A 268,406-nucleotide genomic window follows, 5' to 3' on the forward strand; every position below is an offset into this window, starting at 1 on the left:
CAGTACCGATGGAATTCTTCAAGAGTCATACAAGAGGAGGAAAGTACAGATCAATACAGAATCTGAGTGCATAAAATCTGAACCCTGTGACTCTAGCAGAACAGTAATTGAAATAGAAAAGCTGACAACAATTCCCTTTGGACAGAGCCTTTTTCAGGTTTTACCACAGTCCCAGGAAACTTATCCAACTGGAGTAGCTGAATGTGACAATAAAGACCTTGTCAGTGAAAGCGAGAGACATTTTGGAAAATTACATCCTGCTGGGAAGACATCTGCAATGACTACTGATTCTGGAACCCTCGTGGAGGATCTAGAATGCATGACCACCTTCCCACAAACTCTCATTTCTACAAATGATTTGCTAGATTGTGCACTGAACCCACAAGTCGTGAGTTTAATAGCTCGTCTTTTATTGGAGAAAGTGAATGTTTTGAATCCATTGAAATAATAATAATCATAATAATAATAACAACAACAACAATGACTAAGTGTACTCTGGAAGGTCCTGAACTTTTGGAGAACTAAAAATAAGAATTGAAATGCATTTTAAAAAGTACAAATGTAGACTTCCAAATAGTATAATGGTTAAGCCTGTAATAGGTAATACGGGGCAGATAATACAGTAGGAGCATAATGGTATTATACACAGTAGCAGTAATCATAATAAATATTTCACCTAAAGGTTTATAGGCTTTCATAATACTGTACCATCTTGGGAACTTTTGAATAGATCTGTTAGGTTAATGACATTATTGTTCTGACATGTTAGACGTGGCTGAACCAGAGAGAGAGATTAGTTTATCTAAAGCCAGTAATCCAGTAGATGATATTGAAAAAGTATTTCCAATCAGAAGCTCATGTTCTTACAGAATTAACTCAAAAGAAGTGGGGGACAGTTACAATATGTCTACTTTTCAGGGATTAAGTATTTTTCCTCCAGCCATTTAATTCCTAAATGGCAAATGGACTCTAGTCTCCCCAAATCTGTTTTTATCATAAATGCATTTAATCTTTGCCATATATAGTATGTCATTCATTATTTTCCATCTAGTCCATGCAGAAGGAATGAACCTGGATGGGTAAACATTAGTAATAAATATTACCACATGCAAGGATGTGTTGTTAGATCAAGGTTCTTGATTACTGTGCAATGGTTTTCCATGGAAGTAATTCCCCAAACATACTTGCTTGTTGACAAAATTCCTTAAGCAAAGCTGTCCTTTGTTAAAGATGGACACTTCAACCTTTTTCAATTCAGTGCCATCTAGATATGTTGTACTACAAAATCCAGCATCCCCTTTTGTAGGGAAGGCTATAGTAATATGCTGTGTGCTACATCTTCTGTAGCCATAAAAAAACCCACTTCATCATGCCATTATGTTATTTACTGATTATTTTCTTTCTACTGAAACTCTTGTTGATGGACTGCAGCTTCACACAAGCATATACTTGACAGATTTCTATCTTGCCTTTTAAAACAACAGCTGTTAATAATAGTAATTACATAACAGTAATTTAAGACATAAAATAAAGGACCAATAAAATGCAAAACAAAAAAGGCAAGTAAAATATCAACATAATCTCTAAAATCTACCCCTAAACAGCAATGCTTTAATAGATATGCTCATACGCACAAAATATACAGTATTATCTTGTCTAATGTTTTGCTTCACCACTAGAATTTGCTTGGCTGGTATCGTTACAAAACAACTTCCAATTAGTAAATGCACAAAGCACCTAAGATGTAAACACAAGCTTAGGTTTCCCATTTATATCCTCCAAGACTTCCCCTCTGGGTTATTGCCTTGAGCACTGAAAATCTGAAAATTCTTCTCAAATCTGTGGATTATACCCATTGATTTGTGACTACCATACATTGCTGGAGAAGGGAAGTGAAAATCAATAGGCAGAAGAGATCAAGACGTATTTTCATTGCCTGTGCCTACAGCGAAGATTTGTTCCCAAGCCACATTGATTGTCCTAAAATATGAATATTGATGCCCACCGAGTTGTTCTCCTTGGGTACTAACCAAATGAACAGTGTTTTCAGTAGCATTACCAAACAGGACTGTTCAAAATTGGATGTAGTCCTTTCTTTGCAGTGCTTAAGGCTTCGGCACTGATCCTGTTAATTGTTCAGAAAAGTCATTCAGAGTTCCTGATTACAATCCAATATATAATTAGACTTCCAAATCAGTTTATCATGGTTGACTTTATTGAAATACCTGGAAACATATTCCAAGAAAGAATCCCATTCATATAGTCAAAAAAGATTTTAGTTCAGCTTTATTCCATTTTTAAAGAAGTGATGCTTTGCTTGGTGCTAAATTTGAACCAAGTTCCCAATTTAAACTAAACTTGACAATCTTAACAAGCCAGATTTCACCAATGGATCATAAATTTGTCTTCTAAGGCTAACCCAGGGGTCAGTAATTTTTTCAAAGCATGGAATGGCCTCAGAAGTTTGCTGCAAAACTAAACACCTGCTGTGCTATTAATTTTTTAAACATCAATAAACCAAATCAAAGTGTCAAATATATGAAATAAATAGCCTATTGAACAAGTGAGTTCTTTTGACTATGCAGGAGTGGTTTTTACCAGCACTGGGTCATGGTTAAATAGTTTGAAAAGAAACCCAGCAAGGGCTGAGGTAAGTTCTAAATATTATACGAATTATTTAACTATGGTTACCCAGTACCTTAACCACTATAATGAAAGTATGTAGGTGCTGACCTACTGTACGTTTCAGAATTGTGAGGCCTTAATAAAGTTATCCCACTTAAACAAGTTCAGATCCATTTTTTAAAGATGCATACTGGGCATTGACAAGACACATCTGCCAGTGCAGTCAGACCAGAAACAGGTATCCACTCCTTGCTTAGTCATTTATTAATTCAATTTTGTACATACTGGCAGAGGATCCATTAAATAGACCCTGACAGACTTCCCAAAATATGCTTACAAGATAAGTATGACCCAAATGAGTGGTGCAGTAGCCTAGAGGTGAAGCTCTCGCCTCACAATCAGGAGACTGTGAGTTCAATCCTAGGTAGAGGCAGATATTTCTCCCTCTGGGCACGATGAGAATATATCTGCTGAATATAACTCCGCATTGGTGACAGGAAGGGCATCCGGTCAGTAAACACTCAGCTCCATTCAGTTGCCCAGACTCCACCCTGCAAGGGATTATGGGATCATTAAAAGAAGAATATGATAATGATAAGAATGACGCAACTCCTGGGTCAACTAACTTTCTAAAATCATTTCACAACATGGGTTTTCTATCCAGCATCTACTCAAGAGCCTTCCAGGTAGGTATGGGAAATGTTTAAAACAAAGAATCCTGAATATTAGTGCTCAAACCGACATAGAATTATTGACTTAAAAATAGATCCTGGATTGGTTAGCTAAGAATAAAACTATTTTTTCAGCTTGACAAAAACCTGTCATTGAGTCTGACACATATTTTAAGAAAGGCCTATTCTAGAGCAAGATTTGAATTGTCCATGGTGAAATATGGATGCTTTCACCACTCGCCATATTAGGAGAGAACCTGCATATGTAGTACCCTAGCCATTGAAAATACTTCTCATATTTTGTTTTAACAGTCAATTATATGTCCCCACTATGCTTCCATGCTTATCATCCCTATTCGAAAGAATAGCTCACTGGCATTTGAATCACAGATTTTTCTGTTTCTTCCTGGCTCAAATGCATGTATTGGATCTAGAACTGCTAAGTTCATAACTAAGAATCTGATACATTGAACAAGTTGAATCTTCCTGTGAGGGAGATTTATTTGTCTGATTATTGAGTCTTTGTATTGCCACATACAGTATGTATTTGATCACTCGTTCCTCTTATCTATTTTATTTCAGAATTAAACTTGCACTGTATTTTTTTTATTTTATTAATAAGAGTGGTTGTTCAATAAACCACTACTACTTTCATTAGTACACAGCACACCAAATATTTTATAGATTTATTGATTGAGTATTCCAATACATCTTTTATATATACAGTATATTTCTTCTTAAGAGGAAAATATATTATGGATTTTTCTCCACAAATCTCAACAGTATCTATTGCTTCTGCCTCACTTCTTCTTTTTCTTTATTAATTATTGAATACTCAAAGTTGCTGTAGTTTAACTTTTGTTCCTGCTATATTGCCATATGGCATTCAGCTTAATGTGTTTATTTGATTCATTTACAAGTGATCTGTTCCATGCCCCAAACCCTGTAGCCTTCCAGATGTTCTGTACTATTATTCTCACCAGCCCCAGCCTGCACAGCCAATGGTGAAGTCTGCTGGGAACGGTTGTTTACAACATCTGGAAGGCTACAAGTACTTCAGCCTTACCTAAGATTATTTGATTTTTTTTTGTATTCTTTTACAATAAATTAGTTTCATACTTGCACAACCACCACCACAATTATGGTAATTTAAGCAATATTAGTCCTAATATGCCTCACTTTCCATTAAAAAAAAAAAACTTCTTCCTAGTACTCAAGTCGTTATGTCAGTCCTGAAGCCATTTTGGAAGCATCTTCAGGACTGCCACAGCAAGGCTAGTCGGAGCTGTGGAAACATGAGGTAGAGATAGCTGGGGATGTGTAGCCAAAATAACATTCTTTCTCATGGAACCAAGGACACTCTACCAGGTGTTGGAGACGCGTGGACCAAAGCTAGCCAGGATTGGGGCTGCGACCTAATTGGACCATGTGACCCTGTGGGGGGAAGAATGTTGGGGTTTTGATTTGGGTGGGGAAAACCTTGGTGTCAGGGTTCCAAGAGATGCTCTAATTAATTCAAAGAAAGCAACTCGAGAGCAAGCAAGGAATGCTTTACGAGTTGACACTTGGGTCTTTCAGAGTTGGGTTTTCCACAGAATGCCAATATGATGCATCATATGCCTAGTAAATGTGTACTTTGAGGAATATTTCTGCCTTGGAGTTTTGATTCCATTGGGTGTGTTAACTGGAACCCTGACACTAACCCGATTCTGACATATTATGCTCCTATTGTTAAACTTGGAATCATTTCTGATGAAGATGTTGACAATACCCTTCCACAAAACATCCTTTTGACTTTTTTTAAAGAAACCATCCCAGATATCATAGGCTAAATTAAGTTTAATTCTGTTTACATTGTTTTTTAATCATTTGTCCAGCATATACAAGTCATCCAACGAATGCAGGATTGATCCAAAAAGGTCGCTGCCTAATGCAAAGAGCACTTGGTCTGGCCACTGAATTCATCCATTTGAACCTAAGCGCTGAAGCAGCAGAGACACGAATCTGGTCTATTTGTGACCACTTTCCATATTTTTAAAGGGGGCTGTCCTATGACATCTTAATTCTTTTCCTGGATAAATAGATGCATCTCCTTCAAATCTTTTCTGAAGCATGTTCACATGAATTCTCAGAAACATTGTTTGCCTTTTGCTTCGAGTAGTTTGACAATTTTTCCTAGCATGCTATTTAGCGTCCAAATGGCTGTTTGGATAGATATTTTGAGTCTAATGGATTTTGTATAGACTGAATTGAAATGAATTCTAAAAGGTTGTCCTTTAATAGTAAACTATCTCCCATTTTGATAATGACATGGCTTCGTATCTCTTTGTGGATTGGTATGAATTTTCAGCTAGAAAAAAAGATTAGCTGAAATATTTCAAATGCATGCAATGTAATGGTTATTAGCAGTGGCAAAGGGAAAAGTTTAAGCTGTTTGCTTATTCAGAAGAGTGAGTGAAAAGAGAGAGAGAGAGATCCACAAGAACAATGGACACACATTTACTACAATCATCCTCTTTTAATGACCCCATAATCCCTTGCAACATCGAGTCTGAGCAACTGAATGGAGCTGAGTATTTACTGGCCAGATTCCCTTCTTGTCGCCAATATGGAGTTAATTTCAGCAGATGTAATCTCAGTGTGCCTAGAGAGAGAAATATCTGCCTCTGCCTAGGATCGAACTCACAGCTTCCTGATTGTGAGGCGAGAGCTCCACCTCTAGGCCACCGCACCACTCAACACAATGCTGGATACATTTTTTGTGTGTGTCGATTTAAGTGTGTATACACACACAGCCCAGTCACAAACCACAAAATAACAGGACTTTCGACACAGGCAAAAACATTCCAAGTCATCATACCTCTCAGAATGGCCAGGTTTTGTTTTGAAGGCAAAACATCAACATTTTAAAAAATCTACTTGTTTTCTTTTTGCTCAGAACAATCAAAACAGCTCTTTGCACACATACACACACACACACACACACACCCCAGGATACTTCAGATGGATTTCTTCCTAACAAAAATTGTACAATCATTTCCCCCTAATCCTCTACACAGTGTTCTTTTGATTCCTCTTACTCTTGACAACCCCTTGAAATATTCCAAGTTTTACCTGACACTGAAAAATGCTTCCCTCCTCTACGAATAACACTTTATTTTGCCTCTAACAATAGGATTTGCTCCAATTAACGACAAAGCCTTTCCTGAGCCACCAGGAAAGTCTGCTACGGGTAGAAAAATGGGGCTCGTCTAACTGCAACCTTGAAATATGTAAGCACAAGCTCGTTTTTTTTCCTGAGAAAAACCACCTAGAACTCAACCTTAGGTTATTTGCTGTGGAAATTATATTATGCTTTTCCCCAAGTTACGTTCCATGTCACTAGCCTTTGCTTTTGACAGAAGATATTGGATTCTTAACTTGACTTAAAATTGGAGTTTTCCACTACCTTTTCATAGTTCCTTGAACTCATAATTGCTTTGCCATGGTTGAAGACCAACGATTGGTCATATTTTCCTTTCTCCTTGTAATATTTTCTATCGCTTGCCTCGTAGAAAAGATCACTCATGTAATTCCTTTTCTTTCTTTCTTTCTTTCTCATGCTTAGATTGCCAACTTTTATTTTCCCATGCTTTGGATTGCCAATCTGTCTTTTTTTTTTTCATTAACTAATCCTTGTTTCTATATCTTTGATCATTGCTTAATTTGTAGCCATTAGCAGCCAGCCAGTGCGGTTTCATGGTTAAAGAATTAGATTTAGTCCAAAGAAGCCAAAGCTCAAATATTTGTTCTGCTACTTGATACTGGCCAATCGGTTTTTTATAACCTGAAATCACAAGATTGTTCAATGAATAAAATGGGACAATTACCATGGATGTCATTGAGGACTTTCAGGAGAGCTACAAACAGTGCATAAACCTATTGTAATATAGCCTGCAGGAGAAACAGCATCCACAGTCCACATCCCCACAGGTGAGAGATGGCTCTTTGGCCCATACACAGGTTTTGAGCCATACTAGCCCTACCCTCCCGCCCCCCAATCCTCTCAAAGAGAGAAATTCATAGGAAAAAGCTGGGTGAAGATGGGGCATTCTCAGCAAACTGGTTGACACTGGAAATCTTCAAGAAGATGGAGAATTCAGGAAATTGAGCCATAGGACCATTCATTTCAGAAAACATTCTATTTCTGTAAAACTAGATAAATGTATGTTTCATTAGTGGTTTGTTTTTTTTTAAATTTTCTATAGTGTGCTTTGTCTATGGAGATTCTCAGTCATCTAGGTCATGGTTGTCCCAAAGGTGTATTTTTAAAAGGGAACTGGACTTCATTTTTTCTTTGAAGACTTTTCTCATCCAACAAGGTTCCTCAGCTCCAATTAGATGGTGGGGAATGGAAGGATTTATACTCTTTGCTGACAGCTGATTATTTGCATTCTTTTAGAAGTCATTGAGGCCACCTGGAGGTTTATCTGTGTCATCAGGGTCACCTGAGTAGTGTAAATGGCTGTAGAGTAGAGGTGTCAAACTTGCAGCCCATGGACTGGATGTGTCGCACACAGACCATGCCAAAAAGTTGCGATACATCATGTGACAACAATGTGACACCACGAGTTTGACAACCCTACTGTAGAGCCTTCTTGGAACTGTTGAAAGGACTGTGTTGTAGACTGGAGGTAGATGATGTCATATCCCTGCCCCTCTTTTGAGAGAGGACTGCTCAATTTTGACATACATGGCCTCTTTGACCCCTCTTTCCAAAATGTGGCCCTCTCTGTCCAAAATGTGGACTTTGCTGTCTTCAAAAGAGTGGCCTTTGTCTTTTAAATGCAAATGGACTGCTGAATCTAGTCCTGATGGTTTGTTCTTTGTTGTGTTCTATGTTTATGAAATGATTGTTTTGTTTCCCGCAATGCATAGATCTGCACATGGCTCACTGCATTGTACTGCATATATCACATTGCTCAGTTTGTGTCAGGGTGTTTTATCCTTGGGGTGGATAAAGCCTAGTGTACTTTGTTCATATCTCAGGTTAAGTTCATCAAGATACAATCTTTTCTTTGGAATTAATGCTTGCTTTTTTATTGTTGTGTTCTGTAAGACCCCTAGAGTTGTAACAGGTTTGGGTGGCCTATAAATCCCATAAATAAATAAGCAAACAAATAAATACATTACGTTTTTGGAATGCAAATGGGAGTCAACCCAAGAAGAAAGTAGGAGGTAGGATAGCTCAGTCTTTTTTGCCTTTTCATCCCATTTTTGCCCCCCCCCCAAGATTTAATGTTTTCTTCCAGTTTTTTTCCTTTAACTGGGCAGCCTTTCTTCCCATCCTACCTTGTCTACCTCCTGCCCCTCCCATTTTCTTTTGTGGCAATTCTGAGTTGGTTTCTGGTTCCTGTGTATGCATTTGATTCTCACCTGCACATTTTTTTTATGTCCTACTGTACCTACTTCACCTCTTCAAGCTGTGAACTTTGAAAGTTTCTGCAGGGATCTTGGCTGTACTGAAAGTCATTACAACTTCTCTCCAACTGCATTTGTACAGCAGCTGTAAGAAAAGCAACCCGGAAGTACAGAAAGAGGTGATCCAACAGGAAACCAGAAGAACCAATTGGAACCACCAGTTTGCTGGCATGAATCACATTATTTCAAGTTGCATCATCCATTGGCTTCAATGTGCTCTATACTATCTGCACTGGATTGGAATAAAGGAGAAAAAATTACTTCTGGAGTGGAGCATCCTTGGAGTAGTCCAGTTTTGGCCACGTTAAGATGTGTAGACTTCAATCTCAGAATTCCCCCACCAGCATATTGGTAGGGAGAATTTTGGAAGTTGAAGTCTACACATCTTTAAGTGGCTGAGAGTGGGACATACTGGATTAGGCAGTGACTTAGTGTACAGGCAGTAGCAAGCAGACATGTCTTGGAAATGTCTAGTGAATTGTCTTCACACTGTTACATGCAACAAGAAGCTTGTGTGGCTTTGTCTACATATTCCAGATAGAACATCTGTAATGTGTCACACTCCTCAAACAATGTAATCAAAAATAAATAAAACTGACAAATTGCCAACTAAGGGACTTAAAAATCATGTTTGTTTTTACAACAGTTTGGGATGTTAACTATGTTGTTACCACTAAATGCTTGAAACTCTTTTGTAAAAAAACTTGTGCTAGCAAACAACTATTAAGGAAGAGAAACATATGTCTGTTTTTCCAGCATTAGTTCAGCAAACCAGAAAATAACTTGATTTTCACAGCTAGATTAATAACATAGCCATGAAAGGAAGAACACAGCTGAATATGGAAGCAACAAAGGAACCATGGAAAAAGCTGGATTGATTTGACATCAATTGCTCTTGCTCAAATTTCTCTCTGTGATAAGTGTAAGATATGCTTGTCTATGAACCCAGTTCCTAAGACATCTGCTGCAGTTCTTCTTTTAAAGGGTCCTTTCCATTTAAAGGAATTTAAGGATACGTAGCTTAAATCTTGAGTCAGTTTGGTGTATTGCTTAATGCTAGAAACTGGAAGGTCTACTCCTGAGGCACAAAGCCAGCTGGGTGACCTTAGGCCAGTCACTTTCTCTCAGCCCTAGGAAGGAGGCAATGGCAAACCACTGCGGCAAAATCTTTGAGAATTGGACAAGATTGAACAGGCGTGGAGGGAGCTTAAATCAATAGCAAGAACAAAAAGACACACAATATTTATATCTTTACAGGAACATTGATGATTTTTTTCACACTGTGTTTATCACTTGACAGAATGTCATAATGGTCTTGAGAGAGAGGGAAAGGATTGATTTTAACACATCAATTCCTTGCATAGAGGGTTCTCTCAGACCCCACATTTATTTATGTGTTGACTCTGTGTTTATTGCCTCTTTTTTCACCTCAACTTTTTGTCAGAGAACATACATTCTTCTACAATTTATCCAATCTCTATGGAGTTCAGGCCCACACATAGTTTTTCTGCCAGGTTTTTCCATGCGATAAGTCTGTAAGATATATGAGACTTGGCAAGAGATCAGCTGGGCTGAGGCGACTTAGCCAGCCTCATGGCTAAATAGGAACATCAAGTTAAGTTCCTGCAATCCTGATAATTACTGATTATGGCTGTTTTTCTTTTGCTATTTTCAGCAATAGAAGCAGGTGTTCCCCTTATGTTTTGAATCATGATCAGACATATACCCAACTTGTGCCTATTATAAATACAATTACCAATATATATTTTTCCCTACTTAATGGGGAATTGAACTGTTGTAAGTCACTTTGTACCATTTTTACCAATATGGAGCAGTAGGGTGGGGCACAGAAAAGCTAAATATTATTGGAAGAAAGTAATAGAGTTTGAGGAATACTTGAGCAAAATAATTGTCAGCCCTGAAGCCATTTTGGAGCATCTTTAGGGTTGCTACAGCAAGGCCAGTTGGAGCTGTGGGAACGGGAAGGGGGAGATAGAGGTATCTGTGGGTGTTTGGCCAAAATAAAATTCATTCTCCTGGGAACCAAGGACATTCTCACCAGGTGCGGGGAAGGCACAGACTGAAACCAACTGGAGTTGGTACTGTGACCTGATTGGGCCATGTGATGGATGTGTGGCCTGGGGACAAGCGCTTTGGGTTTTGATTTGGGAGGGGAAAACCTCTGGTCTTTCAGAGTTGGGTTTTCACCAGCTGTGCCAATATGACATTCCTAATAAATTCATACTTTGAGGAAACTCCAGGCCTCAGAGTTTTGATTGCATTGGGACTGTTACTTGGAACCTTGACAATAAGCGTAACATATTTGATGGTTAAGAAGGGTCCATTTTTATGAATAACAGGAGTTATGTTTGCAGTGAATGATTTTGGACTTGCTGAGATTGGATCGAATGAAACCCTTTTATCATTTTTTTCTTCTAGATTACCATTTGAATTTGCTTCTTTACGTAGCAACTGAAGTACTATGTGAATTTTGAGCTATTGAAGCTAGGTGATGATTGACTAAAAAGCAACACCTACAATATGCCTTCTGTTTCATAATGTTGAATTTATGGTAGATTCCAATTTTGAAAAACAGTTGGGATAACACATAAAAGACTTCTATACTTCCTGTGAACAGTAGAAAGTCTTTTTTTCCAAAACAATATATTACAGTTAAAATAACCAGTTTGCCCTTCGTTGTCTCTTATATCACCCCTCATGTTTAAAGATAAGCAAAAATCCTTTGCCAGCTGCATAATTCCTAAAAAAGCATATTCCTCTGAAAAATGAAGCCATGAAGCCATGAAAAGGTTTATTCCTTCTTATAGTGTTAATAGACAAGCATTAAAGACTGCTAAAGCCATTGCAGTCATAAAAGAAGCAAGAATATGTAGGCACATATTTCAGGGATGTTTCACAACATTTTTTTTCAATACCTGGGGGGGGGGGGGAATACCCCAGTTTTCAGCGCTCACATAGACAAAACACTGAAATCCTCAAGATTCCTGCATATTCTTTATTTTGTTCCAATTTCCTCCTGCAAGGCGGTCAATAGATAATTGAAGTAGGCAGTTAAAAGCTTTTTGAGTAAAATAATGCCAGAACTTGGGACAGTGAGATGATTGATATTAACATTTGAAATGCTTCCATCTCCGAAGGCTTCTGGGCTGCTTGCTTCTAACATTATGCAATCTGTGAGCTGCAAATGCACTCTTCTAGCATTATGGAAGCTCCTCTGAAATTTATCAGCTATTCTCCCTGTCTGGATTGCCAACAATGGAGATTGGCCAGACACTCGATAGGCCCCAATGCTGCATTCAGAGACATCAGGATTCTGGAAAATCCCATTCTATTTTCGGCATGTGAATCTGGCAATACAAAAACTGAAAAAGTCAGCCATAGGTCAAGAGATTTCACATTCATTGCCTGTGTGATGAGCACTTGGATCAAACAACTCTGAAACTGAAGTAATGCTGAGTATCTAGATAGAGGACACTTTTTTTGATTCCTATCATGAATATGAGTATGATGACATCATGAAACAAAAACATATATCATTTGCATCATTGGTGCAATGATGCCATGATGCACCCAAGGCTACTTGCTTTGGTAAGATCCCAACCTTGTCACAACTAGGACTAATTGCTTGTGTTACACATTTCACCATTCTATCCTTGTCCTGGATGCCTGTGAACTCTCCAGCAGAATTCAAAGACAAGTTTATTGCATTGGTCTGGATGAAAGCCTGACATCTGCACATGATCCTGCTGAAGGTTGATTCTTCTGAAGCAAAGGTATCAGCTTTGTGCTTACAACCCACTGCTAATTGATGATGCCAGAGGAACTGGAACTGGGAACATGGAATTAGAGGGAAAATCAGGAATGGCTGGCTTGCCTGACTAGAGCTGATTAGAGTGATTTATATGCACTGTTCAGATTAAGGCTACCTGCTTCCTCAGAAGTGGCAGCTCCCATATTTGCTTAAGCAGCAGACATGTTATGGAAGGGCTGCATGTTGTTAGGAATGAGATAGTGCAATCTCTTTAGAAGTGGTTTTAGAACTGCCTTCAGAAGTTGTGGGTGTTCCATCACTGGAGGTTTTAAGGAGAGATTGGATGACCACTTGTCTGAAATGACATGGGGCCTTCTGATTGAGCAGGGGGTTAGATTAGAAGACTTCCAAGGTCCCTTCCAACTCTGTTATGTTTATATCAGGTTTGATGATGACTGAGTACATACAGGTAGTTTTCTTGACAACAGTGCAGAAGTGGTCAGCCATTGCTTTTTTCCCTGATATTTCCCCTCCCCCAACTTCCTAACATAACCTCCAGCTCAGGAATGCCTGGGATATCTCTCCCCTACATGCTAATTAGGCTTTATATATTTGATTTTTGACATCAGCCAAGGTCAACTATATTCTGCCTTCAGTTTAATTCAGCTTCATTCATGGGCTGCAATTTAGGGTACAGATAGGATCGTTTCCCCATGGTGAGATCTCCAGCTGTGCTGGGACTGAAATTCCCAGGGAGGATTCTAGGAGATGCATCCCCAACATATGTTTTCCTGGAGGGCGAAGACAACTTAACTGGTCCATTCTGTTCTTCATTGTGCAGCTCTTTGCCATCTGCATGAATCATCTTTAGCAATTAAAGAGCTATTGTTGTCAGCTGAATTCCACAACACAATCTTATAAACAATTTTATCTATAATTATTACAGAAATTAAGCAACTTGAGTGAAAATAAGCAACTGTAATGTAATTATTTGCTACAAATGAACACAAATGATCTCAATATATTAAACATTTGTTCCAACAGCTGCTGAAATTGATCATCATTAAGATTGCCCTTGGGCCAGGCAACCCCTTAACAGATTTGTTAGTGTGCTCAGTTTTGCATCTTCAGTTTCTCTTCTATGTGCCAAACTCTGGTTTTCTTTCTCCAGTTTATTGTTAGGTATTGGAATTGTTCATGTTTATTCAAAAGTCTACTCCATCATTTAAAAATCACTAAACCTGAAGTACTTATATCAGGTGAAGTACTTATATCAGTACTTATATACATTCATTTTAGTGGCACTATTGCTGAACACCCACTAAATTCACATGGGTTTTTTAAAAATTTAATATGGATTCAGTCCATCGAGTTACAGACAAGAAGGATTTTTTTTTAATGGAAGGGTTGTTAGGAGCATTAGGTAAGCTAGAAAAAAAGAGATATAGAATACTGGAAGAAATATGTACAAGTGACCTTTCAAATTTATATATTATCATTATCACTTCAAAAATGTTTCTAAATTCATTTGGGATTTGGGCCTTTCCAATATCTCATTCATAATTATAATTCATAAAATAAATTTTTTGAGACTGATAGCACTGATCACAAACTAGTAGCATTGTTCACACAACTAGAAACCCTGATCATATAACCAAAGTTAGTGCATGGAGGAGAATTTGGAAACATGGGATTAGCAAAGGGGTACTTTCCATGTCTTCCTGGTTGCAAAGATTTGAATTGCTTCCCAAAGGACTCTATTTTTAAGCCAACTCGTGTTCTTTTGAGATGGTTAGAACTTCCGCTTGAAAAAGTGGTGCTCTCTATTGGCAACTATTATCAGAAGCATTAAAAGGTCTGCCCGGACCAACAAAAGGATTTAGAAAGAGGATGGTCACGTCATATTTGCGAACAGCCTTTGGAACTAATCTTATTGAATGTGTCTTGTAAAATCTTTCAATTTGTTAATAATATAGCTTTGGATCATTTTCCACAATAAATAACTGAAGAAATATAATGTTTTGACTCATTTGTTCATGACTCATTTGTTATCTAGTTTTAGAACATGTGGTGAACAGATCATGTTTTAGGTCATATTTATGCAGACATATTGAAAATTTAAACTGGTTCACAAACATTTAAGTACCAATGTATACATTTTCAAAAACACTCTTTCAACCAAGGATTTATCCTCCCTATTGGCAACTATGACACCCTCTATCTTCTTAATTGGTAGGCTTTTGACCTTTTATTTGTGTGGCCTTCAGTGGTTTTAGTGTCACACTTCAATATTTGCCACTGGTGAGTCAACATAGAAAAAGAAACATATTGATGTTTGGACTTACATTTAAAAATTCATCACTAGAAACTGATGCAGTAGCATCCCTGAGCACCAAATTCAATAAATAAGAAAAGCATGGGGCAAAAATCATCAAGGATCTTACTCTTGGAAGAGTATCTGTGCTCTTATGTGCTTTCTTTTTGCATTGGCACCATTATTATTATAGTCCTGACCTCTTCTGCTTTTTAAGAGGCCCATTTGTCATACCAGCTCCTGTAGCCCGCTCTCTGACAGTCACATTTTCTCTACCTTGTGCTGTTGTTACAAAATGCACCATTAAAGCCATTTGTTCCATATGGCTGATTTAGGTGGTGCATTCCAGTATATTAGAGAAATCATACAATCTTCTCTTGAAGCTGATCATCTGTGGTGGCCTTTAACCTTTGTCTTATCTCAAGCTCTTTCCATCAATGGACTGCTTTCTGGTGCTTTAGTGCCTCCTCATGGCATGCCAGTTTTTCTTTTCTCCCTGTAGAAACTAATGTGGCTGTAACATTAGATGCCGTTTGTCATAATATAATACTTCTGGACAATTATCTGGAATAATGTCTACAATGTAAGAAAGAGGTACAGTTTGTCCAACTGGAAAAGCCCTGGGTTTCAGCACAAGAAGATTGCTCACCTTATCTCAGCTCTTTGCCATGAACATTTTTTTAAAATTAAGTGTGAAGAAGTCCAAACTTCAATGTAATATAGCACACCCTCCCCACACACCCCATTACAATATGTACTTGGGAAGGGACCCATATGGCAGGTAATTTCTATTGTGGCATCTTGTGCTTTGGAACTCACTCAGGAAGAAATGGGCTTGCATCGAGATCCGACCAATGCAGAATAAGAGAAAAGTACTGCTTCCCATGATGGCAAGTCAGCAAGTTTAAGACTTGTGGACTTCCAGAATTCCTGAGCTAACATGACTGGAGGAGGAATTCTGGATGTTGGAAGTTCACAAGTCTTTAAGCTGTCAATTTTGAAGACCCCTGATTTAGAAATTATATTTCTGTGCACGCCTGCAGCCATGTTCCATTGTTGGCTCCTACTTTGTTCTGAACTACTATCCCAAATTCTTTTTTCACACATTTTATCTAGCCAGATATTCCCCCACTGACCCCAGTGCCTCTGCATTTCAGTTCTATTTCTGAGTTCCATTTGTCTCTGATAAACTTCATTTTACTTTTTTCAGGTTGTTCCTCTATGTTATAGAGACCATTTTCAGTTAAGCTATTAGCTATCCTACCCGCTTTTGTATCAGCTGACAATGTATAAATATTTGTTTTTTGTTATGAGGGCCTAGGACCTCCTGTTGCAAGCATTGTACTTGTTTCTTTATCCAGTATGATGAGGAACAGTGAATAAACATCTTTGAATACAATTTTCAAGCCAGCTCCATATCCACTAATTGTCATGCCATTACCTACGACAATTAACTACTCTGCTAATCAGAATAGATGTTAAATATTCAAGGAGAGAAATTATTATTTGTGAAGTCAGTAAACACCCTCTGACAATAATGTCCATTGAAAATTGCTTTGAAGGTTGTATGACTTGTTCATTTTGCCCTGGGGATAAATTTGTTGGAGAAACAACAGTTATTTGAGACAGGGAAGTTAATAAAGACATACATGTTTTTCAGTTGGCTTAATTCCTAATAAAGAGAGAAAGGGAAATGTTAAAATTACTGGTTTTTTTCAGTTCAGCTTCCAAATCCGAATTCAGTGTTTATATGTATTTGGGGTGTAGATGGTTTTTTGTTGTTGTTAGTTTTACTTATTTCTTTAGTTTAGTTTAGTTTAGTTTAGTTTAGTTTAGTTTAGTTTAGTTTACAAGATTTCTTGTCTGCCACATAACTGTTGATTTGTAACTGCTTTGAAGATTTAGGTAAACTCTGAGGCTGTGGAGTTGTTCATTTTTTCTGTTCTCCATTTGTTTTTGTTTTTTTCTTGAGAGGTTGGATTAAATTCCAAGATATTTAGGAGTTTATGATTACTTAATTACCTTTATAGAACAGTGAAGATAGTTCAAACCGATTAGCAAAAAAAAAAAAGAATTATTAATATAATAAATAAAATAAAATGAGATGTGGAAAACATTGATTATTCTGTCAGCCCTCAGGTACTATTATCCAGATCCTGTTAACCAGAATGTCATGAGATGCTTTGTCAAATTCTTTGTTGATCAAAATAAATATTTATCTACAGGATCCTCAAATAGATTAAGGAAGCTGCCCAATCAAAAATTAAATTTTAGTCTGGAAAGACTTTATTTTTGACAAATCCATCCATGATTTAGTATTTAAATTGTTTTGAAACATATCGAACAATTAACTTGTTTTGAAACTAATAGATCTCTTTGTGGTCTGCTCAAGTTCCATGGAGTCTCCTTTTCCCCATTGTTGAATAAGGTCAATTAATATTTGTCTTTTTCCAGATTTCTGGCATTCACCAGCTTGTCAACATTTCTCAAATATAAAGATTCAGCAAGGCCATCATCAAGTCTCTCAGAATTCCAAGATAGAGTCCATTTGGGACTGGACATTGATATCCCTTCATATATTGTCTTATGAATATTACCACATACTGTAAAAGTTGAGCCTTCAAAAGCTCTATTCCAGTCCCCACTGCTCTACACTTTTTAATGTTTTGAGTTGAAGGCTGAAATTGGCCATTAACAGCTCACCAGAGACTGCATTTCCAAAACTAGGCAGAACCAGATCAAGGAAGTAGAAGAAAACTCAAATTAAGCACAAGCAGAAGAAAACCTAAATTAAGTTTATATGAAATTAAGCTTAAATTAAGCTTATTTGATGAAATTAAAATATAAGTGAATTAATGTAGTACAGGAGCAACTTTGTGACTAATTCTCAGGGGTCTGTTCCGGTCTTCAGGGTGACTGCATGAGAGTATGAGGTCTTAAGCTTGGCATTCTGGTGTGAAATATCCCCACAGTTTGTATGTACGGAGGAGCTTGCATGCACATCTTAAAGTTGTTTTTTTAAAGTTTCTTATTTGAAATACTAACAGTAACATACCGGTTGCCCTCAGCTTATAATCACAATTGAGGCCAAATTTTTTTTGTAAGTGAGACACTTGTTAAGAGAAACACTGCAGTTGTGAAGTTAATTACACAGTTGTTAAGTGAACCTGGCTTCCCCATTGACTTTGCTTGTTGGAAGGTTGCAAAAGGTGATCATATGACCCTGGGATTCTGCAACCATCATAAACATGAGTCAGTTGCCAAGTGCCCAAATTTTGATCACGTAACCATGGGGATGCTGCAACAGTCGTAAAGTGTGAAAAATGGTCACAAGTCACTTTTTTCAGTGCCATTGTAACTTCAAACAGTTGCAGGGCTGCGGCTATTGTAATTAAACTGTTGTAACTCAAGGACTGCCTGTATTAAAAAGCATGATGATGGGGGTTACTAGAACCATTGTCTTACTCAAATATTTCTGTGTAGTTATGATTTAAAGCACGACTCTCCAACCTTGGCAACTGTAAGCTTGGCTTAAAGTTGCCAAGTTTGGAGACCCCTGATCTAAAGGACAAATTTTCCAGTCTAAACTTCTATTACAGTTAAAATCAGTTCAAGTCTCCTTCAACCTGTGCTCACCTCTTGACAGTGTGGTTATATGCAGTTTTCTTTGCCTCAGTACAGTAGCTGTATTCAGGATATTTCCTCAGTTCTATTCTAGCCCAGAATCCTGAGATTTCTGCCTTGTCTTCCATCCAAATACAAATAGCAAATCTAGATCCAGCTCTGGTTAGCTTTTCTAAGATCAGGCAAAATAAGCTAGAGACTACCACTTGTGATAAATGTCAGTTTATAAAGTATATAGTACAAGAAAATGAGGGGAAAAAATCTGAGTTAGTTTGAATAGGGAAGAGGAGGATTTGACATGGAGACTATTAAAAACTAATCTAATCATAATCTAAATAACTATCATTCTGTTTTTGGATTATGTTGTTGTTCTATTCTGTCTATTCTTGTAGTAAATTTATCACCTGGATGGAGGAATGGAATTTAAAAGCATCAAATCCCATCTGATTCTTACTGGCTGAAATAACATATTGTAGACGTCAAAGAATGGGTGAGAGGAAACTGATCATTTATATAACTGTGGAAATAAGTACTAAGGTAGTCTTTGAAAATTATTTTAAAGCAACAAGTAAATGCAAGAATCTTTTTAAAATTAAAAATATCAAAAGAATATTACCCAAATTTCTAGGAATATAAGTTTCATTTATGTGTTTATTAATAAATGGAGAAACTCTTCAGAAAAAAACTTTTTAAGTCACACTCTTTGCATATCCTAGAAGGATATCAGGAGCTAATATCAATAGCCACCGTGTTTCTCATAAAATAAGACCGGGTCTTTTTTTTTTTTTTTGAGCCCCGAAAAAACAGCTAGGACATCTTTTGGGGGGTGACTTAATTTCTTCCCCCACGCACACCTCCACCTAGAGCTCCCCATGCGCACTCACCTCTCCATGAGGCTGCCACTGGAAGCTCCTCAAAGATAGAGTCACCAGCCGCTTCTATCGGCCAGTAGAAGCGGCCTCGGGACGAGCACCCACGCAAACTCACCTCGCCATGAAGCTGTTTCTATCAGCCGATGGAAGCTCCCCAAAGGCAGAGTCACCAGCCGCTTTGGGGTGGGGTGTGGCTGCCCACAGGGTGCTCCTCTCAGTTGCACACTCTCCTCGAGGCCACTTCTATCGGCCGATGGAAGCTCCCAAAAGGCAGAGTCACCAGCCACTTCCATCGGCCAATAGAAATGGCTTCGTGGCGAGGGGAGTGCACATGGGAGAGTGGCTGCAAACTTTTCTTAGCAGAAGGGAAGCAAGCTGAGTTTCTCTCTCTCTCTCTCTCTCTCTCTCTCTCTCTCTCTCTCTCTCTCAATCTCTCTCTCTCTCTCTCTCATACACACACTCACAAACACCACCCCTGCTATCCCTCATCCCTGCACCGGGTCAGCCAAGCCCTTCTGGCAAAAGAAGGTCTCAGCATCTGCGGGGTTCCCACTGCCACCCTCCCGTCCCCAGGCCAGACCTTTTCCGGGCACCCTGCCAAAGTCCCAGGGCAGCTGACCTCCCTTTACTTGCTGCTGCTGCTGGTTTGGGGAGCGGGGGGGGGGGCTGCCAGGGAGGGAAGAGGAGGCAGCAGAGCTCGGCTACCCTTAGAAGGGAGATCGGGTGGGCTCCTGAAAGGAGATGCAGGAGCGGTCCTCCTAGGAATGTGGTGGGGAAGTGGGGTGAGTGTGAAAGGGTCACCGCTGCAACACAGGAGGGTGGGAGGGAGGTGGAGCGAATAAGGGCAGGAGAGAAGCTAAACCGTCCTTTCTATTGCTCTGGTGAGGGCATATTTGCAGGGGCTGGTTGGAAAGGCCTAATTTTAGTATGAACCTTGTGTCATGGGGGGGGAGCTGAACGGCGAAGGCACTCTGCACATGATCCGAGGCAGTCCTGCCACAGCTCACGGGTGGCATTGCTAACAGTTGGGGGGAGTCTGATAACTTCAGCGACGCCTCCTTTTCTCTCTCTCTCTCAGCGCCTGAAAGAGCGCCTGTCATTAACCAATTAATCAATGCCAGCCTCGGAATCCCTTATTTCGGCATAATTCGGGATGAGAGAGGAGCCGTAAAACCAGGGATTTGGAGACAAGGTGCAGGTTCTTTTTTTTTTTTAAATTGAGCTCAATCATGAGACATTTCTTGATTTCATCAGAGGTCGGAGGCATCCAGAAGAACTTTTGAAAAACTTGTGGGTCTAACTTTGAGAAGCAATGAGATTGGTCCTCTCAAATGGCGGAGGTTAGGGATGGTCTTTGGAGACCTCCACTCTCTTTTAGCTGAGGGAGACCTGGGCGATTTTAGGCTAAAAGCTGCCCCAGAGAGATTGATCAGAGAATGGGCAAGAAAGCAAAATAAGAATACATTTGGGCTAAGGCCATTTCTCCCAGTCCCTCTGTCGCACTCTCACAATTTTCATCCAGACGCAGATACGCATGTGCTTTCTCTCCTGCCCCGTTGGTAGATTCAAAGACAACTAATGCGTGCTCCCCTCACCACGAGGCCGTTTCTATAGGCCGATGGAAGTTTCCCAAAGGTAGAGTCAGCAGCCGCTTCTACCAGCCGATAGAAGCGATTGGTGACTCTGCCTTTGGGGAGCTTCCATCAGCCTACAGAAATGGCCTCATAATGAAGGGAGTGCACATGGGCACTCACCCCAAGGTTGCTTCTACTGTCCGATAGAAGCAGCTGGTCACTCTGCCTTTGGGGAGCTTCTATTGGCCAATGTTCTATCGGTAGTAGATCAGGGTATTCTAGCCTAGGCTACCTGCATGGCACTCCTAAAGGCAAGTTTTCTCCCCCCCTTCTCTTCCCCCCCATTTCTCTTCACCTCATGTAGTTGTAACGAACGATGTGAGAAATGGTGGGGAAACGCATGGTTTAAATAGGCCTAAATTTTGGGGGCGGGGCTTAATTTCACCTCATGCCTAGAAATCATGCTGGGCCTTCCTATTGGTGGAGGCCATATTGTTGGAGAAACACGGTATTAGCATTTGTGTAGAATAAACTATAATCAATAATGGTGATTGGTGCAATCATTCTCATTTATTGTGTGAAAAATCAACTCTGTTTCCAAATTAATTACAAGTTATTGTAAAAAGCAGGTAAGTAAATTGAAAGTCTTTTTCTTTATGATCCTGGTTAGATTTATCACTTGTTCATGAATGGCAGTCCTTCAAGTTGATTGGAAAAGCAGTTTTGTTTGAGTACCATTTTTAAAATGGCATTACCTTAAATGTGCCAGGAACACATAGAAGAGAGACTGACTATGCAAATTGCTAAAAATGGCTTGCAGATGCAGATTGATGGATCCTGAACTGTAAAACATAAGGATTTGCTGCTCAAGATCTGTAGTTATTCCAGTGTAAGCATCCCCAACCAACATGTTGGGGACTACATTTCCCAGAATTTCAATATTGTAAAATTTCCAATATAGTCATGGTTAGACTTTCATATTTCTAACTCATCTGAAAGGCTCTAGAATGAAAAAGTTCATTCTAGCAAAAATTGTACAACCCATGTTTCCTATTTACCCCAACAATCAGGTTGAACGTTGGTCCTGTGATACATCAAGATGAACACAGCACATGTGCCTTGAGACAGGCCCAGTATGCCGGTGTTATTGAAAGCTTTGATTCATAAAAGGAGGAAGGAGTATTATGTATGTTTGTCCCATTGAGTTACTTCTCAAGTAATAAAGGGAAGAAATAAAATTCTAACAACAAACAACTTGTCCCTTAGATAGAATTTACACACCAATAGCCACGATTCCCTTTTTGGGTTATCTATATTCCTACCTGGTCAATTATTCAAATTTCCTTTACAGCAGGGAAACATAAACTTAAAATTGTTATTATTTACTACATTTATATGTCACTCATCTCACTATCAACGACTCTTGATAATATTGTTTGCCGGGCAATCATACTATAGGACTGAGTTGAAACAACCTCAACATATTGCTAAACAACTAACTAGGTAGCTAAACAAACAAGGTCCCATTTCAATCTAGTAAATGGTATTGGGATGAAAAGAAGAAAAGGATTCTCCTGAAAAGTGGATACTTGATTTATTTGCTTCAAAAACACTCCAAATCAGGACTTGTTAATTTATGAGACTGAATTTAAAAACCTCAAAAAATACGTAACAGGATTACCAAAGAACCTGGGATAACCCCAGTCAATACAGATGAGATTAGAGCTCTTAATAATTAACTTCAGGCTTCCTGAGAAGATGGCTGATCATGTCATTTCTGATAAAGTTAATGAATTGATAACATCAGCATCTTATGGGATTTGCTTATTTTGTGATGCCATTAATCAAAATGATTGTTTACTGCCCTTGTATAAATGTATTACTACTTATGTCACAGATTATTATAGCATCCATAATGATATGTATTTCTTTTTTTTTTCCTATTCCAGGGCTTGGCCCTTCATCTTCTCTTTGATTCCACCAAGCAGCCATGCATCTTAAAATGACCAGTGGATAATTCCACTGGTCATGCTGCAAACGTAGAATGAAACTCCACAATCCTATGTTTTCTTAATAATTCATGATCTTTTTTTTAAAAAAAAAAAGCTAAATGGAATTCCAAATGGCTTTAAGCAAGAGTCAGCCCTCTTTACTATTTCCCAGTCATATAATTTATCCACCCAACCTTCTGCTCCAGGGGCTGCTGTGAAATTCAACCCAGACAATTAGAATTCCCACGAAGTAATGTTGTCTAGGAATCTGACTCAACAGTGGTACAATTTTTCAGGAGTATAATAAATCTATATGTTCAACCATCTGCCAATTCAGTATGTAGTTGACAAAGTTATCATCTATACATACAAGAGCATTGAGGAAACATGGCCCTCTCCTCTAGGAACACTCCAGATTGAGGGCTGGTTGTAATTTCAAATTGACGCATTACGATCGTAGTTTCAGCTTTGCTTTAATTATGGTTCTGTGTTCCTCTTCATTATTGCTGGAGACTTTGGACATCTTTTTGAGCAGAGAGGGAGGATATCAGTTCCAAAAGGAGGAAAAGCTGCAAAGATGTTATAAGCATGCATTTTAAGAAGGCCTATATCTTATGCAATGGATGGCTGTCTGAAAATGCTCCGCTTGAATTCTTGCAAGGTGCTTCAGTCCCAGAAATGCGTATTCCTTTTCTTCTGAAATCTGATTCCCAAGGGTCTCTTTGTTTAAATGGTCCAAGAGTTTTTGCTAAACTACCTTAGCAGAACTTGATGGATGGATGGCTAAATTCAGTGCCATTAAATACATCATTATCTAGTCTCAGCAACCAGTTGGATAGATTCTCTCCAAGATCATCAGTCTTTGGCTGGTTAGGTCTCTTTGAGATGCATTCATTGTTGTAATCAAGACCATCCAGCATCCAGCTGGTCTGCCGAACATATTTACAATAACTAAAATGTAGGAACTGCTCATAGTTTTTAGTCTGCTTTCCCCCCCAGAAGCTTGCATTCAATAGCTAACTCCTGCTTTGTCCTTTCTGAGTTCTTCCCCATCATGTATGATGTTCATTCTTTTCTCTCTCTCTCCAGTTCATTGATTAGGACCACATTTCACTACCTAGTGGACATTTGTGTTCTTTTTCCTCCCTCAATTTTTGGTGTTTTAGATGGATGTCTTCTCTGTTCAGCATATTGTCATGATTCCCATTTGAATGCTAGGGAAAGGTCACTGAGAAATGCTCACTCATAATCTAGCAAGTGAAAGAACATAGCCATTAAATCTGACCATCCAATCACTTTCAGTCTCCCTCTGATTGAGCAAAGGAGTAACTGATTTATAGTGATTTCAAAATGCCACATTATATATTTGCGGCAGCAGCGGAGAAGGTAATGTTTTTGCAAGATATTTCTGTGATGTCAGCAATCCAACTGCAAATCTGCCTTTCCAGCCTTTTATTACCTACTCCTAAAAAAAAATTCTTCATGCTGCAAATAAGACTTTGCAGCCAAGTTCTTGATTTATATAATTTCTTTTTCAAAATAAAACAGCACTGAGGTGATGGTAGTTTTCAGACTCTTATACCTAGTTAATGAATCCCTAGTGAATTCAGTATGTACATACATTGTGTGTGTGTGTGTGTGTGTGTGTGTGTGAGAGAGAGAGAGAGAGAGAGAGAGAGAGAGAGAGATGGACAAACAGACAGATTATGGTAATGTAGCAAATATGGATGGCAACTGATTATGGGTGCCAACTCCTGAATTAAAAAGGGAGCTCAAAAAAGCAGTTCAAAATCTCTGAGAACTAGACCCAGGAACTATTCCTTGCTGATTTGGAAATTCACCTTATTGAAGGAGAACAAGGTGGAGGAAGACTGGGATACTGTGGACTTCAGACAAGGCCTGTTTCTTACTGTCAGCCTGCAAAGTACAGCAGCATAAGTTTTGGGATCATGAAAAATGCAAGGCTTCCCAAACCCACCAGCTCCAGACATGAAGATCCCTTACTGTTAGGAAGCATACTAATTATATTTTTCAGGCTTCCAGGTGCTAACTCAATATAACCACGCTTGCTTGCAACAGCATTAAGTAAGACTGAAAATCGTGAATCCAGGAGTTGCTATGATAGGAGTGGACAAAATGGAAGAAGCAGCACAGGGAATTCTCCGTGTCGTAGAAAGACGGCAGTGTAAATGATTTCCGTTTTTAGCCAGTATAATTGTCCCTTACATCTTTACTGCCCTACCCCAGGAAATAGGGCATTCCAAATGACATGAGTGATTGTAACTTATATCTCCCATAAATTTACCTTGCCTTGGTTCCCAGTAAGTGCAGACTACCACATTAAAAGCCCCCAATTTACAGTCACACTTGGCAACTTTGTGACATTCAGGAAAAGTCTTCTCAGACTGACAAATAAATTTATTTTACTTTCACATGCAACTAGATGGTTCCTGAATTTACATTTACTTTAGGGCATGCAGCAGCATTGATTTTTGAACCCATATACATAAACTTATATAATACATGGTAATAGATTTTCACTGCAGCCTACTTTGGTAAAGTCAGACTGATGATTAACAGTCAAAGCTGAGCCTGAGCAGCCATGCAAGAATGCTAATGGTTAAACAGATCAACGTCTCTATGGAAATGGCATCTAAAATCACAAAGTCAGGACAGGATTAAATTCTAAATATGGATGGTCCTGGCTATATAGAGAATCATGTTTGGGAAGTCCAGGGTTTACTTTATCCTTTTGGTTGTCCAGAGTTTTCAATGCTGTGCACCTTTTTCTGCTGTAGTGACTATATTTGCAAATCTGGTTGTTTTGTCGTGGTTGCTACTGCTGTTGTTTTTAATTATGGGAGGAAAGTACTGAAAAGCAGGTATTGAAAAGTACTGAAAATACTTAAAGGAAAGTCACTGTGACAATGACAAACCTTTCTCTTGATTCCTTGGACAAGGATTACTTATGCCTGGGAGACATGAAGGTTAATATTAAAGGTGATAATGCCATGTTTGCTTCTCTTATTATCTTTCACTCAAAGCAGCTAAGACAATATTAAAACATAAAATCAATACACAATTACTGAAACACATTTTCACCAGGACAAATGCAGCACATAGGGCTCATCTCAAAACTATCAACCAGATGAAACAACAGTAGGATCATTGTTTTATATAAAACATTACTAAATTAGGTTTCATGACCTAATACTTAATAAACTTACATTTCCTCTCTTTAACAGAGTTGGAAGGGACCTTGTAGATCATCTAGTTCAACCCCCACCCCCCACTCCCCGCCCAAGCAGGAAATCCTACACATAATCATCACATTACCAACACATAGTGAGTACCATCACTGAAAAAAGCTTTCAGATGTTCTTCCGGATTTAGTGATGAAAAAGACCACTCACACTGAACAAGTAGTGAGCTTTTATTCTTTTTCCATTCCAAAACATCGGGTAACAACGAAGCATAATAGTTTAAAGTCAGCTCTGGCTTCATCTGCAGCCAGAGCTGTATTTATGCATGTCATACATTAGCTAATTACCTAATCAATGCATCCATTGCATTGATATACAGGTTATGTACCAAACACTATTAACACCTATATCCCCGTCACCAACACCATCCACCACCCTCAAAACCCAACGATTTCTACATGGACAGTCTTGCTTCTTTCAATAAGCCATGTTCCACCTCCGGCATCCTTTCGGCATCTGATGCATCCATCTGCACTCGCCATCCTGCACTATAGGGGAAACGCCAACTAAATTCATTGGACATCACGGCCACAGAAGAGATTAGTCCAGGCACTGTATGAAAACACACCCACGCCAATCCTGCAGCAGATGCAAGACCAAGGTACGGTAGGACCACGGACTCCATTGTCGTGGCTCCATGGAACCATTATGGGAATCACCTTGGAGTCATGACAAAAGCCTTCTCACAACTTACAACTGTGTCTCTGAAGGTACCCAAGAATAATGTAACAACTATTTCCAATCTGGTGATCATAAGCAGATCCTGAAACCAAATAAAGCAGGCCTGTCAAACTTGTGGCCCGTGGGCTGGATGTGTCACATGTTGGCCGTGCCCAGTTTAGCGAAAGGGAAAAGTTGCGATATGTCACATGACACCACCATGATGACACGAGTTTGACACCACTGAAATAGAGTGATCATTAGTTAATTAATTCAACAATGTTTCTCTTAGGTAGAAGAAGCCCAAAAGGCAGTTGCTTTCATGCAATTCCAGTACTGCACAAATGTCAGCATTTTCCTATAGTTCAGTTATACTGGAAATGGTCAGATAATTTGTCTCTAGAGTCCTCAACAACAGTGTTCTGACATGCCTTCCAGAACGGTGCTTTCCTGTATCTTGCTGATTTCTTGAGGAGAGTCACTGGAAGAAGAGAGTGTGTTTGCAATATCCATAAGTACACAGATTGAGTTTAATAGAAGAGAACGTGCACTACATAGCTCAGGGTTGAACAGTTGAGTTCTTGGTGCTCTCTGGGGCTGGTTGTTGGCTGGCAGATATTTCATTACCTACTTAGTATCATAATCATCAGTGCAAGTGATTGTGGGGTTTGCTTCCTGTTTATATACTGCAGCTGGCTCTGCCTGTTTTGGGTAGGGGTGTGGTGTTTGCCTATTGGTTTCTTGATTAGGGTATTGTTTTCTGCTCAGTTTTTACTTGGTGCTAATCCCTGTTTATCCAAGTGTTGGCTGCTTATTCAGGTCTTGGTTGCTGGAGGTGATGTGTTTTGGGTTTTTTTCCTTATGTAAACAGGGAGCAAACTCAGATGACATCTCAGATATGTGATCTATAAAGCCGTGAAGATCCTTGTCCACTTTTCCCACTAGGCTTTGATCAACGTAATTAGGAGAGAACCAGAAAATAGATAATTAATAATGATAGGAAGGAACAAACTCTGCCCTTTGCCAGGCAGGTGATAATTTAATTAACTGAGTTAAGTATAGTGGGAACTATAATGACAGATAGATGGAATGACTTCCCACTACTAATAACTACTGGAAATCAGAAGTATAATTAACAAATGATCACTCTATTTGATTTTCAGGATCTGCTTATGATGACCAGATTAGAATCGGTTGTTGCACCCATTCTGTATTAGAAGGGTATGAGTGCAGAAGTGAAGCTGGCAAGTTTTATATGCATATGCATGAGAGAAAAGTATTTGTGTGTGGATGGCACTTATTTGTACACTACTTCTAATATTCCATTTAGTAGTCTCAAGGCCAAACGATTGCCCACTCTTACAAGAGAAATGTCTGGATTTTGAGGGTAGCTACTCACCTCCAATCATGTCTGGTCCAGAATCTAAAAATGACCCAAAGCTAGAACTTTTATGTCCTCTTTTTTCCAAATTATTTAATGTTCCTTTGAGTGGTCCATAAGAACATATTGGGTCTAGCCCAAGAATGACATAGACAGTCCATCCAGATCTTTATTTGCTTACACCCAGTAAACTGAATCTTGCCAGACTAAATTTTACTACTTTCACTCTAACAGATGAGATTCTGGGAGATTCTAGGGAGTGGCTTGTGGTGGTCTCTCATGGAAAAAAGACACAACGCAAGGTTGTCCCGGGATGAGAGCCCAGAGCAAACTCCGAAACCCTCTTTTATTAGAAGCAATCTTTGTTAACGTAGCAATTTTTGTTAACGTCCTATCACAAACGCATTACATCACACAACATGCACTGATCATTTGCATAAAGCATACAAGGCTGCAAAGTTTAAGTTTGCTACAGTTCTGGTTAAGAAATGGCAAAAATTTGTCCTTGTTCCTTGCTCTGGCTCCGATGTGTTAGCGCATACACAAAGAACAAAGAATCATAGATCCCACAGTGGCTATCCTAAGTCTCTTTGATTCCCTCAGAAGCCTATTATATTTTATACACCTTAAGACTCTCTTTGGGTGTTGTCAGAATAAATGGAATTATCATTCCATTTATAAATGGAATGATAATTCTTTATCCTCTACTGGCATTCTGGTACTGTCTTCAAGTTCAATTCTGGCATAATGCACTTCCTTTCCTGATGCAATCCCTATGGCAATTTCTAATCAGAGCAAAGAATTATGCCTATGGATAATACCAGTGGAAATATTAACAGTCCAGAAGGCTGCTTAAGCGTGGAGAAAATTCGTAACATGAAGAACGAATTAATCAACAAACAGATCAGATCACTGGGTCCATTTATCTGCTGATCTCCTTGGTTTGAAAGGCTATAGTTCATGTCCTCCTGACTTATTACTGGGACAATTGGCATTGACATTCCATGGTTATTTTCTTAAGGGAAAATGAGAAGTGAATAAAAAGACAGTGATGGGGAAACCATTTCAGCAACCCACCATTTGCCGAAGAAGAATTCTTCATTAACAGCTATGGGAGTTTTTAGCTCAGTATTCAGAAGAGATTTTTTGGTCATCCTCAAACTTTATATGTATCCATAGCCATTTGGTCACTGCAGGACTTTGGGTCTTTCCCCATTTTCCTCTGATCATGGCAGAGAAATACTTTGGCAGCATCTTTGTTGTTACCTTCATCTCATGCCCATTCTATGAGTGAGACAGACTTAAGTTGTTTGGGGATCCCTACTGGCATTATAAGAATTATCATTCCATTTATTCTGACAACACCCAAAGAGAGTCTTAAGGTATATAAAATATAATAGGCTTCTGAGGGAATCAGATGATTGCAGGGACTTGAACCAGAGGCAACAGAGGTAGGATAGGGGTCAAAAAAAGGGCACAGCAAACTTTATGCTGATATAGAATAGGTAGAAAATACATTTTGGTCTAGTGGTTAAGGAACCATGCTAGAAACTGGGAGATCTGTGAGTTCTAGTCCCACCTTAGCCAAGAAAGCCAATTGGGTGACTTTGGGCCAGTCGCTCTTGCTCAACCCACCCTACCTCACAAGATTTTTGTTGTGAGGAAAATAGAAGAAGGGAGGAATGTTAGATACGTTCAATGCCTTGAGGGGTTTTTTTTAAAATAAAGAATAATAAAGGCAGTATATAAATAAAATAATAAAATAAATTCAGCAACAGAGCAAGATTCATTGTAATAAATGGCAGTAGTTACCAGCTACATATTAACACTTCCCTTAGGTCCAGAATCTTGTCTGAATACTCAAATGCTTCTGCCTGAGACTCACTAAGAGATCTATTCTTTGAGGAAGCAAGTGAGTAAAATTTTCCACTCTTTGGCCTATATGAAGCACTGGGCTCCACCAACTATATCCATATGGCAAATTTGCAATTTATATAAATCACTTTGCTGTGTGGTAGATAAAAGTAATTTTGGGTGAAGAGAGACAACCATTTGTCCCCCCACCCCCCAAAAAGTGCCTGAATCTATGTCTGCTGGAAGATATTTTTAATGGATAGTTGTTTTTCAACCAGTGTCATTAGTTCAATGGTTTGAGTTGAGGAGACATATCGCTATGTCCAATAGTGACACCTGCTGTTTTTGTGACCTTGTGCTAGAATACCTGATTGGAAAATAAGAGTCAAGGGCACATTAGTCTCTGCTACTTAAATTGTTTCCCAATACTACACAATATTAAGTCATTGTGATAAAATAAAATATGACCAAAGTGCTAATTGTTTTTATATTCTGTAAATATGCTTTAGGCCAATCTTCTTCTTAAAGCAGAGTTTACAGCAGTGTAAGCAGCAGTTTAAAAATAATCTAGAACTAAACATGTGAATGTATTTGCAATTACAGTCTCAGTAATTAAATGATAACACTACACCATTATTGCCTCTGATATGAAATAGGAGCTTGTTTTTCCCTCTAGACTTCCAGTTTAAAATTGTATTTTAAAGACACCTATTCCTCAATAACTACTCCAAAATCATCTATAATCCTGTCACCTTTGGATAGTTTTCCCCAACAGCATAAAAATATCTCCTCAAAACTTCAATACAAGAAACAAATTAGTTGGGAAAGGAGGATGCTACAGGTAATCCTCAAGTTACAACTATTCATTGCACGATCAGTTGAAGTTATGATGGTGCTGAAAAAAATGACTTATTATTGTCCTTATGACCATCACAGTATCTACGCAATTACATGATCAAATTCAGGGATTTGGCAATTGGCATGTATTTATGATTATTGCAGGATCCTGGAGTCACATAATACCTTCTGCTACCCTCACAGTGGGCTTCTGACAAGTAAAGTCAATGGGGGGGTGGGGAGATTGATGAGATTCGCTTAACAACAAAACCAGCAAAAAGTTCTTAAAATTGGCTGTGGCTCACTTCATGACCACATTGCTTAGCGATGGAAGTTTTGGTCACAGCTATTGTCCTAAGTCAAAGACTATCTGTATTGTACATTCATATGTTTATGTTAATATTTGAAAGAAACGGTCATGCATTTCTATTCCTGAAGAATTTGTGGGGTGAAAAAATCTAAAGAGCTTTAGTTTTTAATGCATTCAACAAAACAAAAATATCCATGCAGGCAGGGGTGGGATTCTACCAGTTCGCACCTATTTGCTAGAATTGGTTGTTAACATTCTAAGCAGTTCGGAGAACTGGTTGTTAGAAGAAATTACTGGCCTATTCCTGTAAGGAAGGCAGGAAGGAAGCATTCTGGTGTTGCTTACAGAAACTGCCTCTCCACTAATCCTTATTACATTCTTGGCAGGACTAGACTTCCTGTCTCAGGAACGTCTCTGGAGTTTTTTTTCCCCTCCTTTGCTGGTACTTTGCTTGTGTGGAGTGACCATTGAAAAAAGTGACTTATGATTGTTTTTCACACTTACGACTATTGCAGCATCCCCACAGTCATGAGAGGCCAGGCGAGGAGATGCGTGCCTTGATGTGAGTGATGTTGAGTTGGCCACACCCAGCCAGTAAGATGACCACCAAGCCATGCCCACCTACTAAGCCATGCCCAAAGAACCCGTTGTTAACAAATGTGGATCCCACCCCTGATGCAGGGATACACACACAATCACACATGAAAAAATAGATTGCCCCAACAATTAACATAATTGTAAATTAACTTGATTTGCCACCCATCCCTCTTTTCAGGATATTGCAAACATATTTTCTTTTATGCTTATCTTTGCTCCTGACTTTGTTTAAGCAAATTGATGAGCCTAACCATATGGGGACACACTCCAAACAACTGTTGAGTTAATCTTTTATCTTTTCTCATTTGTCAGTATACATGTTTCAGTTGTGCATATAAGCTATCCTCAAACATACTCAAGTAAGAATATAATGGGATGAAAAGAAAATTCATATCAGAGCTATGGTGGCACTGTGGTCAGAGTGCAGTACTGCAGGCTACTTCTGCTAACTGCCTGCAATTTGGCAGTTCCAATCTCACCAGGCTCAAAGTTGACTCAGCCTTCCATCCTTTGAAGGTCAGTAAAATGAGGAACCAGATTGTTGGGGGCAATATGCTGATTCTGTAAACCACTTAGAGAGGGCTGTAAAGCACTGTGAAAAGGTAAGTGCTATTGCTATTGCTATCTAGAACAAGTCCAAAATAGGAATCAAATAAGTCGATTAGAACCTTATCTGGAACCTCACAATGCAGCTTTGTGTACTGGCCAAGGTACATCATTATTGTTCTTTCAAAACTCACAAATTGTCATCTCCAGTCTCAAAAGAATGCAAAGCCATCACCACTCAAAGAAAACGTTTTTCAATATTCATAGCTTCCCCAGAAGTGTCTTGCACAGTAAGCAAGTTTTAGATATCATACGGATGTAAATCAAGGCTATCAAACTTGTGATGACACGCTGTTGTCATGTGATGTATCACAATTTTTCTCCCTTCGCTAAAATGGGCTTGACGCATCTGGCCCGCGGGCTGCGAGTTTGACACTCCTGATGTAGATGGATGCCTCTACTACAGGAATGGACCATGACTGGTGCTCCAGATGTCATTAAACCCATCCTGCCAGTCCAAATCCATATGGCCAATAGTGGTGGTTGATGGAATCACAGTCTAAGAATATCCGGAATGGTTTATCCTTGCCTGGCAATCTTCTTGCAAAATATTATGGTGACACTGTAAGAGTCTGTCTATGCCCATTTAAAATGTTAACATTTCCTCTGTTTGACATTGGTATGAAACAGCCACATTCATTGACTTTAAAATGTTAATAGGAATGAACAAACACAGGGATTTGCAAATCCCAGCAGAGTTTCTGAGTGCTAAGGCCATCAGAGAACTTGGAGTGAAATTATACAAGCATCTACAAAGAAGCTGGCTAAGAGGTAAGTCAAATGGTAATTTATTCTTTCCAACGGGAATATTTAAATGTACAAATCTGACCAAATGACATTGTATTGGAATCCCAATGGCTATTCAATAGAGCATTGACCAGACTCCATCAATTTCCCTCTCCCTTTTTGATGATAAAAGAAAATCATTAGGACATTATTCATAATGAAAAAGGAAGGACTTTGCATGGTGCTCAGTTTTGGTGACCTATGGGAGCTGCATATATCTGAGTGAAGGCTGAAGCAACTGTATTCTGTGGGGTTATATCTGTATTTTCATTCCCCTTTCTTTCTCTCTCTCTCTTGCAATTTCAATTTTTGATTCTAGAAGGTCATCATCTCCAATTATAGTGTAACTTAGCTAAGAAAATAAATACAAATATAAAAGTTGCAGTTATCACAATGAAAGGCCAAATGTCTTTTAAAGGGCATTCAAATCCTCGCGACTGAATGCACGTTTCTGAAGTCAGAGTCTGCAAGTAGAAAGTTCTCTGCTGAACTGGGCAGTGGCAACTTAGAAGCAAACAAAAAGGAAATGGTGGTGCAACCTTTGGAATGGAACTGTATGCCACTTTGCATAAAGATTGACCTAGGAAGTTCTTTCCTATGCCCTTTTAAGTTGACCCTATTCTACGCCTGTGGCATTTAAAGGCGTATCTGCTGTTATTGTGTAAGCTGTTGCTGCCCAACTCTGCTGGGATTTGCAAATCCTCTATCTCTTCATTTCCATTAGCATTTTAAAGCCAATGAATCTGGCTGTTTCTTAACAATGTCAAACAGAGGAAATGCTAACATTTAAAATGTCTGTTGGCTTGAATCTAAGCCAGTTTAGATCTTAATCTTGCAAGGCATTCAGTTTAGAGAACAGACTATCAAGTCCTCTTGCTGAACAATTCTCTGTTCCTATGCCCTTGTCAGAGGGTGGGCATGTGTAGGAATAAAAAAGATTAGAGGGCTGGAAGCTAAACCATACATTGAACAGTTGGGGGAACTGGGAATGCCTAGTCCCGTGATGGCAAACCTATGGCACGCATGCCAGCGGTTGCACACAGAGCCCTCTCTCTGGCCATGTGAGCCGTCACCCTGGCTCAGCTCTGTTGCGCATGTGTGCATGTGCCGCCTGATGGCCAACTAGTCTTCGGGTCTCTGCTGTGCATGCGTGGGAGTGGGTTGCATGGGGGGATGGTGCATGCATGTGTGCGGGAGCAGGGTGCATGCATGGGGCATATACACATGTTGCATTTGGGGGATGTGCACGCTTTGGGCTCTTGGTGCCAAAAAGGTTAGCCATTACTGGTCTAGTCTAACAAAGAGGATGTCTAAGGCTGGCATAAGTATTTGAGGGGCTGTCACAGAGAGGAGGGATCAATCTATTTTCCAAAGCACCTGTGGGTAAGACAAGCAGTAAGACAAGTAGTAATGGATGGAAGCTATCTAGAGCCTACCTAGAATTTAGGGAAAAAAATCTGTCAGTGTGAACAATTAATCAGTGGAATGGCCTTCCTTTGAAAGTTGTGAGTGCTCCATCACTGGAGGCATTCAAGAAAGAAATTGGCAGTCATGTGTCCGGAATAGTACAGGATCTCATGCTTGAGAAGGGAATTTTCAAGGTCTCTTCCAATTGTTATTCTGTATTCTAGTTTTAAATACAGGGTTGGGGTGGGGACAGAGGAGGGAGGGAGGGGGGGGGAGAGAGGGAGAGAGAAAGAGAGGGGGGGGAGGGAGAGGCACCAGAATGCAGATATATATAGGCATAGTTATCAGCTTTAAAAAGTTGTACTGCCTTGATTCTTTTTTTTTTTTGAAAATTTTATTTGGGTTTTCACAAAAACAAAATACAAATAAAACATCTTTTTTTGAAAATAGCATGGTCTCAGGTTATCACTTCTTCATACAGACACAAAACTCAATTTCATGCTCATTTTTTATATTCTATTCCATATCTTATTACCGTTTTATATTTTCTACATAGTTTTTCCCCTTTTAATTTTCTCAACTTTATTTTAATTATCTCATCTCAATTCAAATCATTATATTTATACTTTTGTCTGTCCTGTTGCAATTTCATATTATCTTTTCTTATTAAACAAATTTTTCCCTGTAGTTACCAATTGGAGTATGACACCTTTATATCTTTTAATTTTATCCATTCAAACTCTTATTTAAGCTTCAATGTATACCTTTAAGATTATAGCATTCAATATAATACATAACTTCCAATCAAATTCTGCTTGGTACATTCTTAAAATACACACTATATTCTTAAAAAGAAAAAATTATATATATTTGTAAATAAAACACACAGTCCATTCCAATTCAATTCTATCATTAATATTCATTAAAATCTTAACATCTTTAACATTTCTCTTCAATTAAATATCATACTTCCTTGGGAACACTTATAAACTTTCCATAGTTAATTCTTTTTTTCCATATTTCTCACTTATATTTTTATAAATCATTACTAAGAATTAAAATGTTCCCATTTAATTCTCTCAAATCACTTTAATTCATTTATTTATTAACAAACATTCCACTACATTACAGTGAATATTTTATCCATCATTTTAATCATATTTTCTAAAATTATTTCTGTTTGTAATATAACAATGCTATCTTATGTACCTTTGCAGAATCCCTTTTACAATTAAATTTTCACCCATTATCTCTAAACAAGCTTATGGTTACAATCCTTATATCTTTTCCCTGTTTCTCCATTTCTTGTTTCTGTCTTTTATAACTTCTTTTCCTTGCCTTCTTCCCCCTCTTCTTCCCCCTCCCCTTTTTACCCCCGCATCTCTCTACTTCTAATTCTCTCATCTGTAATCCCCTCTTCTGTTGCTTTCTAATATTATACTTATCTTTCAAATTATTATTCTTCTTTTTGGTTGTTTTTTCTAGTCTTAAACCTTTCACTCTCTTTCCCCCCTTTTCTTTGTTCCACTCACTTAAAATTATTTGATCATTGAAGATGGCTTCTTCTTTGTCCCAATCTTCTTGTTCTGCAAGCGTTTCTTGTTGTTTCTCATAGTTCCAGATCTCCATTTCTAAGAATTGAAATACTAAGCCAAAAGAACCTCTCCCTTCTTGTACATCTTCTTTCCATTTTTTAAATTCCACTTTCAGTTCTTCTAAGAGTGATACCATTTTAAAGACTTTTAAACAATCACCTGATTAGTTTTAGTCATTTAGATGCAAAAACCAAAAATCACCAAGTAATCCAAATAATCCTAGGCTGTGTTTTCTTGCTTCTTTTTTCCACTTTCCCTTCCTGGGGTTCTATTATTTTGTTACCAAGTTTCAGTTAAAATGTATCTTTGAGGAATCTTGTTAAAATTTCACTGTAAGTTCCTTTTAGTTACAGTTCCATTCCTTAGTTCCAGGCAGTCTCCTCCATTTTTCCAGATCCTGCCCTTTTATTCTTTTTTTTCTCTCCTTTCCTGCTTTTAAATATCCAGAAATCTTTATTATCCCTTTGACTTTTATTTTCAGCTTAGATGCCTATTAATGTCAACGTGATTTTTTTCAGTTTCTTGCTTAAGTCTCTTAGCTGTCAGTATAAGGAAGGGAAGAAAAAAAACTCCAATCCTTTCCCTTCTCTCTCTCCTTCGCAGCTTCAAAATCTTCCTTGGGAACAATATTATTAAATTTAAATTCCAGGGTACCTTACATTGTTGCTTTTTCGATTTAACCCGGTCAACCAAAACTTTCTCTTCTTATCTTCCTCCTGCACATTCTTTTCCTTTTTCTGAGGTGGCCATTTCTGACCACTGCTGTAACCACCTTCAGGAAAGGGAGTAATGGCCAGCTGGGGAAGAGAGATGCGGCTCTCCTCGACCCTGCTGGCAGTCTCCCCCTTCTTCACCACCTCCATAGGGTGGCTTAGCCCCGAAGCGCTTGGGGCGCTCTGGCAGTGAGCACAGATCGAAACAGCGCATGATCGCGGATTTCGGTTTGTTGCTGAAGAGGCTCAAACCAGAAGCCCCTTGATTCTTTTTTTTAAAGTTATCTTTACCATGAATGCTTTAATAGCACAAAGGGTATGGTTCTTATAAATAGAAGTTTGGTTCAAAACTTGGTAGAATTTTTAACAGTACTTTTTCTTTTCCTGAGGTTCCTATATTTCCTTATGCTTTTAAAAATAAATTTAATCATGCAAAATCTCTTTGCTTTTCCAATCACCTAAAATAGAAGAGTTTCATTCCAGCATTCAACGCTTACTGTGATAATATTGTAAACAAACATGTCTCCATTATATTTCACATATTACACCACAGGGCAAACCTAGATTCTTAGATGTTTTAGAAAACAACTAAAAAAAATCTAGGTTTGCCCTGTTGTGTAATATGTGAAATATAATGGAGACAAGTTTTCTAAGGATGTTTTATACATTTTCTAAGGAAAAATAAATAAATGAAAGGAATACAAATTGGAAATAATTCTTCACACTTATAAATACATGGACCGCAATTAACAGTTGGGACTCAATGGGAGGGAAGAGTATAATTGGTAAGCTAGTATGTTTTTAATAATGTTTTGCTGATTTTTTTTTCTTTTCCTTGTCTATCAATATCATTTTTTTCTTTTTCTCCTTTATGATTCTTTATATTTCCTTTTCAAATAATATTTTTTTTTAAAAATTGTATGTAATTGACTTGTTGATTTAAAAATATTTTCTTAGCATGTGCAGAATAATGGAATACTCAAAAAACCTTCATCTTTTCATATAATTAATTTTTCCTCATTATAATTACCCTGTTACCAATATTTACACATTTCTTATGTATGTGGTCTTCTTCTCTTCACAGCTGTGGGTGTGGCAGTTTAAAATCCATCCTCATTTGGTGTGAGATTATTTATGGGCTGCTTGCATCACAGACTGCTCAATAAATCTGATACTTGATATGGTGTGCTGAAACGATGAGGTATGGGAGAGAAACTAAAGATGGAATTGTGAATGAGAAAGATTCCAGAATGATGGAATGTCTTTTATGCTCTGAAGCAGAAATAAATCCACAATCTCTTTTGCATCCAGCCTCTTGCACTGGGATGGATTAATGTTGTTTATAGTGATTGGATGATATACACAATAGCTGCAGGTCTGAATATAATGATTTTTATTTACTTTATACCATATATGCTGAACTTGGACTTTAGCACAGCACACTTTTCGAAGAGGCACTAAGATATAGGAAGTTCCTTTACATTAGGTCAAGCTACAGCTTTCTTGGCTATGGGGAAATGACTTCAAGAATCTTCTGCCATTATACAAAAGTTTTGCATTGGATTTTAGCTTGATATGAATAGACATAGCTATTTTTATTCAGATTATTTAGCTATTTAGATTGGTTGAATTATCTGAGAATTGTTACTTTCTCATATATCTAATAGGAATTTTATAACTAGATATGTTGACTTTCTGTAAAAAATGTGATTAGGCTGAAAAATTAATTCAGGAAGCTCCCTTATCTTCTTAAAACTATTCGACCCTTCTGTCTAATTTGTTTTTCCAGTTTGGAAGCTGTGACAGTTCTTTGTGAGTGGACATGCTAGTCAGGGCTGATAGAACTTGAAACCTTCAAATCTGGAAGAACAAATATTCCAAACTGGCTGCTCCAGCATGGCATTCCCCTTATATTTTGATTGGCTTGGTTATTGTGTGGGATACATCTGCCTATCTCAAGTCTTTGGTAGGGACAGAAATGCCAAATCTAAACTAAATCTCTGGCTGACTGCGTGACCAACCATAATAATAACATCAGAAGCTTTGCGTAAAGATTAATGGCATAAGGGAAGACACAGTTGCTGGTCAATGGTGACAAACTGGGAGAGGTTAACATTAAAAAAAAGGAATCTTTCAAAGAGACTCACTATCGCCACTACTGTTCATTGTTGTACTGATTCCTCTGTCAACAATACTGACAGAGTATTACCTGTATATTAACCATACAACAATACAACAATACAAACAAGTCAGGCCATAGCTATCAAACATCAAAACATCAAAACACTGTAAAATCTCCAGTCAGAGGTGGTATCTGCCAGTTCTCCGAACTACTCAACATTACCACTACCGGTTCTCCAGAACTGACCAGAACCTGCTGAATACCACCTCTAATAGGAACAAAGAAAAGAATGCTAAAGAATGACAATTATCCTTGTCAAAGGCTTGCGCAAAAAGTCACATTATCAATATATAAATGTAATGCAAACATTGCATTGAAAATGTTAAGGAAAAATAAAAACTAATGGTAGAGTTTGAACCATATTTTAAATTTACAGGCTGATGAGGAAAGAATAAATGTGACTCAAGCCTGAAAGTCTTACCCTGGTCAGAAGTAGGCTGAGTCATCCATCCTTTGTTGATGTTAATCTCAGTAAGGAGAGTAATTATCTTAATGCACCAGGAAATAGACATCGCGAGACCAACAGATAACTATCAAATCAATGGATCAACATCAATGGAAAAGAAGAAAAAATATTTATAGAAAAAGCAATTAATTTCCAAAGTGAAGGGGGAAATGAAGACAAATAAGGTATGTTTGCCTTTTGGCCTGTGGTGGAAACCTGCAGCACATTAACTCATAAACTACTCACCCAGAATTTGTGTCCTGATTAAAAACAAGAAGTGGGAGAGCCAGCCAAAGAAATCGAAAGCAAACAGTCCACTGAACCTGATCTCTCTTGTTGCAGAGCATATGGTTTAGAATTTTGTTCTGTATCCTGGGAAGACATACTGTTCTTGCCTTCATTAGTGACTCCCCCACCCACAGTAGTTGCATCTGCTCCAGCGATGGTATTTAGCAGGTTCTGACCAGTTCTGGAGAACTGGTAGCGGAAATTTTGAGGGGTTCAGAGAACCGGCAAATACTACCTCTGACTGGAGATTTTACAGTATCCTTTCCCTGCCACGCTCACCAAGCCATGCCCACAGAGCTGGTAGTAAAAAAAATTGAATCCCACCACTGATCTGCTCTAAAGAGAAGGGCAGATTGTTGGGATTTGGGTTTGCTTTGAACAAACGTAAATGTTTCTCTTTTAGATAAAAGAGACAGAAAGTAAAGTTAGAGACTTTCTGCACACTTGAGCTAGTGATAAACTTGTTCCGACTTTTAATTTCTGAGACCATGTAAAAGGAATCAGAATGGAAACTAATAGGAAGAACTATTGTTCTTACTGTTTTGAACCCCCACATTTTGACTTCAAGTCATGCCAACTGAATGCTTTCTTCTTTCTCCAGAAAGTATCCGGCAGATAGATCCCACAAGTAAAAAAGGAAGAGGACTTTTACAATTCCGTCCTTCCTTTTCATTTGCTTAATTCTCCAAAAAAAAAACATTTTGCAGGGATTCTCCAACCATCTAGAGTAGGCTTTAAGAAATGTAAATGGTTGCAGAAAGACAGTGGAGTCATCAGAAGGAGACCTAGTCTATCTCCTAGCAGGAGCTGGCAGAATTCCATTCTGCAGATGTTGTGCTACCAGCAAGGTCATTCATTCATTGATCTCAAATTTCATAAATCACTATCCCTGACATAATAAACCCACCATACATCTTTACCAAAAACCCAAGTACATTTTTATTGTGGCTATTATTGGGATGTATCAAACGTCATTAAAAGAATTGAAATCTCTGGATATTTTAGAACTGATATCTCTGCAATAATCTTAATGTAGATTTTAAAAATCACTGAGGAAAGTGTCATATAAGAATATGGAATAAATACAAACTCAGGTTGTGCCCAAATATACTTTTTTTGTTTATTTGTACATTTTCATTTAACATACATAAATGCTTTGTGAATAGTGTATTGTCTGGGTCAAGTGCTTACATATTAATGCTTTCCCAACTCCTAATTTCTACTTCTATTATCCAACCATTTATAAAATGAATCCCATATTTGAACATATTCTGTTTCTTCCTTCTCTTTTATCTTTCATGTCAATCTATCCATTTCAGCACAATCTAATATTTTTTAAATTACATCTTCTTTTCTCGGTGTTCCTTCATTTTTTCAATACTGTGCAAATACAATTCTTGCTGCCGTCAAAACATGCAATATTAAATACAAATTTCCCTTATTATATTTTTCTGGTACTATACCTAACAGAAATATTTCTCGCTTATAATCTAAATGCAGTTTTAACATTTTTTCTAACCATGTATGTATTTTTATCTAATAATTCTTTGCTTTCACACATGTCCACCACATGTAATAGTACCTCCCCAGTGTCTGATTACATTTCCAGCATTTGGCAGACATGTTTTTAAACATCTTTGCTAATCTTGCCGGTGGTAAGTGCCACCTATAAAACATTTTATATAGGTTTTCCTTACAAGTAGTTGCCATTATCAATTTATAGTTTCTCTCCCAGAGTTTTTGCCAATTGTCTAAATCTATGGTTTATCCAAAAATTTTTGCTCATGCTATCATCGTCTCTTTTACCTGTTTGTCTTCCATTTTTAAACTTAATAGAAAATTGTATAGTTTCTTTATAAGCTTTTTACCTGTTCTTAATGTTATTTGATCCAATGTTGTTTGCTCTTTATACCCTTATGGGTCTCAGCACAAGAAGCATTTTATAGAAAAGAAATAATAGATAGAGAAAAATGGGCAACATTTTACCGAAGATTTATTAATAGAGGAAGAGGAAGAACTCAAGGTGATGCCAAGAGAACAACTGATTACAGAGAGATATAATTTTCAATGGTTTTCATAAGCAGAATTAAGACAAAGATTCAATATAGTTAAATGGACAATTGGAATTGAACAACATAGGATAGAATTTGATAATGGATTATGTACAAATCATGAACGTGTAATTGCAAAAATGGATAAACTTTTAGTAAGGTTTGAAACTGGAGAAGAACAAGTTAAGGATAACCAATGGCTACCAATTTTAATTATTATAAACAGACAAATGAAAGAGAATGTGGGTAAATGTGATGAAATTCACAATGTGCTATAAATTTAGAGAGCATTGGTATATGACATTGGAGAAACCATCAAAGATGTATAACTTCAAACCAAATGTGAAAAAATGAGAGATATTTCACCATGCATGGACTTGTCAAAAACTAGACATTTCTACCAATCAATCAATAATTCTGTGATATTAGGACTTCCGGTGGAAAGGCAAGGACGGTTAGAGGGGCAGAAATCCGCTCGTGATTCTAGCCTCTCTTTTCTTGAGTTTGGTGCGATCTTTCGGGGTGCTCGAGTCTTGGAGAGACTCGTGCCGGTGTGGGGGAACCTCGGGCTGCAGTGTGGGGAAAGCAACCCCCCTGTAACGAAGAGGAAGCCCTCCAGAGCCCAACGATCAAGAACAGCCTCCTAACAATGGAGGCTCCGAAGTCCGGACTGCCACCGATGGGAAGAAAAAAGTGAGTGAAAGTTTGCAAGCTCGGGGGGAAAGAGAGTCGTGGCAGAGAAGATATTTGTTTGACAATAGACTGATTCCAGGCTGTTAAATACTGTGTGAATGCCAGCTGTGAGCTCCAAGACGAAGCGGCTACAAAAGAACTGGTTTAGTGAATGTGAAAGAGCTTGGCAGGCAGAAGAGAGTCGGAAATAAAAAAGAAGTAAAGAGAATTTTGGAAGTCTGAAGACTCTATTATCACTAACATTTGGATTGAAGCTATTAAATTGGATCCAGAAGCAGAACGAAGCCGATCGGGGGGAAAGACAGAGCAACTCCATAGGCAGCACCCAGAACGCTGAAACGAGTGGGAATATTGCTTACTGGCAGCTGTTACTCAGCAAATCTTCATTTGCCATTTCCGGTGTGCTAGAAGTGGAAGCTTCCAAAGTGAAAAGCGGAAACAAAAACTCTTGTTTTTTCTTTTCCCCAACCCTTTTCTGTGTGTACATACTTACTAAAAATAGCCTCTCTTCTTTCTTATTTGTTGATGGTATGCTATGTTGAAATATGCTTGCTTTTTTTTTTTTTTTCCCCCTCTGATTTCCTCTTGATAAATATGTACATTTAGTAATGAAATATTAGAGTGTTAAATTATTGGATTAATTTAGTTAAGTTATTATTAATAGAGATTGTTATAATTTGAATGGGAATATAGGGGAGACAATAAGAATATTAAGCATTAGCTACTTAATAAGCTTAGAGCTCTCTAGACCAATATTATATTTCTTTGTGTGGGTTTATCTGTGAATGTAATATATTTTATAGTTAAGGTTACTTTATATTGAAGTTAAACTAGAGAAAATATTTACACTTTACTAATTAGTCAAGAATATAGCTACTTAATAGGTTGATAGATCTTGGTCAATTTTAGTTACAGAACTAAGAATACTGAATGCCAATTTGGAATAATATATTCAATATTCTACAACAACAAAAACAAATTTTGAAGGAAATGACTTCTACAACTACCACTGCTTTGAAATCTGGTAGGAAGGTTAATCCCACAATAATGTCTACTTTGACAACAACTTCATCCATGGCACAAAAAAACAATAGAGGAAACACTACCAACAGAGAAGTCAACTAGCATCTCGAATGCGAATATCCAAGCAATGTTCCTAACTTTACAGGACTCATTGACAAGATTGCAAGAAACAATGATTAAAAACCACAGTGAAACAAGGGCAGATATCAATGAATTGAAGGAAGAAATGGGGAAACTAAAGACAGAAATGAAAGCGGACATTTCTAAAGTAGAGGATAAAGTGGGGGTGTTGCAGCAGGCCTTGGAGAAAAACGAAGTTATAATAAAAGAAGTAGAGAAAAGAACCGAACGAACAGAAAGGGAATTAGAAAGGGTGGATGAAGATTTCAAAAGCATGAGCAAAGAAATGGAGGACTCCTTGTCCTCCTAGAAATGGACAAGGCAGCAACTTACCTAAGATTCCAAAATGTGACAGAATCAAAAGAAGAAGACTTGGAATACTTGATGGCAGAAATACTGGCGGTTTATTGAAGATGGATAAAGATGAAATTCAAAAAGAGTTTGATGAAGTCTACAGGGTCAATACAAATTATGCAAGACGCCACAATTGTTCTAGGGAAGTACATATACGATTCACTAGAAGATGTGTTCGAGACATGATATACAGAACCTCAAGAGATAAAACTATAACCTACAAAGAGAAAGAAATTGTGATTCTTAAACAGATACCGAGGAGAATAAGGGAACAAAGGCGTGACTATAAATTCCTGGCAGCATATTTAAATAAAAAAGAATCACATTTAAATGGCTTATTCCAGAAGGAATGTTAGTGTCGTGGAAAGAGAGGAAAATCAAAATAGATACTATGGAAAAAGCCCAGGATTTTTACGAACGGATGGTGGGCCCACAGGAGCAAAATAGTAGGGAGAAATTGGACACAAAGTTTCAAGAAGAATACAGTGGACATAAAAATAGAACTGGAACGGTAGGAAACCAAGAAAATACCTATTCACAACAAAAGACAGAAGGAACTACATCAATACAAGCGCAAGAAGAGAGAGGAATTGTTACACGACAAAGAGCAAAACAAAACTAAATAGATGGGAGAAGAAAAAAATTACTATCAATAAACATAAATGGTTTAAATTCAACAATTAAGAGAAAAAGGATATTATCTAAATTAATTAAACATAATGCAGATATAACGTGCCTGCAAGAAACCCATATAAAGAAGAAGGATGAAAAATATTTAGAATGCCCGAAATTAGGAAAATTATTTACCACACCAGCAGATGAGGAGAAAAAGAAGGGAATCGCAGTATATGTGAAAGAGGATTTGAAATCTGAGCTAATATGGTCGGACTTAGAAGGAAGGACTCTGGGTTTGCAGATCTGGATTAATGATATTCCAATTCTTTTAGTAGTAATATATGCCCCAAATGGAGACCAAAAGAGTTTTTAAACACCTATATGGAAAATTGGTTGAATTGCAAAAAGAAATATTTGTATGGTAGGGGACTTCAACTCCATTGCTGATTTCCAAAAGGATCACAGTAATGCCGGGAAGAATAAAAAGGGGAAGAGAGAGCTCCCCAAGATTTGTAGGGAAATGATGAAAGAGCTAAATCTGACAGATATATGGAGAAGATTACATCCTGAAAAAGACAATTTACATTTTATTCAAATCCCCACAAAACATGGACACGGATTGATATGGCATGGATGAGTGGAGAGATAGCAAATGAGACAAAAGAAGTGGAAATTTTGCCTAATGAATGGGCAGATCATAATCCAATACAGGTAATATGGAAGGGCAGGGCAAAACCAAAGAAAAGATGGACCTTAAACACTCAATTAATAAGAGAGAAAGAATATATTAATAAATTAAAGGAGGAATTGATTTTTTTATTAAAGAAAATGATAACGGAGAAACCACGAAACAAAACGTTTGGGATACGATGAAGGCGGTTATAAGAGGCACAACAATCTCTTATAATGCTAAGAGAAACAAGGAAAAATACTCCCAACAAAACAAATTACAACAGAGAATTAAGGAGCTAGAAACCCTTCTACAAAATAACCCAAAAGAATCCAAACTGCAAAATCAGATAAGTATAATCAAACATAAACTGAATTTAATTGATCAAGAGAAAATGACTATGAATTTGAACTTAACTAGACAAATCTATTTTGAACATGCCAACAAGCCAGGAAGATGGCTATCTTATAAATTGAAAAAAAAAAAAGAGAAGAGACTGATATACCAGTTAATAGATAGCAAAGGAGATACATACCAGGAAATAGAACAGAAAAAGAAATCATTCATAAATACTTTGAAGATTTATACAAAAGAGAGGATGTCAGTGAAGATAGAATAAGGAATTATCTAGATGAAGTAAAGGATAAGGCAATTGGGGAAGAAATGGCTGAACTATTAAATAAAGACATTACTGAATCGGAATTGAAATCAGCAATAGAGAGCCAGAAAAATAATAAAACCCCGGGCCCAGATGGGATCCCAGGGGAGCTGTACAAGGCAATAGCAGATCAAATCGGATCACTTATGGTGGAAGTTTTTAATGACGTTTTACTAGCAGCTAGGATGCCGGACTCATGGAGGGGGGCACTGATCTCGCTGATCCCGAAGGAGGATACAGATCCCAGATATATAAACAATTACAGGCCGATTTCACTCTTAAATACTGATTATAAAATATTCACTTCTATTATAGCAAACAGATTAAAAAGATTGCTAAACTTGTATATACATGAAGATCAAAATGGATTCCTTCCAACTAGGCAAATAAAGAATAATCTAAGAATAGTATTAGATGTACTAGAATTTTATGAAGCCCACCCAGAGAGACAAGTAGCACTCATGTTTCTAGATGCAGAAAAAGCTTTCGATAATTTGAATTGGCAATTTTTAATTCAAAAAATTTATAATTTGAATCTGGGTACCAAATTTGAAAATATTATAACAACTATATATGACACACAACAAGCTAATATAATAGTGAATGGGGAATGCACCCGCCCAATAAAGATAGAAAAAGGAGTGAGACAGGGTTGCCCACTCTCTCCCTGCTCTTCATATTAGCATTAGAGACATTATTAACACGAATTAGGCGGAATTCAGACATAAAGGGATTAACAGTTAAGAAAGAGGAATATAAATTGCAAGCGTTTGCGGACGATATGATTTTCTTCCTTGAAGAACCAAAAGACAGGGGACCAAAATTGATGAGTGAATTAGAGAAATTTGGAGCAGTAGCGGGACTTAAAATAAACAAAAAAAAAAACCAAATTAATGACCAAAAACCTAACAGAAAAACAGAAAATAGAACTAGAAGAAATAATGCAGATACAAGTGACAAAGAAAGTGAAATATTTAGGAATTTGGCTAACCCCACACTGTAAGACACTTAAAGAAAACAATTATGATAAGCTGATACATCAGGTAAAGAAAGATTTAGAATCGTGGGGGAAACTTCAAATTTCACTACTAGGCCGAATTGCTACTATTAAAATGAACATTCTCCCTAAATTTTTGTATTTATTCCAAACGATCCCAATTAAATTACATAAAAAGTTTTTGAAGAACTCAATAGAACAACTCTGAAATTTATTTGGCAAGGGAAAAAACCCAGAATAAATGTAAAAGCAATGCAGGATATGAAGAGCAGGGGAGGGTTAGCATTTCCAAACTGGGAGTTATACCATATGGCCACCTCATTAGTTTGGTTGAAGGATTGGGTGAGTTTAACCAATAAAAGAATACTATTTCTAGAAGGCCATGATTTACAAAGGGGTGGCACGCCTTTCTATGGGACGTAGGGAAAACCAGTCAAAAATATTTCCATAGACATTTAATTAGAGACGCACTATTAACAATTTGGAGGAAAATAAGGAAAAACATTATACAAAAGTACCAGTATGGATTTCAACAATGGAGGCAATGATTCACCCAAACAATTTGGAGCTTACTAAAATGATTAAATACAAAGACTTATTAGACCCACAAGGAAATTTGAAACCGAGGCTGGATCTTCAAGAGCAAGGACATAAAATTGATCAATGGGTTTATCTTCAGATTCAAAGCAGATATAAACAAGACAAAAAAGAATTTGGAATTAATAACAAACTACAACAGTTAGATAAAATTTTATTAGGATCAAATAAAAAAAACATAACAAAATTTTATAACTACTTATTAGAAACAGAACTAGAAGAAGAAATCGTAAAAGGAAATATGATTGCTTGGAGTAAGAATGTAGGGCGCAGCATCACATTAGCGGAATGGGAGAAAGTTTGGGGCAGAAACAATAAGATTACCAAATCGGCAGCATACAAGGAAAATCTTTATAAAATGTTCTATAGATGGCATCTCCCCCCTTCGAGGTTAGCGAAGATGCACCCCAACATGAGTCCGCATTGCTGGAAGTGTAGGAAAAAAGAAGGAACCTTTTCCATATGTGGTGGTCCTGTGCAGAAACCCAAAAGTATTGGAAGAAAATCAAAACTTGGTTGGAAGAAATCACCAAAGAGCAGATCGAATACAAACCAGAGTCCTTCCTACTAGGGATTTTTGATAAGCAAATTTCCAAAAAAACTAAATACATAACAATACACATTTTAACAGCGGCCAGATTAGCCTTCGCTCAACATTGGAAACAACACCAAATTCCATCAGAAGAAATGATTATTGAAAAAATCTCAAGATGCGCAGAAATGGATAAATTGACTTTGGCGCTAAAAAACAAAGACACTTCACTATACTATGAAAGCTGGAATTGTTGGTATAATTGGATTGACCAAAGATAAATAATATATTATAAGGCATAAAAGGAAAGTACCAATACATAACAACGAGGTAGCGATATAAGTTAAAAACAGGTGTGGTTTTATGACACAAGTTAAGGCGATGAAAACAAAAGAAGATCTTGCAAACTGTTAAATAAGAATACTTTTAATCCTGTAACCTCTTTCTTTCTTTTCTTAAAATTCTTTCCCTCTCTTCCTCTTCTCTTTTCTTTCTTTTCTTTCTTTCTTTCTTTTGCTTATTTGTGTATGTATTGTGACTGGTTTTAATTGTAAAAATTAATAAACTATATTTAAAAAAAAAAAAATAATTCTGTGATATTATTAGGTAATTTATTTTTACCTTTTTGTATTTGATAGTTATAGTATATAATATTATAAGATATCCTTTGTAAATTGCTGATATGTTTAACATATGTAAAATTTATTTATTTAAAGCATTTATACAGCCATCAATTTTTCAACCAACATTGGGCCACACCCAATCAATTAAAAGACATATAAAATCATCTTAAAAACTATAAAATATAACGAGTTAAAATGTAAGACATCAAAAACAACAAACATGGTGCAACAAGATGCTGTGATAACTCAAATTCTGTTAGGTTCTTTAAAATATGGTTTTTTTCTTCTGTTATTGGTTTGCTTTGGTTTAGTTCTTATGTCGAATATTCCCCTGAAATCTGTGTAACTCCCACCCTAGGGTGGATGGATAGGGCTTTGTGGGATGTGTTCTGGGTATTGTTGTTGTTTTGTTCTTTTTTGGTCCTTTATTTATCTTGTTTCTGATTACTAATTTTGTATTTATTGCTATTATATTGTAAGCAAGCCAGAGTCTGCTGGAATCAGGGTAGCATCTAAATTGGTGAAATTAAATTAAATTAGATGCTGTTCTTCATTAACTGTTTCTAGTCCTGCATGATTCTTTTCTATTGTTATATATTATATTCTGGTATTTTGTTTATTTTTGATAGATGATAGATTGCGTGTGTGTGTGTGTGTGTGTGTGTGTGTGTGTGTATAATACATTTGACTACCTAAGACAAAAATAAACAATAAATGCATACTTTTTCTAGGGGTGTCTGCAAAGTATGGTAAAAAAAGTCAAGATGGTGGCCACATCGTAGCTCCACCTGTTTTTTTTTATGTGAATTGCATACCAACAGTGCATGTAAAGCCTTGCCTGTTTTTATATGCATCACAACTAAAAGTGCAATTAAAGTTCCAACTGTGTGTTATGTCTGTGATGCATATACTGTAAATAACAGACAGAGTTTCAGTCACACCTTTGTGACTGTCACCTTGCTTTTTCACACCACAGCCTGCAGCCCCCTTCCCCTGCTATTGTCATTCTACACTCTGCACAGAATTACTGTAGACACCCAAACAGGCCATCTGGAATACATAGTTGTGCTGGACAGGAGAGAGGAGCAGTCTCAGGATGTTCAGAGAGAACACCAGGGAAGCTGCTGTGATTCCCCACTTCTCCCCCTTCCCTGCCGCCAATGGATCTTCCCAGTTGTGGGATTCAAAAAATTTTTACTACTAGTTCTGTGGGCATGGCTTGGTAGGTGTGGCGTGGCTTGGTGCATGTGGCAGGGGAAGGATACTGTAAAATTCCCATTCCCTCCCCACTCCACTAACCTGCTTTCCAGCTCCGTTCTCCTGTGCAGGGCAACAAAAGAAGACCCAGCCGATTGATCAGCTGGGACTCAGGAAGCAGAGAATAGATGGGGGCAGGGCCAGTCAGAGATGGTATTTGCCAGTTCTCCGAACTACTCAAAATTTACGCTACTGGTTCTCCAGAACTGGTCAGAATCTGCTGAATACCACCTCTGGATCTTCCTTCTGCATCCATTGCCTCACTCTCCCTGTTGGGTTGGGTTGCTCTTGTTTAGACCTATTTGCCTTTTACCCAAAGTACCACTATAAATGAACCATATCTAATTCTGCATTGGAATGCAACCATTTACATTTGAAGTTGCGATTCAGGCTGAGTTCCCTTAAGCACATTCCCAGTGAAAGTGTACAAACTCCACCCTGTGGTCAGAAAGTCCTGCTAAACCTGGTGAGACTTATTTCTGGACTATCCTGCATTAGAGCAAGCAACCAGGAGCAGCTAAACATCTGTTTTAAGAATTTGAGCCTTAGCAACAAAGAGAAGTACCACTGATGTTTGTTTGTTTTTTGAAGTCTACCAAGGTTCCTTAGTGCTATTAATCATATTATTTTGATTAATGGAGCTGAACTAGCTAATCTGGGTTAATGAGTTATTAATGAGACTACACTAGAGACTTGGAAGATCATAATCATCAAATGAGAGTTTTTCTCTCTCTTTTTTGCCCAATAGCTTTTTCACTTATCTCATCTCTACTCCAGGATCACAAATGTCCTATTTTCTCTTCAGGCCCATCTTGTCAGCGATGTACAACTGTGCCTGTCATCAATTATAAACAGAATGGAATCATATTTCACTTCCGATACTGTACTTTCTCGAAGGGGCCAGTGATGGAAATCAATGATTGTTTTTATTGCCATTTCTCAATCCCCTGCTTTAAAGTAATTCATGGCGAGGCTGAAGCCATTCATTTTACTAAGCTGTTATTAGAGGCCTGATATTATTCTGCTCCATTGATCTTGAGGTGATGGAATAGCAACTTATTAATTTGGGGTCATGTGTTCTAGCTTTCAATTTTCCTTAGAAGGCTGAATCCTTGTGTGTTTTTCAGTAGACCTGTTTTTAAAGAACTGGGACCAGAATAGACATTTTGTTCAATTAAGTGTCATGTCTGCTATTCTTTTCTTTATTTGTATTTTAAACACATATTAGGTAGTTTGGAAAATAAGCAGCATTTCGGAAGATATGAGCAGATTCTTCTTTCGGTAGCCCTATCATTAGGCTGGGAGACTCTGACTCTGTGGTTTCTTCCCCAAACCCCCAAAACTTTAACCTTAGACTGTCTACTATTGACTTCACCCCTTTCCTAAGAGGTCTGTAGGGGGCGTGCATAAGCACACCAATGTGCCTACCGTCCCTGTCCTATTGTTTCTTTTATTTTTCTTATATGTACCCATTTGATGTATTCATAACTATGTATATACTTATACCTATTATCTTGTAAGCGATTGACAAATCAAAATAAATAAATAAATAAAACCTTAGTTCAGATTACACCTCTTGGAACAGGATCCATTTGGAAGATTGAACATGTGATGGGTTTACTCACAAGTTGATTGACAGTCATAGAACACTCATTTAATAAAAGCTCAATTAACCTTTCATGTTGCCAAAATTTTTATAGAGATAAAGCTATTCCTATAAATATGATACTAGAGGTAAAGCCTTATTTCATATCATGGCATTCCTATTTTTTGTTTAAAATAATATACTAATATACCAGGGTATAGTCAGGCCATTAATATCACATTACATTCTTCTGCATTTAAACGAACCTGTAGTTTTTCAACTCATATCCACTCAATTTTTCTACTCATATCCACTCAAACAGAACATTTAAAAAACAGCTGTAGATGTTTCTCTCTCCTAGATTACAAAAAAAAAAAAAAAAATCTGCTGTGAACTCCACCTGGCATCAAAAAGGGCATCCAGTCAATACATGCCCATCCAGTCACCCCAACTCTAGCCCAAATTAAATGATTTTTATGGGGTTGCATAAGTTGAGTTTTTATATGAGCTGCCCATATCCCTCACAAAGTTAATGTATTGTCTTCAAGAATTTCAAAGCATTGTTAATTAAAAAGCTGTTCTCTGTGCCAATTCTGGACCAGTGGGCGTGGCTTGGTGGGCGTGGCAAGGGAAGGATACTATAACATCTCCAGTCAGAGGTGGTATTTGCCGCTTCTCTGAACTACTCAAAATTTCTGCTACCATTCTCCAGAACTGGTCAGAATACCTGCTGAATATCACCTCTGTTCTGGACATTCTGCTCTTCTTAAATTTTTCTTGGAATTCATTTTTTAAAAACTTATTTGTATCTATTAGACCTGACCATGCCAGCGAAATATTTCATGAATCCATCTACCCGTGCACAACTGAGAAATAGTTTAGCTCCTATGAGGGGGGTTCCCCTAGTGAGAGAGTCTTTAGTGGATTATTTGATTCTGAAAAGGACAACTTGGTTTCTTAGGAAGTGTAGCTACTTCCTTGAAAAACAACTGACAGCAGAAAGTTTCTAACTGGCTGGTTCAGTTCTGATTGGAAAGACGGTTGTACACTTCCTCTTCCCCCTTACAGGTTCAGGAAGCTCGTTTAGGGAAAGACAACTTGGAGCCTAAGTGCAAAAACACACGAACGGGTGGTGTGTGTATAACAAGGCATATTATGTTATTGTGGCTAATTATGGATGCCTATGGTTGAAACCATTGGGTAGGGGACACAGTTACTACCTGCCTCTTGTTTTGGTAATGTCTGGTTTCAGCAAAATTTCTTGTGATGTTTTAAAAACAGGCTAACACATAGACATCGATGCATGTAATCTGCAATCTATCCTAATATATAAACTTTGTCAAACTGTCTGGGTATCCTTGATAAAGACATTGAACTTTATGTCTCAGGCCTTCCTTTCCAATATGTGATAAGAACATTGTTATCTTATCAAGCTGTTGTGAGCACCAATGATGAGGGAAAGAAATGGAACCTAGGGAATGATCAGATAAGAGAAGGTGGAACCTGCATTCACCTAACAATCAGAGGAAGAAACTTACAAAGAATCTGCCCTAATTGATCAAAAGGTTGAAGATGGTATTGGGAAATTTGTACCTTTAAACATGCAAGACTGTATTAATGTAGTCTTACAATAAAGTAGATTTAGATCATCCAGTCAAGTTTCCTGTTTGAATTATCTGGGAGGATTGACAGAATAACAGAGTTGGAAGGGACTTTAGAGGTCTCCTAGTCCAACCCCTGCTCAAGAAGGAGACAAATCTCTTCTTAAAATCTTCCAGTGTTGGAATACCCACAAATTCTGGGGGCAAGTCATTCCACTGATTATTTTAATTGCTGGAAATTTCGCATTTCTAGGTTGGTTCTCTCCTTGATTAGTTTCTATCCATTGCTTCTTGCTCTGCCTTCAGGTGTTTTGAAGAATGGGTTGATCCTCTCTTCTTTGTGGAAGCCTCTAAGAGGTTGGAACACTGCTATCATGTCAACCCAGTCCTTCTTTTCATTAAACTAGATATACCCAATTCCTGCAACTGTTCTTCATATGTTTTAGCCTCTAATCCCCTAATCATCTTGTTGCTGACATATACACATACATACATTCATGTTCACATAGATTATCAGCTTGATATAGATGGAAGACTTACTTGATTCAATGATCCTGAGTGTGATGCTTGCATATAAGAAAGCTTCTGGTAGGGTCATCCTTACTGATAAAATAAAAAGAAGAGTGGCAAGGCTATGGATAACCCATAGTAAAGTGAAGATTCTTCAGGAAGGAGGGAAGCCAGACCACCTAGAAAAGAAATTCAAAAATCAAACCTGGAAGAAGGGAAAAGCAAACTTCTTCCATGCTGTTGCCAGAAAAATGGGATGGCTAAAGTTGAAATACTTAGATCAGTTTCAGTGCCAGATAATAAGATAGCCTAGCTGGAAATCACTCATCTTGTTATTGAAGAAGAATGTTGACCATTCATATCTAGATTTGGAGGTGATGGCTTCCTGAAAGTTAGTTTGTACACTGATGGTGCTCATACTGAAAGAGAAACTCTTTGTTTCACAAAGACTCATGGAATTAGAATATGGAATGTGAGAAACATGAAGCAAAGAAAACTTCAATACAAAAACGAAGCACACTAAACTAGAGGTTTTGGGGAATAAATGAACTTAGATGAATGAGAAAAGGCCACTTTAAACATGATATTACATAGCAAATTATGTAGAGAATTAGATCATATGGGGGAATGAAGTGACAAAAAGAGCAGTGTTTAAGCAGTGCTCAAGTACAACTGAATAAATTACATCTATTGGAATTAATGAATATCCTGTGAACTTAAATATTACACATCCAACATGTACTTATTACAGAGTGGTGGAAGATGCTGAGGGATTTTACAGCAAACTTCAGGGGGTCTTAAATGCAATATCAAGAAAGGATGTAGTAGTACTAATGGAAGAATAGAGGGAAGACAAAGTTGAAGAAATTAAGACATCTAGGATTAGAAGAATATTTGGCCTGGGCAAATACAATAATACAGGAAATAGGTTAATACATTTTTGTGAAGAGATTTGTTTATTGCCAACACCTGCTTCAAGCAGCCAATTCTACATAGGGACATCACAGATGCACAACATTAGAATCAATTTGACTGCTTAATAGGAAACAGAAGATGAAGGACTAAAATCCAGTCAGGCAAAGATAATTCCAGGTGTAGCCTGTGGAGCAGCCCATGAATCATTTATCTCCAATACATGGGATTAAATTTAGAAAATTAAAGAGAGCTATATGTCAATAGGATTTGACCTGGAAGGCATACAATCAAAAGATAAGGTGTAAAGAACAGATTTAATACATTTAAATGATGTGAAAGAGAACCGGAGGAGGTATGGGAAGAGGTAAGAGACTTTTTAAAAACAGAAAAGCAGAAAAAAAACAAATGGTCACTAGAGTGACTATTTCAGGCAGATGACTATCAAAATTATATTTAAAGGCCTCTAGTGAAAGAGAATACTTGATAAGATAACCTATTTCCCTGGTTGAAAGTGCTTCCCATTATGACATTTTATCTAATAGCAACCTAAACCTACTTTTCTAAGCTTTCAACCCATTCTTTCTGGGTTGTTCTCTGTAATAATCATGTAGAAATGTGAATACTGCTGTCATATTTATGATATGACCTATGCAAAGGTCCTTTTTGTAGACTTCAACTCCGCATTCAGTACCATCATCCCAGAAATTCTTCATTTTAAAGTGATTCAGGTAGCTGTGTGTGTCCACACTTGAGGGTGCATTATAGGCTTTCTGAAAGAAAGCAGCAGGTGAAGATAGGTAAGAATCACATTGAATACCTGTTCACTTAGCACAGACCCCCCCACCCCACCATTACTCTTTTCTCTGTATATGAATGACTGCATCTCGAAGGATTCCTCCGTTAAAGTACAGAGGTTTGCAGATGATACCTCAGTCTCTGGTGTCATTCAAGATGGTGATGGATCTGTATATAGACAGGAAGTTGAACAACTGGCCCTGTGGTGCATCCAGAACAATCTAGAGTGGAACATACTTAAAACTGTAGAGATGAAAGTGGATTTTAGGAGAAACCCTCCTATTCTACCATCTCTTATGAGACGACACAGAATTAACTGTAGATACCTTCAAGTTTCTGGGTTCTATTAATTTCTAGGACTTGAAATGGACACTTAACATTCAAACTATCATTTAAAAAGTACAATAAAGAATATTCTTTCTGCATCACCTCAGAAAGTTCAGATTGCCCCAGGAACTGTTGATGCAGTTCTACAGAGGAATTATTGAGTCTAATAAAAGAGAATATTTGCACTTCACAATTGACATGAGGAGTCTTTGGTGCTCTCTGAGCTTGCTTGTTTTCTTGCAGCTGTTTTATTATCCAAACTAGGCAACATCATCACTAGCATTGATGATGTTATCTAGTTTGAGTAATGAAATGTCTGCAAGAAAACAAGCCAGCTCAGAGAGCACCAAGGACCTCTCATTATTGAGTCTGTCATTTGTACTTCTATTACGGTCTGGTTTGGTACAGCAACTAAACAGGACAGGTAAAGGGTTCAACGAATAAGTAGGACTGCAGAAAAAACAGTTGCAACCAGCCTGCCTTTTATTGCGGATCTGTGTACTGCATAGGTCAGAAAGAGGGATGAGGAAATACTTACAGACCCATCACATCCAGGACATAAATTGCTTCAATACTTCCCCTCAGAATGCCTCTATAAGGTATTGCATGCCAAAACAAGGCACAAGACAGTTGTTCTCCCATGCCATCACTCTGCTGAATTACCACAGTACTATCTTATGTCTCATGTTGTATGGCTGTATTATTATCTTTCTCAACTTTTCTACTACCTTCTCCTATTGGTATCTTATGATTATACCCGTTGTTTTACAATTACACTGAAAGCTTATGCACTGGAGACAAATTCCTTATGTGTCCAATCATACTAGGCCAATAAAGCTATTCTATTCTATTCTATTCTATTCTATTCTATTCTATTCTATTCTATTCTATTCTATTATTCTATTCTATTCGTATTCGTATTCCATTCTGTTCCATTCCATTCCGTTCCGTTCCGTTCTATTCTATTCTATTCTATTCTATTCTATTCTATTCTATTCTATTCTCCCGAGTCTTTTCTATTGTAGATAAACATACCCAGTTCTTTTAACTATTCCTTCTAGGATTGGTTTCCTGTAACTTTACCATTTTGATTGCTCTCCTCTGAACATTCCAAGTAGGACTTGACCAAGACAAACTAGAGTGGAACATTTATTTTTTTTAATGGCCACATTAGTAAATCCCAAAATAGCATTTACTTTTTTGGCAACTGCACCACACTTGCTGGTTCATACTCACTTTGTGCTCCATTAGAATACCCACTTTGTTTTCACAAGTATTCCTGCCAAGATAGGTTCCCCCCACCCAATACTTATGTCTTCTTTTCTTTTTCTCCCTAGATGCAGGACTTTATATTTCTTTCTGTTGAATTTCATGCCATCTACCATTCAAGCCTATTCAAATCTTCTTTCTTGCCATAGCTCTTAGTTTTGAGTCTTCTGTAAATTTAATATCTTCTCCCAATCCCTTCATTTAAGTCCTTGTATCATAAAGACACAATAAATATTTTGTCATTTTGTCATTGTCATGACTAGCTAAGGATGTCTCTGATCGCTCTCCTTGCATTCTTCTTCCTCTCCTCCTCCTTCTGTTTCATTGAAATCTCACACAAAATCCCACTCTTTGTACTAACAGTAGTAAGAATGCACAGTCTGGAACAAAAAACAATAAACTGATCTTGAACCAAATAAAAACTTACTGTTCCTTTGAGGCTATGATCAGCAAACAAGAACTCCCATACTTGGGACATATTGATGCAAGAGTGTGACTGACTAGGACAGAGGTATCAAACTTGTGTCATCATATCATCATGTGACATATAGTGACTTTTTTCCCCTTTGCTAAAATGTGGGGCGAGTGACCAATTAGTGATGCATCCGGCCAATGGGCCATGACTTTGACACTCCTAGACTAGCGGGAAAACAATTATGCTTTGCAAGATTGAGAGAAATGGAAGCCAAAGACAATGAATCAAATGGTTGGACTGGATCAAACAAACACAGAACTGTCTTGTAGATGAGCTGTAGGTTATTTCTTGAAACACTCTGGTCAAAGTAGTCAATATTTTTTGTTTGTGACCATAAACAGTCAAGTTCTGCTTGATAGCCCTAATTAGTTGCTATATTAATTCTAGGAATATTTTATGTTTGTCACAGTTCCAGCTTCTGAGTGTTGTTTTTAGATTTACAGAGCTTTAAAGGCATTGTTAACAATACATTATCCCATGCACATATTGCACATTATTTCAATAGTTTAAGTCAATAAGTGATTTAGAAAACATTTAAGAAATCTATAGAAACAGCAGGATGGCACATTGATATAAGTAATATATAGGATAGGAAATATGTTGCCCGATACTTTTAATATATTTTATGCTCAAAATGATGCATCGCCTTTGGAAACAAATTTATCCCTATTTCAGTTTCACTTCATGTGCTAAATCACAGTCAACCAATACTTAATTAAAGTTTTCACCTGCACTTGGTAGGCGCAGAATAAATCAGATCAAACTGAAAATAAATGTATTGAAAGTAAAGCTCATTTATCAGTTCAGTTAATTATAAAACAAAACAAACCTTTATGAATATGTGCCAAAGGAAAGCCTTTCGTTTGGTCTATGTGTATTTCTATACGCAAAGAATTAGGACCACATCAGCTGGGCATGTTGCCCCATTAAGAACTGTTCTACATTTATGTCCTGTATGTTCTGCAAAAAGAAAATTGTGTGGACAGTTATCCACAAATATCGACATGCTGATACAAACACTGGTTCAATACACCTGGAATCTTCTTGTAACCCCATTGTAATGAACAGAAGCTGCACAAACCCATAATAGTAGTCAGACATTGCATTCATGTTCATTTCAATGGGGCTGTTGACATTTCTAGTTAGATTATGCCCTCTTGCATTTGATCAATATGACTACATATCCTTGGTAACACATGACTGCTCAGGACTAGCCATTCTCCGTTATTTAGTATTTAGTTTTAGTATTACCTTGGATATAATAAGTCCTCTTAAAACAACAGCTGTACCTGAATAGAGTGGACATGCAAATTGCTAATTCAATCTTCCTCCATCTCTTTCCACAATAGGGGTTAAGAGAGATTTGGGGGGAAAGGACGCATTGCTGGCAGTGTCCCTGAACAAGCTTGCTAAAACTGGCTGCATTTATGGAAGGAAAAGGCACCCCTAAAATGCCAACCTGTGAATCCTTTATAGATTTGCTATGGCACACCCTTCTTAAGCATATAACACATCAATTTATTGGCAGTTTCTTGTTCCAGCTTCATATGTAAGAAGCATTGTACATTACACGCATTTCACTTTTGCAAACAATAAAAAGTCAGAACAATAACATTTAATCAGATTTGTTCTTGTTGGCATTTTGTGATATTTACATTTGTCTGAACTCTTTGATGAGATCATACACATTCACGTACCAATGACAGGCATTCAAATGTCTACCAAAATATCAAGTATCCTAAATCAATGTTAATTGATAGCATCCAAAGCCTTAGTTCTTCTTGTTATTTTGTTTCTGATCAAAACTGTAGTCTTTTCTTCTTTTCACATTTAAATATTCTTTCCCCTTTCCTAAAGGAGAAAATCCAGATAAATCACCCTTCATAGCGTCATCTTCTTGGACCACCCTGCCTTCCATGGCAGCATCTAGCTTGTTTCCTAACAGAAGCACATCTGCCCTATTCCACACTCAGAATAGTGATATTAAGAGCCATGGTGGTGCAGTGGTTAGAATGCAGCACTGCACTGGCTGCCAGCAGTTTGGCAGTTCAATTCTCACCGGCTCAAGGTTGACTCAGCCTTCCATCCTTCTGAGGTCAGTAAAATGAGAACCCAGCTTGCTGTGGGCAATATGCTGACACTGTAAACCACTTAGAAAGAGCTGTAAAGCACTGGGAAGCGGTATATAAGTCTAAGTGCTATTGCTATTAATGATAGATGTACATATTTTGTGATTTTTGCCTGCATGATCAGGCCATGTTTGGTTTAGCAAATTTCCTCCTTCCATCTTTGGTCTCATACACAGAGCTATATTGCTATTCTTTCACCAAAGTTCAAAAGCGTAAATTTTCTTTCTGTCCTACTTTTGAATGGAAATTCTTGTTTCCCTAGAGTGTTGTAAGAAAACCAACTGGATGTGTGATTCTGCATGATTTGTACATAGCATGGCACCTCAATTTCCTTTTCAAGGTCTCCATTCTACTCTCTCCATTGCTAATTCATGGTGTATGTTTTGACATCAGGTTTCTTTACTGCCGATAGTTGATTCTGGAAAGTAGAAGCTATCCATCACTTCAATATCTTCATTTTTCAATTCTTAAGCTGGAAGCTATACCTGTTGGCCTTTTTAATATTGAATTTTAGTCCCATTTTTTTCACTGAGCTCCTTGATTTTCATTACTAGGGCTTGTAGATGATTTGCATTTTCAGCTATCAGAATAAGGTCATCAATATAGCACTGGTTATTGATGTTTCTTCCTCCAACTTTAAAACCACAACTATTTTCTGTCAATCACGCTTTCCTCAATATATATTCCACATATTGGCTGAATAAATAAAGGAACAGAATATTGCCTTGTCTGACACGTTTGCTAACCTGGAGTGAGACTGTTTCATCATGTTCTGTTTATAATGTGGCTCTCCACCTAAATATAGGTTTCGGGTGAGAACAGTAAGTTATTCCCATTTTTCTGAATGTTTGCCACAGATTGACATGATCAACACAACTGAAGGCCTTTGTGAGGTAGATGCTGAGATATTGTGGGTTTTCTTTGTCTTTCTCAATTATTTCAGTATATATGTCAGTAATAATGTGTTTTGTTCCTCAGCCTTTTCAAAAACTAGCTTGAACATCTGGCATCTCATTTTCTGCATGGGACTCTAATCTGAGTTATATGATCCTATTATTATTTTGCTTGGAAATTGTCTGATAGTTTGTACACTCTGTTAAGTTTCCATTATTTGGTGTTAGTATAGAGACTGATGTCTTTCAGTAGAGAGTAAGGAAGGTGACTTTGACGGGAATATGCAGATGTTGTTGCCTAGGCAAAAAGAGCTAAAGCATTTTAAAACTCCAAAACATCCAGATAATATTCAGAAGCAGTTGAAACTTCCCACATTTACTGGACAATGAGGAGAGAAGTAGACTTCTAGTGTTCTGATTGACAGCGTACTGTCAATTTCAAATTTGATCATGAAATTGATTAGCTTACTCTTCTTCTGAATCTGTGAAAGGGTTGACTAATAGTCCTATTAAAAAGTTATCAAAAAAAACCCCACCATGTTGTCGTTGATTGCATTGCAAGCATCATCCTTGCTTTATCCTTCCTAAATATGAAAGCAACACCATTTCTTCTTTCTTCTTCATGTTCTGAGTAATAAACAATGTGAACGTCTGACTAAAAGTGTCCAGTTCCAGTCCATGTTAATGATCTGATGCCTAAAATGTCAATTGTGTTGATTCAACTTTTACTGTGTTGTGCTTTCCCATGTTCAGGCTTCTTATGTTCCCACATCCTCACTGTAACATAGTCTTTAAAGTTTGGATTTTCTATTTCCTGCATGGCAATATCATTGACTAAATGGTTCAAATATTTTAATTTAGCCATATCACAAGTACCTTTAGTACTTCAAAAAACCTTCAGCTCTTCCTTCATAGCATACAGAGTGGCATCCAACTTGAGGGGTCCATCACCTGGTACTATATCCTTAATCACTTTATTTTTTCTATCATGTTGTTTTTCATGGTATACTACTGGAGTAGTGACCTCTCCCACACAGTATGATAGGATGCCATTGCTGTTGTTACTAAAGTAATAAACTACATCCAGAATCTCCCAATAATCTTGCTGTTAAATATGGGTGCCTGCTTGTTTCAATTGGACAACTAGGATGACTTTCATATCTGAGATTATACTGTATATACATGTATTCTATGTACACAAAAAAACACAGCACCTATACCCACAGTGAGGGAACATAGCAAGACTTAGGGTCAGGAACTAAAAGAGCAGGAGTGGTAAACAACAGCAATAATAACAACACACAACTGAATCTCAAAGCTACACCTGCAGGGGAATAAACATTTCATAAGAAGAGAAGCAGGGAAGATGGGGCTTCTCTGAGAAAAGCAGCTTCAAGGTGGGAAATTCCTTGGGGCTCAGGTGGAAGAGCACAAGAACAGGTTCCTTTCAATTAACTTTTCCATTATGCCCATCAGTTTCAGAGTTTAATAGACTTACGATTGACCACTCCACTTACCCATTTAAAAAACAGGAAATGTAAGTGACTGCAGTATCTGAGATTCTGGTTTATCCCACAGTGAATAGAACTGCAAAGCTGCTGCTAAGCCCGGGATCTTGAAGAATAGGTGCAGTCTCTGAGTAGACCTGCCAGAGCACTTGTACCTGAGCACATAACCGCCACTTCAAGCTTCCTTTTTCATGGGCCATGATTATTTCTTCCACTTTCCTCTCCCTCCCCCCAGATACTACTTTTATGCCATAACACTTGTGCTGGCTTCAGACTGTTGCAGCAATGACCTGGAAGGTCCATCCTGTGGGGTGGGGAAGTCCAACAGTCACATAATCAGACCCCTGCTCATATTTTACAGTGTCATAATTTGACTTCTTTCAGAGAGCGAGGGAGAGGGAGAGGGGGAGATAGGGATGGGGAGAGGGAGGGAGAGGGGGAGAGAGAGAATACATTTCTGGTTGTGAGAACATGTCCTCAGCAAATGGAAGGTAAAATGTCTCCACGATGTAGTAAGCAGACAATGTGGGTGAGCCTTTCCTAGCCAGCTCAAAGTGCTTCTAGACTGCCGCCTTAAATCAGAGAAGATTCATTCTTTTATTTCTGAGAAGAAAGTTAAGAAAAATAGGAATTAGCTTTGTTTCAAGTGAAGCCATGTTGCCTTTGTATTATCTGCCTTTAAATTTCACCTCCTCAATTCTAATTCAATTAGATCTTGACAGCTAGCAGATGATACAACTTCTATTTAATTAGCACTCCGCCCCACAAGGTCCAACGTTCATCAATATTTCTCTCACACAGATGCAACATCTTTCAATGTTCCTTGATTATTCTTTCTATACTTGGATGTACAGAACATCTTGCTAATGCCACATCTATTCATCAGTGAGGAAAACAAACACAAGGAATGAATCAAGCTAGCAGAGCTGAAATACAAAGAAATGTACTGCCATACTGTGATGCAAAACAAAAACACAGCTGGTATAGGGCAGAGAAGAGACTAAGACTAAAGATGGGTCAGGAAAAAGGGCTAAGGTGCAGCTGTGAGGTCAATCTCCATAGCTGCCAGTGAATATCATCCTTCTATTCTACTGCCCTTTATGAAGCTATCAGATCAGCCCCCTAGATATATCTACAATCTTGCATGCAGTTTCACTGGTCACTATGTGCAAGGTTGAGATAAATGTTCTGGAACACTGGCAAGGATTTTGTTGCCACTTGGAACATGATACTGTTTACAGCGGTCCGCTGCCTGTAGTATGGCATCCTTTGGGTTCATAATATAGCCATGGGCCACATAGATTTTATGGTGGGAGAAGAACTTATAAATCATACAAATGTTATATTTTTTGTTTAGACTTATGCTGCTTTTTAAAAATCCATTGTAAAAACTCAAGATTGGAAGATGTGGAGAGACCTAGACCATAGAATTACCGAAAGTCAGACACAATGAATGGATATCATCATCATTATCATCATTATCATCATCTTCATCATCATCATCTCATTTGCATTTGTGAAGGAAAGCATTTATTTATTTTTCACGTGTATTTTAGTCCATTTCAATGTCACTTGGTCTGAGTTAAAGCTTACCTTAACTCTTAAGTCTTCCAAGATGCTTATCTATACCTTAATCTTTAAAATGATGCTCACTCTGGTACATGAGATAACCAGAATGAACAGTTGACAGTTTCCTCTCTCCATAGACAAAGGAACAGGAATGAGGTGCTCACAAAGGGCAATCTGGGCAGTATCACCAGGGTCTTGAGAGATCCTATATCTTCAGAGCAGATGACTCTTTCTGCTCATGTCTCCTGTCTCCTATTAAGCAAATATATCTTTCCAACTAAAAGTTTCCTTCAAGAATGGAACAATGTAATTTGATAATAGTTCAAAAGCAATACTCAAAAACATTTTGAGAGGGACAGCATAAGGGATAATAGTGACAGGAGGATAGGATAGTGCTTCCGGGTGCAACTCAAGGTGCTAGTTGTCATCTTTAAAGCTTTTCATAGCTTGGGATCAGGCTATCTGAGGGACTGTCTCTTGCCGGTCACATTTACCTGACCCATCAGAGCATGGAGGCAGGGAATAGTGTGGGTCCCATCCTTGTGGGAGATACACCTGGTGGGACCCAGAAGAAGGGCCTTCTCCATGGTGGCTTCCTCCCTCTGGAACATCATTCCCCCAGAGATTAGACTGGCCCTCACTCTGCTTATCTTCCAGAAGGCATTGAAGTCCTGGTTCTGCCAGCGGGCCTGGGGAACTCAGAGTGGGATGGAGCCCATTAAATGGCTCATGTAATCTGTTGTCCCTGGTTGGGGGAGGGGGATGATTTTATTATATTAATTTATTTGATTTTACAAGTTTTATTGTTTTAAACTATGATTTTATATGCTGTAAGCTGCCTTGAGTCATCATGGCAAATAGGCAGCAATACAAGACTAATGAATAAATAAAATAAATAGGGTTCTTTATCGTATGAATCACAAGTACTGAAGACATGATATCATCATTGACTTAAAGTGCAAGTGCTCTTAGGCAGGTACAAATACTTATAGTGGAAGACTCAGAGAATTACCTAGCTCAAAGGCCTGGCTTTCATTCGATTGAAAATGGAGAGAGTAAGATGTATAAGTTTTATAACAGAGCCTCTGGGAGCTGGTGAGAGGGCACTGCTAGGAGAAAGTGTGGACAGTTGACTTGGAATTCCCCAAATGAGATTATGGTCAGTAACAAGTTGTGACTGGTTGGAGTGGCTGTTGCCTTCTTCATAGAAGATAGTCTTCCATTTGAAGAAATGTGAAAGGATTGTTCTCCCTTGAAAGTTCCCTTCTTTGAAGGGCTGTGCAGTCCAAAGAGATTTAAAAGTTAAAGTACGAGGTGAAGGGGCAGCCCTGAAAAGCCTTGAAATTGCCCACCATCAATTTACAGGGAACAGGCATTCAGGCCTTGGTTTTCTCCAAATGTTGCTGGTATTTAAACTGCAATACAATTATGAATACAGAGACATTGAAAGAAACAGAAATGTGTTTTGCTGCTATTTCTGAAAACTACAACTTTGGTTGATTGTGATTAAACAGGAGGAGTTTTTGGTCGTCTTAGGGAAGGGAAATGGTTTGGAGTAGAAGCCAAGGGCAGAAACGGTTTCCTTAGTTAATATACATCGATAGATGTAGGAGAAAAACAATCTGAGCTGGAAGGCAGGGTTAAATGTGTCATCAGCATGGAGACATTTCATTGTCACAAAAGATCTCCCCAAATTCCACCAACTCTTTATCTAGCAGCAAATTAGCTTCGACCATTAGTTGGCTAGAATGTTGTACTAGAGGTAACAATAATAAATTCTTCTTTCTGTGCTTTGAACTTGATGAATGTTCCCAGTTTCTGTGCCTGACAATAGAAGAGTTATGCTTCTTGCCGCTGGCTCAAAAACCAGATGTGAAACAAGCAGTCTTTTCGGCAAGATCATGCCTTGTTGGCAACTTCAGACGTAACTTCCTAGCAAGTATGCCAATAATCCTGCTCCCATCTTGAAAGGTTCCCAGCCAAGTTTTTATCCTCGCCTGGGAAATATCTGCACTGGTTGTATGCTCCATGCCTGGCTTCTTGCAAGTGTAAAACTGTGTTTCCAGTGGCATCCAGCTCTTCTCAATAAAACCAGTGAGGCTGCAACAATTACAAGCATCCATGAAGTATGCCAGTGCCCTTTGGCCTGGAGCTAGAGATTGGCTGCCCTTACACTAGTTCTTCTTAACAAATGGAGCATGCTGTCAATTTTCTAATTGAAGATTGACCTCTAGAGATGTGGGAGGATGCAGCTATTCCCTTTTCTCAAACTAGGAGCAGCCAGGGCTGATCTTAGGGAGGGCAGGTGGCTCCCCTCCCTTGCGCTCTCAAATGACATCTTGCACAAGCACCATTTGTAGCCTAGTCATTAAAATTCATTGGACTTCAAAAAATCAATTACACTGGGACATTTCATAGATTATAAACATGAATGATGATATCTTCATAATTAATGATTATAACCGAGCAGCTTTCATTGTTTCCTGTCTTGTGGTTGGTCTGATTCTTAATCTACATTGGTTGCTGATCAGAAACCCAAAACCAGATAATAATTCTTCCTGCATCTGACTGGAAATGGCCATTTAAAATTCCCGATAAAGTTTATTTGTCCTACTTTATATCCCTCTCTAGCCACAGGTGGCAAAATGCATCTGCCAAAGACAACCAAAAATGACAGTAACAGGGGAATTCAGTGCATGCAAACTTTACGATTGACCTCTAATTGACAATCAGGCTTAGCGGCAGTAAAGTTTGCAGAGCAATGGAAAGTAATCAAACATAGCTTCATGCAAAGCATATTTTGTAAGAAGAGGAGGCAAACATTTTGCGGAGGGGAGGCAAGAACACAGCGAGCGGAGATGGAGTGCAACATGAAAAGAGATTCATCACACATATGGAGTTGCTCGAATGTTCTGTATTGTCCCCCATTCTGGAAATATGTGTTTGCGCGTGCGCGCGCACACACGCACACGCACACATAAAACCCCTGTTAAGCCAATGTTTGGTTCTAGGCTGCAGTTTTTTGTACATTTCCTGCTTCAAAGTGGCAGAAAATTATACCAATATAATTCTGGCTAGGGCCCAGAAACCCCTAAAACCCCACTCCTAGAATAGGAGGACTACTGAAAAAGAATAGAAGAAGCAAAGGGGGGAGACAAACTGTATAATTAGTGGTATATAATGGTCATAACCAGCATGTCCTTTATGTTACAGTAAAAAGGTCAAACTATTGAACACTGTGAGTTATGGCGCAGGGCTTTGCTGGTGGTTGTGTTCTACATTTACCTCTGTGTTTTTGGTCATTATTCATTTTCACAACTGTCCTTCCTTCTATGCAATCAATGGGCTACATTTTTATCCTTAGCAGGACAGTTAAAAATAAGAAGCTGGCATGTTGAATGCCACCTAGAAAAGTTGAATTTGGTTCCTTCAAAGAGGGAAGAGAGTGGAAAATACACACAGAGACATGCCCAGGAGATCTTCAGGGCTGTGATATGAGTAGGCTTATGATCACAACTGAGCTCAAAATTTCCATTGCTAAACAAGACAGTTTTTAAATGACTTCTGTCCCTTTTTATGACTTTTCTTGCCAAAGTCCTTAACTGAATCACTGCAGTTGTTAAGTTAGTCTAGAGGCTCTCCTAGATTAAAATTGCCACCCCTGGCCCCAAGCTCCCCTCATACCCAAACTATCTCTCTGTTATAAGTGGCCATTTTTGGAATTTCCTTTTTACTTAAAAAAGAAATAGGATGTCTCTGCTTTTCCTGCAGGCTGTGCATTCTGTACTGTATCCTCTACCAATCTATTTCTACAGTATATCAAAAGTTTTGTGAAGTCCAAGCTGACTGACTTGACAGGGTGGAATTCTTCAACAGCTTAACTGTTATGCTACACTGAAGTTTCCTGAAGCCTTCCATGTTTCCCAACAGTATAACCATCCTAATATAATACTGTATATTGCGTATAATATAAAGCAGTTTAGTAGTAGTCAAATAAAAGAATTCTACTCAAGTCATTATGGGGCCAGACTATTTCTTTGTACCTGGAGTGGAGAAAACATTGAACCTAGGAAGCCTTTAAATAGGGATGAATTAAGACCCTCAGCAACAACAGCAGGGACCTTGGATTTAATTTAGTTGTTTGTCCAGAAGGCTTATTCCATTTGCAATTGTGGATATATAAGACATGACTGCCCATGTTCAAATAAACACTTTAAGTGAGATCACTACTAATTGCAGCTTGAGCTGCCAAGAAGATTGAAACTGCAAGCCCAGGAAGAAGAAAAGGTGAACCTGTTCATTTGCTTTCTTAAACGTTTTCCAACTGTCACATCAATAATGCACCGAAGAAGGAAAACCTGAAGTAGTATGCTCGGCACACAAGGTAAGATGTCATTTGATTGCTCCTTGGCCATTGTGAGTTTCACATTCCTTTTCATAAGGAGTGGAAGGGAAAGAAAGAAACATCTCAGATGAAACACAAAATAAATTCATGTTCAGGGGAGTAAAACAGAAGGGAGATGTTCTCTAAAAGCAAGGGATAAAAAGAGCCTGGTCCAGGGATGGGATTCTACCGGTTCAGCCCAGTTCGGGTGAACTGGTAGCTCTGAAGATCAGCTGAGAGCGAACCAGTTCTCTCCGAAGATCAAGGTATTTCCTTTTTTTTCTCCCCACTGATCAGCTGTTTTCAGAAAATCAGCTGTGCTGCACGATTTAGATTAATCAGGAAGCAGGAAAATCATTAGATTTCTTGCTTTCTAGCTAATCTAAAATGAGCAGCACTGCTGATCCCCGTTTTTGTACTGCTTTGCTCAAGAGGCTTCCCTGAGGCCCAGGAGGCAATTTGTTTTTATTTTGCCTATTGGGCCTCAGGGAAGCCTCCTGGGAGCAAAAATGGGAGCACCCCTGGCCTTGTCGTAGTCTTTGCATGGCCCATGACACCTCCATCACTGTTTAATCCTATGCTAATGGAATATTGTCTTCATAAACAAGTGACGTAGGCCAAGTGACCAGGTTTAACCCCTTAATCGGATGGTCCCAGATAGGGAAATACCACTGTGTCCTGATCCTGTCTGCTTCCAGGCATCCTTCATGCCCTAAAGAATCCCAAGCACAGTCAAGATGTCCATTCCCATTATGCTATTATTAACTCCTGCCTGAGGGTAATCAAGACTGTCATAGAAGAAATGGCTAGTCCTCTCTCCCTGGATAGTATTCACCGTTATTAACGTAAGTGTAAAGTGTAATCATGCATGTCATGAACATTTAGTTTAATTCTAATATGCTGAAGGGAAACTCTTCTTCAAGTGAGGGGGGAGAGAGGGGAAAAAATCATAAAAAGCAGAAGATACACACAAGTTGCATCTTGAAAGATTTCCATTACCTTAATTCTAAACAAATATCCCGATCTCTTTGGAATAGTCTAAATACCTCCACCTTTGTCCAAATTGGCTCATCGAATCAATCTATCAGGGGAGCCTAATTTAATCTGTCTGTTTGATTTAAAGGGTGTCTACACAAGGCAGTGTGGCTGTACAGATTTACTCAGCTTATTCTGCTTAAAGCACCATGAACATAGCTTGACAGAACTCAGGGGAGCCATAATAGGAAACCATGATGGAAAAGATGGACATGACAGCCGTTGACAGCTTTATCTAGGAGGCAGTGCAAGAAGAAACTAGAATGGGAGACAAGAGAGAAATTCAGAACAGGAGATGAGAGAGAAATTATAAGTTAAATTTGAGCGAATGCTACCACTTAAGCGAGACAAATCTTGAATGCAAACTTACGTTCCGCATGAATAATCAACCAGCCAGAGCATGACTTTAAATAATCTGGGTAGTATAAGGATCTACCCAGTGTGTAGGGAACTGACAACATAGTACATTTAACAGCACCACATTAGAAAGATTGGTGCTGGCTATAATAATCATATAGTAAGAAAGAACAATTTGGAAAAGTTGAGAGATTAGAGATGGCATACAGATAATATTAGAACATAATATGAATGAGCTCAAAGGCATCTTGAAATTTTCCTGCAGTTTGCATTTTTATCTGTATTAAATTATCCACACTTTTTGGACTATTAGATTCTAATGAAGTTGTCCTTCAGTTTCTGTATTTGTTCAGGTTTTGTAGTGGAACTCTTGGCTCGGAAATATACTTCACATTACACATTATTATATTTTTGTATGCCTATTTGGGCCATTGGGAGAGTAAGATAATAATATGTACTCTTAAAAATCACAAAAGGATTCAAAAGTAGATGGAGCAAACATACATTGAATAGATATCATCTGGAAATAAATTATTTCTCTATCCACATCTCTGACAAATACTTTTTTCCCCAAAGAAATTATTTTTATATGAAAGTAGCCAGGGAGAGTTTACAGATCTACAGGTAATGAGCCTGTGTGCCTCTGTGTGTGTGTGTGTGTGTGTGTGTGTGTGCGCGCGCGCGCGTGTGTGTGTTGAATATAGTGCTCATAGTCCATAGAAAGAGGAGAGACTGGCTGTCATACTCAGCTCTGTTGGTCTTCTAGAGGTCTCTAGGCACTCTGATGCATGATGTGCTTTTTTCGGCAAAGTTCCAAGTTCATCTTAAGATGGACACAAAGCTGCTACTCTATATGGCAAAGGGGAATGAATCAGAGGGAATACACACCAAATATCTGGAAACCGGAAACAATCAACTCCCAGGTGAAATTAAAACCAGTACCTTGACTTGCCATAATAATACACAGACAGTGCAAATTTATCCTGCCAGTGCAGATCTGGGTTAGGGGTGGGGAAATCACAGCTGTCGAATATTTCAGTACTAGACAATTTAAAAAGATCCAAGAGTCACTTTGAGATCAAGAAATGCTCTGGCTTTCCTTCTTATCTATCACAAGGGAGGCAAGGAGAACTTTAATTGCATGATGTGACTTGAAATTTTCCAGTGAGGGTCCTGTGAATTAGAGAAAAATGTACTAGTAACCAGGAAATAGAAATACAGTGCACTTGATTATAGGAAGTTATCTTATAGCACGCCCTATTGCTTGTCCAACTAGAATGGTGTACTTATCGTTAGGGGCTTCTCATGATCTCAAGAAAAATGCTATTGTCTGAGACTTTTTTTTTTTCTTGCTGAAAAGCTCAATGACTTAACCCAGGACTTTTTACATGCAGAAAATGTGCTCCACCACTGAAGTACTTTACATCAAGAGAAAAAAAAAATGGAGGCAGATATAAATCTACAGAACAGAAAGACATGCTGATCTTGTCTACTCCTGCCTGCCTGCCCAGCAGACATCATGATGATGCTGATATAAATTTATGGAGTGGTTCAGGGGCCAGAGCAGTGGTGGGATTCAGCAAGTTCGCACCACTTCGGGAGAACTGGTTGTTAACTTTCTGAGCAGTTTGGTGAACTGGTTGTTGGAAGAAATCATTAGGGCAGAGAACCGGTTGTTAAATTATTTGAATCCCATCCCTGGGCCAGAGGTATCGACAACAGTCTAGTACTGGATGGTGACTTGGATCTGGATTGTAAGTGGAAATTGCTTCCTTGTTGCTTCTGTTTTGGAATGTCTTTTTGTCAAAGCATGTTCTGGAATTCCATGGATGGTATGCATTCATCTGTGCTGCACATTTTTTTAATATGCTAAATAAAGCACACTCGTATTTTCTCTTAATTATTATGCTAAAGTGAATTTGCCAATATTTGGCATGCATTTATCGGGGGTGGGGGGGGGAGGAGTGTCAATTTGATCCTCCAATAATCAAAAAGTTCTTAATATTTTTCAGTTTTTGGTTTTGCATCTAAAAGTTGACCCATTTCATTTATATATAACCAGCAAGAACTGCAGCCAGGATTACAGATATGTGTTTTTTGCAACAAATCTAATTTTGTACCTTTAAAGGTCATCATCAAGGAAAGGTTCCTCATTTTCCATGTATGTAAAGAGGTGATATACTTCATAAAATAAAAGTGGTGCTGTCCATCTTGACCTAGCAAATCTGGGATGTTGTAAACCCTTTCAGTGTAAAATGCTGTCACCTCTGTTATTGATGATTGCAGTAAATCTGTACTATATTCACTCATGTAAGAAAAATTCTTCTGGCTTTTAAAAAGTGGAGTCCAAGGACAATGTAACAATCCTTGGACTTCCACTTTTTAAATGCCAAAAGCCCTTTTCTTACATGAGTGGATATTGTAACTGACATGAATTGCAACTTATTAGGGAAAGACAGGGCAGCTGAAGAGGACCTGCTCTCTGAAACACTTCTTTCTACCATCCCTTTTCCTGACTGAGAAGGTCCTCAAAATCAGGCATTGGAAGTGAGATAGTTGTAGATGAAATGAAGGGAAGCACAAGGTGCTCTGCTACCACTTTGTCCATAAAGGATGCCATTGAAGACTTCTCCAAGGAAGGTATTGGATTCTGGCATATCTTTGCTGGCCTCTCAGAATGAGGTACTGAAATGAAAATACTTCTTCAGAGCAGTTGGCTTGAGGATTTCTCAGAACAAAGGCTGAAGAGGACAGTCCTGCTGAAGTTAACTTTCTACCTCAGAGCTGCTATAAATAGATGTGTTCTGTGTGATCCATTAAGTTGTGTGATAGTAGTCTCATTCCAAGCCAGAACAGTCCTCATTTTGAGCATGATCTCAGTGAGATTTTTGGTGGAAAGAAAGGGGGTGACAATCAAATGAGATGGGCAGTCACATTATAGGAAACAGGGACAAATTTGTTATTTCAGGCTTCCCAAACCTGGTCTCCATCATAAGTGTTGGTTACAACTTCCAAAATCACCACCAAGCTGACTCTAAGGACATTTCTCATGCCTCCAATCTACATCTCTCCCATCTTCTAATCCTTTATCCTACATAGAAGAAGCAGTATAATTTATAATTGAAGGAATCTGGGGAGAAAGCTAAACTTATATGCCATAGCTTAAAAATCACCATGATTGGATTGACATAGTATGCGAAGTTCAAACCAAAGAAATTCATTATGACTTAGCATGATACGTGAATCCTATCAATGTGTGGTTTTGCAATTTTTTTTTAATCCTATCTATTATAGTTTGATGCCTCAGACACTTTGTAGAAACCTTGACTTTTAAACTGGAAGTATTTTGTAATGTGTTGAATCTGATTGGTCAGAATCAGATTTCTGGTTCTTATTTTTAAAGGCCTGTTACTAATTTCTCTTCTATGACCACCTACAAATATTGAGGCAAAGGGTATCTGGCAATGTGAACTGAAAATAAAGACTCCTGTCACACATGAAATTATTTTTTTTTATGATCTTGGAACAAGATTCCTTTAATTAAAGCTCTGAACGAATGACAATCTGTGCTAATCTTATTCTCTGTTATATTTTTGGCTTTGATTATTATGTATGTGTTTTGTATGCATAGATAAGAAAATGTGTTTAGAAAATACAGTCTGTGATTTTAAATAATATCTCATTGTTCCAGAAACATTGCTGTCTGTGGATAAAGTTGTTAAATCCTTGGCAATATATGTTTCGGTGCCAAGTATCCAAATTGAAGGCTTATAAAATTTTTAAAATTACAGTAATTTAAAATCATGACTGCTAGTGCTTACCCATGCTGGAATTCATCTGTTTCTTTAGGCAGAGAAGTTTGGAAGAGTAAGAGACCTAATTGTCTATTTGTGGTTCAATTTCAAAGCAGCTCAGAAATCAGCAGATGCCTGCAATTCAGCTGTGACAGAGCTAATTTGTATTTATCATAAAGCAGAATGTAGGAGAAACAAATCTATTCCTTGGAGAATGTGCCTGGTATTTAATGGCTATCATGTGCATTAAAAATTGAAAAAGACAACAATTCTGTCTTTTTGGACTAACTTATACTGGCCGTGCTCAGGATAGTAAATGAAACAGAATCCAAGGAAGGAACCATATATTTCAATGTCCTCTTTCAGGCTTTTGCCCGCATGACTTACTCTCACTCAAAACACAAGATAGTTGTAATTCATTAGCATATTATAGTTATCAGTAGTCAGGATTGTTATCTTGTGTCTTTTCTATGCAATCATCCCTATGGCAGAAATGCTTCTATCAGCTACTATCAGTTTTTTCAATCTGGGCCACTTTAAGACTTGTGGACTTCAATTCCCAGAATTCCCCAGCCAACTATTCTGGGAATTGAAGTCCATAGTCTTGAAGTGGTCCACGCTGAGAAATACTGTGCTACAAGATAATCCTATTTTGCATGCCTAGGGAAAAACAGCTGATTATTTCCTATCCTAGCACTCATAGTTCAAATCAAAAGTTTGCACTTTCTATTGTCAGCAAAACTTCCCTTAAAGTGTCTCAGTACTAACAGACATTCGATTAAGGACTTGACTGAATGGCTGGATTCATGTATATGAAACTAAGTCAAGCCTGGGCTTTATTGTTCTGTTAATTGTTCAGTCAGAAAAAAGAAAACAAACATCCTCACATTAATTTGACCAAAGTTACATTTTAATTTTCCAGCATTCTATGGTAATAAACCTGGCAGCTGGCGGGAACTGAATCATTCCTTCTGTTGCCTCAGTTTATATGCTGTTAGTGTAGGCTCTGTTTATATTCATAGCAACATTTTGTTGGAGGATTCCTTAATTTTCTCAAAACTTTCATTAAAATGGATGATTATCTGGACATTGACATTTGTAACTTGTAAAAAATGTTGTATAAACCCACCTAGGCAGCCTAATAATGTTGCAATTATAAGAGAGAGCGGGGAGTGAGGGAGGAAAAGGTGGGGAGAGGGAGAGAGAATGAGAATGCCCCAAGGTCACCCAAGCAGGACTGGAAATAGCACTAGCACTTAGGCTTATAGTCCACTTCACAATGGTTTACAGCCCTCTCTAAGTGGTTTGCAGAGTTAGCATATTGCCTCCAACAATCTAGGTTCCCATTTTATCAACCCTGAAAGGATGGAAGGCTGAGTCAACCTTGAGCCGGTCAGGATCAATCTCCAGGCTGTGGACAGAGTTTTGCCTGCAATACTGCATTTTCACCACTGTGCTACCAAGGCTCCTGTTCTCCATTCCGGTGCCTTAAACCAGTGGTCACCAACTAGTGGTCCACAAGAAAATTTTGGTGCTCCGCAGAAAAATTATTTGCATTTTTTATATAGCACTAAAACAGAGGTGCTCAAACTATGGCCCCTGGACTTGATATGTGCAATGAATGTTTGTGTTGCTGCAGACAGTCTCCCCCTTTGGGGTCTTTCTGTGCAGGTTGGAGGGAGGCAGAAATTCCAACTTGGCATCTTCTTCAGCCTCCTGGTTCAGGGCTTTGAGCGAAGGCTGGAGGAAAGTGCTGCTGGTGGCAAAGAGCCGGAGGGCCTTGTTCCAGTGGACTGCATCGTGTCCTGGAACTGGCTGACCATCTCTGCCCACTGAGCCTCCAGGCATTGGTACCTGGCCTTGCACTCCCACAGGTCTTCCTTCTGCTTGGAAAGCCTTGCTCTTGGTCCTCAGTGAGGTGTTTCTGCTGAGCCTCCTTCTTGATCAGATCCAATTTGAACTGAGCCACTGTTTTGCCAACTCTTTCTTGTGGTGGCTGCTTAGCTCCAGCAACTGATTCCTGTTGGGGCCCTAAGGAACCCAGGTGGGCAGGCAAGGAGTGGCTGGGAGGAGAGGGGCAAGTAGAGGCCAGCAAGGTGACCCTCGATGTGAGTAACATCAAGTTGGCCATGCCCACCCAGTCACATGACCATCTAGCTACATCCCCCTAGCCAGTCATTAGGTAGATCATATTAGCAGTCCGCAGGATTTAAAATTATGATTTTAATGGTCCCTGAGGTCTGAAAGGTTGGTGACCCCTGCCTTAAACTATTCCCCCAGATTGGCTCATTGTGCTACCTACTGTTGTTTTCATGATCAATTGTGGAGAACTTATGTCACAAGAGTATAGCAGGGAGTGGGAGAGGAGGAGAAAGGCTTGGGTGTCTAATGATGCCAAATGGTAAAATGCATGTTGTAATATCAAATGGAATCTCTGTATTATTATACGAGTATTGTGGTGTTGTGATGCACATTTTATCATTCCCCCCACATCTGCCTTCATAGACCTTTATGACCAGGAACCATGAATTATTTCCAGTTTTTTAAAGCTATGATTTTGAAATTGTAAATATTACTAATGTTAAAACTATGTAAGATTGACCTAATGAACAGCAAGTTTGGTGCTAACTCTGTCTGTAATCTCAGAACATTCTTTAAAATCCTAATGAAAAAAATCAACTGACATGGTAAAAGACATCAAAATAATGTTTTAATCCTCCATCATGCTTCAGTTGCCATTTTATAATTTGCTTACTCTGAGAGTCTTTTCATAATCAAACATAAATGAAGATACTTCCCAATTTCTTCATATCATTTAAAATATTCAAAATATATTTCCAATAATTTTTACACAAGCGTCTTTAAATTCCTGTAGAGAAGTCATACCTTGGAGACAGTATGGTTCATCAGACTTTATGATGAAGAAGGCTGACACTAAAAACTTGAGGGGCAAGTTTTTAAAAAATACAATGCCTGTTTGGTTTACTGGTTAAGACATCAGCTTAGAAGCCAGGGGACTGTGAATTCTGGTTACAGTTAAGCATGAAAGCCAGTTGGGTGACCTTGGGCCAGTCACTCTCTCTCAGCTCAACTCAGCTCACAGGTTGTTGTCATGAGAAAAATAGGAGGAACCCATTTTTGTGTTGAAAAGGAACACAAGCAAAAGAACAGAAAAAAAAAGTATGTTATGGCAGTAGTATCTACACCTCCTTAGAAAGCCAAAGTAATGAAGTTGGCAGAGAACATGGGGTTAAAATTATGCGAGATTTGAGGGAAAGTTTTTGAGCCTGGGAATCTGGAGAGACATTTGCAGAACAATGTAGAACCAGAAGAGATGGACCATCCATTTGTAAGCCAACGAAGAGTGAGAGAGACCAAAGGCATCAAGGATAGCCAGCCTTAATACTTGCTGGTAAAAGCAAGGCTTAAATATGCATGCATCTTTTTTTCAAGAGTGTTGATGGCAAATGTAAAATCAGATACAGGTGGCCTTCAACTTACAGCAGTTCTTACAGACCATTCAAAGTTACAACAGCACTGGAAAGTGACTTATGACCATTTTTCACACAACGGTTGCAGCATCCCCATGGTCACATGATCAATATTCAGATGCTTGACAACTGACTCATATGTATGTATGATGGTTGCAGTGTCCCAAAGTCATGTGATTATCTTTTACTACCTTCTGACAAGCAAAATCACTGCGGAAGCCAGATTCAATCGACAACTGTATTACTAACTTAACAACTGCAGTGATTCACTCAACAACTGTGGCAAGAGAGGTTGTAAAATGGGGCAAAATACACTTAACAACCATTTCACTTAGCAACAGAAATGTTGGGTTCAATTGCGGTCATAAGTCGAGGACTACCTGAATTTTATTTTTTCATACTGGCTGACAAGTGAAGCCAGCAATACCCAGGGTTGTTACTGCTTAGTTACTACAGTTCTTTCCTTTTCCTACAGTGTCATGGGATACCGTGTATTTGGATTTTGGTGTAGGCTTCCCAAATGTTAAAGGGTTGACTGTTATTTTGGTTGTTATGCATCTTTTGATGAAAATGGCTCATTTTCATACCATTGCATTGTTTTAGCATATGCTTTCCAGTACAGGCTATGGTGTACAGTGTGCACCTTCAAGCCACTGTTAACTGATTTTCAGGATTCCCACCAGTGGTGGTATTCAGTAGGTTCTGACCAGTTCTGGAGAACTGGTAGCGGAAATTTTGAGTAGTTCAGAGAACCGGCAAATACTACCTCTGACTGGAGATTTTACAGTGTCCTTCCCCTGCCACACCCACCAAGCCACACCCACAGAACCAGTAGTAAAAAAAATTTGAATCCCACCACTGGTTCCCACCATGTAGCTGCTGATATTAGCCTGGTAGTTTTTCATTTAAAACAGCTATCCTCAATGAATATCTTCCCAGTATCTCACTGGTCTATGTCCACTGTTCTCCATAGACTCTTCCAATTTGAAGGGAACTTGTTTCAATGCCAGACACAGAAGGAGATTGACACCCTGCTCTATATCTTTGATACTAGAGACTGCTGAGAGGAGGGATGTCTGCCTTAATCCCTATGATCCCTAGAATCTTATTGCATTCCCATGACATAAGAGTAGAAGGGAGCCCATTTTCTACAATCCTTCCTCTCCTGGCTATGAGGAATGGGGACCCGATTTCAATTGCCTGACTCCTTGTTTTGGGATAGGGAGGGACCTCTGTGGTTACTGAGGAGGAGGAAGAAGGCAGAGACTGGGGATAGGGAGAAATTTTCTGAATCTGAGAATAAGAAAGAACCTTGGGAAACAATGCAATAATAGACAGACAGTCTATTCACCCAGGTTGTGATAAACATATAGGTAGCCCTCATTCAACCAAGAGAGCAAGAAAGGGGATTAAAGGCATCATGAAAATGGAATAAGTGATAGACCCCCAGGGAAGGGTACATTTAGTAGACTAGAGAGGATGTTAGAAAAGTCAAAGCTTAAAATGATTTGTAATTGGCAAAGGATGCCAAGAACTGCAAAAAGGATTCCATCAAAATGAAAGAATGAAAAATAGGGAAGCTGACAAAAAGAAATGTTGAATGGCCAGCATTCTTATATGAAAGTCATCTATATTATTGGTATTTAACTTTCACATTGGTTCTGCTATCATAGAACTATGTTAGGTGATCTCGCCAATCACCTAATTTTATTCTATTTTTGTTCTAATTCCTGCTATTTCTGATACAGAGGTACTCTGTCTCAGTGATTGACTGAATCTCATCCAACAAACTTTTTGACAGCAAGTTTGATATGAAGTGATATAGATGAATATCAATTATCCCACATGAAGTTAGCATGCTATTTGATATAATTTCTGTATAGGAAATCTATCGTATTTTAAGGATTTACACATTTATATTACAATAAAAAATACAAAATCAAAGCATTATTTCAAGTGAGTAATGAAAGCATTTTAAAACAGATTAAAGTTTGCAAAGATTGTCTCAACTTACAATTCTACAATGGATTTATAGTGATTTACAACATATTATTGTACACATTTAATTGTAAATAAGTTTTATTTAATTTGAAGAATCCTTTGTGGGATAGAGATAGATGTGTGTGTGTGAGGGGGGGGAGGGAGGGAGAGAGAGAGAGTAGGTAGATGATAGATAGATGAGAGGAAGTGGATAAAGAGATAGAGATAGAGAGATGATAGACAGAGAGCCAGACACAATTGTGCTTTATATATATTATTTTAGTAATATAAAAATTACCCCAATAGCCTGATGGAGGCAGAATATATAAAACTACTTTATAATTACTTTTTAAGAAGGCACCATTCCAGGAATTTGGATGCATTTATTCAGCTGACATACAGGGGAACAATAACTTAGTTTGCTCATTCCCTCTGAAGATATTCGATGAGATCATAGCATCAGAAAGAAATCTGTCCAATCACTATCTTTTTTTTTTTTTTTAAAGCCTCTCAGACTTAACTCCAGTATTTGCAGCCCCTTTATAGCTTTGTTTTCCTGGTAACAAGGCCAATCATGTTTTTATTGCTTGATGTTTCGTGTTCATTTCCTTTATCAGCAAGTTCTTCTGGGTCTGTGCTAATGTAGAAATATCCCATGATGGAGAAAATAACAAAGACGATAAAAAGGAGCATGGCAAAAAGGATAAATTCAGCCCACTGGAGAAAGAAAAGATTAAACAAAGCATTACTTCCATTATTTATTTGCTTACAACACTTATGTCCTGCTCTTACTGATAATACGATGCAAACATATTTCACTTCTGACACATTTGCCTGAACTTGTAAATTGTACAGAAGGGGAAAGTCTGCCTACAAATTATCTGGGAGATGTAATCAGCATCTGGGTTGTGGGAAGATGTACAAGTATCTCTGGAATGATTAATGAAATTCTGTACATATAGAACAATACCTGTAGTATGTTGTTAGTAAATGATATTGTAGTGTTCAATTTTTTCCACTGTAAAACAGACAAAAGTAATTTATCTGGGGTTGCTGATCAGAGTCCTTTAACTTCAAGCACTTTATACAGCCAAGCCTGTTTAACTTCAGCGTTATAACCCCACTGTGGGTTTTCCACCCACTCTCATCTCAATTCATCTCACAGGGTTGTTGTTGTTGTGGGGAAAATAAGAAGATGAAGGTGCGTTGGATATGTTTGCACCCTTGAGCTATTTGTAAAAATAATAAAGATAGGATCAAATAAATAAACCAACTAAATAAATAAATAATGCAGATTATTTTCAGGATCAAAAGAACGTTGTATTGCAATTCAAATGGATAACTCCTCAAACTTTTTTTTTCCAGACTTTATTACTGTGAATATCCTTTCATGAAGAACATTTAATGTCATGAAATGTCTTGGCAGGATAATCTATTGAGCTCAATCCCTTTTCCTTACACTGTAAAATGAGTTCTTATTAACTGGTTTATTTTGCAGAACAAAATAAGTTGATGGGGTGAGGATAGGTTTATTTAACTCTGGTGATGCTAGAGTTCTGAGATAATTCATTAACTTGGAGCAAAGCAGCATGGGAAAATCTGGCTAGAAGAACATTTCAACATTTGTAGATTGGTACTAAAAGCAGAGGATACACACCAGAGGTGGTAATCAGCAGGTTCTGACCAATTCTGGAGAATCGGTAGCGGAAATTTTGAGTAGTTCAGAGAACCGGCAAATACCACCTCTGACTGGCCCCGCTCCCATTTATTTTCTGCCTCCTGAGTCCCAGTGATCGGCTGGGTCTTCTTTTGTTGCCCTGCACAGGAAAATGGAGCTGGAAAGCAGGTTAATGGGGTGGGGAGGGAATGGGATTTTACAGTAACCTTCCCCCAGGAGTGGGGAGGAAGATTTTACAGTATCCTTTCCCTGGAGCGGGGTGAAAATGGAGAATTTGCAGTATCCTCCCCCTGCCATGCCCACCAAGCCACACCATGCCCACCAAGCCATGTCCACAGAACTGGTAGTAAAAAAATTTGAATCCCACCACTGATGCACACATATAAACATATGTGTCATTATGCTAGCCTATATTTTGAAAGACTACCCCCTAAATACCACATCTCCAATGGCTGTATTAGAAACCCTCATTTTCCAACTTGCGCTAAGGAATTTCCCAGGAGAAACACTGAGATAAATTTCTCTGCTCCTCTTTAAGCAATAATTGACCCAAGATGGATGATCTATATGTCGGAGAACCTCAAGTGGCCATCAGCCATCTTTTTAGGACTAATCTGGTCCCTTCTGTTCACAGTTGTTAAAAACTGAAAGGAGTCTTATTTACTGTACATGCAAACAAGAGCTCGCCTACACATACACATTTCCTTCTCCCACTTTTCTTTCTTGCAGCCTTGTTTACTTCCTGTACTACCCTTCTTTTAGGTCATTTAGATAGGTCATTTAAAAAGGAAGAGAAAGCCCCACCATTTTATTAGTGGATGGGTTAAAGAAACAGGAAGGAAGGAAGGGAGGGAGGGAGGGAGGAAGGAAGGAAGGAAGGAAGGAAGGAAGGAAAGGAAGGAAGGAAAGGAAGGGAGGGAGGAAGGGAGGGAGGGAGGGACTGTTTCACCAGTTCACCAGTAAACTGATTAAAGAATAATTCACCATTTCTCTGGTCCAGCAACAAAATGGCTGAAGAGAGCATTGACCAGTGACCAGAGAAACAAACTGTCAAGGCTTTGCCTATAAAAAATGAAGCACAGCAAATGGATTGTAAAATATTGCGTGTGCTGGCAGAGATTGGAAAACACTACTTTGAAATGAAACATGAAAAGATTAGAATATTAAGAGCAACACTCTTTATTCCTGCTTTACAAATTAAAAAAAGAGAAAACTTTCTTTTGTAACTCCCAAATGGTTAGGATATGCTATTAAATAGGAGAAACAGTTTCAGGTGAGCAATAATAGTTTCTTTCACATGAAATCACATGAAACGATGTCAAAGATCACATCAAGGATATTTTTGGAATAATTTAATTTATAACAGATAATTTCTGTTATATTTAAGCAACAAATATTCAGTTGATCCCTAGATTGCAGCAAAGATATATTTTAGCATTAGCATTTCTGCTCTCTAGTAGTTTTCTTGATTTTTGCATCCAGTTATGGTAACCATAAATAGAAATACAAACGAGTTTAGCATTTCTCATCAGAAAACAGAAGTTTGTGCTGGGAGCTGTCCAGGGGTGGGATTCAAATTTTTTAACAACTGGTTCTGTGGGTGTGGCTTAGTTGGTGGGCGTGGCTTGGTGGTCATGTGACTGGCTGGGCGTGGCCAACTCAATATCACTCACATCGAGGCATGCATCTCTGCACCTGGCTTCTCATGACTGTGGGGATGCAGCAACAGTCGTAAGTGTGAATAAATGGTCATAAGTCACTTTTTTTCAGTGCCATTGTAACTTTGAATGGTCACTCCAAACAAGCAAAGTACCAGCAAAGGAGGGGAAAAAAACTCCAGAGATGTTCCTGAGACAGGAAGTCTAGTCCTGCCAAGAATGTAATAAGGGTTAACGGAGAGGCAGTTTCTGTAAGCAACACCAGAATGTTTCCTTCCTGCCTGCCTTACAAGATTAGGCCAGTAATTTCTTCTAACAACCGGCTCTCCAAACTGCTTAGAATGTTAACAACCGGTTCTAGCGAATAGGTGCGAACTGGTAGAATCCCACCTACCAGTGGAGCTGTCTCTTTGAAGGGTAGCAGTATATCCAGAAATGGGCAAAAATCTAGTGTGCATGGAATGTTTGTTCTGCAAAAGAATTTTCACAGGCTAGAAAATGATTGTGTAAGAATCTGATTCTGCAATTTAGGAGAATTTTGGTGGCCTTGACATACATGTAAATTGGCTCTTAGAAGTCTAGAACAATTTATTGAAAATAAAAGATAAAGGAGATAGAGTATTACTTTATGTGGGATAGGTTTTATCAATGGTTAGAGATAAGAGGTAGAAATTAGATGAAGAAAGAGTATTGTTATGTTCAAGTAAAACATGAATGTTGTTTATAACTATAAGTATGCTAATGTAATCAATAGCTAATATAGTTAGCTATATGGTTAGAATCATTTTGTTGTACTTTTACTATTGCTATCAGTATATATGTTACTATTTCTTTTTTTCTTTTGTAAAATGGTATGCCCGGACAATACACTGTAATCAAAACACTTGTATATAAATTTTAAAAAACTTGACTTAAAAAAAGAAGAAGTCTAGAAGAATTTTTTTTATCTTGTTTTTAGTTTCATTTATATTTGGTCCATATAGGAACTATATCAGGATTGTCAAACTCGATTTCAAACTCCATTTCATTAAGGGCTATATCAGGAATTTTGTTTGACCTCAGAAGGTCGAGGTGAGCGTGGCCAGGGTGGGGTGCCTGTGTTGGCCTGAGTGCTCTGCCAGTGAAAAGCTCTGTTTTCAGTTGCGCTGGCCCCCTGCAACCCTTTGCCAGTGAAAACAGAGTTTGGGGGGGGGCCACGTGTGGTCCTTGAAAGCACCATTTTCAGCTGAGACAGCGTCCTGAAATCCTCTGCCAATGAAAATGGAGCTTGTGAGGGCTGCATGCGGCCCTACAGAGCTCCATTTTTGCAGGCAAAGGCACTGCAGGCCTTTGCTGTTTCCAGGACAGTCCTCTGGGCTAGATCTAAGCATGTCATGGGCTGAATCCAGTCCCTGGCCTTGAGTTCACCCTTGATTTATATGAAGTGTTATTTTTTTTTTACCAATAAACACCCATTATTACTGGCACTAACTGGAAGAAATGGGTAGTGGATAGTCAATCCTGGCCCTAAGGTGGGCTTTTTTTTTTTTTTTGGAGATACAGCTAGAAGTGGAATTAACAGCAATTGTAACATCTGCTTTACTGCTTAATTAGTTAATTGCTCATTTGTTCAATGGCCTTTCTCTCTCATCTGTGCAGGTTAATCAGCCACTATTGTGATACCTTTCTTCCTCTCAGTATAAGTTACTTACAAAGTTATTTCTGCATTTATGATATATCTTTAGAAGTCAAGTGTCTTGATCATGCTTTTTACTGTAGACAATCAGTCTTTCTGCCTGGCAATTTTAATTTGGTTATTATTCTAAGAATTTGATTTCCATTGTGTGCACTATTACCTGCCTATGTTCTAGAGAATACTGATTTGTTAGATATGTGGATATGTGCACACACTATATCAAAGCTAATTCTGTCCTCACCAACTCAATGGCCCAGTTTTATAGTGTAGTAGTCCTGTGACAAATATGGATAGGGCCCTACGAAAGGCATAACACATTAATCTGTGATTAATTTAGCTATGGCTCATTCAGTTGATCCAGTTGATCCAAGATAAATCCATTTAGCTTGGAATTACACAACAAATTAAACAGTTAATTCCATGAGTTGGTTTTATGTAACATGTTCATCTAAAACAGGAGTGTCAAACTTGCATCAATATGGCGGCATCATGTGACGTATCAGGAATTCCCCCCCCCCCTTTGCTAAACTAGGCATGGGCATGGTCAATGCCTGATGCATTTGGCCCATGGGCTGCAAGTTTGACAGGCCTGATCTAAAATGTGGTTGGCTAATTTGCAATTCAGGGTGTTTTATGAGAATCCTGATAAAATAGCCGAAGTGTTTGTTCCTGTATTTTAACATTGAGTGAAGGAAGAGGTGTTTGGGCAAGGGAATCTTTTTCATTTCTTGCAACACAGTCACAAAGATAAGGAACTTCCAGCTGATATGTTGGCTATCTCTCTTGGAATAATCAAGCTAGTGAGTATAAACATGTACCAGTTTGTAAGAAAGGTAGGAAGAGTCTGATGAAATGCATTGTTGAAAAGGACATGAAAGAACAATGAAGTATACCCATCTAACTGTGGGTCCGAGGGAAATGGGATAATGTCTTTGTTCAATTGTGAAACTCACTAAGTGATCAACCTCCTGGCCTACTCATATTTTCTTGCTGCAAGAGAAAAAATGTGATAAATTTATTTCAAGGAACTGAGTAATATATGCTAGAGTCATACCTGTACCAGAGGTGCAGACTGGGCAACAATGAGCACAATCATATTTCCAAAGGCCACAGTTAACAACCAGCCAGCTTGCAACACAGATTTCATACTAACAGGAGCCTGAAAAGTAGAAGGCATAAAACATTCTTAATTTTTTTGGAAAATTGGTGTTCAATATTCCCATTCAGTACTACCCTGGGACCAGCCCACCTCCTTTGTCAAAGAGGAACACATTGTGGTTCTGAGCCCATGGCCCCTTCAGCATTCAATAATTCCTACAGTCAAATATGCCAAGGGATTCAGTGGGAGAACAATTACCATTCTAGAACATTGTTAAGTGATCTGTTCACATTGATCAGGAGAATGATGGATCACTTATAATATCTTTGAATATCACTGTTCGGTGCTACAGTTATTGAGGGATGAAGATATATGGGTGAATTCATTTCAAACCATTATCAGAATATGGCAACCTGAGAAGAGGAGAATTCTGAGACTCAGCACATTGTTTTTCTCCCCTCTGACAATGTTCACATTAGCAGCATTCCCCTACCTATATCCAGGGAGGATTCTCTTTATAAGCTCATAGGTTCTGCAACAAAAGTCTTGGAAATACGTGAAATTGAAAAAAAAAATCCTAGAATTGGGGAAATCTAACATAGCCTCTGAATCAATTTGTCCTTCATTTTGCTTTTTCATTGTCCCAGGATAAAACTGGATGTCTAAGATAAGTTGTTTTAATGTTTTATGGCTACTTTATTTTATTTATTGCTGGCATCCAGATTGCTAAATTGTTATGTAAATAAACTGATTTCTGCTTGCCAGAAAATTACCAAGTGTACATGTTTCCAATGATCAAGTACATCAAGACAAGTCCATCTTTTGGACTAGCTACCCAGCGCTATTCAGACTAGCAGTAGCTTCCTGGCGTCTCAGGTAGAGTTGGTTTGTTTCTCTCATCTCCTGACTTTGCTCCTTTTTAAAAAAGTTGGATACACCTGGATTAAATATGGGATAGTTAAAGCATTTACTCTTCCCCTGCCACTTTGCCACTACATCTCTACGAACTGATCCACAAGTATGTCAGCACAATGAAACATTGTGATTAAGGGAACATTTGAGAGAAAGAGCACATGGCCCAACAAAAACCTGCTCCCAATTATCTTGCCTGCCATGTGGTTATAAGCCTTGCATATTACTATTTTTTTAAAAAAAATTGAAAGGATTATTCAGGATTACTTAGCATAAAACAGATTAGTTTTTCCAATTGTGTAATAAATTGTAAGTCACCTATTGTGACAGTTGCTAATATTTCTCCTGATTCCTGGAACATAGAAGGTTATTCCAAGAGGCTATTGTTCCTACTGGACTTGTAATTTCTATCTATTTCACCTTATTTATACTTCAAAATCTAGTTTGCCATTTTTTAATCAGATCTCAATTTTTTTTTATTCAAAGTGTTCATCTTTTATGATCCACAGAAAGAGCATCTCCTTTTCTTCTTTTTTTAAAAAATACCTTATTTGACATCAAAACAGAACACCAGCAAATTACCATGTTTGCACACAATCAATACTGCTATATAAAGCCACTCCTCATTAGTAAGTTTGTCATTCAGCAAAATGGCCTAAGCAATCCACATGACTGAGAGAAACTCTGCAAAAATCACCTCATCTCATTCAGATAAGGTTTCCTTTATCTGAATGAGGTGAGATAAATGCATGCTTACATGCTGGAGTAAAAGATATTACTTTTACTCCAGCATATAAGTTTTTGTCAGTCATAAAAATGGTGACTTAAGCACATTTACACACATTTGGATGCAGAAAATTAAAGTTGGAAAATTATTTTTTTACAACTGTTTATTACCATTTATTATCCTTGTAGTTACAAACATCACTAACTGAAGTAGTTGCTAAATGAGGAGTGGCTATATTGTTCTTAGGGACAAGATAAATAGAAAGAATAGCTCTGAGTAGAAAATAACTAAGGCGGCTAGAAAGAAGATAAAGTATTGGCTGAAGTCCAGCTGGAAGAAAGGGAAGGGTTAAACTATAACACCTAAGAAAAAATATACTCTATTAAAAAGGAACATGGATGGGTAAATGTGGTCAAACAAGATAATCAAACCCACCCTGAGTCATTTAAATGGAACAATGGATGCCATTTGGAAGATGAGAGCATTGTAAAGCAACTCACCTTCTCAGAGCATAGAATAGAATAGAATAGAATAGAATAGAATAGAATAGAATAGAATAGAATAGAATAGAATAGAATGAGTTGGAAGCAGAGGTGGGATCCTACCTGCGTAATGACTGGTTCGGGGAGTCCGCGCTACCAGCTCCAGTGAGATTTACTTTCTCCAGCTGATGAGCAGCACTAAGCAGTGCTGCGCAAAGCAGCTGAGGAGGTAAAAGCATAGGATAAAGGACAGCCTAAAGCCAGGGCAGGTGGATGGGCTGACCAGACAGTTGTCGCAGCGAACTGGTTCGATGTCAGCTGCTCTTCGGATGTTCTGGTTCTATAGAACCGGGCCAAACTGGTAGCATCCCACCCCTGGTTGGAAGGGATCTTGGAGATCTTCTAGTCCAGTCCCCTGCTCAAGCAGGAGAACCTATACCATTTCAGATAAGTGACTGTCTAGACTCTTCTTAAAAACAACCAGTGATGAAGCACCAACAATTCCACTGGTTAATTGTCCTTCCTGTTAGGAAATTTCTTAATTCCAGGTTGCTTCTCTCTTTGATTGGTTTCTAACCATTGTTTCTTGTCCTGCCCTCTGGTGCTTTGGATAATAATTTGACCCCCTCTTCTTTGCGGCAGCCCCTCAAATACTGGAATACTGCTATCATGTCACCCCTAATTCTTCTTTTGTTTAGAATAGCCAAATCCAAATCCTGCAGCCATTCTTCAAATGTTTTAGTTTCCATCCAGCAGTATCCCTCACATGCCTTCCACAGAGTAAGTCCCATCTTGGCCAGGTTTGATAAGTCCAAGTAACCTGCTTACTTCTGTGTACCAGCAGTATACTGTGGCAGAATATTTGGTCTTTTAATTTATTCATTTGTTTTGTTCTTTTAACAGGAAAAAAATGTAAATCTACAAGGTCAATAACCCCAGAACTGGGAAAAAGTGTCTCACCCTTGTCCCTTGTGTTGTGCATCCTGGTGTTGTGTCAGAGGATGAGAAATAAAAAAAGAATCAAAGACAGGATAGCTAGAAAAGTCCCAATTTTGCAGGACAAAAGAGTTAATTTTCTAGAAAGTAGTTCATATTGCCTGTTTCAAAAGGTGAGAATTATTTTAACCCCAACTAGCTATTCAATGGTTTTAGACTAAAAATAAATTGCAGATAGGGTTAGGCTGATGTTTCCACAATGCATTTAACATGGCTAAGTGTATTGAATGAAGAGGACCAATTTCAAGCTTCAGGGTCCCAGTTATGTTTTATGAAATGTTTTTCATACACACAATTAACTTCAAATCCTTTTTGTTTTTAGAAGTATGAAATAGAATATGATTGTTAGCATTAAATTTGTGGGAGGTATTCTTAGACCATGTAACATGCCATATTAGTTATAATTAAGCATCTCTGGTTGCTTTGATGAAGACATCATCAAAAAGCAGTACTTAGATTGATCAACAGAGACTGCTTCGTCCATCCCATAAGATGCTGGCAGAGTCACCAGATGGCTCACCCAGGTATACTCTGCCCCAACCTTCAATAAAGAGCAAATATCTGAGGAAGGCAATCTTGTAAACAGAAAGAAATATTGGACAGAGACATGAGTATTATGATTCCTAGATCAGTGCTTCTTAATCTTGGCAATTATAAAAGGTGGCTGGGGAATTCTGGGAATTGAAGTCCACAGCTTCAAGTTGCTAAAGTTGAGAAACATTACCCTAAGCCATAATCTCAGGCATTCATTGATCACCCAAGATTAAACGGGGTCTGGACTGAGGTGCAAACTGCACTGACCTTGGCATTTAATCTCTTTGGACTTGGTTTTTGGCAGACAACCTTTTGCACTCTTTCATCTTGATCTCTTATTTACTAAGGACTTTGGATTCAGGATGTCTTCCTTGTATGAAGTCCTAAGAACTGTACCTGGGAGTAAGAGAAAGCAAGGCCTGAAATGGAGAACATCACTTCTCCAGCTGACATTAACAGATACTGTGGAATCTGCCATGAAATATGGACATTGTTAGCTGGAATATCTTCTATCTTCCATGCTTGGAGTTCCTCTGTAGAAGCCTGGTTGGGAGTAAAAGAAGACATGTTGATGATGGAGCAACCAATCCACATTAATGCAGAAGTTAGAATGTAGTGGAGAGAAAAATTTCATTCTTAAAATTATAGCAGGGCTCTTCTTTTGGGCCCACTGAAGAATTATATACTTACTATTTGGACTGAAATAAAGTCATTATTTCAAATGTCATATAAAGCATGAGCAAACTCAATTTTTATTAGCAAGGTGTGGCATTACTTATGAGATGTTCTTAATCATCATATAGGGAGAGGGAATGAGGTTTATCTTAAAATCTAAAAGGGGTGAACAGCAGTGGTGGGATTCAAATAATTTAACAACCAGTTCTCTGCCCTAATGATTTCTTCCAACAACCAGTTTACCACACTACTCAGAAAGTTAAGAACTGGTTTTCCTGAACTGGTACGAACTGGCTGAATCCCACCATGGTGAACAGTAATTGCATTACTCATTGGGCTGTGGGAAAATGTCAGGAATCCAAAGAAATTGGGAGTTGACAAAAAGATTGGTCATTGAAAGTAACACTCCTAATCATTTACATTCTATTGGTTATCCAAACTGCTACACCATTATGCATCATTCACCTTCTTTGTGCACACCTCATAAAGTTCAATAGATTTACAGTAGGGTGCAATTAATTACAGCAGGGAGCTTTGGACAAAATCAGTGATTTTATAAATAATAAGAACAGATATATATAATGAAATGAAATACTACCAAGAGAAAATTAAAAATGGGCCAAATCAGATGGCATCAGTGGCAATGTTTTACCATCCTGAGATATGCTAATGAACTCTTAGTTAATCACAGTCTTATAATCTAGATTCCCCATTCCTCTGGGTGCAATGCACATAACTTTACAAAAATTAAGATACAATTACTTAAAAGTTCTGATTTTTTTGCCCAGTCCAGAATATGATTATTTGCAGGTAAAGGTTGTTTCAATATCCAACACAAATAATTAAAATATGAATGAATAATGAATGCACCAGCATGGGATAAGTTTTCTCTCAGATGTTGTTCTATTATCCTTTATCATTGATATAGGTTAGACTCCAACAACCTTTTATAGATCACATGTGTATAATATGTGTTCACACTGCAGCTTCTGTAAAGTATTAGAAACCTAATGCCCAACAAGGGAACAATTTCTGTATGAAATATCCAATTTTTGCAATTTGAGAGATCTATTTCTGTACATGAAAGACAAAGCTTTTAGAACTTCAGAGCTTAGGGGAAATAAAAGTGAGTGATTTGAGTTTATTAGAGAAGGCGTTGTGTATAGAAAGTGTATAGAGAAATATTTCTCCCTCTTGCATAATACTAGTTTTCAAAAACCTGAAGTGAAATTGATTGACAGGAGAATCCAGCCAGTCAAAAAATATGTCTTCATTCAGTTGATGCTCTAAGGCTATATTGATCGTCATTTGGCTTACTTTTTCTTTAGTTGATTCAATAATGTTTCCTTGATGCTCTTGTTAGATACAAAATTCCACTGAACCTCAGGGTCATTTTTCAAAGTAAGGATCGACCTCATGTCAAGACTTTTCTTGAATCCATCATTTGAAGACTTTCTTTTAAAATTTTGATTAATTTCAATAGGAAATTAATCAGTGGATTTACTTAGGAATCCAACAATAGACTATCAACAATAGGCTGCAGGGCTTGGTTCCAAGCCTACTTGGAATATCTAAATAGCAATAGACTTATATACTGCTTTACAGTGCTTTTCAGCCTTCTCTTCTGACCCAACCCTGATACCAGCAAGAAAATCTCAAACAAATTCAGTAACTCAAACTTTCGCAGCTTTAATCTACAAATAAACTTCTTTGTAAATAAGAGATGGCTTGCAGCCAATTAGTCCAACCAGAAAAGCCTTGACAGAATTCTTCAGATAAGCTGGAGTCTCTACACACAATGCTGGGTTCTTTGAATGTTTTTGCTTTCTGCAAAGCCTGTGCTGCTCCAACTGTTCTCTTCTATGAATCATCCTGCGCTCATGCACACTTAGCACAGGCTCCTTGGGAACTTCCTCCTCACTGCTGCCAGCTAACCACAACACCTTCTCTAAGCAGTTTACAATGTCAGTATGTTGCCCCCAAAAATCTGGGTCCTCATTTTACCGACCTCAGAAGGATGGCTGGCTGAATCAGAATCAAACTGCTGGAAGTGAGCAGTGAGTTAGCCTGCAATATTGCATTCTAACCACAGCTGTTAGCAAAAGTAGTCTGCAGTAGTGCATTCTAACCACTGCGCCATTGCAGCTCATATAAATCCTGATATATTTAATTTTTAAAAAAAGTTATTGTGCTTCAATCCTGGATCTATAGCCTTTGTATAGAATGTCAGATTGCTTAGTCTTATATGTGGTTTTGGTGGTATCCTCTGTGGTCTTGGCAAACATTTATTGAAATAAAAGGCTCTGTTTGCCAAACCTCAATAGTAAATTCTATCAATAATGAATAAGTGCTCAAATAAATCAACGGGGCTGATTTTCAACTTAGAAGATGAGATTGGCCAGGCTCAAATTCTCTTCTGAGAAGTTGGGAGCAGTTTAAAAGGCTTTAGATGACATATAATAAAGCATCAAATATTTAGAAAAAATAGGGACCTTTTTCAGACTCACAAGATTTCTAGGAGGAAGTTTAATTTTTGCCAGGTAGCCTTTTGCTCATTTTTTCCTCTTTTTTATATTCATCTATTTGAAGTCAGAATTGAGTTTCCTATTAAAAGAAAGAGACTATTGTATCTAGCTACCCATGTGTTTTTCCATTCATCTGTTCATCAAGCTGTTTATTTTTCCATAAACTGATATGTTTGTAACTCAATCTAGTGCATATTTATCCAGAAATAATCCTCCTGTGTTATGCTCAGTAGGTTTTGATCCCAGCTAGACAAAGGATCATAGCCCCAGAATGTCGTTCTTTTTACTAGTCCACATATTCAATTCAACAAAGTAACCAAATAAATAAAACCTAATACCTTCCCTATTAATGGAGGGCAAATTTAGGCATAATGCAAATAAATTGATACTTTTCATGCTTGCTGCCAAGTTTGAAAAGGCCCTGGTCAAGCTATCACGAAGGCCTTCCCAATGCTTGCTGTGTGGCCCATCCATTTGATCTTACAATGACGTAGCACAAGTGGCAGAAATTGTCAGAAGTCCAATGCTGAAAACAAAAAATGAAGGCAAAGCAATGCAGTAATGAATGTCATCTGAATTTTCTCAGAATATTCTGAACATAATCGTGGAGTGAGCATTGTGATTCTCTTGAGGTTGTTGAGCCATAAAATGAAATATTTAAAACAATAAGGCTGGAGCCAATGAATGTATACATTTGCTCATCTATGACAGATGATCGACTTGCATTTGATGCATTCTCAAGAAAATGTGCTTAGAATTTCATCCAAACTTTTACTGATGACAGCAGGAGAATTATATGTATATGACCTCTTTCGTTCTGATTTCTGTGTGACTTAGAAGTTCCTAACTTTTGGTATATCAATTGTTGTATTTGCCTAAAAATCTTTGAATAATGCTTGTAATATGAAGGTCTCATTTGTTTGCAGCCTAATCTTATCCCTATGGGTTTTTTTGGGAGAAAACAAAATAGATTTATTTCAGTAGCTGACTGAATAGAAATAAAAAAGGCATATATATTCAAAAGACAACTTACTTGTGTTAGGACAACAGTGTATGAAGCTCCAAAATCTAGAAGGCCAAGCTTCAGGGTAGATACTTCTGCTTTCATTTGGAATTTTGCATTGTTGTACCTTAATATTGAAAGCAAAAACAGTAGTTCCTGGTTAGCTTCTCCTAGGTAGAGCCATTAAAAATATCTTTAAATGATTGGGAACAATGAATAATTGGAGAGATGTTTTCAATCTACCGTAAGTATGTACAAGGTTTCTTAGGAACCAGGTTTTCAATCAAAATCTATTGGACACTATACTTTGCCATTATTGTCTAATTATTTGTTTCCTGGCACTGTGGTGACATGAAATCCTCTATTTTCTAGAGTTATTTCAGTCCACTGGCCAGTGTACATATTGTCTGGGACTGAAGGAAATTTTAATTCAACTTTGGAGAAGTAACAGGTCCCCTATCAATGTAGCAGAATATTCAATAGCGGTGTGGATACATCAGACACATATTCTCCCAGAAAGGAAGAGAATGTAGTTCATTGTTTTGCAGGGAAATGTGCCTAAGTTCAGTTAGAAAGCTTTCTGGTTAGTAGACCTAAATGGACAGCAACAGTGATATATGACACTGGCCAACAGTTTTGAAGGACAATTGTAGCCTCTACTAATATACTTCGTTTAACAAACATCTGTGCATCTCTCCTAATGTTTCTCCCAGCAGAATATCTCTTGTTTTCTCTTTTCAAATATAGAATGATTATAATGACAAACATAATCTGCTAGAAAATGTAACCCTGTATCTTCCTGCAAAGAATCGAATATCCAATATCCTTTCCTGTACAACCTAACCTTTTCTTTTGGTAGGGCAAATAGAAGCAGTGAATTGTAGCATAAAGTCTCCCCTCCCCAATCTTCGTAATTTTCTTTACCTCTTGTGAATGAAAGACTGAATTATGTAAAACAGTTGAGGTATTTGGAGGAGATCATGTGAGGGGGAAAAAAGGATTCTAAATGAGAGACATGAAGTTGCTGTTTTATTTGGAGGACAGAACACTTATCTAATACAGTGCACCTGGACAGTGGTGACTTTATAGAGATTATTTTGTGTTATTGAATAATTATTTTAAACAAATATGCACGAGGCTGAAATTATGAGCCTGTAAGGACATTATGGGCCTGTAAGGACATTAAAGTCTATGCTTTGCCCTATGACCCTCTTCCTATCCTTTCTAACCAGCTGAATTCTTTTTGTGCAATGGAACTCATGAATATTCCATGTATCCATTGCTGATTAAGGTTCAAGTCCATCTTCAACCACAGAAGTTCACTGAGCACACACACACACATAGTTGCTCAGTGAACTTTTGTGGTTGAGGATGGACATGAACCAGGATGTCTTAAGGGAAATTATAGGCTATAGGGTCCCTATTTATCTCACATGCCAGAACTATGGTGGAGGATACCAGGGAAAAGTATCCTCCTCAAAGATAGATAGTAACTATTTATCTTCACTAATAACTATCAAACAATTATACCAAGCAGGAAAAAGGAATCTAGGTGTATAAAAACCAAGAGGACTTCTGGGAAATGATATTTGAGACCTTCTGTTACTCAACCACTATTTTAGCTTTACCCAGCATTTATCAAGGTCAACACAAAAGTAAAAAGAAGACAATTGCCTTGGTGGAGCAAGACCATCTATTAAATGTACAGCTTCTTCCCAGGACTCTCTTTCCCTAGAGTCTGTAGCCATTCATTCATGAAAAGTTATAAAAGTGAGTCTGAATATAAATAGATATGGTCAGACAGAACCAAAATAATATTTCTAGTGTGGACAAAACGGAGGACCCTAAGCAAATAATCAAAGCTCATTGCTATGTTTTCTTAGACATTACATACTAGAGGGCTTCTCCTTTTGAAAGTGACACACTCCAACAGACAAAGAGATACACTCATATTTATACATTTCAGAAAGGAGAGGGAAATAATGCATGAATAAGTAATAACATAATAGATCTCAGGTTACTTTCTGACCTGTTATGTACAAAGAACAATGGTCTTAGAAAAAAAAACTATTTGCATATAGAGATGCAGTGGGAATGTTCTAATAAAAAATGACATCGGATCACTGCAACTAGACTTTGCAAGGCCACATTGTTTTAACTGTTCCATTCATCTGAACATTGATTTTTTCCCCACACTAGCATGAATAGGCAACCTTTGCAGGCCTTGGATGAATTTAAAATTTTTCTGCGAGCAATTAGACTTGTTAGTTAGTTAGTTTGTTTGTTTATTTATATTTGTCAAAAGCTTACAACAGAAACAAGAATAAACATAAGTTTAAATACAAGAAATAGGAACCAATAACTGGGGACAATAGGACAGGGACGGTAGGCACGATTGTGCACTTATGCACGCCCCTTACAGACCCCTTAGGAATGGGGTGAGGTCAATAGAATAAATAAACTTGTAGTAAGGACTATCTGTCCCTTCCCTGCAGCCTGATGTTTGGGGTATAGAGAAAAGAAAAGAAGGATATCAGAAATTGTCAGCTTTCTCAGACAAGAAACCAACACCATAAGTAACAATACCCCCTTTATTGTAAGGTTATAGTAACAGAATCTTGCAAGTCTGAAATAACCCCTTCTCTCCCATGCCTTTCTTTCCAGACAACTAAGGAATATTCCTTTGGAGATACTAGCTTCACCTCTGCCCCTCCTTTGCATTCATTTCCTTTGGATTTCATTTCTCAGATTGATGTCTAGGCTGTGGATCTTCCTCTGGTCCCCCAAGGTTATTCTCACAGCACGTTACAGAAATGGAATGATTATTCCCACAAACTTTGCCTTTGCTTGAACTGTGCTTCCAAGAAACAGCTCTTAAATAAAAGTTTCTCCATTTCTGTTGCATGTTAATAAGTCCAAGATACAATACCAGTCAGAAAATAGAACTTGACTTAGAGTCGGGGAAAAATGCATAGGAATTTTCATAGAATCCTGCTATCAAGTCAGTGGTGGGATTCAACTGGTTTGCACCAGTTCATGACAACCAGTTGTTAACTTTCTGAGCAGTTTGGTGAACTGGTTGTTTGAAGAAATCATTAAGGCAGAGAACCGGTTGTTAAATTATTTGAATCCCACTACTGTATCAAGTCCCATTTTACAGGACATGAACAAGGAAGCAAGAAACACAGAGGCTTAAATAAGGAGTTTTAATGCAAGAATTAAGGGTAAGGGTAATCTAGGAAAGTGAAATACAAACCCTTAGCACACTCAGAGAGTTCACTAAGGTACAGTCTCTGAACATTCAAATTTCCTTCAAATTTCTTCAAATTTGAAAACCTACAAATTTCTAGGTTCTATCATACCACAAGATCTAAAATGGATACCTAACATCAAAAACATCATAAAAAAAACACAACAAAGAATGTTCTTTCTACGCCAACTCAGAAAGCTCAAACTGCCCAGGGAGTTGCTGATACAGTTCTACAGAGGAATTATTGAGTCTATCATCTGCACCTCTATAACTGTCTGGTTTGGTTCTGCAACCCAAAGGATAGACACAGACTTCAGAGAGTAATTACAGAAAAATCCTTCAGAGAGGATTGCAGAAAAAACAATTACTACCAACCTGCCTTCCATCGAGGACCTGTATACTGCATGAGTCAAAAAGAGGGCTGTGAAAATATTTACAGACCCCTCACATCCTGGATATAAACTGCTTCAATTCCTACCCTCAAAACGATGCTATAGAGCACTGCACATCGGAACAAGTAGACACAAGGACAGTTTTTCTCCAAATGCCATCACCCTGCTAAACAAATAATTCCCTCAACACTATCCAACTATTTACAAAGTCTGCACTACTATTACTATTGATCTTCTCATCACCCCTTATCATCCATCCCCTCCCACTTGTGACTGTATGACTGTGACTTTGTCACTTGTATCCTTATGATTTATATTGACTGTTTTCTAGTATGATTTGATTGCTTAATATACTCTATGATTATTATTAAGTGTTGTACCTTATGGTTCTTGACTCTTGACGAATGTATTTATTCCTTTATGTACACTGAGAGCATTTGCACCAAGACAAATTCCTTGTGTTTCCAATCATACTTGGCCAATAAATAGAATTCTATTGTAGAATTCTATTCTATAATTCTATTTTGAATCTCTTCTTTCCAGGCTTTTTGTAACCTGGACTGAGCTGCTGTTTATGATGTAAACCACTAATGAACTCTTCTCCCTTTCATTGGTTTCAATGTCTATAATTTCTCTTATTTATTTCTTATCTCTCAGAATGTCTCACACTCACCTTCCTCTTGGCAGGGTCCTGTAATCTGAAACACCATAACTTTTGTTAACAGTGGTGAACTCCTCCTCACCAAGAGTGATGCTGACATCCCATTCCAAAGTATTAATGAATCTGTAAAAAAAACTTGATTTCATCATGACAAAAAAGGAATAAAGCAAAAAAAAGCATCCAATAGATGACTGGAAGCAGTTAAAGAGGGCTTCATCTACATCTCCAGTTTTGAAGTTAAAATTGCTAACCAAAAACCCACAAACTGATAGGTGTTTCCATATCCTTATATAGGTGTTATATACCCTTAAAATAGTGCAGCATTATGCCTTTCCATGGAAGAAAGTGAAAATTGTTTGTACTTTCATCTAAAAACATTCAGAAGAACATTAATTAAGGGGTGGGACTATGGGTGAAGAAAGAAAGGGGGAGGGAGAGGGAGATAGAGAGAGGGAGGGAAGGAGACGGAGGGAGGGAGGGACAAGAGGGGTGGAGGGGTAGAGAGAGGTAGGGGTAGAGAGAGGGAGGGGGAGGGAGAGAAAGAGAAAGACAGAGATGGAGAGAGACAGAGAAGACTAAACATGGCTCCCCTTTATGACTTTTCTCTTATTTTTTCCTAATCGTTAAATCAACATTCACTCTGTTAGAAAGGAGTTCCATTCTCCTGATTTTAAGAGTTACACTGAACAGCAGAAGACTCAACTGCAATAAAAAAACAACAACAATATTCCTTTTTTTGGGGGGGAGGGCATGTATGAAAGATTAATCAATACACTAAGAACTCGTAACTACTCAACCTCTTGACAGAATTGGCAAAGTTGACAGATTTTGCTGAAATGGATAAATTTACTTCTTAGATTGGAGAAAAGACATTTTCTACATTTATTGGTGTCTGGAAGCTCTTGTGGGCTTTTTGTGTAAAAATAAAAAAAGTGACCTTGTGATATATGGTTTTGATGATTAGACAGGATAGATTATAGAAAAAAGACTAATATGATGTAACTTTGGAAAGGGAGGTCAAAATATATCTGTACTTTGCTGTGAAGAATATTGGAATCTACTCCTTTATTTTGCTTTCTTTCCTATTTTTCCTCAACTTTTTTTCTATTCTTTCACCTTTTGCTTTTTCTTTGACTTCTTTCTTTTTATTTTCTCCCTTACAATTAGTTTGTGTTAGCTTTTATCTTCTTGTTGAAAAGTTTTAATAAAAGGTATATATATAAAAAAATTGAAAAGAATCTAGCTATTGAGAAAAGTCAGGAAAAAAAGAGAGCCCCTAAATAATATGCTGATATCAAAAATGTAAACAGCATGCATACCAGCAAGGTATCCAATCAAGAGAAAGACTGTCTGTGTGCATGCAATTTGAACATGCATGCATAAAAAAGATGATGTTCTCTGTGGGATTTTTGGTAGGAAGCGTTTTCCTTATTCAGGATGGGAAGATCATCTGAAATATGGATTTGGACATGACTAGGAATCTATTTTTTTCAGCAACTCATCCTATGCCAGCTCAAATCTCTATAACAAGGGTCTTCAAACTTGGCAAGTTTAAGACTGGTGGACTTCAACTCCCAGAAATCCTGAGCTAACATGACTGGAGGAGGAATTCTGGGAGTTGAAGTCCACAAGTCTTAAAGCTGTCAAGTTTGAAGAGCCCTGCTCTATAAGGATGGGCTCTGGTAGGTTGAACAGTACATGGGCAGTAGAGAAAGAACAGGCAATGCCAGATTGTATTTAATTTTCTGATATGTCCTTCATTAAGTCCGAGAATCCACCCAAATAACTCCCTATATCCAGAAAGCTGGAAGCTTAATAATAATTTAAACAAAAATCAATATAGCTAGTCCTCAACTTACAACAATTCACTTACTGACCGTTCAAAGTTACAATGGCACTGAAACATGTGCCTGATGACCGTTTTTCACAGATATGACCTTTGCAACATCTCCATGATCCTGTGATCAAAATTCAGGCACTTGGCAACTGGTTCACATATGCTGAGTTCAAAGGTCATGCGGTCACTCAACAACTGATTTACTAACCTCTCAACTACAGTGATTCACTTAACAACGGTGGCAAGAAAAGTCATAAAAGGCACAAAATTCACATAATAAATGTCTCACTTAACAACAGAAATTTGTGGTCATAAGTGGAGGACTACCTGTAACCAATGTATAACCCTAAGCCCTAAGCAGCTGATCCCTTTAATTTTAGTTTATTTGTGGGGAGAGGGTTCCTATTAGTTCTGACTTATATTTTGCAGTAATACCCGCACTTGATAAAGTAACTTATTTTCCCCAGATTACTGTCCTCCAGACAATACGCATTTGGGCTTCACATTCTGTAATTCCCCATCCAGTATGGCCAATGGATTATCAGACTTGAAACCCAACATATTGAGACAGCACAGCATGGAGAAGGCATGGCAGAGATGCAATTAAATGATTTTGTTGCGTTGACAGGCCATCAAAGTGCTCCGGTGCAATGCTCAGCCAATTCCCATGATCTCTAAGCAGAGAGAGGAGGCTGCCTGAAAATTCTGCTTATGTCAGATTCCTCTCCAGTTCATAGGTTCCATTCCTTTTGCCAATTAAAGAAATATATATATATATATATATATATATATATATATAGAGAGAGAGAGAGAGAGAGAGAGAGAGAGAGAGAGAGAGAGAGAGAGAGAGAGAGAGAGAGAGAGAGAGAGAGAGAGGCAGACCTGGAAAGAGAAGAGACCTCATAAATCAGATCCTGGTCAGTGTATGCTATAATGGAGCAATGAGTCACTTGCTGGCAGAATTTAATGAAATTTCTCATTGCCTTCCCTTATGGATTCCAAATCTCTAAAGTGGGGTTAAGTACAAAGGCCTCAACCTAGTTGTTGAACCTTGTGTAAAATGGAATTCTTCCCCCCTCTTTCTCTTTCTCCTTCCTTCCACAAGAGGAATGATGTTATCTTCTTTTTCCTTATCAGAGAACAAGCATCAGCAAATCAATAAGGATAGTAAATGGTTGCTTTGTTCCTGCAAAAGGTATATTTCTTTCTTTTGCAATTAAAACAAATAAACAAACAAACATAGAAATGTAACAGCTTAATGGCTGCTAACTGGAATTGCCCATTTCTAAAGTTCAGAAATTGTTTTATTTTGTAGCACAGTGAAATCTCTGATAATCCAGAAGTGGATGATGGATTTTAGAATAACGATGGCAGGACTAACAATGGAAAGAAAATATGGATTACGCAAGGTTTATGCATTTATTTATCCAGACAATGGCTCCCTAGATCAATTTTGGCTTTTGAGATAGATAACTAAGCTTCAAGATCAGATTTCCAAAAAACCCCAAAAACTGCTGGGTGTCTTTCACAAGAAGAAAGAGAGAGGATAAAATTATCCTCGGTTTCTCTTTTCCCTCCTCCAATCCCTGTTGGATCATATGTTATTTCCGCCCAGTTATTGTCTTCTCAATAAATGTTAAACACAAATGAATTATGCAGAGAATCTCTAAATCTTTGGTATGACCAGGAAATACTTCTGGGAAGCATTTTGTTGTCCTTGGTCAAGGAAGGACCTCTGCTGAAAATGTTCTGATCCTGCAGAAAAGACTCTAGACCGGGGGTGTCCAACCTTGGTAACTTTAAGACTTGTGAACTTCAACTCCCAGAATTCCCCAGCTAGCATGGTCTTAAAGTTGTGAAGGTTGCTCTAGATCTTTATAAAGTCTGATGGGGAAGATCTGTGAGCTGTCTTGCTCTCTGAGAATTGTCCTCTTTTTCTCTTCCATTGAAAAGGTAACAGCAAAAGCTGCTAGGATATTCTCCTACGGAGGATATTACTGTAACAACTGAAGATAAATGTCCACATCACTGATTTGAGTTGTGACTATTATTTAAACCCTCAAAGGTATCTTCTTTCCTCCATTAATTCCTCACAAACCTAAGTTGCCTGCACTAAAGTTGATCTAGTTAATTGGTTTAAAAGCAAGGCAGACGGCAGAGACAAATGAATCAATAAAGAAACTTTATCAGCAATATGGCAAACTTGTCTCTCTCTCTTTAGGACTGGCATGTAAAGTGTATTATTTTGATGGGATAGGCGTGTTTAAAGTAGCCTTCAAAATCCTCACATTATCTGTTAGGTGGCAAAACCAGGGCTGGGGTTGGTATAATAAACTAGATATCATTTGTAAGGGTGTCAGTTTTTTCAAATTCCCCCCTCCCTGAATGTTCTGCAACAGATTGAATAAAATCTTACTGTTTGTTCATATCAGTGAATGAAAGAAACAAGAGGCTGAGAGAGAAAGCGTGGAAACTGCACCCCTCAGGTTGATAGCTTCCTTCAAAACATAAACAAATTCAACCTGTGAAGACCATAACTCTACACCCAAAATTTATCTGTAACAAAGATGTGAGGCTAGTTTATTGAATATTTTCTCCAGAAGGCCTGAAATTCTTCCAGAATTTTAGAGGGAGGCTTTAAAACAAAAAGGAAACTTTGACAGAAAAGATTATTCTGAAAACAAAAGCTCGTCCTTGTCCCTTATAGTTATGTGTGTGTGGAGATAGAAATAGATACATGGGCATAGATATATTCCACAAATGTAGATAGTATAGAAGCAGTTCATTGGAGAAGCATTTCTAATGTTCTGTTCTGAACTACTTTTCAGTTTGAAAGTTGGTGGGGTCATCTGCGTTATTGTCTGGATGAGACAATATTCTTCAATTTGCTTTCTCCCAGAACTCTTTAGAAGGTAAACACTTTTGCTGTAGCTCAGTTGGCTTAGAATTTTCCATCAGATCCCAATCAATACATGTATTTATACCACTTAACCACTGAATCAACATCTAAGCCCTTTACAGGTACTGGATACAGATATAGAAGCTGATATGATTGCACTGACATACTGCATGGATGTTTGACAGATTGTCATCCTGAACAGTTCAATGCATATTGCTACCTCTACTCAGAGCTGTTTCAAGTCATTCCTGGCAATCATTACAACCTTGTATTTCCTGCCCTCTAAATGTGTCGCCCTTGAAATATTATACTGCAGTTTTTAATCACTCCCACCATACTGGCTATGCTGCTAAGATCTGCAGCATAGTAAGTTATAGATTCTTCTTTGACCATTTTTCTATGTAACCATAGAAGGCCATTTTAGAAGGGCCATTCAACTAAGACATTTAATACAATCCTCTATTCAACATAAGAGTCAAATTAACCATTCCCAGCAGATGAGAGTCTAGACTGCATTTGAACAACATAACGATATTCTTTCCTTACTGTGCCAACTTGTTGTGTGTTGTGCCAATGAATATAGCCATGACAAACAAAACTACCACCTAATTATATTTTGTGTCTCATTAAATGCACATATGACACTGAACCTCTGGCTGAGAGAAGCTAATCATTTCTGTTAAACTGAGGCATTATATCTAAAACCCCCTCCCCAATATTCAAAGCCAGTCCATACCTCACTGCTGCCATTCCTTCTGATGGCTTTTTCTTCATGTCTTCAATCTAAAACCAAAGAGAGAGAAAATCAATATACAATTTCTGCCTACATGAAAGCTTCCTAACTACCAAAGAATCCATAATGAAAAACATGAGTCCAGAATATGGAGGGAGATGTTTTCAAGATGCTTTGTATCAAATTGTAAGTGGCTTGAGCTCCAATAGAAAGACCCCTAAGAGAGATCAAAAGCTGTCAGGCTCCTTAGTGCATGTAGCAATTGAGATACTTTTCCCATGTGCCCCAAATCCTCTACTTTCTACCTGCAGTGGGAACTTGTTCTGAGTTAATCCTATTTATACTGACAAAAGCGGATAAAAGTTGGGCTGAGTTTCCACACACCCCTAAACTGTAAGATAAGGTAATCCTCTGACATGATTAATTAACAGATGGTCCTTGTTTAACAACCACATGTCAGTGACTGTTCGAACTTACAACAGGGCTGAATGAGTGACACTTATCATAGCAGCATCCTGCAGTCATATGTTCACCACATGCAACCTTCTTTGCTGTCTTCCTACAAGCAAAGTCAATGTGGAAGGCAGCAGGAGGTCACAAATAGTGACCACATGATATTCTTGCTTAATGATTCATGGTGTTTCACTTAAAGGCTGCAATCAGAAATTCCAGAGCAAAGCAACATATCATACAATGTCATGATTTACAACTATGTTGCTTACTGATGGACATCACGGTCCCAATTGTCATTGTTGTCATGATTTAGGCTCTGTTTTGCTGCTTATATATTGAAAGCATAAGGTTTTCTTAATCATCTGATCTATTCTGCCAACATAAAGTTCATATGTAAACAGCATTAATTAAACTGGTATGTGAACAGAAGTATTTAATTTGCTGAAATGACAATTGGATTTCATACAAAGAATATGGCTGTTTGTGAAAGAGATGCTTTATTTATAAAACTAGAACCATGCTTTGCATTAATGTTTTGTTACTCCCAGTTGCCAAAGATAAGTTTAGTTATTCTGATATGAACTTTTTAGAAACTTCTAGTAAGAACATTAATAAACAAACATATCACTAAATTGTTTTCTTGCTTTACCACTTTAAAGATTTTTTTGCCATTTTGAGAAGTTCTTTTGGAGAAAACATTCTTAAATTAGTACTATTTCTCTAAGCTTTCCCATCCAACTGGCTTCATTCCAATTTCCCAATGTCATATTTGACATTTTAAATTATGTCTAGCAGCTCAGAAATGAGAGAAAATGCAATCAATCAATCAATAAGAATAGAGCTGGAATGGACCTTGGAGGTCTTCTCACCCAACCCCCTGCTTAAGCAGGAGACCCTATACCATTTCAGACATGTAACTGTGCAGTCTCCTCTTAAAAACTTCCAGTGATGAAGCACCCATGATTTCTGATAGCAAGCTGTTCCATTGGTTAATTATCCTCACTGTTGGGAAGTTTTCAGACTAGTTTAAATGCAAAAATACTACTCATATATCCATCTTGACTGACCAGATGAACATTGATTATGGCTTAGTGATAGTATTGTGGTACTTCTGTAAAAGATGCTGCACTTAAATACCTGATCATACAATAGTGCAAGCTTCCTCTACAACATCTCAGGCAACCTTCCATCTTTGTTTAGGAATACTGTGGGTTCTGTGACACTGAATTTTTATTATTTATTTACTTCACAAACTTGTACTGTATAGCCACTCATCTAATAAATGTGACTTGGGGTGGCATACAACAAATCAACAGCCAAAAACAAATATAATTATTAAAAATAATTAGACAAATAAAAAAAAAACAAGATTGTAAGAAAGTGGACAACAATCTAAACACAACACAATCATCTTGCAGGCTTCCTATTCCCATAGGATCCTCAAAGTTGCTGGGAAAAAACATTTGAAAGAGTTTTCTAGAAGGCTAGTGGCTATTTGAATGACTAGTGACTAATTCTAGAAGGCTAGGATTTTGTGGTAGATAAACAAAACTTAAACTATTATAGTTGGGAAACTGAATTAGCATAGCTAAATATTACCCAACAAGATTGGGTGGATTGTTCTATGAGTAGGTAGGTAATCTTCATACAGGGAACATTTGCCCGTATCTTTGACTTTGGCCCCATTTGATTTCCAACTTACTATATTGGTTGTTAGGTTTCCTCCTCTCTTGTAGATAATTAAAGTGTTGACTGACATTTCATCGATTGAATGATTACATGTGGTTGATAATCCTTGGTGCTGTATCTTAACTTGAATAAATTGTTGGTCGCTATTGAGAATTAATCTGGAGTATTCAGCAGGGTCCTGAGCAAAATAAAAAGATTTTAATCTATATATGCAGTGAAGTTTTTTCTCATGAAGAATAAATTTCAAACACGCTTTTGCATTTTTCCATTAAAAATAAGTTTTGAGTTTAACTAGATCAGTGTACTTGTTTACTTTTAAAGACTTGCCGATATGAGGAATCCCGAGATGGTGGTCTGTAATTGTACTTTCCATGAAAAAAAATATTTCTAGGTGGATCACAGCACATTTTAATAATAATAATAATAATAATAATAATAATAATAGCAACAACAATAATAATCACCATAGAAAATGAAGAAGGTAAATTGCTCTGGGACTTTAGAATTCAAACAGATTGGGACCTGCCACATAACACCCCAGACTTAACATATGTCGATAAGAAAGACAAAAAAGTCTGAATAGTGAATGTAGCAGTATCTGGAGACAGCAGAAGAGAAGAAAAAAGAATCTGAGAAGATAACAAAATACAAAGGCCCACAAATAGAAATAGAACAACTGTAGCAAAGGCAAGTAAAGGTAGTTTCAATAGTAATAGATGCCTTGAGTGCAATTGCAAAGCAACTGGAGTACCACTTGAACACCTGCTCTGACCCACGCCCTTTTCTGACAAATCAAACACAATCCAGAAGGAGCAAAAACCTTGTAATGCTTTTACAAAATAATTAGCTGTGATAAGCACAAGTCTTGCCAAACTGTGCAAGGCTTGCCAAAAGATAACAGACAAGAAATAATTTGCAAGACAAAAATGTTCAAATACAAACGCAGGATACTGGAATGTCCACAAGGCTGCAGTTTCAAAACTTTTGCCTTCTGCAAAATACGTTCGTTTCACGGTTTTTATCTTCTTGAAGGAGGGGCCATTACCTTGCAGCCTTACTCCCGAGTCGCCCATGCTGTTGTGACTGCTCTTTCTTATGAGCAATCCTGTGCACACACGCACTTGGCACAGGCTCCTCGGGAACCTCCTCATCACTGCTGCCAGCTCCCACAATCTCTGAAGGCAGCAGTCCACTCCCTAATGGTCCTGGCCCCTCATCTGAGTTCTCGCTCTTCTAAGCCATCTGCACCTGCTGCCGGCTAACCGCAACAACACCATTGGTACTGACAAATTCTCCACCAGTCAATTGCAGAAAGCGGCTTTATTTGGAACAGCTTCCATCTGTAGCACCATCAAACATCTACATCTGCCTTTCCCAGGTCCTTGGTAAGGACTTGATAGGTAGACAAAAATGCCAAACCTATTCTAAACATCTGGCTAACTGTGCGATAATCAATATCAACAACCACTACAGGCCAGTATTGTAACAACCTATTAAGTGACCCTTGACAAGAAGAATTAAGAGAAAAATATAGCATACTAATCCCTCATCTAATTCAAGCTGAAACCAGAAAAGGGAATAGTTGCAAGGAAAATGTTAAAGATGCCAGCAACTCTTAAAACAAGGATCAACAGTCTTTCTGGAGAATTGTTCCATTCAGTGATTCCTTTTCAGGGCCACATGGAGTGTGTGTTGCTGTTGATAAGTGAGAGTGTGATACAAATGCCCACATCTATTCTCACAGCAATCCTATTCTTTGGGTATCAGGCCAAATCACTGGGAATTGAGGCTAAGGTAGATGGTAGGAGAGGTCCTAACTTTTCTCCCTCCTGTAATTATGATTAGGCTCTCTATTTCCCTCGGAGCAGAAAGAAAACAGTATCTGGACAACAGAGATCAGGGGCAGATGAGGTGAAAGCCTTTCCTTCCTCAATAATGCCGATAAATATAGTAGGAGTGAAGGGATTGGTCCCAGAGTTAGGAAAGACTGCTTGTATATGCTGGACAGTTCGTTGCTATTTAACAGGATACTTGTGGAGCAGGCGTGGGGGGGATGACAATAAGCATATAAGTAATGAGGGTAAGCTGGTAGGGATGTCCACTTCAGCTTTGAAGGGTTCGCTCACACAGAGGACTGACTGTCTCTAAAATGGCATTTTATAGAAAAGAAGGTAAATCCCGAAAAAGAAAAAAAAATATAAGGCAACAATTTGTCAGCAATGTCAAATGATTCCTCAGGGAAAAAAAGGAGAGCTCAATTGACAAGGAACCTCAGCTCCAGAGTAAACTGCTAATGTGGAAGTGAAGTCAGTTTCTAGGCCATCCCACTCTGCTTGCTCTCCTACCTGAATGAACAGTCGCCCGGATATTATAAGTCAGGGAGAAGGAAAAGGACAAAAATCACATATATACTCTACTATTGAAACTATTTATGCACGAAGTCTCTCTAGAACAGGGGTTCCCAAATTCTTCAGTTCATTGCTCTTTTCATGAAGTTTCAGATTGTTCATTGACCCACAAACATATATTTATTAAAATAATTTAATAAATAATACTTTAATAATATTACAAACAACAACAGTAACAGTAACAATAACATTGGCAGCTGACCATCCAACCATGGGTAATACTAAGCTGTTGGTTTGAGCTCCGAGTTTGGCAGTTTGGTTGCAAACGTTTTGTCACCATTTGAGGAGACATCGTTAGTGTGCTTTGAGTTGTGCTCATCTGTCAGAACACAGTTCTTTAAATACCTTTTTATGAGATGCAAATTAGTCTGACTGTTGTTTGTTTGGATAGTTCTGAGACATATGCCCAATAGCCTAACTACCAACCTGAGCTACTAATATTCAAACACATTTCAACCTGGGTAACATTATCTTGCTTCTAGTCACCTCAACTTCATTGGCATGGAGCTCTACAAAGACCCCAAATGACTAATTGACCCCTGTTAGGAATATAAGTCACCTAACAGGTATTTGGGTTAGAAATATATAAACCAGGATAAACATTTTAGTACTATATCTTTAAGGGAATGCAGGAGCATGCAATTGGGTGTGGTTTCTCAAACGGCCATAAGATGGAGCCAGAAACCTGGGTTATTTTAGTCTTAGTCTCAGAAGAGAGTGTGTCTGAGTGAGTCTCTGTTTCCTTCTGTTGGAAAGTATTGCCGTTCCTCCATTTTTCCTAATTGACTGATATTACTGGATATGATGTAAGTCTGATACTGAACTGTTTTTGACACTGGGATTTGATATTTGGATTGTCCCTGGATTGAAAAACTGACTGATTTACCTGTGAATGACTTTTGGACTGCTTATTTTGGACTTTGCTTAAACCTTTCTGGAAGTAAAAACCTACATTTACTGTACAGTGTATCTGTGTACTCTATGTGTATTATTCCAACACTACTCTCTATACGTCTCCCTGTATGCGCTCATTCTTCTAACGGGGAATTACCTCAACAACCCCAATTGACCTTTAATTTATCAACCATCTATTTACTGAACCCGCCCCCCCAAAGCCACCTTCTGGGTCTTTGTGATCTCTGACCATTGAATGACCCTATAGACAGCCCCAAAGATTCTTGCACATCAATATTGACTATTTTAAGGAACCTTGATCTACAAGAGGGGTGTCAAACTCACGTTGTCACAGTGGCATCACATGATTTATCATGACTTTTTTCCCCTTTGTTAAACTGGGCATGAGCGTGGCCAATGCGTAACGCATCTGGCTCATGGGCCATGAGTTTGACAGCCCTGATCTACAGCATCAAATACTAACCTGTAATAATCACAATAAAACCAAGATTGATCTACCTCTGAGCATGATTTCTCTTTTGAAATAAACAAAAATACTTGCACTGGATGTTTCTGGGATAAAGAGAAAATAGACATATAATGCTCCAGTTCACCTGAAAAGGTTTAATTGGCTGCCGGAACAAGTCATATCCCTCAAGAGTCAGTTCAACATCGCTGTCTGCTAAATTCAGGATCTGAATGTAGCTTTCTTTGGGAACTAGGGTAGGCATACCATTTTCCTAATTAAGAGAAAAGAGTGTGTCAACAACATGATCATGTGAGGGGAAATTATTAGTTATTAAAATTTCAGTGGGTTGGTTAGAGTCCACAGAGATGCAAGTTCTTTACCCTTCAGCCTTATTTCCAGATAAAGGACCCACTGTCTTTTTAGCACATGGATGAGCAATTAATAACATAGTGCAAAGCAGAAAAATAGCCAGTGATGCATAAAAGTAGAAATTTTGCATCTCTATTCCTGTGCCTATACTATTTAGCACTTACCTCTATCTTGAGTTCTACAATAGCTGCAGCTGCAAATGCCAGACTGGCCAGGATCATGCCAGTTGCCATCTTTTTAATGGGCCTGAAAGTAAATAAACACAACTTAATTAGAATAATGTACAGCTTCTCTTCAAGTCTGAGATCACTGCACTTCAGCCACATGCATTTGATTCAGCTGAATCCAGCAATCCTTGAATTGAATGTTTCTATAGTATATATGGAACACATTCAAGGTCTATTCAAATGGGTTTGCTATTTTTTTAAAAATGCTCCCTGCTTACAAGATTCCCATTAAGCTCTTTGAGGAGGGAACTGAGTTGGCATTTAGTTAATGTGTGAAGTGGAGGAAGGCAAAACTGATGATCTATGTCCAGCTTGCTTCTGAGAAGTGAGACAGAAAAAAAATGTGTGGGATTATTGAGCTGAAAGGACATTAGAAATAAAGTGCACATCTTCAAATAGTTCTATCATGATGAAAAGAGTCAAATGAGGGGATTTGCAGGTGAATATCTCAGAATTGCTGAAGGGCACATTAAAAGGATGCTTTATTTAATGAAAATTTCCTGCCCCTGAAGAAAAATATCCTGGCCTGTTGTGCAGACCACTAAAATGAATTGGGGTCAGAGGACATGCTTGCATTCAGAGTTGGAAAAGAATGACTGGGTTCATTTAAACCAGTGGTTCCCAAACTTTTTCAGTCTACCGCCCCCTTGGTGCTACAAATTCATCCTTGGTGCCCCCCACCCAGGGGTGGGATCCAAATTTCTGTGGGCATGGCCTAATTTGAGAGTGTGGCTTGCTGGTCATGTGACTGGGTGGGCATGGCTTGCTGGTCACGTGGCATGCTGGCTGGGCGTGGCTTGCTGGTCACATGACTGGGTAGTTAAGGCTTGGCGGGCATGTGACTGGGTGGGCATGGCCAGGTAACTGGCAAATCAAATACAAGTGGTCCTCACTTAATGGCCGTTTGTTTAGCAAGTGTTCTAATTTATGACTGGCCTCCCCAGAGCTACTTGACTTATTTTTGGAGTTTTGACCATCATGCACACACACATATACACATACTCCCTTCTAACCCTTCTGGAGCAGGTCATTGGACTAGAATCAGCAAAGCATCTCTGATTAGATTCTAGTAGTGAATAGAATCTAATCAGAGATGCTTTGCCTATTCTTGTTGATTTGTTTTATTGTATTTCTTTATTTTATGTTGCTGAATTGCATTGACATGTATGTCCCTTCTTGTGCACAGCCCAGAAGCTTTTGTGATTCTTTGCAACAAAAATTACTGACCTCTGGCTTTACTCTACTTTTCAAACATGCCGACACTGCCACGTTCTAGGTGCCGGCCCCGTAGGTCCACCCCATTGAGCCTGTTGCACCAGAGGGACCTGCCCAAGCAAGCCCAAGTGGAGCGGTGCACCAGGTCAATGGGGTGAGCCTGAGAGAGGGGAAGAGAGAGAGAAAGAGAGAAAGAAGAAAAGAAAGAGAAAAGGGAAAGAAAAAGGGACAAAGAAAGAGGGGAGGATGGAAGGAAGGGACAGAAAGAAAAAGAAATAAAGGAGGGAGGGAGGAGAAAGATAATGAGATATCTATTCTAGTCCAATCACTTGTTCCAGCAGGGTTAGAAGGGAGTGTGTGTGTGTGTGTGTGTGTGTGTGTTCTCTTTGTAATTTATCAGTACATTTTGGTTTTGCCTTCTTCAGAATTGGCACTGTAATACATTGGGGAAAAGTAATTTTTTAGGGTGGGGGTCTTGTCCAATGGATCCTGTTTAAAGCCTCAACAAAATGTGGGAGCTTCCTGATAGTCTTGACCATGTTTCATTAATAGAAGCCAAAGATGTTTCAATGTACTGGCAAATATGTTTCAATGTGGAAAAGGGCCTCAAGTCTAAACTAGGCCTCATTTCAATCTGAAGCATCAGCACACACTCTCTCTCTCTCTTTCTTTCTCTCTCCCTCCCTCCCTCTCTCTCTCCCTCCCCTTCTTTCTTTGTCTGTCCCTTTTTCTTTCTTTCCCTTTTCTCTTTCTTTTCTTCCTTCTCTCTCTTTCTCTCTCTCAGGCTCACCCCATTGACTTGGTGCACCACTCTGCTCGGACTTGCTTGGGCAGGTCCCTCCGGTGCATCAGGTTCAATGGGGTGGATCTGCAGAATCAGCAGCTAGAACGCAGCAGTGGCGGCACGTTTGAAAAATAGAGCAAAGCCAGACTGGCTTTGCTCTACTTTCCCTACGTGTCTGTGGGGCCGGCGCCTCCTTTCTCTCACACTTCTCCTCCCCTTTCCTTTCCTTTCTCATTTCCTCACTTGCTTTATTTTTTTCTATTTTATACCATGATAAAATAATAATGAAATAATGGGGGGAAAAAAAACATTAGAAAAAGGACCCTTGTTTTAGCAGCGCTTCCTATTCTACAACCGAGACACGCAAATTTCTGAGGGAAAAAAAGTTCATCGCAACTCCACCACTATGTCCGCATTTTTATATTGGCAATTTCCCCCCAAAATGTTACTTTGTATATTTTTTTCTGATGAAAGTATTGATTGTTGCGCTTTGAAATGATGGGCAGATGTTGAAATTGTCTGAGGAAAGGAGTGGAAAATGGAGGAGAAACAGCCAAACTTTGTTCCGGGATCTTCATCAGGGGCTGTTTTGCAAGGAAAAGTGGGATCCTGACCCACAGAAAGAAAGGGGGAGATGCCTTCCCATTGAGGGCTGAGGGGGAGATCGGCAGGGGCTCTTTGAGAGAGAGAGAGACACAGGTTAGAAGGACAGAAAACACCATTTTCTCCTGTAAAGCCGAGAGATCCCTATGGAAATCCCCCCTCAAGGGGAGGGGGCCTGGGGAGAGGATCCAGCCAGATTAGTGGGGATCCCTGCAGATCCTCTCTGTCTCTTCTTGCATGGGCTGTCAGCTGAGGGTTTTCCTGGCTTCCCTTCAGATTGGGATGAGTGTGGGGGCCCCAAGTCCTGGCTGGCTGTGGGGCTGCGCCTCCCCACTTGTCCTCCGGTGCAGCTGCTGGGGGCTCCCTCCTTCCAGATTGAGTAGGGGGTGGAATTGAAGGACCACTTGGGCTCTGGCTCCATTTGACCCTTCTGGAGTCTCGGCAGCTCCAGCCTGGGTGCTCTCAGGGCACTGTAGGAAACTCAAAGGTCATCTAGTCCACCCCTACAGGCACACAGAGAAAGGGAGATTGGATGAGAATCGGGGGGTGGTGCAAAAGGAACTCCACCCTCCCCTTTGGAGCTGACATGAAACACCCCCCTAGACTAATGCAGCCCCCCAAGACTGAAAAGATCCCCCTCCCACTTTCTCCACTTCTCTCTCTGTTCAGACTCTCTCCTCCATCAGGTGAAGTCAAGGGAGACTTTGCCTGGAGACAGATGACACTGGAGCAGAGAGAATTCCCATTGGTGCTTCAGCTCATTCTGGCCCCTCCCAGATCAAAACTCTGAGAAAAAATTTCCTCCCCCTCAATACACATTCCTCCTCTGACACACACAAACACACACACACAAGCACACATGTTCATTTCATGGGTAGATTCTGCCATGGGAAGAGCTGCTGCACTGGACGACGAGGGGGGCTGAGAGAGGTAGCCATCTACATGCCACCTGTTTCTCCCCCCTGGAGGCTGCTGGACAGAGTGCCAGTGCCCCCCCTGCTGCCTCTTAGCGCCCCCCTAAGGCATCCCCCCAGGTGGTGGTACCGCCCACTTTGGGAACCACTGATTTAAACCATGATTTCCTTAATCTTGTTATTTGTTGATCAAGCTACAATTGGATAGATTCACAGATCATACAGAAGCTATCCACCATGGTTTGCAAAGCATAATATGATTCTTTTGCAAAGTAAGCAAATCATCTTCTCTTGGCAGGTTGTGTGAATCCGTGATCTAAAACCTACAAAATAGTCTGCCTGATTTTTTTTTTAATTGTGGGGAACCCAAAAGAGAATAAACCTAAATGTAAATCTTGCAGAAGTTAAATATATATTCTCCTTCTGTTTCTTATACATTCTGGTTTGACTTGCTTTCTATGTTTTAAGAAAAGAGACACTACTCCACTCTCTCCAGTCTGGAAACTTCAAGGTGGATTGGAAAAAATCTCTTCAACACTAACCAACTGTGGTCATACTTTTGCTGGTGATGATTGGACCTGTAATCCAATATGCTCAGAGGACATCGGTTGAACCAAAGAGCTTTCTCTTTGAGAAGAGTCATGGTGGCACAGTGGTTAGAGTGCAGTACTGCAGGATAGTTCTGATGCCTGCCAGCTGTCTGCAATTTGGCAGTTTGAATCATGCCAGGCTCAAGGTTGACTCAGCCTTCCACCCTTCCAAGGTGGATAAAATGAGAATGTTGGGGGCAATATTTTCTTAGGCAATATAATTTCATGATTATCACTGAATACACAGTAGAGGCAAAAACATATGACAAATATGAAAGCAAAAAATTGATTGCAGAAAGTACGACTTCAGCAACAGAGTGGTCAATGACTGGAATGCACTACCTGACTCTGTTGTTGCATCCTCAAATCCCCACTCCTTTAACCTCAAACTATCCACTATTGACCTCATCAGGGGTGGGATTCAAATTTTTTAACAACTGGTTCTATGGGCATGGCTTAGGTGGTGGGTGTGGCTTGGTGGTCATGTGACTGGGGGACGTGGCTTGGTAGTCATGTTATTGGATGGGCGTGGCCAACTCAATATCACTCACATTGAGGCACGCATCTCCTTGCCTGGCCTCTGTGGGGATTCTGCAACAGTCGTAAGTGTGAAAAATGGTCATAAGTCACTTTTTTCAGTGCCATTGTAACTTTGAATGGTCACTCCAAACAAGCAAAGTACCAGCAAAGGAAGGGAAAAAAACTCCAGAGAAGTTCCTGAGACAGGAAGTCTAGTCCTGCCAAGAATGTAATAAGGGTTAATGAAGAGGCAGTTTCTGTAAGCAATACCACAATGTTTCCTTCCTGCCTTTCTTACAGGATTAGGCCAGTAATTTCTTCTAACAACCGGTTCTCCGAACTGCTTAGAATGTTAACAACCAGGTTCTAGTGAATAGATGAGAACTGGTAGAATCCCACCCCTGGACCTCACCCCTTCCTAAGAGGTCTGTAAGGGGCATGGTACATAATCGTGCCTACCATCCCTGTCCTATTGTCCCCATTTATTTGTACCTATTTCCTGTATTCTTACTCATGTTTATACTTATACCTATTATCTTGTAAGTGATTGACAAATCAAATAAATAAATAAAAATAAATAAAATATGCTGACTCTGTAAAGCCACTTAGAGAAGGCTGTAAAAGCACTGTGAAGCGGTATACAAGTCTAAGTGCTGTTGCTATTGCTACTTACGTGAAATTAAGTCTGCACAGGTTTACCAAGGGATATAGTCCAAAGTCAAAGACAGGGATGAAGACAAGGATCAAGAGAGGATTTAAGAACTGAAATATCAAAGATAGTAGGAAGTTATTAATTTGTCCTTAGTAAGAATACAATCCTAAAGTAATTTAGTAGGGAATAAAACTCACTGGCAATAGGTATTACATAACCCTGACACATGTTTAAAAAAAGGAGGCGTTTGAATTGCGATGACAACTTGCAAATTGTGTTGCTGTCCCTGCAGATCATGGTGCTTATGGGACTCAGGAAGAACTTATTCTAAGGAAACAATATGCACATATAGATACACAATAGCAGTGTTCGGCAATCCATATTGGAAAGGGGACAGATGATTCTAAATGCATGCAGGCACCCATAGAGCAACTAGGAGCACCTACACTGATTTCAAATGACTTGATCCTCCTCAAGTCCAGTTTGCTGTGATAGTTTATAGAGGTTGATAATTTCCTATCAAAGCACTTTTAATTATTGGCAATTTTCTCAGTGAGGACCTGTCCCCAGTTGGGTCTTGGTGCCTTAATCACTACATCAGACTTGTTCTCTTGAGTGATACTTAACTAAGGCTAAATGTTAACTAAATTAAGATCCATCAGAATTCCATAATTAGTAGACCTTTATCAAGAACTCCTTGATCCATGCTCACTTGTATATAGCCATATCTCAATATCATATTCAATATAAATTACTGATTTTCTGACACAAATAGGAAAAATATAAACAAGCTGCCATCATGTGACGTATTATGATGTTTTTCTCCATTGCGGAGCTGGGGTGGGCTTGGCCTGCGTTTGATGCATCTGGCCCGCAGACCACCAGTTTGATATCCCTGGTCTAGGTTATTTGGGGATATAATTGCCAAAGCAATAGCTGCCCTTTTGGGGGGACCACTGCCATTTTCTCAACAGTGCTTCAGGACCCCATCCCACTTCTAAAAAGTATAGAATATCCAAAAAGAGTCTTTGTTTCTGTGGGTTATATTTATCAGTATTTATCAAGTTAAACTTTCCTCTAAATTAATGTTTTTTTAAACTCTGTATTTAATCTTTTGTCATTTTAATCTGTTTTTATATTTATAATGATTTTGATATCTTTATTTTTATTATATAATGTAAGCCACCTAGAATCACCCCAAACAGCAACATGGGTGGTATATAAATTTAATAAAAAATTTAAAAAAATAAAATTGGCGCATTTGCTCTTACTGCTGCTTCTTAGAATTGTTTGATGGGGTTTTAATATTGTACTATTTGCCATAGGTTGGCAAATAATGTTTATTTCACAGACCTGAGAGTCTTGAGGCACTCCCAGAGGTGTTAGGACCACAGTTTAGGAAACCCTGGTTTAGAAGAATGACAAAGTAAAAAAAAAAAAAGGTAACATATTCCTTGAGGAAAATGAATGGGATGCAATTTTGAAAACATGTTTTCATAATCCTAATTTATGATGATCGACAGTTATCAAACCATTCCCAATGGCCGGTGACTGAATTCCAGGATGCAGTCTATAAGGGTGTACTCCTCCCCTCACATAATTTTATTCCATGAAATCATTGCAATGTTATCGTTGCACTGTTGTTCAGTGAGAGAACAGATAGCTTACGGCTTCGGCTTACCTGCATTTGGTCAGGTTGAAGGACAAATCCTTCCTAGGAGACAACAACATTGAAAAAGAGTTAATAAAGGCAACAATGGCAGAGCTGGCATTGTTGATGCAGGTTAGTAACATATGGGATGGGAGGTGGAGGGCTGAAGTGATTCTTCTATAGCTAAATATTTATGTTCATTTTTTACTTCATTTTCTCCTTGACCTGAAAAGACCAATGCTTTTGAAGCAAATCGCTGGCAGGACATAATGAAGATCTCAGGGCAGAATATATTATTTCTTTAGTAATTATATCTCTAAACAGTGTTGTAGTTGTTAATCACAGAGAAACAATGCTTGCTTTTAAAACAGGCCTGCATTCCGTTCTGAATGACACGGGGCATAATGAGCTCTGATATGATGCTTCAATATTGTTCCACGATGACATTGACCTTAATCTTGCACTGTCTAATATCCTGAGTTGTGTTGTCTTTGTAATCTGGATGTGATTTAGTGAATGGAAAATTGTCTATTGGACAGGGGACTTGATATGAGTAAGCTATTCATCACTCTTCCAGAGAGCCTAATTCAAGTCTTTCTTATATGTTATGGTTTGTCAAGCATTCCATGTCTCTTTTAGTCCAGAAGCAATCAGCTCATTCTTACACTAAAATTATAACTGATCCCATAGAAAAAAAGAAATCATTCGCTCACATGTTGGTGTCACCAGCAATCAATATGTTTATCTTTCTAACATTATCCCTCTGAGAATTAGGGAAGATAATACAGGTAGTTCTCAACTTATGGCCATAACTGAGCCCAAAATTGTTAAGTGGGAAATCTTAATCTCACTTAATCTTGTTAAGTGAATTTTGCTCGTTTTATGACTTTTCTTGCCACAGTTGTTAAGTGAATCACTGCAGTTGTTAAGTTAATATCACAGCTGTTAAGTGAATCTGGTTTCCCCATTGACTTTGCTTGTCAGAAGGTCGCAAAAGGGAATCATGTGACTCCAACCATCATGAATACAAGTCAGTTGCCAAGCATCTGAATTTTGATCACGTGACCGTAGGGGTGCTACAACAGTCATAAGTGTAAAAAAGGTACTACAGCACCTTTTTTCAGTGCTATTGTAACTTTGAACTGTCACTAAATAAACTGTTGTAAGTTTAGGACTAGCTGTACAATGAGGAGAACATTATTCAGATTCCCACTTAGCTATACAATTCAATGCACTTCCCAGTTAACTGATCACATCAGAATGTTATAAGTATAACAAATCTAGAATTCCATTAAGAAATTAATATAAACCTGAAGACATAAGTATTTTTTTTACTAAGTCCATACAATGGACAAGCCTTAGTCAATCTAATATACTCCAGAAGTAAGGGACTCCATATCCTAAATTTCCAATCCAATGCTGGTCAGAAGGACTATAGATCCAATCATTCTTTCAGAATTATTATTTAGAATAATATTCAGAATAATTATTCTGAAAGAACAGTTGAAAAAGTTAGGCTAGTATGAGTCAATAATAGCTTACTAATAGTTCCATTAATTGATATCCTTTTGTTAGCAGGAACTGCTAGGCATATCTTGAAATATATGTGTTGAAAGATGTTATGATATGTACAGAATAACCCTTGAATAACAAGGATATGCACGTGGAAATGTTTATGAGAGTAGTTATGAATAATTATTATTTTTTAAGATGAGAAAAAGCTTTATTGGGATCAAAACTGGCAAGTATATCCATCTTGCATCAATCAAAACCATCTAATTTAGAATTCTGGAGGCAAAACCTAGTGAGCAATTAGATTTACACATACAGTAGTGCAAGAAAACTTCAGCAGGAACCAATTCATTTCTCTCTAGAGTTTCTCAATTCTGTATCAAGCCTTCTAACTCTTGTTTCAGCAACAAAAAATAAAAATCCCAATCAAATATAGTGCAGGATGCATTAAAAAAAAATTAGAAACAGATCAGATTCTTCTTCTGCCAACAGCTGCAATTTTTTTTAAAATATAAATTTTATTTGGGTTTTCACAAAAACGTAATACAAATAAAACATCTTTTTTGAGAATAGCATGATCTTGGGTTATCACTTCTTCATTCAGACACAAATGCAATTTCATATTCATCTTTGTGTTCTATTCCATATCTTATTACTGTTTTAATATTTTCTCCATAATTTTTCCCCTCCCTTGGTTTTCTCAACTTTATTTTTAATTATCTATCTGAATTCAATTATATATCTTTTTCTAAGTTTCAATGTCTTTCCAATCATTATATTTATACTTTTGTCTGTCCTGTTTCAATTTCATATAATCTTTTCTCATTGAAAAAATTTTCCCCTGTAGTTACTAATTGGAGTATAACACCTTTATATCTTTTCACTTTATCCATTCAACTCTTATTTAAACTTCAATTTATGCCTTTAAAATTATAAGATTCAATATAGAACATAGCTTCCAATTGAATTCTGCTTGGTACATTCTTAAAATATACACTATGTTCTTAAAAAGATTTTATATATATATGACAATAGTAAATAAAATACTTATTCCATTCCAATTCAATTCTATCATTAATATTAGTTAGAATCTTAACATCTTTAACATTTCTTTTCAACTGAATATCATATGTCCTTGTGAACACTTATAAACTTTCCATAATTAATTTTTTTTTCAAATCATTAATAATAATTAAAATGTTCCCATCCTATCCTAATTTCATTCTCTCATTCTTTGTTTCATTTATTTATTAACAAACATTCCACTGCATTACAATAAGTATTTTATCCATCATTTTAATCATACATTGTTTCATATTTTTTTAATTATTTCTATTTCTATTATAACAATACTATCTTATGTACCTTTGCATAATCCTTTTTTCAATTAAATTTTCACCCATTATCTCTAAATAGTCTTATACTTTCAATCCTTGTACCTTTTCCCTGTTTCTCTATATCTTGTTTTTGTCTTTTATAATTCTTTTCTTTCTTCTTCCCCTTCTTCTTCTCCCTCCCCTTTTTGCCCCCTTGTCTCTTTACTTCTAATTCTCTCTTCTGTGATCCTCTCTTCTGTTGCTTCCTAATATTGTAATTATTTTTCAAACTATTCTCTCTTTTTTTGTTTTTCAAATCTTAAACTTTTCATTGTTTTTCCCCCCTTTCCTTTTTTTCCCCACATAAAATTACTTGATCATTAAAGATGGCTTTTTCTTTGTCCCAGCCTTCTTGTTCTATAAGTGTTTCTTGTTGTTTCTCATAGTTTGAGATCTCCATTTCTAAAATTGATATACGAAGCCAAGAGAACCTCTTCCTTCTTGTGCATCATCTTTCTGTTTTTTAAGTCCATTTTCAGTTCTTCTCAAAGTGATGTCATTTTAAACACTTTTAAACAACCACCGATTGATTTTAGTCATTTAAATTCAATAGCCAAAAATCCAAAAATCACCAAGTAATCCAAATAATCCAAAGCTGTTCCTTCTTGCTTCTTTTTTCCACTTTCTCTTCCTGGGGTTCTATTATTTTGTTACAAGGTTTCAGTTAAAATGTATCTTTTAGGAATCTTGTTAAAGTTTCACTGTAGGTTCCTTTTAGTTCCAGGCAGTCTCCTCCATTTTTCCAGATCCTGCCCTTTTATTCTTTTTCTCTCCTTTCCTGCTTTTAAAGGTTTTTTAGTATCCAAAAGTCTTTGTTATCCCCTTGACATTTTATTCTCAGCTTAAATGCCTATTGATGTCAAAGTGGATTTTTGTCAATTTCTTACTTAAATCTCTTAGCTATCAGTATAAGGAAGGGAAGAAAAAAAAAAGCCAAATTCTTTCTCTTACCTCTTCCCTTCACTGCTTCAAAGTCTTCTTTGGGAACAATGTTATTTTTATAGTTCAAATTCCAGGGTACCTTACTTTGTTGCTTTTTCAGTTTAATCCGGTCAACCAAAACTTTCTCTTCTTCTCTTCCTCCTTATCTTCTTTTCTGGTCGAGTTCTTCTTTGAGGTGGCCATTTCTGACCACTGCTGCAACCGCCTTCAGGAAAGGGAGTAATGGCCAGCTGAGGAGGAGAGATGCATCTCTCCTCGACCCTGCTGGCCATCTCCCCGCTCTTCACCACCTCTAGGGGATGGCTTAGCCCCGAATCCAGCCGGCTCAGGGCGCTCCGGTGGCAAGCACAGATTGAAACTGCACATGATCACAGATTTCGGTCTGTCACCGAAGAAGCTCAAACCGGAAGTCCCTTAAAGCTACAAACATACATTGTTGGTTTTTATATTGCCAACCCAACTAATTGGTGGACAGATTCCTAATAAAAGTGACCTATTGTCATTGGGCTACAGTTTTTACTTAAGCTGAATTTAAGCTGAATTGCTAATAGTGATAATGATGATGATGATGATGATGATGCAACTCTAACATCCAAAATTGTGTTTTAAGAAATATTGGGATCTAACTAAGCCAAGACATATTATAAGTCTTGGGATATTCTTTATTAGTCTCCTGTTCCATGTTATATTGCTTTATTTTGTGGAATTATTTTACCTGGTCAATAGGGGTATAATTAAAACATATGTATTTAGAACTAATAAAGGTGTAATCTTTATTATACAACTATAAACTTTGCTTAAAAGTTTAAAGCAAGAAATACTACTTACAAAGTCAGCATTCATTTTAGTTGCTTGTAGAGTCCACCTGGACCCCTATGGAGGGAAAAGAAAATTAAATGCTGTAGCAGATTTCTGGTCTACAAACTCCCATAATTCATAATTCCTGGCTGTGGCCAATATGAACCCTATCTCAAATATCTATTCTATTCATGAGACACCATGAACCTGAGATTATACATAATTGCTTTTATGGTTAGAAAGAATAAATAGTAAGTAGTAGATTTCTGTGTTACTTGTTAAAATAATGCCTGTCAAAACAAAGCATTTTCAATATAGTTATTTTCCATTCTTTAAATTTTAAGTGTAGTTTTATTGAATTAATGAGTATGATGAAGAAGCATTTTTCTCTATTTCTGCTTCTTCCATTTCCCTGAGAGCAACTGGCCCGAAGTTACTAGGTTGGCTTCCATACCTCAGGCAGGTCTGGGATTTGGACTTCCCTGCTCCTAGTCCATCATCTTAACTATTAATCCACTCTTTTAAATGATAACAAGTATTGTACCTTTTAAATATATCTAACATTTAAAAATGCTAAACTAATTAAAGCAATTAACATGTCTTTAAAATGATAGTTTTTCTATACAACATTTGAACATGAAAATATATTTTAAATTCACATCTTTATCTGAAAGAGTTACTGCAATCAGGTAAAATATTATACGTTCTTTTCTTATCTATAAGACAAACGCTTACACAATAGATAATGGGAGAACAGCCTGAAATTGGAATCAAATACAGTATTTCTCACACATTACCCAATTCTTGATATAGATGTGATCATTTGGAATTAATATTACTCATTCAGGCAAATGCTTTCTTGTCTCAATAAACTAGATTGGTTCTTTGATCATTTATTTCCCTTTTTTATATTTTGGCATGGCACCATTTCGGTTATCAGTCTTCACATATTCATGTATCCTTCACAGAAGTACCATGTACATAATTTGCTAACATAAAAGAATTCTCAGTTTGAAATCAATTTTATTCTATAATCAGGGCAAAAATTAGCAATATGAGAGCAGCAATAAGTACAATTCTCTTTCTGAATCAATCTAATAAATAAATTGAATATAAAGAATATATTGATAGCATCTTATATTTCTCCATTTATTTATTTGTATCCTGCCTTTAATAATTTTACAAATAACTCAAGGTGGTAAACATAGCCAACACACCTTCCTCCTTAAATTTTCCCCACAACAACAACCCTGTGAGTTGGGGTGAGAGAGGGTGACTGGCCCAAAGTCATTCAGCTGGCTTTCATGTCTATCATTAGGATTAGTGTGGACATTTACAGTGTTTGATTTAAATGGTCACCTCCATTGCAACTGCCCTTCAAAATTAAAATAAATATTTCCATAAACAAAGCATCTCAATGTTATTGACACAAATGTGTGTCTTAGTGGCAGTTAGCCATGACAGTAATTTACTAGTTGGATTCAGGTAACTCTGAAAACTTAAAGCTGAATTAAGAAAACACAGTTGCTAGGTTTGCATAACATGCTACAAACAAACAAACAAACAAATAATTCACTGAATGCCTTAAAACGATGACCGGTTCATGCAACATACTATGATGGCCAGATTCCCACAACATATTGAAGTAGGAAAAACACAATCCAATTTAGTGTACTGTGCAGAGGTGGTATTCAGCAGGTTCTGACCAGTTCTGGAGAACCGGTAGTAGAAATTTTGAGTAGTTCGGAGAACCGGCAAATACCATCTCTGACTGGAGATTTTACAGTATCCTTCCCCTGCCACGTCCACCAAGCCACGGCCACAGAACCGGTAGTAAAAAAATTTGAATCCCAGCATTGGTATTGTGGTACAGCATAATAGGATATACCCAGTTTTTGTGTCTTAAAATCAGAACTAGTGGGTATAGTAAAATGTTTCTTACTATTGGTGTTCATTACCTGTTGCTCAAAGAGTGCCCAGAACATTGGTAATGGGATAAAGAGGAAAAGGACCCGTGTCACCATTTTAACTTCTGTGATCAACTGGTTCTATGGAAGGAAATACAAATCCATCTTATAAATATTATAACTTGGTGTTCAAAGCCTGTTTAGATGTTGAGACACAAGGTATAGAAGATGAATGATGAAAAGAGAGGAAGCTGTCAGTACATGCAGCATTCTGTTTGGTAACTGTATCTGCATAACAGCATAGTCATCTTCTATGAGAGCAATTCTAGCATAAACAATGTGAATATACAGAAAGCAGGATGAATTAAAATATTTCCAAGGAGTACCTATGGTGACCTGTGACAGTAAAGACATCACACATTTATTCTGGAATTCACTTCTGTAGACTAATATGGCATGAATCACAAGGTGTTGCAGCTCCAAAGGATATTTTGAAAAGGGAGACATGCAGGGGGATAATCTTTGGGGGATAAATCAGCCAATGGATTTTCCAATTCTTTGGTCTTCCTTCTCTACTTAACCTTGCCTGAGAGACTAGAGGAAAAATACAAGAAATGGTGAAATTTCTGGAAGCTATTTTCCTCTGGCATGGTGTTTTTATTGCTGTGATTGTTTTGTTTTTCCTTTTCTTATCTGTGTTGATGTTACAATCCTTTGGCTTAACAAATGTGGCAGCCTTAGCAATCTATTAGATGAATTAATAAAATTGGAAGCCGCTTCAGTTGGGAGGCTTTGTTAAAGAGATATTTTGCCAGGTCCTGTTTCTTTCTCTCCTTGCTCTTGCCTGAGATTAGAATGCTAAAATCTGTAATCCCTTCCTAAACTTTAGATCCTTAATTTGTAACTACCTCTTAAGTAACTGAAAAGTGAAACTTGGTCTGACCATCCGTCTCATAAAAGAAATTAAGGGGTGTAATATGGTTATACGTGTGGCATGGCTATACTAGTGACAAAACTGTGTATGTGTGTGCATTTGTGTAGATGTGAGTAAGAAGCTATCATAGAGAGTAGGAAATTGGTCTCCAGTCACTGGGCAGAAGATTATCCATCCACTAATAGCATTTAATGATGTTAAAGGAAAAAAAGATTGGAAAGCATGAGACTATGAACGGATTTAGTTTATTTGTAACAAGGACAAAATTGCTCTGGATTTTGTGGCAGCCATATGGAAGCAGCTTGCCATTATCTTTTCCTAGGATTTTAAAAAACAAGCCCATGTTTTTGTGTAGCCTACCACCTGTCAGTTTTTGAGCATTCCCACTCAAATGTGAAAGAGATTTGGCTCTGTTTAAAATTCTGTTAAGTGCAATGGTGGTAAGAGAACAATTCAAACACTCCGAAAGGCAGCCTGAGTTGATGGATCCCAGTTGATTTAGAAATTTTAGGCAAGTAAGTTTGAAATTAGATAAACAGGCAATGCAAATTTTAGTTCTCCACTGTGCAGAGAGGAACATATAAAGCTGGCACAAACATAACTGTGGTGGAGAAATTGAGTATTACATCCCAGATATGCTGGTAGACATAATATCTGAAATGGGCTTGATTTTTCTTCAGTGGGCAAATTATTGTATTTCTCACAGATTGTGTTCCTCTCCCTAGCTAAAGAAAGAAGAGAAAGTTAATACATAACAGATCTCAAGGGGATCTGACACTTGAATGGTACTTAGGATGGGCATTCTTCTGTCAGATCTAAATGTTAAGTCAGGAGGATCCATCACTGATAGTGTTATTCGTTTAATTTTAATAAGAAACCTATAGCATGTATATACAATGTATTGAAATGCAAATGTTTACTTACTGAATATTTTTCTGATGCCCAGTCTAGCCAATGCTCTCTTTTGGGTATCTCTGGGGAACGATTTCTCATTCGGTTTCTCAAAGCAAACTGAAGAGGAATGCACAAAATTAAAGGAGATGTATGGATTAGAGTTATATCAATAAGCCTCCAATATAAGCCTTGTTTCCACTGCCCCAATGCTAAAGTCTATTGCACTGATTTGTATTTCATCTTATTCCTGGTTTTATAAATATGTCTTAAATGAAGTTCTACCTTTCCTGTTGTTTTATTGGCCATCTTTCAGAAGATGTAGCTGTCAACCCTGAAGCTAACCTGGCTGGGGGCATCTTTCAGGCTTCAGGGTTGCCACTAGATCGGAGGGGGAGGAAAATAGTTAACTGGGGTTTTGCAGTCAAAACAAAAGGTTTTCCTGTGGGAACCAAGGTCATTCTAACAAGTGGCTGGGAGAGGAGGAGCGAAGTAACCAAGCAACTGGCCAACACTTCCATTGCATCATGTGACTAATGCCTTAGGGAAAGGGGGAAAACTTTCTCTTTTAATTAGGTGAAAACTGCATGAACTTTCAGAGTCAGTTTTCACCAGTTGTGCCAATATGATGTATCCAAGAAATTTGTTCTTTGAGTAATCTACCTGCCTCAGAGTTCTGCTTTCTTTGAGGGCATTACTTGGAATGCTGACAGCATCATTATTTGAGGGACAATTATATATAGAATCCTGGATTCAACATCCATCAATAGCACCCAAACAAATCTAAATTATAAGGTTTTTTCTAATTTATTTCCTGGGAGCTGACCAGAACTGCCTGCCCACCCTCAAAAATAAAGGCAGCATAGCTATTTCGGGACCTATTTTGACATAGTAAATAAACTAATATGAGATCTTACCATAGAGGTATGCTTTATAAAAATGTGAATCATGAATTATAAACAAAAGATTCCACCCTGAACACAGAAGCATTTGTCATAAATACTAAATTCATACAAGATTCACAATTCAACTTTTTGTTAGTAATGAAGCAAATATATCTAATATATATCAAATATATCTTTCTCATATCTAATCTTGATTTGCCCAGCCTGGTCCTGGTCAGACTTGTCAAACTGCCAGTTCCAAAATCTTTCATTGTTCCTTTTAGTTGTGATGATTAATCTACTGCATATCTCACAAATCTCTGTGATTTAAATTATTTTGGCTCCCCTATAGGCAGATAAGAACAGCAACTTAAATGGTCCATCTTCTATTAAGATATCAATTTGTTAAAATATAACTATCTTAAATTAAGAGTATACCTGAATTGTGTTAATTAACTTCATATAATAATCATCCATTAACTATTGTATGAGAAAATATTTCCTTTTGTCTGTAATGAATATAGAGCCCATCAATTTCACTGAATGACTTTGAGTTCTATTATCCTTTACAAATAGGAATGGAATGGGGGGAAGAGAGGTTTTTTTCATCCTCTGCGCTATTCAGAATTTTATTAATGTTGATGAAATCACATCCTTGAGTAAATCTTTTTTCCTCCTCACTCTAAAAAAGCCCCAAGTGCTTTGCAGTGTAAATTGTTGTTATGACTTCAGTGCCGCAGTACAGTAATACTAAACAGGATGACAGATGGGAAGGAACCAATATACCAAATATTATAACCCAAAATCTCTGGTGTAGCCCCAGTACATAGAAATCAATTGACCAAAATTGTCACATGAACAAATGGGATGGATGAATAACTACTGGGATTATGTCTCACACCTAGATGAAATTGGGTATTGACCTTGGAGTTTTAATATAAAAACCCCATGCAAGTGACTTTAATGAAGTCATTAAAAACCCATGCAGATGACTACAATGAAGGAATAATCAAAGTAAGTGAATGAGTTCATATGTTCCAGCCATGGTCCTGATCTCCATGTGTTGACCTGAAAATAATTTCAGTGTATGTGTCACTTGGGAAAAAACAACTTAACTGAGTGTACTAATTAACTCCATATTACAGAGGTGGAGTTCAAACTCCAGCTTTAAGAGACTTCGCTCTGTTATTTACTCAAGGCCTTTTCCTCTAATGAAAGACCCTGAAAGCCTTATCAGGCATTGGTGACAGGCAAAACTAGGAAATCCAGCTACAGTATGTAGCTGGGTTCAGGGGTGGGATTCAACTGGTGTTACTACCGGTTTGGTGACTATGTTTTGCGTGTGCATCCCACTCCTGGCTGGGTTCTGCCATTTTGATTTGCTGCCATATCTCAGCAGTATGCAAAATTGGGAACTTGCTAAGAAATTCAAGAGGCAGGTTTACAATAGTTTAAGGTTGTCTCAAAAATATTTCCTGCATTTTTTTTTTCTTTTAGCCTTCTAAATTGGTCTAATGAAAGAGAAAGTGATGGTTTCATTGGCTGCAGGACAGGGTAGGGGCAGTCTCATTGACAAAATGTGGTATTCTTGCATTGCCCAAGAGATCTACTATAATGATCTGAAACCTCCCTGGCTTCCCATTCCACAACTGAATTCAAGAGAGATGCTAGCCTTTTATAAACTGGGCCAATATACGTATTATTATGCACATGCATGCAACTAGGTATAATAATCATTAATCAGTTTTAATTTTTAAAAAATAAACTTTAAAGATATCTCCACTTCAATAGCATATTTTTTTTTTTTACCAATTGGTAATAAACTCTAGTATGGATGAAGTCTGTTCCAATTGACAATGCTGAATATTGTAATCCTAGATCAGGGCCGTGAAACTCGTGGCCCTCAGGCGGGTTGTGTCACATGCTGGCTACGCCCACACCCAGTTTAGCAAAGGGGGAAAAAAGTCCCGATACATCACATGATGTTGCCATGTCAACACGAGTTTGACACCCCTGTCCTAGATAATTGGGAAGGCAGATTGAAAAAGAAGATTATAATGGAACCTCGGGTGGAAAACGCTCCTGTTTTTGACCAAATTGGGTGGCGAACAAAAAATCCAACCGGTTTTTTAATTGGGTCATGATTCAAAAATTGGGTGGCGAACAAAATCAGCACAGAAAGGTTCCCTTTCCGCGCTGATTTCCCCTTCTGCACCATTGTTTTTCCTGCGTGCATGCACAGTTGGTCGTGCTTCCATGACCTGAGGCTCCACTGTACTGTAAGCCCTTTGGGTTGTCCCAGATGAGGAAACAGGCTCCATAGGAAGACTAGAATGGAACTTTATTGAGATAAGGTATAATAACAGCTTTTCCAGACCTGATAATGCCTTGCCTTTCTCCTTATATTCCAGTAAATTAGGGAAGAGCCTGCCTAAGCTTCTTCTAAACATTATCTTGTTCCCCAGGATTTGAGGAATGATGTAACCTTCTTGGTACTTATGTAAAGCTTCTTTCCTGTTTCCCTCAAGGTCATCTCTTTGATTCTCTGCCGATACACCTGTCATTTTAAATACCAAATACTGTAAATGATAATAAATGAACTTTAAAACACCTACAACAAAAGTCTTAAGATGCACCCACAAACTCTCTCTTATCAATTAGAATGAAATGTAACTTCTAAGGCATACTAGAACATTTGCAGATAATAAAGGAATACATTTGTGTCTGGGTTCAAAAATTTCTTTTAATTCTTATACAAATGTATAAAACCATAATCAGCAAGTTGTTTCATTTTAGTTCTCAGAACACTAATCCTATCAATATTTTTCTAGAGTAAGTCCCGTTGGCTTTAGTAAGCATGTATTTTCATTGGAAAAGCAATGTGTTTTTTTCAATATGTTTGTGTTTTTAATCCTAAAAAATGTGATCATGCAATAGAAAGTAATTTTTTTACATTTTGTACATAAAAAAGGAAAGCATACAGTACTTACTACAATGCACTTGCAAACTTCCAGCAAGATATTTCCTTGTGGTGGAGTCTTTTTGTAAAGTCTATTTCCAGAGATAAATACAACTAGGAAAAAAAAATGTCATTTCAGTATAGAAACCGGCGTATATAATTTATATAACAATAACTGGTAGCAATTAAGAAAATTCTTCCATGAGGTGCACTGAGTTTTCACTAGTCTTTTTGCTATCCTCTTTGATTTCCTGCCTCAAAACCCCTTTTCCTGTTCTAAATACAGGTAATCCTTGACTTACAACAGTTCATTTAGTTCAAAGTCACAGCAGCACTTTAAAAAAGTGACTTATGACCATTTTTCACACTTACAACCCTTCCAGCATTCCCATGATCACATGATCAAAATTCAGACATTTGGCAACCAACTCATATTTATGATGGTGACAGAGTCCTGGGTCATGGAATCAATAATCTTTTGTTACTTCCTTACAAGCAAAGTCAATGGGGAAGCCAGATTCATTTAATAACTGTATTACCAATATAATAACTGCAGCAGTTCACTTAACAACTGTTTGAAAATGGGGCAAAATTTACTTAACAAATGTTTCACTTAGCAACCAAAATATTGGGCTCAATTATGGTCATAAGTCAAGGACTATCTGTATTTCTTTCCCTTAGTAAGTAAATTTGACACAATATTAGAGAGAACTAGTATGATCCAGCCCCAAAAGATATGTTCAGATTTAAACTGAGTGATTTGAAATCCTATAGTGTATACTCACTCCATTACCACTGAAAGATTGCCTTATTTACCAATTTATTTGTCTATTTGTTTATGTGTTTGCTTGATGGGGCTTATTTACCACCCCAATCCAATAAAAACTATTTCACTAATTGGTAGACTTTAAAAAGGAATGACAGCATTTGCTGGCAACGTTTCCCTTGACTATTTCTATGTTCTACTCATCAGATGACAACCAATTAAAAATAATACTAAGCGCAAAACAGATGTCTTATTAAATAGGGAGCTTTGGGGCATTTAAAAGACGAGGGAGGGAGGGAAATGGCAATAACATTTCTGTAACATCAGCAATTTTCCACTGCTAACACTGCTAAGCCATCTATCAATTGGCAAAACCCTTTTCCTAATGCAAACCGTATAGCTTGATAGAAACATGGAGATGCTAAAAACTGCTCAGATTAATCACTAGGCATTCTAACTTAGAACTTTCTATGCTAGTTTTCTCCAAAGTGGTCAGAATCAATCCTCAAAGGTATATGGTACTATCCAAGGGGTCAATGCTGTTGTTACTATTAGTACTGTTAGTTAAAATAGTATTTATTAAATCACTTCCATATGAATAATGTTTGCAGGGGAGTATCAATGAACAGTCTGAAATTTCATGAAGGGGTTGATGAGCTGAAGCGCTGAAGAGTATGGGAAGGCTGGTCTACAGCAACTGGTTCTTCAGAAATTCAAAATAATACCTTTCTTAACTCAATCTGGAAGGTTAGAAAACAGATCTAAGATCTTGTGAATACGAAGAATATACTTGGGAACTTCATGTCAACTCAGACAAAAGAGGGCTTGAGGTGTTTTTCCTGGAGACCATTTGAAAGGATTTCATGGTGGACATTTGGACTTTCCAGAAGCCCAAATGTCATAAGTTTAGTGGCTGTTTTTAAAAATAGGAAAATATACAGAGAAAACTTGGTGACTAACAACCATGACAGAGAAGAGAAACTTGCAACCCTGAGTTAACACTGTGAGCAAACCACAACTGAAGCCAACAACTTTGTTGTTAAATGAAATGGTTGCAAAATAAAACTGTGACTTTGCCTATGATGTTACTTCAGCTTTCCTTTTTAAACTAACTTATTTATTTATTGAGAAAAATTACATGGCTGCTGAACTCAAGGTATAGTAACTCCAGGTGGGTTATAAAAACAAGGTCATAACTTATGAAAGTCATAAATGTGAGGATCGGTTGTAAAATTACTTTTTCATCATTGTTGATAACTGTGACAACAAGAGTGACTTGTACATCTCAACATGGTCTATAACACGGGTGTCAAACTCACAGCGTCACGTTGCTGTCACATGATGTTTCACAACATTTTCCCCATTTGCAGAGCTGGAGTGGGTGTGGCCTGCACATGTCACATCTGGACCACGGGCTGCCAGTTTGACACCCCTGATCTATAATAGCCCTTTGTGGACAAATAAGGGAAGATTAGGATGGCTATTGTCAGTATGTCTTGATTTTTAAAGGCTGATCACTGTTTGGGGCCAGTTCTGCCATTAGGCCGCTTTGGACAATGAATAAACCTAGGTAGCCATGAATACTATGTATGTTGTTGGAATGAATTCTTAAAACAGAATGACAATTTGCCCTGAAAATGAGACAGCTGTGGCAGAAGAAGATAACTGGCTGTTTTCAGCAGCGTTTTGATTTCCACCTTTCCCAGCTGTCTCTTGACTCACTCTGAGCTTATTTGCTTATGTCATTCAGCTTTATCTTGCTGATCACAGGCCTCACTCCTGTGTGGAGAAAAAGACGCACAAATAACAGCTTAACTAAGTGTCAGCAGAAAAGGAGTGAAAAGGACGTAAATTCTCTCCCAGGCCAATTCACACTCCTCTTAGCTTCCTCTGCGGAGCTGAGCAACATGAGTACAAACTCACCAGAAGGACAATTAAGTACAGGTAATCCTTGACTTAAAACAGTTCAGTTAGTGACTGTTCGAAGTGACAACATGTGTGAAAAAGTTGATTTATGACCACTTTTCATACTTACAACCACTACAACATCTCCATGGTCACATGATCAAAATTCAGTTGTTTGGCAACTGACTCATGTTTATGATGGTTGCAGTGTTCTGGGGATCATGGGATCACCTTTTGCAACCTTCTGACAGGCAAAGTCAATGGGGAATTCAGATTCATTTAACAACCATGTTGCCCATTACAGCGATTCACATAACAACCATGGCAAGAAAGTTTGTAAAATGGGGCAAAAACTCACTTCATAAATGTCTCACTTAGCAACAGAAACTTTGGGCTCAATTGTGATTGTAAGTCAAGGACTTCCTATATTAGCAGTGAACAGCAATAGCACTTAGACTTATATACCGCTTCCCAGTGCTTTACAGCTCTCTCTAAGCAGTTTACAGAGTCAGCCTCTTACCCCCAACAATCTGAGTTCTCATTTTACCCACCTCGGAAGGATGGAAGGCTGAGTCAACTTTGAGCCTGGTGGGATTCGATCTGCCAAATTGCAGGCAGTTGGCTGCAGCAGAAGTAGCTTGCAGTACTGCACACTAACCACCATGCCACCGAAGCTCTTAGCTAGGTGAAGGATGGGGAATCTAGTGACTCCCTCTCCCAGCTAATGCCTGATAAGAAGCACTGATTCAATTTCCATACAGAGTACATAGAGTGTACATGGAGTACATAGAGTAACATGAAAGTAAGGGACAGCTTTAGGCGTGATCAAGCCTTGACCAACTGCATCCTTGGTGGAAACATCCCAATTCCAGAACTTGCCATTTGCCATTTACTAGTTAGCAGGTAGAGTCTGACAGAGAATAATAGAGTTCACCTGGTACAGTTTACGAAATGATGCAACTTCACTTCATTTGTGCTAGGATTGGCACTAGCCAGTGTACCTATGTAGACTGAGCACTCCCCTGCCAAGACACAATGTACCTCAGGTCTGTCATTAGCAACAAGAGGAATTCCCTGCTAGGACATTTGAAGCTCAAGAGCTGGCAGGAGAAACGAAGCATCCCCCAAGCTCCAGCACACTGAGCTGAAAACCACCTTCAGAGCAGTTTGTCCTGAACTGCAGTTCAGCAGAAAGTAAATCAGTCTAGCTTTCCAAGAGAAACATTGGCACGGGGGGTCACAGGTGTGTGGAGCTGATCCAAGAGTGGTGCAGACTTCTTGAAAAGAAGCGTTCTACCTGAGCTAACAGATGGGAGAAAAATGAGTTCTTTAACAGAGACAAAGGCAGCATGTTTTTTTAAAAAAACAAACTGAAAAACCCCCAGTGAGAAACTGTTTTCAAGCCATGTAAGGCAGGGATCAGCCTTTTATTTCCCTATGGGATATTTTTGTTTTGTCTTTGGCCTTAAAAGGATGATTTAGAAAGCTGCATGAGCTACGGGATGATCTGAAGTACATCATAAAGATTAGCGACACAATAATTCTCACAATGGAAGAATGGACAGTAAAGGTGATGCAGTTGGCAAAGATGGCAACACCGACTGTAATTAAAGAGAAGAACCTGTGTGATTTTTTTTTTCTATTTGGAAACCACTTCTGGACAGTTTGCTCAAAACTGAAAACTGAAACTTTGATTTTAGGTTTTGAGGATTAGAATGGTTTTGTTGTTATTGAGGTGTTTGAAAGGCTTAGAAATGTAAAGCAAAACCTTGAGATTGTAACTTTTGTGTATTCTACTGTGCTGTAAAAAGTTGGAAAACACTACTCTTTTTCCTTTTTTTCCTTTCTTTTTCCTTCCTTCCTTCCTTCTTTCTTTTTTCTTTCTTCATCCCTCTTCCTTCTTTTTTTACCTTTCTAACTTTTGTTTCTTTTTGTATTATTACCTTATAAAAACTTTACTAAAGGACTCTAAAATAAAAAGATATTCCATAAGACAAATTGTTGGACTTTTTTCATTTATGAGAGTATTCAGGGAGCTATTTTCACTGAAATAGGTTCTTTTATGCCCCTGTTTGGGGAGTAGCTCTTTAAAAAAAAATCCCTTAAAATCATGCTGAATTTTTATCGATGAATTTCAGTGACATGATCTTGGCAGGCTAGGAAAATGTAACCAGGAAGCTGTATGTGGCCTGCAACCCATATAACCGCCCCTCTTTGGACAATGCAGAGCAAGATGGAAAAGTAATTTTCATTTTATAAAATAAGCTATTAACCCAGATCTATTTTGAAGCTGCCTGTAAAAGCAGCCCCCTTGGGGTGTGTTAAAAGTGTGTGGTTGTTCGTGGGGATTAAAGACATCACAGATCAGTAGAAAGGCTTCTTCAGAATGGAAATGATTGGACTTTTATTGAACTTCCCTGCTGTTTGAAGACAAAGAGCTTCCGAGCTCCTTATTTCTGCCTTGCAATTCCAGTACAGGAAAACCAAACAAAGGGAGTTTTGGGGCAGGGAGGAGTGTCACATAGATTTCCTTCCTTGGTGAATAGAAGAAACATCATCTCTTTTAAGTTGTTTGCAGGACCTGTGATCCCCCTCCCCTTTCTTGTCTCTTTCAGTCCCTCTCTTTTATACCTGCTACTCACCAAGAGCTACAATCATTAAAGCAGCGGGAACCCCGAAAGCCAGAGCGTAGCAGTCCCCTCCGAAGCATTGCACGCCCCCTAAGAAAATGAGAAACAAGTTATTCTTTTGACAAGTTAAGATTGTTCTGTCCTTTCCCTGCACTGCTATATTGTAGAAAGAGGAAGTGCCTGGAGATCAGAATGCACTCTATTATCAATTCACCACTATGCAACTGGAACTGATTTCAGCTTTGACCACACAAAGTGGCATCCTAAATTTAACTTCTTTGACTTTTATGGTACCTGTTGTAAGTATTAGAGATTTAAAGATGCTGGCTGTTGAGCCTGCAATTGAAGGAATTTCAAAATACCATTGCAGCATCTATTGGATGATGATGATGATTCTTTATGAACTGTGCACAGATTTCTCTAGCATTTAGCAATACCATTTGGACTTATATACTGCTTCATAGTGCTTTACAACCCTCTCTGAGCAGTTTACAGAATCAGCATATTTCCCCCAACAATCTGGGGGTTTACTGACCTCAGAAGGATGGAAGGCTGAGTCAGAATCGAACTCCTGGAAGTGAGCAGAGTTAGCCTGCAAATACTGCATTCTAATCACAGCTTTTGCCATGTTCTCAGCAAACTGGCTTTTTGCATTATAGGAGGCCCTGACAAAACATGTAATTAAGTAAAATCTGAGAACAGAAACGAATTGCTCAAACTAAGGAGCCAGACCAGGATTAAGAGAATTGGAATGCTAATTCTTTGGTCACCTGACAACAGGTTACAAATCCACTCTGAATAGTTATAGTGATAAGATTGGACCGGGGAGAGTAAATGCTTTCTCTTTGACACCTACTCTATCTGCATCTTCCTGCTAGTAGATCTCCATTTTGAAAATCCTAATATTTCATATCAAGCAAGACTAAGACCCATTAACTTTTGAAAAAAACAGTCCAATTCGCAAGAACACAGGGCAGGGAAAGGAGTCAAGAAACTAAATTATGCTGCTGGAAAATGACACCCAAATTTGAGCCAACTGCTTGATCTGAAAGCTACACAGTTTTGTTTATGGGAAGGCTTACCTAACAGCAACACTGGGTGCATGGATATACTTTACTAAAGGGATTTCTGAAGTGGAATAGGGGAAAGAACAGCTAATTAGGCTTTGAAGTTGAAGCCTCTTTTGCAAGCTACAACAGAGAAAATGGACTGAAATAATCCCACATGCTGGTGTTTGCTTCTGCAGTATGGTACAATATATGCATGTGCGTGCACACACCCAGGCCAAATTGAGACATATTCTTCACAAAGCTTGGATTTTACCACCCCCGTTAAATATTCTGCACAACAGAAAATAGTAGAAATGAAAACAAAATCCTGACGCAGCTGCACAACCAACCCGGTAGAATATTGCTAATAAAATATTGATCACAATTACTGAGTCGCTTCTCTGTCTGAAGTTCAGTTTTATGCCTGATATGAGCTTATTTATTTCTCTTTCCAGAAGATGAGCCAAAAATTTTTACAGTCAAAGCAGGAAGTGTTCTGCTCTACAAACAGATTACTTCTGATCTACAGCAGGAGATATTTGAAGCTGCTCTGTACTGTGACCTGAAAGGTCACATACAACTGCCAAATTTCTGAGAAAATAAGGGTCATTTTGTTTTTGTTTTTCTTTTAAAAAGACTTTTAAAAATCCTATGTCTTAATTCCATTCCAAAATATGCCACTGTTTTTATTTTGCCTGACAATGATCAATGTAGATGTAAGAAGCCTGTCTTTTTCTCCCCTCATAATGTGTGGCGCAAAAGCCAATCCATATTAGCCCAACTGAATGCCTCTACTGTATACTAGAACAAACACAGAATATTAGCAGGTCCTCAAATTCCATCCTGCCTGTTAAAGCGGTTCCGAGGGAAAATAAGAAAAAAAATATTTATACACATTTTGTTGAACTGCCCTGTGAAATAGGAAGGAAAGCTCTAGTCTGCCTTTATTCTTGGGATTTTAAAGCGTGGTCCATATGCTGCCACTATATTCATCTGGAGTTGGTCATTGCTTAGGGGACAGCCTGAGAACAACTGTGTTGTTTTCCTAAGAAGAAGGAAATATGGAAGAAGACAAATATAACAATCAAAATACCAAGGGGCCAGTGGCAATCTTTTCCTTTTAAAATAACAGAAGTAGTATGTGGATGTCATATTCTTGAATATATTCCAAGATTGCAATGTTCTAAAGAACATTATAACAATTGCTGTTCTTCCAAAACAATGGGGGATAATCCCGATAAGTCTACTGAAGCTATTCCAAAGGAGCATTTAATCTCTTTACTCATAAGAGAAATTAGAAGTTAGAAGCAGATGGGCATCGTGGGGATGCATCTAATCATTATGAGCTCAAACATTTATGAACGCATCTGCGGCATTTGAGTTGAACTTGTTTCCCAAGGGTGTATTTTAAATTCCATTACCCCTGGTCATTGTAAACTAATACTGACCTCTTAGCACAGGAGTAAGAATAGTGGAGATCAAGCTTCCTGCATTAATGGCAAGATAGAAAACAGAGAAGAACTTGTTCCTTTCCTGGACCTAAAACAAGACAGAAATCACATCAGGCCGATAATATAGCACATCTTAAAAGATAAGCATGGCTTTCATAAAAAAGGATTCCAACAGTCCTACTGAATTATGGTAATCATACGAAATACTGACAAAACATCTTAAAAATTGATATAAATTTTAAAAAATAAAATTAACATGAGATTACATTTTTAAAAGCTGAGTTAAAATAGAGGCATGGGTACATATGTATGTATGCATGTATATGAATGTGTATATATAGATATACATGATATATACACACACATACACAGAAGTAACTAGGAGCAATGCTGCATGGTGAATGTATTTGCAAGGAGTAGCAGCCACTCATTCAATGCATGCTTTTTAATTGAATCAGTCTAACGAGTCAGTCCTTGAGAACTCATTATATGTTCATAAATATGGTAAGAAGGAAAAAAAATCAACTGTTGCTGGGAAACTATAATTGGTAAGATATTACCAACCACAGCTGTAATCTCTTGAATAGTAGTTTAGCTATTTTGAATCAACAACAACTCATTCATAAATCTATTTACATGCAATTGTTAGTTCATTTATTTCAGTGGAATTTATAAAAACAAACACTATTTTTGCCAGATGAATTCAAGGGATTAATTTGTTTTTAATTATGCTATCAGGAGCAGGAAGAAATATTGCTAATGTGTTAATTAACAGTTGGGGTCTGCAACATCAAAAATATTGCAGCATATCTGTCCTTTTGGGTACAGTTGTATTTTATCCAATTTCTATTATATTTTATTATATTGCTGTGTGCAATTGCTGTGTGCAATATTATTTCAATTTATTATTTTATTTTATTCAATGTATATGTGTTTGAGCTGGTTAGTCAGTAGACTGACTGGCAATGTTCGCTTTTAAAATATCAAATGTTATACCCTCTCAGTTCTAATTTTCTTTTCATTTTTGTATCCTCTTTATGACATTTAAAGCACTTTTGCACAATCGCTGGCATCACACACAAACCTTCCGGCATTTTTGTACCCCCGTCAATACTGCTGTCTTTCAATGTTCAGTCTTTTGCATGAACTGACAATGTCCCCAACTGGCCGACCAAGGGGCGTGTACAAAAATCATCTGTCAATCAGTTCTCTGCCCTCCAGCTTTATCATTATTTCATTGCAGATGTTTTCATGCAGAAGAAAGGAAAAAACATCACAGAGAGTGGAAGCTGCAAAGCCACACCTTTCCATAAGTGAACAAGAAAGAGAAAATCTGCAGAGTAAGAAAGCTGGATTTTTTAATAAGATATCTGTCTTGGGTCATGGGACCAGGACAGAGGAGCAAGGCAGGTTTAGAATGGAATTGTTTGCAGTATTCCAAGCCACTGCTCAATTCCTTTCCCATAAGATGCATTTTCTCCCCACCCACCCACCCACCCCCAGAATGTTTTTCTCTTCATCTGTCTATGGATATTCTCAGTCATCCATGTAATCGTTGCCTCAAAGGTGTTTTTTTGTTATTCAAAAGGCAACTGGAGTCTTTTTCCCTTGAGGAAGAAGAAGAAAATGTTTTGCTTCTCATCCAAGAAGCTTCAACAGTTCTGCTGGCGGGCAGGTATGGTGGAAGGATAGGTACTGACAATTGAGACTGGATGGTGGGTGGAATGGAAGGATTGTATTTCTTTGCAATCATCTGGATGTTAGCACTCTTCATCTTTTTTCCCTCTTTTCCTTTTTCATCATTTTCTCTTCATCATTTTTGAATCTGATAGTCTTTTGCCAGCTTCACTCACCTTATCAAATTTGGTCCAATTCGATTTAATTTTAATCTTTTGAGGGACACGTAGATACCCCCACTCCTTTAACCTTAAACTATCCACTACTGACCTCACCCCATTCCTAAGTGGTCTGTAAGGGCATAAGTGCACAATCGTGCCTACCGTCCCTGTCCTATTGTCCCCATTTATTTGTACCCATTTCTGTACTCTTACTCATGTTTATACTTGTACCTATTATCTTGTAAGCGATTGACAAATCAAATCAAATCAATAAAAATAAATAAATATTCTGAATACACACACAGACACACACATAGTCTGACACACCATAATTCCTTGACTTCAACAGGGAAGGAAGAAAGATAAGGAGCTAGTAACATTCCATCCTGCAAAAGACCCTTAGTAGTACGGTTTTAAAGAGGAAGGAAATGCTATAAGCATTTTCCTTTAAATATTTGAATTGGAAACACTGTAATTCCTTGAAGCTTCCTAATTTCATCTTCCTATGTGTGGATGATGCTATTTTAGCTACGTAAAGTTTTACACTCAAAGGGGAGTTTGTTCTAAATGTGAAGGAATGTATGGACAGCAGCCCTTTCACTGGGTTTTTTTTTTTGTGTGTGTGGTCATCTTCAGGATGGAATATGTAAACTGTAAGATGAAAGTACTACGAATGAAAAAATGGGTTGCATTTGAACAAGTTGTGATGAAAAATGAATAAGATATTGATTTTACACCAGTAGAATAAATGATGATAAAAATAGCCAGATTCTTATGTGGTATCTCAGCTTATAATATGGACTGAACAATTCAGTAGCACAGTTGAGGAAGGACGGTTCCAATGATTTTCTTAGTAAATTCAGAAGGAATCAGAAAGCAAGGCCAAATGGCTTATTCTTATCCTTTCAGATGGAATATATTCCTTGTCTGTATGAAGATGAATAGAATTGCCTAATCATGTAAATAGCATAAAGGAATAAAACACTCATTGTGGTTTATCACACTAGAAACCCATTGACATTGTAAAATGGCTTGAATTATATTAATGCACACTGGTTTCTAATACATAGAAAAGATCTGATTACTAGGCAATGTGTAAGTGGATTGCTTTATATGCTCTGCTCATTCCTGAAAAGAAAATATGGTTTTCATACCACTCACATTTCCTGAGGTCTTTGGAAATGGGGGAAAATTAAAGAAATTGTTATGCTAATCCATGCATGCAAAAAAATAGGAAAGAACAGATTAAATGGAGACTTAAGAAAATCATTTATTAAATATTCTCATTACAGGTCAGTGACAGTTTTGGGATAGGCATTCCTTCAGATGAAGGTGTACCAATAGGTAAATATATAATCCATAAACAGGATCATTAAATGTAGATACAATTAATCTTAATCATGAAACCATGCAGAATGAAATAAAAATGCCATGCCTATCAATTAACAGTGAGGGGGGAAAGCTTGTTTATACTCTGCCTTGAGAATGTGAGAGGATTATCAGAGTTAGTTTTCACACAGTCACTGAAAAACATGGTAGCAAATCTGATTATTGCAAAAACGAGGTAGAAATGGAAACTGACCCTTTTGTTCAACAGAGGGCCCCAATAGGTTACATGTGGTAGGAAGAAGAAAGAGGTGCAAAAGAATTTGAAGACTGAGTACAGATCAAGGTCAAGAACAGAGGAATCAGCAGAATTTTTTGATTATGGCCTCCTAACCTTCCCTCAAAAATGAATCAGTATGCTATCAGCAGTTCTGAATTCTTGTAAACTTATCTATTTGGATATAGTCCTGCCTGCTGGGTGAGATATGACAAGGATAACAATCCCGTGAAAGCCATGTGCAACCAATACTAGCAACTTAAAATAAAAATGCAATTATTTAAAAACAACCATCTCTTTAGTATCTTTCTAACCATGTAAATAATCTTTGAAAATCAGCATCAGAATGGCATATGCAGTACAGAAGTCAGCTGGCTTATAGTAATGAAAGATGGAGAAAGAAACCTATGCTATTAGTACTCTGTGTTAGGGCAGACATTTTTTAAAAATCATTCTAATGTTGCAAATCACAAATTGTTCTGCCATTAGGTTTCTGTCCCTTATTCCCAGAAACCACTGAATCTTGCAGGTTGCTCCACGTACTATATGCAATTCCATCTTTTAGTTCCTAAGCTTCTTTTTTATCTATAGTATTTCAGGGGAACTATTCCAGTAGAACTGATCAGCAAAACATTGAAGAAGTACCTACTTTCATGTGATATGAACTGACTTAATGATTTCTTTCTCACTCAAATTCTCTTCTCTTCCTGCTCCAACCTCTACCTAGACACAAGGATATTAATCACCAGGTACGGTCTCTAGAATCCCTTTCTGTTTGTTCTCCTGGCAGGCTCCTTCATTGGATGATTTTAGAAAGAAACCAAACAGTTCTTGTTAAAGGGGTTTTGTTGCTACTTCTACTTTTACTGAATAGCTTTTACAACTATTTTTACATTATGTTATTAACTGACTGCTTTCATTACAATCACTGTCTTCAATGTCATACTTGGAGGATGACTGCTACAAAACTGCAAACAAAACGGGGTCATTAGGTAACAAGTGTAAGTTATTAGCTTGCACAGAGGAATGCTGGCATCGGCGAAAAGCAATTATTTCTTTCAGTTTCAGACCATCAAAATGTAGAGTAAGCATATTCAGCAGCTATGAATGCCATGACAATAAGCATGAGAGACTGGAGGGCAGGGGAAAAATGTTCTCCCTGTCCCTTGTTGGAAAATGTGGCTGACTTGATCTCAAAAACTTATACCAAAAAACTGTCATTAGAAACCAAGGCTAAATTGCCATATTTTACTGCTGCTCTCACTTGTTCATCTAAAATATCAACCAATACCTCTGCGGTTTGCAGAAGTATTATTAGCTATACAGCCTGTCTTTGTCCAGAAGAGATGGACCAGTTAGGAATGGAGATCCACAAAATTAAACTAATTTTCTTTTGGAAAAATAAAATAAGCTTGATAACTAAGTGTGGTGTGATATTTTCTATTAAAAGCTCAATCCTATCCTCTATCTCAAATATAGAAAGAAAAAACCCTGCGCTGTCAGAGGTACACAGTATACTTAGTGTATACTGAAACTTTAGCACCTAACTAAATATAGCAAGCATATTTTAGTTTTATTTGGTTTGGGGTTTACTAATTATGTGTACATGAAGAAATAGACAAGTATAGGAAATGAAAATAAACTGATGTACTCTAAAAAGTGTTTGTCTCATTGTGATTCTCTAATGCTAGGAAGCAAATGCTATTGTAAATATTTTTTTCCAGAATCTGGCTGGTTTTAGCATTTTACCCACAGATCACCTATCCTTCAGCCCTTCCAGGTGCACTATGTCCAAAAAGGTACCACTGATAGTACCACATAGGTCAACCCCAAAGTCATTCTAAACACCTTATGAATATTCAGGCAGTGATTGCTTACATTCATACTCATGTCTGAGTGAACACTGTTTGCAGTTGTTATTTTTCAGCAGCTGCCCTGTGGTGTTTGAAACTAAGCTGACTGACAGCAGGATTTAATACTTGCTTTCAGTTATCTCCTGAAGTTTTAATTATATACTTGGTTTGCTTACCTGTTTCTAAGGCTGAACCAAGGGATTATCAAATCCCTTGAGATTTTTAGAATTTGCTTGAAGATGCTCGTGTTTGAGGTCCACACAACATGAAGGAGCCCATAACTTCAAACTGCAACAATAACTACTGAACTTTTGAAAGAGTGATACTTGCTGCATTGTCTTGTTGACTTGCTAGGCATCTTATTAGGCTTCAAAATGAGTGGCGATATTAGAAATGTCCAGTATTCATTTCTAAGCAGATGTAACTACACTGAAGTCACTTTCAGTTGCCCTAGTACCAACCTTCATATGCTTCCCTACATGTTTGAATTCTTTTTGACTATAGGAGTTGGGTTATAAATATCTAATATACCACTTGGGACAAAAATTGAGCATCCTAAACTTGATGTCAGAAGAAATGTTCACTGATTTTTTTTTTTTTTTGTAGTTATTTGCCTAACCGTATTTGGATTGAGGCCATATTGCGCCATGAAAAATAATCTTAATGCTGCACAAATAGTTATTTTTGTGCATGCAAGAATATAATGTGATGTTATCATGGTTCAGTGAGTGGTTTGCATTTAATCATTTGCAGAAAACAGAGGAAGTCAGAGATTTATATTTAAATTATCTGATCCAGGCCGGAATGAACAGAAACAAATGCATAGAAGTTTCACATCACTCTCCATATTGAATAATTGGATGAATGATGAGTTGGCATATAAAGGTTTAAATTATCCCCAAATTCTCTGAAACAAGGAGAGTTAAAATTCCATGTGATGATTCCACTTATCTGCATAAAAACCAGGTCAGCAATTGAAGCTAATAATAACCAAATGTAACCCATATTAAACATTATCCAATTTGGCATCCTTTGGATTTATTCAGTCTTAATCTTAATCGTCCCTAGGCAAAATGGGTAGGGATGGAAAGAGAAGTTTGGAAAAGATACTTTTCTTGCTGTTATTCTATTGGTTTCAGTTTTCATTTATTTATCCCCACTTTTTTTCTAGTACCTTCTTGGCTGATTTCCATAAAATCTCAGACTGCATTATAGGGATTGTGAAAATTGAAACATAATACATCTTGAAGACACTAGCTAGAACAGCCAAGGCCAGATATTGGGTTATGGAGGATTGCTATAGATCACTATTCTTTCTTAACTAGGTTGCCTCTAGATGTCAGGTAACTCTTAGAACTTTTTCCCAATGGTTGTGACTTTCAGATATATTGATTTCTCTTTCTTGCGATCTATTTTAGAAGATTGGAGAAAGGTGAACTACCCATATGAAATGCATTCATTTTAATGCAACTTGTCTTGGGAACCAAGTCAGGGAAGGATGCTTTCCAATTCATTCTAATCTTACTTTATTTGTTGAAACTGAATGAGTGACAAAAATCCCCTCTTCTCTATGTAGAGCAGGGGTGGGATTCTACCAGTTTGGACTGGTTCAGTAGAACTGGTTGTTATGATTCTCCATAGTTCAGACACCTGCCCCCCCATCCCCAGGCTCAGTTGGCTGGCTTCCCCACCGGTGTGGCCCCATCATGGTGGCAGTACTGGCTGGGGCCTACCTAGCTGCCCACCTATGCCACACAACGTTCTCCCAGCCCTCTCTTACCATGTGGCAGCTGCAGCGCAGTGAGCTGTGGCAGCAGTACTCCAACTGGTAGGGCGGCAGACCCGGCTGCCTCCTGTAAGCAGTGCCGTTGCTGCAGTGCCTCCGCCACCTCTGCTGCCTCGACCCGCTTCTTCCAGGGGAAAAATGAAAGGCACTGCTGTGACAGCACTGCTTATGGGAGGCAGCCAGGTCCCTGCCTTCCCGGTTGGAGCACTGCTGCCACCACTGCCACCCACTCCCTGCCACCTGCAGTGGTGCTTTGGGACGGCTTGTGGGATGCTCTATGGCCCTGCTGCCACAACATGCTACCTACAGAGGTGTTTTGGGAGGGCTTGGGGGTGCTCCACAGCCCCACCACTGCCACCCACTGCTCATGGAGGTGCTTTGGGAGGGCTGGTTGGTTCTCCACAGTCCTGCTGCCTCCTGCCACCTGCCGCCTGCTGCCAGCTGCCCACCACCCACCGCCCACAGAGATGCTTTGGGAGGGCTGGGGGAGTGTTCCACGGCCCTGCCACTGCCACTGCTGTCACATGCCATCCCCCTGCTTTCTTCTTTTTCCCTCCACCCACTGCTGACTGTATCTCACCAGATCATTCAGTTTGTCCCAGACCGTGTGTGTGTGTGTGTGTGTGTGTGTGTGTGAGAGAGAGAGAGAGAGAGAGAGAGAGAGAGAAGAAACAAAGAAACAAAGAAAGAGGAAGGGAGACAAAAAAGGAAGAGACAAAGAAAGGAAGAGGAAGAAAGGAAGAGAAAGAAAGAGAAAAGGGAGAAAAAGAAAGAGACAAAGGAAGAAATAAATAAAAAGAAATAGAAAGGAAGGGAGAGAGAGACTGTATGGTGTGTGTGTGAAAGAGAGAGAAACAAGAAAAGAAAGAAAGAAAGAGAGGGGGGAGAAAGAGAAAGAAAGAAAGAAAGAAAGAAAGAAAGAAAGAAAGAAAGAAAGAAAGAAAGAAAGAAAGAAAGAAAGAAAGAGATATTATATTATTTTTAATTGTTCCATTATTTATCATATATTAATATTTTACACCTAAAGTGATTTTACTGCCCTTTTTTTTGCCTAGGGCAACCACATATTTTTCAGGGTTTACAAACATTCAATGTCTATAGTCCAGACTCCAGAGCATTAAATACACTTGTTTCTGCTCAGGCAGGGAAACAGAGGATGCCAAACACTGAGTAGAGGTCCTGGGAAAGGTGTCAGAATAACAGAATAACACTTAGAAAGGACTCTAGGGGAAACCTTATACCATTTCAGAGAAATGGCTGTCCAGTCTTTTAAAAATTTCTTGTGATTGAGCACCCAGAACTTCTGGGGACAGGCAGTTCCATTAGTTAATTGTTCTCACAGTCAGGAAGTTTCTCCTTAGTCTTAGTTTGCTTCTCTTATTGTTCAGTTTCCATCCATTGCTTCTTGTTTGCTTTCTGGTGCTTTGAAAAATACATTGCCCACAGACCCCTCTTTCTGGCAGCCCCTTAAAAACCTGTTGCCTATCACCCTCTTGGACAAAGCATGTGAGCCATTTCCTCCTTTCAGTGGTCCATGAAAGTACATCTAGAGTACGTAGATAATAAAGTCAAAAAAGGGTGAACATTTTTACAGAACTTACAGATAAGTTGAGGCTGGGTGAGACAAGGAATGGCTGGGAGGGGAGGGGCCAGGTGAGGCACCCCTTGATGTGAGTGACATTGAGCTGGTCATGCCCAGACAGTCACGTGACCACCAAGCCATACCCACAAATTAAGCCATGCCCACAGAATCGGTTGTTAAGATATTTGAAACCCACCCCGATGCAGAGCCTAATGCACTTACATTTCTTGACCTGAAGAGAATTAGAATAAGACTGGTAGTACATTTTCTGACTAATAAATTGAATTCATATTACTTTTTAGTATTATAGTGAGAAAAGGTACTACCACATTCTAATTTCTTAAAAAATATAAATTCCTTCTAATTATTTTTTTGCCAATATTAAAAAAGGTTAAACTTGGTGCATTTTAGTTAAGAATAATTGGTTCAGGCAGAGGCCATGTGATATTGATCTGCCAAAAAGGGAACTGTTTCTTCACTCAGAGGTTGTGAATTTGGATGGGAACATTCAAAAGTCTACCAGGCTGCTTAAGCATTAGCTTTTAGCAATCAATTGGCAAACTGCATAGTCAAAAAAGGTAATATTTAACCACTCAGAGAAGATCAGTGATTAATGTGACAGAAATTGGTGAAGCATTTGGAAAACAAGGGCTGTTGCTATTATAATCACATCCAATTATGTATTAATTAAAGGATGATTACAAAATATAATTATTATTGTTCATAAATGTTGTACTTATGAGAATGATTCAGCCCTCAGGTGTTGTTACTGTGCTGTAATTAATACAAGGTTCCCAATTTGTCTAATATGATTTCTTTTTAACACTTTCTTCTAAATTTTGTGTTCAGTGATACTGGTAATTAAAACAGTGTCATGTGGAGGATGGTCAGATCTACAGTATATTTGTATTACCACAGAAACTAGGATCAGAGAAATGGATATATGTTTTGTTTAAATATAAGGAAAAGGTTCTTGAAGGCAAGAGGTGCACAACAGTGGAGTTTGTGGGTTATCCACTTTTAAAAAGACACTAAAGAGTTCCTCTGAAGGATAATTATCTGGTTTTCTTGCACATCTTGAGAAGTTTGCACGAGACTAATTCCAGCATTTGATGTCTAGTGGTTAAGGGACTAGATTGCAAACCAGAAGACTGGGAATTATAGTCCTACCTTAGGCATGAAATGTGGCTGGGTGACTTTGGGCCAGTCACTCTCTCTCAGCCCAACTCACCTCACCAGGTTGATGTTGTGGTGAAAATAAGAAGAGGAAGAAAATATTAGGTATATCTTCTCTGCCTTGAGTTATTTATAAAAATGATAAAGGCAAGATAAAAATAAATTCTCAAACACCTGGCTTTTATTGATCTTCCATGCAGCTTGTTCTAACAGGTGTTTTGAATTTAATTTTAAGGTTATTTATGAGATGTAACAGTAACTCAGCTGCTGTTTCTAAACTGAGTTGCTCTTTGATTTCTTGAGATCTGGATTTTTCTGAGTTTGGAGTCTGTTTTTTTTAAAATCCTATTATTGTATACTCCTTAAGATATCTTGGGCTTGAATGAAATGAAAACATGCATAGGCATACATATGTTGTATACATATACATATATACTCATGGACATATATGTATAGATGTTTATGTGGGTATACTTGAGATGGGCGGCTATACAAGTTTCCATGTACAGGAAGGCACAGAAAAAGAGAAAGAAAGGGAAGGGACAGGCTATCTAGAATTCTTCTCCTATGTCTGCAGAAAAAACAATTACTACCAACCTGCCTTCCATCGAGGACCTGTATACTGCATGAGTCAAAAAACGGGCTGTGAAAATACACTGCTCAAAAAAATAAAGGGAACACAAAAATAAGACATCCTAGCTCTGAATGAATGAAATATTCTTATTAAATACATTGTTCATTACATAGTTGAATGTGCTGACAACAAAATCACACAAAAATTATCAATGGAAATCAAATTTGGCAACCGATGGTGGTCTGGATTTGGAGTTACACTCAAAATTAAAGTGGAAAAAGACACTACAGGTTGATCCAACTTTGATGTAATGTCCTTAAAACAAGTCAAAATGAGGCTCAGTAGTGTGTGTGGCCTCCATGTGCCTGTATGACCTCCCTACAATGTCTGGGCATGCTCCTGATGAGGTGGCGGATGTTTTCCTGAGGGATCTCCTCCCACACCTGGACTAAAGCATCCCCCAGCCCCTGGACAGTCTGTGGTGCAACGTGGCATTGATGGATGGAGTGAGACATGATGTCCCAGATGTGCTCAATTGGATTCAGGTCTGGGGAACGGGCAGGCCAGTCCATAGCATCAATGCCTTCGTCTTGCAGGAACTGCTGACACACTCCAGCCACATGAGGTCTAGCATTGTCATGCATTAGGAGAAACCCAGGGCCAACCGCACCAGCATATGGTCTCACAAGGGATCTGAGGATCTCATCTCGGTACCTAATGGCAGTCAGGCTACCTCTGGCGAGCACATGGAGGGCTGTGCGGCCCCCTAAAGAAATGCTACCCCACACCATTACTGACCCACTGCTAAACCGGTCATGCTGGAGGATGTTGCAGGCAGCAGAACATTCTCCACGGTGTCTCCAGACCCTGTCACGTCTGTCATATGTGCTCAGTGTGAACCTGCTTTCATCTGTGAAGAGCACAGGGCACCAGTGGTGAATTTGCCAATTTTGGTGTTCTCTGGCAAATACCAAACATCCTGCACGGTGTTGGGCTGCAAGCACAACCCCCACCTGTGGACGTCGGGCCCCATACTACCCTCATGGAGTCTGTTTCTGACCATTTGAGCAGCCACATGCACGTTTGTGGCCCGCTGGAGGTCATTTTGCAGGGCTCTGGCAGTGTTCCTCCTGTCCCTCCTTGCACAAAGGCAGAGGTAGCAGTCCTGATGCTGGGTTGTTGCCTTCCTACGGCCTCCTCCACGTCTCCTAATGTACTGGCCTGTCTCCTGGTAGTGCCTCCATGCTTTGGACACTATGTTGACAGACACAGCAAACCTTCTTGCCACAGCTCACATTGATGTGCCATCCTGGATGAGCTGCACTACCTGTGCCACTTGTGTGGGTTGTACACCCCGTCTCATGCTACCACTAGAGTGACAGCACCACCAGCATTCAAAAATTACCAAACCATCAGCCAGAAAGCATAGGAACTGAGAAGTGGTCTGTGGTCACCACCTGCAGAACCACTCCTTTATTGGGGATGTCTTGCTAACTGCCTGTGCTTTCCACCTGTTGTCTATTCCATTTGCACAACAGCATGTGAAATTGATTGTCAATCAGTGTTACTACCTAAGTGGACAATTTGATTTCACAGAAGTGTGATTGACTTGGAGTTACATTGTGTTGTTTTAGTGTTCCCTTTATTTTTTTGAGCAGTGTATTTACAGACTTTTCACATCCTGGACATAAACTGTTTCAACTCCTTCCCTCAAAATGATGCTATAGAGCACTGCATACCAGAACAACTAGACACAAGGACAGTTTTTCCCCGAATGCCATCACTCTGCTAAACAAATAATTCCCTCAACACTGTCCAACTATTTGCATTACTATTACTATTACTCCTCCCGGCCTTCCTTTCACCCATCTCCTCCCACTTATGACTGTATGACTGTAACCTTGTTGCTTGTATCCTAATGATTTTTGACTGTTTCCTAGTATGATTTGATTGCTTATTTGTACCCTATGATTATTATTGTGTTGTACCTTATGATTCTTGATGAATGTATCTTTTCTTTTATGTACACTGAGAGCACATGCACCAAGACAAACTCCTTGTGTGTCCAATCAAACTTGGCCAATAAAGAATTCTATTCTATTCTATTCTATTCTATTCTATTCTATTCTATTCTATTCTATTCTATCTGAAGTACTACTAAAAAGATTGGAAGCTTTCTGAAAGCTTTCTGAAATAGCTGTTACTATTCAATATATATGTGTGAAGAAAAAATAAGGCTTAAAAGCTAAGGAAGCTGCTCATTTGTTTAATTTTCAAGCCCAGGTTGCCTGTATAGGTGTTTCTTGATTTCTTTACATTTGATATAAATTTAAACAGGGACAGTAACATAATCCTGGATGTAATTTGGTGCCAAACACTACAGATTAATACCAGCACTTTAAATTGTGCCAAAAAGCCAATGCAGGTGTAACACATTCCTACTGATAATTGCCAGAGTCTACATAGGCTGCTGCAGTTTGAACTAGCTGAAGCCACCAAGTGGTATTGGTGGAATTGCTACCAGTTTTGTCCAATAATGGGCTAGATAGAAATGTAAGGTATTTCTTTATCTATCATATATCTATGAACAAGGCATCATGATTGAACAATGCATCAAGACTGAATAAGGCATCTGCTTTTGTATCTTTTGCACATACAAAAGGAGGATGAACAAATGTTTCTAAAAGAACATTCCAAACTACTCTTGATGTGGGAACGCTGGTAAATTTATCATTTCACTGCAAAAAAAAAAAAGTTGTAAAATACATATAATGTCACGTAAAGGTAAAGAAACGACATGGAAGAAAAGAAACATGGTTCTTACATGCTTTTCTTCAAACTGGTCTCCACCAAATGCTGCCACGCAGGGTTTGATGCCTCCCGTTCCAAGAGCAATCAGAGACAGGCCCGTCATTGACAAAATCCTTCAAATAGGGATGAAAATCTCAGCACCATAAAAAGACTTGGGGGAAGAGCAGGGGAAGACTTGGGGGCAGAGCTGATAACTCTGTAACAGAGTCTTTTGAAGCATGTTAGTGCTGTGGCAAGCCTGAATCCTGCAATAGGAACCATGCAGGGAGGTTATCCTTTCCTGTTTCTTTCTAATGGACTTCCAGCCAACAAAATAAGCAAAAATCAAGTTGGATCAAGTAACGTCTTATAAGTCTTTCATCTCAAAAACATGCTAGAAGACAAGTTGAAACGAGATCACCCTTTTGGTTGGATCTGTAGCTTATTGCCTTTTGTATCACAGCACTGAGCTACCCCGTTCACCTGTAAATTCTTGAGGCAGAGACTCATTATGATCCATCACCAGCTAATGACAGTAGGAGATATTTTTCTATTTAAAAGGGAAAGTGGCAGAACCTCCAGCTTTCTTGTATCTCCTCCCAGTGAACAAACTTTCCCAGTGCAAACTCTGCAGTAATAGATTGTGATCTAACAACCATTTGACTTTTTTTGCTGCATTTGGCAATACGTACACCCATTCTCTAAAAGGTGTACAAAGGAATGACCAGCTGTTGTAACAGTGTCACCAATGAGGCCCAAGTAGCTCCACTGTATTGCTGGGGGTGGAGACATGGGTTGTGAACTATTGATGGTGCTTCAGTATTGATGGTGCTTCAACATTCTAGAAAAATGGTTATTGGGAATTTGAAACTGAATCTGGCACTAGATCGTCTGGAACTTGCTTCCCACTATCAAATATGAAATGCAAATAAATTCCCTAGCCCAATGCAGCAAAATCACACTTAATCACTCTGGAATAAGACTACTCTGGAATACGGTTGCTAAGAAAGATGTGCTTTTCAATGAATTCAAGGAAGCTGTATAGGTTTTTTTTTATTTCTTTACACAACTTTTTGAAAACTGAAGTTATTAACTAGGTTAACCTGTTAGGTGGGATTTGCGTTTGTGTTATCGCTATATAATTTATTTTTAACACTTATTCGTTTATATGTTAAACTGCCCAATAATTGAAACCACCTGAATAATATAGACTATTATAAAATACAAAACAATAATATCAAATAAATGTGATTGTAATTGATTGGTTGATTCTTATGTTTCCTTGAATACGGGGTTAATCTGGGAAATAATAAGTCTGAGAAAATAAAAACTGCCCAAGCTGTCTTTGTGCCATTTGAGATTTTCTGTTGCCTTATTGTTGCAGTCCCTTGTTTTACTCAAAAAAACCCTATTCCTCAATGCAAAGAACTTTTACAGAGGGCTGTGGAATGTTGTTGAAGCTAAGATGGCAAGATCTGACGTTGTTGAGATTTGGGTTGGAATAAATCAGTTCCCTTAGGACTATGAATTCCTCATGACTACAACTCCATGGCTGTTGAAAACAAGTACAATACATCCGAAATAACATTTTTCCTCAGGGTTTTTTGGCATTGTTATTTCTTTTTAGGTAGATTTTTTTATACCAGGGAATATTCAATTTTGTAATTCCACACCTAGGTTACCTAGCATACTTTAAATCATTTTGAATCTAGCCAAGTTAAACATTTATGGAAAATACTTTTTATATTGTCTTGGAATTGTATAGGTTACAACCAGTGATGGGATTCAATTTTTTTTACTACAGGTTCTGTGGTGTGGCTTGGTGGGAGTGGCAGGGAAAGGATACTGTAAAATCTCCAGTCAGAGGTGGTATTTGCCAGTTCTGTGAGCTACTCAAAATTTCCGCTACCGGTTCTCCAGAACTGGTCAGAACCTGCTGAATACCACCTCTGGCTCCAACTACAAATCAATCAGAATAGAGCTGGAAGAGACCTTGCAGGTCTTCTAGCCCAGGGGTAGGGAAACTTGGCTCTTCTATCACTTATGGACTTCAACTCCCAGAATTCCTGAGTGAGCCATAAAAGGTGACCCATCCCTGTCCTACTTGTTTTTAGGTGTGGGGGAAATCAATTTTTGACTTGAATGGGACTGTTTAATATACAAATGTAGGACATAATGTCCTACATTTGTATATTAAACAGTGCCATTTGTATATTAAACAGTCCCATTCAAGTCAAAAATTGATTTCCCCCACAACTGAAAAACCAGTAGGCCAGGAATGGGGAACCTTTTATGGCTCACTCAGGAATTCTGGGAGTTGAAGTCTATAAGTGATAGAAGAGCCAAGTTTCCCTGCCCCTGTTCTAGCCCAACTCCCTGCTCAGGCAGGAGAGCCTGTAGCATTTCAGACTGTCCAGTCTCTTCTTAAAAACTTGCAGTGATGGAGCAACCACAATATCTGAAGGCAAGCTGTTCCACTGATTAATTGTCCTTACTGTTCGGAAGTTTCTGCTTAATTCCAGGTTGCTTCTCTCCTTGATTAATTTTCATCCATTATTTCTTGTCCTGCCTTCTGGTGCTTTGGAAGATAAGTTGACCCCCTCCTCTTTGTGGCAGCCTCTCAAATACTGGAATACTGCTATCATGTCACCCCAGTCCTTCTTTTCTAAATCCTGCACCATTCTTCATACATTTTAGTCTCCAGGCCTTTAATTCTTAGTTGATCTTCTTTGCACTTTTTCCAAAGTCTCTACATCTTTTTTTGTAATAAATAATCAAAAGTTCGTCTGTAAAGCACTTTATGCCATATACTCTCCAGCCAGATCATGATCTCCATGAAAAAATATGCACTTCACATCACATAAAGAGCAACATATTTAATTTTAATATAATTTTCCATGTTTATGATTTTTCATCAAATGCAAGAACAAAAACTCCTTGCATGATTTCTCCAACTCAAATAGTATTAAGCTATCTGGTGTGTCCAAGTACTTTGGCCTTCAGTTTCTACCAATCCCAGCCAAAATGGCCAATGGCAAGAGATTAGGTGACTACAGTCAAAATATTTATAGGCAACCTGATTAAGTAGGGGAAGAATCAAAATTATAACACAACTCATTTTGCACAGCAACATTACGAAGTTGGATTTATAGGATTCTAAGGTGACTGCACAGGCCCTTCATTTCTGAAAAATGAGCACACTTGAAAACACTGTGGTTCACTTTATATTTGTATGTGTTTGCTCTGCAATAGTAAACAAAATTCCCCTAATCATGCTGAATGGCAACGGTCAAGGGCCCCTCAGTCAAAGATAGAGACTAATCAGCAGCTGAGTGGTGAATTCCAAGCAGTGCTCTCACCACTAAAACACATGAAGTCAAGTCTGGAACAAATTTTTGCACTCTAAGAATCAAGACTGTCTGTTTTTCAAAAGGTAGGCACTGGCAGCTGTCAAGGCTATGATATCCAGACCTGACAGGGATAAAACTCATTATGCCCAGATAACAAAAAGGTCTGACAGAGCCACATAATGCTTGCAACAAGGTACATTTGAATGCACTGCTCATTAATACAAGTTAATTAATTATCACATTATCAAAACCCAGCAGGCCCTTTCCTCATTACTTACACATGAGCAATGTGGTTTCCCACACTTGTTATTGCCCCAACTGATTTGATCACGTGCCCAATAACGTAAACAATGGAGAGATAAATGATTGTTCTGCAAAGGGAAGAGAAGAGAAAAGAAAAGAAAAGTGGGTAAACATTATCAGCCAAAGGCAGGTGCATTTATAATCAGAAAGCCAAAAATGTATCTGTGGTTCCTGATAGGGAAGAGACAAGCATTTTTCTACTGCTGGGATATCTACCAAAATTACAACCCTTCTTTCTCTGTTGTTCTCCTAAGTGTTGGGGAAAAGAGCTATTGCTGACCAGAAGGATGAGGGAAAGCACTATGATATGGTTCCTCTTCAGATTGGCAGCTTCTCTTCCCTGATGATGGATTCCATATTCCTCTGAATTGTTCCTGACAATACAAATGGAATAGCCTAAATAAAAAAGGGAAAGTCTATATGCATAGACAGCATGTTTCATTCTTACTTGTATTTTCCCAGCCAGGAGTCAGCAATGAAGGCACCAATGACTGGTGAGAAGTAACACAAACTTGAGAAAGCATGGTACACAGATGTGGAAGTTGTTTCATCCCAATGCAGGAAGTAGAGAAAATACAAAGACAGGACAGCTGCAGGAAGAAACATAACAACAAGAAAAATACAGGATAATGGATATTGCTAATATTTATTCAAATATTTTATATAGTTGACCTTCTTGTTGAAATGACTCTGGGAGGCTAACAATACATACAAACACAATGCAAGGTAAACATAAATGAATAACAGTATAAAAGGCCTACAATGGCAGCTAAGGACAATGCTCAATCAACAATAAAATAAAATCTCATTGGCTTTCAACAACTGCTTGACCTCCAAGCCAGAAACACATCCAAATATTTAGAGCTTTCTGAAAAGTTGGTAAGATCAGAGTCAATCTAAAGCATATGGAATTCCAAATTTCTGCCACAATGTGGCAGAAATGATCTATTTTCTGGATCCTGCTAGATGACTTTCTTTGTCTGGAACTCAAAGCGAACCTCTCTGATTTAGTAGAACAAACCAAACCTGGCCCTGTGATATGAAAGGCATGATAGGTGACAACTAGCATCTTGATTTGCACTTGAAACCACCCTGGACGTCAGTACATCTCATGGAACAGAGATGCAACAGGGGCATCCTGAGGTCCATCCATAATTTCTTATGCCAATGCAGTTTGGACCAGTTGTAGCTTCTGCATGTTCTTCAAGGACAGCCCCCACATAGACCACATTGTAGTAGTCTTCTTGAGAGGCAATTCAGCTATGGGTGACCATAAGCAGTACATCTTGGTCCAAGAAAGGGTACAACTGCACATTAGACAAAGTTGTACAAAAGCACTCTTGACCATAACTACCACTTGTTCCTCAAACAGGTGCTGCAAATCTGGCAAGAATCCCCTGCAATCTTAAGCCTGGGGAACTCCACCAACTATCTAGTCACCTTCAAGGAGTTCAGGCAGGGACATTACAATTTAACAAAGAAACTGGTACAATAGTGAGAGTCCCAAGTGTTCCTGAAAGCCCAACTTTATTAGCAAGGTCTCACATCCAGTTTTCTGTGAAGCAGTGCTTCTGAATGTCATCAGAGTATCCTGGATGACCATAGCTTCCCCACCATCTTTGCCCTGGGCTCTTAACTGATACTACACATAAAACACAAGTAGGCATATTTCTGAGAGTGGATTTGTCCCTTCTATGTCCATCCAGGCCTGTAAAATGTATGATAGTATTTAGGTCCAGTTTATAATACTGTAGTAGGTTGTTGGTAGTATTGTGTCAACCCTTTCAGGTACACCACATCAGCAAATAGATTCTACAAGAAACAGTACAACTCCATCAATATAGTAGTAGAATCTCAAAAATCTGACAACACTGTTCCTCCATTCGTCAAAAAGAGTTAAATCAGACTCCATTCAATTTTGTTTCTGACATTTTCGTTCTTTTCTGCACTTAAATCATGTTTTGCTAACTGCCACAGTTTTTCTCCAGGGTTATGTCTATGATTCTCTATCTATTGCCACTTGATAATAGCTTTGTGCCTTGAACAGTCACAGAAGGAACAAAGTTTATCAGTGGCAGAAAAATAGAGTGATGAACAAAGTGGACTTTCTGAATGGTGACCACCATCCCAGAGATAAAATCATAGGGGCTGCCACAGGAGAAAAGTTGGAGAAATTAGTTATTAAGGCAGCTTTCTCTGTCCTGGCATCCTTCCAGATGTGTGATGGGTCAGCCGATTTGGACTCTCTGGACAACCACTAGATGAGAGCAAACAGATATAGAAAATTCTAGTGCCTTTTAACCATCTGGTAGCCATCTGCATTTTTGCAATCTAGATCTAGTAGCACTAGATAAGTGATTTTCATGCCCAGAATTCTGAACAATAATCTGTTGGCTGAAGACTTCTGGGAACTGAATATCCAACATCTGGAAAAGGTTATGGGTGAGAAAGTCTGGCTAGGCCAACAGTTTCTTCCTCAGACTTCAGTTCTGTTCCCATTTTCTGCAGGACATTCTTTAAAACAACCTTTATTTTGTGCCAACATTCTATATTTATGGTATTTCTGTCTATCACATTAGCATTTACATTTAGCATAGACCATTCATTTTTATAAATCTGATTGAGATCTTGGGTGAGAAATCAAGCAAAACACTTCCCCCCCAATTCCAGCCATGAGTTTCTCCCTATCTTTCTTCCATCTAAATAAATGAGGAAAGCACCTGAGTTTTCCTGAGCAAAGGCTGTATAAAAACCTACCTTTCATTCCATAGTAGGAGAAGCGCTCACAAAATTCATTCACTACAATGAAGGCGATGCTGAGAGGATAGTGGGTGCCACATATTCCCTAAAGAAGCCAAGCAGAAAGAGGTTGGGTTATATACTATATACATATCATTTCATCATTTGCACAGTTGATACAATGGTGCACACAGAAACCAGGTTTTGAACCAAAACTTCTATTTGTACAACAAAATGAAAAAGACAAGTATGTCTGTGAAAAAAAAAATTCAAGAAAACACTTAAAATGTCAGTAAACTCATGCTTCAAAGAGTGATGTTCAACACATTAAGTCAATGTAAATTAGAATTTAAGAAGCTTGAAAATATTATATATTACATAAGTTTGTGTGGGTGTGTAGGCGTATGCACACATATGTGTTTACAAACAGTATCAAATAGAATTTTAAAAGCATGTGTAAAATGCAAATATATAAAGGCAAAACATATTTTTTTTCTCATCCAAAGATATAGAGCAAAAAGTTTTTTTATGACTTGGATGAGCTTAGCAAATGTCCACAGGTTCCTATAAAATTCCTGTGAGTAATCTGGGTTCTTGGTGTAATCAAGAAACAAATCCCCTCAGGGCCGTTATTTTTCTTTCTTCAGCATGTGCAGAGTAATTGTGTCAGCAGAGATAATATGGGAAACAGGAACCTAACAATTTCAGTGTCAGGAGGATCCAAGCATCAAACACCAAAGCCTAACCGCATGCTTAAGTACATAATGGCCATATTATTGTTTTCACAGTCCAGCCTTCATTTTTGTCCTCAAATTTATGAGGCTTCACTGCACTGTAAGAAAACAAAGCAGGGCGACGCTTTTCCTAGTTCACTTCCACAACATTTTTGCAGTGCCATCCCACGGCATGCAGGAGCGACAGAACCTGTAAAGAGAGAGAGAAACCCATTTTGACAGCGAGACATCCTCAGTCTTCTGGTACCAATAAGAGATGAGACTGCCAGGGAGGGGTTATTTAAATGGGAGTCAAATACACATTTACAAATTGTGATTTCTCGAAGTTCAGGTTTTAATGTCAACAAAAAAGCTCCTGAAGAAACACAGTAGGCCTGTTACAGTAACTCAAGGACACTTCCCTGAAGTAACAGGGAAATGGGGCAGTTGAGGAAGGTGATTCATAACATCAAAGTTGTTTCAACTTATGTGGATTTGATGGTACATAGAGAATGCCAAAATATACAATGCACATGCCAATCTGACTTCTTCTGTGCATTCAGGAAACCTGATTGGCAAGTGAGGGGAGAATTAGAAAATCTGGACCATATACGAAAGGATGCCTACAGATAGCTACAAGCTCTCCATTTGGGATTGGTGAACCTGTCCATTTCAAATTAGTTTGTTTGTTTCATTTCTAAGGCTCTTTTTACCCCATTTCCTCACTGGTTTAAAAACATACCAATGTACACACACACACACGTACACACACACGTACACACACACACACACACACACACAGACACAAATGGGTATGTGTATTATTCGTTTTTCATGTATGCCATTTGTATACAAATTTTTCCAATATAAATATTTGAGGAAATAATTTCAAACCAGATAGTGTACTATCATATATTCTATTCAGTAAAGTATGCACGTTTTTTCAAGTTTTATGGCTGGAGAACTGTTTTGCATATCCTATCAAAATATAATTGAGTTTTGCTTCATAGGTTAATTTGGGAGATGTGAATTGCGTAAGTCTGCAGTGAAATGGAAATATGTTTCCTACTCCTATTTTCCATACCAGTTGCATACAAGTTAAATGATGAAGATTCAAAGGCTGGAATTTGCTGCTAAAAAGTCATTCTCTTCTACACACATTCATTAGAGCATCTACAAAGACTATTTGTGTTATAGTTTGCATACTACTGTGCTATCAAAACTGAATGAATCTAGTGTCAAGATTGTTTCATATCACAACCAGCTGCTGAACCCATTTAGTATGCTATTTGGGCTTATTTCATCTTTTTTTAAAATTGACTGAATAATATTATTATTTCAACCTGAAAATCCTTATAGCTTTGCTTACATATAGTACATTGACATATAAGAAGACAATACACCTTTTACAGTCACTGGAGAAGTTTCTCTATGCATTTCAATGCCTTGCCTTCAATAAAATTGGAAGGGAGATATAATAACATCCCAGGTCTGGCAACTGGGTAACACTGAAATAGTCAAAAATATGTTATTGTGCTATCTTTTCTACATGGTCTGTGTTCCGGACTAGCAGGCTTGAAAGCCTGCAACTCTGATTGGCCCGCGAATAGCTGATGGTGATGGTCACCGCAGACTGATCCGATTGGCTAGTAAACGGGCTGCCACGATTGGCCCAGCCAAGAGCGGCAAACTCAAATCGCCTTCATTGGCTGCCTAGCCACAGCCAGCCCTATATAAGGGGCTGCTGCGGCTGGGATTCTTCGGTCAGATCTGAAGTCACTAATAAAGAGCTGTTGTTGTTATCTGAGTCTTGCCTCTGTCTTTGAACCATCCTCCCAGATCTAACACTGGCGACGAGGATGGGATACGGAGGCAACAAAGTCTACTGATTTTGAGCTAGCTGAAGGAGCACGTGGCTGACAGAGCGCAACGACGGTGACATGGCCAGCAGCGCTATACCACCCGCCCCATTTGATCCAGCTAGCGAGGACTGGGACTCATATATGGACAGATTTCAAATGTTCCTAGAGTCCAACAACCTTAAAGATGCCACGCCCAGCAAGAAACAAGCCGTTTTTCTAACGCATTGTGGACCTGCCGTTTTTAAGATGGCTAAAGCATTAGCGAAACCAGCTGAAGTTAAAACGATGGATTGGGACACCCTTGCTCCCATCCTGCGCAACCATTACACCCCAGCAGTACCAACTCTCATTCGCAGACACGAGTTCTATCAGAGGGACCAGCGTGAAGGTGAGAGCGTCGGGGATTTCGTGGCAGACCTGAGGAACCTGGGCGATTTATGTGGCTTCGCCAATCTCGAAGAAGCCATGAGAGACCGAATCGTCCTTGGTCTTAGAGATCCAACTGTCCAGAGCAAGATCATTGCCAAGGGAGACATCTCACTTGCAGACTCCATAGCAGACACCACTGCAGCTGAAGCCACTCGTAAATCAGCAGCATGAATGCACCGAACCAGCAGAACCAACCGCCAACCCATCAATGATGCTGGGAAACCTTCAGACAAGTACACATCAACCACCCATCATGAAGATGTTGAGTCATCCTCAGACAGCGAGGAGGAAGAAGTCCACAGACTCCGGTCAGAACGTGAGCAACGGGACCCGCGGGGTCATAAATCCAACTACCAATGCACCGGATGCCGGGGAAACCATCCTCAATCCGAATGTAGATTCTTAGATGCCATCTGTTGTTTTTGCAAAAAACGAGGGCATATTGCAAAAGTATGCAGAAACAAAAGAAATTCCAGCCCCAGACGGAGAGGAAGCAGCCCAAAAAGGAATGATGACAACTCCACCACACAGAGGGACCACCCTAGCAACCAGTGGAACCAGTACAGCAGACCCCAAAGGCTTAATGGCATGCCCAGACGAGAAGAGGCTCATCAAACCATCACCATCGGCCACGCTTCATCGCTAGATGCTAAGAAAATCCGTGTAAAGGTCACCATCGAAAATAAACCTTGCATCATGGAAGTAGACTCTGGGTCCTCACTATCCATGGTATCCTGGAAAACACTCAAGCAACTGATTCCCAACATCCGACGCCAAGACCTCAGCAGTCAGAGACTTATACTGAAAGATTATCAAGGCAACCGGATTCCAGTCGCAGGTACCAGCCATTTCCAGGTCTCTTTCAAAGGACATAATGCAATTCTACCACTCACCATTGTAGACAGAGACCGGCCAAGTCTATTGGGCCTTCAGTGGTTCGCGCCATTAGGAATCGGAATGGCTGGCATCCATCATACTGAAGACGATGACTGGGAGGCAGCCCTCGTCCACAATTTCTGAGAAGTGTTCAGCGAAAACTTAGGCAAGTACAAGGGGTCCCCTATTTCGTTTAATCTTCGCCCCGACATTGCGCCCATTCGCCTAAAGCCACGCTGAGTTCCCTTTGCTCTCAAACCCAAAATTGATGAGCAACTGGACAAATTAATTGCACAAGGTGTGTTAGAGTTCATTGACCACGCCTGATGGGAGACACCAATTGTCACCCCCATAAAGCCTGATGGGTCCTTGAGAATCTCTGGTGACTACAAGGCCACCCTCAATCACACACTGCAACAGAGCACCTATCCGGTACCAGTCATTTAGCATCTCCTACATTCACTTGGGGGTGGCAGAATATTCGCAAAACTAGATCTGGCCCAAGCGTATTAACAGCTGCCAGTTGATACCAAAACTGCAGAAGCCCAAACTATAGTCACACATCGTGGTGCATTCAAATGTAACAGGCTCCAGTTTGGAGTAAGCGTAGTCCCAGGCATTTTTCAAAGTCTGATGGAGAGACTATTGCAAGGCATAAAAGGGGTCGTGCCCTATTTTGATGACATACTGATAGCAGCCCCAACAAAAAGTCAATTAGAGAAACACCTCAGAACAGTCCTACAAAGGTTCAAGGATCCTGGCCTCAAGATTACACGATGGACACCTGGGCATCGTGCGTATGAAAGTGCTGTCAAGGAGCTACGCCTGGTGGCCAGGTATGGACAAACAAATTGAAACCTGGGTCGCCTCCTGTAACAGATGCCAGGAAAACCACTCAGCCCCACCAAAAGCTCCACCAGCAGAATGGGAAACACCCAGGGGTCCCTGGTCACGCATTCATATTGACTTTGTGGGACCTACTAGAGGCCACACCTTCCTAATAACTGTAGATGTGTATTCTAACTGGCTCGAGGTCAATAAAATGAAAACTACCACTACAGAGGCAGTCATCAAGAAATTGAACAGACTCTTTGCCACACATGGCCTACCCAATGTCCTGGTTTCTGACAATGGGCCCCAATTTACTGCCTTAGCTTTTGAACAACACCGAGCTGAACGGGGCATCTGACATGCACTCACATCGCCGGCTCATCCAACGGCGAATGGTAGGGCTGAACGAACGGTTCAGTTCACAAAAAAAAAACCTACAGAAAATGGAACAAAGTAACATCCACGATAAAGTCACTAGAATGCTGCTTCTCCAACACATCACACCTAACAGCACGACTAACAAGAGCCCAGCTGAACTCCTGATGGCCAGAAAACTCAGATCACCTCTAGACAGCTTGCACCCTGCCTACACCCCAGAAAAGCCCCTGGGTTCCAGCAGCAAGCATTGCGCCTTTAAGGTAGGAGACCTTGTATTTGCAAAAAAAATTTCTGGAGATCCCCTCTGGATTCCTGCTCAAATAACTCAAGTCACGGGTCCCCGCTCCTACCGTCTACTGACCACTGATGGCAGAGCGTGGAAATGCCATATTGACCAGCTACTCTCCAGACTGACCACAACTTCCATCCCTGACCCCAGCCTCGACACCAGGGAGGGAGGGGAAGCCGTGAGCCCGGAAATAGAACCAACACCTGTTCATTCAGAACTAACCCCGAGATCACCACACCATAGCTTGCAATACTCACCATCTGTAGTTGAACCTGGGCAGACGAACACTTCACCAAGAAGCAGCAGCCAAGCAGGTTCAGTGAGCCCAGGGAGCCATAGTGGTAGCAACGAAGCTGAGGACTCAATCACCCCGGGGGCATCAGAGGAGAGTCCCAACCATGGCACTGGTTCACCGTTCCAGCTAGATTCAGCAAACAGTCCATCTGAACCCGAATTTGAATATGGACAATTGGAATTGCGTAAGATTGGTAGACAGGTGCGAAGACCTGCCTACCTACGAGACTATATAACTCCACCCCTTAAACGGAACCGAGAGGGGAGGGGTGTTCCAGACTAGCAGGCTCGAAAGCCTGCAACTCTGATTGGCCCGCGAATAGCTGATCGTGATTGGTCACCACAGACTGATCCGATTGGCTAGTAAATGGGCTGCCACGATTGGCCCAGCCAAGAGCGGCAAACTCAAATCGCCTTCATTGGCTGCCTAGCCGCAGCCAGCCCTATATAAGGGGCTTCTGCGGTTGGTATTCTTTGCTCAGACCTGAAGTCACTAATAAAGAGCTGTTGTTGTTATCTGAGTCTTGCCTCCATCTTTGAACCATCCTCACAGATCTAACAGTCTGCCTTTCAGTTATTAATGATCCCAATGCTGCCACACTGTTCTGGCAGGTCAGATGTAGACAAAGTATTATTCCATTTGACAGTTAAGAGCATCCTTAAGCAGCCAAGTTCTGAATTATTGCTAACATCATAAGAAGAATAACACCTTTAGTTCCTCAACCCAAATATGCAGATGCTCCTCCCACACCATGGAAAAGCTTGATTTGTTTAGCATTTATTTCCAATTTTTGTATCTTTTATTCAATTTCTATTTTACTTGCATACTCCTTTTTGGGCATGTCCATCCATTGTAGCATTCGCTTCTAGAAAGTATTAACTATAATACATGAAGCATGTGGTTCAGGGTGACAGTGGGATTTAGAGAGCATGAAAAATAGAACTGAAAATAAAAACTGGACTGACAAGCAGAATGGATTTTTCTTAATCAAGCAGAGCATTCATACCTCAAATGAGAATACAGCTCCATAAAGCAATTATGTTTTAAAGTCCAATTACAAGTTCTTCATGTAAAGAAAAATAATGGGTTGGTAAAGAAGCTGTAGGAAGGGTGCTTTTATATATCCCTTGGCCACTTTTTCTATTTTGAAGTCCCTTTTTGGCCACTGCTTTCTCTTAGCTCCAATTATGGTTACAGATTAAATACATGACTGAGAAGACACGCTTGTAATAACTGGGGGAAAAATCCTAACAATCCAGAACTTTGTTGTATGCTTGGTTCAAAATTATTCTTGGTTTATTAATTTGCAAAGGGCACTCTTATGATTCTGGTACTGAATTATTCTCTGATTTTGCTTGCAACCCTGGAAGATTGCAGAGTTCCTCTGGCATACCTGTTCTATGGAATAATTACACTTGGCATAGGTTTGAAATACAACATTGAAGTAAAAATTGCAGTACAATTTTTTTGTTTCAGAGCATTTCATAACTGCCCAAAAATTGATAAGAAATCTCACATGCCATTCAACCATTACATATACTGGACTTTATTCACAAGTATTCTTACATGCATGTATGGATGTGTATAAAGTTGCAGTCTCATTCATAAAGAGAATTAGAGGAGAAAACTTGAATGTGAGGGAAAATAGCAGTTAAATATTGTTTCTGTAATGCAATTATTCTTAGTTTGTGGCCTCTTTCAACAGATCATGGATATTGGTCTAGAAAAGCAGTACAAATACTTGATTATCTATTCTTTGAGAGAATTCCAGCATTGATCTGTATAGTCATACCAATGGCTGATTTAATGCTTTCCTCCATTAATCCATAAATGTGCAACTAATGAACTATGTGAAATGAAAAAGCTTGATCTGATCAAATTTTAAATTAAAGGGCTTTTTAAAATATTCCTTTGTATGTGCAATGAATAGGTAAAGCTACTCATTGATTATACTACAAGACTGGGCAGCACTCAACTTCGTGTGGGAAGCACTCATTTAGGAATTATTTGCATTTTTCCAGACCAATTAAAAAGTCCTTCGTATGAGAATGCTTCTTTGCCTACCATTTTTTCCCCCTTTAAAATATTACAGTTTTTAAATATTATTAATGTTTTTAATTGAGAAGCAGAACGCTATACTACTTCAAGCTATAAACGTTCACTGAGAACTGCATCCCATTTTAATTAAGACTGAAATCAGCCAGGTTATTCCTTCTGCTCAATCTGAAATAATGTCCTATCTCTTCTCGGCCTTTTTGTTTTTTTTTACAAATCTATTTAACATTTTTTAATCTGTTTCTTCAAAGGTTACAACTATTTCCTTCTCCGTTGTTTGAGAAGGAAATCTCATTTACATAGTTTTTTATTTTACTGGGGAATCATCATTCCATAACTGTAACTCCATTCTCTTTCTCCTGCTTGCAGCTATTTATAAATTAGTCTTCTCCAGCTTCATATCCTCCAAATGTATTGGGGTACAGCCACCTTAGAAGAAGCATCCAGAAATTGCTCTTTCACTATCTGAAGGCACAATGTCAAATTACTGGTGCTGGATCAAGACTAATACAAATATACCCTTAAGAATAAAGCCATTCATTCTTCATAATCAGGATCTAGAAAGGTCTGAAAATTCAACCTCAAAAAAGAAACCACCATTAACGACAGCAGCAAAAATATGAATGTAGCACTAATTTAAAATGCCACTCTGTGCAGCTGTTTGGGGCTGAAATTTTCACTGTTGAAATACACTACATGATGATTTAGGATCTCAGCAACTTTCCCACTACAATAGATCTCTTTCATACTTCAAAAAATGAAAATTCTTGGAATGTATTTTCCATCTGAAAATGTCTAGAATGCAAATTCCCAGAGTACAATTTTTTTGGCAGGAGTGTGATTATTCCAAAGAAGCCACCAGTTCTATTTCCCTACCTTTACTTAAAAAAAAAAAGCTTTCTTTTTAATAGATTAATCAAGGAAACATTTCATTCCAAATTTTTAAAGCTAATATCAATTCTAGGTAAGACTGAAGCTAGGACACAGCAGTGACAAAAATATCAGAAGCTTTCATGAAGTTAAAATAAATAAGGAAAACAAAATCCTCCAGATACATACCAAAGATATTTTCTCAGGAGGGCTAACACTTTTTGGAGAAACAGATCCTGCAGAAACAGAAAGGAATGAAGCTTTCTTAGGGTCTCCTTTCTCTGAGAGGTCCATCCTGTTACTGTTTTCTTTTTTAAAAAATCTGTCTCATATGACTCCTTGCTGTCATGGTGAATTGGCTGGGAAGACTTCCAACTATGTGGTTTGGAGTTTAGTTCAGTTTTATGTTAACCCTGATTGTGTACCTTTCTGTCATGCTGAGCCAGGCAGATGATCTGACTTTGAATGACGAGAGCAAAATTAATTTGAATGGAGCAAGCGGTCTTCAAATCAGCAAAATCCCAGGGCTCTCCCCCAATACCTCTGGACACAGTTGTGCAATTTCTATTGCTATAACATACTTCAAGCGATCTTGTATGCTCATGTCATACTCCAGCATGCTGAAATTTGTACCACACAAGTTATAATTAGATGTGGAACATGTATCTTTGGGCCGTCTTTGTGCTTTGTACTCACCAACTCTGTACAATATTTACAATATAAAAAATGAAGAGCTTCTTATATTCTTCTCTAAATCTCTTTTAATTAATAGATTCTTATCATTACAAGTACCTATGCCACAACTAGTATAGGAAATGACTTTCCCCACAGAGCCCTCGGCAGAGATAAATTTTTGTCACTCTCTTGTGGAATGCTTCTGATGGTACGCTGTGCTGCATGGGAAGCAAATATATTCAACCTAAAAGGTAATTATTTCTCAATAGGCTATAATCTGAGTTAAAACAAAAACAAAAAACCTGGCTACAGTATTTCAGAGAAAATTCCAGAAGCTGGTCAGTCCTCCATTGCTGATTCCTTTCAACATAATGATATCCTTGTCTATGCCTTTAATGCAGCTTTGATGAATTACCTCATCCATCATTTTTGCTTGCCCTGAAAGAAATAATTGGTTGATTGATTCACCTTTCCTCATCATTATTGTCATGACCATTGGGGGGAAAACAGAAAAGAACAGAAAGAAAGGAAGCATGGGGAGACAGAAGCCCCGAATCCTTCAGTTCCTCATATTTTTAATAAAACAAATTCAGGTCAGAGAATGTGGGGATAAATTTCTATGGATCAATAAACTGTTATTAATAGCTTATTGGGGAAGATATTTGACAAGCTGTCTCAATCCGATGGGACTAGGCTGCACCACATGTTCCAGCAGAAAAGCCTTACTTTGGATCCCATCTGCCAAACAATTTCTGCCGGTGGGGTCTAGGAGCAAAGCCTTTTCTACTGTGGCCCATGCCCCCACCCTCAGAAATATTCCCCCATTGGTGGTGAGATCTGCCCTCATAATCCTAGCCTTCCAGAAGAGCTTGGAAACAGTGTGACCCTGATGGAAAACTGCTGGTCTGACCAGATACAGAAGATTCTTATCCTTAGGCTGCATATCATTGTGGGTATTAGCTTTTCTGTTTAATTCTTCAAATTTTCATTTTCATGTGGTACTTTTTAACTTTTTATTATATTGTAAACTGCCCAGAGTCACTATATCAATGAGATGGGCTACATAAATAATAATAATAAATATAACTAAATAACTAAATAATAATACCTACTTGATTAGCCTCTTGGAAAAGAACATCATACCACTAAAGCTATTGTTAAGTCTTGTGTCTTATCGACTCTACCAGAACAATTAGTTGTAGGCATTTCTAGTTAAATATTATGTCCCTGACACCATCACCGTCAGAGATGCCACAGGTTGTGCATTGCAATGCAGAAATTGTATACGATAGAGTCTGAGCATGCAAAGAATTGCTGATTATTTTAGCCTTAAATTTAACATATGTCTTTAGATGATTTCAGTTCATATCTTGAAAATCTACTTTATGGGGTTATGACAATTGTCAGTGAAAAAAATGAATGAAGTATGTTTTGAATTATCTAAAACAGTCTTCCTCAACTCAACATTCTCAATAAATATATATTTTTGCAGTTCCGGCATTACAAAATCAATGTGGTGTAGATTTTCTTTTCAAATCTAATCTTATTTTATTAGAATCCTGGGATTCAATAACCACAGTCTAATAGCAATAATATTTAGACACATACCGCTTTACAGTGCTTTACAGCCCTCTCTAAATGGTTTACACAGGCAGCATATTGCCCCCCAACAATCTGGGTCCTCATTTTACCAACCTCGGAAAAATAGAAAGCTGAGTCAACCTAAGCACTGGATAGATAAATTGAGAAATGCTAAGACTACATATTCAGCTGAAGAATTTACAATTAATATGGGACTCAAACTCAGAACCTTTGATTTAAAAAATACTATTCCAGGTAGCATACTTCTCTCAAGTATTTCTTCTCCCAAGTATTTTTCTTGGACAAATTAAATGCAGTTGTTTCATTCTTAACATTTGGGTCTAGAAACCCTTGCTATGGTTCTAGTAATTTGTATGGGACAGAACTATTGAGAGAGACAGGGGGCTTCAAATAACGGATGAGTATACTAATGCTGATATCCTGGAAACTTCCATATACCACACTTTTTGATCCCTGAACTTTGAAAACAGATTGTGCATGGTCAGAATTCTCTTCGTTTGAACCAACACAGAAATCCCAAGAAGAAAGAACAAACATCACTGCCCTATCTTGTGCAATGGACAGTCCTTTTAGCAAAAGAAATTCCCCCGTAAAAGTTTCTATTCTATAGTCAAGGAAATGAAACTAAAATCATGCCTACAAAAGTGGCATAGCTTGGCCTGGTGTTGATGAAAGCAGCAATCTTCTCCACACACTGCTGATTAAGCAGGCATCAAGTAAGTGGGCAAAGTAACGATAGACAATTGTAGCAATATGTACATCATATAACCTTTCTATTTATCCCACTCAGGCAGTTGTGAAATGTCAAGCTTGTCTACTACGTGCTCAGGTAGCATGCAGAATGAGTTCAAGATTTGTTTTGGTGGTACTCATATCCTATGATTATTAGTTATATTTGTGTAGTTATTAAAATTACATCCTAGAGGGCTAGAAAATGACATTTCAGAAATTTAGATCTTTCCCAGCTCCATTCCCCAATAATGACAGATTTTTGCCCAGACTTTTGACCAATGCCAAGCTTTAATATACTTTAATACTTTAATAATAAGTGGAAGATACACTTCTGGTCTATTTATGTAGTGGATTCTGACAGCATATCTCATCCTGGGATTGGTTCACGTGAGCTTCTTGATTGGCATCTAGGTACCATTGCTTAAATAGATTTTGAGATATTGTCTTCCATCCACCCCACAAACTGTAAGTAGGCCATAGGAATTGGCATGAATTTGCCCTAGCATTGTTTCTGACCTATATCAGTCAATAAAAGACACTAATGATTCAATTTTACACAAAGGAGAGACAAAATGAACCAGCATAATACAGACCCCAAACTAATTACAGCATAATTGTAGATTCCTATTGCACATTTCTACATCAAGTAGATAATGAATTTCAGCAAGTGAAAAAACAGTTGGGGAGAGGGACAGATTAAACAACCTGGGGTTGTCAGCTAGGCATCATTTTATTAAAAGAGGTCTTTCTTTTAATAAGGGTAGTGTTAGGATTCTCTTTGCAGTGTTTGTTAATTTCAAAATAACTTTCATTGTGATCCTCATATTTCAGAAGAAACTTGAATTAGCTTCCATTGACCCAACCCATATTATTGGTACTTCATTGTTCCAAGAAACCATTTACTTAAGAGTCACTCCCATAGTCAGGGCATCTTTCAGATTCACCCCATATAGAAATGAAGGAGTATCTGTCCCAAAGAAGAGGGAGTCAAGCTATTCTCCAAAGCACCTGAAGGCAGGACAAGAAGCAATGGACAGAAACTAATCAAGGAAAGAAGCAAAACAAAAACTAAGGAGAAATTTCCTTACAGATAGAACAATTAATCGGTGGAACAACTTGCCTCCAGCAGTTGTGAATGTTGCAACACTGGAAGTTTTTAAAAAGATATTGGATAACCATTTGTCTGAAATGATAGAGTTTTCTGTTTGAGCAGACAGTTAGACTAGAAGACCTCCAATGTCCCTCCCAAGTTCCCAACTCTGTTTTTCAGTTATACTCTAGTAACGTTATTTTTCATTTATAACTTCAACTCTTTAAAGAAATAGCTTATTGATCCAGCTCACTATTGCCTTGTGCTAGTCAGCAGACACTGATTCATGTTTTACTGGACTCAGATGATGACAGCTATCTTCTTCATAGGATCGGTGAATACAAAAAGATCACAGCATGAGCTTAGTATCTATTGAGAAGTTGAACATCTAAGTGCAAACTATTTTTTTTAATAAGGTTTTTGTGGGGAGTGGGAAATCAAAAAAATATAAAGGAGATCCTATAAATGTGAATCTGATTGAATAACTAAAGTTCTTAGAAGGTTTGGGAATCTTCCAAACATTGATTGAAAAAGGAGCACTGAATAGCCCGCGTGTTATTGTGTCTAGAAAAGAATGGGTGCTATCTCAACATTTTTCCACAGTGGAGCAATGGTGCAGTTCAAATATTTTTACCACCGGTTCGGTGGGCGTGGCTTGGTGGGCGTGCTTGGCGTGCACGTACACACTTTGCATGCATGTGCACGCCAAATACACACTTTGTGCAGGCGCAGAGGCTTTCTGACTCACCTCCTGCAAGCCTGCATTCTCCCTGTCACTTCAAGCAGCTGCCATGCAACAATCTGCTTGCTGCGCAAAGCAACTGTGCTTCAAAAGCAGGACATAAAGGTTAGTATGGGAGCCCAGGCAGGCGGGTGGCCCCAACAGCAGAGTGTCGGAGATAATCAGTTTGGTCTCCATTGCTCATCACCGCTACCGGCTCAACTGAACAGGCCAAACCGCAGTAGAGGGAACCACCACTGCCGTAGAGGGAACAAGTATATCACTGCCATATTAAAGATTCATAAGGCAAAAGTGCTGCTGGAGTCCAAATATCCTGGTGGAACAGGTAGAGTCCGAATATATGCAGGTGGTACATTCCAAATTCTTGCATTGTAGATTATATTATAGATTATAGATGCCATGAATGTGCTGAATGTGATATTGTCAGGACCATTTCCACTAGAAACATGTGTTTGGTTCCTTTTCTTCAGCCTTTGCTGAATTTTTTTTTCAACCACCTTAGCCTCTCTAATTGTAGAAGATAAATTTAATCTACATAGAAAAAAGTCCTGGGGGTGTGGGGTGCGGGGGGGGGGGGAATCCCTTCAGTTCAATGGCTTCTATTGGGATTTTTTACCATGCTGGATTCTGGAAAAAAAAATCAAAAGAACAATCATGCATCATGTTAGGTCACATTCTTTCAGTGGAATAGAAGTTTAATTTCTAGTCCCTTGGATGTCTGGTAATTACAGGTAATCCTTGATTTATAACCTTTCATTCAGTGTTCAAAGTTACAATGGCACTGAAAAGAGTGACATGATACTTTTCACACTTAACGACCGTTGCAGCATCCTCATGGTCACTTGATCAAAATTCAGATGCTTGAAAACTGCTTCATATTTATGGCAATTGCAGTGTCCTGCAGTCATTTGATCACCTTTTGCGATCCTTCTGGCCAGCAAAATCAATGGGGAAGCCAGATACAACATGTTACTGACTCAACAACTGCAGTGAGCCACTAAACAACTGTGGCAAGAAAGGTCATAAAACGGGGCAAAACTCATTTAACAACTGTCTCATTTAGCAACAGAAATGTTGGGCTCAACTGTGATCATAAATTGAAAACTACCTGTGCAACTTTGTTTGTGCCATCTATTTTTCCAGCACCACAATGTTGGAATGTCATTAAATTTTACACTGGGGTGAGGGGCGGGGTGTTTAACTTTGAATCAGTCTAGTTTCCTGGTGACTGCCTGGACTAGTTCCTCTTCTAGTAGTTCCACTTCAGAAGTGGTTTGTTTTCTATAACTCAGAGAGAGTGACCAGCCCAAGGTCATCCAGCTAGCTTTGTACCTATGGCCAGATTAGAACTCCCACTCTCCTGGCTTCTAGCCTGCTGCCTTAACCACTATACCAAAATGGCTCTTGGCTTTTAAACTACCTAACTTTTATGCTATTATTATACTGTTGAGATAGAAATGCTCTTCTGTGCTATTTAATAAATATATATGTGGGATGATTATCACACCCCTTCTAAAGAATTTTTCAGGTCTAGAGTTTGAATTCTATATTTCCTATCTCCTATTAGATTAAAAATTGGGAGTTTCCAGCAGCAGCATAGATTTGTGCCATTGCTTGACTTACAGGTTGTCTATTGCTTAGCACAATGAAGGCATTCAATCTTTGGTAGAGATTTCTGCCCCCTTTGGGATTTCATAATATACAGGTGGTATGTTATTTTCAAATTTATAGTATTTGCGTGTCGATCTTTTTAATGTAAGCAATAAACATTCCACCCATCTATAATTATCTTAGTATGCTTTATGGTAAATACTATATGTCATAGTGTGGCACATTGTGTTTTTGTTTTTAAAATGTGAGGTCACTTTCTATGCTTTATATTCTAATCTACTTTAACTATAATGTGTGTTCTGTGGTAATTTAGCTTGCGCAAAGGAAGGCACGATTTTAAAAATGAACTTACAAATTGTTTCCACGTAGTAGATTATTAGCATATATTAGACTTCAGTACAGAATTAGATCATTTTTTTGACATTGAAAGGTTAAAAAGGGCAATTATATTCACTTTAAAATTGAAGTTTCAGTGAAATCTTCTGGTGCCTAGAATTACACTTATGCAAGATGTTGATATTAGAAGACAAAACTAAGCTGAACTCCTGTACTTTTAATAAGTAGTGTGGAAGAGGTGACTTTTTTTTTTGAAAATTTTATTTGGGTTTTCACAAAAAAAAACATAATACAAATAAAACATCGTGTTTTTTTTAAATACCATGGCCCACGTCACACTTCTTCATACAGACACAAATTCAATTTCTAGTTCATTCTTGTGTTCTATTCCATATCTTATTACTGTTTTACATTTTCTTCATAGTTTTTCCCCTCTTTTAATTTTCTCAACTTTATTTTGATTATCTCATCTCAATTCAAATCATTATATTTATACTTTTGTCTGTCCTGTTTCAATTTCATATTATTTTTTCTCATTAAACAAATTTTCTCCTGTAGTTACTAATTGGAGTATGACACCTTTATATCTTTTAATTTTATCCATTCAACTCTTATTTAAGCTTCTTTGTATACCTTTAAGATTATAACATTCAATATAATACATAACTTCCAATCGAATTCTGCTTGGTACATTCTTAAAATACACACTATATTCATAGATAGATAGATAGATAGATAGATAGATAGATAGATAGATAGATAGATAGATAGATAGATAGATAGATAGATATAGATATAGATATAGATATAGATATATAGATAAAGATATAGATATAGATAGATATGTAAATAAAACACTCATTCCATTCCAGTTCAATTCTATCATTAATATTTATTAACATCTTAACATCTTTAACATTTCTTTTCAATTTAATATCATACTTCCTTGGGAACACTTACAAACTCCATAATTATTATTATTTCCATATTTTTCTACACTTATATTTTATAAATCATTAATAATAATTAAAATGTTCCCATTCTTTCCTAATTTAATTCTCGCATTCACTTTATTTCATTTGTTTATTAACGTATTCCAATAGCTTACAATAAATATTTTATCCATCATTTTAAGCATATTTTCAAGGATTATTTCTATTTGTAATATAACAATGCTATCTTATGTACCTTTGCAGAATCCCTTTTATATCCCTTTTCACCCATTATCTCTAAACAGGCTTATACTTTCAATTCTTATACCTTTGCCCTGTTTCTCTATATCTTGTTTCTGTCCTTTATAATGTCTTTTCCTTTCCTTCTTCCCTCTCTTCTTCTCCCTCCCCTTTTTACCCCCTTGTCCCTCTACTTCTAATTCTCTCTTCTATAATCCCCTCTTCTGTTGCTTTCTAATATTATACTTATTTTTCAAACTATTGTTTTTTAGTTGTTTTTTCAAATCTTAAACTTTTCATTCTCTTTCCCCCCTTTCCTTTTTTCCCCACATAAAATTACTTGATCATTAATGATGGCTTCTTCTTTGTCCCAATCTTCTTGTTCTGCAAGCGTTTCTTGTTGTTTCTCATAGTTCCAGATCTCCATTTGTAAGAGTTGAAATACGAAGCCAAAAGAACCTCTCCCTTCTTGTGCATCTTCTTTGTACTTTTTAAGTTCCATTTTCAGTTTTTCTAAAAGTGGTGCCATTTTAAACACTTTTAAACAACCACCCAATTGATTTTAGTCATTTAAATGTAGTAACCAAAAATACAGAGATCACAAAGTAATCCAAATAATCCCAAGCTGTTTCTCGCTTCTTTTTTCAACTTTCTCTTCCTGGGGTTCTACTATTTTGTTTCAGTTAAATAACTGAAATTTTATTTCAGTTAAAATGTATCTTTTAGGAATCTTGTTGAGGTTTTATTTCCAGGCAGTCTCCTCCATTTTTCCAGATCCTGCCCTTTTATTCTTTTTCTCTCACTTCCTGCTTTTAAAAGCTTTTAAGTATCCAGAAATCTTTATTATCCATTTGACATTTTATTTTCAGCTTAAATGCCTGTTGATGTCAAAGTGGATTTTTTTTCAATTTCTTGCTTAAGTCTCTTAGCTGTCAGTATATAGAAGGGAAGAGATAAAACAGACCAAATCCTTTCCCTTTTCTCTCTCCTCCGCTGCTTCAAAATCTTCTTTGGGAACAATGTTATTTTTTGATAGTTTAAATCCCAGGGTACCTTGTGCTGTTGCTTTTGCAGTTTAACCCAGTCAACCAAGACTTTCACTTCTTATCTTCCTCCTGCACATTCTTTTCCAGTCGAGTTCTTTGAGGTGTCCATTTCTGACCACTGCTGCAACCGCCTTCAGGAAAGGGAGTAATGGCCAGCTGAGGAGGAGAGATGCAGCTCTCCTCAACCCTGCTGGCAGTCTCCCCCCTCTTCACCACCTCTACGGGATGGCTTAGCCCTGAAGCCAGCCGGCTCGGGGCACTCCGGCGGCAAGCATGGATCGAAACCGCGCACAATCGTGGTTTCGGTCTGTCAGCGAAGAAACTCAAAACGGAAGTCCTGGAAGAGGTGACTTTTGTAGTTACAGCTTGTGAGCAAGTTATACTTCTTGTACATATTTATTGGTTGCAGATCTGTGGTAAATGTATATTTCATCCTATCTGCTATTATACCCCCTCCCTCCCCCTCCCTCCCCCAAACCCCCCCACAGCTTTCCATCTCTTGACATTTTATAATAATTATGGCTAACCATTAAAAAGATGTTACTTTCTTTGGGGTTTCTGGAAAGGGATCAGCCAGGAGAAAGATAATGGCTGGGGTCCTCCCTCATGCTATTGTTGGCTGAATTTTTTAAAGTTCTTTTTATAAATATTGTATTTTATCTTGCTCTTTTACTGTGTTTGGTTTTACACTGTAAATAAATTCTGATTGATCAATTAGATTACTTGATGTCATTATTGGATTACCTGTTTCTCACTATGAAATAGCCAGGAAAGCTCTAAAAATTTAGACAAGGACAAATTTCTTTAAATTTCATATTGTACCATTATGGATGACTTCCCAGAATCCTGCCACAATTGTGCACCTGTTGTTAAAATAGTCAGTTTGGTTTTGCCAATTTAAGGCTGGCATATTTCTTCTGTTGTAGAGTGGCAATCATTAATGGCTGAATAGCAGACGTGACCCAATCAGACATCATCTACCCCTGGAAAATAAGAATTCTTATTAAATCCAAATGCCTATGTATGAAGAATAGTTTTAGATTCAGACAAACAGGGAAGGAACATACTGGAAGGCCCTTGTTTCCAGTAGAAAGACTGATACAGAGCAAAGTGCTTAATATACACTTTGTACTTACATTCCTATAAATAAACCACACATTACGGAGTGTTAATAAGCCATCAGTTATCTCATTCCAAAGGAAATGAAAGCTGGGTAAATAATATACCTTTAAAATGGCCCAGCAGCAGAAGAATCAAAGCACGTACAATATTGATCTAACTTTCCCCTTTTTAATTACACCTTTAAAAAAAGTATTAGCATTTTTGTGTGGAAACATTACTGAACTCATTTTGAACGGATGGAAACAAATTTCATAATTAGCTCCTCTTTGGGGAGTAAGCCCATTAATGGGAATAAAAATATTTAATTGGAGTACAAAATTAAATAGAATTTTAAAACAACTTCAGGAATACAGGACTCAAGCTAAATCACATCTAGCCAACAGGTTGCATCAAAAATCTTTATGACATTTAAAATCCAAATGAGAACTCAAAGTTCTTTTTTTTTTCTGTTGATCTAAAGCGATGTGTTTTATATTTCCATTGTTTCTGCATATAACATAATGCAATATTTCATGGTGGATATAAGAGTGTGACTAGTCATAGTTTGGATATAAGAGTGTGGCTAGACCACAGTCATACACACAAACTTTAATTTTCAGTGGTAAAAGTCAGTTCCATAGATAAAGAATGCGTGTTATACTCAGCCCTTTTACTGTATAGGAAATGAGCAATCTTATTTAACAGGGGACAGCCATTTGTATAAAATTATAGGCACTCATGCATTAACTCAAAGAAGATACAGATTGTCATAAACTTTGTACATATTAATTTATATCACAGAGGTAAAAATAAGAAATAATTATGTAACATTTCCTGCCAGCTATCTATTGCATGGGTAAGAATTTCACAATAATAGGAAGGGACTTTTGTGCCTTCTCCAAATAACACATGTTGCTCCAGTTCCTTTTAAAAAATGATGGGAGAAAGCAAGCATGGCAATATGAAGTACAAACATTAGGATTTATTTAAGCAAAGAGTCGAGTACCTTTTTTTATAAAGGAACTGTCAAGTAGAAATGATTTAAATATTACAATCTGGCTGGGTATGGGATGGCTGTGAGGCAGAGATAGACGGCCAAAATCCCTCCACAGACATTAGATGCAGTCCTCAGAGACTTTCAAATTTAGTTTACCTCGTTGTTGTGTTTAATGGGATAAGAAGGAGCATATTATTCAATGTTATAAGAGAATAATTGTATGTTAATTTTATTTAAGGTTAATTAGGCATAAGGTATAAATAAAGTGAAATCCAGTTTAGTTTAAGTCCTAGACGCATTAACTAATTTTGGAGGTCTGGCTGTCAGAGTACAATCCAAAGCCAATGTAACCCTCAACACAGAAAAAGTTGTGCAGTCAAAAGTACAACGCTCAATGTGCCCTCAATTAGTGCCACAAAACTATCAGATGGTGGAAAGAAAGTCACAATGGCTGATGCCAATATCCTTTCCTTCTTTACTCATGTTGTGAATCTGCCCAAACACATTTTCAGCTGTTTCTCTACTTCCTTTAAAGTTCTTTTTTCAATTGCCTGAAAAATTCCTCTCAGCCATTTTCTCATCCATACACCAGCTTGACACGCACAAAGCAGGCTGTATCCTAAGCCACTATGCTGCCCAGTTAACACATTGCAATTTAAATAGAAATTATATATGTGTGTGTGCGTGTGTGTGTGTGTGTGTGTGTGTGTGTTTTCTTAAGTTTTCGTGGGTACTTACATGTATGGCATTCGGCTTTGCTCGGGTATTTTCCCACACAACTACTATGACGTGAGAAAATACCCGAGCAAAAAGACTGCAACGGTCTGGAGACCTGTGTGCTTTTATTTTATTTTTTTAAGAGGCCCTTAATTGGATCATGTGCCAGGAAAGGATTCACAGTTCCTCAAATACAGTCCGTTGTAAAAAGGCACACATCAGATTATAGATAGAACAGACAGTGGTGAGGATAATTGATCCAAATTACTGACCTCTTTCTTCTCCTTTCCTTTCTTTGCTCTGCTTTCCTTCTCAGGCATTTCTATAATTTCGTTTGCACCTTGCAAATCCAGCTGTTGGGGGCTGCCAAAATAAGACATCTTGACTGTCTCTGTTCCAAGACTTGTTAATATTTTACTTCTAGTGACCTAAAAAAAACATTCAACCTCTGGATGCATGTGTGCTCATTCCACTCAACTGCCCTGCCCTCATGTAGAGTATTTAACTATATATGATTAACTGAAGTTATTTATTCTTAGCTTCTCTAGCAATTTCTGAAAAAAGCCTAGAGAGTTAACATTTAGATTTAAGAGTAGTCTATTGATAAAAGCTTTTTTAAATGTTGTTTCTAAGAAAGGCACTTTAAAAATGCATTAGTTACAGTTGTTGTAGTGTTTTAATAGGGCTGGGTTTATATCTGGGTAGCTTAATTAGGCCTAGCTCACTACTTGGTTTAAATTGTCCAAATTGCTCCAGCTTGAATGAATTATCTACTGGGAAACAGGCATTTAGTAATGTCTGCTTCCCAGAAGACATTTTCTGTCCATGTGACAGAAAAAGAAACTTCTTTCTGTCCAAATGTACCATCTCCTATTCCTGTTTCTAAATAAGACACTATCTACTGTTATTTGCAAACATTATCACCTATTCACATTTGAGAAATCTTGTCAGATTAAAAGACAAGCAGAGACAAGAGAAAACATAAGACTATTCGTAGTCATATAAGTTATTTCATGACCATCCACAGGTAGGGAAACAGCATCATGATGTCACTGGACAAATGACACAAATTTTATTTGCAAGATAATAGCATGAAATTGCTAATTTCATTACATCATTTGCATAATTTGCATTATGAGGTCACTATATAAGTGGGATAGGTTACTTATCCATTCTCCTTCAGATGAAGGGCTGACACAATGGCCAGGATCATACAATGCTAAAGTGGTTTGTTTAACTACCATAATTTACTGGGAAAACACATGATATAAAACTGGATTACATATCATATTAAGTCATAAAATGATGATTTACGATCTGCAGTAGCGAGAGTCATATAACATTTATTTTTTTTAAAAAGCAAACCATATTATGACATAGTACAAAATAAAACCTAATGGGGAGTAGAAAAACGGTGGCACTATAGGGATCCAGACCAAGCCAGAATGAAATCATCTTATTGTAGCACAGTTGGAGATGTAACTGATGCAAATCACAAAAATGACATCACTTGTCCAATAATGTCTTGATGCATATGATGCCACTTGCCCTCTGGATAGACACTACTTGTTTCAAAATTTGAAGAGGTGGCTAGGAAAATGTTTCAGGACCAACAGGGAGTGATATAAATATGAATAACACAGTATAGTGAAATATAACACAAAACTAATGTCTGGTGGATCACAGATGATACTGTTAAACAGCAGCGTATTTCAAACATTTTATTTTTAATAGCTTTCAGTAACTATTGCAAGTAATTCCAAAGCATGGTTTGAGTTGTTGTCTTTGCCAATTTTTCACTACTTTGAAATTTTTCTACTTTATCTAAAGCCACTCAACTCAATATTCTCTTTTTGTCTCACATTCAGTACTAGGGAGAAAAATCCAAAAAGAATTATTTTTTTAAAAGCAAAGAGAGTTTCTTCATTTAGTTCTTAACAATTACATTGGCTTATTTATTTGTAACAGGTAATCTATCTCTACTTTGCTTTAAATTTTTGCAAATGTCTTCAATATCTGATTAATAGAAGATGGTTGAATTCTCATATCTGGCTCTGCATTTGATCTATTGCAATATGTTGCTTTAGTTGAAGAATATAGTCTGGCTTTACATAGATATTACTTGGAAAAAGGAGAAGTATTTTGACAGCCTTTTCAGATTGTTGTGGATATTTTTGTTTGTTAATGTACCAAAAGTGACAGATTCTTATAAGTTACTTGATATGTAAAAGCTGACATATCAATGAATTTTTCATATTTTGTTACATTAAATCAAGTGTCTGTCTTATACTTTAAATTGATCTTTTATCCATGAATGATTTTGTAATATCTTGTTTTGTTTATCTGAAATATGAATAAAATTCATATGAATTTCATGAATTTTAATATTCAATGAAATATTAGTTCATTTAATTCTGTAGAACTTCCAAATGTTGACACATTTCATTTTGTTGGCTCCATGAAACAGTCCAAAACTTATGATACTCACGCTGGTCCAGAGCCTTCTTCAGATGATAAGCCACCATGATCAAATCAAAACAGTCATCCAAGTCCTGAATCTCACAGAGGGGAGAAGAAGCTACCAAGATGGCTGCTGGACCATAAGGCAGCCACAGAACACCAAGTCAGTTCTCCTGGATCATCACCACCCACTGCTGCTCCCAGTGCCACCATCCACATGAGCAACTGGGTCTTCCAGCCATCCAGAACTCTACTACCAGGATGATAGCCACAGTCACCTCACCGCAAACAGCTGGACCAACCAACAGCTGTTCTATTCTCATAGTGGGCCACAAAATGAAGGATGGGTCCACTTGATTTTCACATTGCCACACCACTGCTCCTTGGCATTTTTATTCACTTAGTGAATCCTTCCCAAAAATTTGGGATAGACTGATGTTGTTGTTATATGGTATTATCAGAGGACGTAAGCAGTTCAAGTAAAGTTGCCTTATGCAATTAACTGGTGGTGATTTTTGTCAGTCTGATAGAGTTCAAATGATACGCAGATGTTTGGGATTGCACTGAAGCTACCTATTATTACCCTTGATTTCTTTTGCCAAAGTTGTATTTCCATTTGTCTTATATTTTGTGATATTTTTCCCCAGTTTTTTCTCTTCTCTTCTTATCTCCAGATACTGACATGTCCCTTCTCCAAGCTTTTTTGTCTTTTTTTATTGACAATAGTCAAGTGTGGGGTGTTATTATTATTAAATTGGATTCTCTCAGAGTAATTCTATTGCAAAACTACATTGTAACAAAAAGTAAGGAAATCTGTTAAAACTTGGTGAAGCCAGATTATATTATTTTAGAATTCTACATTTTTTATGTTAACCTGGGAATTAATATTGGTATTGGTATCAATGGTATTGCTCTTATTATTACTGTTACAGTAATGATGGTAATGTTTTCGTTGTTGTTCAACTTGTATTTTTCCCTGATAAAAATTCAACACAATTGTAATCGTCAAAAGAACCTATATTTAAAAAAGAACAGTCAAGTTTGCTAAACCTTTATTTAAAAAAGAACATAACATTGATTCAGTAAGTTTGAGCTATTGTCCTTTGAATATTGTTTAAAGTTCATGTAACAAAATAGACTGTGTTTTTACCTTTTCAATTTGTTTCCTTTTTATTGCTTTTTTATTTAGTAACATTACACACATTTAAGCCATTTTTAATACAAAGCACCTTGGCACAATCAATAAAGGACTGTACAATGAAAATCAGATACCTCGCTAAAGGGAAAGTTGAATTGGAAGGAGACCTGAAATTTTAAAGATAAGCAATGGGTTTAACAAAGACTGCAAGAAAAAAACATTTTACTGTTTTACTATTAAACATGACAGAAATCATTTCAGAGCAAATTCTATAGATCAGGTACAAGAAGATATGTTTCTTCAGATGTTGTTAAACCACAGTCTTTAGCTGCCTCAGGTAATCAGTGATAAAAAAAAGTTGACAATCGCTCTTCAAGAAAGTTTGAAAGGCCACAGTTTCCTTTTAACATATATATTGTATTTTTCTCCTTCTCTAGAGTCCAATCAGAATGTTTGAAATATCCCCACTTAACAGTGGAACGTTTTCCAGAGAAAGTGCTAGAAGGGAAGGTTAATTCTTGCCCCGTTGAATGTCCTCACACAAAATACTTCCCAAACATGACTATTACAATAGCTTCGTGGTATCCCAGTGGCTAGATAATTTTGGAGGGAAAACCCATACATTTGTGAAACTACCATAACATTGCATAAATTTAATTTAATTTGTTGCTAAATACATTTAGGTATTATTACAGAATTGCTGCTGCCTGAGCTTGATTGCTTTCTTACAGACGTTTCATTACCTAACCTAAGTAACATTATCAGTGCTAGAAGCAAGTGAAATTTGCTCTCATTTTATATTCTAATGGCTTGCCCTCTCCTGTGTTGAGATTCTTTGGTTGGGCTATTTACTGTTAGCTTGTTTGTTGCTTCCTTGATTGGGGTATCATTTGCTTGTTGTTTGTTAATCTAATGTTAATTGTGGTATTAATCTCTGCTCATCTAGGTGTTGATTGCTGGTAAGATGTGTTCTGATATTTTGTTCTCTTTTTGGCTTGTAATTGTCCCTTTTGGATAATATATGGAAGTTGTTTTATGCCTGTTGATACAATTTGTCAGAGTTCCAGGTGTCCAGGAATTCTTTAACATTTTTGGACTTGGCTTGATCTAGGATGATCAGAGTATCCCAATTGAAAGTATGGTTGAGTCCGTCCATGTGTTGTGAAATTAATTTTCATCATGTCTTCTGACTGCTGGTTGGCGTTCATAGATGTGTTCTGCTGGTCTTCTGCCTCTTTGTCCTACACAATGGCTATTGCAGTTTTACACTGCATGTTATAGATGACTCCTGTTTGTTTGTTTTTCTGGAGCTGCTGAGTCTTTTAGTTTACTTAGGATGTTTTGGAGGGTTTTAATTGGTTTGTATGCTATAGTGATGCCATGTGATTGTAATAGTCTGTTGGTGGTTTCTGAGATGTTTTTTTTATGTAGGCAGTGTTATCCTTTACACAGCCTGTATTGATTGTGCTATATTAGGTTGAATGATCAGACCCTTTTTGATGACGCTGCTAGACAAAATGGAGAATATGAAAAAAATTATCCAGTTCACTAAGGATTAAAGAAAATTCTCCAAAAGCTATGTTGATCCAAAGATTCCTGTAGCTGAAAACAAGCAATTTTTGAAACTATAACTACTTTCAAAATATGCATGTCCAATGACCTTAAAGGCCCCAACTGCAGTTTGGCCAAGACAACAATGTCCTCATATTCAGAGCTCTAAATCCTCCAGAGACCACTATCTTGTGGTTGCCTCATGAGGAGCAACTGTTGTTTATGGCTCTAGGGGGCAGTGCTCATCTCCATTACAAAGCTGAAGAGCCAGTGCTATCCAAAGACTTCTCCATGGTCATGTGACCGGCATGACTAAATGCCGAAGGCGCACAGGACGCTGTTACCTTACCACCAAAATGATCCCAATTTTTCTACTTGCATTTTTACATGCTTTCGAACTGCTAGGTTGGCAGAACTTGGGATAAGTAGCAGGAGCTCACTTTGTTACATGGTGCTATGGATTCAAACCGCCAAACTGCCTACCTTTCTGATTGACAAGCTCAGCTTCTTAGCCACTGAGCCACCACATCCCAAAGAGAACTCTAAAACTATCTAAAAGCATCTATACTAAAACTTATTTACTCAACATTTAAACAGTTATTTACTCTACATAATAAAGTTTTAATATTATACCTGCATTAATATTTATTTACACTGTATAATACAATGTAATAATATCAGAAGAACAGCATGGAAAGATTCTTATGCTTTCCATGCTGGAAGGGTGGGGGCGAAAGAAACCCACAAAAAACAAATAAATTATCCTTAACCAATTTGTGACAGATAAAAGCAAATGTACAGCTTCATCTAAAATGTGAGTTTTGTTCATTTAATAATTCCCTGCTCAACCATCCACTTACTAAGCCAGATAGGGCATATTGATTATTATACTAAGGCCTTTGAAGAGTGATGTCTTAATAACTGTTGAATGAATAAACAAATCAGTAAATATAAGCTACCTGTAAACTACATAAGATATTAAAAGAAATTAGAAATAACAGCCCTAAAATCTGCTTTTCACATTCAATGTAGCATAATACGATGCAAGAGGAACAACCTTGGAATTTGCTTAAAATTAAGGAGATAAACTACAAATAAAATTACTTACTCAATAATGATGTCAGGTAGATGATATTTCTATTCTGAAATAATTCTTATATCATGAAATGCCTATACTGTGAAGTGGAATATTAGTATATTCCTCAAAAATGTCTCAAAATTGCTGTGAAAGTTTCATGACATTGACTAGTGCTAGGATCTTGGTATTCTTTTAAGATTCTTTTTTTCTCCACTTCCCTCTCTCCTCCTCCTACAGTAGCACTTGGATAAGGACAGTTAACCTCCACTGTAAGAGGTGAAGTGAAGCTCATTCTGTTTTCTTCAGCAGTGTGAAATTTCAGGAATTGCCTCTTTCTCCAAGGATTTTGTGTGTGTGAAAGATAAAGCACACTGTAGTTCAATACAATATATGTCTATTGTATTTACTTTTAAATATTCAATATAAATAATTATTTATAAATATGCAGTGCAACTGTTCTGATCCAACCCTGTTACCAGCAAGAAAATCTCAAACAAACGCAGCAACTCAAACCTTCACAGCTTTAATCTATAAATAAACTTCTTTGCAGATAAAAGATGGCTTGCAGCCAATTAGACCAACCAGAAAAGCCTTGACAGAATTATTCAGATAAGCCGGAGTCTCTACACACAATGCTGGGTCCTTAGAGTGTTTTTGCCTTCTGCAAAGGCAAAAACCTTTTAAAACCAGGCTTATATTCCCTGGAGGGAGGGGCCATTTTGTTGCTTCCTTACTCCTGAGTCACCTGTGCTGCTTCAGCTGTTCTCTTCTACGAATCATCCTGCGCTCACGCGCACTTAGCACAGGCTCCTCGGGAACCTCCTCATCACTGCTGCCAGCCCCCACAATCCCTGAAGGCAGCAGTCCACTCCCTGATGGTCCTGGCCCCTCATCCAAGTCCTTGCTCTCCTCCACTGTCTGCACCTACTGCTGGCTAACCACAACACTAACCCTGTTCATGCAGGGAGATTCCTAAAGCAGACAGCATAACATTTAAGCCTGAGAAATACCTCTGAATCCATTATAATTCTAACTAAAAATTTCAATTATTACTATCTGATCTAATTCATTCTGCAAACTTTCTTCTCTGCCCACCTTTCTTATTTCCACCTGCTACTAAATTATACCAGTTTAGTGTACTGATTAAGGTACCCAGCTAGAACTGGGATACAATGAGTCCTAGTCCTGTCTCATGCATAAAGCTATTTGAGTGGCCATGGGCAGGTAATGGCAAACCACTTCTAAAAAACTTTATTAAAAAAATTGGAGGCAGTCAAGGACTCAAAAGCATAAATAAAAAACAATAAATAATAAATAAATGTAATAGAATCAAAATTAAAAGTAGAGACATATGTCATCGATACATCATTTTATAAAAAGTCTCTACAATGTTATAAATGCAAATTTCAATACTTTCAACCACGTATCTTCCCTTTGTTCAATTCGTATATTGTAACCAACTTTTTTAGTCCATTTAATTATACATTCTTTTGTTCTTCTATTTCAAATTTCAGTAAAAGTTTATATATTTTGGCAATAACGTGTTTGTCATTTATACATAGAAGTTTATATATTTTGTAAGCAATATTTTATTATACCATTTGCCTTCTTGGTTATCTGGAAGTGAAAGCTGTTTGGCAGGAGAAAGATAAAGTAAGCTGAATGCAGTAAGTGTTAAAACTAGAAGAAACAGAACCAAGAATGAATGGGTGCTCATTGAATTGGGATTGAACAAATCTTGAAGAGTTTTTGGCATTTAGAGAAAAAGTAGGAGAATCAAATTACAGAACAAATATATAAAATGAAAGTAAATGGGCTGAGAAAAAGGGGAGGACTAAGAAAGTCACAGTTCGATGGACTCAATGAAATCCTTAAAAATAAAGAAGTGAGAAGTTTAAGAATAAAAATGTATGAAACAGTAATATGAAATATGAACAGAAATATGGATAAAGTATAGTTAGATATGGAGAAGTATAGAGAAATTGTGTTTGTGTAAACCAGATTTATGTATATTTCCTTTTCTCTTGTCTTATAGCTTTTTTTCTTTTGCTCCTTCTTCCTTGTTGTTGTTGTTTTAGCATTTTGCATAATATTGCTAACCCCAAAGGAAACAGTGAATTTCACATAAAAGTTCAAGGCATAATATATAGCAAGCAAAATTGCTGACAAGCACTGCTTTTTTAAACTGGATTGCAGCATCTCATTTATAATGTTTTATTTAATCATGTGATGGGGGTATAGAGTACAAAAGCAGAAATAAGAGACGCTACTACAAATTCATGAGATATTTGCATAGCAGAGAATTACTTGGCAAATAAAGCTATTAAATTTAACTGTCTGACATCTCAAAAAGCCTTTTGTGCATCATCATTGAAAAGACTGTTGTTCTTATATACTACAAACACATTTATCTTACTACTGATAATGACAGTTTGGCCAAATACCAGCATCAACTTATCTGATCATTATTATTTTTATTGCAAGGTTTGACCTTATTTGTATTTGAGTAGAAAATAATCAGGAAATAGCAGGTTTTTGAAAGATGAAAGGAGAAAAGAACCTTCCATGTTATTGCCAAGAAAACTCAATGATATGTCCAATGCGTCAAACTCATTTGAAATGAGATCTTCCATTGATCTTATTGTATTGGTAATTCTGGACATTGCAATTGACAGCTTAGGAACTAAATTCAGCCTGAAAAACATTGTCCTATGAAGCACTGCTAAATTTTAGTCAAGATATGATTTGACAAGGCATCCTCAAGGCAATAAAAAAAAAAAAGAACAGTTAGACAACAATAAGAATTACATTAAATTTCCTTTATTGGGGAAAAAATACCTTCTTCACTTGACCATGAACTCTTAGAACTTTCCTTTCTGTTGAAGCCCAACAATGTAGTATTCTGCATCACCTGGTTGGAATGCAGAAATCTGGATGTTCACAGCTTATGAACCACAGAAATCAACCTTGCTCAATGCTAGCTTGGTTGCATCCATCAAATGGTCAACGATTCATAATTGGGAACTGGTTTGTTCCAAACTTCCGACCCTGAATACTTGGAAGGTGTCCACTGACCCAAGGCACTTTTGTCATCTTCCTTTGCTGTTGGTCCTGTGTGTTCAAAGGCGGTTTGGCTTCAGAGGAAGAATGAACCTTTCCCCTCTGAATTTCAAATGAGGGATATGCCCTTCTTTTGGGCAGCCTCTTTTTTGCCTGGGAAGGAGTTTCACCTTTTTGGAGGGGTGGTAGAGGGCCTTTCTTTCTACTTGTGAGAAGATACTTATTACCTGCAGGTGACATCTTTCCAACCGGAATCATCTCTATGCATTCATTAAAGTAGAATCTCCCTTCCAACTCTCTTCTATTATGCCCATCAGGGATCCTGTGTTTTCCTGCCTGAGTTTTGTTCCTCCTAAAGCTGTAGGATATTTTGGTCCTAACTTGAGACTTGTTTCTTTTGGCATACAGTTTTCTTGTCTGGATTTGGAGCTCTTTCCTTTTCAGGTACAACCTTGTGGCACTAGAGCCAGACCCTTGTCCTTCACGAGCCTGTTTGGGATCAAGAGAATACTTTATCTCTTGAACATTTAGTTTGATTCTCTTCTCTGATTCAGACTCTAATGGAATCCCATCTTTCTGGACTTCCACTTCCAATTTTTCATCCTTTAGATCTTTCTTTTCAAGGTTCACAGCATGGCTCTTGTTTCCTTCCGATTGTGGCTCCTGTTTCTCAGTGTGGGGTTCACCTGTCTCAGCCTGAGAGTTGCATTCAGAAATGTGTTTCCTAGGAGTGACATTGCCCCTGGGATCTGAATTTTTAGGACTAGGAAATTCCTGCTCTGATTTCTGTAATCCAAGATGCATTTTCCCCGGCCTGGCCTGACCATCTTCTGACCTTGGCTTTCCATATTTTGTTCTATGAAGTCCCTCATCCTGATTTGCAGGCCCATCCCCTGACTTAACAATACCAACATTTCTCAAAATGTTCCCTTCCTCTGTTTTGGGTTGCCTCTTGCTTGACTTAGGACGCCCTTCATCCACCTGAGGATTTTTCTCACCTGGTTTTGGAAAAACAAAGTATCCTGTGTCTGGCTTGAAGTGCTCCTCTTCTGACTGAGGTGATCCTTTATTTGTTTTGCTATGGCCTTCTTTTGAATCACATTTTCCTTCCCCTGGCATGGGAAATCCATGAAGGTTTCCTCCCGGCCTAGGACAATTCTTGTCTGACTTGAGATGCTGTTGACTAGCCTTTGGATGTTCTGATGCATTTGCCTGGTGATGCCCAGCATTATCCTGATTTTTTGTCTTGTTATTTCTTTCAGCCCAATCACGGCACTCTTCGGCCCAGTCCCGCCATTTACTTGCCCACTGCCGCCATTCATCGGCCCACTGCCGCCTTTCATAAGTCCAGAAACGCCGCCTGTTTGGACGATAGCGTCCCTTGTCCAACCTGCAATCTGAAGCCAAACTTCCTACTGATCCATTAAATTCTCTGTCATAAACTGGAATCCCTGCAAGAAGCAGAATTCATTACTCAACCATAGAAATAGGTATATGATTAAGACTCATCCTTACATCATGGCTCAGCATTTGTGCATAGAATTTTTAAACTTTCTAGTCACTGATTGAGAGAAAAAAATAATGTCTAGCTTACTTGATCTAGGCTTTCTGTTGGAGACATCAGGCAAAAGTTATTTGAAAATCATAAAATAATCCACTGTGATTGTATTTTGTTTCATAATTTGTTCTTCCTGCTTTGAGGAGCTCTAAGTGACATGCCTGGACTTTTATCCTCCCTACAGACTTGAAAGGTAGCCTTGACTAACAGTTAGTGACAAGCCAAGATCACTCAGGAAACTACTTGCAGAACATATTAGCATTCAAAGAACTAACAGTATGTGCAACATGATTGTCTCTTTTTTTCCCAGAAGGAGGGAATGATCAGATGCTGTGGAAGATGCTATCAAACTTCAGTGTTGAGAAGTTATTCTCCTGGGGAATCAAATTAGCACCTGTAGGTGGTAAGCAAATGAATCATTGTCTTGTATTTTGGACAGCCAAGCCAAATATCTTGATCTGGTTCTATTGTGTTCTTTTTTCTTTCACACATGACTCTGGAGCAAGTATGTATATTCCTAATCAGGATCCTTTAGGTAACAATTATATATCTTAAAAGAGTAATTTCTACTTAATAGAATTTACTGTCCATCAGCGTAACTTATTTCTATGTAGACATAACAGCCTGTATTTTTAACAGTTGGCATAAATCATACGCAGCAAAAACCCCAGTATACTATCATCAAAATTTAGCAAAATTTATAAGAACATAAACAACTAGCAGCTGTTCAACCAATGGTTGATCAATGGTTGTCAAAATACCCAGTAAACTACTAATATCTGTTGCTGAATCAAACTACACATACAAGAGTAGAAGTAATGCTATTCACATGAAAAGAATTTCCCCCAAAAGCAATGTTGAATCATTTTATAACTTCTAGAATCTATTCCGTATAGATGAAATAAGGGTGTATATAGCTAAAATTCAGTAAAAGAAAAAGAAATATCTTAATGGTTAGTTTGGCAATATTACAGGGTATACTATATTTAACCATAGTTTATTTCATAAATCACAATTTGCTAGATTTCCACAATTTACTAAGCTATAATTTATGGTATACAAGCCACAGTAACTGCATTTGTACAATGCTCCAAACCAAAACCTAACAGACAGACCATTAAAAGAGCGTAGGACAGATAACAAAAAATTAATGCCTCTAATTGAAAGTAGTATAGTAATATTTAACCAATTACTTTTGCTTGTATTGCAGAAAGCAGTTTATTTTATTATAAACAGTGCCTTTGATTAATCTTCTTTCTTGATTTCTGTTGTTGCAGACAAATTGGAAATACAGCATAATGTTGCAACAGAACACATTCAGATTATAAAACCCAGTGCAAATTAGTTCTTTTTTATCTTTGGATTTGACTCTCTTTGAGAAGAATTCTGTTCACCTGTTTTAGTTATTGGCTGTTTGGATCCCTTGAGACCTACAATTCAGAAAAAAGAAAGCTAAATCCCTCCAATTCATCTTGAATTCTGTAGGAAGAGATTGCTGACATTTGTATGTGATCTGCCTGCCTGCCTGCCTACCTCTCTGCCCTCCTTGAAAAGAAATCTCTTGGGGGTCACAATTTTTATCAAGACACACAAAGTATTTTCTTGAAAAATCAGGTGCCTTCAAGAAGTCTCATGAACATTAAAATCAATATTTCACACTGGAAAAAAGAAAGTGCCATTTGACCCATTCAAATTTACCATTAACATGGATAGATACCGTCTTCCCATTTTCTTCAACTTCCAAGTACTTGCTTTCATTCTCAAGATGCCTGAAAGGAGAGGTATTGGTCAATTCCTTCATTATTTATATAATGGTTCTAGGAAAGGCACTTGTAATTTCTTGTTTAGATTTCAAAGCAACTTAACAGGTCTTGTTTGTTATGCAGTTTGACAGCCTGAGTTATTTACTGTTTACTAAGAACCACTGATCTAACAGATCTTGGCTGATTTTGAGAAGACAGCCAGGGTCAGACCTGGTTAGTATACTTTGATGGGAAGCCAGCAGAGAATATAAGGGTTATAAAAGATGCATCCAAAATGTCAATTCAATCCAAAAGATTGAATTCAATTCAAAGAAGACTTTACTTAAGAATCAATTTATCCTTCAGAATGTGAGCTCTTGATATATCTTTGTAGCAACATAGAGATATTGCTACCTCTCATTTTTCATAAAATTTAACTATAGACAAGAATTCTCTTCAGGAAAGATTTGAAAATCCACACTTCAAAAATTTCTTTTTTGCCACCGTTCTACAAGGAACAGAGAGAAAACTAGATATACAGTGAATTAATATAACTATTAAAATGACAAAAGAAAATAAAAGTGCTTATCGATATAGCACCACCTTTCACATTTTGCAATGTGTAAAAGACAAAATCTGTTATTTGACTACTATCGTATATCAGGGAAAAAATAGTTTTGGACACAAATTCTTAACCAGCTTTCAAGTAGAAAAATGGGGCTGACATTTCTACATATTTATCTAAGAGAAGCAGTGGCATCGGAACTGAAAAATGCCCAGTTTGGGAGCCTCCATGAAGTCCTCCCTTGAAGCTTTCTTTGAAGCATGGGAAACCAATGGAGTTATCAATAACTGAAAAGGTAACTGTACAATAAAAGGCAATACTTTCACCCACATATTCTTCTCTTGGCAAGGTTGTTAGTTAAAACCATTGATATCTAAGGAGAAAAATTTATCCAAAATTTTGTTCTCCTTTGAAAGGTTTTTTTAAATTTTCCTTTTATCAAAGTGAATGATAACTAGTAGAAAGAAATGCAGATCTTCTATATGAACCACAGTGGAGCAGTGGTTAGAGTACAGTACTGCAGGCTACTTCTGCTGACTGCCAGCTGACTGCAATTTGGCAGTTCAACTCTCACCAGGCTCAAAGTTGACTCAGCCTTCCATCCTTCCAAGGTTGGTAAAATGAGGATCCAGGTTGTTGGGGGCAATATGCTGAGTCTATAAACTGCTTAGAGATGGCTTTAAAAGCACTGTGAAGCAGTATATAAGTCTAAATGCTATTGCTATTCTCCACCAGTCCTAATTTTTGTATTAGACTATTGGTGTGCAAAGTTTTTCAGACACAAATAAGACATTAACATTTCTGTACAGAGATCTAAGTATCAAGTGAAGGAGTCATAGAAAGGCATAAACTTTGCATCTCACCTTTTGGTTGTGATCTTTTTGCCATTGATGATGGCGGTCATGATAGAAAAGTGGTGGAATCTTTTAGGAGCACTGAAGAATGATACAGAAAAATCTGAAACACAGGGGGCATATATGTATGATGAATCATTTTTAAATGCATTAGAAACGTAAATGTTTACAAACAGTAAAGAAGGTCCAAACTTCTTTACAAATTCTCTGTCCTGCAGATTTCTCCATTAGTTTTGTCTATTTTCTCCCTTTGTTAAATAAATGAAGACTAGAATTATTTTCCTTCTGGTGGCCCAGTAAAATAATCTAATTCCCTCCATTTTTATTTTTGTTGCCATGGTGTCTCATCATACAAGCCTTGAAGACCTCCTGGGGACAGGAGATTAGTGGCGTCCATATATGTGTTTTATTGTTGTGTAATTAGACAGTTATAGGAAGAGCCTCAGTTATTTTAATCTGATGTTCCCTTACAGCTTTGACACAGCGTTTTTATTTAAGTGTTTTATAAGCCATCCAGTGTTATTTAGTTAAGATGGTATGATGATATAAATTTGCTAACAAAGAATTAAATACCAAAGGCCAAATTCATCAAACCAGTGAGCCAACAATGAAATGTGCACACATGATGGGAAATATTTTATTTTTCTTTTTGGATAAATGCAGTCTTCATCATTTACTTCTGCTTTGTTTTCTGTTAAACTAAATTTTCCACTTCAGTCAAAAGCCTTCAAATTTGGCTATTAAAAAGAAGGTCTGGCTAATTTACTGCAGAAAGAAGTATAACGATGATTATTCCAAATTAATTGTGAATTGGGGAAGGGGGGCTAGATTGGGTTTACATATAATATTACCGGAAGAGGAACGCTGTCTTGTGAAGAATATTTTGATGCCATCCTGATCGAATACTGATAAGTGTTTCTCATCCTCAGCTTTTTCTAAGAAGAGAAAATAAGACAAAATGAGACCATTACGTATGGATGCAGTGAGTGCTGGGTAAAGAAAATGACTTTAATGAGAAATAATATCATCCAAACTGTTGGATGATCTATGGGGATATTAAGAAAAGCAATCAGTAGAGATCTTTGCTCAGAGATTGATTCTTCCCATTCGTGCAGAATAGCTCCTCTCGGATAATCATGTTTGCAAAGCAGTGGGGGGGGGACCTTCCAGCCTATTCTTGCCTGGATTAAAAAATAAACTAAGCAAAACTCAGTTATACCATTCTCTATTAGATTTTGGTAACCTTTGAGTCCAAATATTGAGGAAACAAACTATTGAGCTCAAATATCGAGGAAACCAACAATTGGGATTACATTAACTATTTGTTTTACTGCTTTGAATGAAAAGTGTCAATTTATCTGTCAATTTCAAATATTAAGCCATAATTTGGATAACCCTACCTCTAAAACAGGCCTTCCTCTAAGATGATATCTATCAGATGGTAGCCTCCAAAATTCCTAGCTACAGTACACTTTTTTTTTCTTATTGCTGTTTCATATGTCATAGTAGTTCACATTTAAATGGAGGAAAAAACAGGTTTTGGTTCCCTCCAAAAGTCTTTTAAATCATCCAATCTCTATTTTCTTTATTAAAGTTCATAGAGTATAAGAAGACCAAAGGTGTATATTCATTATTATTAAAGATATCAAGCCCTTGATGAAATAATTGATTTCATTTTTAAAAATCCTTATGTCTCTTCTAGTTTACTCACTTGTTCCTTTGGAAGTATCTTTGCTACTTCCATCATGGTGGTTACGAGTATTTTCTGGAATAAAAGAGACATCATCCTATGGGAATTTAATGCTGAATCCATATCACCAGTTTGGAATAATTCCAAGATTATTGCTTCTGATTTCCACCACTAAATAGCAGCTCATTGTATACTGTACAATGAGATACTATAAAGAAATAATATAAGAGGGCTTATAAAACCAGTGATAGCAGATACATGTTTTTAGATAGACAGCTACACAAAGAGAGACCACGTAAGAGTACAATTCAATTACATATGTATAATATTGGCAGAATGGAGTAGCATAATTTTATCTTCCCTGTGCAGCCTGCACTTAATATTGTTCTGAGGGAACTGCCCACCTCATTCCACCTCCAACCAAGCCTCCACAGCTAATTTGGAAGTCACAGAAAGAGTTACAAAGGGAAGGAAAGAAAGAAGAGAATTATATTCCACTGATGGAAGCTCACTTATTTAATCTGTTAAAGGAAAAACCAAGAGAGATCAAATGGGTCAACAAGCCTACAATATGTGCAGAATATAAACAGAAGAAACGGATCTTTTGTATTCGCAGCATCTTGATTACATGAACAGAAAGTCAGGTATTCATATGCATTTGGAGAAATTCAAAGTTGCATCATTTTACTATATGTAATTGGGAGGAGAACTAACGTATGGAATGTCTAAAGGTTGAATCATGGCAACGGGAGCAAACTTTGTTAATTTCGAGACATTTCATTGCAACTTCATCAGTCAGAGCAAAATTAATTAGGCAGAGAGTCAGAGTGTCGTTGGAATGTACCAACTCTTGTCCTAAAGGTGCTTTTTTAGGGAGACAACTAGACTTTCTTGTTTTTTCTTTGAAGATGTTTTGCTTCTCAGAATTTCTTCAGCTCTGACTGGATGATGGGGAATGGAAGGATCCAGTCAGAGCTGAAGAAGCTTCTTGGATGAGAAGCTAAACAAGAGAGGAAAAACAAAAAAGTCCACTTGCCTCTTGAAAAAGCATCTTTGGGACAACCGTGACCTGGATGACTGAGAATCTCTACAGACTTGTACCAACTCTTGCCATACCAATTTCAGGGGTTTCTCCCCCAAGTGGGTTGCAATCGTGGTCCAGTTGTCATGATTTAGACACCTTTGGTCTGGATCATTGAGTCTTCATTGGTGTAATGAATGTAATGTTGGGGGAGGTTGTTATATATTTTTATTTTTATTTCTGCTTTTCATTTAAATTCATTCCAGTGTCAGTCATCATCTACCATGTTTCTCCAACAATACGGGCCCACCCCAAAATGAAGGCCCAGCACTGTTTTGTCTGCATGCAGTTAAATTAAGGCCTGCCTCCAAAATTTGGGCCTATTTAAGTGCATGCACGGCCGTTTACAACATGAGGTGAGGAGGCATGGGGGGGAAAGGGCGGAGGGGGGGGAGGAACTTGCCCAACTCATCCCACGCAACTCACCTGTCCATCAGATCGCACTCCCTTGCCTCTGTAATGCCACTTCTTTTGATCCCTGCTTTCCCTGCCATGGTCACCTCTCATTAAAAGGCCCCTGCCATCCCACCCCCCACCCCGCTTTCTTTCTCACAAACAAGAAAAGCAAGCAAGAAAAAGAAAGGGAGAAGGGAGGGAGGCACTTTTGAACGCGTCCAAGACTTTTCACGTTGTAATGATCAGCCCCTGCCATGGATGTGTGTGTGTGTGTTTGTTTGTTTGTTTGTTTGTGTAGGGGGGGGTGTTTCTGGCAGAGATTAGAAAAAAGAGGGGGTGGATCGGAAGAGATTTTCCCTATGAGAATGGGGAACACAATGCTTGTAGGGTGTGATTTATCCAGGCTGCCCTCTCCTGTTATCTCTGCTCACAACTTCCAGAGTTTTCCCAATCTCCGAATACACACACATGCACACAGACAGAGGCGGCGGCGGGGGGCTTCCATCCAATGCAGTGTCTCTTATTAATCGTCACCATTCTGCCTCGCTTTTAGCATGGGAGCCACTTTTCTTTAGAGAAAGAGATTGGGGGGGGAGGATCCATTGGAATCACCCGGTCCTTGCAAACCCAAATCAGTTAGCTTTTCAGTATGTTGCACAAGCTACTATTTCTTCTCACCCCATTTTTCCTCCAAGGACAGAGATAACAGGAGAGGGCAGCCTGGATAAATCACACCGTACAAGCATTGCATTCCCCATTCTCATGGGGAAAATCTCTTCCAACCCACCCCCTCTTTTCCCTAATCTCTGCCAGAAACACCCCCCTCCACACACACACACACACACACACACACACACACATTCGTGGCAGGGGCCTGATCATGACAACGTGAAAAGTCCTGGATGCATTCGAAAGTGCCTCCCCCATTCTCCCTATCTTTTTCTTGCTCGCTTTTCTTGTAGTATGAGGAAGAAAGGGGGTGAGGTGGTGGTGGGGCTTTGGATGAGCGACAATTGTGGCAGGGAAAGCAGGGTTCAAAAGAAGCATGGTGGCCAGGCTTGCCAGGCTTTTCAGAGTGGACAACGGCAGGCTATACTTAGGCAAGCAAGGGTGCGCTTGGGGTACTCCTTATGGCCACTAAAGAAGCAACCTGGTGGAGAGACAAGGGTGCATGTGGGGGGGGGAATTAAGGCACCCCTCAAAAAGACTGCTTAGCCATTTTGGGGGGGGGGGTCTAAAAATAATAATAAGGCCTAGTCTTATTTTCTGAGAAACACAGTATACCCTAGGACAGGGTAGGGAAACTTGGCTCTTTTGTCACTTATGGACTTCAACTCCCAGAATTCCTGAGTGAGCCATAAAAGGTTCCCCATCCCTGGCCTACTGGTTTTTCGGTTCTGGGGGAAATCAATTTATATATATTCTTTATATATCCTACATGTGTATATTAAACAGTCCCATTCAAATCAAACATTGATTTCCCCCACAACTGAAAAACCAGTAGGCCAGGGATGGGTCACCTTTTATGGCTCACTCAGGAATTCTAGGAGTTGAAGTTCATAAGTGATAAAAGAGCCAAGTTTCCCTACCCCTGCCCTAGGATCAGTGGTGGTATTCTACCGGTTCGGCCCGGTTCTCCCGAGCCGGTAGCGCCAATGAGCAGCGGAGGCCGAACTGGTTCTCTCCAACACTCTCCTGTTGGGCCCACCCTCTGCCCGGGCCCCCATGCTAATCTTTATGTCCTGCTTTTGAAGCGCAGCTGCTTTGCGTGGCACAGGAGATTGCCGCGTGGCAGCTGCTGAAGAGACAGGGAGAGTGCAGGATTGCAGGAAGTGAGTCAAAATGTCTCTGTGCCTGCACAAAGTGTGCATTTGGCACGCGCATGCAAAGTGTGTGCGTACGCGCAAAGCATGCAGACCAAGCCTTGCCCGCTGAACTGGTGGTAAAAAATTTTGAAACGCACCACTGCCCTGGATGTTTTGTATTTGGATGACTTGATCAAAAATAAATGAGAGTGAGCTATTGAATCTCTTCAAAGACCCAAAAAGAGAAGGGCACAAGAAAGAAACAAGGGTTCTTACTATCTGAAAGGACTTTGTAAGCTTCAACAATCTCCTTGAATTTCTGCTCGGCTTCTTTTCTGTTCTCCGGATTCTTATCTGGATGCCATCTGAGCACCTTACTCCGGTACCTGCATAGTTTCACATCAGTATAACAAGTGTTAATTACCAAACAAATAAATGCATAATAGAGCTGCAACAATGTTTGCGATCAACCAGCTAGGATATACAAGAATTCCACCATAAATTATGTTGGGAGCAAATCTGAATATTTCCACTTAATTTTGTCATGGCACAAGTAGCGCAAGAATAGAAAAAGAATGCATATTGAGAAAATTTGCATTGAAAATCAAATAAATATACACATAAAAGTTTGGGAAATGGGGAAATGGCATTTTTTTAATTAAAAAAATTCAAGCTATTTGCATTAAGAATTATATAAATCAGGAGATGAAGCATACAATAGCTATGAATACTAGATGACAGTAAATCTAAGTAATGATTTTTCTCCTGTTTTTAAAAAAATCCATGCCAAAAATTGCCAGAATGGATATTGTCTTTCTAAGGCAAACAATGCAATACATAGGTTTTTACTGATTCAGCCCTATATGCAAACATCCACATATATTGGAAGCAGTGATGGGATTCAAATTTTTTTTACTACCGGTTCTGTGGGTGTGGCTTGGTGGGCGTGGCTTGGTGGGCATGGCAGGGGAAGAATACTGTAAAATCTCCAGTCAGAGGTGGTATTTGCTGGTTCTCCGAACTACTCAAAATTTCCACTACCGGTTCTCCGGAACTGGTCAGAACCTGCTGAATACCATCTCTGATTGGAAGCAAATAATCTTTTTTTTAATATCATTATTCCAGACAGCTTCTCATTATTCACATGAGAGAGAGTAACTCCTAATAATAGGGATGAGACTATGATCAAATTTCTGATTAAATTATCTATGGAGGAAGCCTATCACAGTAATGTGCTTTTTTCCATCATTGCCATAGACATAAATGACAACTAACAAGAACAAAACTTCAAAAAGGAACCAGTTACTGTTATTTGGTCCTGTGAGCCAAATTCACAAGGAAGCAAGAAATGTCATGTTTGGATAGCGGGGATTGTATGAGGAAAGAGAGGATTTCAAGGACTTATCTTACGCTCGTTTAATATCACTCATGGAGGCACTTTGGGAAATGTCCAAAACTTTATAATAATCCATCATGATGTCCATCCATCCACTACAGGGGCTAGCAAGGAAGATGAGAAATGGCAGCCAGATGTGAGAATGGTTTTTTTTACCTGAAAATACAACAAGAAGGCACATGTGTTGTGTAGTTTTGAGATAAGGCGGGACAGATTTTGTTCGTGGACAAAAGATGTGATGTCTGAGCTGAATTTGGAGCTGATGCCTAAGCACGCACTTCCATTATCTCTCCAACATGTGTTTCTTCCCTATCATTCACAAAGCATACTTTGCACCATGATGTAGCATGTCATTATTATGGAATCTAATCTGGGGGAAATCTATTTAAATTCATGGTGCAGCTGTGTCTTCCTTCTGTGCCTACCTAAAAAAACATAGTGCACTAAACAAAAACAGATCCAAGACAAAATTTCCCAATTGCACCAACCACGTTACAACTTTTCCTAGTGACTAAACCAAACTGAAATACTCTTTATTTATCCCACTTGTCCAAATGTACTAGTCTAATCTTATAAGTTCAAATGCATCTTTGTTCTTCCCCCATAAGCCTCATATACATTTACATTGGATATTTCATATGATTAAACTACTAAAATGAAACCAAAAACAACAGTAAAAAACACTGGGAAGACAGCAGCCAAATCTTAGGCATGTTTTTGGGAAATACAATGACTTTCAGAGGCTTCAAAAGTGATACGCTTTAGTAGATGCCTCTGTGTGTATCTTTGCGTATGCCAGATTTCAGTGCATTTAGAATTTAATTTTCCTGTTGATATAATTCATCTAACTGTGGCAGAATTTATACTCAATTAAACCTCTGGTGTTCTATTATTCATATAGTCATAATTCTGTTCACATTATTTTTGTTTCTCACAGGCAAAATGGAAGGCCAGGATGCAACACTTTATTTTTTCTGAAGCTTTTCTTCTAAGCCTTCATTTTTATCCCTTGCCTTACAGACAATTTGTTGATATGGTACAGTAGATTCCTAGTTGCAGACTTTTTTTTCTTCCTTTTTAAACCCTGACCCTTTTTATATTTTAAATGCTACTTACTTTTCTCCCAAATGGTTGATCCTTCAGCCACTTACGATTCCATTAGACACTGTAGCCAATTCTTAAGTAATTTTCTTGATGTTCAATTTCTTACCTCTGTCTAACAAACAATAAAAACACTGATTGCAGCAAGCAAAGACAATCGTACTTTATACCATTTACTCAATTGTGCCTTATCACTATTTTTTTAAAAGTATGGTATCAAGAGACTGATGGTTTCAGTTTCCAATTATTTATTTTTTTAAAAGATTTATTTTATTAATATTGTTTGATGTAATACAACGATAGCATTTACCTTTGCTGGTAAAAATGATCAATGCATCAATCATTAATCCAAATGCTTATATTCACTATTGTGGGCACAAATGTCCTTCCATGCAACAATTAAATTTGTAAAAGAGAAGTTTGCCGTCTGAGTAGAGTGGGTTGGCAGAAAACATAAGACAGAGGCAACAGAGCTTATTGTTCCAGTCCATGGAATGGAAGCTTCTATTGAGCTATGTCAACATTCCACAAACAGAACAATGACAGTGATGTCACACAACGGATAAAGCCTTGGGGCAGAATCCAGTGGTATGGTTTGATGGCCAGGAATAATTTTTACTCACAAAGTAAGTCTTCTTCTATCATTTTTGTAATCTCTCACATCATTATCATCTACTCTGAATGAGCCCGCCAACCTTCAGAAGAGAATAGCAGGAAAGGAGTTGCAAGATAGCAATAGCACTTAGACTTATATACCACTTCACTATATTTTACAGCCCTCTCTAAGTAGTTTACAGAGTCAGTATATTTCCTCCAACAATCTGGGTTTTCATTTTACTGACCTTGGAAGGATGGAAGACTGAGTCAACCTTGAGGTGGTGAGTATTAAAACTGCCAGCAGTCAGCAGAAGTAGTCTGCAGTACTGCATTTGAAACCAGCGCAGCAACACAGCTCTTGAAGATGAAGGTGAGAAGGAACAAATCTGATTTCATGGTTGATTTTGTGCTGCCTCTTTTAAAAATGCAATAGATGTAAAGCAAATGCTACAATCGTTAAATGAATCAATAATTCACTGTGGGTACAGTTTTGCCAAAAAAAAAAAAACATTGTAAAATTGGTTACATGACCACAGGGTGCTGCAAAAGGTCATAAATGCAGCCCAGCTGCTGAGTGCCCTAAAGTGCAGTCATGTGGAGGGGAGGGGTGACTGCTGAGACTTAAATACCCCCCTGGAAGGTCTGTAAGAACCCTAGCTGTAGTTCTAGAGTTATATTTCCTAGGCCAGGACTATTATATATTTAGTAGGACTTCCTGGACTCAGAGTTCCTCTCAAAAGAACAGGTGGCAACTATAGTCATGAGGGCCTTTTGCCAGTTTCAGCTGATAGAATTATATTCCTTCAGGGACTGAGAATCCTTTCTCACAGTCATTAATGTCTTAGTTGCCCCATGCATGGACTACTGCAATGAAGTCTGTAGGGGGAAGTCATTGAAGACCAATCAGACACTGCATCTGGTCCAGAAGATAGAAGCATGAGCAGTTATATAGCACCTTTGATGAGCATGCTACATTGTTTAGTACAGTGGTGGAATTCAAAAAAATGTTACTACCGGTTCTGAGGGCGTGGTAGGGGAAGAATACTGTAAAATCTTCAGTCAGAGGTGGTATTTGCTGGTTCTCCAAACTACTCAAAATTTCCACTACTGGTTCTCCGAACTACTCAAAATTTCCACTACCAGTTCTCTAGAACTGGTCAGAACCTACTGAATATCACCTCTGGTTTAGTAGTAAGCTTGCAATTCAGTATACTAGTTGTATCTACCATGTCCTTTGTGACATTAGACTTGACTATTCAAGAGAACACCTGTCTCCAATTGACTCTGCTCATCTGTAAAAGCCAACAAAGTGGAGGTGCTACAGGCCTCATCAGTACAACAGTATCATCTGATGGCCCCCTTGAATATTGCCTTCTTTGTTGCAGTACCTGCCCTCTGGAAAAAGGATCCCACTGGAGGTTCAACCTGATTCTGCTGTCCTTAAAACAGGCCTTAAAGACCTAGGCTGTTTTTGAGATCCCAGTTAGGTTAGATATGTTCCTTGAAGTGAAATTGCATTAATGAATTTGGTAAATTTAGCCCCGGAACACTATCGTCTTTTATCTGTTTTATTACAGGGCTGTTGTTTTTTAACTTGTGCGCTGCCCAGAGTTGTTGGGAGGGTTTATAAATAGATAAATATCCTATCAATAGGCTACTGCTGCTTTCATCAAAATGACAAAAGCAGCATGGACCTATTATGTTGCAAGCTTGCCCCTTTTAGGTGTGTAAGGAGCATCTCAAGCCATGGGACTTACAGTACAGTGATATGAGGTTCTTTCATCAGACTGACTTACTTCATATAAACTCACAAAGGTCAGCTTATGGGGGAGGGGGGAAATAGTAGAAAAGACTGTTGGTGAAAGGCATGATTTGGGAAAGTGCCATTTTAGAAGTCTATATTCCCACAGCAAAAGCCTAGTAGCTGCCAGCTGGTTAAGCAACATGTCCTGAAAAGATTTAAAAATTACCACAGGCAGGAGCAACTGATTTATAACAGGAAGACTGAAAGAGATAAATATTGCTATAGAAGTTATTGGAGAGATTATTAGACCAGGAGAAGATAGTAGTATTAAGATATAAATTCTGAGGAGGGGGCAGAATTATCTAACAAAGTGAAGGCCCATAAACAAAATGCAACAGGTAGAATGAAAGGTAGAAAATCCCTGGCCCTGGCTGATTTAAAATCACCACACCTTTATCAAACTGCCCTGCAGCCCAACATAATTCACAATCATTTTAATCTGCTATATAGTAGACATGTGTTTCATTCCAGTTTTAGTGCTGTTTCCACACAACAGAAGAATGAACCCAGATCCATTATTTGAACAGGGCACCCACAATTTCTGCCTTTTTTTTGCCCATTAAAATCTCATCTCAGAGAACAACCTCCAAATAAACTAACTTTATATGTTTAATGTAGAAGCTGGCTGTTGGCTTTAACTACTGAAAAGGAATGATGTCACCATTTGCCATGACCCTGCATTTGCGATCCTTGAGCCATAAACTGTAAGGAAACGTCGGAGTAGGGGAGGGTTTACCCTAAATGAATACCCAGGTGTAGCAATCATGACTGTAATTATAGTATATAGCAGGGCTGTCAAACTTGCAGCCCACAGGCCAGATGCGTCACTAACTGGCCACTCCCACACCAGTTTAGAAAAGGGGGGAAAGTCATGATACATCACATGACAACGCCATGATGACACAAGTTTGACACCCCTGGTATATAGTATTAAGTTAAAATGAGAACTGATCAGTAGTTTTCATCAAAGTGAAACATCAAAATGTGGTCATAGTCAGTAGAGGTCCATGACCTAATGTCTTTCCTTATGGCATTAGGACCTATTATTATATCCAGTAGGTTTTCGGATGCAGTGAAGTTTGTGGCGCATCAGTTTTGATAGCTTATTCTGATGATGTCACTGATTAGCTCCTGATAAGCTCCCATAATAAATTAGTATGCACTATAACTATTCTTACCATTTTATTTATTGATTCAATTTATCCATATTCTGGATTACAAAGAAGAAGGAAAATATCCTTGATCTTCCCACCCCCCCACCCCCAAAATGCCATCAATATCAACCCTCAAAATTTGGCATGGAACTTAAGCCAAAATCATGGAGAGAGTGTTGCTAGCCATCTGGACAGAATTGCAGCCTATTTGGAATCTCTGTGGAGGAGATTTTTACTGAAACAATCTCTGAATCTTGTTTGCATGTTAGCATACTCTCTGACTTTTATTTGGAGCAGTCTGAGGTACCCATTGTGACTGAAAGTTTGTATCAAGCCATCTGGCTTGGAGCTGAGCTCCTGCGAGTACTTGGAAGTCACGACTGAATCCCTGCTTGGGTTTCCATTCCCACCATTTTGACATGTTCTGCTTCGTGAACTCCAGAATGAGAAAGTAGCACACTGCTAGAGTAAATCTAACAATGCATTTATATCAGAATGCAACATATGCCATTGATATATATGAAATGTATCCCAGTAACGGTACCATATTTTGGGATCAACCTCAAAGCCAAAAGCTCTAATCTTGAGGGGTGACAGTGGGGGATCCAACCTCAGAAATCCCATCCTTCTGTCCACCCACTTTTTTTCAATTACTGAAAAACAATAAATAAGGTTCCCAGAGGAACCTTAGAGGTTAGGAAGAAAGCCCTGAGACGAGCTTTCTACAAAAGAAAAAGTGATACATAAGGAGAATGTTATCTTTTAGCCCTCTCCTATTCCTTTTGAGGCAAAGACAACCTCAGTAGGTTTCATATAAGAAATTATGCAACTGGATTAGTAGGAGACAGGCAAGCAGAAATTTTGCATTCTTGTGGAACAATAATTCATCCTGCCTATAACTCAATCAATATTGACAAGGTAAGCTAATATTTGACATAAGAATGCAGGTGACAGATTTAACTATAGATTTAAATTCCTCAGGAGCATACAGAATACAGCAAAATGTAGGTAATAAAAATGCCTAAAATATGACAAGTTTTTTTCCCCCATCAAGCAGAGAGAAAGAAGACAAGCAGAGTTGTTCCACTGGTTTTCTTGAGAGAATGGCTGCCTTTGGTTCTTCCCAGATGTTATCCGACTAGCAGCCATACTGTCATGTCGCCTAAAGTGTTTTCACCCTAGCTTATTAAAATATGAAATTGTAACTTGTTTTATCCTTCTCTTTTTCCCCATTTCTTTTCCCTTATGTGACACTTTTTTCTTTTTTAGAAAGTATGTCTTGAGGCTTAATTCTTAACCTGCTTTGGCTTTCTGAATTGTCAAACATGCCTCAGGAAAAGAGACGGTAAAAAAGAAAAAAAGAAGAAGAAATAACTTCCCCCTTTACCACAGCAAGAACAATTTAAGTAATTTATCACCATCCTTTAAGTTACAACATACATTCTCTTCATCCCATATTTCATTTGTAAACTAAAAACAGAATCCAAATACCGCACCATTCATTCCTTATCAACAAAAGCTCAGTAAGTGTTGCCAGATATAATTAATTATCAATCTTAACTTTGATCAAATACAACCTATACTCTTCCCCTGTAGTTTTAAGACTCTAGCTCCTTAATCCTTCAAATAGAGTCCCAGGACTGATTTTCTCCATTGTTTGTTCAATTGTCCTCTTTAGTACAATTTGTCCTCTAATTCCCTCTAGTATCCAACCTTCAAATTCTCAGTCTATCTTGTTTTCACTTAAACAAACCCAAAATAAACACAACTTCCTATAGGAAAAAATCCTCTAATTGGTTTAAAATTATGGCTTCAACTCCATCTGAGCTTTTAAACCAGTATTAACTTTCAAAAATATATATTCTAGGCATTCTTTTGCTTTTTAATCCAAAAAATAATATTTCTCCCAGTTTTTAAAATACTATTTAAAATCATTTTCTCTAAGGAGAAGGAGACTCACCTGGTGACTGCAATAATATTTGCTATTCGAAAGAGTCTTAATATTTCTAAAGCAATAAAAAATAGAAAGTAATTAAGAAGTGAAGCTTGGCCAAATTTTATGTCTTAAAAAAGACTGTGTTCATGACTTTGGGCAAAGAAGGTCCTTCTGTCAACTCCCAGATATCCAGTTCATAAGCTTACTGTAAAACATCAGTTCATAAGAAGCAGCTGTGCAGAGTACATAGGAGCTATCTCAGTATCTCTTTAGTCTGGAGAGAATTTTGGCAACCAAGATCCTACATCTCATGCTGAGGTCCATCATAATGCCATCCTGTTGCAAAAGGGATGTTTTGCATGCCATGGCTTTCATCTAAAAGTCCCAAACATTCATGACTTGAGCATAATTACTTAAATGGTTCCTTGGATGTCTTCAAAGACAGAGAGATAGATATTTATCAATTTATCAAGGATGCTTTGATTTGGATTCCTGAACTAAACAAGAGGTAAGTTTCACTAGCCTAAATAGTTCTAGGGTTCTTTTGAAAGTCACTAAAACACTGAAGTAAACAGAAAAAAACTGTTGAATTAAATCAGGGATATGTCCTTTACCTTCATTGGCCTGAGAAGTAAATGTTATTTCTTACTCCCATCTTTGAGGCAGGAACAAAAAGTTCATTTTTCTTTGGTTGAACAAAAATGAAGGAAAATGGCTCTATCTGTGACAATTGCCAAATCCATCCTTATGAAGTTGGCACCAATGCCACAATGAGATCAAGCTGTTAGCATCCAATTGAAAAGAAATCTAACCAAAGGAAAACAAAAGACAAAAAAAACAACAAGCCAGGAGCATTTATTGGGATGTATATTTTTCTTCTTAATTTAATGGAGCTGTTTAAACCATTGGGTCATAAGAAAGAACTACAAACATCATAGATGATGGATAATTATAGTCAGTATGCAGCTTATAGCAGAGTTGAGCAACACTTTACAGAACTATGCCACTGGGAGCTGCAACACAGCTTCCTGACCTTGCAGAAGTCTACAATAAAGATCTGGACTTAATGATGTCAGAGGCAGAGACAAGTTTTGCCTCTTCCCTACAATACTTAATGGTGGAAATGGAGATGTGAGGTCTCCCCCACTCTAAGCTCTCCTGAATTGTACTCCTTAAATTCGTCCATTTTCCTGATTAATTTCAGTGGCATAATTACAAGGCACTGGGGAGGGACCAGTAGATTGTGGGTGGACCATCTCCACTCGAAGTATTTGGCATCTTGGAGAATGCAGGTCTGTAATCTCATCTTAAAATGGAAACCTTGCAGGAACTTTAATCTGGTTTAGGCCTACTGCAGATTCACCTTCCCCAGCCTTCTACAGATGCCAGAAAAGAATGCCTGCCTCTTTTGTGATGTGTGTTCCTGTTATGGTAGCAAACCAGAATAGAGACAGATCAATCCTGGCAGTTTTTCTGATCCTACCAGAACAGCATAAGACAGTAGAAGCGTCATTCTCCCCCTTCTTGTTCTGAAGATACTTCAGAGCCAGTGTGAATTCAACAGCTACAATTCCTACCCCCCCACCTCCTCTGTTACACACGAGTCACTGCAGCAAAGCTATTAAGTTATTATACAGGGTTTTTATATGAACACCATTTCCATTTTCAAAAGGAAGATAATCTTTCAATTAACTGCTGCTTTAAACAGGCTTTACTAGAAGGAAATGTAGCTTCTTCCCACAAAAGTGGTGGACGCACCGAACGATTTCTCCCTTTTTTCTCTGTCCTGTGATAATGATGAGAAGAAACATTTCTATTCATTACAAGAATGACTTCAATTAGAGCAGAGAGGTTAACCTCCAACCTAGCTGATTATAACCTGATTTTTTAGCTTTTTTTATAACGGTGCAGCAAAGCAATGTACATCTTTCACATTTGAGTGCCAAGATCATGTTTAATCCAAGCCTATGAGGACATTAAAGGTGAGTTAAGTCCAGAATGCAAAGACACTGTGCAGATTTTAATTAGAGATTTTCAACAAAATCCATTATTAAATTCCAAAGGTGAATAAATAGCCAATTGAAAAAGGTCATTTGTGCCTTTCCAAAGAGAGAGAGCATTGACTTTCTCCATGCCTTCCAACCACTGTTTCTTGAGGTCAAGTGTCAGGTTGATAGTGGACAAAAGAAGAAGACATTCCTCTATTCATATTTTCACCTCACCAGGAAGGGTTTTAGGCAAGTGATTATCAGAAGGCAGAAGTTAAATAGAACAACCCTAGCCCTATTGTAGAAAACTGGCTACATTGATATGCATTATTGTAGAAAACTGGCTACACTGATATGATAAATAAATTTCAATGTCCTCTAAGACTGATTCTATGCAATCGGAAGGATTAACCTGTAAGTGTCTATTTCATTAAGAATTAGTTGAAGTAGCAGAGGAAAGAAAGAAAACTACTGATAAAAATAAATAAATCAGCCCACAATGTTCTACACACAACAAGCTTTAGAATCCATGTAGAAGTGATATTTATTGATTGCCGGTCAGAGAACTTACAAATATTATTGTAAGTTTGGTTTCAGCTCTAAAATCCTTCTTAAGGACCTTTATTCCAACAGGGAAGAAGATATCAAGATATCAAAATGTTTGGATATTTTCACACCAAGATAATTGGAAAATTCTATTTATAACCAACTGGTTCATAGCACAAAGAAACAGTGAGTTCACTTGTGCATTTTCTTAATATTAGCCCCAGATTTTGATAGGTTGCTTTAGAGGAGGAAATGCGCAGAAACTATGATTATATGAGCCAAATAGTCTTAAAATACCTTCCTTGCCCAGTTTTTGGGATACAACAGTTTGTCTAAGACAGCAGGAGAGTCATATGGATATTAAATGTACTATATGTCTGGCTTTTGCATATATAGATGAAGATAACTGGAAGTCACTTCCCATTAGAAAATTAACACATGAATTGGATTTTAACATATTAAGTTGGCCATATAACAAGGGGATAGATAGGTGACTACAACTTTCATTTGTATGCTGCCAGATGCTATAGAAACATAGTAAAATCCAGTTCTATCTACTAAGGGCAAGACTGGGTCTGGTGTCTGATACTGAAAAGAGCAGTCCTATGTCTCCTGCCTCTGTTCTTCCATCTTTTCTTCGCTCATTACATTTAGTAGTGCAAAATGCTGCAGATTTTCATACTCTGCTCTCCCCTGCATTATTAAACATTACCGCAGAATAGAAAAGGTGCAGGGACACTGCTACAGCACTATTTCAATCTTTGCTTGTAATGGATGTAAGATTAAACCCTGGTTTATGTCACTATCATTATAACAATTTAACAGACTTTATGCATTCTGCATACACAACCTTTGGTAGCAGCTTCTAGCCAAATCATTTTTTAAAAAAATCTAAGCAGGTTTTGGCTTGGCTGGTATTTGGATGGAAAACCAACAGAGAATCCCATGGCTGGGAAGCTAAAAAGGTGTCATAGAACAAAACTATGGTAAAATGCCTTTGTCTTTTTACCAAAGAAAACAACTCAGCTATATCCAGGTAGCCATCAAACAGTAACTGAACTTGACTCAGTCTAATTTTTATTCAATAGGTACACATAGTAAATATTCCTAATCTCTTGCTTTACAATAAACAAGATCACATTGATATAGGTTTGCAGAAGTATCTGCCACAAGATAGTTCAAGGCGAGAGTATGGGATTCATAGCAAGATCCAATGAATTCTTTTTTAACTGAGCAATCTAATCCATGACTGTTGGATTCTTGGCCTCTCTCTTTATGACTGGAGAGATACTCTATGAATAGGGCTTCCCCACTCCCTGTCAGTATGATGGCAGAAGACTCATTGCAACCCTTCTTGTAACTTCTTCTATGATAGGAGCTGTAAAGAGGGGTTTGATGGGGCAACGGGGTACTAACCCAACAAGTTAAGAGACCACTCATTTCAAATTCTGTAATATAAAAGAGCTCCAAATGTACTATCTTTCTATCTATTTATTTTGTCAATTACAAAATAACAAACAAGTGTTTAAAGGGATTGTTTTAGTGCAATTTTGTTTTGCAATTCAATCCAGTATAACACAAACCTTGCTATGAACTTGTTATTTTTTTCTTTGGGGCCTCCAACCTGAAATTTGTAACAGGTCTCTTCACATTTAGATCCATTGATATAGCTATGGCTCCTCTTCTTTACTAGCTGATACCCCACATTAGGGATCTTGAAACTTCATAAATACACATCCCTACAGTCCTCAGGACTGAAGTCAGAACTTCATAAAGGAAAACAGCTTTGTTTTCTCCCATTTTGGAAATCCTAACATTCATATTAAGCTGCTGCCACCTAGAGGCCACATTATGTTTATTACAAATGTGTTTCTGTAATGTTGAAATAAAAATTGTGGATCGGGATTAAATTCGATTCCTTCTTTCTCCATGAAAAGGAATATTGTAGGAAATCATATTTCTGCAAATGCCATGTTTTAAAATCTTGCTTTTCTTCCTGAAAATAAGGTGGCATATTTGGAAATGCATCAACTTAGATAGATGTTCCTCAACCAACACTATGAAAGAGTAGATTTCATACTCCGGTGCAACTGACCCCCTTCTTGTAAATAGAATCTAAAGCAGGAATCCTCACCAAAACAGAGTTTAATATTCATGCAAGTTTGTATGAAGAAAGTCATAAACAGAGCTCTAATGTTTAGAAGCAAGGCATGAAAATGGTGAGTTGGGAACCAGCAAATCTCAGGTTAAAACATTCCCTAGGTAAGAAATGAGCAGGTGTTTCCCAGTTTCAAACCTGGGAAGATAATGGTAAAATACCCATTGATTCAAAAAGAAGAGAAAGCTTTAAAATCTTATTTATTATCTATCTTTATCATCTATCTATCTATCTATCTATCTATCATCTATCTATCTATCTATCTATCTATCTATCTATCATATCTTTCTATGGTATCTATCTATCTATCTATCTATCTATCTATCTATCTGTCTAACTAACTAACTAACTAACTATTGGTATGTAAGTATGTATCTATCTATCATCTTTGTTAGGGAGATTTTTTGCTCGTATAGAATTGACTTGTCCACAATAGAACAACTTATCAAGACATGTTGTGTCTGTGAATTTCTGTTGTAAGTAGGTTCTTGAATATAAGTTTAAGTTTAATTTACAGTGTCCAGAGAGTGAAGTACTAGATGACGATTTAGGAGTACCATATCTGGACTGCCAAAACCTTGAAGACCACTACAAAGCAACAAATAATTAACAGTTTTATATTATCTTTCTATTTCAAAATAAATGTACCCATTAAAATTATTTGGTAATCCATTTTTACAAAATATATCTGTTAATCAGAACTCAAAAAGACTTGTCCCTTGAATATTTGTGTTCAATCCTGGTTATTATGGAGTTCTGACATGGAATACCCTATACACTTTGCAGCTGTTTATCTCTGCCCAAATCATAAGTTTAGACTTAGCCAACAAAAGGTTGCTGACCCTTAAACCTATGTAAATATTTGTGTATGTATGCACACTCAGCCTTTGCCCTGTTTGAATGAACTTATTGATGTATTGCCATTCTTTATTAATAGATTTAAACTTTCTTTTCCTTGAGGACTAGTTTTTCTACCTTCTGCTCACCGAAACACCTTCTGAGCAGGGTTGGGATTCAACCAGTGTTACTACCGGTTTGGTACTAAGGTTCAGGGAGACACTGAATGAATAACTTATAATTCACTGCAGCAATCAGCAACACCATGAAAGAGGAAACAGACTGTCTAAACTACAAAGTGGACACCCATGTAATTAAATTAAAAACTGCCTCACCACTCAACTCACTGTAGCAGAACCAACATAAGCTATGAAATTATAAGAGTACTATACATTTTTTAAAAAAATCTCATTAATAGACTATTACAACCATACAGCATCACTGTAGCATCACTGTAGCACACAAACTAACTAAAGCCTTATAAAATATCTTAAGTAAACCAAAATGCCCAGCAGCCCAAGAAGAAAAAATAAGTCTCCTTTACAACAGGGGTCCCCAACTCCCAGGCCACAGATGACGGACCGTTATCAGGCTGCAATCCATTCAGACCTGGGCCGCAACAACAGTGGGCATGTGCTCATGTGCGTGCAACTCCCCTTTCATACTCAGCGGGAGGGTATGGGGAACCATCCCCTTTCCCACACTTCACCAAAACAATTGGAGACTGCTGCTCTACAACATACAACCACTCTGCATGGGTAGATAGGCAGAACACTAACAGTGCGCCTCCATAATAAAAGAAGACACGATGAAAACTCCTTAATTTTGTAGCACACAATTTCACTCAACCATAGTTTTGACTGAGAAACTGTGAGCATGCTAGACCAAGCTAAATTCAAAAACACTAGGGAATTCCTGGAATCTTGGCACTCAGATAAAACAGCCATCAATGGATATATAGAGATAAACCACATTTGTACACCATTCAACAGAAATAACAAAAAACCAAAAAGGAAACATAAAGACCAAAACACATACTCTCAAGAAGCCAATATCCAGATAAGCAGGGATTAATATCAGACAAACAAGCAGAAAACAATACTCTAATCAAGGAGCTACCAAGGAGAGAACATTCCCCCCACCAACATTGGCAAAGTGCACTAATCAATACAAATAGGGAGCAGCAATGATGTTACCTAATTGGGCAATGAAATGTCTGCAAGCAAACAAACAACCAAGCTCAGAGACTCCAAAGGACTCTATGGAATAATGTTCCCAATTGTTTCCCAATGTAAAATAACTAAAACTTTGAACTGCTTCTGTTCAATCAGCATTAGAAAAATCTCTGTAAGTTTTAAATTACTTCATGAACTCAAAAGCACAGTATTACTTAGCAATAATAAGTTGTAATTTGCTGCTGTAGATCGACGCGCTATCTCATTAGATAGAATATTACTCTGTAGCATTTATGATTTGCTATTTATTAATATGGCTTCACTGCTTTAACTATAGTGAGTTGGGCCATAAATTCTAACTCTATTATATGTTTATGAGTATTATTGCTGGCCTGCATATTTATTGTCCACTTTGGTTTGATCTGGAGCTGTTTCTTTCAAGCCCCATAGATACCATGCAAAGCCTAAACAAGGGATATGTGGATTCATCATCTTTTTAGTTTTTTTTGTCCCATGTCTTCCTGGACCTTCTGCTTTTCTGATGTCAGAGCAAAAAGAGAGCCGAGAGGAAAAGAATACATTTGGCTCTTCCTACCTGGAAGAAAACTTCTCCTAGCCATGGAACCACTGTATACAATTAATTCCTCATCCCTTTGCTTGCAATGGGAAGGGGAAAGGTGATGAAAGCCAACCAGCAAGACAATTCTTTTGTTCTGCCCTGCTAGTTCTCCACTTTTGGATCACGCGGTTCCCAGTGGGAGGATTATTCCATTAGGCTCTTGGATTTTCAAAGAACAGTCAGTAATAAAGCACAGAGATTTTTCAAATACCGCTCAAAGCAAGTGTATGAAAGACATTGCTCTCTTTTTGATACTTTAAAAGAGTTGCGTTACAGAACCAGGGTCATGTTCAGAACTTCAGATCAATGCAATACCCATCTTAATACTTTAGCTCTTCTGCCATCTTCAGAGGAAATGCAATCAGATAGGCTAGGAACGTTTACCACCTGGACTAATGCGCCTACAAAAAAAAGGGGGGGGGGACAAGTTTCTAATTCAAACAATTTGATATAAGTTTACTTTCATTTCATGCACATCAGTGGGGAGGAGTATTGGGTTTTTCAGCTTTAAGCCCAGTTAAAATAATTCAGTTGTGCAGAGAATTTGACTCAGTGAGGGCTGGATTTAACTGCATTAGGCAGGCTGGCGAGAAGCCGCCAGGGTTAGCCGAGTGCTTAGGGAGGAAAAGACAGGAGTTGATGGATTCATTCACTGCAGGGAAAGTTATCTATCTTGAACAAAAAAGAATGTATTCCTTTTCAAGCCCTGCTTTAGACATCAGTGGAAGAGAAACTGTAGCTCAGTGAAAGAGCATCTAACTTGCACATGAAAGGTCTTAGGTTCAGTCCTCAGTGTCTTTAGATGGAGTTAAGAAATATTTTTAGAGGTAACTGTTTCCAACGTGGGATTAATCCATTGTTTGTGCTACCCTATCTGCCAGCAAAATTTCAGATGACCACTAGATGGCAGTAGAGTTTCTAAATACCTTTGCTACCATCTACCGACCTCTATATTTTTGCTATTTGGATCTGATATCCCTAATACTGGCACCATGTTTAGCAGCCTTTAATAACTTTATCCTCCATGGATTAGTTGAATTAATGAATTTCTCTTTTAAACTTATCTAAATGGCTGGTCTTCTTGTCATAGCAAATCCTATAGCTTATCGGCTGTGTAAGAAAGAGTTTGCTCTCGTTTGACCTGAATTACTCACTATTCAATTAGACTGATTCATTCCCAAGCACTAATTTTATGAGAGTGGAAAGAAGAACCTTTTACTAACCACTATCTCTATACCAGACTTCTTTTTTCACAGTGCCTCACTACAAAGACTAATAATGGGATTTGAGACTAGAGAACAGGAGCGCCGAATTTTCTGGACAACTTATTCTTTGTTCACCAGCTACATCTGTTGCCAGCACATATTTCCAATATAACTGACTCACCAGCCTAGAACTAAAAATATTCAAAGCTAATCATTTTAAACCAACAACCAAGGAAGAATATGTGCAATAAAGAGGATTGTACAAAACATATAAAATAGGAAAAGCATCATAGGTGTGGGTTTTTTTTTTTTTTAAAGATAAACTATGAGGGGTTCCTGGTGATCTCTGCGCTTGGTTGTTTTCTTGCAGATGTTTCATTACCCAAACTAGGTAACTTCTTCAAGTGCTACCTGAAAGTGAACTATGTTCTTTAAAAAGCAGGAGGATAAATGTCTTTTTCCTTTTACAAAAACAGCCCTATGCAAAGTGGATTCTTGAGTACAAGTGAGCGTCTTAGCTGTAAAACAAAAACAGAAAAAGAGAGGATTTATGAAATGATGGGAAGGCTGAAGAAGTTCATTTGGATGCAAAACAGAGAAGGAACTGAAATAGAGAACAAGAATAGATAGGATGAGAAAAGAGGTAATCATGAAGATAATAAAAATTGAAATGATATGGGGTCATATTTGCCATTAATCAGGTTGACATCTGAATCAAATTATGGAAAAGGAAGGTCTGCTGTTCTGAAATCAGACAATAAAACAATGCAGGAAATCAAACTAATGGTATTAGCATCTTCTTTGATTGGGAAATTCAAGCCTGCTGAAAAAAAGCAGCCAGCTTTTTGCAGAAACTTAAAATCAATTTGAGTCTCTTATAGCAATAGCACTTAGACTTATATACCACTTTATAGTGCTTTATAGCCCTCTCAAAGCAGTTTACAGAGTCAGCATATTGGCTCCAACAATTGCTCCCACCTTGGAAGGATGGAAGGCTGAGTCAACCTTGAGCCTGGTGGGATTCGATCTGCCAAACTGCAGTAGGAGTAGCTTGCAATGCTGCACTCTAACCACTGTGCCACCGAGGCTCCTATGTCCATGTTCAAACTTCATGCAATTTGTTTTAAAGCTAAGAGAGATGATGAGGCAATTAAAAGTTACATTACTATGAGTAGGAGCTGATTGCCAGTTTTTCTTGTCTTAGAAACGAAGGACAGACATCAATCCAAGATAGATAAGAAGAATGAAGGGTGAGAAGAATAGATGAAGGAAAAAGTACAGGGAGTCCTCAAATTTCCACCACAATCAAACCCAAAATGTCTGTTGCTAAGTGAAACAGTTGTTTAGTGAGTTTTGCCCCATTTTATGACTTTTCTTGCTACAGTTGTTAAGTGAATCACTGCAGTTGCTAAGTTACCCTGTTTCTCCAACAATATGGCCTCCCCCAATAGGAAGTCCCAGCATGTGTTATAGGCATGAAATGAAATTAAGCCCCTCCCCCCAAATTTAAGGCCTATATTAAAACATGCGAAATGGGGGGGGAGTGGTGGTGGGGGCTTGCCATTAGGAAGCACTTTTGTTGTACACCCGGATATGGTGCTGCCTGCGTTGACCCCGATACGAAGTGCCCCACCAACACCGAGGTCAACATCCAAGCCATCGCCGCTCGCCTGCCCGAAGATGCAAGGGGGAGAGAAATTAAGTCACCCCCGAAAAGACGGCCTAGCCATTTTTTCGGGGCTCAAAAAAAAAAAGACCCGGCCTTATTATATGAGAAACATGGTAGTAATACAGTTGTTAAGTGAATCTGGTTTCCCATTGACTTTGCTTGTCAGAAGGTTGCAAAGAGAGTTCACATGACCACAGGACACTGCAACCATCATGAATCAGTTGCAAGCATCCAAATTTTGATCATATGATCATGGGGATGCTGCAAGTGTCATAAATATGAACCAGTTGCTAAGCATCCAAATTTAAGTTATGTGAACAATGGTCATAAGTCACTTTTTCCAGTGCCATTGTAACTTTGAAGCATCACTCAATGAACTGTTGTAAGTCAAGGACTACCTGCATAGCCTTCGCTTTGAGTGGAATCTTATATCAGCTTTCCCAATTTGTGGTTTGAAAAGAAATATAAAGCAGAACCTAGAAATTGCTAAAATGACTTAACTTCATTTTTATACCATAAATAACACTAAGTGCTACACCGACATTTCTTTTAATATTGATTGGAAACCATTTGATGAAAAGTTTCTTTTAAAAAAAAAATAATCTTTTTTTTTCATGTAACTGTTACTCCCAGCCCGCTGGCTTTTTAAATCAGAGCATAGGAACTAGTTTTTACAAACTTTTTGCTACTGTTCTTAAGCAAATAACTGCAGTTGTTAAGAGAATTGTATGGTCATTAAGCAAATCCAGTTTCCCCATTGGTTTTGTTTGTTGAAACTGGCTGAGAATTTATATTTATGTTTATACTTATACCTGTTATCTAATACTTGCTTGACAAATAAAATAAATAAGTAAATAAATGAGAAGGTAACAAATGGTGTTCACATTCCCTTGTTCTGTATGGTGTGAAGAGTTGTACAAAAAAAATGGGTTTTTTGATAATTAAAAATAAATCCAGGGTTGACAAGAAGCAAATTAGAAGTGTTGTGCAGCTTGACAGGTGTGGCTCTGTAAAATAAAAGACAGAGTCTAGGTTTATCTTGATAAGCAAAAAAATGTATTCATTCAGCTGAACAAAGGCTAGTCCTCCAGAAGATGGAGGAACACGGTGTGAGGTGGATATTTATTACATTTCTTTGCTTTCAGTTAGTTACATAAGAGAAAGGCAACAGACAAGGTAAAGAAATATAGAAATTATAAAAATCGTCACGCACACCTTCGGCAATACTGGTCACATGCCTAAACCATAAATTAGTGGTTTCCTTAGGAACTTTCCAATGCCTCGAAGGCCTCCTGAGGCCTGAACTTTATAAAGCCTTGCCATCACAACATATGAGCAACCATCAGATTCCTGATCAACAGGAAGGGCAAACATAGTTAACTATCTTTACTCCAACATGTTAGTTATCTTGACTCCAAGTCCACCTATCTGGCATTCCAATGACTCATTATCTTTCAGTTCAGCCCTCTAATGTCACAGAAACTGTAAGATAAGATTGGAGTGCTTCAGACAATATTTTTAACATGCATTCTATGTTTAAGGCAGTCTAGTGCAGCTGCTCCAGCACATGGGCTTCATACTATAGCCCCAAATATCTGTGAGTATTAGCAAAAACCAAGCCTCAAGCTGCTGCAGAGAAGGATGGTGCTGAGACAAATCTTTTATTAGAGCAGCCTATTAACTGGTTTAAGGAAACATCATTAGCAGCTTACTTGGCAACTTACTCGCTTGTGATAGACATCCCATTAGCCAAACCAGTGATTACTACTTTATGCCAAGCATAAGACAGGTGCGTAAGATAATGACACAGAGAAAGATTCCAAGCTACCAAGAACTGAGTTTCCTGTATCTGTAACCAAGCCAAAGTAATGAAAAAGATATATTCTGAAATCAAAATCAAATTCAGACAGCATTACAAAAAACAAACAAAAAAAGCAAAGGGTAGTGGAAAGGAGATTTTAAGGAACATGTTGTAACAATATTAAGACTAGTAATATGGGGGGAGAGAAAGATCTCCAAGGCAGAGTAAAGCGGCGGACCTATTAAGTAACAGTGGCGCCCCAAATCTTTCAATTTCAAAACTCTTAAGGCCCAATTTCAAATTTAGACTGCTCTGCTTTGGATTCAAAAAGGTTGTCCAAGATCAAAAACATAGATTCAAATCCAAAAATGGGGCTAACCAAAGCTCAGAATATTTTCAGAGTGGCCAGAACAATTCCAGAATGCTTCTGGTGCGTCAGAGACATCTCTTTCAAACACTAAGCTACTGTTTTGAACTCTAAACATTTCAGATTCAACAAAACAAACGTTGCCTGCTCTACTAACCATTATATCCGTAAAGAAAGATAATCATGCTGCCTGGAGACTGTCTGAATTTTCATAGGCCATCAGCACAAGATGTACAGGAGTCTGAAGGGCTCAACTCAGGAATAGATATTGAGGCAAAACAACAGATTCTTGTACTCTTCACACACTTTTCTCCAGCTAAGGGGGGAAATAAGATCATGCCAGTGGTGGGATTCCATTTTTTTTTTACTACTGGTTCTGGGCGTGGCTTGGTGGACATTGCAGGGGAAGGATACTGTAAAATCTCCAGTCAGAGGTGGTATTTGCTGGTTCTCCAGACTACTCAAAATTTCCGCTACCAGTTTTCCAGAACTGGTCAGAACCTGCTGAATACCACCTCTGGATCGTGCCCTGTATACTGTACTTTGCATAACTCACCTGTTGCCTGATGTATATGATTTTGCCAATATATTAATATAATTTGTGACCCATTTTTATTACTGGAGCAAAATGGCATTCAAAGGCAGGCAGCTAGCATCGCTGGGGAAGATTGTAATGACAGAGTCATTACAAAGAGAAAAGAGACTGAGAGAAAGGACACTGACCTTGAGCTTAAAGTGCAGGAGAATACCAGTCAAATGCTTCACAATAGGTATATAACACAATATGGTATTCTCTTTCCACTGCAACATACAAATGTCTCCAAATTCTCTGGGAGGAGGTTTCAAAATATTTCCAGCAGGACTTCCAGATTCTGTAACAGCTTTGTTCCCTATGCCATCCATCTGCTAAATTCACAAGATTTGTTTCTCTCACTATGTACATGCATACATCCAAACTAGACTGTGTTGTTTCTCCATATCATATAATATATGTGGCAGAGGTGGTATTCAGCAGGTTCTGACCAGTTCTGGAAAACTGGTAGTGGAAATTTTGAGTAGTTCAGAGAACTGGCAAATGCCACCTCTGAGTGGAGATTTTACAGTGTCCTTCCCCTGCCACACCCACCAAGCCACGCCCACAGAACCAGTAGTAAAAAAAATTTGAATCCCACCACTGATATATGGGTACATGCATAATTTTGTGATTTACATATTTATTTATTTATTTCATCATGTTTATGTTTATATTAAAGGTGGAGATCCTTTGAGAGCTGTATGCAACCTAATTTCATTTTAATGTATGCCAATTAGTGTACATTCAAAGTGACAATAATTCTAAGTCTATTCTCCCCCTCTCTGCTTTTCTACCAGAAATTAGCACATTGATACAGGCAGTTTTGAATTATGACCACAGTTGAGCCCAAAATTTCCATTCCAACCGAGGCAGTTGTTAAATGAGTTTTGCCCCATTTTATGACCTCTTTGCCACAATCATTAAGCACATCATTGCAGTTGTTAAGTGAATCTAGCTCTCCTCATTGACTTTGCTTATCTAAAGCTGGCTGGGAAGATTAGAAAAAGTAACCCCATGTGATCCCAGACAGGTGCAACTGTCTAAATTATATTCCAGTTGATCACATGATCATGGAGATGCTGCAATAGTCACAAGTGTGAAAACCGTTTTTTTCAATGCAGATGTAACTCTAAAAGGTCACTAATCAAACGATTGTAAGTCAAAATTGTAAGTCATACATACTCTATGTATTCATCTGAGAACTATTTGAACAAAAAGATATCTTTAAAGCATAAAGAACTGCATGGCCTCCACTTCTAATGTAAAGATAGGAGATGGCTGCTACAGAACATTCCGGAATGATAGATTCCACCTCCTTCGATCTCTTCAACAGCCCCAATTAATACCATTTCATTAATTTCCAGTGCATTGCAATGCACTGGGCCATTAATTGTAACAATATCAACATGATCATGCTATGATGTTTACCCTAATTTGTAACACAGGCTGCTATTTAGCACCTTTCACTTGTGATCATTTATACCTGGGCTTCATAATCAATCAAAAGAACTTGAGATTCTACTGATGAAGCAGCAGGATCAAGATCCAGATGTTAAATAGATGCATTCAAATGCTGCAATAAAAAGGTACTTTCACAAGGGAAGAAACTTAATCCCTCCCCACTAGGGATATGAAGGAAGAACTATATGATTTCTACAGGAGTAAATCTGCAAGATCTTTCAAAATGAATTTTATTTTACGCCACAGGCAAGAGTATTGAACAGAGTCTGCTAATTTTGTCTCCAGCTGGTTAAAAATCAATCCCCAAACTATGGGAAATTCACTTTGGTTTTAAAAGGTTCTCTTTCTGGAAATTGCAAAATTTTAATTATAGCTTATTAACGCAAGTCAGCTAAAATGTGACTTAAAAGCAGCTTAACTGGCCACATCTGAGAGTCTAAATATTACCATTTGAATAAGCCCGGAAATGGAAGCTTCCACACACCTTTTTATGGCAAGATGAGCATGAAATAATGTTTAAAGGCTTAAAAGGATACACACTTCTTCCTAGTGTTTGTTGTGGTATACCGTTATTCAGATGGAAGTGAACAATCCAGATCAAATTATCAGGCTATGTATTTGCATAACATTTCTATCCAAGGGGAGGTTCTGAAAGCCAAGACTGGAAGTCATAGTTATGCAATCAAATATCTCCACTTTTGTACATGATCAATGCCACAAATATACAAGGTGAAATTTTGATCAGCCTCATGTGCCACCTTTGACTTTTTTAAACAGGACTTTGCTGAGCAGCAGCAACAACTTTTTGCTTGTCCAAAAGGGTCCTTGTAGTTTCTCCACCTGCTCTGTTACTGCTTCAACAGTAACATGGTGCATTCTGCCCAAATTCTCTTAGCAATTACATCATTGTCAAAAAGCAGTCAAAAAAGACATATTTCATGGTGGAAGCTGTTAATATTCATGCACTATTTTCATAATCTTTTCTAATTAATACGATTGATTCATGCTCATAAACTGCTTTAAAATCTGTTCATTTGCATCTACATGCAAGTTTAGTAATTTATGCATTCAAAAGCTTCCTCATTATCTTCGTGAACACTGTCTGAAGATGCTACTTTTACTGAATGGGAAATGGATGTGGTCCCTTGATGAAAATAAATATTCTTCATTGGTGAAGACACGAGGTCATTTTTCTACAAGTACTAAGTACCAATAAATTATGTTTTTAAAAATCTGTACCTAATAATTGTTGTAACACAAAACAGCATGCTAGAAAAGCTAAGTGATTAATTAGTTTCTGCTAAATGATGTTATCAGGCCTGACTTTGTAACTAGCTAGTAATTACAGGAACAACTGTTTGATTGGTATCCTGTGATTATGCCCTTTTGGAATCTACACAAATGACTTCATAATTTCTTTTTAAGGAGTATATATACATATGTTTTTTCTTTAAATTAGCAATATACTTCTCTGTGGTTTACTTAAGGCAATGTTTCTCAACCTTACCAACCTTAAGATGTTGTGGACTTCAATGCCCCAAATTCCCCACAAATCATGTTTGAAGTCCACACATCTTAAAGTTGCCAAGGTTGAGAAATACTGACTTAAGGTCAGGGATGGGATTCAAAAATTTTAACAACCGGTTCTGTGGGCGTGGCTTAGTTGGTGGGTGTGGCTTGGTGGTCATGTGATTAGGTGGGCATGGCTTGGTGGTCATGTTACTGGTTGGGCATGGGCAACTCAACATCACTCACATTGAGACAGGCATCTCCTCGCCTGGCCTCTTGTGACTGTGGGGATGCTGCAACAGTTGTAATTGTGAAAAACAGTCATAAGACACATTTTTCAGTGCCATTGTAACTTTGAACGGTCACTCCACACAAGCAAAGTACCAACAAAGGAGGAAAAAAAACTCCAGAGAAGTTCCAGAGACAGGAAGTCTAGTCCTGCCAAGAATGTAATAAGGGTTGATGGAGAGACAGTTTCTGTAAGCAACACTATAATGTTTCCTTCCTGCCTTCCTTACAGGATTAGACCAGTAATTTCTTCTAACAACTGGTTCTCTGAACTGCTTAGAATGTTAGCAACTGGTTCTAGCAAATAGATGAGAACTGGTAGAATCCCACCCCTGCTTAAGGTGTTATTTGATTTGTACATGGGTCATTTCTTCTTCATTTTGTTTGAACAAAGTCACTGCAGAGATTTGGTCCCAGAAGAGTGATGTTAAATCCCTCACGCCTAGGACTGTAACAGCAGATGTAAGTCTTGGGTCTGAAGACTCCCAGATAGCCATCTAGCTAGTAGGAGCAACCTACGGGGGAGATCCCAAAAACTACACACTGATTTTCTTATTCTCACTCAGCCTAGCCCACAGAGTTGATGACAACAGGACAGGTAGCCCAATAAATGCTACATTAATACCTTGGAAAGAATAGCATTAGATCAATATCAGGAATGGCTATACCATGATAGATAAACAGCATAGCAGCAGCTAGGTTGGCCACATATGGACATTGTACCAAATTGGAAATCAGGGACATCTGTGAGAGAAATATTTTCTAACAAACCACTGAAGCTTGTAAGTCCTAGATGGGCAGAATGAGAATCTCCATCTGTACACTGTTAAATTCAACTGGCTGAATGGAGAATAAATTCTACACAGTGAAAGAGAAAACAGATTTTGCTCAGAACACCATACATCTCTGCAAAATAGTTGCTGTAATAACCAAAAAGAAGTGGTTTTTTTCTGGTCTTTATTTTTCCTCCCCTTATGGGCAAATACATTTACCATAAGCCATGATAAAATATCAACAAATTAGAAAAATTTTAAGATTAAAACCCTATAAAATCAGCACATAAAAAGAAGCGACTGACATATTACTTACATAAATTAGTGTGAACTGACTCTAGCATACTGCTGGTTCAGAGTCATTCATTAAGTTTCTATTCTTTGACATTTTATCTTGAGATTAGATAGAGAGATGATAGAAAGAATATCAATCAAAGAACAGAAAATCAATAAATGACTCTGAACCAGCTGTATGCTAGACCCAACTCACACTAATTCTTGCAATTAATTTGTTAAATTTTCTGGAATTTCATGGGTAGATTGAGGGAAGAGCAGAAGTGATCCTTTATGTCTACCATGCCAATCAATTGTTCTTGGGCAAGCAGCATGGCATCAATGGAATGTGGCAATCATAGAGTAGGAAGAGCCAGTTCTTAAACATTTACCAGCATACCACTGTCCTCAGAGTGTCAACATTTCAAATAATATAGACCAAGAAGCCAATATCACGAACACTAATACTACTTTTATTATAAGATTACAGTAACAAGAATCATGCAAGTCTGAATGTTTTTTTTCCTCTGCCTGCCTTTAGATTCCAGAAAATTAGGGAGGATCAATTCTGGAATGTTTTTTTTTTTCAAATTACATTTCTAGCTTGGGCTCAGATTTCATTTATCAGACTGGTGTCTAGGTTGTGGTTCTTCTTTTTGTCTCTCTAGATTATTCTCCCAGCTCATTACACAATTATTGTTAGAAGTTTTTAAATGACACAAGTATAATTTTTAAAAGATAAACAGGAATTCATGGCATATTTACATCAGGAGGAAGGAACTCAGATTGGATATAGGTAGAGAAAAAGTCTTATATTCAGTAAAGATCCCCTCAGAAAGCAGATTTTAGCTTATTAGTTGGTTCACCTGAAGAATTCACCTGGATTCCCAGAATTTAAAGCAAAGTTTATTTGGAATCAAACTGAGAGCCACTGGATGTACATGTCATCTCCATATGAAATTATCAGGCCATTGGGCTCTAGGTTTCAAACATCAAAAAGGGGCTTAGTTGAACTCCACTTCAAAAGCACACATACCCCTCAGCCTGCACCTAGATCATCTCAATAGAACTAAACAAATTAAACAGCCAAATCTGGTTAACATACTACATGGAAAGCTAGCAGAAGATGGCAGGACTTTAAGCTAAACTGAAAAGTCCAGAAGAAGAAAGAAAGGCTTACCTGGACATGCAGAAAGGAGCAATAAATCATTTCTATGTTATCATCCAGAAAACTACATACAATATATCACTGGAATAGATTTCACTACATTCAGATTTCATTTTTTAAAAAACTTCATACTTTTCTTCTTACTGCATCCTCTCTGTCTCTCTCTTTTTCCATTCTTTCTCTTAATTGAAGTCAACAGTCCAAAACATTGAAAGGGTACTTAATTTTTCTTGGTTAGTTTTGATGCCTTGAATAAAAGGTATCAACCCAACTGAATTTGCTTTCTTATCCAAAAATTGAGCCAGACTTTAGATGGACTTCAAGAAATTCCAGGTTTGTGGGGATGTGCTGGGACAATTGCTGCCCCTGAAAAGAATTTCAGGCCATGGGGGATAATGACAAAAAAAAAAAAAGATATGATCTCTCAGTTCATTGGAGAAAAAGTACAGCTTTAACATCTTTTCACTGATCTGTAATTGCTTATTATAAAATAATAAATTGAGTTTGGGAAGGGAAAATAGCTGCCATAAAAGGGTCTTATTCATGACTATGCCCAGTTCATTCTACAAAATCATCCTGCCAAATGAAGAGGGTGGTGCTTCTGGCAGGTAATCTGATTAGTCTTTCAACCCTGTAGCATTCAGAGAAATGAAATATAATTGAATTGAACAGTGGGGGGATTCGGAAGCTGCTTTTCCTACTGTAGAGACAGCAGACGTCACTCTAGCAATGGAACCTCTGAAGAACAGCTACAAAAACCTGCCTGGTAAGCAGGCCTGGGCTGCCAGCAAGCTCCTCCTGCCCATCTCGTTAGACTGCCAAATTCTAGCAACCCAGTTTACCCTTGTGTACCCTCGTTTACCCCCTCCCCCCGACTGTACACATTTTAGAGTTTTTAAGAACATTTTTTAAAGTGTGACTCTTTTTGATGTGTTTTTGGAGGCTGTCTTGCTTTAAATTTATTTTTCCCCTAGCCATGTGCATGATGGCACCAGTGCCTCACCCACCGAAGTGGAGCTGTCACTGTAATGTTATAATGCTAGAGTGCAACTCTCAAGTTGAAAAAGAGAGAGAGCAAATAAAGCCCTCAGGCATAAAAAAAAAAAAAAAAGCTGTCCACCTAGGCTGTAAGTTAGAGTTATGATGCCTTTTCTTGGCCATAATATGCCTTTAGTAGTAGGATAGGATCGTGTTTAAAGTCCTAGGGAAAACTGAGCTGGAGGATTATGATGAAAAACATGCTTGGTATTTGAAGGAATATTCTCTCATATTCAATCACAGCTGGACACTGGCTGACAGGTCCAGCTGAGGTATCTCAGACCTAGATTTACAAGATTATCTAAGATTAGCTTGAGGAAATGGACAGGGTTCATTGTGCTGTTTAAAATGTCACCTACAGATTATATTTCAGCCCTTGAGTGAGCGGTAATGCCCTCAGCCTTGAAAGGAACAGTGATTTTCACCCCTTCTCAAGAAGCCATTACTCAATCCAGTTACTTTGGATAATTACTGGCTAGGCTCCAATCTTCCCATTTTAGGAAATTTTGCTGAGACAGTGGTTGGACTGCAGCTGCAGAGGGCTGAATGAAATGGATTATTTGAGCCCTTTTCAGTTAAGATTCAGGCCTGGGTGTGGGACCAAACCTACTGGTCACTACTGGCATTTGATAGGACTGGGATGGAGAAGTGCAACACTTCTGGTCTTGCTGGACCTCTTGCTTGCTTTCAATACCATTAAGTGTGATATCTTTGTGCACTGGCTGAAATAGTTGTGGGGTGAGGGTATAACTATTCAATAGTGGCTCTCCTTCCTGAGTGCCCACTCCTGACTGCCAGGTTATGGGTAGAAAGATTCAAGCCCTTGAGGATTGCGGTATAGGGTGCCACATGCTTCAGTTCTCTCCCTGCTGCTCTTAAATATCCACACAAAACCACTGGGCAAGATCATCGATCAGCATGGCATGAGGCACTACCAATATGTTGATGATACTGAATTGCTACAGATCTTGGGCTGAGCAGAAGATGTGAAAATGGACCCACCTGGATGAGAAACACAAACTTAGATTGAATGCTAGCAACATGAAGGGTTTGGAAGTCTACTTTGTCCAGAGAGATGATATTTTAGTTGGAATGGGTTTATATTGTACTGAGCTGGCCTACAATCCGGATGTCCACTTGGACTCCTGGCTGAGCAATATGATTGTGGCCAGGAAGGCCTTTGCACAACCACATCTTGTACACAGGTTGCAGCCATTCCTGGATCAGGAGTGGTTTTACTCACTGGTTTTACTTACTGCAACTCAGCTTAGTCAGCTTGGCACTGGACAAACTCATTTTTTTTTTGACATGGGGCTGCCTTAACAGGCTCTTCAGAAAGTTCAACATGCAGTACAACAGTGGGATCCTCCTGTTCCACTACCGGTTTGATGATCGCATGCACGTGCACCTAATGTGCAAGCACCTAACATGCACGCGCAGCTTTCCCCACACCAGCAGCGCCAATCAGCTGAGAGGATAAAGAAGAGAAAAGCACAGGGGCAGGTGGGAGGGCCTTCTTACTCCTCTCAGCTGATTTTTTTCTTCCTCTCAGCTGATTGTTGGAGGCTTTTTTTTTTACTACCCGTTAGGCCGAACCGGTAGCATACCACCACTGACGCAGAAGCCCAGACAACCAGGTATATACCAAAGTTGTATAAGAAGACTAATCCAACAGCTGAACAAACTGCAGTTGGCTTCCAAGTGCAATTTAAGGTGCTGGTTATCACCCATCCACTGTACATGACTCAGTGACTGGATTTCTGTGGCCACCTCTCTGAGTTGAATCTGCCCATCTAGTTAAATCTGGGATAGAAAGCTTATTGAAGGTCCCACTGCTAAGGGAATGTCATTTATGGAGACCCTGTAGTCAAGCTTAGTGATGTGCACCTCCCCCTTTGAAACAGCCTCCTCCACCTCTCAACTACATTTTCCAACAGCCAAGAAGGAATGACTCCAGAAAACCACTTGGGGACTATTGAAAGATATGCTTCTCCCAAAATGGTGCACGTCCAATTGATTGTTATTCTTATTTTTTCTATTAACATTAACCCTATGATGTAATATCTTTTAACATCACTCCATTGAAAATGGAGCAACGTATGTTAAAATGAGTAAATAAATAGAAAGAATGTGTGTGATAGAGTCGGGATTTTCTCTAGTTTGCTGGATTTTGGAAAGAGTGTGGCTTTCCTTTGCTTCTGAATTTTGTTAAACAACTTTTTTAGCTTCTTCTCTGTTTTCTACCTGATTATGGTGTGAAATTGAGTAGAATTAAGGCAGGTAAAGGGAACTGTGTGTGCTGCCACAAGGGGGATAGGGGCTGCATGAGCATCCTAGCTGGAATGGGTTTATGACAGCACCCGTCTTCCTTAACCCTCCAGGCCTTCCATGGGGCAGCAATCAGAGGTCACTTCTTCTGAATCCCAGCTGCATATAGCATTTTCAAGCTTTAATACTGTCCCCTTCACATAGACACCTGGCAACAGAGTAGGAGAGTCCACCAAAGACTATTAAAAGTGCCAAAAATGGGACGTTTTTAGAGCAGAAGGTAAAATGTGTACCTAATATCTATTAGATATTATAGCTTGTATTACTACAGTTTGTATTACCTGTGATTTTCTCGTCTCCTTCCTTTTTGCTCATCTAAACTCAGAATCAGCCTTGTTTTGTGTGGGATGATCTGATAAATCCTTACCTTGGAGGATAAAAATCAAGGAGCCATGAAATTAACCAGCCCCTGCTTCCAAATCTGAAATTTACTATTTAAAGGTAACCCTAGACCGCAGGAAAAGAAAGCAACTTTATGCAATATTTGTGAATGGTTTTATAACGGCATTCTAATTAAAAGAAAAAAAAAATAAAGTGCATAAAATTTCTGTACGCCTATTAAAAGTTTGGGAGTGAGGCTAGATGGGAACAGGAAGAGAACTTGGTTCCTCTCCAATGGTGCCGTTAGGAGGATTATCCAAATGTTGATATGCTGCTTGTAGAGCCATATTTTCTATATATCATTCATGCCATCACACAAAGTTGTGGCAGAACTATGGAGGAAAAAATGAACTTGAAATACTCCCTTAAGAAGGGGTACCTGGATTCCATACACAGCAAAGACCACGCATGTACGCACAGCCTCTTATCCATAAAATAAATTGAAATAATTCTCATGTGACAGCTTGATTTCTGATAAAAAAGACCAACTCTTGTTTCCCAATAAAGCAAAACTGAATCCAATTCCCACTTTGCAGTCTGCTGATGATAAATGAGATCATAGATGAGCAGATTTTGAGACCATTTCCTTCTGCACCTTTGGAAACCATTCCAAATATAGTTGGTGAAAATCAGCTCTATAGTTTCCTTTTTAAAATGTATTTGTTTGTTGAAATTACATACCACTCACCTTCCAAGGGTCTCAAGTGATGGCACTCCCACAACTTCCGAGGGCAAGCTGTTCCATTGGTTGATGGTTCTCACTGTCAGAAAGTTTCTCCTTATTTCCAGGTTAAATCTCTCCTTGTTCAGTTTCCATCCATTATTCCTTGTTTGGCCTACAGGCAATTTAGAAAATAGATCGACCTCACAGAATAACTCTGGTTAGTATAGAATTTTGAGGTAGAATTATATAAGAAGTCATTGTGTGCCCTAAAATAGGGTTGACGTAGATGTTAAAAAGAAGTTAAGCAAAAACTAATGAGTTCCCTCAAAAAAAATCCATGGAGAAAAAAAGAAAACCATGAGCCCAACGATATGTGTAACATAGTCTTTCCCGCTATTTATTATTGCTTCATCCACTATAGCTATTGTCCTTTAAAAAAAAAATAATGCAAACTTTGGACACTATTTGTCCCAAATGTGTTTTTTCAGGAGGCAACTGGACTTTCTTGTTTTTTCTTTGAAGACTTTTTGCTTCTCATCCAAGAAGCTTCTTCAGCTCTGATGGGACAATGGGGAATGGAAGGATTTCTATTCCTTGCAGACAGCTGATTATTTACATTCTTTTAGAGAGTCATTGAAGCACTTGGGGGTTTATCTGTGTCCTCAGCATCACTTGAGTAGTGCTCTTGGTTCCTGTAGTCTGCAATTTTTCCTCTGGAAATCCATTCCTTCTCCCATACCATTCAAAGAGTGTTTATCCCAAATTGTATAGCTAAAAATCTGTAGAGATTCTCAGTCATTCAGGTCATGGTTGTCCCAAAGATGCTTTTTCAGGAGGCAACTGGATTTTCTTGTTTTTTTTCTTTTGGAAAACATTTCGCTTCTTATCCAAGTAGCTTCTTTTTCTACAGTTAGTTACTTACCCCTTATCTTGATGTTCATAATTAATCTTAAAATGAGACCCTGAAATCACAGGTCTTTTCCAGAACCTGTAATTTGATTAAATGCTTGTCTCCACGTAGCAATGTATTCACTCTACAAATATACACAGAGGAATAACCGAGCATATGAGCAACCACATATTTTTCCCTTGATTCTCCAATTTTAGTTTGGCATTGGACATGACAGCTATGACCTGATCAGTCACAGCCATCCATTTACACCAATCTAGTCTGTATCTTATGAAGCTGTGCAATTTACTGGAAGATAAAGCACATGAAAGAGCTACTGTAAGCAACCTCGAAGGTGCCTTTGGAAGTGCTGAGGTCACATCAAAGATGTTGATCCATGGGCCAATCTGGTTTACAGCCAGGTTTCTTTAGATGTGACAGCTGAACTAATGTTCTAACAATGACAAAGTGGGCTTTTGATTAAAAGTAAAGAAATCAAGCTGAAGACAAGGTTCATTGTAATAATATAATATCGATTCTAAGAGCTTTATGGATCAAGGGTCTCTTAGACATATCATCTAAACATTGACCTGTCCTTCTGGTTCCATATCCATCAGTTCTTCGGCTGACAGCAACCATTCTAGTTCTATATCTGTTATCAACAAAGGCATCCAGGTTTTTCTTCATTAACACTCACTTTTCCAGAAATTAGCTCTGTGTGCATTCAAATAAAGATTAGCTAGAAAATGATGAATGCCAGCCTTCTTCAAACTGGCAACCTTCATATATGTTAAAACTGCTGCTCTTAGAATTATTATACTGAGGGGAGCTGGTGGGAAGATAACCCAACAGATCTAGACGGTGCCAGGCTGGGATAGACGGGCTTATCTGAGAATCATTTACCACTCTAGTGATAGATGCTAATAACTCTGAAATTGTGAAATCAACCACTGTCATGAGTGCAGAGTCATGAATAAGACTGAGCAAGGCAATCACATTATTTTTGAAGGCAGCAAAGAAAGTTTGTTTCTCCAGCACTATTGCATTTGCGCAATGTCTGCCTTTGGAGGTTTCTGAACGGCAAGGGAATGCTTTATAATGGTCCAGGGGACAGGTATGGCTAAACATCAGGAGCAAAGTAGTCTATTACTGTCAAGAGTGAAATTTTGACAGGTACATGCCTCTTCGTTTCGATTTGCCATTAGAGTAAGAGGGAGAGGTTGCTTTAGAATGGGTTGGATGGGGAAACAAAACTCTACAATTCCACTGAAGACCATGAGAGCCTGAAACCTTTTCAAGGACTTCATAGCAGGTGTGGAGCAGAAGCAGATGGTTCCCATAACAAAGTGAACTTGTTTATATGGACTATGTGAGAAGTTGGGGGTTTGGCTGGGGAAATTATTGTTTAATTGTATGAACCGGTATTTGGGATCCTCAGACTTAATTTTGCTTCGACATTACCATGCAGTGTATTCAATAAACAATAAGATTTTCAGAACTGGAATGAACCTGGAGTTCTATCTGGAGTATCATGCTGGATGTTGACAATTACATATGATGAGCATCAGGTTGATGGGATCTGTCTAGACTGAAAAGCATTTAAGAAATGAATGAATCAATAGATGCAGTGTATTCATTTCTTAGATTCCAGAAAGGTCATCTTGTCTTTTACAGTCTTATGTGTGCCTGCTGTTTGCAAAGCCCCTATAGTTTTCTTGGCAATATTTCAAAGGTGGTTTGCCACTGCCTGCTTCCTAGGGCTGAGGGACAGGACTGGTCCAACATTCTCCAGTTACCTTCATGCCTGTAGTGATATGTGGGAACCACATCAGGATGCAGGATGAGCATTCCTAACAGACAACAGTTAGAAAAGTGGCAGCTGAGCCACAGAAGGTTGACAAACATCTCAGAAGGGACCCTCTCTAGTTTCTTAGACTGTAAAATCAAGGGAAGGTTAGGGGTACTTTCAGACTTGCAAGACTCTATTAATGTAATCTTGCAATAAAGTTAGATCTCCTATTTGTGGATGTGCTTCTTGCCTGGACAACCTTGCAAGACAGACAATGCCCAAGGAGAGACTAGAACTCATGGTCTCCTGGTTTCTAGCCTGGGACCTTAACCACTACACTGGCCTGGCTCTGATCTGTGGAAAATCCCTTAAAACTCCCCTTTATATGACCACCACAGAGGTCATATTCAGCAGGTTCTGACCAGTTCTGGAGAACTGGTAGCAGAAATTTTGAGTAGTTTGGATAACCGGCAAATACCACCTCTCATTGGCCCTGCCCTCATCTATTCTTTGCCTCCTGAGTCCCAGCTGATCAGCTGGATCTTCTTTTGTTGCCCTGCTGAGAAAAGAGCTAGAAAGCAAGTTAGTGGGGTAAGGAGGGAATAGGATTTGACAATATCCTTCCCCTGGAGTGGGGTGGGAATGGAGATTTTACAGTATCCTTCCCCTGCCACACCCACCAAGCCATGCTCACAGAACCAGTAGTAAAAGATTTTGAATCCAGCTGCTGGACCACCATATTTTGTAAGATCATTTCCAGGAGCATCCACAGGCTGTGTTCAAAAAAAGCCAAGTTGACAACCACAACAGGTGATCAAAGGTTTATTTGCATCACACAATAAAAAACAAAAAACAAAGAGAGCTTTGACTGCTCTGTCATGGCCATTACCTTGACTTTTTTTTTAACCACACCTTGCAGATTTCAATCAAGTAAACTTTCAGTTAAAAGTTTTGCTACAGAACTCTCCATCACAGTCAGAAATAGTAATTCATAAAGGAGTTCAAACTTTGTAATACATACACACCACACACACACACACACACACACACAGAAGTACATGTGTGTGTGCTTGTGCATACCTGGATTGTGGGGGAAGGCAAGAGGGCAGAGCACTTGCTTTTCCTCAAGAAAATTCTACAAAAAGATCTTGTGTGAGAGAAGAAGAAGCAGATTATTGGATAAATTTTGTCTAAGTTTTGTAAAGCAGTGTTGGTCAAGCTTGACAAGTTTATGATGTGTGAATTTCAACTCCTAGAATTCCCCATGCAGCATCCTAGGAGCTGAAATCTATGCATCTTAAAGTTGCCAAGCTTGAGAAACATTGCTCTAAAGTATTGCTGTCAATCAGAAGATGCACTGCTGTCAGTCAGAGTAAATGATATAGGGTCTCCTGCTTAAGCAGCAGTTGGACTAGAGGATCTCCAAAGTTCCTTCCAACTCTGTTATTCTGTGTTCTATGGTCTAAATCAGGGGTGTCAAACTCATGGCCCACGGGCCAATGTGTCATGTGCTGGCCATGCCCACGCCCGGTTTAGCGAAGGGGGGAAAAACTTACAATGTGACACGTGACACATTTGGTCTAAATGATATATCAGCAGGTGGGGGAGTACCTGACTGAACTTGTCTGGACTTGAAATCTAAGCAAGTTAGGCCTGATTAGCCCTTGGAAGTGAGCCTCGCAGGGAATCCCAGGACTATAGACTAGACTGGGAAGTTGAGAAACTATCCAGTAACATCTCACTAGTAAGCCTTCTTCACATTGCTGCTTGGGAAACTATACAAACATGTCTATGAGGTCATCAGAAGTCAAGACTTGATTGAAGGAGACTGAAGAACTAAGTCCAAGTCTCCTTAGTACACCAGTTAACTGACTGAGCCTCTTGTGCTCATCTTTTCAACAATATTTTAGAAGTAGGATCCCACCTCCCAAGATGCCTATATGTAATTTATGCCAAAAATATAAGTATGCCAGTGAACACTTCTTCAACTGTTCCATTAATCAACTGTGAAAATAAATGAATACAACAATCTGCAGCAATCAGTCCTCTCTGATGACCCAGATCAATGGTGGGAATCAAAAATTTTACTACCAGTTCTGTGGGCGTGGCTTGGTGGGCATGGCAGGGGGAGGATATTGGAAAATCTCCAATCAGAGGTGGTACTTGCCGGTTCTCCGAACTACTCAAAATTTCCTCTACCGGTTCTCCAGAACTGGTCAGAACCTGCTGAATACCACCTCTGACCCAGATGCATCAGACTCCTCCTGTCTATTCTGTACTATTCTTACGAAAGAAACTGGTTGAGAATTGGAGTCTGATATTGTGATGCCATCAAAGATGAGACCAGACAGAGCATTAGAAAAACTCATAGAAGCAGTACAAAATTGGAAGATGTGGAAAGACCTGGCCCAGAGAATCGCCAAGAGTTGGACACAACTAAATGGGCGTTGCATAAGCGCACCAATGTGCCTACCATCCCTGTCTTAATGTTCCCTTTTATTCTTATCTATTTCATGTATTAATAATGATATTTATACTTATGTATATTATCAAATGCATGCTTGACTAAATAAATAAATAATAAATAAATAAATCGTTGTCCTTAAACGGTTTCCATCAGGAGGAATCATGCAGTGATTTTAAAGCACTCAAGAGTGCACTCCACACGTGTACTATAAACACACTTCCTCTAACAAATTCCAGAGAAAGCCACTGTGTTGCACTTTTTAGAGCAATCACTTAGGACTGAGAAGATCACAGCTGAAATTCTACGTTGTCAGAAATTTCTTTCGTCCAACTGCCTGTCTCTCCTTGAGCTCACCTACTTGACATTTTAACCTCATGTATTTCACAGAATGGTTATGTGGACAAGAAATGCGCTGAGCTTTTCAGAGGAAAAAGAAACCCCCAAAATATATTATAGGACAACAGATACTAGGCAATTACCTCACTATGTCTATCCTATGTTCTGGCCACATTCTATTTTCTTTCACCTTGTAGCAAAGAAGGAGATCTGAGAAGTGGGCTTCTCACTGACTACCTGATAAACAACTGTGTTATTAAACCTGGTACAGTATTAATATTGCCTTTATGGGGTCACTCACACAGATAACTATGATGCGTCATCTGCATTTCTATAAGGGTTCAGAATGATATTTCTTTTTAAAAAAGTGTGAAATAGTTTGATTTTTAAAGAAGAAATGTTTTGTTTAAAATGATGGTGATGATGATGATGATGATGAAATATGACAGATAGGGCTTTGCAATCATGGAGAATATATGCAGTTCAAGGCCAAGTAGCAGACTGTATTTGTTATTTGATAATGGTAGCTCTTTTGGTAATGAAACATCTGCAAAAAGGAAAACAAGTTTGTAAAATACCAACAGCACAGCAGAGACAACTTTGTCTGATCCAACTTCTTTTACTATCCAACTTCTTCCCCCATCTGAATTTTCATATTTTATATACAGTAAAAATGACCTTTCCCTTTTCTAATGTACAAAAGCCAAGGCCACTATTAAACTGATGTTATTGGTTTCAACAGTAGCTCGAAGTATCTTATACAATGCCTTTCCACACTTTACCTCTTGAGAACAAAACATTGCACTGATTTGAGCTATCACAATAGATCCTCTACTGCACAGGTGTCAAACTCGCGGTGTCACGTTGCTGTCACGTGACGTATTGTGACTTTTTTTTCCTTCGCAGAGCTGGAGTAGGTGTGGCATGCACGTGATGCATCTGGCCTACAGGCCATTAGTTTGGCACCCCTGAGTCTACTATAATTGCTGGTTGGTTATACTAATTTGCAGACACATTGGTATGAAATATCTCCTTTGGTTCCTGCCGCAGTCTTCACTTTCTTTTTAAAGTTCTTATTAAAAATCATTTATATTCACAGACATATGCCCAAAAGGTATTTTCTGAAAAGAAAAATTAGGTTGAGTTGCAATGAAATGTTTTTTATTTTATTTCAAAGGTTGTCAAACCTTCATACTCAAATAAGCAGAGGTAAGAGATGAAAGCAGAAATGACAAAGATCAGCAAACTTAGAGAAAGTGGGTGCAACATCCTTCCAATTTGCTTTCTAGTAAATAGATTTTTATCTTGTCTGGTATCCATTTTGTGAAGAAAACAGAAGAAAGGCTCCTCTCCTTATTTCAGGAACCCATCAAAATTGGGAACTGCTGTCCTAAAACAGTACTTTTTTAAGGCCTGAGGAAAGGTCCATTGATGGTTATGACAGTATTGTCGTGAAGGAGGTAGCAGCTGCTGAAGTGTCTGGTAATGGGTTAAAATTAACCATCTTTCCTGCCTGTCTACTTCAGCATCCAGCTAAGGATGGTGTCAGGGTTCCAAGTAATGCACCCCTTGAAAGCAGAACTCTGAGGCAGGTAGATTCCTCAAAGAACAATTTATTGGATACATCATATTGGCACTACTGGTGAAAACTAACTCACCTAAATAAAAAGTGAAAGTTCCCCTTTCCCCCCCCACCCAGCATCAGTCACATTGTCCTATAAAAGTGCCAGATGGTTGTGTGGTTACTCTACTCCTCCCTTTTCCCACCACTTGTTGAAATGTCCTTGGTTCCCACAGGAAAACTTTTTGTTTTGACTACAAGATCCCAGCTAACTATTTTCTCTCCCTCCCTCTCTTTTGGCAACCCTGAAGCCATAAAGATGGCCTCAGCCAGGTTTGCTTCAGGGTTGACAAATGGGGGAATCAATTAGTTGTGTATGTACTACAGGGAAGTCATTGTAACAACATGGCTGAACCCATTAGATGAAAGTTCGGAGGTCTCAAATCTCCTTTTTACTGAAATCCTCCCAGTCCCTCCTATACCAGAAAGAACAACTTTGTAGTTCTTGCCTCTCCTTTCAAAAAAGAAAATAAACTTGGCATAGTTCTTAGCTCTTAGTCTTTCTTTACTGTTAGAAATTAGACAACCCATGGACAGAAATTACCTCTGTGCCAATTTATTAGTGGGAAAACCTTTCTACCTTCAAATTCCAATTTTAATCAGAGGTTGGTGAAAAACATGACTTCTCTCTTTATTCCTTCTCACCTCAATACACAGTTTCTGGCATGTTTCTCTCCTGCCTCAGTTTCCAAAAGTACACTAGCTTTTCCATGTGAAGAGGGAAGAACTGTGGGGAATCTTTCCTTTGCCAAAATACTAAAGTAAACCTCTCTCCTGCAAAGATCCTGCTTAAGACAGAGAGATGGATATTCCCTGTCTTGGAAGCAGTTGTTAATCTTATGACAGCCAAGAGGCATTGCCACTAGTCTATGGCCATTTTTCTTCTAGTGACTTAGAGTATCTTCACTTTATCATCTGGCCATTGTCGACGTGATCTAAAGCCTGTTCCTCATTCATGTTATTTTGGCACACTGATGGTTGGAGGTCTCTAGAAGATGCTATCAGTTAACAGCGGGGGAAATGATTTGTGCTGGGACTGGGTTCTAAAAGGCAGAAAGACAACATTGTTTCTTTAGCAAAGAATTCTGTGAAAAATCAGATGGAGAAAGAGATACCCATGGGAATGTTTTGCTGCATTGCAGCCAGATTTGGACAGCCATGTTTTGCTGAAATTAAGTCATAATGACCTGGGTTATGCATGATGCTAATACTCAGCATGACGTGTTAAGTCACAGCCCTAAAATCTCTTCTCACTTGAATTTAGCATGCATGAGCAGAACTCTGTGTGTATATGAACACTATATTTAAAAACCAATTTAGTCTGGTCTGTGATCCTGCATTTCAGTCAATATTCAACTAAGAAAAAAAAGGGGGGAGGAATGTAAAGGAACAACCAGCCTCCCTAGGCACTAGGCCCACTTCCCTCAATATGGAGAACTTTACCCAAAGAATCTCCTTTTTTTAAAATGTGATGCTTTGGGGCTTAATAGTCAGCATCACAGGAATTCCCATGAGGTATCTTCTGAATGCAACCTTGCCTTGATCTTTTATTTGGAAAGAAGCTTTAATTCTAAGTCATTGTGCATATGGGTTTTATGCAAAAGTGGCAACAGGACAATATGGAAAGCTTCTTTGTGATGGCTCTAAAAACAGCAATGGTTCTTCCAGGGAAGAATAGCAGATTGAAGACAGCTCCATATAAGTAAAGCCAACAGTTACAGTTAAGAACAGGGAGCTGACAAAAATATTGGCTCCTTCAACCTTCTCTGGGCAAAGAGAGGACATGACATTGCCCAAGTTTCGCTCCATATGGTTGTTTCTCAAGAGGAGCCTGTAAGACAGTTTCCAGAAGGTAGGAGAACTGGGAACTGAGAGAATTTGCCACTGCAATATGACATCCAGCAGCAACCAGAGTCCTTCAAAGGACACTGAGTTTGTACTTTCTTCACTAATCACTTTTCTAAAATTGCCTATTAACTACTTTAACGAGGTTAGATACCCTCAAAATGATGAGGCTGGAAACACTGGGGGGGGGATGTCCTTAAACCTTAATATAAGAAAATGAAAGTGTTTCTTTAAAAGCTTTAAGAATTTAAAATTAACAGCAAAAAGCAAAACAAGGTTTTAGCTATAGAAAGTTTAAATGGATTAAGGACTCCCAAAACATTGGAACATTTGATTTTAGCTAGTAGTTTAATAGACTTTGAGATTAATTCTAAAAAACTAAATATTTTATAGGAAAGAAAAATATTTTCAATATTGGAAGCATAATAAGTTAAGCAATTTATAATGGTGTTCAGGAACAGTTTTAAGGAATTATAGTGGGATTTTGATGCCAGCCGTGTTGTCTGTTCTTAGGAATAGTCTGTTCTCAAATGAAACTTATAAAAGGATTTGCAATAAATCTGAGACAGCGAATAAGATTTTTTTTTATTAGACACACACACACAAAATTAGATGAGGCTTAGGGAGTTCCGTTTTGCAGCGCTTCGGGGCAGGCAAGAATCCACGATCATGCGTGGTTTCTGCCTGTGCTCACCGCTAGAGTGCCCTGAGCCACCCAGCTTCAGGGCTAGCTACCTCCGTAGAAGGTGGTGAAGACAGGGGAGATCTGGCAGGGTCAGGAGAAATTGCACCTCTCCTCCCTAGCTGGCTAAACTCCCTTTTCCGAAGGCGGTAAGAGCGATGGTCAGAAATGGCCGCCACAAAGAAGCGCTCAGCCAGAAAAGAAAGTGCAGGAGGAAGTTAAGAAGTGAAAGTTTTTGGCTGACTGGGGAAAAAAAAGCAACAACTAAGGTACCCTGGAATTTAAAATCTATAAAAGATACATCGTTCCCAGGGACTTACAAGAGGCGAATGAAAGTTAAAAGGGAAAGTTTTTTTTTTCACTCTCCTTCCTAACGTTGACAGCGAACAGAAACGAATAAGAAATCAGAAAAACCCGCTTTGGCATCAATAGGTAACTAAACTGGATATCTAAATGTCAAGGGGACAATAAGGATTTCTGAACATTTAAAAAAAAATTTTTTTTGCTGTAAGTGGGAAGGGAGAGGAAAAGAACTGGAGCAGGATTTGGAAGGAAGGAGGAGATTGCCTAGAACTTGAAAGAATCATTAAAAACTAACAAGACTTCTAAAAGATACATTTTAACTGGAATTTTGTAACTAAACAGTAACCCCAGGAAGAGAAAGTGAAGAAAGATTAAAAGAAACAGCTTATTTGGACTGTTTGGTGACTTTGGGACTTTTGGAAATTATATTTGAAGGACTAAAACACTTGGGTGGTTGTTTGGAAAAAAATTTCTTTTCTTTCTACAATGGCATCACTTTTGGATGAACTGAAAATTGAATTCAAAAAATACAAAGAAGAGGAACAAGAAGGGAAGGGCTCTCTTGGCTCTCTTTTTCAATTCTTAGAAATGGCAATTTGCACCTATGAGAAACTGACTGTGCAACAAGAAGATTGGGACAAAGAAGAAGCCATCTTTGATGAACAAGTAACTTTATTTGGGGAAGAAAGGGGAAAGGAGGAAAAGAAAATGGAGACTTTAAGATTTAAAAAAACAACCATAAAAGGAAAAAAATAAGGTGAAAAGTGGATATAATGTTAGAAAACAACAGAAAGGGGGAATACAGAAGAGAGAAGTGGAGGTGGAGAGACAGGGGGGTAAAAAGGACAGGGAGAAGAAGAAGCAAGGGAGGAAGGAAGGGATAAGGAGTTTTAATGGTGTGAAGCAAGATGTGAAGAAACATGATTTATTTAGAGATAAAGGGTAAAATCTTAATTGACAAAGGGATTCTGCAAAGGTACATAAGATTGTGTTGTTATATTTGTATTAGAAATACTGTTAGAAAATTGGAAACAACATGTGATTAAAAAGTGGGATAAAATATTCAGTGTAATTTAGTGAAATTTTTGTGAATAAAAGGAAGGTAATGAAATAAATGAGAGAATTGAAGTAGGAAGGAATGGAACATTTTAATGATACAATGTTTTAAAATATAAGTGAAGGGGGGGAAAATAATTATGGAAAGTTTATAAGTGTACCCATAAAAGTATATTTAACTGAAAAGTAATGTGCAAAATGTTCAAGATTTAAATGAATATTAATATTAATGATAGATTTGAATTGGTAGGGATTGTTGTTTTAATTATATTACATATTTATAATTTTTCTTTTTTTAAAATATAGTGTGTAACTTTAGAATGTACTTTAGAATCCAAATGGAAGTTATGTACTATACTAAGTGTTATAAATTTAGGGGAAAGAGATAAAGGCATCATACTCCAATTAGTGTACAGGAGAAATTTTGTTTAAAGAGAAAAGATAATAGACAGCTGGAAACAGGACAGACAAAGAATAATAAGTATAATGATCTGAACTGAGATGAGATAAATAAAATAAAACCAAGAAAGTTAAAAGAGGGAAGAAGCTATATAGAAAATGTAAAATGGCAATGAGATAAAATATGGAATGGTATATAAAATGAACATGAATTTGAATTTGTGTCTGTACGAAGAGATGTAACCCGGGATCAAGCTGCTTTCAGAAAAGATGTTTTATGTTTTTATATTTTATGTTTTGTTTGTTTGTGTATTGTTTTTGAAAATCAATAAAATTTGTTAATAAAAAAAAATAGATGAGGCTTTAAAAATTAAAAAGGAAGTAAGAATGCCACTCCCAGAGAATAATTGGAATAATTTATTCTTGCTGGACTAATAAAAGATGCTTTCTAAAATTATAAAGAAATCTGAGACAAGGATGTACAGTCCTCTGAATAGATTAAAGAGTAAAATTGTTTTACACAAAAGGAAGGAACACATAACTGGTTTATTCAATGAAGGTTAAAATGGAACATGTTATTTTGGATAGGTCTTGTTGGATCTTGGTGACAACTGGACTGGAAAAATGTTGTGTATTGGATTTGCAACAGGTAATATAGCATTTAAGCCTTTCCCCCTACATTCACTTTATGTATCATTATCTGACAGGATCTAAATTGGCTTAGTATCTAATTGTTTTTTTTTCTTTAAAGTAAGGGATCTTTGTGATCTTGCTCTCTTTAAATGAGATATTGTCCCTTTATTCATGTTAAATTTAGCCTTTTGTTTATAACAGGATACTGGGACCACTTTAATGCCTTGTGAATTAGTTTATAGTTTACAGTTAAGAGCTGAGATATGGAATGATGCATTTTATATTTATTAATAAATGTTATTACTTTGGGGCTCTTTTCAACTATTTGTGATGCCTGGATAGGAGGTTATTTATTCGATTTGCCTTTACAATAGTTAAGAGTTGAGTTGTGGGATGGAGAATTTTATATCTGTTAATTAAGAGGAAGTGAAAAGATACGGAAATTATTTATACTTGTGCAGAAGATGGGAAGTTTTTTCTTTTTTCTCTCTTTCTATTTTTTCTTTCTTTTCTGTATTCTTGCACTTTTTATTCACTCTATTTTTTTCCTTTCCTTTTTAGTGCGTATTATCTTTTACTATTCTATATGTATTTATTTTCTCTTAAATCTCTTAATAAAATTAAAAACAATAAAAGACACAGGATCAGCAACCAAGATTATTTCCTTGGGGAAACTAGATCTATTTGACAGGATGTCCATCTCACACCAAGAGCTATGGTCTATTGATAGGCTGTGACTGTTTCTGTCTCTGTCATCAATCTCATTCTAGAATTTGCCTTGCTCAGAAGTAAAATCACATTCCAACTCCTAATTATTTTTAAAGGGAATTTGAAGGACCTGGATGTCCCTAACATTGTTTTAACCAGAAGCTCAGAAAGGTTAAGGTGCCTCTCCAGTTCAGAATGTGTTGTTATGTTGAAAAATGTGGCAACTTCATCCTGATTCTAGTAGTGCTCAGATTCAATCAAGCAATCAAGAAAAATATTTAAAGAAAGAAATCTAGATTGAGACACCATCGTGAAAGAGGGGTGAAACAGGGGTGCCCATTTGTTTATTTTTTTATTTTTGTCAATTGCTTTCAAGATAATAGGTATAAGTAAAAACATAGTTATGAATACATGGATACGTATAAGAAAAATAAATAAATAAAAGAAACAATAGAACAGGGATGGTAGGAACGTTGGTGCGCTTATGCACACCCCCTACAGATCTCTTAGGAAAGGGGTGAGGTCAATAGCTAAGGTTAAAGTTTTTGGGGTTTGGGGAAGAAACCACAGAGTCAGGTAGAATATTCCAGACTTTGACCACTCTGTTGCTGAAGTTGTATTTCCTGCAATCAAGTTTGGTGCGATTAACCTTGAGTTTGTATCTATTGTTTGCTCTTGTGTTGTTATGGTTGAAGCTGAAGTATTCATTGACAGGTAGGACATTGCAATGTATGATTTTATATATTATACTTAGATCAGACCAAAGATGGCATAGTTCTAGGTTTTCTAGGTCTAGAATTTCAAGTCTGGTGACATAAGGTATTCTGCAACGAGTAGAGGAGTGGAGAACTCTTTTTGTGAAATATTTCTGGACTTTCCCAACTGTGTTAAAATCAGATACGTAATGTGGGTTCCAGACTGATGAGCTGTATACAATGAGCTGTATTGGTCTAGCAATGTTTTGTATGCTCTAGTTAGTAGTGTTATCTTACCAGAGAAAAAGCTACGTAAGATAAGGTTAACTACTCTTAACGTCTTTTTGGCTATGTAATTACAGTGGGCTCTAGCACTTAGGTCATTAGAGATGAGTACTCCAAGATCCTTGACAGAGTTTGGATCATCAACAAGGTCTTGACTATTCAGCCTGCATTTTATTTTCTGATTTTTTTTGTCAATATGTAGGACAGAGCATTTATTTGTTGAGATTTGAAGTTGCCATTTGTTTGACCATTCTGATACATAGTCAAGGTCTTTTTGAAGGGTAGCAGTATTGTCTGTGATGTTGAATAGCTTTACATCAGGCTTGTCCAACCCGTGGCCCGCGGGCCACATGCAGCCCAGGTCGCCTCGTAATGCGGCCCAGTGCCCACCCCAACCTTCGTGCCAGAGCCAGCAAGGAGGAGGAGGAGAGGCAGGCGCAAGGCTGGACGAGGCGAGCGCTAGGCCAAGCAGCAACAGAAAAGGTGGGTGCCATCAGAGCGCCACCTCCTGCTGTTGATGCCGCTGCTTCTGCCCCGCTGCAGCTTCCACCCCGCCGCCACTTCCGCCCCGCCGCCGCTTCTGCCCCGCCACCTCCGCTGCTTCTGCCCCCCGCCGCCACCGCTTCCGCCACCGCCACCGCCGCTGCTTCTGCCCCGCCGCCACTGCTTCTTTCCCCGCCACCACCGCCACTTCTGCCCCTGCCGCTGCCCCTGCTGCCGCTTCTTCCCCCGCCACCACCACCGCTTCTGCCCCGCTGCCACTTCTTCCCCACCACCGCCACCACTTCTGACCCCGCCACCGCCGCTGCTTCTTCCCCGCCACACGCTGCTGCTTCTGCCCCCGCTGCCACTTCTTCCCCACCACCGCCGCCGCTTCTGACCCTGCCACCGCTGCTGCTTCTGCCACCGCCGCTGCTGCTGCTTCTGCCCCCGTTGCCCCTGCCACCACTGCTGCTTCTGCCTTCCAGTCCTGCCTCATCCAGCCGGGCCATTTGCAGGAGGAGAGGTATGCACGAGGGCGGGCGAGCTTCCCCCCGCAAAATTTGCCCGGAAAATAAACCATGATAAAAAACCGTGATAAAAATAAATAATTTTTAATAAATAATAAATAATAAAAACATCTCACTAACTTCATTTCCAAATAAATTTAATATGTTAACTATGTTTTCTATGGTTTTTTTGGATGATCAGGTATTGTTACTGTTATTTTATTTTATGTGTGGCCCAAACCAAATTTTCATCTTCTAATGTGGCCCAGGGAAGGTGAAAGGTTGGACACCCCTGCTTTACATCATCAGCAAAGAGAATGCAGTTGCACTTGATATGACCACAGAGGTCAGAGTATGTAGAGTATGAAAAGAGTTGGTCCTAGAACACTGCCTTGGGGGACACCACTGTTGACAGCTACAGAATTTGATAGGACGCTCCCAATTTTGACCATTGTCAAAACTGTTTGACAGGAATGCTTCTATCCAGTTGTGCAGGTGTCCAGAGATACCATAAGATTTTAGTTTTAGGTGTAGTTTGTCGTGTACCACTGAATCAAAGGCTTTACAGAAGTCTATGTAGATTGCGTCTATTGCTTTGCCCGGATCGAGTTATGTAGTCCATATGTTTTTGCAATGTAAGAGTTGTAGATTACATGAGAGTTTTTTTCTGAAACCAAATTGTTTATTAGAGAGTAGGTTGTTTATTTCTAAGTGGAGGATGATGGATTGGTTAATAATTGATTCCATGACTTTACAGGTGATGCAGCACAAAGAATTTGGTCTATAATTTTCAGTTAGGCTGGGGTCTCCCTTTTTGAAGATGGGGATGACCATGGCTTGTGACCATAGTTTTGGCAAGGAGATGGTCCTGAAAGATTTTTCAAAAATTATTCTTAGAGGTTCGGCTAGGGCAGTGGATAGCTTTTCTAAGAAGTAGGCACATATTCCATCCGGTCCAATAGATAGAGATGGTTTTAGATTGCATAATGCTTTTTCAACATTGTCTTCTGTAAAATCAATATGTATTAGATCATTGTAGTTGTCTGTGGTTCAACTAGGAAATACTGGGCATGATCCATTGCTGTTTACAAATACTGAGCCAAAGAATGTGTTAAAAGAGGTTGGTTTAATAGTGTCGTTGTTGCAGTCTTTACCATTAGGTCCTTTCAGGGGTGGGATAGACCTTGAGTCTTTTAGTTTGTTGTTTACAAAATTGTAAAAAGCACGGGTGGAATTGCTGCGTAGAAGGTTTTCTTCTTGTTTAATGTGATAATTGGTGCATTCAGTTTTTATCTGGTGGCATAAATTTTTGTATCGGCTTTTGAAGTTGGCAACGTGACCAGATTTGTTTTTCCGCCAAAGTGATTTCTTTTTGGATTGAAGCTTCCTTATTGTTATGGGTAATTTGTTTTTTCTGATTTTGGGAGTTATTAATGGTACATATAGTTTGATGACTCTTTTGACTCAAGTAAAAATATGTTGTAATGGTCTTCTACAATATTGCATCCAGTGAATAGAAATTGCTAATCAAGGGATTAGAGATCATTCTTTACAAGATCATAGTTGCCTTTTTTGAAGTTATAATTGGGGATTTCATTGTTGTGATGGTGTTTGTGTGGATATATATTGAGACAAAAGTCAATCATGCTGTGGTCACTGTTGGAAAAGGGTTCTTTAATTTGTATTCCATAAATTGAATTCAAACTATTGCAGATGAGATCGAGGCAGTTGTTAAGTCTAGTGTTGTTGGTTACTAGTTGTTCTAGTCCCAGATTTGTTACTGCATTGTAGAAGGTTGCATGTGTGGGTTCAGTTGTACATTCGTTAAGGGTCCAGTTAATATGAGGTAGTTTGAAGTCACCAAGAAAGATAAAAGTGTGTGGGCAAGATGCTACGCATATTAGTGGTGTATTTAGCTTGTTTGCATGTTTGATGTCATAATCGGGGGCTCTGTAACATAGTAAGAACCGAAATGTGATATTTAAGGACAGATCACAGATGAAGGTCTCAGGAATAGTAAGCTCCTGGGTAACTTGGATGTTTTTTAGATGTAGGGACTTTTTATAGAAGATAGCAACACCACCTCCTCTACGGATTTCATGATCTGATCGGTAAACATGATAGTCTATTACTGTGGTAATGGAGTCAGGGAGAGATGCATTGAGCCATGTTTCACAGACAAACATAATGTCGAATTTAGCCGTATTTAGTAAGAGGAGAAATTCAGGTATTTTATTTACAAGGCTTCTTGCATTGAGTAGCTTGCATTTAAGGCCAGTTGTGGTTGGAATAGAGGTAGTTAGGGGCGTGCATGCCTAGTTTTGAGTGATGTTGGATTGGATGGGGTGGGGTTGGATGCAGAGTTGTGGGTTGTGGGACTTTCTTTTGACGCAATCAGCTCTGTAGTCAATGTATAGGTCCTTTTCTCCATTGTCTAGATGGTTTTTGAGTTCTGCGTGGAGTTCATGGGAGCGAATTCTTTGCAGTAATGGATAAATCTGGTCTTGAGTGAAGTTTTTTGTGGTTGGGATTTGTTTTTGCAATGGCGTTTATTGTATGAATGAATATGCGTTTGCTGGAAAATTTGCCCTTCTACGCGTGATCTCTTCTGTTTCTCACTTACCCATGTACCTTCCAAGAATAATCCAGGTCAAGAGTGTCAAACTCAAGGCCCATGGGCCAGATCTGGTCCACAGGGTGCTTAGATCTGACCTGCGGAGTCACCCAGGAAACAGTGATGGACTCACCCAGGGTGCCTCTCCCAGCAAAAATGGAGCTCGGGAGGGCCGTGCACGGTCCTACTGAGCTCTGTTTTCAGCTGCAATGGCCTCCTGCAGCATGCTGCCAGCGAAAACAGAGCTGGGAGGGCTGAACAAGCATGTCATTATATGAAAGTTCATGAACTGGAATAGGTCAGCCAATGGGAACTGTTTGGTGACTAAGACACAGCACCTGTTGTGAGCCAGACGGCTTGGAGACTGGGCATGACTTAGGGTTACTGGTCCATATATAAGAGTTAGTTTGTCCTTGGATCTTTGCTCCTCTGTATTATATTGCTTCTATGGTTATGACTTCTGGATTCTGAGTTCTGGTTCTGGGTATTGTATACATGCATCTTACTTTATATTGTTGTATATAAAGACATTTCTTTTATAAATGAATTCTGTTGAATTATTTACGTGTGATGGTTGGATTGCTGCAAACTCTGAGAGTGTGGCCCTCCCGAGCTCTGCTTTCACTGGCAGAGCATTGCAGGAGGCTGTCGCAGCCAAAATGGAGTCTGGGAGGGGTGCCCCCGACACAAGTGATGTCGAGCTGGCCACACCCACCCTGGCCATGCCGACCCAATCCCCAAGATCAAACACAATCCTCATGTGGCCCTCAATGAAATCGAGTTTGACACCTCTGATCCTGGTGAAACAAGACAGTATTGAGTTCTGTGGGCAATTTCCTCTTGCTTATACAAAATACTTAGAGACTCGCCTGCCTTCTGGAATCCCTGTCCATAGTCAGTCACCATCAACCTTATACCATCCGATGACTTTCACCGATAAGCGGCATTAATTATTAAAGCAGAAATCTTATCAGTGTTTAAAGTGTGAGAAATCGACAAAGCAGCCAGCGTGGAAGGAATAAATCCAATACTGATAAACGGTTTAAATCAAATTCCAAAAGGTCAGCACTGCCAGCTACATCCAAACTGATGCCATTCTAAGCACATGATAATGTATCTCCGAGTCAGTTGTTTTTTTCCAAGGCTTGTATATCTAAAATCCAGCATTCATCTGAATGCTCTCTCACAGAATCAGCTTTGCAACCAAGGTAGTAGTAGCAACAGATGGATCAAACCAATCCAGGCTTTCAATCTCTTCCACCTTTTGCTCCAAGAGATAAATAATGAACATGCATTTCTCTTTTTATTTTGATTACCGTGTTTCTGATAGACTTCACAGAGCAGCTTGAATTAAATCAGGAAACATTTCAAGGACACTTTGCCTATATTGTTTTCTGGATGAGTAATGACAATGAAATGCAATTCCTTGAAAGGATGAGTGATCAATATGCAGAATGCTTTTCCCATCACCCACCAAACATGATAGATCACCCTTGCTTTCTCTGATCCTTAGCTGAAAAGCAGAACGAGACTAAATCAAAAACTCAAAACAAACAATTGGATGTTTTAGTGCTTTTCTGGCCAACGGCCACCCTGGGGATGATGAATATCAACCATGGTGTCAGCTATTTAAAAAGAAAAACAGGACAAAGCATTTTAGACCAGGGTAGCAACAAGTTAAAAACAAGTCCTAAAAAAAACCCATTTCATTTAACTAATGGTTATATTGATCATTTGGCAATTTTTCAAACATTTATATATGCAGGGGTGTTATTAGCCTGAAGACCAATAGAAGTTCCTCATCTAGTCTGTAAATAGTTGGGGTTGACTATGCTGTTGTCTATTTATTTCTTTGTTAGATTCTAATTTGTCTTTTCTTCAGGAACTCAGAGTTATAGATCTAGCAGATACTTCTCCTGTTGTTTCCTACAGTCAATCATTAATATGGTCACAGATCAGAAAATAAAAGCATTAAAATTTAATAATAGCAGTAAAAAATAAAAATAAAAGACAGATGGAATAATATATTGTGATTGGTGGTAACACTAGGCAGTTAATGTTTGCCTAATTTTATATACAGCATAGCAGAGAAACTACTTCATACTGATTTGATCATAGTAGTTGCACATGAAAAAGATCAGTATTTCCCAGATATTTTATTAGGTAAGGTATTATGAATTGAGTCCATGAATCCTCATAGAAGATGCTGTATAGCAGAACGTGAGCTATTGTTTCAATGGTCCCTTGTCCACAGGGGCACAATTTCAGCTCATATGGTATTTTTTTGTATCAACCCTCCAAAACTGCTGTAGGAAATTATTTCCTACAATAACAGCCACATGAATAAGCATTTAGAAAATCTGCCCCTTTTCCAGAAGTCTCAATCAAGTCTTATCCCTTTCACCATTTATTCATCAGTAAAACCCAAATGATCGGGGGTTCTTGTCTCTTTCTTTCTTCCTTTCTTCCTTCCTTCCTGTCTGTCTTCTCTTCCTCCCTCTCTCTCTCTCTCTCTCCTTTCTTCTGCTATTGGACATCAGCCATGTGCATATAGTGTACAACATAAATCTTTGTGAATTAGCAGTGTATAACTGGGTTTTTTTGTTTTCCCCCAGGCAATGATGACCCAGTTGGTACAATAATACCCACACTGGCGCTACAACTATTCTGGAGGTCCAACCAGTTTGCAAAGAAAAAGAAGCAACTGGCTTTGTTTGTCTGAGATAATTCAGTCCTTGGCAGGTACAACTGTGACAAATGCATAGTCTATTTAATTGCTATCTTTGCCTGCAACTTCATTTGCAAGGTTATCACTGATCTAGCAAGAACTGCATGATTTCTTCCTACATAGCAGCATTTCTTTTCTTAGTGAGCCTCCCTCAGGCCACATTTGTTAGCACATGCTGCACAGAATAAATAATTGATTTATATTGATAAAACAGTTCTGAATTCAAGTCTTCTTAGCTGGAAAGTGAATGTTCTTCCATTACTGGGTTCATTTGCCCTATTGAGCTATTTTGCAGAACAAGTTAGTAATGATATTGCAGCATCTTCTAGTGTAGAATTGCCCAACCTGCCATCCTCCAGTTGCCATGGGACTACAGTTGAAACTATGTTTAAGCATGTTCATATGTTATGAAACGGGGAAGCTGTGAGCATCCTAAACAAAGGGAAGTCCAAAAACACTAGAGAATTCCTGGAATCCTGCCACTCAGGCAAATTTCCCATCAATAGGCACACAGAGATAAACAACTTCTACACACTATTCCAAAGAGACAATCGGAAAGCCAAAAAGGAAACTAAAAGACCAAATCACCACCTCACTAACAATCAACACCCACCTGAGCAGAGATCAACACCAACATTAACAATAGAACAACAATCAAGAAGTAAAGAAAACCCCAGTCAAGGAACCATCAATACAGACAAACAAGCTAACAGTTAACAACAGCCTAATGAAAGAACTACCAAGAAGATCACTCCTACCAACATTGATAAGATAAGCCACTAGCATATAAAATGAGAGCAACTCTCCACTCCCTTCTAACACTGATGATGTAACCTAGTTTGGTAATGAAATGTGCCTTCCCCCAAAAAAAAAAAAAAAACAACACCAAGCTCAGAGAGCACCAAAAATCCCATGGTTCAGCCGGGAGCAAAAATATTTTCTTCTATCCAAACTACTACCCTACCTAGCAAAATCCTCCCATGTAAATGGATAACAAAACATATTTAAAAAGTACACAGATCAAGTCTTGAATGGACTGTTATGGTAAACACTAGTTGTCGCCCAAAATAAACTGTTACATGGAGGCATAGTGCCTGTTCATATTAATAAATATGGTGAAAGCATTCCACACTTTACCTGAATTTAATCTTTACAAGAGAAGGGCTCATTAGAAATGGCATTGTGGCTTGCATATTTTAAAGGGAGAAAGATACTACAGTTAGAGATAACCCATATTACAATAGAAGAGAATATTTATAGCTAGGGGTTGAACTGTGGAGTCCTTGGTTCTCTCTGAGATTGGTTGTTTATTTGCAGATGCTTTATTACTCAACTAGGTAACATCATTAGCACGAGCGAGTGTGAGCTTTGCTCCTTGTTTATGTACAATAGCTTGCCCTGCCTGTTTTGATGGGGATATAGTTTCCTCCTTGGTAATTATAAATATATGAGATATATATGTTTCGGAGGACTTTATTAAGTTTGTGTGCTATAATAATGCCATTTGGTTGTAAGAATCTGTTGATTGTTTCTGAGACACTGTTGATATATGGTAATGTAATCTTAACAGAGTATGTTACGGTCCCATCAATTGAGGATGTACACCTAATAGGACCACAAAAATGGTCCTTCTCAGTGGTGGCTCTTCTCTATCATTCCCCCAAGGCACAGTACAGTTAGTCCTCACTTATTGCTTTTCCCAAAGGCCCTAAAAATGTGGTTTCATCAGTGGGCCTGGAGCAGTGGTGAGATTCAAATATTTTTACTACCGGTTCTGTGGGGGTGGCTTGGTGGGTGTGGCAGGGGAAAGGATACTGTAAAATCTCCAGTCAGAGATGATATTTTCCGGTTCTCCGAACTACTCAAAATTTCCGCTACCGGTTCTCCAGAACTGGTCAGAACCTGCTGAATACCACCTCTGGCCTGGAGACTATAAATCAGTGGTGGGCTGCTGCCGATTCGAACCAGTTCAGGCAAACTGGTAGTTCCAACAATCAGCTAGCCCCGCCCACCCACCTCCACCCTATCCTGTCCTTTATTTCCTGCTTTCTAGCTCATCTCAATTGCGTGGCACAGCTGATTCCCCCACCTGCTGTTCCACTAACTGTTGCTGACTTGAAAGGTAAGCAGCTGAGCTTCTAAATGCTCCATTTTCAGCACTGTGTGCAAGTGCCTTACACACACACGCACTCACCGAACCAGTTGTTAAACTGGTTGCACCCACAACTGCTACAAATGGATATGGAACAAATCAAGTGATGATTTGATTGTATTGTTGCTGCCAGGGATGAGTTGGGTTTTTTTTTTATGGGTTTTCATTATATGGTGGGTTTTTAAATGTTATAAGCTGCCCAGAATCACTTATCTATGAGTTGGGTGGCTATATAAATTTGTTTAATAAATCAATCAATAAATCCCTTTCATAACTTATGTTTTTTGATAAAGTTGTGTAGGTATCTATTTTGTTGGGAAATGTTGGTTAGGCATTCTGTTTCCTTTTTTGAATATTCTGAATTGCTGCAGTGCATCTGCATTCATCAAAAACATCTCAGAAACAATTAAACAATTAAAAGTCTACCCAGCAGATGGCACCATTTTGTTATTGTTTAAACCTCAGTCCAAATTATACAGCAGGGAAATTGATGGTAATTTAACACAGTTATGTTTTGAATACATATTACATAGATCACATAGCATGGATCAGTGGAGAAATCAGAAGCAAATATTTATCTTCCCTATCAAATAGATGAGCCAGGGGTGGTTTGTTCACTTCCTGCAACTGATTAAAGTACATGACTTATGGATAAGCAACTGCTCAGACATCAGAAAGCAAAAGAAACTGAAGTGAGCCATTAACTGGGCACAATTCAAGGTGCTGATTATGACCTCTAGAGCCCTTTGTGGCTTAGGATCTGGATTGCTCCCTGATTTCCTTCCCTAAGGGGTTTCTGTTCATACAACAAGATCAGGAAGGTTGTTTTCTCCAGATTCCTTCCGTTTAGGAATGTCATCTCCCAGGATTATAGAAATGCCCTTTTCAACTGCAGTCTTCGTCTCCTCTGGAAAAGCATTTCTACTGAGATCAAAGTAACAGCCAACCTATACTTTTTTTTAAAAAAGGCATTAAAATCTAGATATTCCAGAGGATCTGGTGTTTTTTGTTTTTTTTTGCTATTTATTCCAGAAAAAAAAAGATAAGTTCTTGAATTTATATTTAAAGCTTTCTTCACTGATTGAAATAACTCATCTAGTACTGTAAAAGGTTAAGTTAAGCAGTTAATAAGCAATTCCAAAATGTGATTAGAAAAGAAAACATGAAAATCCTAGGTCCATAAAAGCACTGACTGCTATTTGGGCTAAGATGGCATTTCCTCATCTCCCAGAGCTCTAAACTTACCAAAGATCTCTGTCTTGCAGTCTCATCCCCCCATCCGCCACTCCTCATGAGAAGCAACTGTCTGGAGCAGGGGTTGCCAACCTTTTGGAACTCAAGGACCACCAAACTCATAATTTTAAATCCCGCGGACCAGAGACCCTGGGAAAATCCCAAAAAAAAGTCTGCAGGAAAATTCCCTACCCCATTTTCCTACCGATCGATTGTTCTTTATTTGGGATCGTAGGATACTGTCTCCAGCTCTGTTCTCATGGGGAGAGAGAGACTTTTGGCTTCATGCAAGGAAAGCATCATAAGTCTTTTTTTCTCTTCCCCAAACTCCTCCAGAAATGAATCTTTGCCGGCACAGCCTCTTGGATCAGTATGCCATGCAGGGTTCCAATGACTCGTTTCTGGTGGAGTTTGGGGGAGAGGAAGAAAGAATTTTGCTGCTTTCCTTGTGTGCAGACAAAAGTAGAAGAAAGAAATGAAAAGAAGCAGCCCGGTGACCAGGCAAGGCACGTGGGGAGAGTGGGGCAAGTTCTCCCCTCTGCCCTTCCCCCCTCCCCTCACTACCTCATGTTATTTGCAACGCAAGCAATGCAAGCCTTGTGTTCCCGCGGGCCATGTGGGCACTGCAGCCTTGTGTTCCCGTGCAGCCTGGATTAATTGCTTTGGGGGTGACATTTCTCGGCGGATCACCAAAATTTTCTCATGGACCACCAGTGGTCCCTGGCCCATTGGTTGGCGACCACTGGTCTGGAGCACTTGTGGGCAATCGCAAGTCCTCTCCTTGTCCGGAGGGGAATCCTGAAGCACTGGTCCATCTACCGGCACTTCAGGCAATTGTTGGCTCCGCTTCAATTCACCATTTCTTCCCCAGAAGTTAGCTTGTATTTTGCTTCACAATAACTACAACTTAACAACAAGCTGTGCTTTATATGGGTAGCTGAAATACCTAGGAGTAAAAGGAAATACGTGAGCATGACAAGGTACATACTGGGTCTGTAGAACCAAGACACTGCACTGCAATCATTGAGATTTTACATAGCTAACATTCTAACATATTCTTAAGGCAAGTCTGCCACCACAAATAAATACCCTGCCTTCTCAAATCTACCAAGCCTCTTTATTTTCTCCCCTTTTTTTCTCTCAAGTTAGGCAAGAAGAAGAAAAAAAAGATGAAGGCTGAGAGAACAAGATTGTAACCATCTAATCATAGGAAACAATGTGTTCTTTTGATTTACAAAACATAATATGGTTTGTTTTATTCTAAGTTAATACTTTGGATTAACCCAACCACATTCAATCGTTTTCCATGTGGTACAAAGCCAGGCTATTTTGCTTTATTCAATAAAACATAGTGAATTGAACCATAGTTTAGTATGTGTGATCCCAGTCAATATATTGCTTGAATAATAACAAACACACATGTTGAACAACGATCTTCTCAGTCACATTCTTTCTCTTCACCCTAAATTTAATACAGATGTTTTCTTCTCTTAAAAATCATGAGAAATGTGGGCTTAGTTACATGACTCACTTCTGTCCAGGGAACTTGTAATTAGTCAACTAGGCCATGCTGTTTTTCAGCCTGTGGTGAGTTTTCTATGTATGTGTTGCTATAGAAGAAAATTTCAACCCACATCAGATTCTGATATAACCTAGCCCTTTTTTGAGTGTGTGGAGTGTGCCAGAAAATGGCAATTAACATGGTTGCTAAAGTCAACACAGACATTTAAAGAGAGCTTTAATTTAATTCTTGAATGGCCACATTTGCAGAAACTCTAGAATTTCCATATACAGACTGTTTCTATTTTTACAACCGCTGCACAAACCGAAGCCAATAATCATTTGTATAACATCATCATCCAAGCAGACTATAGCCTTCTTCATAAAACTTGATCTCTCTGGCTGGATATCCCCTTAGAATGAAAAAAAGAAAAACATTGGATACACGTACTTCTTCCATACGCCAGCCAAGTATCAGATCCAGCTCCTGCCACATCACAAGGCTAGACTAAATGCTAGGCAGTGAAGTCCAGCACAAACTCTTCCACAATTTTCAGATGTTTTGGGTGGCATCTTCAAGAATTATTACATTCCAATGCATTTCTCAACAGAAACCATAGGAGAGTCAGACATGAAAAAAACTTCATAGAATAAAATCAAAAATTTGGACAGGAATATTTCAGCCATCAGATTTAACACCTGAATCTAAATTCCTGAGGTTGATGGCTGCCTAATGTTATTTGAGTACATCTGTTAAGGGGACACCACAATCTCCCTGGGGAATTCTTAGATAGTTCCCACTTTTAGGATGCTTTTTCCTAGCATTCAGTTGTTATCTTTCTGTCATTTAAATCCCTTAGTTGTCTCAAAGATGCTTTTTTCAATAGGAGGAAGAAGAAAACATTGTCATCAAGAAAACTTCTCATCCTAGAAATGTTATCAGTTGTAATGATGGGGAAATGGAAGGATAGGTTTTGACATGATTGGGGGTGGTGGTGGAAGGATTGTATTTCTTTGCAGTCATCTGGTTGTTAGTATTCTTTCTGAGAGCTATTTGAGGCTTGTGGATTTATCTCTGCCCTCAGGGTCACTTGGATCAGGATGCCATTGGTTGTGGAATCTTCATAGAACTGCTGCAAAGGCTGCATTGTAGACTGGAGATAGATGGTGTCTTATTCCTCCCACTCTGTTGAGGGACGGCTTTTCAATTCTAATATATATGGACCCCTCTTTCAAATCAATGGTCCCCTCTGTTCTGGTCCTGATGACTGAGAACCTCCACTGACATTTAGGTCCATTAGCTCAGTAGTTCTCAACCTGTGGTACACAGACACCTTGGGGGGGGGGGGCACAATATTGCCACAGGTGGATCCTCAAAGGCTTGAAGAAATGTTATGATTTAAATCTTGAGTTAAGCCTTGGGGGGTCTGTGCTCATCGTCCAGGGCTACAAAAGGTATTTGAAGGGGGTCCATGGTGAAGAAATGATTGAGAACCGTTGCCTTTAGCCTTCCCTTGCTTTAAAAACAATTCCCACATGTCAAGTAATGGATATCCAAAATAGATTGTGGGCTTACAAAACTTGATAATTATGGTTTAAATCTTCAAATCCTTGCAAAGATGACCAGGGATACGTTTCTCCATTGTTTGTTTCAAGGGAAACTTTGACTGTCCTAGTGTAGCTGGAGTGATTATTGGATTCTTATTGCCTGGGAATTCCGGAGCATGCTAAGGTGGTGAAGGCAGTGCTTAAGTGGCAACACAACCAGTTTAGCATCATAACTTTTTGCTCTGGCAAGACCAAAAATACTTCCTTTTTTGGAAGCTTTTTCTTTAATGTGTGAGAAGACTTGCCACTTGACCTTCCATAATCTATTCTTATTTAAGCAGGCTGCCTCTGGTCCTTTTGCTAAAGCTCAGGGGTAGAATAGAGACTATAATCTTGCTTCATAATTTTTAGATCACTGGATCAGGAGCAACTGAAGAACTAATTACTTACAGCAAGCGGTGAAATATATTTATTTCAACTACTCGCAAAAAAACATGGACATGAACACTAATGAGAACTCTTATATACCCACTGTGTACTCTTTACATACTTTTGTTTTCAGATACTGTAGAAGCCTAGGAACCCTGAAGCTACTACAGTCAAGATGAAAGGTTATGATGCAGTCCAACCATTGTTTTTGTCTTCTTGCTTACCTTCACCACTCTATAAATAGATGGAGTGTCTTATTAAAATGTTAACAAGTTTCATTCTCTGAGAGGAGAAGGAGCCAGTGTTTCATCATCACCAGCAAGGGAATCAGAGAAAAGTACAAGCACTCAGGAGACACAAAAACCCAAAGCATTTTGACAATGTGTTCAACAAAGCTACTGCAGAAAAACAAATATTCAAATGAATAAACGTTTGGTTTTGGGATTATGTTTTATTTTTGCTTAAATCCCAGAACAATTGTGACATCCTGTCCAGATGGCCTTTTCTAAACTGAGATTGTTTCAGGTCTAAAAATGCTGTAAACATCTCATTTTCAGAAACGAGAAAGCACACCCCCAAGGCACCCTCACATCATCAAGGCATTTGCCTTTCAAGGTATCATTCCTATTTTGCTGGCACAACTGGAACCGAAAACAAGCAAAATGCTTCATAGGGCTGACAGTTGAGAAAGAAGATTTGCTTGGTCCACAGGGATGTTACTCTCTTGTAGGATGTACCCTGTTTAGAGAAGCATGGTTGGAGGGAGCCTTTTTCCCCCTAGTAAAACAAGTTCTGAATTAGAACAAACCCCATAGGTGGTTATCCAAAACTCTGCCCATGGACTTCCAATGAAAGAAAGCCATCAACACATAGTGTGTAGTCCCCACCATTGAAAAATAATTTACATTTATGAGAGGAATATCAAGAAGATTCCTCTAATATTTATCATTTCACCCTTTACAGTATATAGTCACCTATAGGCTAAGCCTTTCCAATGATTCCTTACCATTCCAATAGCATGTGTTTTGCATATACCTGATATTTCAAGTATTCTCTGAACAGTTCCCATTTGCCTGCACCTTCTCAAAAATGCAATATGCATTTTGGCACAGAGTTCTGAATCCAGAGAATTGAATGGAACAATCCTTTCTTTTGACTAGGAAACTATTGTTCTATCAATGCAGCAGCCGCTGTCAATGCGCCAATAATGGCTGAGTCATGCAAAACTGAGGTTCCTCAGTTTTATTTCAATTTGGTGGTGGTTTATAGTGCATGGACTATTATTATAGTTTTTACATTTTACCCACTTCCAAGCAGAGGGGAAATGATATCCCTTCTCCCAATAATTCTATAACTGAATGCATTGATAAAATTAGAAAGGTCTCCAGATCTGCACAAGTAAAGTTTTTCCATATTGCTCCAATGCTGCCCATGTGCTTGGATCTCTCTGCTATCTTGCAAAACTCATCATCACGCTACTAATACCATCATAAAGATACCCTTGTTCTGAGAATTGCTGTGGAATTTAACGGCAAATCTATGGTGATCAGGCATTCTGCAACGGATTCTAGAATTCATACAGGTTTGTGAAAGTACGGCACAACATGTCTCCATTGCTTTTCTACTGATCAGAATCAGTGATGTGCAAGGGTAGATCCTAGGAGGAATGGAGCCTTGTTATTTTCTTCTTCCTCCCAGGGGGTCTTGTTCAAGAGCACCAGAGGGGAGCGCGCAAGATTTCTTGTGCAGCAGCTTGGACTGGAAACAGCTAGTCCTAAAAAATAGGTCTCTCAAAGCTCTGGTTAGTAATATTTATTAGGAAGACAGCTCAAGTAACAGCAGCAGAATTCCAGAAAGCATTGTACTCTCAAATGAGAAGCCTACATGTAAGCAATTTAGGTTGGGAAGGTGTTTTTTTTTTTTTCCTTTTAACATGTAGGAGGAGATATTTGTTTACTAGGGTTCTTATCAGTGTGAGAAACAGCTTTTGCAAGATGGAAACAGGGAGTCCATGTGTGACTGTACATCTAGATTCTAGATGTATATGAAAATCAATGTTAGCTGTTGAGATTAATTTTTAAATGCGACCACAGCACCCTAAAGAGAGTTAAGAAAGCCAATCAACACGGCTGTTGCTGGTAAAGAATAAATTTGACATGCTCTGATCCTTTGTCCTCCCGCCAAGCAGTTGGAGCTTTGAAGATAATAGAAGTTTCCAAACAATCATTAAAACTGGGGCCATGAAGAGCACTTACAGAACTGCAGTCTAGATGTAAGCAACCTGAATTTCTTCTAGGGTGTGCAGCACATTGCAGTAGGCAAGCTCAATCATGAAGGGCATTTATGAGATTTCCAGCTCTGTCGTTGATGAGCCAGCAGCCTAAGAGACAGAGGTGGTATTCAGCAGGTTCTGACCAGTTCTGTAGAACTGGTAGCAGAAATTTTGAGTAGTTCAGAAAATCAGCAAATACCACCTCTGACTGGCCCCACCCCCCTCTATTCTCTGCCTCCAGAGTCCCAGCTGATCGGCTGGGTCTTCTTTTGTTGCCCTGCACAGGAGAACGGAGCTGGAAAGCAGGTTATTGGGGTGGGGAGGGAATGGGGATTTTACAGCGTCCTTCCCCACCAAGCCATGCCTACCAAGCCATGCCACATTCACCAAGCCGTGCCCACAGAACCGGTAGTAAAAAAAATTGAATCCCACTACTGGAGAGAGCATTTAGCGCCACATCAGCAGGCAAACAAACGGGCAATCCTGGACTCCTTGCCTAGGAGACAGTGAGTCCAGCCAGGAGAAAAGGAAGAAGAAGGCATTCATTGCAAGGCTCATTTGAAAACCACAGACAGGGCAGCAACAATTGTGTGTACAGCTTTTAAGATAGTATGGACTAAGACTGCCCTCAGACAACACACACGCATATTCATATCCAAGTCCTTGTATTCGTCCTTTCTTAACCTCCCCACCCAGCCCCAGCCATGATGTACAAGAAGTATTTTCATGGCAGCTAGAAGCTCTGCAAAAGTGCCAGCTTGGGAAAGACTGCTTCACATAGTTTCTTCTATAACAGTTGCTCGGAAGAAAGACGGGATTCAAACACAACAAATACATTTCAAACAGACTGCAGTTAAATATCAGTTTTATGGATGCACTTGAGAGAATTGGGTTCTAATCCTTGTTCAGTCTTGTACTCAGTGTGATAAATCACCACACAATTCAATGGCTCAAAGGTAAAATATTATACTATGGTATAATATTATAATAATATTATACTATGGATATGTTTTTGTCTTGCATTTGCCACTCATTGGAAATTTGTAGGACCACAGAGGCTCACGTGGCTAGGATGCTGGGCTCAGAAATTGTATTCAGCAGGTTCTGACCAGTTCTGGAGAACCAGTAGTGGAAATTTTGAGCAGTATGGAGAACTGGCAAATACCACCTCTGACTGGAGATTTTACAGTATACTTCTCCTGCCATGCCCACCAAGCCACGCTCACAGAACCAGTAGTAAAATAATTTGAATCCCACCACTGGATGGGTTGGAGGATAACAAGATTGTGTTTGGGACACAAGTGCTGTTTTGGAGCAGGGTTGAGCTCCCATTCTTCGCTCCAGCTCCTGCTGGGGACATGAAAGAAGCCTCCTTTTGGGTAACCTCCGGGCAATGATGTCACCAGCTAATTCTTTCTATCACAAGTGCGATGCAATTGGATATTCGACAGTTTGCAAAGTTTGAAAATATTTGTAAAACATATTGAAAATACATCAAGACAAAAATAGAACATAGCAGAGCAACAAGAACCTCACTGCTCAACCCTGAGCTACAAATGTTCTCTTCTATCCATATGAGAATTTAAAAGGAAAATAAAGAACAATAAGCAGGGATGTCCTCAACAAAATATGCATAATATATATGCATAATATATACATATGTCTATATGCATAATATGTAATGCACAAGAAGATGTACAATATGTGATCTTAAGGAAAAATATAAATATTTTAAACGTGCAAGTTCAATATTTTTACCCAGAACAACATTTGTATAGAAGAAAGTGGTCAATTAGGAATAACTTTATTATTCCTATTATTTGATGATCGTTCTTCAAAGCTTTTGCTGCTGCATTCATTTTTCAGCCAAAGTCATTTTCCACATTTTAAAATACCACTGATCCAAACAAAGCTGTACTTATTTAAAAACAATGGAAAAATAAATTGCTTCAGAATTTATTTTAACGAGAAACAGCTCAGAAATGCTATAAATAAATAACAACAGTAGAAGTTATTTTGAAGACCATGGGTTGATTTCCCGATTTCTGCAAAATCTTTTGACCAAACAGAATAATCAATGAAAGGCTCTTGTCAAAGATGTCAAATTTACTTATTTGCTTACAATGCCCCCAGTAAAACCTAGAAAGGTTATTCTTTATAATATAATATTAAACTGGGCTACCTACGGCCAATTTTTAGTGACATGATGAAATAGATTTTAAAATAATTTTGCTCCATAAAAGTCTAGATAAATAATAACACCTAAATGATCCATAGAAGTTAAGGAAGATGGAGTTGGTTGGTAACTGGATAGAGACATCAAAAAATAACAGGACTATGTATGGTCACACATGGGGAGAATAAACATTGTGTAGTCTGGCTAATAAGGCAAACTACAGATACATGAGGCTTTCAGTCTTCCTCAAGCTGATGCCCTCTAGGTGGTTAGACAAGATTCTCATCACATCCATGATCCATCACTTGGACCACTGGCATGCTAGAAATTATAGTCTAAGATAACTGGTGAATAAAATCAGACCCCCCAAAAGTAATGTATTCTGTATGATCCAGATTGTTAAAAGATAAAGAATAAAGTATTCAGCCAATGGTAGCACTGACTATTCTTGCTGTTTTCATATCAACATTACCAATTTGGAGACAGTTATCTAAATTACCGGTACTACTGGCCAATGTACAAAATTAATGAAACAAAAAATCTTAGCATTATATTTGCTAGATAATACATGCCTGTAAAATAGCATATCAGCTGACCTTAAGTAAGTAAGCTGAGTAAGCTTAAACCTGCTTAACGTTTGGATATGAGACCACCAAGAAATCTTCAGCTGTAAACTAAACTGGAAGTAAAAAAATAAGATCTCAGGAAGGAAAAAAAAATTAAACTAATTCTGTTTTCTTACCTCTAAGAATGGAGATGCAAGTCACCAAGAACTGAGCTCAGTTGGAAGGAGACTCTAGAGGACAAGGACTTTCAATAACCTTGATTGTACTTAAATTCCACCTCATCTACCTATCCTACCAAGTATTCAAATGCGACAAATACACAGATTGTTTCAATGTTTGTTTTAGCACTATTACAAATTGAAACCTAAAGGCAGTCCATGATACTTCGAACATTTTTTTTGATAGCTGCAAAACACCAAAGTCACTTCTTTCATCTGGCATGCGTACCATTTATATAGACTGAAAGTGGAGCTGAATGACCTTTTCATGTTCCGTCAAATCCTGCAATTGTGCAATTAGAAAAGAAAGACCCAGTTGGAGATGGTTATCTGGACAGGTCATTCTGGACGGGTCATTCTAACCGTAACAGAAGTCTTTTAAGAAAAAAAAGTGTGCAAATGTGTGGGCATGTTTATGAATTGTACTTCAGTTCCACCAGCTGTGTACAAATAGCTCTATTTGTAGACTCTCCCTTCTTCTCCTCAAGCCCTTCCATCCCAAATCCATTTGACTCTTGCTCAGTCAGTGGCCTGAGGCCCTGAAAAAAGGACACAGCTGGATGTGGATTAAATCCAGGCTGAAATCTGCCCAAAACAGCTTAACTGAAACCAGAGACACATTGTCTCTGAACTCAGTCCCACCAGGTTCAATTAGTCCACAATGAGATAAACTAAATTCAGATCCAATTCTCTATAATGAAAGCATTTTCAAACACATGCATTCTGGATGAAGAGCAAAAAAAGATTGTGATATGCAGCTTTTAAAAAAAGAAAAAAAGAAGAAGCCATCCTATAACATTAATAAGTAAATATTTGGATCTGTTTTTCTATAAGTATGGAGATCTGTATTGTCCCTCGTTCTTGGCCAGTGACTCTCTGAAAGTTGAAGAAAGAGACGGAGTGGCTAATTCTGGCTACACAAGATCAAGCCTTAAGAACAAATGCATACAAAGCCAGAATTGAGAAGACAACAGCAGACAGCAAATGCCACATTTGCAAAGGAGCTGAAGAAACAGTAGACCATCTAATTTGTTGTTGCAAGAAGTTCACACAGATTGATTACGAACAACTGGATAACAAAGGAATAACAATGGTGCATTGGAATAGTTGCAAGAAATATGATTTGCCTGAAAGTGGAACCATAACATAGACAAAGTAGTAGAAAATGGAGAAGTTAAAGTGCTCTGGGATATTAGAATTCAAACAGACAGACACCTGCCACATAATACCCCAGACCCTTCAATACCCCTGTTGAAAAGAAAGACAAAAAAGTTTGGATAGTGGATGTAGCAGTACCTGTGTTCTGACCCAAACCCTTTTCCAATAAAACAAACAGGAACCAAAGGGAACAGAAATCTTTTAATGATTCTTATGAATCCCCGGTTAAAAGGCTGCTGCAAACTGATTAACTTTGATAAGCACAAGCCTCGCCAAAACTGTGCAAGGCTGCCAGGAATAACAGATAAGGTTACCTAGAGATATTTTACAACACAAGAGTCTTCAAATACCAAATTAAGATACTGCAATGTCCACGAGGTTCGAGGTTCGAAACGTCTTTGCTTCCTACAAAGAACGTCCGATTCACAGCTGGTTTTTATCTTCTTGAAGGAGGGGCCATTACCTTGCAGCCTTACTCCCGAGTCTCCCATGCTGCAGCAGCTGCTCTTTCCTACGAACAGTCCTGCGCGCATGCGCACTTGGCACAAACTCCTCAGGAACCTCCTCATTGTTGCTGCCAGCCCTCACAATCTCTGAAGGCAGCAGTCTAGTCCCTAATGGTCCTGGCCCCTCATCTGAATCCTCTCTCTCCTCAGTCGTCCGCACCTGCTGCCAGAAACAGAAGAACAGAAAAGAAACAAGTGGAGAACAACCTGGAAACAGAAAAATAGAAAAGAAACAAGTGGAGAAAAATTCAAAGATCCGCAAATAGAAGTAGAATGACTACAGCAAAAGAAAGCAAAGATAGCACCAATAGTGATAGAAGCCTTGGTTAAAATCCCAAAATGTCTGGAGCACCACTTGAACACCATCAGCACTGACTAAATCACTATAACTCAATTGCAAATGTCAGCTTTACTTGGAACAGCTTACCTCCTGCGACAATACCTTTAATATTATGAAACCACAACATCTGCCTATCTCAGATTCCTGAGGAGGGCTTGATAGGTGGACAATAATATTGAATCTCATCTAAACATCTAACCAATTATAATAATCTTAACAGGCAATTTTTTTTTTCACCATGGTCATGCATTTACCTCCGAGTTAAGAAAAGGCATTGTTCCCCGCTGACCTAAGGCACTTTTAGGAAGGATCCAGGTCTTTTTCTGAAGCAGTGAGTAAAATGCAGTGCTTGTTGCCAGAAGCTTGTGCAACTGCTTCTAGAAAATTCTGGGAACTGGTAGAACCAGATGCTTGGCAAAGAAAAGTGAAATTGGAGCCTCCAAGAGCAAGTAACATTATTCACGGGATGACCTCTGTGGGGAAGAAGGAGCAGCGGAAAGACAATGCAGCTGGGATGAGAACAAAAGAAAGATGCTAAAATCTTGTCCAAATCCCAAACAAGAGATTTGAACTCTGGAGCAGCTACAAGTTGGGACATGAAACAGACATTCCTATTAAAGCAAACAAAAAAGGTGGCACACCAATGCATTCATCAGACCTGCCCTGCAGATCCCAGTGAGTCAGCTCTGAACTCTCTCAAGACACGTAATTTGCCTGCTGAAAGGAAGGCTTCCCTTAGATTAAATGTCTTGTCCAAGCTTGGTTGGACAGCCTCCCAGCTCTGCGTAGAATTGGCAGGCTGGGTATAATTATTTCTTCTTAATGAAAGACTTTTTTTTTTCTGGGATATGTAACCGCGTAAAAGTCCATTGCCACTCCTTGTTAATATTCATTACGCTACCCAGCTTTTGACCAAGAACTGAAACTCAATTTGTACTTAGTTTGTACTTTCAAGCTGCAGCTGGTGTCCAAAAGCACACATTTTATGACGAGGAGTGTATCTTTTCCAGTAGGCCTCAGCAGACTCCTTTTAGGGCAGTCCTATATTTACGGAAATAGCACCTTCAATGCTCCTGTCGGATTGTTATGGGAAAGTACCCTAAAAGTGCTCTATTAAAACTTATTTGAATAGAGGGACTCCCTTTATACAGTTCCCAGATGGCTCCCTGTGCTAACATTATTGTGTAACGATTCCATTTTTTCCCCTTTTTTGAAGGGTGGGGGGAGAAGCAATGACAGAACACAGATGGAACATCATAATATTGGAACCTATTATTGACGTTTATGAGTGACACCCCCATTCATTATTTCAATGAAGCAGGAGAGCTGCAGGGTAAAAGCTTGAGAAAGCCCATTTTCCTGCAATCCACATAATAAAAAGATAATCCAATACAAGGCAAGGGGGAAGCTGAATTAGACCATCCAATGGCTTCAACTCAGATCAGACAATCTGCTCTGACAATCACAGTGGGGATCCTCGCTTTCTCTCCTCGTACTTTCTTTATAACAGGGGGCCAGGTTTCAAGGAGCTTAGGGGAAAAACCTACTAACAGTGCCAAAGGGGGAGGGAGTGGCTTTTCCTGTCCCCATCCAAACAGCATCTACAATGGGTCAACATCTTGCAGCAAGCACACACTTCTGTTAAGAACAATTCAAGTCTACTTTTCAGAAGAAGCACCATGTTGGGGTATAGCAGTAACCCCCAACCTTTTGGGCCCCAGAGACCGGTTCTGTGGAGAGACGTTTTTCCATGTACCAGAGAGGAATGCTTTCGTGTGTTGCCTGCGGATGGGGCTTTGCCAGTTATTGTCATGTGGCGGACCAGTGCTGGTCCATGGACTAGGAGTTGGGGACTGCTTGGGTATACAATGTAATATTTACTGAGTGCCAAGTTTAGGTTTAACTATTTGGTCTGAATTTAACTAGATTGTATGGAAATCATGCACATGTATGGAGACACTGAGAGCAGTGTTGTGGTTAGTTTCATAAAATGGAACTGAAAAACAAGTGAACCTCATGTCCCAAAGGTGCTTATACTGTCCTGTCAGAGGTGAAGAGGCTTCTTGGATGAGAAGGGAAACATCTTCAAAAGAAAAAGAAAAAACAAGAAAGTCCAGTTGCCTCCTGAAAAAGCACCTTTAAGACAACCATGACCTAGATGACTGAAAATCTCTACAGACCTTTAAGTGAACCTCATATGGCTACGTGGAGATCAAATACATTGCATGCAAATTAAAGGCAGAGGGCATCCGCAAGAGGATAAGTGCAATTGATCTGTTTCTTTGGACACGTTGCCAGCTTAATAAACTAAAAGATTTTATTGCCTTTGTGAAGGTTAACATTACTTGATTTGTGTGCTTTTGAGCTTTCCATGGAAATGTCAGAGCTTTTAGTCTTAGCAGTTTATAGCTTTTGAACATCTACTTTTATATTTTCCCTCCTGGGTATTCCTGGGTATTTCTGCCTTGATTATAGCAGCTGATTCTAACTCATAAACACCATCCCCCAATTAAATCTGTAGCATATGAGGTTTCTGCACCCACTAAAACCTATTCCCAGTATAGTATTTTAGTACCCTTTAGTTCAGGAGAACTGCTTTCAAGATTCAGCTCCTGGAATCTTTAGCTCACCACGATATTTTAGATTTCATTATCTATTAGCGATTTTTCTTTTCTTTTCTTTTCTTATTCATAATAACTAAGGAGCAATATATAAAATAAACATCTTCAGTAGGGTTGGTATCTCTTTACTGGCACAGTTTTACATGGAAAGTGCAACTTTTCAAGCATTGCTGAGCTCATCAGAGACTAAAACATGGGGACCAGAGCTCGAATTCAAAATTAATTAAAACAATGCAAGACTTCAGTCACTGTGGGCAGGAGGCTGATTAACATGATGCTTAATCTTGCTGAAGTCAGCAGAGTATAAAAGCCCATCGTTGAGCATATTTTCAAAGGAGGAAATCACGAGAATGCGTTCAGAAGAAGCAGATGGAAGAGGATAGAATGAAAATTCTGCCTTTGTCATTTTTTTTTTCTTTTCAAAACATGTAGATATAAGTAGTCCTCAACTTACAGCCACAACTGCAGAGGTGGTATTCAGCAGGTTCTGACCAGTTCTGGAGAACCAGTAGTGGAAATTTTGAGTAGTTCGGAGAACCGATGGTAACCTTCCCCCAAAAGTAGGGAGGGAATGGAGCAGAAGTGGGATTCAATTTTTTTTACTACCAGTTCTGTGCCGTGTGGCTTGGTGGGTGTGGTGTGATGTGATGTGGCTCAATGGGTGTGGCTTGTGGGCGTGACAGGGAAAGGATACTGCAAAATCCCATTCCCTCCCTACCACACTAACCTGCTTTCCAGCTCCGTTCTCCTGTGCAGGGCAACAAAAAAAGACCCAATTGATCAGCTGGGACTCAGGAGGCAGAGAATAGATGGGGGTGGGGCCAGTCAGAGGTGGTATTTGCCGGTTCCCCGAACTACTCAAAGTTTCCACTACTGTTTTTCCAGAACTGGTCAGAACCTGCTGAATACCACCTCTGGAATGGAGATTTTACAGTATCCTTCCCCTGCCACATCCACCAAGACACACCCACCAAGCCATGCCACGGCCACCAGGTCACAGCCACAGAAACAGTAGTAAAAAAATTTGAATCCCACCTCTGCACAATTGAGCCCAACATTTTTGTGACTAAACAAGACATTTTTTGCCCCATTTCATATGGTCTTTCTTGCCACCGTTGCTAAGCGAATCACTGCCGTTATCAAGTTAGTATCACAGTTGTTAGGTGAATCTGGTTCCCCCCCCATTGATTTTGCAGCTCAGAAGGTCACAAAAGGTGATTACATAACCCCAGGATATGGCAACTGTCATAAATACGAACGAATTGCCAAGCATCTGGATTTTGATCATGTGACCATGGGGATGCTGCAATGGTTATCAGTATGAAAAACAACCTTTAGTCCCTTTTTGCAGTGCCAGTGTAAGTTCAAACTAAAAGAATGGTTCTAAGTCAAGGACTATCTTGAGTTGCCAACTGCCAGCAGTTCAGCAGTTCAGTTGTCACGGGCTCTAGGTTGACTCAGCCTTCCATCCTTCCAAGGTGGGTAAAATGAGGACCCAGATTGTTGGGGGCAATAGGCTGACTCTGTAAAACTGCTTAGAGAGGCCTGTAAAGCACTGTGAAACAGTATATAAGTCTAAGTGCTATTGCTATCTATATTTCTCTTCTGTTAACAAACAAGCTAAACCTTCTTTTCCATGCTACGACTAAATATTATAAACAAGGCTATCCCTTCTCTAAGGTTTTTTTTTTTAATGAGGCTGAATTTGGAAACGCTGCACAAGATATTTAGAGGAAGAAGCAATCATTACAACTACTACTTCAGGCAGTATCCCTTGCCACAACCAATTTAGGATCAGAAATGAGAATGAGGAGTCTATGATCTGGACACTATGAATTACATTTCAATTCAATTTCATAAGGCTGCAGGCAGGCAAAACATTTAGAATTGTAGATTGAATCATGGCAGCTGGACTAATTTTATTAACTTTACCTGGGTGACTGAGAATCTTTTATCAACTTTCAGAATTGTACTTTTTTGTACCCTTGTGCTATTGATACAATGTAGTACATTTTTTAAAAAGTCTCACTTTGGGAAAGAAGGCTGGAAGGTAGAAAGGAAGATGGGAATACGTTGTTTTAAAATAAACCAATCCTAGGATCTGCAGAAATAATATAGGTTTATTATTTTTCTTGATACACTAACACCAGGAGCATATTTTTAAGGCAAAGTACACCAAACTTCCAGCAGCCAGCATTTCCTATATTTTGATTTAATAAAACCCAATATTTGCAACCTGTACTTGTTGTATGTTTAAATTTCAGTTGTGGAAAATCTAATTTTAATGCACATTTAGGCCTCAAACTCTAATTTAAAAGCCAGGCACAATTGTCAATGTACAGGCATTTGTGAACTGGCTTGTTTGTTTGTTTGTTTGTTTATCTGGCTGCCCGTTCACTCTCAGTGACTCTGGGCGGCTTACAAACAATAAAAAAACCAATATAAAAGACTGGAAAAAGAAGTAAACTCCTGGCGGGTATAGCAGTGGTACATGCAAACTTAGTTAAAAACTAAGCAGACTTCCTGTTAACTCAATCTTTGAAGATGATGCTGGAGTAAAATCCTAGCAATCTTTGGCTATTTCATAACTACATAACTCTGAAGATCAGAAGTTCATCCTCCCTGGTTTTAAACAACAAATTCTGTCTTCTTTTAAAATAAACATATGCTGTGAAGCACTCTGTTATTCAAAAGCATGACAGAGTGAATTACAGAACAAGATTATCTACTAACAAGAAAGTTAGCTTGGGCTGGCCTAGGGCAGGAGTCAAAAGTATTAAAGATGTTATTAGCATGCATCAAAGCAAAAGTTAATGTTTTTCTAATGGGTAACAATTATTATCTTGTAGCTTTCAGGAACCAGTCTAAGCTATTCTTGGCTGTAAACAACTACCTTTCCTATAAAGAAATAGTATACCCAATACATTTGTGTTATGCTTTCTACTAGACAAAGCTGCATTTTGCTCATTATAAGGACCACATGCTCCCATTTTTATCAGCTTGATATAGTTAAGCAACCCTGCATAGTTCAACTAACCTATGTCAATCCTGTTAAATGCAAAAAAAATTAAAAAAGCTAAAAGGGATTGAAATTAGCAACAGACTTTTCATTTTCCTTTATGCATAAAGATCTTTGTTTCTGCAGTTTATGCTTCATCATTGAGGACCCAGACTGTTGGGGGCAATGCGCTGACTCTGTAAACCGCTTAGAGAGGGCTGTAAAGCACTGAGAAGCGGTATATAAGTCTAAGTGCTATTGCTATTGCTATCATCCACTCACTTTTAACACTCCTAATAAGTTAATTGGATTCAGAGATGGGTTACAACAGGAGACCTCAACCAACTCTTGTAATCATGACATCCACTGCTGTATTCATTATAACTTCAGGTTTACTTTCATATCCATGGACTTTGGTGTGCTTAAATGTATCTAACATCCTCTTTTAGAAACAATGCTAAGAGGGTACAAATACAAAAGCCTTGTTCTTTTTGGTTGCAGAATCCATTTCAAATTTCCTTCAAGGACTGGCAAAATATAACTGCCATGCCTGCAGCCAGTCCAGGGGGAGGATGCATGGGAAGGTTCCTTACATATTTCATGCAATCATGCAACGTCACATGTTGCCTCCATCTCAGTCTGCATTGACAGAGGTATGTGGTATGCTGATAAGCGGCCTGTATTCTCTGCCTCTGCACTTGGCTTCAGGTTACAGGACTGTTAACCAAGTAAAATCCTTCCTCTCTGTCAGTAAAAAGTTGGTGAATGGGACAACAGAATCCAGCTAAGACAGTGTCATCTCAAGACTGAGAAATCTAGGGTTTTCTCATCAAGGGCACTCCATGGAGGGACTGAAAGAATGCAATATTCAAGATATAATTTCTTAAAGTAAAAATATAGCTATTATACTGTATATTATTATGTTATATTATAATTATATTTATTGAATAGTATAATATAATATACTATTGTATTGTAGTATGTTGCATTGTGTTATATTATTATATATTATACTGGTAGCCCTCGACTTACAAGAGTTCATTTACTGACTGTTCAAAGTTACAACAGCACTGAAAAAGTAGACCTAGGTCTGTTTTTCACATTTATAACTGTTGCAGCAAGCCCATGGTCACATGATTTACATTTGGATGCTTGACAACTGTCTCACATTTATGACTGTTGCAGTGTCCTGGGGTCATGTGATCCTCTTTTGCAACATTCTGACAATCACAGTCAATGGGAAAGCCATTGACTAACTTCAAAACTGCAGTGGTTCACTTAATAAACATGGTGAGAAAAGTCATGAAATGGGGTAAAACTCACTCACTTAACATAAATTTTGGGCTTAATTGTGATCCTAAATTGAGGATTACCTATACATTATATAATATATCATATATTAATATATTAATTAACTACATCTATAAAGCAATTGATAATTTGTCAAGCTATTATTGCTAGACTTACCAAATAGAGGCAACACCCGTTTATTTTATTTTTTGCTTCCAAGGATTTTTTAACTTGGCCTCTCCCCATCCCTTTGAAAAGTCATTTGTGTGATTATGATCTCGCATGGCTGCAAGTTGTACATGAATGAAATAGACACATGGCAATAGAAGATCATATCACTTGGGAAATTTTCATCTGAAATGACACCTGGTGCCAATTGTTTGTCTCCTTCCTCAAACCATGCGCCCTCCCAGAAGTGCTCATCTAACAAGAAAAAAGTAGCTTCTATGCAGCTGAAGGAAAACAAAAATTCAACAGATCAACATTACAGAAGCAATTTTAGTTCTGAACAAGGGGTAGAACAAAGAACTTCATCAAATTTCCAGTTCTTTCTTTTGTGGTGCCAAACAGCTCCCAAAATGTGGTGCCTTGGCACTGAGAAAGTATTTTGAATCTAAGAATATGTTTATATTCCCACTGCCAGTCCTTGAGCACACTTGCCATATCTTGTTTTGCTCCTAAGAACCTGCTTATTCAGCTCACAAAAAAATTAAATTAGCGCAAGGCAAAAGGTTCTGAAAATGACAATTATCTTTTTGACAAAAGACCAGATTAGTGCTGAGAAAGAGCTTTCTTGCTGATTCATAAACATGCTATTCCATAAAGTACCATGTTTCTCATAAAATAAGGCTGGGTCTTATTTTTTTTTGATCCCCGAAAAAACGGCTAGGACGTCTTTTCGGGGGTGACTTAATTTCTTCCCCCGTGCGCACCTCCACCTAGAGCGCCCCATGCGCATTCACCTCTCCATGAGGCCGCCACTGGAAGCTCCCCAAAGGTAGAGTCACCAGCTGCTTCTATTGGCCGGTAGAAGCAGCCTCAAGCACCCACGTGCATTCACCTCACCGCGAAGCTGTTTCTATCAGCTGATGGAAGCTCCCCAAAGGCAGAGTCACCAGCCGCTTTGGGCTGAGGCATGGCTGCCGGCAGGGTGCTCCTGATTGGAGCTCCCCACACACACTCTCCTTGAGGCCATTTCTATCGGTTGATGGAAGCTCCCAAAAGGCAGAGTCACCAGCCACATTGGCCGATAGAAACGGATTTGTGGCGAGGGGAGTGCATGTGGGAGAGCGGCTGCAAACTTTTCTTAGCAGAAGAGAAGCAAGCTGAGTTTCTCTCTCTCTCTCTCTCTCACACACACACACACGCACAAACACCACCCCTGCTAACCTTCGTCCCTGCACTGGGTCAGCCAAGTCCTTCTGGTGAGGGAAAGTCTCAGCATCTGCGGGGTTCCAACCGCCGCCCTCCCTCCCCAGGCCAGACCTTTTCCGGGCACCCTGCCAAAGTCCCAGGGCAGCTGACCTCCCTTTACCTGCTGCTGCCGCTGGTTTGGGGAGCGGGGGGGCTGCCAGGGAGGGAAGAGGAGGCAGCAGAGCTCGGCTACCCTTAGAAGGGAGATCAGGCGGGCTCCTGAAAGGAGATGCAGGAGCGGTCCTCATAGGAATGCGGCGGGGAAGTGGGGTGAGTGTGAAAGGGTCACCGCCGCAACACAGGAAGGCGGGAGGGAGCTGGAGCGGATAAGGGTA

At 38.4% G+C, this 268,406-nt stretch overlaps 3 protein-coding genes across 21 annotated transcripts in view; 1 reads left to right on the plus strand and 2 right to left on the minus strand.

Annotated features, from left to right (window-relative positions):
• Window positions 1–1,112, plus strand: part of HSPBAP1 (HSPB1 associated protein 1) — a 57,213-nt gene extending 56,101 nt beyond the window's left edge. For all 7 annotated transcript variants that reach the window (XM_026707989.2, XM_026707990.2, XM_087920420.1 and 4 more), the window contains one exon: window positions 1–1,112. This exon is cut by the window's left edge. In XM_026707989.2, coding sequence (XP_026563774.1) covers window positions 1–448 — 448 coding nt within the window. In that variant the 3' untranslated portion in view covers window positions 449–1,112.
• A 67,738-nt stretch (window positions 1,113–68,850) lies between these two features.
• On the minus strand, window positions 68,851–176,306 carry SLC15A2 (solute carrier family 15 member 2). Of its 13 annotated transcripts, none has more exons than XM_087920430.1 (22): window positions 164,193–164,306; window positions 155,424–155,511; window positions 153,115–153,256; window positions 152,642–152,734; window positions 149,048–149,147; window positions 135,809–135,899; window positions 133,324–133,401; window positions 128,042–128,124; window positions 124,201–124,287; window positions 122,394–122,483; window positions 120,466–120,510; window positions 115,838–115,870; window positions 114,178–114,266; window positions 108,817–108,898; window positions 108,429–108,554; window positions 104,526–104,690; window positions 102,374–102,420; window positions 96,914–97,024; window positions 92,629–92,725; window positions 88,792–88,938; window positions 84,700–84,804; window positions 68,851–70,542 (listed from the first exon to the last, which is right to left on the minus strand). In XM_087920430.1, exons 1-22 carry the CDS (start codon window positions 164,295–164,297, stop codon window positions 70,480–70,482), a joined length of 2,067 nt encoding a protein of 688 aa, XP_087776556.1. In that variant the 5' UTR covers window positions 164,298–164,306; the 3' UTR covers window positions 68,851–70,479. The 13 variants fall into 13 exon arrangements, 10 of the variants coding, with proteins under 10 accessions (XP_087776556.1, XP_087776557.1, XP_087776553.1 ...); XM_087920427.1 differs by lacking the exon at window positions 164,193–164,306 and adding an exon at window positions 176,097–176,306 and having other exon boundaries at window positions 70,445–70,542; XR_015740812.1 differs by lacking the exons at window positions 68,851–70,542; window positions 164,193–164,306 and adding exons at window positions 79,005–79,351; window positions 176,097–176,306 and having other exon boundaries at window positions 88,663–88,938.
• An 8,549-nt stretch (window positions 176,307–184,855) lies between these two features.
• Window positions 184,856–197,804, minus strand: LOC113441074 (uncharacterized). The gene is made up of 9 exons (XM_026707873.2): window positions 197,610–197,804; window positions 197,315–197,414; window positions 196,213–196,354; window positions 195,079–195,188; window positions 191,542–191,595; window positions 190,682–190,765; window positions 189,840–189,933; window positions 188,368–188,438; window positions 184,856–186,562 (listed from the first exon to the last, which is right to left on the minus strand). The coding sequence occupies exons 3-9, from the start codon at window positions 196,284–196,286 to the stop codon at window positions 185,055–185,057; spliced, it is 1,995 nt and encodes a 664-aa protein (XP_026563658.1). The 5' UTR covers window positions 196,287–196,354; window positions 197,315–197,414; window positions 197,610–197,804; the 3' UTR covers window positions 184,856–185,054.
• Window positions 197,805–268,406: the final 70,602 nt, after the last annotated feature.

Source organism: Pseudonaja textilis, chromosome 1 (genome assembly GCF_049901715.1).
Source record: "Pseudonaja textilis isolate UNSWEBS1 chromosome 1, rPseTex1.2, whole genome shotgun sequence".
Lineage (NCBI taxonomy): Eukaryota > Metazoa > Chordata > Lepidosauria > Squamata > Elapidae > Pseudonaja > Pseudonaja textilis.

Coding starts and splice junctions, on each gene's coding strand:
- LOC113441074 (XM_026707873.2), bottom strand. CDS start 196,286: ATGGACATCATGATGGATTATTATAAAGTTTTGGACATTTCCCAAAGT. Junction 195,189..196,212: donor ATGAGTGATATTAAACGAGC/GTAAGATAAGTC, acceptor GAAACTATGCAG/GTACCGGAGTAAGGTGCTCA. Junction 191,596..195,078: donor TTACAAAGTCCTTTCAGATA/GTAAGAACCCTT, acceptor CTTTTATTCCAG/AAAATACTCGTAACCACCAT.
- SLC15A2 (XM_087920422.1), bottom strand. CDS start 176,204: ATGTCTTATTTTGGCAGCCCCCAACAGCTGGATTTGCAAGGTGCAAAC. Junction 108,555..108,816: donor TTGTAGAACTCAAGATAGAG/GTAAGTGCTAAA, acceptor TCTCTTAATTAG/GAAAATGGTATGCCTACCCT. Junction 97,025..102,373: donor GAAGGAATGGCAGCAGTGAG/GTATGGACTGGC, acceptor TTTTTTTTACAG/ATTCATTAATACTTTGGAAT.